Source organism: Myotis yumanensis, unplaced genomic scaffold (assembly GCF_028538775.1).
Source record: "Myotis yumanensis isolate MYYU_CA2020_CCGP unplaced genomic scaffold, mMyoYum1.0.hap1 SCAF_3, whole genome shotgun sequence".
Lineage (NCBI taxonomy): Eukaryota > Metazoa > Chordata > Mammalia > Chiroptera > Vespertilionidae > Myotis > Myotis yumanensis.
In genome coordinates, this window is record NW_027223754.1 from 25,987,437 (window position 1) to 26,252,664 (window position 265,228).

The 265,228-nt window shown below is 41.1% G+C and overlaps 3 protein-coding genes across 6 annotated transcripts; 1 reads left to right on the forward strand and 2 right to left on the reverse strand.

Moving 5' to 3' along the window:
* Window positions 1–13,835: 13,835 nt before the first annotated feature.
* On the reverse strand, window positions 13,836–140,853 carry KAT6A (lysine acetyltransferase 6A). The gene is made up of 17 exons (XM_070408465.1): window positions 140,767–140,853; window positions 137,351–138,260; window positions 70,992–71,100; window positions 66,966–67,081; window positions 65,809–65,890; window positions 64,708–64,843; window positions 62,867–63,183; window positions 60,338–60,456; window positions 47,164–47,279; window positions 39,698–39,839; window positions 37,596–37,757; window positions 36,411–36,504; window positions 34,432–34,663; window positions 33,583–33,790; window positions 29,256–29,858; window positions 22,229–22,550; window positions 13,836–19,186 (listed from the first exon to the last, which is right to left on the reverse strand). Exons 2-17 carry the CDS (start codon window positions 137,948–137,950, stop codon window positions 16,509–16,511), a joined length of 6,036 nt encoding a protein of 2,011 aa, XP_070264566.1. The 5' UTR covers window positions 137,951–138,260; window positions 140,767–140,853; the 3' UTR covers window positions 13,836–16,508.
* On the forward strand, window positions 140,769–204,516 carry AP3M2 (adaptor related protein complex 3 subunit mu 2). Of its 4 annotated transcripts, none has more exons than XM_070408468.1 (9): window positions 140,769–140,851; window positions 181,511–181,855; window positions 187,593–187,764; window positions 190,872–191,009; window positions 195,250–195,335; window positions 195,594–195,727; window positions 197,990–198,197; window positions 198,467–198,611; window positions 201,631–204,516. In XM_070408468.1, exons 2-9 carry the CDS (start codon window positions 181,583–181,585, stop codon window positions 201,729–201,731), a joined length of 1,257 nt encoding a protein of 418 aa, XP_070264569.1. In that variant the 5' UTR covers window positions 140,769–140,851; window positions 181,511–181,582; the 3' UTR covers window positions 201,732–204,516. The 4 variants fall into 4 exon arrangements, with proteins under 4 accessions (XP_070264569.1, XP_070264567.1, XP_070264568.1 ...); XM_070408466.1 differs by lacking the exon at window positions 140,769–140,851 and adding an exon at window positions 179,962–179,995; XM_070408467.1 differs by lacking the exon at window positions 140,769–140,851 and adding an exon at window positions 180,104–180,163.
* Window positions 204,517–207,909: 3,393 nt separating this feature from the next.
* On the reverse strand, window positions 207,910–231,948 carry PLAT (plasminogen activator, tissue type). Its single transcript, XM_070408470.1, has 14 exons — window positions 231,840–231,948; window positions 219,095–219,190; window positions 218,164–218,206; window positions 217,066–217,203; window positions 216,567–216,677; window positions 216,051–216,225; window positions 215,489–215,580; window positions 213,465–213,639; window positions 212,846–212,931; window positions 211,740–211,935; window positions 211,513–211,649; window positions 211,122–211,262; window positions 210,082–210,248; window positions 207,910–208,795 (listed from the first exon to the last, which is right to left on the reverse strand). Exons 2-14 carry the CDS (start codon window positions 219,167–219,169, stop codon window positions 208,637–208,639), a joined length of 1,695 nt encoding a protein of 564 aa, XP_070264571.1. The 5' UTR covers window positions 219,170–219,190; window positions 231,840–231,948; the 3' UTR covers window positions 207,910–208,636.
* Between the last annotated feature and the right edge of the window lie 33,280 nt (window positions 231,949–265,228).

Here is a 265,228-nt window from a genome sequence, read left to right on the forward strand (position 1 = left end):
TTCTGTAATTGTGGGCTTTGCTTTAAGAAGATTCAATATATAAAAAGTTTAAAATGCCAAACACATTAATAAAGGAACGGGGCAATAGGGAAGGGTGATGGCTTTACTAAAATATCCTTTTTTTAAATATTATTTTCTTTTTAAGGATTCAGTGTACATTACCTTTATAGTGATTTTCCTCCAATGCTTTCATTTTTTTAAGAGTTATTTTTATTGATTTTTAGAGAGAGAGGAAGAGGGAGAAAGAGAAAGATTGATATGAGAGCAAAACATCCATTAGCTGCTTCCCCCACACCCTGCCACCAGGGATCCAGCCCACAACATGGGCATGTGTCCTGACCGGGAATTGAACCCACAACTTCTTGGTGCATGGGACAAAGCCTAACCAACTGGACCACATCAGCCAGGGGCCTCCAGTGCTTTTAAAATGTGGATAGACTTACACATTTTCATTCATACAATACTAGTTAGAGCACCTGTATTGCATCAAGTTAGATAGAGCTGTTCTAGCAATGCTTTGGTAAAAGGCCTTTTCTTAATCTTTTCATCCCCCCCCCCCCCCCCCCCCCCCCGCACCTAAAATGTCTAAATGCTGCTCTGGGCTCCAGTTTTGGAATCAAGGACTTGAGTGAGAGCAGGGCAGTGGGGTGATTTGAGGAAAAGTGGAGGAGTCAGGGGAGGAAGGCCTGTCCACACACACCTCTGCTCCCCAGCACCCAGGGGTCCCTCACGGCTGCTGTTATTTCCTCTGTGACCGAGGAGCAAGCATATCACAGAATACGCCTTAAAAGATTTCAGATAGTCTCCCTCATTCCTCGGGATTTCAAAGTCCTGAGGGAGGGTTGCCACCAGAACCCCAGGCTGGCTGATGGAATCACAGGATGTCAGAGCCGAAAGGCAGGTTCCAGATCCTCTGATCTCCGTTTTTCAAAGGAGGTGACTGAGGTGCAGGGAGCAGGCGTAACTTCCCTGAGGCCACCCCGGGCTGCCTGGCGAGGCCAGGAGAGGCCAGGCTTTCCTAGAAGTCATGGGATGGTGGCTCCAGGGATGTGGAGCTTGCGGGAGGAGACAGAACTCTGTAGGACAGCCCAGGAGGTGTGCGTCGGTTTGAGGGCTAACAGGCACTTTTAGCTCATGGTCAAGTAGAGTCACAGCTCAAGGCCCCACCTCAAACAGGGAGAACAATGCAGGTTGCGGGAGGGCACCCTCAGCCAAGAGCCCCATTCCACAGGTGGCCAGGAGATGGGCCTGGCACAGGGGAGGGCACCAGGAAGGAAAAGGAACCTTCCCGAAGGGCACACACGACTAAGTGAGCAGGCGGGTGTGGCCATGCCACCCGAAGCAGAGGCTGTAGCAGGAGAGGCCCTGGGGTCCCTTCCTATCAGTGACAGCCCAGGGATCTCCTCTGTGATGTGGACCAGTGACTCGCTGAGCCTCAGCAAGTGGGGAGGCGGCTCATCTGGTCTCTCTCAACCCCTCACTGCAGTATCATCAGCCGATTCCAGCAGTTAGCATAGTAAACTCAGTAAATGTTTATTGATGACCGAATGAATGAGACGTATTTCCATATACACAATCACACGCGGCTTCAAAATGACAGTCCAGCTGTGTGAGCACAGGTGAGCTGCCTAACCTCCCCCCGGCCCCAGCTCCCTCGTCCCTGAAATGAGCTGCTCTGTAAGGTCCCTTCCACTTCGACTATTCTCAGATTCTATGAAGTTGTCCAAATTAAAAGTGAACGAAACATAATTGCCCGATACTTTAAATGTAGACATCTACAAAAAATATGCCAACATGAAGAGTTTAAAAGGCATCTAGTTGTAAGCTGTTTAACTGCAAGTGTTCTGTTTAACTTTATTTTTTTAAAAATAAATCTTTATTGTTCAGATTATTACATTGGTTTCTCTTTTTTCCCACCATAACTCCCCTCCACCCAGTTCCCACCCCACCCTCTGCCCTCACTCCCCACCCACTGTCCTAATCCATAGGTGCACGATTATTGTCCAATTTCTTCCCGCACCCCCACCCCCCAAGAATAGTCAGTCCATTCCCTTTCTATGTCCCTGATTCTATTACAATCACCAGCTCATACTGTTCAACAGATTATTTATTCACTTGATTTTTAGATTCACTTGTTGATAGATGTGTATTTGTTGTTCATAATTTGTATCTTTACCTTTTTCTTCTTCTTCCTCTTCTTAAAGGATACCTTTCAGCATTTCATATAATACTGGTTTGGTGGTGATGAACTCCTTTAGCTTTCTCTTATCTGTGAAGCTCTTTATCTGGCCTTCACTTCTGAATGATAGCTTTGCTGGATAAAGTAGTCTTGGTTGTAGGTTCTTGGTATTCATCACTTTGAATATTTCTTGCCACTCCCTTCTGGCCTGCAAAGTTTCTGTTGAGAAATCAGCTGACTGTCGTATGGGTACTCCCTTGTAGGTAACTGATTTTCTTTCTCTTGCTGCTTTTAGGATTCTCTCTTTGTTTTTTGCTCTTGGCATTTTAATTATGATGTGTCTTGGTATGGTCCTCTTTGGATTCCTTTTGTTTGGGGTTCTCTGTGCTTCCTGAACTTGGAAGTCTATTTCTTCACCAGGTAGGGGAAGTTTTCTGTCATTATTTCTTCAAATAGGTTTTCAATATCTTGCTCCCTCTCATCTTCTGGCACCCCTATAATTCGGATGTTGGTACGCTTGAAGCTGTCCCAGAGGCTCCTTACACTATCTTCGTATTTTTGGATTCTTTTTTCATTTTGCTTTTCCGGTTGAGTGTTTTTTGCTTCTTTGTATCTCAAATCTTTGACTTGATTCTTGTGATCCTCTGGTCTGCTGTTGGAAGTCTGTATAATATTCTTTATTTCAGTCAGTGTATGCTTAATTTCTAGTTGGTTCTTTATCACAACATCAAGGGTTTCACTAGATTTCTTGAAGATCTCACTACATTTATCAGCGGTCTCACTAGTCTTTTCCAGGGCCTTATTAAATTTATCAGCTGCTTCTAGACAGTTCTTTAAAGACCTTAAAAGTGTGGTTTTAAACTCTATATCCAGCAGTTTGCTTTCCTCCATTTCTGTCGTTTGTGTCCTGTTTGTCTCGGCATTTTTTATGCTTCTCTGTGTCGATCTTTCTGTGCTAAGTGTTCCAATTCTTGGTGCATCCCCTTGTGGGCTTTGTGCACAGTCTTGTTGTAGTTAAGCCTTGATTACTGTAGTTATCACTGGGAGGAATTGACCTCCAGGCCAATTGGCTGTGAGAATCAGCTGTGTTTGCAGTGGGAGAACTTCTGTGCTGGAGACACCCCTCTGGGGCAAGACTTGCTTCAATGGGTCTTTGGTGCTCACTGAGTCTGCCCCCTGAGTGTGTTTTTTTATGGTTCCATGGAGCTGCAAACTGGATGGTCCCACTCTGACCTCTGGGCTTCCTGGCTCCTGGATCTCTAGGGAGGTGCTAATCTAGCCTTTGCCTGCAGCTATTCAGCAAAAGCCTCCCTGCAGGGCTTGGGCGGGGCAGGTCCCAAGGGATCAACAGGGCGGAGCTAGCAGTTATGGCTGCTCTCAGCCTTGCCCTCAGAGGCTCTGCTTCTCAGTGTCCCAGTAATCGCTGCAAGCCCCTCAGAGAGAAAGCTGCCCTAGGGTTCTGACCAATGCGAGACAGTCCCGCTTCTCCCGTATGAGTCTGGGTCCCTAGAGACTCGCCCGGAACTGGAGGTCAGAGCCTGAGACTCCCTCCCGATTGAAAACGACAATCGCGCCCTCAGCCGCCAGCCCGCTCCGCATGCACTCCACACCTTAGTATTTCACTTCCGTACTGCGCCTCCTCTGAGTCTCGGTATGCTTTTCTCTTTCCTTCTAGTTGTAGAATTTCCACTCAGCCAGCCTTCCTGTGGTTCTGGATGATGTCCGTTCCATCTTTTAGTTGTATTTTTGAAGTGGTTGTGAGAGGCAGCAATCTCTGGTGTTTACCTATGCCGCCATCTTGGTTTCTCCGTTTAACTTTAAATGTGGGTTGAATTTGGTTTCTAATCGAGCAAAAATTGAAAGGCCTTCAGGATGAACAGGCAGCCCGAGTGAGAAAGAAGTCAAGATCAGTGAAGGTGGAAGTGTGGGGAGCCAGCCATCACCTTGAAGGCGTTTCAGAGGAAAGGAAGTAGGAAGCCGAATAGGACGGGAGAAAGAGAAATGAACAAGAAGAAAAGGTGGGGAAAAGCAGAATGAAAGAAAACGTGAAGGGCAGGGAGATTTAGGACCAGAGAATTTAGAAGATTTCACAGGCAGAGGTCACTTCATCCTATTGCATAGCCCCACACAGAGGAAATACTGTCACATTGATCACTGAGCTCCAGCTAGCAGCTAAGCAGAAAAAAACCTAGCGGCCACAGGAAAAAGTAAAGGTTTGAGTTAGCCTACAAGTGTAATGGAAACATGTTCATACAATGGAAAGCTGTGCAGCCTTTAAAGAAGTAAAATAGCCTGGACGGTGTTGCCCAGTGGTTGAGCTTGAGCTATGAACCAGTGGGTCATGGTTCAATTCCCGGTCAGGGCATATGCCTGGCTTGCGGGCTCGTTCCCCTGTAAGGGGGTGTGTAGAAGGCAGCTGATCAATGATTCTCACTCATCATTGATGTTTCTATCTCTCTCTCCCTCTCCCTTCCCCTTTGAAATCAATAAAAATATTTTTTAAGAAATAAAATAAAAAGAACAAAGCAATCTATATATATAACTGATACTAAACTCAGGTTCTTCTGCCTGATGCTCAAAATGCAGTAATGGAGAGACAGAGACTGGTGGAGGGAAATTACTTTTATTCAAGAACTGACAGCTTGAGAAAATGGTGGACTCACATTGTAAACACCATCTTGACAATTGGACATGGGCAGGGGTTTTGTAAGGAGTGGGAAGGGATGGTGGGAAAAACAGAACAAAGGAATCAAAAGGAGGGAATGAAGAGCTCTCCATTGAAGGGACAGCATGCAAGCCAACACAGTCTGCTCAGATAATTGGTTGAAAGTGAGCAAATCTCCCAGAACTGGAGTCAGAGTTGGATTCTGCTTCTTTTGAAGTTAGTTCCTAGAATTCTTAAGCAAACAGGCTGTTTATCTGCAGTCACTTGTTAATTAACAGGATGTCATTTACAGAAATAACGTTAAAAGATTGGTGGGGAGGGAGAACCAAAATGGCATTGTAGTAAACGCCAGTACTTACCACCTCCCAAACCACATCAAAATTACTACTAAAATACAGAACAACCATCATTCAGAACTGCCTGAGATCTGGCTGAATGGAAGTCCTTCAACTAGAGGAGTAAAAAAGTGCATTGAGACTGGTAAGAGGGGCAGGGGTGCAGAATGGGCTGGTCCAACACCAATGTGTGGTGTTTTTCCAATTGGGAGGGAATCTTGGCTGCAGAGGCCTCCTGTGAGAAGCCAGGGGTCCAAGCCCCACAACAGACCCCCCAGCCCAGGGCTCCAGAGCTGGGAAGAGAAGTTCCTGTAACCTCGGGCTGTAAAAACCAGAGGGGATTGTGGCTGAGTGCATGGAGGCTGCTGGAGCACCAGGCAGTTCTTACACAGTCCCACTTCCTCTGAGCTCCAGCACAAGGCAGCAGTGTTGGGGGATCCAGGGACATACAGGGAGGAACTAAATTGTCTGGCATTGGGGTAGGAATTCAGGGCGGGGATGGTCATAGAGGTCTTTGTTCTTATTCTGAGACCTCCCCTGTCAAAGAGCTGACTGGCAGCCGTATCAGCATGGCCCACACTGTTCGCTCAGCCCTGGTGATTCCCTGAGACCCTGTCCCATCCAACTTGCAGCATCACCCAAAGCTGTTGTAGTGGCTTTTCCATATGAATGGCCTGTCCCAGCTCAGGCTTCAGACTTTTCTAAAATCTCTCAAACAAGCAGCAGCTTGTTTAGATTAGTGGCTTTGTAGTATAATTTGATATCTTGTATTGTGATCCCTCCAACTTTGTTCTTTTGGTCTTTTTTGAGGTCTTTTGGTTTCATATAAATTTTTGGAGTATTCGTTCTAGAGCTGTGAAATACGCTGTTGGTAATTTAATAGGGATTGCATTGAATCTATATATTTCTTTGGGTTGTATGGACATTTTAATGATGTTAATTCTACCAATCCATGGACACAGTATATTCTTCCACTTGTTTATATCTTTATCTCTTTTTTCAATGTCCTGTAGTTTTTGAGTACAAGTCTTTTACCTCCTTGGTTAAATTTATTCCTAGGTATCTTTTTTTTTTTTTTTTTTTTTTTTTTGGTCATGGTAAATGGGGTTGTTTAGTGTACATTTCTATGAATTCGTTATTGGTGTATAAAAATGCCATCGATTTCTGGGTGTTAATTTTGTATCCTGTTACATTGCTGAATTCCTTTATTAAATCTAGTAGTTTTTTGGTGGAGTCTTTAAGGTTTTCTATGTACAATACCATATCATCTGTGAATAATGAGAGTTTTACTTCCACCTTTCCAATTTGGATGCTTTTTATTTCTTCTTCTTATCTTATTACTGTGGCTAGCACTTCCAGTACTATGTTGAATAAAAGTGGTGAAAGTGGACATGCCTGTCTTGTTCCTGTTCTTAGGGAAATGGTTTTAGTTTTTGCCCATTGAGTATGATGTTCGCTGTAGGTTTGTCTTATATAGCCTTTATTATGTTGAGGTATGATCCCTTCATTCCCACTTTGCTGAGAGTTTTTATCAAAAATGGGTGTTGGATTTTGCCAAATGCTTTTTCTGCATGTATTGATATGATCATGTGATTTTAAATTTGTTTATGTGATGTATCACGTTTATTGATTTGCGAATATTGTACCAGCCTTGCATCCCTGGAATAAATCCCACTTGGTCATTGTGTATGATCTTTGTAATATATTGCTGGATCCTATTTGCTAATATTTTATTGAGGATTTTAGCATCTATGTTCATCAAGGATATTGGCCTGTAATTCTCGTTCTTTGTAGTGTCTTTATTTGGTTTTGGAATTAGGGTAATGCTGGCCTCATAAAAAAAAGTTAGAAGTGTTCCTTCCTCTTGGATTTTTTGAATAGTTTGAGGAGGGTAGGTGTTAGTTCTTCTTTGAATGTTTGGCAAAACTTCTCTGTGAAGCCATCCAGACTAGGGCCTTTAATTGCTGGGAGTTTTTTTGATTACTGCTTCAATTTCTTGAATTGTTATTAGCCTATTCAGGTTTTCTGATTCTTCCTGATTCAGTTTTGGAAGATTGTATTTTTCTAGAAATTTGTCCATTTCATCCACATTTTCAAGCTTGTTGACATATAGTTGCTCAGTTTTCCCCTTGTATTTCTGTGATGTCAGTTGTTATTTCACCACTTTCATTTCTGATTTTAATTATTTGGGCCCTCTCACTTTGTTTCTTGATGAGTCTGGCTAAAGGTTCATCAATCTTGTTTATCTTTTCAAAGAACCAGCTCTTGGTTTCATTGATCTTTTCTATTATTTTTTTAGTCTCTATGTCATTTATTTCTTCTCTAATCTTTATTATTTCCTTCTTTCTACATACTCTAGGATTTTCTTGTTGTTCTCTTTCTAATTCTTTAAGTTGTAGGGTTAAGTAGTTTATTATTAATTTTTCTTGTTTTTTTGTCTTTTGTGTTGTTGTTTTTTTGACGTAGGCCTGTAATACTATGAACTTCCCTCTCAGGACTGCTTTTGCTGTGTCCCAAAAATTTGGGGGTTGTTGTGTGTTCATTTTCATTTGTTTCCAGAAAGTTCTTTATTTCTTTCTTGATCTCATTGGCAACCCATTCATTGTTTAACAACCTGCTATTTAATCTACATGAGTTTGAATGATTTTACTGTAGTTGGTTTCTAATTTCATTCCATTATGATCTGAGAAGATGCTTGATATAATTTCAATCTTCTTAAATTTGTAGAGACTTGTTTTGTGTCCTAACATGTGGTCTGGCTTTGAAAATGACCCATGTGCACTTGAGAAGAATGTATATTCTGCTACTTTGGGGTGAAATGTTCGGTGTCAATTAAATCCGTCTGATCTAGTGTGTCATTTAGAGTTGCTGTTTCCTTGTTGATTTTTTGTCTGAAAGATCTATCCAGTGAAGTCAGAGGGTGTTGAAGTCCCCTACTATGTCTGTATTGCTGTTGATCTCTCCCTTAAAGTCCTCCAGAAGTATTTTAAATATATTTAGGTACTCCTATAGTGGGTTCATATGTGTTTACCAAGGTTATATCCTCTTGGTGGATCAATCCCTTTAGTATTATGTAGTGACCTTTATTGTCTCTTGTGATAGACTTCATTTTGAAGTCTATTTTGTCAAATATGAGTATTGCTACCCCAGCTTTTTTTTCCCTTTCCATGTGCATGGAAAAATTTTTTCCATCCCTTCACTCTCATCCTGTGTGAGTCTTTTGTTCTGAGGTGGGTCTCTTGTAGACAGTATATGATTGGGTCCTGTTTTTTTATCCATTCAGCTATCCTATGTCTTTTGATTGGAGCATTTAATCCATTACATTTAAGGTTATCAATCGCTACTTATTTGTTGCCATTTTAATTCTTTATGCCTGTATTTCCCTCTCTATTTCTTCTTCTCATTATAGCAGCCCCTTTCACATTTTTTGCAGTGCTGGTTTGGGTGATAAACTCTGTTAGCCTTTTTTTTTTCTTTTTGTCTGGGAAGCTTTTTATTTCACTTTCTATTTTGAATGATAGCCTTGCTGGATATAGTAATCTTGGTTTCAGATCCTTGCTTTTCATTACCTTGAATACATCATGCCATTCCCTTCTGGCCTGTAGAGTTTCTGATGAGAAATCAGCTAACAGACTTAAAAGAGCTCCTTTGTAGGTAATAAATTGTTTTTCTCTTGCTGCCTTTAAGATTCTCTCTTTAATTTTTGGCATTGTAATTATGATGTGTCTGGGCCTGGGCCTGTTTGGGTTCTTCTTGCTAGGTTCTTGGGCCTCCTGAACTTGTGTAACTTTTTCCTTCATCAGGTTAGGGAAGTTTTCTGCCATTATTTCTTCAAACATATTCTTTATCCCTTGCTCCCTTTCTTCCTCTTCTGGCATGCCTATAATGCAAATATTGTTACATTTCCCATAGCTCCCTTAAACTATCCTCCTGTTTTTAAGTGTTTTTTTTCTTTTTGGTTCTCTGATTGCGTGATTATTTTCTGCCCTGTCTTCTAATTCACTGATCTGATCCTTGGCTTCCCCTAATCTGCTGTGTATTCTTTCCACTGTGTCAAAAGAGGAATTTTAAATAGACAATATATGAAAAGGCGCTCAAATTCATTAGTAATCAGGAGAATGCAGAAAATAACCACTACACATTCATAGGATTGACATTAAAATGTCAATTAAAATGATTGAAAATATCAAATATTGAAGGGAACATATAATAACAGAAGCTCTCACATACTGCTGATGGTAGCAAAATAAGTGGTATGGCTGCTTTTGAAACTCTTTGGCATTATCTAGTACAGTTGAAGTTACACCTACCTTATCACCCAGCAAAACCACTTCCAGGAATACACTATGAGAAATGTCAGCAAATGAGCACAGGAGACCTACACAGATTAAATATAGCAGCAGCATTGTAACCAACGAAATTGGAAACAGCCTAAATCTATGTCAACTTTAGAATGTATAAATACATTATAGTCCTATAATAGAATATTATACAGCATGAAAATAAATGAACTATAGCAAAGGCAACATCATGAACAAATCTCACAATCAGGTTGAAGGAAGCCAGAGGCAAAATGAATGATTCCATTTCTGTAAAGTTCAAAATCAGGCAAAATGAAACTATGGTGTTTAATAATGCACACCTAGGTAGCAAAACATTTTTCCGGTCAGGGCCATTTTTAAAAACTAAAAAAAGTATTCAGCACATAAGTCTAGTGATTATCTTCAGTTGGGAAAGAAAACTGTGATTAGGAAGGAGCCCACAGTCAGAGTGGAGGATTTCTGGCTGCTGTTCTTTTTATTTTTACAGAGATATTAACTTTATATAGATTCAGTAAGCTGTACATGTTTTGTGCACTCTGTATGTACTCTGTTTTCACAATAAAAACAGGCATAGCCCTAACCGGTTTGGCTCAGTGGATAGAGCATCGGCCTGCAGACTCAGGGTCCCAGGTTTGATTCCGGTCAAGGGCATGTACCTTGGTTGTGGGCACATCCCTAGTAGGGGGTGTGCAGGCGGCAGCTGATCGATGTTTCTCTTTCATCGATATTTCTAACTCTCTATCCCTTTCCCTTCTTCTCTGTAAAAAATCAAGAAAATATATTTTAAAAACAGGCATGAAAAAATGTTGGGGAACAGAGTCCTTCTTTTCTGGGCATATTAAGATCTTCTTAGGATGCCTGACCCTGCAGAGGAAGGCTGCTAAGGCAGGAGCCAGCTGAAGACAAAGCCAATATACAAGGAGGGTGGATGGAGCAGGTTGCTGAAAGATGTTCCACAGCCTGAGAGCCCCAACAAAACAACTCAACAAAGAGGCTGCAGTGACTGGTTTGGGTCTGTTTTGCTTTGTTTTCCTTTGTAATTTTCAATAGCATTATTCCCTTGGCTCTCTAAAGTTGTTCTTGCAACATTCCATGTTACTCAGTTTTCAGATTACACTTTTAATCAAGAACCTTTTGGGATGTCAAGTTAGGAGTTCTAGTCAATTCTAGTTATCTTCCTTAAACAGGAGCTGGACAGACTTTTTAAAAATCATGTAATTATTCTACTTTGCAAGAGATTCTAGCAGTAAAGCCATCACTGTTTCCTAGTCAATCTATAACTGTTTTCATTTTCACTGGAAAACTATGATCAACAACAATCCTTTTGACATAACTGACTATATAACTGTTTTTAAAACTTCCTTTTAAAAAGAAATAAAAAAATTAAATCAATTTAAAAAATGTAATACATCAGTTAAACAATTAGAACTTGTACATGGGGAAGAGCCTCAATCCTAACAAAGAAGTTTTATGTATAAATGTTTTTCTTTGTCACAAAAGCCTTTAAACTTAGGATCCCAATTAAAATGTTTTAAAAGAAAATTTCAAAAATAGGAGATTCTGGAGCTCCCCAAAAGCTCTTTTAGGCCCAATTTTTAAATAACTCGAGAGGTAATCTGAATGACTTGTTTCCTGACAACAATGCCAAATTTTCCATGCATATTCATAGGAATCCTAATGAGCTGTACCCTGCACTATAGTTCTTTAAGCACAGGCAAGTAGCTTATCTCTCAGGCCACTTGCTTGTCTTTGCTGATCCTGTGCATGTACAAACTAAAAATTGTTAAAAATGAACACGTCACCCAGAAAGCATTTAATATTTTTGAATGTTGCTTAAATGTGGCTTTCAGAAATATTTAGTAAAGAATTAAATGTTAGAACATTTTTTCTTGCTAACAATAATGTATACCCACACTCAAAAAGTTTTTCACAAGTTGTAGGAAAACAACTCCCTCTTACTATTTATGTCTAGTATTTGAAAAGATCTCAGAAAAACATAGTCCATTATACTCCAGGGCTTTCCTTATTTCAAGCAAAAATTATACCTACCACTTTTTTGAGGTTTTATATAATCCATATACCAATACTAGTATTTAGGCTCCTATCGATATAGCAAGGAATTTCAATTAAGTCCAATTTGTAGCTGACCCTCTGGAAAGAACATCCACGGGTCTGTGTTGCATTATGTAACCACACCAACTTACATAACAAACCCATCCTGCCCCTTAACAGGGATTTATTAATGGGTTTTGTTTTGGGGATTGTCAGCTTTTGATTGGATGGCCATGCTCAAGAATTCCAGACACTGGTCGACATAAAAAAATAAAAAAACACCTGACTCTATATAGTCTCTAAGTTCATTTACAGAAACTGTATCACTTTTTAGATTTCCTGAAAGTCACACCAAGGATATAGAGCTCTTTCCTCCCACACACACTTGTCGTAATAACCCTGCTTACTCTATTCTGCCAACAAGGACAGTTAATTTTTGTTTCTCTTTTCACGATGCCTTCCCATTATCATCATTGACCAATATCTTGTATATTGTGAAAAGACAAGGACAAAAACCATCACAAACTGCCCAGGCTGCAACAGAGAACCTGAAACAGTAATTCTCACTTAAAGAGCTAGAATTGTCGACCTGACAGACACTGGCTTTTGGTGAATAGATATTGTCACTATGCTACAAAGAAAGCCATGCTTGGAGAGGTCTTTTAGGAATATAATTCCTGGAACCCTAGTTACTAAATGCATGACAAGTCTCAGCAATATACCATTCATCGAGTGAAGTGGTCGGCAAACTGCGGCTCGTGAGCCACATGCGGCTCTTTGGCCCCTTGAGTGTGGCTCTTCCTAAGCTTTAGGAGTACCCTAATTAAGTTAATAACAATGTACCTACCTATATAGTTTGTTTAAAAAATTTGGCTCTCAAAAGAAATTTCAATCGTTGTACTGTTGATATTTGGTTCTGTTGACTAATCCGTTTGCCGACCACTGATTCTCGTGTATTACCACTCTCCTCTCACACCTACCCTTTGATTCAGAGTGAAAAGGCCAAAGGCAATAAAGAAATAAGAGCTCCTTCTCTACTCACATCACTCATGAGTTGGCTTCAAATGGAAGTATATTACTCAAATTATATTTTTAATTTAATATATAGTGAGGGTGCTAACACTTCAAATAAATCTATAATACAGTCTTTGGTCACATTATCTCCTTTGTCAAAAAATCAAAATTGCTGTATGTTGAATTCACTTATACCAGGTAATTTACAGTAGCAAAGGCAGCAAGTATGTTTTTGAGACACTATACTAATAATTGCATAGTACCATGACAGTCTTGGGTCCAAATCATGGTTACGTAAGCAAGCAAAGAAATGAAGGGAAACAAACCTATTCTGGGTGACAACTTTATGACCTAAAACTTTAATGGCACGAGGGTTAGAACAAACATCTGCTATCGATACTACTCGTGTACAATTCCTAAATTCTTCTCAGTGTGAAAGGGTAGCAGATAAAGTTTGGAGGCCATTAAAACTTGCAGCCGTTTCACCTCTTCACCCTGAGGCTGTCAACTTTCCAAAGTTAAATAGAATTTCCTGGAAATCTGCCTTATATTCAAAATTCTAAATGATGAGAGGCAAGTAAAATAACCAAGAAAATAACAACAATAACAAAAAGATCTTTAATGTTCAGGATCTTGATTTGTGGCAAATCTCCCTAAATTACATCATGAAGTAAACAGAAATGAGAAAAAAACAACCACTGTTTCACATCTAGGAGGTACTTGTCATTGCAACTGTATTTCTTTCTTCCTTCCTTTTTTTAAATCCTCACCCGAGGATATTTTTCCATTGATTTTTAGAGAGAGCGAAAGGGAGAGGGAAAGACAGAAATATCGGTGTGAGAGAAACACATTGATGGGCTGCCTCCTGCACGGGTCGGGCCGGGCCGGGCCAGGGAGGAGCCTGCAACCAAGGTTCGTGTCCTTGACCAGAATCAAACCCAGGACCCTTTGGTCTGCAGGCTAATTCTCTATCCATTGAGCCAAACCAGTTAGGGCTGTATTTCTTTTTTAAGGTTGGGTAAATCACAATCCCTTTACAAGGTTTTCAATGGATTAACCTAAAAAAATCAAGATGAGATTATAATACCATTTTCTTTGGAAAAGAAAAACCATCTATATTGTTGGCATTAAATATATATATTTGAAAACTGGATTTCAAAGCAAAAGTCATGAACTTATACTTGCTATATAACGAGGAACATGAAAAGGCTGTTGTGTGTTGAAAAGAACTGGAGTTTGGGAGAAAAATTCCACATGCAAGACAGACATCCAAAATGGCTCAACATAATTTATTTTTTTTATGTTAAAATGTACAGAGTTCTTTTGAAAGTACTTGCTAGAAAGGGGGGAAAAAGTGATATTACATACAAGGAGAGGAAGGGAGACCAACTGGCCCAGGAGCGCATGACATGGAGAAATACAAAGGCATCTAGGCACCCCTTCCCCTTAGCTTACAAGTCACCATGAACAAAGTACAAAGAAGTTACAAAACAGGAAAAGCAAATATAAACAGACAGGAATAGACTTAGTTAGCTTCATTTGTACATGCGGCTTTTAGAGGCATCTGGAGCTCTATTCACACACTCTAGAGATCTCTTTAAAGAGAATTTTTATCTTTCTTAAAATAGTTTTTAATATTCTACAACAAAGATAAAAAATTTTAAAGATGGAATGAAATGAAAAAGCTCTTATTTTAAAAGGCATCAAAGTCACTAACAGTGAGTTTTTTAAATTTCTTTTTTAGAAGATTACCCAAGTTATTTTGCTAAAAATACATTTTTTTTAAAACAGAAGTGAAAAAATGACAGGTACCAATATTACTGTGTTGGATAATTTCTTTTATAATATAGAAAAGAACATTTTCTCTACAATAGTTCTAGTCACAAAAAGGCTTGTGGAAAAAGGGAGCTGCCTGATTGAATCTTTTTTTTCTTTTTTTAAGAAAGAAACAAAACCAAACACAATCGCAAACCAACAGAAACTGAATTCACGGCCCTCATTGCAACAGCTTCTCCTTCTGCCTTGACCCACCACCCTCCTCCCAATATACTTCCCTCCCGACCCACCCCAACCCCACCCCAACCAGGAAGCAATGACATAGCTGAAGATAGGGAGAGGGCAGAACAGTGCACTTTCTACATAGATGCTTGAGAACTGGAATAGTATATACAGAGAAACTGGGTCCTACACAGCCTTGTACATGCTCAGAATTGATAGCGCTAGGATGTGGAATTCTGCCTTTTTCTATGTAACACATTTAATTGAGAAAGTCAATTAAAATGTATTAAAAAAACCAACAAACCTGTGCATTTGAAAAATGTAATGCCTAATTAGTACTTCAAAATTTATCTATATAAAATATACAAATAAAGGAGAGAATTTAATGCTTATAGGTATTTCTTTAAGCAGTACTTCCCCCTTTTGGATATTTGACTGCACATACCAAGTGGTATAATAATTTCCATCTTCTAATGATGGAATATATATATATAGATATATAGATTTTTTTACCTATCCCTGGAGCAAGTAACAGGAAGAGAATGGGCAAACTGGCTGCACAAAAGAGAATGGAATTGGGAATAACATAGGAGCCTGCTAAAACCCTGCTGTCCAGATTTGCCCTGCTATGCTGGTGGTTGGTTTATCTTTCTTCTCTTCAGCCACTCACAGGTGAGCAGCTAGTGCACTGATTCACAGGGGATGAACTCAGGATCTCAAAAGACAAATGAAGACTGGAGGTATGTATCATTTAAGTAGCTATAAAACTCACACCATGATCTCCCTTACAACACACATTCTGTCATCTCTTCCAACATAAACAGTGTCAAAGGTTTGCCAGGTATTTTCAAATCACTGAAACAGTCATCCATCAACACTGTAAGAATGTAAGAGGCTAATCACTAGGGACTGTTGTTTGAGTTTAATCAGAGTCAAAGGCTCAGGAATCAAGACCCTTAGCATCTCAAAGTACATACTAAAAACAAGAGGTTGCGTGGAACGTGGGCTTTTATGGCTGATTCACCAGGTGGTAAAAAAAACGAGAGGTTAATTTCCTCTTTTTGATTGTTAATTGACCATCTCTATTCTTGCAAGGCTAATTTAGGATTGCAAACAGCTTTCCTCTGAGATTCTGCTGTTAATTGAGACTTACAGTATTTGTGTGTCTCTGAGTGCTAAGTGGGTATAGTAAAAAAAATTATATTACACTTGATTTAAGAAAGACAAACATTTCAATGAAGTCCATCTAAAAAGAAACATTTTGGGGGAAAGGTTTCAAGAGGTGTGTGTGCGTGCGTGTGTGTGTAGGGAGTGGAGGGGATTTTAAAAGGAGAAGCATTTTCCTGCCTCACTTTATTAATAATAATAATAATAATATTAACAATAACAATAAGTTTAAGGAGCTTGGGTTGTTCTCCATGTCCCCATCCGAGTCTCCCATAAGTGCCTCCTGCTGGAATGAAGTAGGAAATGAAAAGTTGGGTTCAGAGGAAAGGGTCTGGTTAACCCTCGAGATGTATATATAACATTTAAAAATGACAACACTGGGAGCTGCAAACAGTGAAGGGAAACATACATCTTCAAATAAAATCAAGATATTTCACTTTTACACAAATTCTGTCCATGTGGTATGTAAAGAAAGTAAGGCTCTTTTTAATTATGAAAAGATTTTTGTGCATGTTTCCCCTATCCCCAAATCCATTTTTAGATGAGTTCTATTGTAAAATGTTCAAGATTATGAAGAAAACCAAAACCCAGAACAAAATGAACCCCCAAAAAAGAGACCAGGTTTTTTAAAAAATAAAATAAACCAAAGAAAAATTCCTCTAAATCTACAGCAATATTTTAACTGGAAAAAAAAGGTCCATTTTTCTCTGGTTTGTCAGTATAAAAGGTTCCTTTATTTATATATATTTAAGTTTTTAATTGCAAGTTCATCTTGCTCATCTTCTCATGTAAGGTCCATTGAGTGACTGCTTGGGCACACCAGCAGCATTCATGTAGCTGTGATGGGAGGGGCCAGTGTACATCATGTTTCCATGAGGGTTTGGCTGCATAGGCTGCTGGGTATAGGCCTGGCTCCCCATCATCCCCATCTGCATCTGCATAGGATACTGTGCTGTCTGGTTCATGTAGGCAGGGTTACTATGGTAACTGCTGTTCATCATGGGTTGTGTCATTCGATAGCTGTTCATGGCATTCAAGGTGTTCATATTCATGGAATTAACATTATAGGTAGGGGTTGGCATTAAATTAACCCCCATGTTCATGCCACGCTGAACGGCCAATGCACGAGGGCCAGCCTGCATGGCAACCGCTGGTGGACTGCGGCCATACAGCTGCTGCTGGTGAGCAGCTGCAGAGGGCAGTGGTGCAGATTTGGAGCGGATGGAAATGTGCCCCTTGACTGGCATTTGCCCTTGCAACCTCTGAGTGTGAGGAATGCCAATGTTGGTAGCGGACATGTTGCACTGTAGCAGAGGTGACGTGAGGTTCATGGTGGTAGATGCCAAGTTTGGGGGTGGCGTCATGGTGGCTTGTGCTTGAGGGGTCCCAGCTAATGGATGAGATGGAGCTAGCTGAGCCAGCCCTGTATTAGACAAAGAAACACTGGTTGCATAGGAAGTCACAGCAGGAGAATGGCTATAAGGCATGGCATGAGGGTCCATAATGGTGTTAGTCAGCTGCTGTAACTTGGCTAAACTGAAGGTGGCTGACGGTTGAGAGTAGCTGCCGGCACCAAAATCCCCTGGAATCCTCTCATAGATACTGATGTTCCCAGTGCTTCCAGATTCTGGTATCTCCATGATCATAGGCGCTGGAGTGAAACTGTTATTCATACTACACTGTGACAGGGGCGGCTGCTGTTGAGGTGGCGGTGGGGGTTGAGGCTGCTGGGGCTGAGGTGGCGGCGGCTGCTGCTGCTGTTGCTGCTGCTGCTGCTGGGGTGGTGGAGGCTGAGGTGCTGGTTGCTGTTGCTGCTGCTGCTGCTGCTGTTGCTGCTGCTGCGCTGGTGGCGGCGGTGGCGGCTGCTGGTTACTGGGAGGCCGCTCCACCACACAGCTCTGAGGTGACTTGATGTTGCAGTTGGCAGCAGGCTGGACATTGTTCTGCTGCATCATACTGCAGCTGTTGCCCATATTTGCCATCTGCTGAGTGACAACACAACTGTTCTGGGTGAGGCTGCTGGAGGACGATAACCCACCATAGGAGCAACTGCTCTGGGAAGAGTTATTCCCACAAATGCTGCCGCCCATCGTGGAATCATAACTGCTAGGGTTCTCATAGTTTTCTGTGGTGCTCTCAATGCTGCCCAGATCACTGAAGCCACTGTCCACCACCTGCTGAGAGTGGTCTGATACGGAAGGCACATCCATCATGGGGCTGGTCTCCATGTTCTGCATAGAGGGGGCGGACAGGGATCCTTGTTCTGGGCTGATCTGGGTGTAACCACTTTCAAGGGCAGGCACATTGGGACTGCTGACTGAACGGACTGACTGACTGGGATGAGACTGAACAGAAGATATTGGACTATTGTGTTCAGAAGCATGACAGTCTTCAACCATTGACATCTGAGGGTCTTCATCAGCTTGGGTGTAACTCTGCAGCGTCTGACAAGCTGCAAGTGTCTCTTCACAGTCCTGGTAGGCACCCTCGTGCTCATTGCTTTCTTCTTGAGTCAAGGACTGTACTGCTTGCACAGTTTCCAGATCCAGTTCACTATGGGGAATTTCGTCTTCCTCTTTTAACTCAATTAATTCTTCTTTAGAGTTTGAATCTTCTTCATGATCATCCTCAGACCCTGGCATATGTTCTGATATCACGGATGTTTCATGGGAAGTCTGTTCTTCTTCAGAATCTGGTTCTGTTTCCTCTTTATCCTTTATATTCTCCCTACTGTTCTGCATATTCGTATCTAAAAAAGACTCCTGACTACCAGGACCCTCTTTGACATCTTCTCTAATGGGCTGCTCTTCTAGTTCTTTTTTCTTTGTAGATTCTAGATGACCGTCATCTTCATCATCTGCATCATGGTCTTCATTCTGGTTTGTCTCTATAGCCACTTCATCCTCTTCCTCTTGCTCCTGTTCTTCCAGTTCTTGTTGCTCTTCCTCAGATTGCCTCTGCTCTTCTGAGACGCGGGGTTTCTCTTCTTCCTCCTCTACCTCAGGTTCTTTCATTTCCATCTCGGGACTGTTGCTATCCACTGGAGAAACTGCTCTAACTTCACTGCTGGTTGTATCTTCTTCTTCTCCCTCTTCAACCTCTTCTGCTTCCACGTGCATCTCCTCGTCTCCCTTCCTTTCTTCGGTTAAAGGTAAGTCTTCCTTTGATTCAACAGTTTCTTCATGCTCTTGAATTCTGAGTTTACGTCCAGGTTTAAGAATGGGGACAATGGGCTCAACAATGCGTTCATGAGTAGAAGAAACGGGCATGATTTCCCGATTCAACTTAAATCCTGGCTTGCGACCAGGTCTTTTCTTCCAGTGGATTGGTTTGCGGCTCTTGCCTTTGGGCCATCCCTTTTTCTTTTTCATAGGTGTGGACGTATCTGGCTCATGTGGAGAATCCTTCACATCACATTTTCTCAAGACAGGTACTGGCTTTAGGATAGGAGTGTCTGTACAGGAGGGATAAAAAAATAAAAACAGGTTATAAGATCTTATGTTTTTTAATGCCTTTTTCTGAGACCAGCATATACAACAGAAATAATTTCATTAATCACCACAAACTTGATTATCTTCATTGTCTAGTTAAGAATCTAAAGAAGAAGCCTAATTAGTGACATCTTCTAAAGTTATAAGGTAAATTGGCAGAACAGTGAAAGAATCCTAGTCAACATTCTGTTACCACCCACTAGCTAAAACCAGTTCAAGTTTATCATTGCCAACGGTATAGCTTGGGAAAGTTCCTCTAATTCAGTTTTATCATTTATAAAATGGAAATGAGCTTTATAAAGGTGCAAATACAAAGTAGTTATTACAACTACTTTAGACAAATTATCTTTATTATGTAAGTTATAAATCAGTTCATATCTTTGTTTTTCTTTGTAATCCTCACCCGAGGACATGTTTCATTGATTTTAGAAAGAGAGTGGGAGAGGGAGAGGGAGAGGGAGGGAGAGAGTGGTAGGGAGGGAGGAGGACAGAGAGCGGAGGGGAGAGAGGGAGAAACATCAATCAGTTGCCTCCTGCATGCACCATGACCCACAACCTGACCAGGAATTGAACCTGATATCCATTGGTGTATGGGACAATACTCCAACTAACTGAGCCACCCAGCCAGGGCTTTTTTTCTGATTGCAATTTATATTCTCTGATTGTCTTATTTTCCACAAAATCATTACTTAAGTTAATTTCATGAGCCATGATTGAGCAATGCTACAAAATAAATGTTGTGTTTGTATGGGAATAGCTGCAAAACATTTAATCCTAGACAAATACTGACCTGAAGAAAGCTGAAGCATCAATAACAATGGTTTATTAAAAATAAATTTTATTTTAGCATTATTTTCTTCACAATTAATTTGTTCCTTTTAAAAAATTGTAGTAAAATATGCATAGCATATAAAAGTCCCCATCTTAACATTTTTGGTGTGGCATTAAGTCCATTTCCTTTTCCATTTATTTCTTTAATCCTCACCTGAGGATATTTTTCCATTGATTTTTAGAGAGAGTAGAAGGGAGAGAGAGAGAATCATTGATGCAAGAGAGACACATTGATTGGTTGCCTCAAGCCTGCAACCAGAACTGAACCCGAGACCCTTCCGTCTGCAGTTCTATCTACTGAGCCAAACCAGCTAGAGAACATTTCCCATTAATTTTTTTAAAAATATATTTTATTGATTTTTTACAGAGAAGGGAGAGGGATAGAGAGTTAGAAACATTGATGAGAGAGATCGATCAGCTGCCTCCTGCACGCCCCCCCACTGGGGACATGCCCGCAACCAGGGTACATGCCCTTGACTGGAATCGAACCCGGGACCCTTGAGTCCGCAGGCCGACGCTCTATCCACTGAGCCAAACCGGTTCAGCTCCCATTAATTTTTAAAGGGAAGACAACCAAGGCAAGAACATGATTTGCAGGGGAGAGCTAAAAAGGTATAGTTAATAAAAATAATTTGAAAACAAAAAAAAATTGGTCCAATTCAACAGAAACTTAGAGGATACTATTTTAGTTTATAATGATACAAGTTATAATTTTACTAATGTGCCAAATTTAAAAAATAAGTTTCCTACTTATATATATTTCCTACTTATAACAAAACTCTGGAAAATCATTACCAAAGCAAAAAATCAGTCATCTTGTCATTTTTATTAAAGTATTTATTGTAGCCCTGGTTGGTTTGGCTCAGTGGATAGAGCTTGGGCCTGTGGACTGAGTCCCGGGTTCGATTCTGATCAAGGGCACATGCCTGGGTTGCAGGTTTGGACCCCAGTAGGGGGCATGCAGGGAGGCAGCCAATCAATGATTCTCTCTCATCATTGGTATTTCTATCTCGCTCCTTCTCCTTTCCTCTCTGAAATCAAAAAAATATTTTTTTTTAAAAAGAAAGTTGTCACCTTTAAAAAAAATTATTGTATAAATATATGAGCATGGAGAAAATGAAAGTTATCCACTAGATTTGAAACTGAGTGAATTTAGGTGAGGGCTTGTGCTGGGGGGGCGGGAGGGGGGGAAGGAGACATATGTAATACTTTCAACAATAAAAAATTTAAATTTTTAAAAAAGGGGTTCTCCTTTTCAGAAAAGAAGAGCATTAAAATAAAGAAGTAAAAAAAGAAACTGAGTGAATTTATTTTAAAAGAATAAAAAGCTCAACTAGTTAATCCATAAAAGCTATACATTTATATCTATGTTCAACTAGATTCCTTCAAATTCAAAAAGCTCAGTTTGACCCCATGCAAAACAAACACTGCAGATGTAGGCAGCATGATGCTCTGGAAAAACTGAGGCAAGGATGCAAATGACTAGTATGTGACCCAGCTCATGTATGAGCCCATTTCTTCATTTCTAAAGAGGAAATAACAATAAGGGTGTTTTAAAAGTACATCACTGAATGTTTAGCTATACCATATTTTGAAGTACTGTTACCATTTTTATTAGAAATGTACTACTAATTGAGCAAGACACTTAAAAACATGATTCGGGAAGGATTCCTGAACAGATCTGAAGCAAGTTCAATTTACATGAATTTGATCTTATTTAAGAACCATCTTCTTAGCATTTGTTAACTATTTATTGAGTACCTATATTAAACACTCAGTACACTACAGTAAGTGATACAGACTAAATTTATAGAGAGCACGTTCTAGTAAAGAGTTATTACTTAAATATCTTCCTGACACTAAGTCTAGTCCACCTATTAACTAAAGTTTCAGATAATGAACAAAAAAGGATTCGGCAGAAAAAGAATTTTCTGCAGAAACAGCAATAGGTCCCAGAGGAAACTAGGAAAAAAAAAAAAAACACTTTAAAAGAACAGAGGACTAAATGAGGGTGAATATACTTGATACAACTTTTTAGAGATTACCAAGTCATCCTTTAGTTACTTAGTAGGCTGGGTTCGTTTTTCAGCCTTTTTATTGAAGGGTTTACAGCTATCACTGCTGTATTCTAAAGACAATAAAAATACAATAAGCAAAAGTTTTGTAAAACATACCATCGGCATCATCTGACTCTTCGTCATCGTCGTCATCATCTTCATCTTTCGACTTCCTCTTAGAAGAGGATCGACACCTGAGAACATTCTGTGAGGACAACCGATGGAAGTATCCTCTAGAGAACAGTTCATTTTCATCCTCTTCCTCTTCTTCTTCATCAATCTCAAAGGTGGGTTCTAACCTTGGCATCGGCCTCTCCGAGTCAGAGTCTTCAAAAGGTTCGTCTAAAACTTCTGTAGTCTCAGAAATAGTTTCTGTGACCACACTGCTATTGTGGTGTTTGCGTTTTCGGACTCTCCTCCTTCGGTGAAGAATTGGTTTCTGTTTAAAAGAGAAATAATTTTATTAACAGTAATGAACACTATCATTTCTGCTAATAATATGATTAATAGTTTTTAAGCCTAATAGAATTAGCACACATAAAATGAGGATGCTATTTACCAAAATATATTTAAATTTTAAAGAATTTTTATTGATAGAGAGGAAAGGAGAGGGAAAGAGAGAAAGAAACATCAATGTGAGAGGGAAACACCGATCAACTGCTTCCTATATATCCCCTATCGGGGATGGAGCTTGCAACCTGGGCATGTGCCCGGACTGGGAATAGAACCGCCAACCTTTCGGTGCATGGAACAACCCCCAAACAACTGAGCCACACCAGCCTGAGCTCAAAATAGATTTTAAATATTATTTCAAAATACCATAGTAAGATACTATACATAATGTATCATAGATACACAGATGTTGGATAAATGAATACAACTTTGTAAAAGAATCGTCACGCAGGCCCCAAAGGGCAGATACTATAATTCCCTTCTTAAGAGTGACTGAGAGGAGAAACCAAGATGGCGGCATAGGTAAACAACTGAAATTGCCGCCTAGCACAAGCACTTCAAAAATACAACTAAAAGACAAAACGGAAATCATCCAGAACCACAGGAAGACTGGCTGAGTGGAAATACTACAACTAGAAGGAAAGAAAAAAGCACACTGACACTTAGAGGAGGTGTGGAAATAAAGTGCAGACGTACGGAGGCGCATGTGGAAAGGGCTGGCAACTGAGGACGCGGTTGTCTTTTTCAACCTGCTCTGAACTCCAGTTCCGGGCTAGTCTCTGAGGACCCAGACTCATACGGGGAGAAACTGGACTGTCTGGCAGCGGGCGGAACTCAAGGGCAGCTTTCTCTCAGAGGTGCTTGCAGTGATTACTTAAGGACACTGAGAACCGAGGCCTCTTAGGGCAGGACTGAGGATCAGCCGTAGCTGTTTGCTCCGCCCTGTTGATTCCGAGACCCCGCCCCACCCAAGCTGTGCGCAGAGGCTTTTGCATATGAATGACCTGACCCTTTGCAATCTAAAATTATCTAACAAACTGCAGCTGGGTCAGAGAGACCCAGAACATCCAAAAGAAGGCCCAAGGCCCCACAGCAGCTTGCATTGCTTCACAGCTGGGCCTCATCTGGGCACCTCCAAATCCCAAACAAAGAAGAGGAATCTGCAGATGTCTCCATAGCTCCTGCTGGGTAGCCTCAGGCAGAGGCTAAATTAGCACCTCCTTAGAGATCCAAGTGCCAGTGTACCCAGTGATCAGAGCGGGACCATCCAGATTACAACTCCTCAGATCCAGAAGGGACACACTCAGGGGGCAGACCCAGTGAGCACCAAAGCCCCACTGAAGCAAGTCTTGCCCCAGAAGGGTGTCTCCAACACAGAAGTCCTCCCACCATAGACACAGCTGATTCTCACAGCCAATTGGCCTGAAGGTCAATTCCTCCCAGTGATACCTACAATAATCAAGGCTTAACTACAACAAGACTGTGCACAAAGACCACAAGGGGGTGCACCAAGAGTGTCCACCTCAGGTAATTGGGGAGGCTGAGCTACTGGGCCCTATAGAACACCTATAACAGAAAGCCACCCTATCAACACAGAGAAGCAGCCAAAATGCGGAGACAAAGAAATAGGTCACAAATGACAGAAGTGGAGGAAAGCAAACTACTGGATATAGAGTTCAAAACCACACTTATAAGGTTTTTCAAGAATTTTCTAGAAACTGCCGATAAATTTAGTGAGACCCTCAAGAAATCTAGTGAGACCCTCAAGGATATGAAAAAGGACCAACTAGAAATTAAGCATACACTGACTGAAATAAAGAATATTATACAGAGATCCAACAGCAGACTAGAGGATCGCAAGAATCAAGTCAAAGATTTGAAATACGAAGAAGTAAAAAACACCCAACTGGAAAAGCAAAAAGAAAAAAGAATCCAAAAATATGAAGATAGTGTAAGGAGCCTCTGGGACAACTTTAAGCAAACCAACATCCAAATTATAGGGATGCCAGAAGAAGAGAGAGAGCAAGATATTGAAAACCTATTTGAAGAAATAATGACAGAAAACTTCCCCTACCTGGTGAAAGAAATAGACTTACAAGTCCATGAAGCACAGAGAACCCCAAACAAAAGGAATCCAAAGAGGACCACACCAAGACACATCATAATTAAAATGCCAAGAGCAAAAGACAAAGAGAGAATCTTGAAAGCAGCAAGAGAAAAACAGTTAGTTAACTACAAGGGAGTACCCATATGATTGTCAGCTGATTTCTCAACAGAAACTATGCAGGCCAGAAAGGAGTGGCAAGAAATACAGTGGGGCCTTGACTTACGAGTGTCAAGACTAACGAGTTTTTCGAGATACGAGCCGTCTCTCGGCCAATTTTTTGCTTTGAGTTGCGAGCTAAAATTCGGGTTATGAGCCAGCTTCAGATACCCCACCGCTAGTTGGCGCAGCGAACGTCACATCAGCCCAGCATCACGTGTCTCACTTGTTCACTTTTTGATTTGATATATGAGTAATTTGAGTTACGAGATCCGTCACGGAACCAATTAAACTCGTAAGTCAAGGCCCCGCTGTATTCAAAGTGATGAATAGCAAGAACATACAATCAAGATTACTTTACATCACCACCAAACCATTATTATATGAAATGCTGAAAGGTATCCTTTAAGAAGAGGAAGAAGAAGGTAAAGATACAAATTATGAACAACAAATACACATCTACCAACAAGTGAATCTAAAAATCAAGTGAATAAATAATCTGATGAACAGAATACACTGGTGAATATAATAGAATCAGGGGCATAGAAAGGGAGTGGACTGACAATTCTCGGGGGAAAGGGGAGTGGGGGGTGCAGGAAGAGACTGGACAAAAATCGTACACCTATGGATGAGGACAGTGGGGGGGGGAGGGCAGAGGGTGGGGTGGGAACTGGTTGGAGGGGAGCTATGGGGGAAAAAAAAGAGGAATAACTGTAATAATCTGAACAATAAAGATTTAACTTAAAAAAATAGTGACTTAAACACCCTAGAGATGTCTATTTCATTACTAAAATGACATAGTGGTTAGTCCCTCAACTTCTCTTTTCCTCAAGAGGAAAAAAGGAATAAACACTTTCTGTTTGTCTTATAGCTCTACTATGAAGGTCAGCAGAACTATCAGCAGAACCTTCAGTATGCCATTTCATGCACTATCCATGGAGTTTACTGGAATGCAGAAATGTGGAGCTGACAGGTATTTACCTGATGTTAGTGAAGCATTTCAAAAGTAATAAAATAAATGTGGAATTTGGCACATTAGGCACAATTTTGCACACAATAGCACAAAACAAAGATGATGCACATAAGCCAATGACCTAAGCCAATTCCCTCATTCTATAGAGGCGAGAAAGGTTAAAGGACTTAAGGTTACACATGCAGTCAGTATAGAAATGGTTGTAAAATACAGTCTATGACTCTCAATCAAGTGAGTTTCTTCAAGAACTTCCAAAGTACTTTGTACATGATCTCACTGCCTATTATAATATTCCTTTTTTACACAAATAGCCCAGTTTTATTTTATAAAATGGCAAAGATATATTCTTCAGGATCACATAATGAATAGTAGAATTAGTCAAGAGTTCACTTTTTCTCCACTTCAAATTTACTAATCCTTCTAGTTAAGAATACAATTTTCAAACTAAGTTAAACATGACCTTGCTTTTTGGAGAAATAATTGTTTGGAGCATGAAATATACAAGTTGAACCTGAAACATCTTTTAGTACCAGAAAGTAAAAAGTGCTCAAAACTAAACAAAAACCTTCACAAAAATGAAGGCATGTATGTTAAAGAAACACAGGAATAAAATGAAAACAGTTCCAAATATCCAAAGCTAGAAGAATTTGAGCAACAAAATAAAGTAGTAGTATTGGATTATAACTCAAAGTATAAAATAAATATCTATGAGTCCAAAGTGATATAAATAAATGTATAAACAAATAAACAAATAAATAAATGTGGAGAATGGACAAATATCCCAAGCAGGATTCTAAATAAACATAGGTATTCTGCTCTTAAGGAGTAAAATATTACTCCCCATAGCTCAAGTGTGGGTTGTAGACAGATTTCCTCCAAAGACTACAGAAAAGAAAAAAAGGGAATACCTTTACAATGGAGAAACCTGATAACACAAGCTCATGCCAGGTGATGGAGGTTAACAACAGTGGAAAGTCATATTGATAGTAAGTACCCTTGTATATATACTGACTAGAGGCCCGGTGCACAAAAATTTGTGCACTCGGGGGGGGGGGGGGGGGTCCCTCAGCCTGACCTGTGCCCTCTAGCAGTCTGGGACCCCTCGAGGGATGGCCACCTGCTGGCTTAGGCCCGCTCCCCGGGGGATTGGGCCTAAGCTGACAGTCAGACATCCCTCTGGCAGGCCAGGAGCCCTTGGGGGATGTCCACTTGCCAGTGGGGAACAGGCCTAAGCTGCAGTCGGACATCCTTAGCACTGCTGAGAAGGTGGGAGAGGCTCCCACCACCACCCTGTATTGGCAGCCGTCAGCCTGGCTTGTGGCTAAGCAAAGCTCCTTCTGTGGGAGTGCACAGACCACCAGGGGGCAGCTCCTGCATTGAGCATCTGCCCCCTGATGGTCAGTGTGTGTCATAGTGACCAGTCATTCCCAGTCATTCTGCTGTTAGGGTTAATTTGCATATTACCCTTTTATCATACAGGATAGAGGCCTGGTGCATGGGCGGGGGCCGGCTGGTTTGCCCTTAAGAGTGTCCTGGATCAGGGTGGGGGTCCTGCTGAGGTGCCTGGCCAGCCTGGGTGAGGGGCTGAGGGACGTTTTCAGACTGGCCACACCCCCTTCAGGGTGGGGGTCCCCGGTGGAGTGCCTGGCCAGCCTGGGTGAAGGGCTGAGGGCTGTTTGCAGGCTAGCCACACCCCCTTCAGGGAGGGGGGTCCTGCTGGGGTGCCTGGCCACCCTGGGTGAGTGGCTGATGGCTGTTTGCAGGCTGGCCACAGCCCCTTCAGGGTGGGGGTCCCCGCTGGGGTGCCTGGCCAGCCTGGGTGAGGGGCTGATGGCTGTTTGCAGGCTGGCCAAGCCCCCCAGGAGGGACCCTCACCCCATGAGGGTGTGGCCACCCTGGGTGAGGGGCTGATGGTTGTTTGCAGGCTGGCCGCAGCCCCCAGCCACCCAAGCTCCCAGTGGAGGCTGGCTGAAAGCAGGTATCTGGGATTTATTTATCTTCTATAATTGAAACTTTGTTGCCTTGGGCGGAGGCCAAAGCCGGCCAGGGCAGGCGGGAAGCTTGGCTTCCTCCATCGCGGGGGCAACCAAGCCTCCTGCTTGCTCCAGCTCTGTGGCTGCCGGCCGCCATCTTGGTTGGGTTAATTTGCACATAGTCGCTCTGACTGGCTGCTGGGCGTGGCTTGGGGCATAGCAGAGGTGCGGTCAATTTGCATGTTTCTCTTTTATTAGATTAGATAGTTGACACCCTTTATATGATGTGATGAGAATGGCACTTTACCTCTGTAGTCTTCTTCTTAAAAATATATTACCCCATTCTAATATCATGAGGAACATTCGCAAAACTTTCAAGGTCACCAAAAACAAAAAGTCTGAGAAACTATTATAACCAAGAAGGGCCTACGGAGACATAAGTACTAAATGTAATGTGATATGCTGGATGGGATTCTGGAACAGAAAAAGGACATTTGGGAGAACTGAGGAAATCTGGATAAAGTATGTACTCTAGTTAATAATATATCAATTAATTGGCTCACTATTTGTGACAAATGTACCATATCAACCCGAGAAGATAATAATAGGGGAAACTGGATGTGAGGAATACAGAAACGTTCTGTACTTTCTTTGCAATAATTCTATAAATCTAAAATGGTTCTAAAATGAACAGCTTTTTAAAAAATAAATAAATAGCCCTACCTTTTGTTTTTTAAGGATCTGCCAAAGAAAGGAATTATTTCATTGCTTTGTATGAAAGCTGTCACCTCACTACTACAGGGTGGCTCATCCAGAGAACTGACATACTTCAGGCTGACTCGCTTGTGACAATGCTTCAAGATGACTACATAGCCTGGAGTATTTCTGGTATACAGTTTAACAAAAGTCACTATCATCATCATCAGAATTTTTTAACAAACTGGCTCTCATTCAAAATTTGCACGATGATGAAATATATAGCTTATAAAATATTTTTAAAACGTGGTTAAGACAAACTACTGGCAGAGTAAAGGGGAGAGAGAGAAGGGAGGTGAGAGTACAGGGAAAATAGTACTACTCAAGATAAGATGAATGGCTTTGCTCTGAGCACCCCAATATACATCCACTTTCCATGGAACTATGCAATACTTCCTCCTGCTTTTCTAATATAATCATTTCTAAACTATACACATTTAAAAAATATTTTTTAAATCCCTGTCATTTTTTAAATATCAAAACAGCAAGCTGAAAAACAGTCTGTCAACCCTTAAATAAGCTTATGACTTCTATGCTAATTACCATGAATCATAGAAGTCACATACACATTTCAAATAGTCACTGGAAACAATATACTGAGGCTTAAAGTTTAAAAAATAACCCACTAAGAACTTCTATATTTACTCTTTTAGAACTGTAGAAGAGAACAAGTGTATACAATAAACTGCAACTGCAAGAAGGAAAGACATCAAAGAAATGCTTTACCTTTCGCTTCAATGTGGGCTTTGTAAGAACTGGTGGCGAGTTGGACCGAGGACTTTCCGGATCCTCTTCCTCCTCACTACTCTCACTGAAGCCCCTGAGGAGAGCCTTGTCACCATCACTATAGCGACGGGACAGTCTATCATTGCCTTCTGGTAACCTACACTTCAGAACCTCAGGACTTTTCTTTAGATGTCCCCGCCATAGCTCAATCCCTTCACTTAGTCTTCTTTTGGGAATGTCTGGCTTCCCATCCTGGCTTGGCTGCTCCTGAGAGGCTGCCGACTGTTCCTCGCTTTCAGTGTATTGTTCTTGGGAGGTTTCTGATTTTTCCTCACATTCTCCATATTGTTCCTGAGGAGTTGATGACTCTTCCAAGAGCAGTTTAGAATCTTTATCACCAAAACGTTCCTGGTTTTTTTTGTTCTTCCTTCCACAGCGGCCTCTCCGAGATGGCTGATTATTTGCAGGAAGACTATCCCGGGAAAGAACTTGTTTGTTCAAACGTGTAGAACTGGTTGGTGCCAAAACTTCTGGTTTCTTTTCACTTTCTATTGAAGAATAAGAATCTTGCTCTTTGTTCTCCTGAGATGCAGACTTTCCCACCTGATTTCAGAAAATAAAACCACGCTGGTTAATTTTTCAATTTTATCTAGTACTATCTCCTATTTGATCTTTTAAATACTAAGATAAGAAAACAGAGCTTAAAAAAACAAAATTATTATTTAATAGCTAACATGAATATTACTTATGTGTCAGACACTTTTAAATGCTTTAAAAAGGTATTTAATTTTCACAATAATTGTATAAAATATAATTATATGCCCATTTTATAGATTAGGTAACTGGGGTATGAAAAGTTTAAATAAGTTACCCCAAGTCATGCAACAGCAAATGAAGAAGTTGGGATATAAACCCAGGCAGTCTGACCCAAGAGCTGGTGCTCTGAGACACTATGCAATACTATCTTCAATAAACAAAATGAATATTATTCTTATAAATTTTAAATGAGATAGTTTCTGAAACTTCTCAGAAATAAAAATTTATAAACAGAGAGGAGATGGGCTCTGGAATATGAGCAAGAAAAAGGGGGTGTTTGAAAAAAATGAAAGAAAATTTCTATAATTATTTTAATTTCTTTTTATTCTGATTATTTAATTTAATTTTACAAATTAAATCACATTAAAAAGGGGCAAGAATTTGTTTACATTATCAAAGGAGGACATAGATTTTTTTAAAGGATGAAAGAACTTTTTTTTAAAAAGGTATGATCAGGGAGAAACCAAGATGGCGGCATAGGTAAACACCGGAAATTGCTGCCTCACACAACCACTTCAAAAATACAACTAAAAGACAAAACGGACACCATCCAGAAACACAGGAAGACTGGCTGAGTGGAAATTCTACAACTAGAAGGAAAGAGAAAAGCACACTGAGACTCAGAGGAGGTGCGGAAGTAAAGTGCAGAGGTACGGAGGCACATGTGGAAAGGGCTGGCAACTGAGGACACAGTTGTCTTTTTCAATCGGGAGGGAGACACAAGCTCCCGACGGCCCTGACTCCAGTTCCGGGGGAGTCTCTGGGGACCCAAACTCATACGGGGAGAAACTGGACTGTCGGGCATTGGTCGGAACTCAAGGGGGGCTTTCTCTCAGAGGTGCTTGCAGCGATTACCGGGACACTGAGACGCAGGGCCTCTTAGGGTAGGACTGAGGAGCAGCCATAGCTGCTTGTTCCACCCTGTTGATCCCCTGAGACCCCGCTCCACCCAAGCTGTGCGCAGAGGCTTTTGCATATGAAAGGCCTGGCCCTTTGCAATCTAAAATTACCTAACAAGCTGCAGCTGGGCCAGACAGACCCAGAACTTCCAAAAGAAGGCTCAAGGCCCTACAGCAGCTTGCATTGCTTCACAGCTGGGCCTCATCTGGGCACCTCCAAATCCCAAACAAAGAAGAGGAATCTGCAGATGTCTCCATAGCTCCTGCTGGGTAGCCTCAGGCAGAGGCTAAATTAGCACCTCCTTAGAGATCCAAGAGCCAATGTACCTAGTGGTCAGAGTGGGATCATCCAGATTACAACTCCTCAGATCCAGAAGGGACACACTCAGGGGGCAGACTCAGTGAGCACCAAAGCCCCACTGAAGCAAGTCTTGCCCCAGAAGAGTGTATCGAGCTCAGAAGTTCTCCCACTGCAGACACAGTTGATTCTCACGGCCAATTGGCCTGGAGGTCAATTCCTCCCAGTGATACCTACAATAATCAAGGCTTAACTACAACAAGACTGTGCACACAGCCCACAAAGGGGTGCACCAAGAGTGTCCACCCCAGGTAATTGGGGAGGCTGAGCTACTGGGCCCTATCAGACACCTAGCACAGAAAGCCACCCTATCAACACAGAGAAGCAGCCAAAATGCGGAGACAAAGAAACAGGTCACAAATGACAGAAATGGAGGAAAGCAAACTACTGGATATAGAGTTCAAAACCACACTTATAAGGCTTTTCAAGAATTTTCTAGAAACCGCCGATAAATTTAGTGAGACCCTCAAGGATATGAAAAAGGACCAACTAGAAATTAAGCATACACTGACTGAAATAAAGAATATTATACAGACTTCCAACAGCAGACTAGAGGATCGCAAGAATCAAGTTAAGGTTTGAAATACGAAGAAGCAAAAATCACCCAACCTGAAAAACAAAAAGAAAAAAGAATCCAAAAATATGAAGATAGTGTAAGGAGCCTCTGGGACAACTTCAAGCATACCAACATCCGAATTATGGGGGTGCCAGAAGAAGAGAGAGAGCAAGATATTGAAAACTTATTTGAAGAAATAATGACAGAAAACTTCCCCTACCTGGTGAAAGAAATAGACTTACAAGTCCATGAAGCACAGAGAACCCTAAACAAAAGGAATCCAAAGAGGACCACACCAAGACACATCATAATTAAAATGTCAAGAGCAAAAGACAAAGAGAGAATCTTGAAAGCAGCAAGAGAAAAACAGTCAGTTACCTACAAGGGAGTACCCATACGACTGTCAGCTGATTTCTCAACAGAAACTATGCAGGCCAGAAGGGAGTGGCAAGAAATATTCAAAGTGATGAATAGCAAGAATCTACAACCAAGACTACTTTATCCAGCAAAGCTATCATTCAGAAGTGAAGGTCAGATAAAGAGCTTCACTGATAAGAAAAAGCTAAAGGAGTTCATCACCACCAAATCAGTATTATATGAAATGCTGAAAGGTAACCTTTAAGAAGAGGAAGAAGAAGAAAAAGGTCAAGATACAAATTATGAACAACAAATACACATCTACCAACAAGTGAATCTAAAAATCAAGTGAATAAATAATCTGATAACAGAATACACTGGTAAATATAATAGAATCAGGGGCATAGAAAGGGAGTGGACTGACTATTCTCAGGGGGAAAGGGGTGTGGGGGTGCGGGAAGAGACTGGACAAAAATCGTACACCTATGGATGAGGGCGGGGGGGCGGGTGGGGGGGGGGGGGTAGGGACAGAGGGTAGGGTGGGAACCGGGTGGAGGGGAGCTATGGGGGGATAAAAGAGGAACAACTGTAATAATCTGAACAATAAAGATTTAATTTTTTTTTTTAAAAAGGTATAATCACATGAAGAAAAATATTGAAATCTATACAGTCTCTCCTTTTAAAGGCTGTAACTCTTTAATGGCTTTAACCTTTTAATGGCTAAAAATGTCTGTGTACCTACTAAACTATTTAGTGCTCTCTTAGAAAACATACACATTTACATTATTCCATAATGTTTTATCTTAAGGAAAATGTATTTTCTTTTCATTTTTAACAAGTCAGATTTAGTTTCAATTCTGATTCCTCAATTACTATATAGCTTAAAATTTAGCTGCTTGTTGGCACTCTGGTAAGAAATATTTAGTCATAAGTTAACACATAACAAATCTGAAGGTCTCCCAATGTTCCAAGACTTAAAAATATACAAATAAGTATATAAAATCCAGTTTTGTTTTGTTTTTTTGATTTCAGAGAGAGGGAGGGAGAGAGAGAGAAACATCAATGATGAGAGAATCACAGATCAGCTGCCCCCCCCAACCTCCCCCCACCCCTCACCGGGGATCAAGCCTGCAACCCAGGCATGTGCCCTGACCAGGAATTGAATCATGACCTCCTGATTCATGGGTTGATGTTCAACAACTGAATTAAAATAAACTCTGAAATTCTAATGTGAATTTACTGCATTGGTTTATTTAATTTATTTATATATATCACAGATACTCATGAAAACCCAAAATATATCCTTCTGTCACAAAAAATAGAGACTACCCATGTCCTTACATTTGTCTCTAATTCTCTTTCCTGGCACTGCAGCTCTTCATTTTCTCCTTCCTCAGCCTCCTCTTCTTCTTCCTCTGAGACAACAGAATTGGAGACTATGACAGGAGTCCAGCGCAAGCATTCTGGATCTACATCTACAGGTCGCAAATTCAGCTGAAGTTTTGTCATGTGATCCTGAATAAGTTTTTCCCGGCGGATAATTACAAATCTGGAACCAAAGAAAAGTTTATAGCAATCAACAATGTACAAGGAGTACCTAACAATGAATACAGAACCATAATGCCCAGAAAACCCTGGAGATGATGATAAATGCTTCAAAAATAGCAAGCCTGGGAAGCTGAAGTACAGAAATAGGCCATCACATGAGATAGCTAAGAAATATGAAGTTAGATACTTAACACTCAACAACAGCAAGGGATGAAATTATTTTAACCATTTATTGTCTCACACTCCCAATCTCAGAATTTCTAATACTTCCCTGAACTTTACCTCCTATTCTCCATATTTCTAGCTCAAATGCTTCCTTTCTAGATAAAGGTGAGCTCTTTCCTTTGATCTATATTTCATTTTGTACCATGTTATATGGAAATAAATCATGGGTATAATTTATGTGAAATTGTTTCTAGGGTTGAAGAAACTCCTGATACTAGAAAATAACATTCAAACATTAGGAAGGTCAAAAATAGTTTTAAAAAAATATGGTCAGTAGTATCAAATATCATAGAAAGGAAAATAATGTCTGAGGATCACCAAATGTATTATTTATATTAGTTTATGTTCTTCCATCAATAATTTGGCTGCCTCCACCTAATTGTCCTTCAAAGGTATACAAAAGAATGTAATACTCACTGGTCACTACGGAAGTCCAGCATTCTTAGGTGGTGGAGTGTGGAAGTAATGTCTTGAGGACAGATTCCAGTCAACTTACTTAACTTCTTAATGCTGATTTGCTTGTCATTTTGGTGATAAAGGCACTCCAATATTACACTTTTCCAATAAGCCATGTAGGAAAGACGACCTAGATCGGATAATGGTTTCTCTGGAGACCCTGCTTGGCCTTCGCGCTTTGATAACAAATAACCTAAAGAAAGCCCCAAATTACAAGTATGTCAGAGAGCCTAAATTAAGCTAATTCACCAACATAACAATCCCCTCTTCCACAACCAATCTAAGTATTGTAAGCAATAATAATTACAAAAGCAAATTCCTTCAAGAAAAAACATAAAATTGCAAAATTACTTGAAAACCAATTTGCAGGAAGATTACATAATTTGTCTACAATGAACATTAGGCTAGTATCACTTAGTCTATACTTAACATAAACATTGTTATAATATTCAAACTGTTAAAAATCAGGACTTCATATTGATGGGCTGCATTAGTAAGTTTAAGGCAATGTTTTTTATTTAATGTACTATAGAAAACCACCCTTGCAATGTTTTCCTTGGACCACTAGATGGCAAGAATTATATCTGAATTGAACAACACAAAAGAATGCCAGTGTTTATGTAATCCTATCTATTAATATTGTGGTTCTTTGAGAGAGTATTAGATGACAATTTCTCACTTCAACCAAAGCTCTCCTCACAATCACCTATCACCCTAATTCTTGGTAAGCAGGAATAAGGGTGTCTCTGGGAGTGTATAATGGTATTACTTCGTCCTCTTGTCTTGTGCATGACTCTCAAGAACAGGAAAAAGAAGGCATCAATTCTAAAGGAAAGTATCAAAAATGGAGATGCCAGAAGAAATGTTTTTTGTCATTTAACATAAAATCAATCTAAGAACAGTAATGTGGGAAAATATATTACATTTACAAAAAATAATTGAAGACAAACACTGTAATCATATTGTTTGCATATCTCAAAAAAAGACTAACCAGCATAATATTTCCCCTATGTCACTTAATGACATAATATGTTCAGTCATGAGTCCTATTTCAAAACAATATATCAATATGTCAATATATCAATATTCACTCTCTACTACTAATCCAAAAAGACCAAGAAAATTTTCAAAATACCCAATTTTATTTCCAGTAAAATATGGTCAATTGTATAGTCGAAGGCCAAGGAGAATAAGCTTTACTGGTCTATATAAGAATTAACTTCTTAACACTGGCGATATAATCATCTGATATTTAGAAGGCTTGCCTATTGTCAAAATCCTTAGTTTAAACCACTGTTTCTGAATATTTTCAAAATACTATTTTTAGCATTATCTGAGAAAATATTCCCTCAAATATCACTATTTTATAATCAATATAAAATTTATTACGAACATACATTAATTCCTAAGCAAGATTATCAATGTGTAAAACAAAATTCCAGTTCCACAATTACCTTTTTAGAAACATTAGCTTTCAATATTTAACTCAGATTAAATTATTTCCTTATCATTTAATTTTAAGATTTTTAAAGGCGCATCACATATTTTTAACCATTAAGTAGAAAGCCTATAACTAAAAAATGATGCACACATTTTGGGTAATAAAATTAGGGCAGGTGCTGTACATCTTTATTAATATTAATTTAAGCAGATATACAATGTTTAGTATTGTGAGTTAGAATTACTATATAAAACTAAGTTCCATTGTAACTTAACAGTTGCAAATTCAAGGAAGTTGGTATTTAATATTAGCTATTTAAAAATATTTAATGTCCAACCAAAAGAAAAAAAAATTCATGACTTTAAGTTTTAAAGTTCCATACAGCAGTATGACAAGCAATAAATCATCTGCAAATCTTTAAAATATTATACACACTCACACGTGCACACACACATGGTCCATAAGTAGAGATAACAAGAAATTATGTTATAGTACTTACTGAAATCGATGAGAAACCTGCCATAGCCCTTACGCTGGTACTGGGGAAGAATCATTATACAGGAAACGTTGTATTTCTGTTGGCAGTGCTTTTCCTAGTGGAGAAAACAGAAGCCAAGTTTAAAACAATAAGCTGATAAAGATGAATAACAATGCTAAATATTAAGAAACAAATACTAACAGTCAAAACCACAGCTCTGGTCCTTTGGGAATAACAATGCACATCAAGAAAAAATACCCCACAGGGAGGAGATAGGATAATGTTAAGTCACTGCCATTACCCACAAAGCAACTATCCCAGAAGAATAAAATAAAATAAACGACGCCATCCAACAGCATATGCAACTCAAAAACAGTAAGTCAATGCCTAAAATGAGCAGAGGAATCTGAGTCCCAATCACTTTGCAAAGCTACAAATTATGAATCAATATGGCACTCTAGAAATTTTAAGATTCACCATCAACTATTTCAAAGCTGCTTTTATTTCCTCCTCTGGGGCTACACAGTGCAGCCCCACCTCCCTATAAGCTGTCCCTAAGTTTACAAATAATAGTCCCAAAGTGTTAGGTACAACTATATTTTTACAAACCAGGTAACAGAGCTTAAATTACATTTAACTACTGAAATAGCCTACTAACAAAATGCTTATAAAGCCAGCTGTCCTTCTACTTATTTTATTCACTTAGATTTTACCTTGGGCTTACTTAAATAAAAAGACATCTTTCATGTTGTTTGACTACAAAACAAAACTTTTTTCTCCCAACAGAATAAAAGATTAAAGGAAGGAGAAAAATATCCTGTAATAAAAATTTCTTCTTACTTTTATTTCTGTGCCTAAAATTCAAATTAGGAAGAGAAGATTTAAACTGAGAACTTAAGCAGGTAATGACTGTGTTTATTTCACAAGCTCTATTATCACCATGGGAATAGAAGTCATTTAAAACTTTTCCTCTTGAGTATAACCAGCAGTTCATGTTCCTAGGAGAGTATATAGTCTGTTGAATGTTACTAGGTACCTTCTAGCTAGCACTTGGTATGTTCCTGAATGTTCCTTCTAGTTTCCTTTCTAAAAAGCTAGATGGCACTCAGAAGGTCCCGTACCTTGTAGTATCTCCTAGTGAGAACCAGTAAAGATTGTTTCAGATTTACATATGAATTCAAACAGATTTTAAGCTGATATACTTACTTTAGAAAAGTAGCCAACAAGGTGGCAGCCCTTGACATCATTCTGTGTTAGGACATAAAAAAGAAATGGCTCCACATCATAATAGAGTGTTTTGTGGTCAAGAAATAACTTTGCCAAGAGGCACAGGTTCTGACAATAAATGGTACTCACATTCCCATCAACCTAGAAGAAGAAAAAATAGAACAAAATGGTCAGCAGAGTTTCTCTTTAGTTCCAGAATAATACAGGTCAGTTATAAGCACCTCTGAGTATCCACAGTCCGGCCTAAGAGAAACTGTCAGTGATCAGAACACACTGGAACATGGAAGCTATTCCTGGTAACAGCAGGATTATAGGAAAACCTCCTGTTTTAAAATAATTGTATTCAACAAAGCATGAATAGCTAGATAAGGAGTTGATGGCCATTTTAAAAATAGCACTTTTTGCTTTTATAACAGACTAGAGGCCCAGTGCACGAAAACCGTGCACTCGGGGGGGGGGGGGGCGGGGGGGGGCTCGGGCGCCTCAGCCCAGCCTACACCCTCTCGCAGTCCAGGAGCCCTCGGGGGATGTCCGACTGATGTCTTAGTGTTAATGCTTTGGTAGAAATTACTTTGAGATGGATGTCCGTCAGTTGGACATCCTTAGCACTGCCATGGAGGCGGGAGAGGATCCCACCACTGCCACTGGGCTCGCCAGCCATAAGCCTGGCTTCTGGCTGAGCGGCGCTACCCCTGTGGGAGCACACTGACCACCAGGGGGCAGCTCCTGTGTTGAGCATCTGCCCCCTGGTGCACGTCATAGCGACCAGTCTTTCTGCCATTCGGTCACTTTGCATATTAGCCTTTTATTATATAGGATTTACTGCAGGAATCCTTCAGATGGCAAGCTGATCTGTTTCCTTTTTTAAAAAGTATTTAATATAATAGAAAATCTAAATGCAACCACTTCTAAAATACCGATGTAAATAAAACAAGGAATACCTATAACCTAATCTGTGCCAGCAGCCAAAAGGAATGTAGTCTGACTGCCATGACCAGATTTATCCCCAAATAAAACTATTGAGGGAGATTTTATTAAGCAGGTTCCCTGGCAACCTGGCAAATGGGATATTTGTTAGACTCGGGCTGGCCAAGATCAGGAGCAATAGGCTTCATTGCTCCTGACACCCTGTGCTCTTGGAGTTGCTGGAGCTTACTCTTTGATGAAAATGCCAATGGATGCCCACATTAGACCCCTAACACACTGGCATTTCAAGACTGAAACCTTTTGAACAATTTTAGTAATTTAATATTACTTCTTTTAAAATATACTAGTACACCAATATATGCTTGAGTTGAGGAACAATTTGCTCTGAAACAGTCCTATACACCACACCTTTTCCCCTTCCCCCCCAAGGTGAAGCACTTCTGTATTCCTCAACTGAAATAAAGACTTAGGGAAGATCAAGAAAGTAAAAACTGAGCAGACCCAACAATTAGAAATTCTATCAACTAGGATTCTAGTAATGTAAATTCTAGTGATTAAAAGAACTGAACACACGGCAGGTACTCAATAACTGCCAATCAAACAAAACTGAGGATCAAGACATTAAATACCACTAACAACACAGAATACTCACAAGCATAGATAAGTCATATCATCATGAAGTCAGAAAAATAAATTAATATTTACTATTGATATTTAAATATACCTGTTCAAAATATTCCTTTAAATAGAGCAACAGAAATCTCTTCATTTAAACGCCACAGTTCATAGATTCTAAAACAAAATTTAATCACTTCTAAACACATATAAAACCAGGTAGCATTTTATAACCAAATGGAGTCTTACAAATCATTAACAGTACTTTTTCCTTCTTAATTGTACATAAAATAGATATACAGTATATAATTGATCATTAATTTAATGAAATACAGAATAATTTATTTTGAGATCAAGCTTGTGAACTTGGTACATTTGTATTGGCCTAATTCTGCTTCTCAAACAGCAGAATTATCTGAACAGTGAATAAACAACAGTAAAATAACATCCCCCTCCCCCCAAAATCAAGTTGCACAATTAGATATAGTACAGGTGGCATTATATTTGAAATGGAGAGGACAACTAAACATCTACTTTACCTCAAAGACAGATATGTTATTCTTTCTGTAAATCTCATTGGCAGGAGGATGGAACCAACCACATTTCTTCATGTGCTGCTGTAGAATAGTTCTACTTTTCATATATTTTAGGCAGAATTCACAAAGATATAGTTTAGGCAGCCTATAAATAATAATTAAACAAAAAAGGGGACAGGGCTTTATATTTTATAAGACTACACTTTCACAACAATTCTTTTTTTACTCTCATTACTACACAGGTAAAAAGGCAGAGAATGTATCATTAACCCCATATATCAAATGAAAGAAAGAAAAAAACCTAAAGATAAAACTAATTTGGGTAATAGTACCCAACTAATAGCTGGAGAGCAAGGGTGAAAAATCAAGACACAAAATTCCATGTTCTTCCTATTTGACTAATACTTTGCAGTCTTTTTAAAAGTTACCCCTTTGACAAGACACACAAAAAAATCTCACATTCTCTCCTCCTTGATAACCTCCAATAAGTAGAAAATAAAGTCTACCTTCAGAACATACCAGTAAAAAAAAAAGAACAACATACCAGTAAGTGAAGACGACTTTGTCAAATTATATACTTTCTTCCTTTATTTGTAATCATTCATTCATTACTATCAGAAAATAAACATTTGTTGAATATGTATTGTGTCAGGCCCTGTACACTAGGCATACAGTGCTGAGTGAAATGGACATATAGTGGATATCATAAAAGCAGATTTTATATTTCTTTTTAAGTATGAAATTATAATATTGAATATGTTTTTTCCAAGTTAGGACATATTATAGTACCTCCTTCTTCCACTCCTAAAATTCTGGCTTTCCCTCTGGTTAAATATCACATTCAATTCTGCAACTCAAAAGCCTATTACTCAACAAGTGAAATAAAAGTTCAAATTATTCTTCCAGATGTTCTCTGTTATTACTTCATATTTAGTCTTGCTATTTTAGCAGTAGTTTAACAGGACTTCTTCCTTATAATGTCCTTTTAATGAGGAGCTAGGCAATGAAATTAAGTGATCAGATCGGTTCATGATGGAAGGAATATAACCTAAATTTAAAAACAGCAAGTTTTATACCTATTTTAGTCTGAGCCCAGAAGACCACATGGCTCTTCTACTATAAAATGTACACCTCTTGTAACCCTTGCATCCTGAAATGTGTCCAGAACTGATCATGTCCTAGTAATCTGAGATGATACCGTCCTTAAAATTGCATATGCAAAATACTGAATTATACGATGACAAAAAATATACCCCAAATAAATTACTTTATCTTCTCTCATATAAATAAATAAGTATTGAGGCTGAAGAAAATTTAAAAAACGTATTAATTTAGTTACTATCAGTTTGGATAGCTATGCTTTAAAAGATTACCCTGGAATTTAAAAAAAAAAAAAAAAAGGTAGATTAACACACACAAATGTTTGATTTGTTAAAGTGTGAAGACCATACTATTTTTTCAAGTCTACTTTAGAAGCAGTTTTTAAAGCATAGTTATTTTTCTGAGAACATTTAACATTCAACTAAACCCTCTCCAAAGGTATATTTATGGAACACTAGTCTTGTAATGTACTAAGTGTTTCATCCTAAAATAAGGGTGGGAAAGGGCATGTGATTTTTTTCCCTTCTCCCTTGGGAATTTACATTAATTCTTCCTATACCACATCTTATTTTTAAACTGTCGTTTAGCACACTAAAAACTTCCAAGGAACTATTGAAGTATAATATTCTAAATGTCTACAACATGTAATACTGTTTTCCAAAATCTCTAGTATTAGCCAAACAAAAACAACATAAAATTATACATTAGCATAAAACGTATTCCAAATAAAGTACTGAATAAAACAAATGACTGACATTATAAATTGAAGTCAAGAAGCAAGACCCAAAACATGGAAAAGAAAGGTTCCCTAGGCTACTTTGTTTATTTCCTTTGCAGGTTGTCTCAAACTACTCAGAAAGGAAGGGCAGCAGGATAAACAGTTTTTTCCTTCTTTACCATCAGTTAAAATACCTCAGAATAAAATGGCCCCAACTGGTAGACTGTCTTCCTGAATATCTGGATTTTATACAACTATAATTCATGCCCTCTCACTATTCTACTACTTGTCTTTATTTACCTGTGCTAAATTCTCAATAAGCAATTACTTTAACTTGTTGCAACATGAAGAAGATACAGAAGAATCCCTGAGTACAGTTTTACTTTAAGAGCTAAACATCACAACTAAATATTCTGCACAATGTGAATCTGAGAAACCTAAACAAAATTCTGAGCTTTTAAAAATAATGGGGGTGGGGTGGAGGCGGGGAGGAGGAGTGCAGATAGGAATGGAGAGAAAGGAAGGAAAGAAATGGAAGGAAAGGAAGGAAATAATGAAGAAAGGAAAGGAAAAGAGCCAGTGAGTGACCGGCTATGACTTTCTCCAGGTTATGGTAAAGATAAATGCCAAATTTAAAAGCATCTAATTCAACTTTTAGGTCTCAGTACATGAAAATAAAATACAATTTATTTCCTAAGGTCTATGAGAGAAGCATAATTTTTTTAAAAGCTCTACTAGGTAAGCAAGTTGTTTAAGACAACATCAGAAAAAATGAAATCTCTGAGAAAATTACTGCCAACTCTTATCAGGTAAATTATGAATTCATGCTATTTCTTTGGAATAATAAGATGTAAAGCATTTTATTGATGAGTAAAAAAAAAAACAACTTTAGCAAATCTTATTATATGAAAAACAATAAAGTAAAAGGAAGCAGAATCATGATCTACTTCATTCCAATTCATTCTTGCTGGAAACATTTTAAAAGCCTCTTACTTTACTATAATCAGGCCCACTGGGATAATACTGCTAATCTAAAGGGAATCATCTGATAAAAGTCCTGAAAAAACAAAGTGTTTTTCTAGTAATAGTACCAATAACTGCAGTTCTGTCATTGAAAAAAATACATCATCAAGAACGAACATTAGATCACATAAAATAAAGTGTAGTTATGGAGATTAGGAATACTCCTAACCCTAGAGAATATTGCTGGATGCTGCTTTTGTCATTTTCCTGACAGCACCTTAGATTTGATTATCAAATAGGGGTATGGTTGCTCTGATCAACTTCATCATGGGATGTAGCTCCACACTTGAAATTTATTCTAAAGTCAGTCACTATGTTGACACCCTAGCCTAGCCTGTGAAGTTAGGACTGTGCTACAGCTGTGTGCTTTGGAAGCATTGCTTCCCTTACTTCTACAATGATGCAAATATTCTTCCCAGGAATTCCTTCATGGCTTTTAACATTGCCCAACATAGTAGCATTTTATATGGCCTTCATAATAGATCAACTTGTAGTAAAATTTTAATACCATAATAAAAATTATAACAAATATCACTTGAATCAAAGGTAATGAATAAGCCCTGGCTGGTTTGGTTCAGTGGATAGAGTGTGGGCCTGCGGACTGAAAGATCCCAGTTCAATTCCAGTCAAGGGCACATGCCTGGGTTGCAGGCTCTTTCCCCAATAAGAGGCAGGCAGGAGGCAACCAATCAATAATTCTCTCTCATCATTGATGTTTCTATCTCTCTCTCCCTCTCCCTTCCTCTCTGAAATCAATAAAAATTTATTTTTTAAAAAAGGTAATGAATGGTACCAGCTACATGAGAACAAGCTAGGTACAGATGCTACATGGAATAGTGCAAGCACAGTGGTTAAAGGTTATGGCTATATGGAAGAGAAAAGTGAGATTAAATCTTGGTTCTGACACTTTAAACTGTATGATCTTGAATAAGTTTGCTGGGCCCTGGTCTATAAAACAAAGATAGTAATATCCACCTTACAGAATTACTCCAGAAATGTTTAATTCAGTACCAAGCTCAACAAATGGTAAATAGAGCTGCTATTATTTATAATTAGTACTATGAATATTTTTATTCTCCTTGCATTCATTGTACTCCATCATTTAATGGTCATTCAAAGACTTTAAGAATGCATTCTTCAGTAACAGGAGCTATACATAATCTATACCAGCGGTTGCCAACCGGTGGTCTGTGAGGTCTGAAAGGTCGGCGACTGCTGAACAATGAATCAAGTTAGGAACAGGATCAAAAGGTTAAGGAAACTTCCTAAGCTACTCAATTATGTGGGAATCTGCCTAGGATCTCAATATGATCTTGTAGCAAAGAGGTTATCATGAAGCTAAGCTCTAAACAGCTCAGGAGTAGATGATATGCCATGATTATAGTAACTCCTTTGTCATGTTTTTTACTGGGAGAGTGGGGCTCTCTGTGAACCTGTCTACCATGTATGAGCATCACATGGCCCTGTTGAAGAAATTCAGGGTTAAAACTCTAATTTAACTCTTCAACGTCTGACACTGAATCATACCACTCCAAATGAAGTACTACTATTGCTTTATTGTTGTTTCACTTTGTTTTGTTTTAAGTCAGGGATGCAAGATTACTTAATATACAATGCATACACAGCCCTGGACCATACTGCTCAGTGTTGGTCCTCACACCAAAGGGTCTCGGGTTCAATTCCCGGTCAAGGGCATGTGCCTGGATTTTGGGTTTGCGTGCGGAAGGCAACCAGTCGATATGACTCTCTCATCTCAATGTTTCTCTCTCTGTCTCTCTCTGTCTCTCTCTCTCTCTCCCTCCCTTCCTTCCACTCTCTCCGAAAAGCAATGGAAAAAATATCCTCTGGTAAAAATTAACAAAAAAAAAAAAACAAAAAACAAAACAAATAAAAAACAATGCACACACAAATGTTTGACATTATGGGAGATAATACTTAATTCCACTTTCCAAAAGTTATTTTCCTCTTGTGATCTTTTTGTTTGTTTGCTCTAATTGTCCTCTTTTTACATGCATTGGAATCTGCAATTTTTTAAAGTGTTTAAAACCTTTAAAAAATAATTTATAAGTAATTTAACACAGAATGATAAAGTCATTAATAAAGTTAAGGATACAGAATTATTATTTGGAAAACACAGTATCTCTAAACATTTTCGTCAACTCAAGTTTAAAAGAACTCAGAAGTAAAACAAGACAAAACTCATTTAAATAGATATATGTAATTCTTTTGCCTGGCAGGTGTGGCTCCGTGGTTGAGCATCGACCTATGAACCAGGAGGTCATGGTTCGATTCTCTAGTCAGCGAACATGCTCAGATTGTGGGCTCGATCCCCAATAGGGGGCATGCAGGAGGTAGCTGATCAAAGATTCTCTTTTATTATTGATGTTTATATCTCTCTCACTCCCTCTCCCTTTCTCTCTGAAATCAATAAAAATATATATTTTTAAGTTTAAATAGATATACATAGTTTTACTTAAAAATGCAACCAAGATAATTATGAATACAAAGACAGAAAAAAAGTCACAATTATTAAAGAACCTATAAAATTACAGAATCTTTTCTGATGAAAATTTCAGGGAAACCTCCACAATGAATAAGAAAATACATAGAAAATGTCTAAAATTCTATTTAAAGTTGATGAATTTTTATAGCTCCTGTCCTATTGCTGCTCTCTGATTCCTATTATACTTGTTATTTTTCTGCTAGCAATGTTTATTCCTTCACTGACAACCAATTCCCTGAAACGTGATTAAGAAATCTGGTTTTAGTGATAATCTCATCAAAACAAAATGTAACATTCTTAATGAAGCCTTTTAACAACCTTGACAACAGCTTCATGGTTCAATTCTTATCAATACTCTTGATAAGCAAGTGCTGAAACTGACTCTATTTCCTTTCCTGAATCAATTGATTTCCTCTCTTCCCCTTGAGTAGAAGAGACAAGGTACTTGTGGTATCAGTCTATCTATACCACAATCCCTAAAACAGTTGATACACACATTGAACAAGCTTTCTTTTCTAAGTTGAGCACTCTTGTAGTAATGTGCATAGTTTGCAAAGAAAAGAGCTCACTAATAAATGGTAATATTTTATTTTAAACCTAATGAAGAAATTAATCCCTCAGCATATTTCATCTTGGCTATTTATAACTCCTAAGGAGTAAGCTGTCTTTAATACCTGAGTGCTATAGGTAGTTGAGAATTTTTCTGTTCTCTTTTAACATATATGTCATTTTATATATTTATATATATAATATATATTTATAATCTTCTTTTAACAATCTCAGGTTGTTGTTATTCCATGATATAAATAGGATGCTGCTTTGAAGACCTACCACAGTGTTTAGGGCTAACAGACCTTGTAATAAACGGCTCTCAATTGCTGTTTCATGAGCTTGTGTGTTAGTTTCCTGGAGTTTCGCTTTCTCTTCTGATTTCTTTTCTTTTCTTTTCTTTTTTCTTTTCTCACTGAGGTCTGTCTGTAATAACATTCTCACTCCTATTTTTCTATTTCTGCTAGACTTGGAAACTAGACAGCAATTTATATAAAAAGAAAATGTAAAAAAATACTGAGTTTTCGTTTTTTAACAAATATACTGGCCTTTTCCCACCTCCCTGGAAATAATCCATGTTAAAGCACTCTACATAATGTAAGTCACTAAATGAATTCATGTTGTCATAATTATTTTTGCTAATATTTTGGACAAGCAATGTTACTAGATAGGTAAAAAGTCATACAATGAGTACTTTGAATATGTGTTTAACCCACAGAGCACCAACCTGTTAAATAGCAAACTGTGGCATAATTTACAGATTAAAGAGAGCATTAATGTAGTAGACTGCTATACTTCAAAATGGTAACCATGTTTAATTTTCTTATCAAATCTATTTTTCAACTCTTTTAATTTAAACCATACATAATAATAACTGACATTATTGAGCACTTACCATTTTCTAAGGGATCTACATGTTTTAATCCATGCAATGTTCACAACAAATCCTATGAGGTCATTACTATTATTATCCCCATTTTAAAGATGAGGAAACTGAGGTAGAGTTGGGTAACTTCTAAGGGCACTTATGTGTCACAGTTGAATCATGAAACAATTTGGCTCTACTGAACACAATGCCTCATCCCAAAAAGCTGGTGACTGATCAATTTTTATATCTGGAAACCTGAGCTATTTATATATAATTTAATACCATTTATCCAATTATTTCTGGAGGGAAAAACATTAAGTCTGTTAAATTATAAAAATTTAGATAAAAGGCTACTCGGTGAAACTTTACTTAGGGATAAGTATAAGAATCTCTTTCTCTCTTTTAATTCTTAGTGTGAGTAATATAAAGGCAAATTGTCTTAAAGAAAAAACGTTTCCCTTTCATCATGACCATGTGTCGGGTTTCCAATTTTAAGTATCAGCTTTTGGGCAAATTACAGGAAAACATATCTAAAGGCGACTAGGATTAAGTGACTGCCAAAGTATGCTGCTATTACAGACATTTAAAAGCCACTAGTTTCCTCAAATGTAAAAAGATGAAATAGACTAAAATGTCCTGAGGGTCCCTTCTAGAACTGAAGTTCTATGAATTGACAAAAAGAAGGTAAAGGGTCTCTCAAAACATACCTTGAGTATTCTTGAGGATATGGGGAAGAGTACCAGGTGTGAATTTCATATTTCCCAAACTCAATTACAGAGGGACAGCGGACTTGTGGATCAGGGGGGCCAGTCACTCCAACTTTCTGTGCAGGCAAAAAACACATTACAAAATTTAACTAAATTTTATACACTGAGACAGATAACAAAGCAAAAAACAATCTGAATCTAAATTTGTCTTCTCGAAATTCCATGAGAACAAAAGAGCCAAGAACAAGCTAACAAGTTTTGAAATAAGCTGTATTATTTCTTAACTAGAGCATCCAAATGAAAAACAAAAATGCTGATAAATCTTAGAGCCTAATACGGTTGGTGTCACTGGATTTCCATGTTTAATAATACTGTGAATCCTTTCCTCAATTAAACTCATGCCCTTAATGACTTAGTTATTAAAGAGAAACTCCTGGAATAGACATATATCTAATGCATATATAGATACATGGTGCCTCACTGACAACAGAAATGACCTGTGAGCACATGTGAGCACATACAGTAAAAAATGATTGTCTGGTTTGGGAACGTAGGTATTTAAGAACAATAAAAAAGAATATGGCAAAACAAGTATCAAAAGAGTCTTCATTTTGCACTGCCCATAAAATTCCCTTCATAAGTAGCTCTTCAGAGATTTGACCAAAGAAAAAAATACTCTGCTATACACATACTGTTATCCCTTTTACCTACTTTGTATTTATAATAAAAACAACCTCGCCCTAGCTGGTTTGGCTCAGTGGATATAGCGGCCTGCGGACTAAAAGGTTCCCGGTATAATTCTGGTCAAGGGCACATGCCCGGGTTGCGGGCTCAGTCCCCAGTTGGGGGCGTGCAGGAGGCAGCTGATCAATGATTCTCTCTCATCATTGATGTTTCTATCTCTCTCCCCCTCTCCCTTCCTCTCTGAAATCCATAAAAATATATTTAAAAATAAAAAATAAAAAAATAAAAACAACCTCTATGCTCTCATCCCTGCAATAATCTGAATAACTACACTTTCTAAAAAGAATAACTTATAAAGCCTTTATGACTTCCATACCAGCAATTCCAATATAAGTCATTGTTAAGGACTATAAAGATCAGGTAATTTGATTTTCTCTACACCTAATATAGCAACATATTCATATATACATTGGTGTGTATATTATGTACATAACAAATGTGCATGTATATGCATATTTATCATGGATATTCTACAAACATTAACTGACTTAAAAAAAAAATAGGCCCTGGCTGGGTGGCTCAGTTGTTTGGAGCAACGTTCCATGCACCAAAAAGGTTGTGGATTTGATTCCCAGTTGGGGCACATACCCAGGTTGCAGGTTTGATTCGGGTCAGGGGGTATATGGGAAGCAACTGATCAATGTTCCTCTCTCACATGGATGTCCCCCCCACCCCTAAAATCAATAAACAGATCCTCAGGTGAGGATTTTAAATTTTTTTAAAAAAGAAAAAGGTAGAGATTTTAAAAGTCCCTGTTGGAGCCCATTGATAGAAAGTGCCGCGCGTGTACGCGCAACACACACCCCTCTACAAAACTGAAAAGATCAGAGCTTTTTATTCACTTTTTAAATAGAAATTCATTTAAGGAAGAAGCCTCTTCACCACATCTCATTGAACACTCTCCCTGGTCTTTCTGTTTTCTTTTCTAAAAAGCCAGGGGACCTATCTCAGGTTTCATACTGGAATACAGCCAAGTGAAACCTCAACCTCTTCCTTAGACACCTCAAAACAAAAGACAAACACTTATTAAGTTGGATGAATTGTGTTATGACACCAAGGCATACTGGAAATATCTTCCAAAGGCAAAAATCATAAGGAAATAGATAAGACAGGGTTAAAATAAGATATTTTCATTTCTCAAAACCAAAATAGAACTTTGTAGGTTTTAAAAACATTGTTCTTTAAACTACATTCCAGAATCAAGTATTCCAATTAATAAAGTTGTATCTTTTATTAATTATAAGCTATCTTCACAGCTCAAAATAACCAGAATCAAGTATTCTAATTAATAAAGTTGTATCTTTTATTAATCAACCTATCTTCACAGTTCAAAATAACAAGAACAGTATAGAAAATATCAGAATTACCAAGTATCAGAAACTAGATATAATTTCCTGAGTCAAGGATCAAACAGGAAGCACAAAAGTTGAAAACATGCACCTGCTGCAGCACTGCCTGTTGTTTGGGAGCTTTCCCATCAGCCGCCCGTGGCTCTTCCAGGTGGATGCCTGATGTGAAATTGGTTATCCAATTCCAGTATAATTGCTTGCACATCACCGCAACAAAGAGAGCCTGTGTAAAACGAGCCTCGCAGCAGATTTCCCCACTCCCTCACCTACTCTCACCTTTGTGCACTGTAAAAACGTCTGGCACATGCGCTCATCCACCCCTGTCCTCCACCACCTCCAATTCCCTGGTGAGTCTCCTGAGCCAGTGTGTTTCCCTTTACTAAGGTTTAGAACAGTGATGGCGAACCTTTTGAGCTCGGCGTGTCAGCATTTTGAAAAACCCTAACTTAACTCTGGTGCCGTGTCACATATAGAAATTTTTTGATATTTGCCACCATAGTAAAACAAAGACTTATATTTGTGATATTTATTTTATATATTTAAATGCCATTTAACAAAGAAAAATCAACCAAAAAAATGAGTTCGCGTGTCACCTTTGACACGCGTGTCATAGGTTCGCCATCATTGGTTTAGAAGTTGACAAAGGCTCTATGCTGCGAGGAAGCAAAAGCTGCATCTAACTAAACCAGTCATTAACCCAGTCCTTGCCAAAGTCAAATTGTCAATCTGAATTACAAATCACCTCGGGTAAGCCTTTTTGTTTTTAAATTTCATCCAAAATACTCTTTTGTTAAACACTCAACTTTCCAAAGCAGCAGATACCTGATATAATTGAGAGCACAAAAATATTTTTTAAAACTGTTAATTCAGGTTCTGCTACTTTGTACCCTCCTCATTTGAATATGCCAAAAATTTTAAAAGATGACATATTCCAGGCCAGAATAGACTTTTTAATCTAAAAAAGTTAAGGGGGCACTAAATGCACTAGTAATTGGGTTAAACCAGAAGATAATTTTAAATGTGCCTCCTCTAGATAATGGAACTTTTATTAATATCAGTTTATAAGAAAGATTATTACTCCTCTAAAAAACTCCACTTCCATTAAGTCACTTATCTAATTCCAATTTCCAATATACAGAGGCCACTCTTGTAATACCCTCAAATCCAGATCTAGTACAAATATGAAAATTACAATTCATGTAGATACAACCCTGCTGCTCCCTTCCCTTTGCCCTCCATTAGATAACTCCCTCTCAACCTTCTTTCTCCATCTCCCCTGGGTAAACAAATGGCATTTTGAAGTGGGAGTGGAGGGTTATACTGCACCCTTATTATCAATATAAGAATGTGAAATGTGGGGAAAAGAGATGTCTTTTTGGTATTTGAACATTTTCCCATAGAAACAGTATAATAAAAGTAATTCCATCCATTTGGGATTAAAAGTTACATGATGAAAGAGATATGTAAGAATGAGTTCACATGCTCCCAAATGGAGAGAGAATGAAGTTAATAAAGAGAATCAGCATTTGTGGAACATGTACTGTGCCAGATTTGCACCTTATATCACTATCTCATTGAATCCCCACAATCCATTCCTCATAGAAAACAATGTGCTCACTTTATAGATAAGGGGGGGGAAGGGGGGGGGGGGAAACGGGACACGGCTCAGACAGGTTAAGAAGCAAAAACTTCCAGAACAGAAATATCAAGAGTAAAGCATTAAGAACAAAATGGGTAGAAGTGAGATAGGAAATATGGGTAGCCCTCAACTAATTAATGATTTGAATTCCAAAAGTCTGTATGTTTTTTTGAACTGAAACTTAGTTTTCCAAAAAAAATGATGCTCCAAGTACACAGAATTTTATCCAAAACTCTTGGAAGACAATGTGCTTTGGAATTCTGAATTTTTCTGATGTTAGGAAAGTATTACAATACATACTAGTATATGTATCTTAAATTGACAACTCTTGTAGGATTCAGGGACACTCCATAAACTGATATCATTGATATTTCTTTAGCAAAACATGAATATTCACATTAAATGGGATAAGAATACATATAGTCTCATGTCAGTTCAAATCATGTTTGCCAACAATTGAGTTAAGTGAGATCTTATTGTAAGATGGGTTATAAATTTCTTTTTCATTCTGCAAAAAAGATACATAGATGGCCAATAAGTACATGAAAGATGCTCAACATAACTAATCATTAGAGAAAAGCAAATGCAGACAATGAGATATGACTTCATACTCATTATAATGGCTACTATAAAAAAATAGAACAAAACAAAAAATCAGAAAACAGCAATTGTTTTACAAGGATGTGAAGAAAGTGTAACTCTTGTGCATTGCTGATGGAAATGTAAAATGGTGCAGCCACTGTGGAAAACAGTATGGCAGTTTCTAAAAAAATAAAATTACTATTTGAATCAGCAAATTCACTCCTGGGTATATAAGAACGGAAAGCAGGAACTTGAATAGATATTTGTCCTCTCATGTTCACAAAATCATTATTCACAACTAGAGGCCCGGTGCACCGGGGGGAGGACGGCTGGTCCTCAGCCCAGCCTGCACCCTCCTCCAATCCAGGACTCCTCGGGGGATATCTGACTGCCACTCGCAATCCAGGACCGCTGGCTCCTAACTGCTTGCCTGCCTGCCTGATCGCCCCTAACCCCTCTGCCTGCCTGATCGCCCCTAACTGCTCCCCTGCTGGCTTGACTGCCCCAAACCGCCTCTGCCTCACCCTGCACCTGGAACCCAGGATTCCCTCCTCCCGCTGGTCACAGACACCCGGGACCCAGACTTCCCTCTCTCTGGCCAGCCACAGGTACACAGGACCCGGGCTGGCTTTGCCCAGACCGGCCGCAGCCGCAGGCAACTGTGGGGCAGGCAGCTTGTCCCTCTCCCGTGCCACAGCCCCAGCTGCTGGCGCCCGGGATCGCAGGGCGGGTGGCTTGTCCCTCTCCCAGGCCGAAGCCTGGCTGGTCCCCGTTCCTCTCTCCCCAGTGCTGAGTGTTTGAGCTGTTACGGCAATATGGTGTGAGGGCATGATGACCATCTGCATATTAGCTCTTTATTATTTAGATAGCCAGAAGGTGGAAGCAAGCAAGTGTCCATTGGCAAATGGATGGATAAACAAGATATGGTAAATACATACAATGAAATATTATTTAGCCTTAAAAAGGAAAGAAATTCTGATACATGCTACAATATAGATGAACCTTGAAAACATGCTAAGTAAAATAAGCCAGACACAAATGGACAAATATCATACGATTCTACTTATATGAGGTCTATCTAGAGTAATTAAGTTCATAGAGACAGAAAGCAGAATGGTGGTTGCCAGGGGCTGAGGGAGGAAGAAATGAGACATTTTTGTTTAACTGGCCATTCCTTCTCAGTTTCACTAATCTCTAAAAGTTTAAATATCCCAGGACTCCTGAAAGCTCTTTTCTTCTCTTTTGGTGATCCTATCTAGCCTCATTCCTTCAAATACCACCAACTTTCTGACAAGTCCTTAATTTAGATTTTTAGCTCAAACCTATGTGTGTTGAATTCCAGACACATATATCTCACTACTTGCTAGCTCCTCTCTTGAATGTGTTATAGCAAGCATGTCAAACTCGCGGCCCACAATGAATATTTTTGTGGCCCAGCCAATATAACAGTATGTAAGAAATGTTTTAATAAAAACTTAATTTTTACAATATCCTGTTATACATAATTATTAATAATGAACTACAACATTCACTAATGACTGATTAATATAATCGTGTTGCATTCATTTCCCTTACGTGCCTTACTCGCAGGTAAACCATTTCTCTCCACTAATACTAGCAGCGAATATTTCAGCAGCCGATTGCCACATCATTAGTCTTGGACTGACTTGTTTGGTGTGCGCAACAGGAAATATTTTGCTTTCAGAGAACAAGAAAAATAGGTTTATTTGCGTTACGCTTATTAATTTGTGCAGTTATTCAGTGTTTGGTAAGTTAATGTTCAAGAAAAAAATAATACATGGATGGAACTGGAGAGCATTATGCTAAGTGAAACAAGCCAGTCAATGAAGGAAAAATACCACATGATCTCACTCATTCATGGATAATAAAGACCATTACAAACTTTTGAACAATAATAGATACAGAGGCAGAGCTGCCTCAAACTGATTGTCAAACTGCAGTGGGAAGGCCAGAGAGAGTTGGGGGGCAGGAGGGAGGGGAGTAAGAGATCAACCGAAGGACTTGTATGCATGCATATAAGCATAACTAATGGACATAAGACACTGGGGGGTAAGGGAGGGTAGTGGTTTGTCAAGGGCGGGGGGGGGAAAAAGGATACTTATGTAATACCCTTTGTAATACTTTAAGAGGAAAATAAAAAAAAAAAAAAAAAAAGTTTACATCTTGAAGATTCATGTATCTACTTCTGGAAAAATGTCTAATTTTGTTAAAACTCTTAAAATACAGTAGAATAGTCCCAGGAAGTAAAAAAAAAAAAAAAAAAAAAAAAAAAAAAAAAAAAAAAAAAAAGAAAAAAATAATAATTTTTATTAAAATGTTCTATTATTTTATGTTAACAATTACCCATTTATTTCAGCCCTTTGTATTCAGCATGTCTCTACTGAAATAAACCTACATTTCTATGAAAATTAAAGCCTTTGTTTTTTTGCGGCCCACAGAAACTTAAACCTTGTTTATTTTGCCCATGTTAGCCTTTGAGTTTGACATGCTTGTGTTATAGGAATCTCAAGTTCAACAGCCCAAAATCAAATTCCAGATCTTCTTTTCCCCAAACCTCTTCCTCTTGTATTCTCCTCCATCTCAATAAATGGCAACTTCCTCCACCAAGTGTGCTCTGGACGCTACTCCTTGTTTTCATAACCATCCAATCCAACAGCATATCCTAATATGGGTCTACCTTCAAAACATAATCAAGAATTATAATTGACCACTACCACAATGATCCCCATCTCTCTCTCTTTCTCTTTTTTAAAAAATATTTTTATTGATTTCAGAGAGGAAGGGAGGGAGAGAGAGAGAGAGAGAGAGAAACATCGATGCGAGTCACTGATCGGCTGCCTCCTGCACGCCCCCTACTGGGGATCGAGCCCACAACCCAGGCATGTGCCCTTGACCAGAATCGAACCCGCGACACTTCAGTCCGCAGGCTGAAGCTCTATCCACTGAGCCAAACCAGCTCGGGCTGATCCCCATCTCTTATGTGAATAATCCTAATAGCTTCCTAATTTCTTCCTGCTTTCGTATTTTCCCCTTTCAATCTACACAGAAGCCAGAACAATCTATATAATAAAAGCATAATATGCTAATTAGACCAGACAGCTGAACGACCTTCCAGACAACCTTCCAGACGAAGCCAGGGCTGTGAGGGCTGAGGCAAGCCACCGGGGCTGAGAGGGCTGAGCCCCTTGCACAAATTTTGTGCATTGGGCCTCTAGTACTTTTATAACATGTTTCAGGTTATATCGCTCTTCTGCTCAAAATCCCCCAAGGGTTCCTATCTCAGTCAGTATAAAAACCATAGTCTTTATAATGGTCTAGGAGACCCTACAAAATCTGGCCTCCCATTACCTTTCTGTCTTCATTACCTAACTCCTCTTCTCAGTTCTAACCACACTGGCCTACTTGTATTTCCTTGACCATACTAAGCACAAAACCGGATTCAGGGCCTTTGAATGCCTGCTCCCTGCCTGGAATGCTATTCCCTCTGATATCACATGGCTCATTCCCTCACCTCCTTCAGGGTTCTACTAAATGTCAGACATTCCCTAAAACAATGATTTAAAACTGCACAAATCCATCCTTTCCCTCTGGAGTTTCTCTCTCTCCCCTCTGACTTTTCTCCATAACTGGCATACCATTTACCATCCCCACCCCAACTAAACTATAAGCTCCATAAAATAAGAGTATTTTTTAAAAATCTGTTCACTCCTGTATTTTCAGTGTCTGGCACATGGTAACTCAGTACTCAGTAACATTTACTGTTAAATGAATGTTATCTATAACTTTAGCTATTAACCATGAAGCTTCACTGTTATCACCTGTTGATGATAATCCGGCAAAGCTCCTACCCCAAACTCTCCTACCTCCATATACAAAATCTACAAAAGTTGTCCATTTTACATTTTACACAAATACCCAGTTTATGTAAGATAAATGGACTCTTCTTCCATTCATAAAAGCTCCTACCACATTTAGTACCATCATGTACTCAAAATAGAAGAACACTGGGAGACCTATTTGGTTCCATCTTTTCCTTCAACTCTAACTCCCAACCCAACACTATATCTTTTCCATGCTATCCTAAATCTTTCTCAAAAATCTCTGCCTACTGCACCTCCTGTGCCTTAATTTAGACAATAGTCACTTCTCATTCTAACTACTGTAATCACTGGACTCATGGATCTCCTTGTTCAAGTATTTTTCAATCCACTACGCACTGTATCACCAGAGATGAGTATACAATCAAGTCATCCTCTTTTTAAAATTCTTAGTAGCCCTTCAAAAGCTATTTGACTACTTTCAAAAGCTACTGTAACTAAAAAAATAAACCACAAACTCTTTAACATATACCATAAGATCTTTGTGATCTGGTCTATACTTACCTTTCAACTTCTTCTCTTACTTGACGTCCACCAAATTAACTACATCCAACCAACTCCAAAAGTTCAATAAGCTTTCCTATACCCAAACTGTTCTGTTTAAAATGTCTTCCTCTTCTTATTCAACAGTAAATTGTTACTCATTCCTTCAACACCCTGCTCAAATATAACCTCCTCTACAAAGACTCCGCTAACATCCCTAGATAGATACTTTCCTGTTTATTCTCATTGCGTCTATACAAATCTCTATGGCAGCGGTTCTCATCCTGTGGGTCGAGACCCCTTTAGGGGTTGAACGACCCTTTCACAGGGGTCGCCTAAATACATCCTTCATATCAGATATTTACATTACGATTCATAACAGTAGCAAAATTACAGTTATGAAGTAGCAACAAAAATAATTTTATGGTTGGGGGTCACCACAACATGAGGAACTGTATTAAAGGGTCACGGCATTAGGAAGGTTGAGAACCACTGCTCTATGGTAACATTATACCATAAACTAGCAGTTAAGAGTTAAGGATCTGAGGTCAGACTCCCTGGGTTCAAATACTGATTCTAAAACTAAAGCTATATAACTCTAGGTAAAATAATCCTTCTAAGACTTCAATCTGCAAAATGGGAGCAATATATAAGGTTGTATTACAAGCAACAAATTGATATGTAATGCTGAATATAGTACCAGGAACACAGTAAAAGAGTACCTATTACTAATTACATTGGTTTAATTATTTATCACTGTCTCCACAAGTAGAAGAGACACATTTTCGATTGACCTATGTATTTCTAGTACCTGCTCCTAAGATAGCTAACAGAAGCTCACATTTATCTAGCCCTCACTATACGAATGACACACTATGCCATCTTGCAAATATCAACTCATTTAATCCTTTCAACAAACCTATTAAGTTATTTGTTCAACCAAGGTCACTTAGCACAGATAGGATTTGAAGTCTGTTTCTAGTACTTAGGCCTTTAACCACTACCTATTAAAATTCTCAAGAAAATTATGTTAAATTGTTAAATTAATGACCTCAAAATACATTTAAACAGCCTTTTAATATGTCTTATAATTAATGGGAAAATGTCTAAGACCATTAAAACAGTCCCTCACTCCCCATCCCTAATTTCATCAATATCAAGGAGAAATCACTCCAACAACAACAAAAGTAGTCATGGGGATACCTTAAATTCCTGGCATGCCAAAACTAATGTCCTCTTACTAGCCAACATCCAGTTCTATGCTAGTAATTCAATATATTTCTTACCATTTCCTAATAAGTGCTCCACTCTGTTTTATCTCTCATACTAAACTACAGCTGGTCCTTGCTTCGCATGGTGCCATGTTAACTGAAACTGACACATACCAGAAGTGAGATAAAATCTCAATCACCAAAGGAATGTGTAAAGCATGGACACAATTCTGATGTGCATGTTTCCATTAACTCAGTGCCATGCAAAGTAAGGACTGCCTGTGTTACACACTTTTATGGGCAGCTATTATGCTTTCTACATCTCCACAGTGTGACTTGCACAAGGTAGGCCCTCAAATATTTATTAATCTGATGGACCAATAATTGCAATATCTCTTCTATTTATAGTAATTATTTACTCTTCAAAGGTAAAGTTAATGTTTACTGCACCTACCAGTGATGGCGAACCTTTTGAGCTTGGCGTGTCAGCATTTTGAAAAACCCTAACTTAACTCTGGTGCCGTGTCACATATAGAAATTTTTTGATATTTGCCACCATAGTAAAACAAAGACTTATATTTTTGATATTTATTTTATATATTTAAATGCCATTTAACAAAGAAAAATCAACCAAAAAAATGAGTTCGCGTGTCACCTCTGACACGCGTGTCATAGGTTAGCCATCACTGGACTAAGCCCTCTTTCTCTCCATTTACCTAAATCCTAATACTTCTTTGAGCCTGCTTCTTCTAGGAACATTTCAGATTGTTAGCGTAGGTAGTTGGCAAGATCACACCAATTCTTACTTATTCTTAATCTGCTGTGAATATGTGGAATAATCTGCATCATTTAATACAGCAACAAATCACATAAATAGGTACTCGATGCCACTGTTTGCTGTTTATCTTCTATGTACCTTTCCCTACTTGAATTCAGTACGTGCCTTATAATTCTGGTGCCTCCAGTAACTCTTTTTTTTAAATTAATCTTCACCTGAGGATATTCTTTCCATTGATTTTTAGAGAGAGTGGAAGGGAAGAGGAGAAACAGAGAAACATAGATGTGAAAGAGACACATCAATTGGTTGTCTCCCACATGCTCCCTGACTGGGGATGAATCCGCAACTGAGTTATGTGCCCTTGATCAGAATCAAACACAGGATCCTTAAGTCTGAGAGCCAATGCTCTAATCACTGAGCAAACTGGGTAGGGCCTGGTAACATTTTTTTAAAGAGTAATGCAGGGTGTTATTGTGATTAAAGGCAAAACATTTGAAGTCACACAGGCCTGAGTTATAACTATACCAGAAAAGTCATGCAACTAAAAGTTGCAGTTTTCTCATATGTAAAATGGGAATAATACTAGTAATCTTTACTTCAGAGGGTTGAGAAAATTATTATTTTTAAACATATTTTTATTGATTTCAGAGAGGAAGAGAAAGAGAGAAAGAGAGAGAGAGAGAGAGAGAGAGAGACATCAATGATGAGAGAGAATCATTGATTGGCTGCCTCCGGCACGTCCCCTACTGGGGATCGAACCCACAACCTGGACAAAAGCCCTTGATCAGAATTGAACCCAGGACCCTTCAGTCCGCAGGCCAATGCTCTATCCATTGAGCCAAACCAGCTAGGGCTTGAGAGAATTACTGATTCTAGCTTACTTCGTCTCTAATAACTGTTCAATTCTTTATTATTCTTTTCAAAAAAGAAAATTATTTTAATACCCCAGATTTTAAAAATGCTATAACAATCTAATCCTGCAAAACTAAAATCGTTAAAATTAAGTATGGAAATTTAATGTGCTATTTGGTTAATATTTTATGTAAAAATCATTCTATATATTTCAAGAAGGCTGTTATGCTACAATGGAATGAGCTGAATACAAACGCTTCTTTCTGGTGATGGACCTTTTCAGAAAAACCATTTCCTCCAAGCTCATAACATGATAGTTGAAATAAAATTCCAGAACAGAAGCCTACACTAGTAATTTTTTATGCTTCTAGTTTCTTTTCAGAGGTGGTTCTTTTTTATAGAAATGTTCCTTATATAGTTAATGATGGAACATAGAGCCAGGCAAACTGTATCCCTATTTCTCCTGAAATTTAAAAAAAAAAAAAAATCAAAACCAATTAATGAATGGCTTTTTTGATAAAAATCTTGCTAAGCATTTCAGTAACTCTTGAATTAGAAATATACCACATGAAACTTAATTACTCAATATAATCACTAGGCACAAATATTGGATTTGCTTTTCCGGGTTTCCCACTAATTTGTAAATTCTATGTCTTACTCATATAGTCCCTATAGCTAGCGTAGTTTGTAAAACAAAGCAGGCACTCTTTAAATGATGAGTTGTTAGCTGGATGGGTTCCAAAATTAACTCCTTTATCACTTATCTCTTTTTTAAAAAAATATTTTTTATTCACTGGGCATAGAGCCCACAACCCGGGCATGTGCCCTGACCAGGAATCAAACCGTGACCTCCTGGTTCATAGGTCTATGCTCAACCACTGAGCCATGCCAACTGGGCTCATTTATCTCTTAATGGTACAACTGTACAACTATCTAATACTCTATAATAGAATTTTCCTGCACAATTTTTGAAACAAAGGTTGAAGCAATTTCTACTATGTCATATGTAGGCTCTCAAAAATGACTGTTCATTATCTTTATGAATGCTTCATTATTCAAAACATCACCTAATCTAATCAGTAGTGACTTTCCCATTCACTTCAACCCACTTTATTACATTAAGTCAGAGAACCTGAGAGTCACCCTTGATGACCTCTTGCTCCTTCAAATTACACAGAATCTATCACCAAGTTCCACTGATTCCATCGCTAAAATATATTCTAAATCCATCTACCTCACTCCCATTTCCCCTGCCACCTCTCTAGTTTAAGTTGTCAACTTCTTTCATCTGGATTATTGAAAAAGCTTCAAAATTAGTTTCTCTGCTTTCAATCTTATCCAATTCCAATCCATTCTTAATATGGTGGCCAAAAAAATACTATTTTTAATGCAAATCTGATCCTGCTATTTCCTTGCTAAAAATCTTTCAGCGGTTTCCCACTACAATTTCAATAAATACCAAAGTCCTAACTTACAGAAGGAAAATAATTCTAAAGAGAAGAAACATGGAAGAATATTCCTAGATCAGATGGATCAATAAATTGCTATTATTACTGCTTTATCCACAATATAATTAACCTTTTGTTTCTCATCCATGAACAAATTATTTGATTGTCCAATCTGAATATCCAACTTACCTGCAGTGCTTGTTCTTGGATATCACGAAATAACTCCATATCTTTCTCAGTCATGATTTCCTGGCTCCCAAAAAGCCGTTCCTCACTTTCTTGTTTGCCTTCCCAGCCATCCTGATTGTCTGCATATAAAGAACGGGTTCACACATTATTAATATACTACCCTTAGTTTAATACATTATCTAGAAATAAATTTCAGAAGTCTTTATTTCATTTTGAAGACCTCAATAATAATTATTTCTATTATTATTTTATGTAACAGAGAAGAGATAGCATTAAACTGACTCAAAAAAAGGTATTATAACAAAGCATATGTATTATATCTGCCTATAATAAAAACCTTGAATTGTCTTCTTAAAAATACTATATAACTAAATGTAAACGTCATTAAAAGAGATTACATTTTAATGTATTATTAATACATACAAAAGCAGAATAAGAAGTTCTAAGGAGTATAAAATTTATTTTGAAATAGTATGAATACAACACTTTTAGTATAAGTTGTACATTCAAATATTTTTTCATTCCTTGGTAGTATGGAAGAAGTTTATCTTATAACAAGACATAATTTTCGTCACCTGGCAAGAAAAACAGAGAAAATTTGCTCTTTCAAACTTCTCAGTGAAGGATCACCATAAGGTCAATACATTCTTATCTCAGCAAAAAGATAACCTTTGAAATAGCTACCTTAACTGATGTCAAGAAGTACCAACTCCCTTCACATTCTGGGTTCCCTTTAAAGTAAGAACTCCACAAACCTGAGGATCACAGAGATAATCATCTGGATAAGTATGATAAATTATAATTACCGGCTAAAGAAGGCATCTTCACTGCATGAGGATGCAGTGAAAAGAAATTAGTGAAGGAGTATTGAGGGATTACATGGGTCATTATCCTTTGCATTTGAAGATGACACTGCTGATAGTGTGCCATCAGCATTTCCTCTCTGTATGAATGTAGCTGAAAAGACCAATTAGGAGGTAGTTCTTTTCATATCAACTGCACATATAGGCTGTCTGTTATTCATTTAGTATAAGAAAAAGGGCAAGGACTCACTGTTCACAATATTCCCAAATTGAAAACACATACATATATAAAGATGCTATGTGACATGAATGCCCCCTAGTGCATGACACAGACAGATGCAGGCACAAACTAGTACAGCAACCAGTAGCATTGTTATCAGATGGTGCAATGTTATTCCTTAAACTCTAAAACTCATAAAAAAAAAATGACAGAGCCAATTAAAGCAAAAGCTCACACCAGTGCCTAAAGCTCAATATTGGTTCTCCATATACTTTATACACATTTGCTCTAATACATTTCTATTTCTATAACATACCAGTAGATTCTTCTAATAATCCATCTATAGTGAAATGGTTAATACAAAAATGCCTTTCACTAAGATCTGCTTTATTTTTTCCATCTAAGTCCAAACTAAATGACTTGCATGTCTTCTTAACCATGCTTAAACTAGAGCTTTTCTACAATCTACATGGCTGATAAAGACATAAAAAGTATTTAAATGCTTACAGTAATTAGTTGATTGCCACTTTGGTGAAAACCTGATCGATACAGCATTAAATAGGGGGACCTTACAATGATGAGAATTTTCTCTTTTCACTGAACCCATCAACCATTTATATAAGCAAGAATGAAAACAATGATGCAGTGAAAACAATCACCAATGGGACATCCAGAAGAAGGAAATCAAAGTGAAGAAATTATCTTACAGTATATGAGATAAAAGAGGCTTGTGATCCAAAAAAGTCCATTCTCATTCTGCTACTTTCCTCAGAGCCGTTTCTACTTCCTTCGCAGCATTAGGTTCTCTAAACTCACAGCACTCTAGCAACAAGGCTAGTTTAAGTTTTAGTTATCCGAAGAGCTAATGAAAATGTTCTCCTCTAACTTGAATTACCTGCTACGCTATTAAATATTCTCCACAGATGCTTTATACTTTGAGAAATAAAGAACTTAGCCTGATACATTAAGCAAATGGACTGAAGCTATGGTTCTCTCTCTTTTAAGTGAAAAATTACAAATATATTTGCCAATATTTGAAGTAGTAAAATCAATTGCCTTATATTTCCATGTATTTTATTCATTTCCTCATGCTTTCTTAAATCAACAGCATTTTATTCACCCTTACTCTTTCCAACTTCCTTCCAGAAATAATGTAAATAAGCATCATGATGCTCATCACATGATTTATTTTGTAATTTATGAAACATACAATTACCCTTGATTCAAGATTATAGCCCAAATTTCTATAGGCAGATTCTTGGTGGTTCTACCAAAAAAGCACCATCTTTTGTCTAATAGATACTTGTCCCTTCTGCAACTTCATGTCTAGCCTCTAAATTGTTGCCACAGTTATCACCTTATTATCATTAAATATTTATCTTTAATACATTCTTATATTTCATAACTAATTTTTACTAATCAAATAAGTGTATTCCAGAGAGCTAGTGTTATTCCAAATAACACACTTTTGGAATACTTTTTGTTTTTTAGTGAACAACCTTTTACCTGTGGGCCAATCTGAAGAGCTTGATTTTCTGTTGCCCTTTTTCCTGATTCTATATTGCTCAGAGTAGTCTACCACTTCCCCTCGTGGTTTCCGCCCATCAGGGGAAGGGGTGAAGAATTTGGTAAGGCCATCAATGAGCCCTTTGGTTTTCTTGTTGAATTTCAAAGAGACACTGCTATCTCTGCAGAAGTCCAAGCCATCTATTCGCTCCAAATACCCTTCTTCTGACGATGATGCTGATTGGCTGGAGAGAGTGATTTTCCGTTTCCGACCCCTTCCAGGGCCAGTTCGAACTTTGCTGAAGGGACCTTTTGATCTAAATAATCAAAAAGGGAAAAGGATAACTATTTTTTAAAAATCTGTATAAAGTTTCTACTTACCATATAACATATAATTAGTAAATAACCTACAGCTTTATAAAAAGTCTGTATTATTAAAATATTTCATAAATTATAAATATTACATAAATAAGAAGCAATATTAAAAAAAACTCTATTTCCAAGAAGCCTAGTTATTTTATAGTGAAACAAATCCTAAGCCAGGAGTCAGAAGGCCTAATTCTGCCACTTACTAGCTGTACATCTTGGACAAATCACATTTTCTTTAAACATCAGTCTTCATCTGTTTAATGAGAGTTGGACCAGAGAACAAGTCAGATCCTTTCAGGCATAAAGTCCTATGATCTCTGTACCAACTCAGATTTATACTTTTACCTTTAAAAACAAGGATGGGTTACTCTCTGAAAGTGAGGAATCAGAAGATCACTTTACAAGAAATTAAAGCTTGATTTAAGATTTATTATATGAACTACAGGCCCTGGCCAGTAGTTCAGTTGGTTAGAGCTTCATCCTGATATGTTGAGGTTGCGGGAATCAATGCCGGGTCAGGGAACATACAAGAATGAACCAATGAATGCGTAAGTAAGTGGAACAACAAATCAATGTTTCTCTCTCTCTCTCTCTCTCTCTCTCTCTAAATCAATCAATAAAAAATATATGATCTACAATGCTGGTTCTGTATATTTCAATCTGATGTTGCCCATTCATTTCAAATGTGTCACAGTCAAGAGACTCTTAAATGTAGAAAAAGTGGGTAAAATGTTTGAGAATAAAGAGAGATTTACAGGCCTAAAGATATTTTACATATCATCAAAAGTGAATTACCTTAGAAATACTTAAAAAACAAAAAAACAGGTTGAATTAGCTATGGAATCTTGCCCCACCTCCTCCAGACATAGCCCAGTTTCCTAGTCCACAAAGGATAATTATATCCTGATTTCTGCTAATAGAGCAAAAACTTGCATTATTTTACCTCAGAACATAAAAATGACACTTAGCTGTGACCTCAATAGAAGCTATCCAGTGATCTGTACATCTAATAGAAATAAACTATTGAGACTAGTATCAGGAGAGAAATCTGTGAAATGCAACAGTAACTATTTTTTCTTTCTTATTTTTTTATATAAGGCAATAGCTAAGAGCCAAGCATTGGTGCCAGACTACTTGAATTTTAATCCCAGTTCAACATTTACTATAAACTTGTGCAAGTTAGTTTCTCTATACTAGAGTTTCCACCTTCGAAAAATAAGAGTACAACAGTTCCTACTTCACTGGGTTGTTGGGAAAATTAAATTATTTAACACACATAAAGCACTTAGACAGTGCCTTGGCAATTTATTAAGGGCTCAATAAATGTTAGCCATTATTATTACATAAAAGTGCTAATTATAACCAATGAGAATTTTTTCATAAACAAGGGAATCCTAAAATCTAGAGAAGACCCTATCGACAGAGAAGACCCTATCCTTTTCTCCCCTCACCTTGCCACAAGTACAACTTACACCGTGTTTTGTTTCTTTAACCTGTTTTTTGGACGTCCTATTGGATTAGCATAACGCCGTTTTATCTGTGCCGCCTTCTTCTGTAGAAGTTTTCGTCCTTTTTTCCTAGGTCGACATATTTGACATATCCACATGCCTATAAAGAAAGAACATTCCACATAAAAGCACAATGGATATAAATACATTGAAAGAGTTCCGATACTCTTCAGGAGTTCTTAACCTCTTTCAGATTAAGGACTCTCATTTGAAAATTTAATGAAAGCCCCCCAGAAAAATAAACATGAAAATATATATACACAAAATTCTACAAACAACTGGAAGAGATTTACAAATATCTGAGGCCCACACATGGCTGACGTCCACTGATCCTCAGTTAAAAATCCCTGCTCTATACCTAGCACCCAGATACTGGTTTCTAATTATCATTCTACAAGAAAAGAAGCCAGGATTCCATAAGTAATGGCTGATTCTAGGACTGGCACAGGGAAAATACAGATAACCTAGAACATCTTGGGGTGCCAGATAATCAAGAAGTGCTCAAAAGGTGATGAAAGCATATCAAAAGGACACAGGAACCAACTTGAAGGAGCTCCCAATAATCATATCTGGGTCAAACTGAGAAAAAAAAGAAATAATCAGAGCAATGAGTTATAACCCATAGAATAAAATAAATACACTGAGTCTGTAATGATATAAATGAATTAAAAAATATGTGGGAGAAAGAGATAGCTCTCCTCTACAGAAGAATTCTAATTATAAAAATAGAAAAATCATCATTACCAAATACCACAGTAAAATTGGTGCAAGCAAGAATCACTGATGAATGCTAAAGTTGGTAGACAAAGAAGAAAAAAAATAACTTCCTCTATGGATGTTTAAATATTGAAAAGAGAGGAAAATAATAAATCCACATCACATAAGAATCAGGATGCCTAAAGAGAAAGACTGCCCCCACCATTAAGGTGATCATTTTCTTCCTACTTATACATCCCCAAATAAAAAGATGCAAATTACTCTTTCATTTTAACAAAGCAGATAAAAAGTGCTTTCACTAACATAACCCTTTATATGGCCAGTTTGATTTCAGAAAGAATTTCTCACCTTTTGGCATCCGGGTAAGTGGTGGGTCACAGCACTCCATGTGAAAACCTCGGTCACAGGAATCACAAAAGAGCATGTTATCCTAAAAAAGAGAAAGGTCAGTTCTGCTTAATCTTACAAAACAGAAACATATCAGGATCGTGACTTCATAAAAGTTAGGAAGATTCAACAATCTCAGAAAGGAGAGAAATTATTACAATAGTAAAATTTTCCTTAATTTGTACTAACTGAGTAAATGGACAGTCTGAGTTAGCAAACAGATGTGAGTTTTTGCTTCATCTGATCTTTAATAAAAACTAGTTTCACCCAGCCAATGTGGCTCAGTGGTTGAGCGTTGACCTATGAATTAGGAGGTCACAGTTAGATTCCGGTTCAGGTACATGCCTGGGTTGTGGGTTTGATCACCAGCAGAGGGGCATGCAGGAGGCAGCTGATCACTGAGTCGCCATTGATGTTTCTCTCTCTCTCTCCCTCTCCCTTCTTCTCTGAAATCAATAGAATCAATTAAATTAAATTAAATTAAAAATAAATAATAATGAGTTTCATTACTTTCAAGTTTACCCAGGAATCAGAAGCTAACTTTAGTCAGTTTTAATAAAAAAAGGACAATTTCTAATTAATATATTAACTGACTAGTCCTAAATGAATGCCCCATACTACCTAAAAAATTTCAAAATATTATTTTAAAATAGCTTGGTCTCTTGCCCAGGTGATGTGGCTCTGTGATTGAGTATTGACCTATAAACCAGGAGGTCACGGTTCAATTCCCAGTCAGGGCATATGCCTGGGTTGTGGGCTCAATCCCCAGTGTAGGGCATGCAGGAGACAGCTGGTCAATGACTCTCTCTCATCACGGGTGTTTCTATCTCTCTCTCCCTCTCCCTTCCTCTCTGAAATCAATAAAAAAAAAAATGTTTAAAAATAAATAAAATAGTTTGGACTCTCTGCAAATTTATAATTAAGGTGCTTTAGAAATTACCTAAAATTAATCCAAATCTCAATACACAAGTATACTAAACTAATAATATGTAAATTTAAAGAGTCTACTGTTCTAAATTCTGCTGGATGAAGTGACTAAAAAATAACCAACCATATATAGAATATACAATAGAATATTTCTAAATGAAATATTCACTTTAGAAGTTAAAAATACTCACTGCATTTTTGCCTTGATCTCGACAAGAACTGCAGGTTTTACACTCGATGCACTGCCACCGTAAGGCCTTCACTCTAACCGTTAGTTCGGGGGAAAACTTTAAACAGGATGGATGACCTAATAAGAGGAAAATTCAACAATGAAACCATCATCAATCATTTTGTAATTGTACTAAAGGAATGATGTAGAAAAAGTCAGTATCAAAACATGCATCAAAAAAAAAAAAAAAAAGGATGCTCCTGGAAGCTTACCATACCCATCTCATTAGGACTTATATTCCAATTCAATTTTATTAATGCTGAATAGAATTTAGTATACACCCCACAAATCTACACTAATAAAAGAGAAACATGGTAATTAGCGTACGACCGCTACCCTTTTCATTGGCTAATCAGTGAGTATATGCAAATTAACTGTCAGCCAAGATGGTGGCCGGCAGCCAGGCAGCTGGAAGCGAACATGAGGCTTGCTTGCTGCAGTGAAGGAGGACTCCAATGTTCCCCGCCTGTGCTGCCGGCCTCTGAGCTGGCAGTTTGAAACTTTGTAACAAAACCCCGGGATCTCAGAGCTGGAGTTATACATTGTTTCGATTATAGAACGGCAAACAAACCAGCAGAAGCCTCAAAGCTAGAGCCAGAGTTAAAGCTGGCCCAGAATAAAATTTAAAAAAAGAGAAAAAAGAGGAGGGGTTGGGAGCTTCAGTCAACAACTGCCAGCCTGAAAGCAGCCCTCAGCCCCTCACCCAGACTGGCCAGGCACCCCAGTGGAGACCCCCACCCTGAAGGGTGTGTGACCAGCTGCAAACAGCCATCATCCCCTCATCCAGGCTGGCCAGGCACCCCAGTGGGGACCCCCACCCTGATCCAGGACACCCTTCAGGGCAAACCAGCCAGCCCCCAGGCCTCTATCCTATGTAGTAAAAGGGTAATATGCCTCCCAGCACCGGGATCAGCGGAGCCTCAAGGCCTCCTGGCACCGGATCAGCGTGACAGGGGGCAGCGCCCAAACCCCCTGATCGCCCTGCGGCTCTGTGTGTGACAGGGTGCGGCGCCCCAACCCCCCCCCCCCAACAGGCCCTGCTCTGTGTGTGACAAGGTAGAGCCATAACCTCCCCATCAGCCCTGCCCTGAGTGTGACAGTGGCAGCGCCCCAACCCCCTGATCGGCCCTGCTCTGTGGGTGATAGAGGGCAGCGCCCCAACCCCCCCCTCAATGGGCCCTGCCCTGAGTGTGACAGTGGTGGCGCCCCAACCCCCTGATAGGCCCTGCTCTGTGTGTGACAGGGGGCGGTGCCCTAATTCCCCTATTGGCCCTACTCTGTGAGTGACAGGGGGGAGCTCCTCAACCCCCTGATCGGCCCTGCTCTGTGTGTGACAGGGTACGGAGCCCCAACCCCCCTGATGGGCCCTGCTCTGTGCGTGACAGGGGGTGACGCCGCAACCTCCCCATCAACCCTGCCTTGAGTGTGACAGGAGGCGGTGCCCCAACCCCCCAATTGGCCCTACCCTGAGCGTGACTGAGGGTGGCATCGAAACCTCCCAATCCGCCCTGCTCTGTGCATGACAGGGGGCGGCACCCCAACTCCCCAATCAGCCCTGCTCTGAACCTGACCAGGGGCTGCACCTAGGGATTGTGCGTGCCCTCTGCCACCCGGGAGCAGGCCTAAGCCAGCAAGTCCTTATCTCCTGAGGGGTCCCAGACTGCGAGAGGGCACAGGCCGGGCTGAGGGACCCCTCCTTCCCCCCCCACCCCCGAGTGCACAAATTTTTGTGCACCGGGCCTCTAGTTTGATTATAAAATACTTGACAAACTCTAAATTTTTATTAACCCTGCAATAAAGCATGATGTGTGTACACATGCTTGTATGTATATGAATACATAACATGGCCAGGCCATTTCTGGAAGAATATGCATAAACTTTATAATTATAACATGCTAGGATATGATGCTATAAACATTTTGAAGGAGAAGGACTTTACATTTCACTTTATACCCTTCTGTGGTCTCAATTTTTTTTAACAATGACATGTTATTCTTAAAATTAAAAAATATTTAATAAAAAATCCCATAATTTAAAATGAATTATTTGCTCACTAGAGGCCTGGTGCACAAAATTCGTGCAACCAAGGTAACTGCCCTTGACTGGAATCGAACCTGGGACCCTTCAGTCCACACGCCGACTCTATCCACTGAGCCAAACCAGCTAGGGCTTCCACCTCTTTCAAATTAAGGCAGATATAGTGATTCCCTTCGTACGTTAGTTCTGCAATGTTCCAGAAATCAGTCCTTAGAGCCCAGCCTAGAGTTTGCCACTTCGGTCCTTCCAACTATTTCATAAATACCTGATTGCACCATTAAATTCCTTTCCTCTTTATGTATCCAGTGTTTTTCTGACTTGTGAAATAAATATAAAACATTGAAAAGTAAGCCGATGATCAAAGATAAAGCTGATATACTAAGGCAGTGATGGCGAACCTTTTGAGCTCGGCATTTTGAAAAACCCTAACTTAACTCTGGTGCCGTGTCACATATAGAAATTTTTTGATATTTGCAACCATAGTAAAACAAAGACTTATATTTGTGATATTTATTTTATATATTTAAATGCCATTTAACAAAGAAAAATCAACCAAAAAAATGAGTTCGTGTGTCACCTCTGACACGCGTGTCATAGGTTCGCCATCACTGTACTAAGGCCTTCCTACAAAGCCTTAAGTTCTTTTATTTTACTTAAATCTTTATTGTTAAAAGTATTATATAGGTCCTCCTTTTTCCCCCGTTAACCTCTTCCAGCCTGGTCCCACCCTTCTCCTTCTTCCTCCCCCGACCAGGCCCTCACCACCCCACTATCTGTGTCCATGGGTTATGCACATATGAATTAAAGTTTATTGGTGGATCTCTTCCCACCCCCGCTCCCCTGCCTTCCCTCTGAGGTTCAACAGTCTGCTTCTATAGCTCTGGGTCTATTTTTGATCATCAGTTTATCTGGTTCATTAGATTCCACATATGAGTGAGATCATATGATACTTATCTTTCTCCGACTGGCTTATTTCGCTCAGCATAATACTCTCCAGGTCCATCCATGCTGTTGCAAATGGTTAGAGCTCTTTCTTTTTTATTGCCGCATAGTATTTCATTGTGTAAATGTACCATAGTTTTTTAATCCACTCATCTGCTGATGGGCACTTAGGCTGTTTCCAAGTCTTAGTGTTATAAATTGCACTGCTATGAATATAGGGGTGCATATGTTCTTTCTGATGAGTGTTTTAGGTTTCTTACAATATATTCCTAGAAGTGGGATGACTGGGTCAAATGGGAGTTCCATTTTTAATTTACTGAGGAAACTCCATACTGTTTTCCACAGTTGCTGCACCAATCTATCTCCATTCCCACCAGCAGTGTACTAGGATTCCCTTTTCTCCACAACCTCGCCAACACTTGTCGTTGCTTGATTTGTTGATGATTAAGTTCTTCTTTATAACTGATTTTTTTCAGAGAGACAGACAGATAACTATTTGTTGTTCCACTTATTTATTCATTCATCAATTGATTCTTGTATGTGCCCTGTCTAGGGATCATTTTGAAACCACAACCTTGGAGTATTGGAACAATGCTCTAACCAACTGAGCAATCGGGCCAGGACTAGCCTTGTAAGTTCTTAAAATGTAGACCAAGAATATCTCTGATAGCATGTGTTAGAAAAAAACAGAGGGACCCCACCCAGTGTGGCTCAGTGGTTGAGTGTTGTCCCATGTACCAAAAGGTTGCCAGTTCAATTCCCAGTCAGGGCATATGCCCAGGTTGTGGGCTCGATCCCCCAAAGGCGCATGCAGGAGGCAGCTGATCAATGTTTCTCTCTCTCCCTCCCTCCCTAAAAATCAGTAAACTATTCTTTGAAAACTCTAAAAATCAATAAACTATTATCTGGAAGGAAGGAAGGAAGGAAGGAAGGAAGGAAGGAAGGAAGGAAGGAAGGAAAGAAGGAAGAAAGGAAACAAGGGAGGGAGGGATAGAAGGGATCCACATACCACTGTTGCCACAGTCAGCACAGGAGATAAGTTCTTCTGGCTTCTTTTCTCGGTTTTGTTCTTTTGTACCAAGACAGAAACTACAGATGGGAATTGGTTCAGCAACTGGCTGTAAAGAAAAGCACAATCATTCAGGCAACAGTACTTTTTCTTAGCATTAATTTAAACACATTAAAATTAAACTTTTAAATTCCTATAAAAGCCCGGCCAGTGTGGCTCAGTGGTTGACCATCCACCTATGAATCAGGTCATCACGGTTTGATTCCTGGCCAAGACACATGCCCAGGTTGTGGGGCATGCAGGAGGCAGCCAATCAGTGATTATCTCCCATCATTGATGTTTCTATATCTATCTCCCTTCTTCTCTGAAATCAATAAAAATGTATTTAATGAATGGAGAAATAAATCCCTACAAGAAATAGTTACATGTAACTTTAGGACAAATAAACCACTCTCCTAAATCTCTAACAAATTGGTCCTTGTAGTGACAACTTTGGTTCAAAAAAATCATATCCCTATCATGTTGGTCATTTAGGAACTAAATGACACAGTATGGATTAAACAAAGCAAAATCTTCACCTAAGATTAAATAATTCAACTGAATTAAGTGCAAGAAATCATAATATCAGTTCCTTAAAAGGCATGTGTTGTAGAAGAAGAGTGATAACATATATACAATTAACCATTATATAAAGCAGACGACATTAAGTGCTGTAAGAAAGAAACTAGTGTTCTGTATAAATGAGAAAGATAAATTCTAATTGTGGTTTGGAGGAGAAGAGTTGAAAGAGGAAGACAACATGTATCAAGTACAAATCCTATGGTACCAGATCTTAAGAAATTTGTCCAAGAACATCTATAATAATAAAAGCATAATATGCTAATTACACCAGACAACCTTCCAGACGAAGCCGGGGCTGCGAGGGAAGCCCGGGTCCTGGGTGCCTGCTGGTGGCTGGAGGAAAGCCCAGGTCGCAGGTGCCAGAGGGAAGCCAGTGCCAGCAGCCAGGTGAAGGAAGACCTACTCTTCACGAATTTCGTGCATCGGGCCTCTAGTCAGATAATAACTGTTTAAAAAGCAAGTTTAAACCTATGTTCCTCTGTCTACTGCATTGTCCACCTCACCCCAAGGATGGAAAGAAAGGCAATACAGGTATTATAAACAAGATGAACTCAGGTGTGCAGTCTGCTAAGGCCAGTGCTTAAAGGATATGGTTTCTGTGATAAGCTTAGGGGCATTAGGGTAGGGAACTAGATCACTTTGTGAAGACTGCCACTGAATGTTATGTAAAGTTGGGCTTTATCCTACAGGAAAACTGAACCAAGAGATGATAACTTGTATTTGAGGAAAATATCTTCCTTTTTCTATTCATGAAGCCTGAGGTATAAACCAAGAAAAATAATTCCAGTAGCAGTATCAAAGGCATATGGAGGAAAACCAAAATAGTGGTTATAATAGTCTGGTGAAGACAAGATAATCTGAACCAAAAAGTAAATGAAATAGAAAAAAATTGCTACAGACTTAGAAATCAACTACTTGTAAAAGTGACAGCAAAAAAAAAAAAAATTAAACATGACTAACAACTAAAAAGATGGTAGTATCTTTCAGTTGAAGGTGTTACAAGCAAACTAATAGTACTCCTCAGCTAAGAAGACTTCATCCAAGAATAGAAACTTGAAGTAAACACTAAAGAAGGCCTAGAGAGAAGGCAGGAGCAAGTTCATGAGGTTTGATCTTTATACTATTACCTCTAAGTACCATGAGATTTTAAGCAGAGGAATAGTATGACAAAGACATAAATTTAGAAAAGTCATTCTATAAAGCAGTTGAAAATGGATTTGAAGGAACAGGATCTATAATCCAGGCCAGGAGTAACAAGAGTTTGTATTAAGGCATTGACAAAAGGAATGGAGAAGAGAAACAATATTTAAAAGAAAGAACTGGCAGGATTTGATGGCTAATTGATTTAGAGTGGGGAGCACAGTAAGAAAGATGGAAGACTTAAACACCATTAAAGATGTTAAAAGGTAAGCCACAGAATGAAAGATACAATATATTTAACCAATGGCTTATATTCAGAACATTTAAAGAATTCTTACATATCAGCAAGAAAAAGACAGACAACAATAGAAAAGTAGGCAAAAGACTTCAACTGGTAATTCACAACAGAAAATACATGAATAATATATGTGGCCAATAAAACACAAGAAAAGATCCTCAACCTCTTTAGCCATCAACAAAGTAGATATATATATTTTTTAATATATTTTATTGATTTTTTACAGAGAGGAAGGGAGAGGGATAGAGAGTTAGAAACATCGATCAGCTGCCTCCTTGACCGGAATCGAATCTGGGACCCCTCAGTCCGCAGGCCGAGGCTCTATCCACTGAGCCAAACCGGTTTCGGCAACAAAGTAGATATTTAAGAATGGCTAAAATTGTGAAGACTGGCAACAGTAAGTGCTAATAAGAAAGTGGAACAAGAACTCTCCTACATTGCTAACTAGAATATAAATTGAAAAAAACACTCTGAAAACTATGTGACATTATCTACTAGAATTTAACATAGACATACCATATGATCCAGCACTTCCACTCCTATCTACCCAAATGAAGTGAATACACATGAATAATAAAACATATACAAAAATGATCAGAGCAGCATTATTCATAACAAAATTTACTCAAAACTTAGCCAAATAGCTAGCAATGGTTGCACACATAAATTGTGCTATATCCATACAGTAAAATATTAAACAGCAATGAAAATAAATTACAACCAATAACATGGAATGAATGGAAGAACGGACACAAAAGAATATACAGCCCTAACCGGTTTGGCTCAGTGGATAGAGCATTGGCCTGTGGACTAAAGGGTCCCAGGTTTGATTCCGGTCAAGGGCATGTACCTTGGTTGCGGGCACATCCCCAGTAGGAGTGTGCAGGAGGCAGCTGATCTATGTTTCTCTCTCATCGATGTTTCTAACTCTCTATCCCTCTCCCTTCCTCTCTGTAAAAAATCAATAAAATATATTTTTTTTAAAAAAAGAATATACAGGGGTGGGCAAAAGTAGATTTATGGTTGTTTGTATGGAAAATAACACAATAATTAATAAATACTATAAGAATAAACTCTGTGTTTCATGTACTCACAAATGTAAATCTACTTTTGCACAACTGTATACTGTATCATACTGTTTACATACATAAAGTTCAAAAACAGTTCTATGTTGTTGTATGTCAGGACAGTGGTTATACCTTTAGGGAGAAAAGTAATAGGTAGTGCTTTAGAAAAAGGCTTACTGAGCCCTAGCGTTAGCCTGGGGACTGAAGGGTCCCGGGGTCGATTCCAGTCAAGGTCACATGCCCGCGTTGTGGGCTCAATCCTCTATAGGGGGCATGCAGGAGGCAGCCGATCAGTGATTCTCTCTCATCACTGATGTTTCCATCTCTCTCTTTCTCTCTGAAATCAGTAAAAATAAAAATAAAATAAAATAAAAGGCTTAATGAGGTCTGGTAATGTTCTTTTTCTTGACCTGGATGGTGATTTCATATATGTTAATTATGTAATAATTAAGTTATAGGCTTACAATCTGTGTACTGTCATGTATGTATATTTTAGTTAGAAAGTTCAATTTAAATTAATGAACATTTTAGTGTAGGACTGCGGTACCTTTGAAATATTCTAGAAGAAATACCAATGATGACTGAGACATTGCAGTTTGGAACTTAGGATAGAGAGTAAACTATAGATAGATTTAAAAGACATCAACATGCAGGTGAGTTATCACCCAGTGAGAAGGTGGAGTGGGTAGAACATGGTAAACAGTAAGGAGAAGGGAGTGGAGAATTGTGATGAAGTCTGAAATAGAGGAATAGCAACATTTAGAAACATCAGAGAAAAAGAAAAAGGACCACTGTAAGAGAAGACAGATCAAGAGAAGTGATAACACAATTTCAAGAAGCAGAGAGCAATCAACAATATTGGAAAGATAAAGTATCTAGTGGATTCTACAATTGAGAAATAGTTGGAGAACTCACTACAAGAGCACATTTTCAGTGACAGAGTAAGAACTAAAGTCATACTACCACACTACCTTAAAGGGATAGAGGCCAAACAGGAGAAAGCAAAAAAAGAAATGGCAAAGAGTTTTGATGTGTTTGAGGTATTTAAGGTGAGAAATATTTAACCTATTTAAAATATGGAAGAGAAGACTCAACCTAGTCAAAGATTCAAGAAACAAGAAATAACAGGAACATATTATATAGTAAGGTTTAGAGCTGCACCGTTCAATATGGTAGGCACTATAAAATGGGATTAAATTAAAAATAAAATAGAGTTAAATTAATTCCTCAGCCACATTACCTACATTTCAAGTGCTCAATAGTCATATATGGCTAGTGGCTATGGTATTAGACACACAAACACAGAACAATTCCATCATTGCAGAAAGGTCTACTGGATAACACTGGTTTAGAGTAGATGAACTTGTTTTTTCAATTATTTTTTAGGGATAATTTTTAAATTAAATGTATTGAAGTGACATCTTAAATAATAAAGAGCTAATATGCTAATTAGACTGAACAGCCAAACGACCGTTCAGACAACATTCCGGACAACTGTCCCAATGACCTTCCAGATGAATCCGGAGCTGCGAGGGCTGGCTGGGTCTATGAGGGGCTGTGAGGGCCGGCCAGGGCTGCAAGGGGCTACGAGGGCTGGCTGGGGCTGCGAGGGCCGAATCCCTTGCACGAATTTCATGCACCGGGCCTCTAGTTGATTAATAAAAATAATATAGGTTGCAAGTGTACATTTCTATGGTACATGCTCTTCATATAGTTTTATGTTCCCACCACTCAAAGTAAAATCATCTTCCATCACCATATATTTGACTCCCTTTACATTCTACTACCCCTGACACATACCCCTTCTCAAAGAGGATGAATTTTAAAGTATAAGTAAAGGGACTAACCTTAGTAGTAGAGTGATATAGAATTATCTGTAAATGGGAAAAGTTGATAGTGCTAATTTTTGGTAGCCTCATTATTTCTGGAAAGTAGGAAGTAAAATCACCAGCTAAAAGTGGGGCAGGAATTGGTTAGACACAGCATGAGAAAGTGATAGCTGATTAAGAAAATTGTGAGGTGAGATTGGCTAGGTCCAAGAACAGAGTTAACGAAAACCATGGTGATCCTATCAAAATGGAAAATGAATACACATTCTTCAGGCAAGACAGAATCAGAAAAGTATGTATTAACATGGAGAATAAATTCAAAACACGAGAGAAAAATTGATGAAGTCCCTGCAAAACTGCCTCTATCTTTTCACTAAAATAGAAGGCAATGTCACTTGCTTAAAGAGAAGTAGATAAGTATGGGTTTGGGCATCTACAGAGAGCAGAACAAATCTGGAAATCTCTATGTGGAAGGTGGTAGGGAAACAATTAGTGATGGGAAATAAAATTGTCATTCAACCATAATAATAAAAACAAAATCAGAAAAAATCAATTTGTAGCATTTCCAATCAAAATGTTTATACAAGTTTTCTTAACACCTCTGAAGCCTTTGACTGACAAAATAACCAGAGAACTGTAGACTGCCAAGATAAACCACAGAGTGAGGTCCACTAGAATGCAAATGCAAAGATTTCTAATGATTGGCCACAAAGTTGAGGACATCATAAGCAGAAGGAGCTGACACACTGAAAGTATAAGGAGTTAAGATACCATAGAGGGGAGAAACCAAGATGGCGGCATAGGTTAACGCCGGAGTTTGCTGCCTCGAACAACCACTTCAAAAATACAACTAAAAGACGGAACGGACATCATCCAGAACCACAGGAAGGCTGGCTGAATGGAAGTTCTACAATTAGGAGGAACCGAGAATCAGAGGAGGCGCAGTGCTGAAGTAAAATACTAAGGTGCGGAGTGCGTGCGGCGCGGGCTGGTGGCTGAGGGCGTGGTTGTCTGTTTCAATCCGGAGGGAGCCTCAGACTCAGAGCTCCAGATCCGGGCGAGTCTCTAGGGACCCAGACTCAAACAGGAGAAGCAGGACTGTCTGGCTACGGTCCCTCCGAGGTTTGCAGCTGTTGCTGGGACAGAGGCAGAGCCCCTAGAGACGGACTGAGAGCAGCCATAACTGCTCCCTCCTCCACCCTGTTGATCCCGTGGGACCCGCCCCGCCCAAGCCCTGCACAGAGGCATTTGCCGGATAGCCTCAGGCAAAGGCTAGATTAGCACCTCCCTAGAGGACACAAGTTCTTCCACTGCAGACACAGCTGATTATCACAGCCAGTCGGCCTGGAGGTCAAATCCCTCTAGTAATAACTATAACAATCAAGGCTTAACTACAACAAGACTGTGCACAAAGACCACTAGGGGGTGTACCAAGAAAGCGTAAAAAATGCGGAGACAAACAGGACAAAACTATCAAGGGAGGATATTGAGTTCAGAACCACACTTTTGAGGTCTCTCAAGAGGCTTCTAGAGTCTGTCGATAAACGATGAGATGTACAGGAAATCTAATGAGACCCTCGATGGTGTGATAAAGGACCATCTAGAAAGTCAGCATACAATGACTGAAATAAAGAATATTATACAGACTCCCAACAGCAAACCAGAGGAACGCAAGAATCAAGTCAAAGATTTGAAATGCGAAGAAGCGAGAAACACCCAACTGGAAAAGCAAAATGAAAAAAGAACCCAAAAATACGAAGATAGTGTAAGGAGCCTCTGGGACAGCTTCAAACATACCAACATCAGAATTATAGGGGTACCAGAAGATGAGAGAGAGCAAGATATTGAAAACCTATTTGAAGAAATAATGACAGAAAACTTCCCCCACCTGGTGAAATAGACTTACAAGTCCAGGAAGCGCAGAGAACCCCAAACAAAAGGAATCCAAAGAGGACCACACCAAGACACATCATAATTAAAATGCCAAGAGCAAAAAAAAAAGAGAGAATCTTAAAAGCAGCAAGAGAAAGAAACTCAGTTACCTACAAGGGAATACCCATACGACTGTCAGCTGATTTCTCAATAGAAACTTTGCAGGCCAGAAGGGAGTGGCAAGAAATATTCAAAGTGATGAATAGCAAGAACCTACAACCAAGATTACTTTATCCAGCAAAGCTATCATTCAGAATTGAAGGTCAGATAAAGAGCTTCACAGATAAGGGAAAGCTAAAGGAGTTCATCACCACCAAACCAGTATTATATGAAATGCTGAAAGGTATCCTTTAAGAAGAGGAAGAAGAAGAAAAAGGTAAAGATACAAATTATGAACAACAAATATGCATCTATCAACAAGTGAATCTAAGAATCAAGTGAATAAATAACCAGATGTACAGAATGAACTAGTGATTGTAATAGAATCAGGGACATAGAAAGGGAATGGACTGACTATTCTTGGGGGGGAAAGGGGTGTGGGAGATGCGGGAAGAGACTGGACAAAAATCGTGCACCTATGGATGAACACAGTGGGTGGAGAGTGAGGGCGGAGGATGGGGTGGGAGCTGGAAGGAGGGGAGTTATGGGGGGAAAAAAGAGGAACAAATGTAATAATCTGAACAATAAAGATCTAATTTAAAAAAAAAGAATCTAAATTCTCCCCAAAAAAGTAAAATAAAATAAAATAAATATCTACAATTTTTGGAAAAAAAAAAAAAAAAAGATACCATAGAGCCCTGGCCAGTGTGGCTAAGTTGTTAAGAGTGTCAGCTAGCGCACAGAAGGGTCTCGGGTTCAATTTCTACTCAAGGGCACATACCTGGGTTGCAGGTTCGATCCCCAGCCCCTGGTCCGAGCATATGCGAGACACAACCAATCAATATGTCTCTCTCTTTCACATCTGTGTGTGTGTGTGTCTGTCTGTCTCTCCCTTCTGTCCTCCCTTCCTCCCTTCCAGTCTCTCTCAAACTCAATGGGGAAAAAAAAATCTTCCAATGAAGTTTAACAAAACAACCAAAAAGAAGGTCACATCATTCTTCTTTAGAGTTAAATACAAAATATCTATAAAGCATTATAAACTTAAAAACTTTGTTTCAGCCCTACATGGTATTGCTCAGTGGGTAGGACATCATCCCATGCACCAAAAGGTTGCTGGTTCAATTCCAGGTCAGGGGACATGCCTGGGCTATGGGCTCAATCCCTGGTAGGGGGCGTGCAAAGAGGCAGCCCATGGATGTTTCTCTCTCTCTTTCTCTTCCTCTCCCTCTCTCTCTCTCTCTCTCTCTCTAAAAAAAAATCTTTGGGGGGGAGGGGAACTTAGGTTCAACTATAATTACTAAACCTATTTTTTAAATCAAGTGGTATACCACAAAAGGAAAATATATGATTTCACTTATATGAGATACCTAGAGTAGTTAAATTCATATAGACAGAAAGTAGATTAGAGGTTACTAGAAGCTGGGAGGAAAAGGGGAGAATGGGGAGTTACTGTTTAAAAAGTACAGACTTTTAATATTAAAAGCAGCAAGAGAAAAACAGTTAGTTACCTACCAGGGAGTGCCCATACGACTGTCAGCTGATTTCTCAACAGAAACTATGCAGGCCAGAAGGGAGTGGCAAGAAATATTCAAAGTGACGAATAGCAAAGACCTACAACCAAGATTACTCTACCCAGCAAAGCCATCATTTAGAATTGAAGGTCAGATAAAGAGCTTCACAGACAAGAAAAAGCTAAAGGAGTTCATCACCACCAAACCAGTATTATATGAAATGCTGAAGGGTAATCTTTAAGAAGAGGAAGAAGAAAAAGATAAAAATTATGAACAAAGTGACAACAAATACGTATCTATCAACAAGTGAATCTAAAAATCAAGTGAATATAAAAACTGATGAATAGAATAAACTGGTGAATATAATAGAAGCAGGGGCATAGAAAGGGAGTGGACTGACAATTCTTGGGGGGGAAAGGGTTTGTGGGGTGGGAAGAGACTGGACAAACAACGTACACCTATGGACGAGGACAGTGGGGGGTGGAGGGGTAAGGGCATAAGGTGCGGTGGGAACTGGGTGGAGGGGAAATATGGGGGGGGGGAAGGAACTGTAATAATCTGAACAATAAAGATTTATTTAAAAAATAAAAAAAGTACAAGCTTTGAGCCCCGCTGGCATGGTCAGTGGTTGAACATCGACCTATGAACCAGGAGGTTACAGTTCAATTCCTGGTCAGGGCATATGCCCCAGGTGTGTGTGGGGGTGTGGGTGGGGGTGTGTGTTTGGCGGGGTGGGTGCAGAAAGCAGCAATCAATGATTCTCTCACATCACTCATGTTTCTACTTCTCTCTCCCTTTTCCTTCCTCTCTGAAATCAATAAAAATATTTTTTAAATATATTTTTACATAATAAGGGGCAGGATAACAAAACCTTGCAGTTAAATTTAACTGCAAATTAACTTTCTTCAACTTGAAACAAATACTTTTCAGCTGAGATATCATTTATTAGTTGATAATACCTACTGCTAAAGTACTACAATATATATTAAAAAGCTAAAAGAATGGCTTTATTATATAGAATAAATAACAAAAAGGATAAAGAGGTAAGTCTTAGCTTAGTAAAAGGGAAAACTGAAGTATTCTTAGTCATGGCATAGTGAAGGAAATCAAAATGGTGCTCAGTGACTGAACATGGGGAAAACAAATATTGCTAGATTTTCAAAATACTATCCAAAGCATAAAAAGTCTGGCAAATATTACTGTTTGGTAAGCACTGTAATATAACAAAAATTAAAAATAAGTACTCACATTTTCAAAGCATTTATAAATGTCAGTAAATATGAAAAAAATCTACACAAAATAATTAGAAAACAAATACTATTACCATTATCCACTTACCCAAAAACTCAAAAGTAAGCCTTTTGAGAGAATATTTGCACCATTAGGTTACTTCTAATATTATAAGGGAAACAAACTGGCACATAGAGTTCACTTTAGGAAACTAATACTTTGTTGAGAAAGGTAACAAAATACACTGTTCTCTTCAAGTCAGGCAAGCCCTCCTCTCAGTTTTACCCAGTTTTTCATTCCTTCACTATTAATGGCCTTGAGTGAACTCATGCTCCTCTCAAATCCTTTCCAACAATTTAGAATTCAACTCTTTCTTTATCTTTTCAAGAAAGATGGCACTAGAGAATCAGAAATCACCCTAGACCTCTTAATTTCACTTCATATGTCTTGCACATATATTGAAATTAATATACAACAAAATCATGCTTAGCTTAATATAGGTTTATTAGTAACTGGCTTAAAGCCTCTCCTCCAAAGTTCAATGATCTTCAGGGGAAGTGTAGTTGGGTAGGATTTAATCTCCTTACATTCGTCGGCTTCCATATACTATCAAGCAATCTATGGCTCCTTACTAAATATATTTTTAGAATAATCTTTTCCTCAAAAGTATACAATTATAAGATATATAATAATAAAACAACATGAATTGCCTGGAAAATAATTCATTTTCCATTATTTATAATCTACAATAAGGTAACCTTGTATAATTTTAATCAGTTCCAACACAACCCATTAGCCATTACAAAGCCTTAATAGGATTACTAAATTGAATTCAATTTTATTATGATGAGTTCATTCAATGACTTCTACAATTAGATACAATAACAAGATTATTGGTGAAAGGAAGTTAATGTTATAATTAGATCAGTAATGATCAATTTCAATTTACATTTTTACTATGCATATAGATTACTATAAATTTAGATGAAAAAGCAATCATCTGTCAAGATACTACAACAATTTTCTATTTCCTAATCAGAGGTGACATCAAAAATGATAGTATGCACATTAGCTGAATTTAAATTCTATACTAAGACTGCACAGTTAACTTTCTTTCACATATTCATCAGTTATTTGAAAGCTTCACTTTCTGTTTATCAGTGACATATAATTTTCTTCATTCATCTAATTATGATACTGCCAATTTATTACTGTCTCTTTTTTCATTTGTGGTCCTTTCCTTTCTTTTATATACTTACTAGAGGCCCAGTGCACACATTTATGCACACTGAAAGAAAATTAATTACGAGAAATATTTTAGAGGCCAGGGAGGGACCGCAGGAGGTTGGCTCCAGGCCGTGTCTGGCCCATCTTGCCCAGTCCCGACAGAATGGACCCCAGCAGCAAGCTAACCTGCCGGTCGGAGAGTCTGCCCCCTAGTGGTCAGTGCGCATCATAGCAACTGGTTGAGCGGTCAACCGAATGGTGCCCACTTAGCATATTACGCTTTTATATACATAGATGGCTCTCCCCTATTACCACATGCAATCTTCTCTAGTCTCTGATTATTTTTTCTAAACATTCCTATCAGATTAATACCCCTAAAATATTATGTTCTTTTATCCAGTTACTTGCCTCGCTCAAAACTTACACAACATATACCAACTGCCAACTCCTATAGGCTATTCTTCAATTCCCTCCACCATTTACCAAACTGCTTTTCTCACACCATCTTCCTCTACTCCCAACCTACTCACTTGTCTTCAGAAATCATATTTCATGCTCTTTCCTTAGTTATTAACCCCAACCCTCAAAGAGTCCTTTGTATCCCTGTCTCAGCTCAGCAGAGTTTAAGAAACTGGATTCTGCCACTTATGGCATCACTTTGGCCAAATTACTGAACCTCTTTGATGTGAAACAGTACAACATACCTACTTTTCAAGTTCTTGTGAAGATATGATGGGATAAAGTTATGGGACAGTAACTCAAAAGAGGCACCTATAAATGCTATTTCCTATATCTCTTTTCAAAACTATTCTTCAAAGCTTATTTTGGTTAAGTGACCAACTGCCACTTTTCTTTCTTTTTTAAAATATATTTTTATTGATTTCAAAGAGGAGGGCAGAAGGAGAGAGAGAAACATCAATGATGAGAGAGAATCACTGATCGGCTACCTCCTGCATGCCCCACACTAGGGATCGAGACCACACCTGGGCATATGCCCTGACCAGGAATTGAACAGTGACCTCCTGGTTCATAGGTCGACACTCAAACACTGAGCCATACCGGCTGGGCCAAATGTCACGTTCAAGTCAGGGTAAGTTTTTGTTTTAACATCCAAAATAAAAAGCAAGGTGATTAAAATTTTCTGTAGACTAATAGATTTTCTATATATGATATTTACATTATTGCATGTAGATTCATACCGTTATTTTGTACACACATATTTACCACACTGCACATTACCCACTTAAAACAATTATTTAGTGGTACTTGAGTACAAGAGCATTAGAAAAATAATCTTTTCTATGCTAAAAATACCAGGTGGGGCCAAAGTAGGTTTACAGTTGTGAGTACGGGAAAGTTTATTCTTGTATTATTATTTATTAATTAGTGTTTTATTTTCCATATGAACAACTGTAAACCTACTTTGGCCCCACTTTGTATATAAAGTGATGGTTCTGAAGGAGCAAGATATTGAACAAGACTTTCATGTTCATTACTTTTATTTTTAAATATATTTTATTGATTTTTTACAGAGAGGAAGGGAGAGGGATAGAGTGTTAGAAACATCGATGAAAGAGAAACATCGATCAGCTGCCTCCTGCACACTCCCCACTGGGGATGCGCCCGCAACCAAGGTACATGCCCTTGACTGGAATCGAACCTGGAACCCCTCAGTCCGCAGGCCGACGCTCTATCCACTGAGCCAAACCAGTCAGGGCTTCATTACTTTTTTAAGAGATTGTAATTGTGGGCATTATTCTGCCCATGGTTTAAAGCAGTGGTTTTCAACCTTCCTAATGCCTCGACCCTTTAATACAGTTCCTCATGTTGTGGTGACCCCCAACCATAAAATTATTTTTGTTGCTACTTCATAACTGTAATTTTGCTGCTGTTGTGAATCATAATGTAAATATCTGATATGCAGGATATATTTTCAGTTACAAATTGAACATAATTAAAGCATAGTGATTCATCACAAAAACAATATGTAATTATATATGTGTTTTCCGATGGTCTTAGGCGACCCCTGTAAAAGGGTTGTTCGACCCCCAAAGGGGTCGAGACCCACAGGTTGAGAACCGCTGGTTTAAAGTAACACTTGAACAAAGTGGCAAACAGCATCATTTTCCTCAAGACCTACCAAAATAATAACTAACACATATCTAATAGAAGGTATGATGTTCGAAACTGGAAGGGATCTTTATAAAAACACTAGTAGCCCGGTGCACAAAATTCGTGCACATTAAAAGGGAATTATTTAGCAGTAATATTTTAATATTGCTATTTGCCCTTTCTCTATAATAGAAGTGTGAAGATGAAAGAAAATTAGTAAAATGTAGATGAAAATAATATATAAATTTATTAATAAACAGCAACAAAAGGATATAACAGCAACAGAGGCATAATATAAAAATGACAAAAACATGATATGAAAACAACATGATACAAACAATGACTGATAAAGTGATTCAACTTATTCTAATATCTCCCTGTACACCACGTTAAAAGTGAAAACACTTTCAGAGTGCTTGACTAATTTCCCTTGTGATGAAGTATTTAGAACTTTAACTGTAATGTCACATGCTCTTCAAACTCGAGAGAAAGCAACATATAACTGACCATGTGCGAAAACGGGTTCAGGTAGGAATATTCCTACTCTGTTTAGAGTTTGTCCTTGTGATTTATTAATAATCATCGCAAATGCTGGCATCACGGGAAACTGCCATCAAATTAATTTAAATGGGAGGCCAGTGTCAGACGGGGACAAATCAATTCTTGAAATCAGAACAACCTCTCCCTCTGCAGATCCTGTTACTACTTCAGCTTCGATAATATTAGGTCATAATCTTTTGATAATAAATCTGGTACCATTAAAAGGCCCCATTTACTATTAAGATTTCTCAATAGCATGATGATTGCACCACTTTCAATTTTAATTTATGACACAGCATTCCCGAAGAAGTAATACTATTAAGAAATTCGATGGCAAAATTTTCCTTTTCAGCATCATCTGTTGAATCAATGGAATCATCACTCAAATATGTGTGAAAATCTCCATCAAGTATATCCAAAATGTCTTCATTTAATTTTTGAACATGCTCATTTTTTTGGACAAAGAATTGTATGTTTAGATATATTTTTAATATTATCTATAGATATACTATTTCCAAAGGTAGCTTCAATAATAGATCCATTACAAATCATTTCACAGGGGATTTCAATAATATCCATTCCTAAATGAAAACTGCTATCAAGTTTGCCAACTCCAAGTTTTACTAACTATTCACTATAAGCAGAGTCCTCTGATCTCATATTTGTTGTAAGAGACAACTTTCTGAAACATCCCCAAATACTGCAGTACTTTAAACTCGTTTGTACTATGGCCGATCCCATAGCATGCAGTACAATACTGAGACATTGTCGAAAATCCCCTCCAAGAACTTTCCCACCAAATACAACATTCAAATTCATAATTTCTCTTAGTAATCTGTCTATGGCGTTTATAGCATGACTGGATGCTATGATGCATTCATCAATAATGAGAAGTTGGGCCTTTTTAATAGTTTTAGCAACTTCACTGTTTATATCGAGTCTAGAAATTGAAGTTTCATTTAATGAAATTGGTCATTTATATTGGGAATGAAAGGTTTTTCCACCGAGAAGTAAATTTGCAGCAATTCCTGTAGATGCTGTGGGTAAAACAGTACCACCACAACCTCTAATATAATGTATTAAAACTTTATTGTGGAGAGCTGCTACAGTGTTTTGGACAGGTTCAAGCCTTGGACTTATGAGAGGGCACAGTCCTCTCACTGCCACGTGCAAGTCCCAACTTGGAGGGCAGGGCCCTCCCAGCACAATTATAGCCAACAGCTATAGTTGTAAGCTTGAACCTATGGTCTAAACACATGGCTCCACGTGCCTGAGTGATGTAGGCTTGATAGAGTTCAGGTGCATGTAGTTGAATAGGATTGAAACCCAGGAGAATGTTGTAAATATCTTGGTCATGTCCTTACTTTGCCTCGTGGCATCTGCTATAAAATAAAGACACGGCTGTGGGCATGGTCGCTGTCTCTCAGAGAAGCAGCGTCCCACCGAAACCCAGCTTTCATTCTCTTGTCTGTCTTTTCTAAGCCTTTCAGCCGCCCCCACTCAGGTTCACCCTTGGCCGTGCTGGCGTGGCACACTTTATAAAGACATGCCTCCACACTCCGAGGGCGGGTTCCTGCCTCAAACCTCACCCTTACTGGAAACAGCTCCGGGAAACAGCTCGAGGGAGGGTGCAGCCGTTTCCAAGACAACCCCTGCAGGACTGACTTCCTTCCGGTTGGTCGAGCTTTGGGTTGTGATGTTACACCCAGGGTTTTTAAATAAGTAGATTATAGTCCTAGTCCGTGTTGCTCAGTGGTTAGAGTGTCGACTCACCCACTGAAGGGTCTCGGGTTGGAATCCTGATCAAGGGTATGTGTCTGGGTTGCAGGGTCAATCCCCGGCCCCAGTCAGGATGCCTCACATTGATGTTCCCCCCTCCCCTTATCTCTCTCTCTCTCTCTCTCTCTCTCTATCTCTCTTCCCCCTCCCTTCCTCCCTCTCAAACATCAATGGGAAAACTATCCTTGGGTGAGGATTAACAAAAAAATAAATATAATAAATAAATATAAATAAAAACCATTATGTATTCATTTTACTAAAGATAAAAATCCTTGTGAAAAACTATATATGACTAACAAAGTGATTAAAGTTACTCAAAGTCAGATAGATATTCTGACTATAAGTCCAATACTCAAAACAGCTTCAACTTAATCACTCAATGAAATTTAAAAAAAATTTGCAATTTACACATACTTTATTTACTTGATTAAAAGCCTTCTTATGGTACATGCAATGTTTTACACAATTGATCTCAACTTTGTTTACACTGGCTTCAGGGAGTTGTATTTGGGTTTCTATGCTCGAGACTCTGCTCAATTGCTGCTGTTGCCATTGGTTTGTTTTCTTTCAGGATCAAGGTAGGTACTTTCATATAAAATCTTTTCTTTCATTCCTTCTCTGGCAACTCTTTCCTAGATTCTTAGGTTGGCAAAATTATATCTACAATGGAATCAGCATCCTAAAGTCACCAAGATAAATTCTCCTACTCCAACATCACATGATCTTCCAATTCTACTGGGTTAATAAAAATGTCAAAGGCCAGCCACAACAGAGCCTAATGAACCATATAATACCAAGTCCTGTGCACTGGGACTACTAACCTATAAAAAGCCTAACAGTATTATTTAAAAAAAACAAACAAACATGAAAATAATCAATTCTATCCTAGAAATGTCTATCTGCAATGCTGATCAACAATTAAAAATCAGTACTTCTCTAAGTTGTCTTCAAAGTCCTCTGAGAAATTGTCCCTCTTCCTGAAGAATAGAAAGATTTTTTTTAAAAGCAATGTAATAATTTTAAGTAGTTACCAGTACGTTATCTGCTCTACACTAACCTAATACTGCCCAGAACACCCATGCGGACATGCACACACGCACATACACCTTCAGTGGATATTACATCAAATTAAAATTTTTGCCCTGGTCAATGTGGCGCAATGATTGGAGCATCATCCATGTAGCGAAGGGTCTTGGGTTAGATTCCCAGTCAGTCAGGGCCCTTGTAAGAGGCAACCAATCGCTGTTTCTCACACTGATGTTTCTCTATCTCTCATCAATGAAAATCATATCCTCAGGTGAGGATTTACAAAAAAAATTCTTTCAAACTTAAATATATTTCATCTTCAATATTACCTCCGTAACAGTATAAATAAAGCCTTGGGTGTTTAACAAGTGTGAAGCCTGAAGACAGTAGCTTTTCAAAAGAAAAGATAGTGTAATGAGAGTGGAGAACATAGTGACGTAATACTCGAGAAGGAAAGCCCTGACAAGTGCAGACTGCACACACACAATGAGAGATCACGAAAGCTAGGCTGAAGCAGCCAGCTTGGTTTCATGCTGCAAATTTTGGCAGGCATTCAATTCCTTCTGATGTTTTCCTAGCTGCACATTTATCTATGTAATGTCACCAGATCTGGGGAGAGAATGAGGTTGAGAGGAGGGGGAAGAGGAAAAAAACTGTTTTACAGGCTGCCAGCCCCTCAGCTTATGCTGTTACTATACAAAGGGTGTCTAGAAGCCAATGTACTGCACAGATCCAAATGCTGCAAGCAACCACACACCTGCACACGCGAATAAATGCACGCACGCACACATAAGAACAACTGCAAAAAAGGGAAGTGCCTTTGGAAAGAAGAAAGCCTATAATTAAAGTCTTGATTCACAAGCAAAGATTCCCTTCTGAAATCTATTTCAATTCTTGGGCAAATGGGAGAAAAGGAAGGATGTTTCCTAATCTTATGGGGAAACAACTAGTATTCCACAAAAAAGCCTGAGCTGGTCTAGTCCATGCCAACTACAGCATATGCTATCACAGAAATAAACCAATATTATTTCTGAGAAGCAAAAGTATCCTATCAAATAACAATCACCTTATACCGGTAAATACCTAATGTACACTTTGCCAATAACTATAGTGAATAAAAAGGAACTTTAAGAAACAGTTCAGTGTCATCTTGCTTGTACATAGGAATGTTTACTATTCTTAGCACTCCTATAAGTGTGTGTGTACACAATAGTAATACTGAAACCAAAACTGTAACGAGAATATAAAAGTAGAGGTCAAAAATAGCTCATAAAAACAGGACTATTAGGTTCTATAAATGGACACTCTAACCCCATAATTCATTATATGTTATTACTACCAAAGGTAACACATAAAAATAACTGAGCAATTATTTAACCTGAGAAACCAGTCACCCTATTCCAATCTAAAACCAAAAAGCTTTCTCAAGATAAAAATGCTGTATCTCCAAAAACTGCATATACTCTGACCCTAAGAATGTGTCATAAGAAACAAATCGGAAATATCAGAGTTATAAATAACTTTGCTCTACACTGACACAGTTTATACATACAAAATAGAGTAGCTTCAACCAAAACTAGTGCTTATGACTTCCTTCAGATTAAATTTAACAATTAATCAGGTAAGGAGATAGCTTGATAGAAGGATATCCAAGTTCTCTAGCCCTGGTTCTCCAGGTATGGGCAAGTAACTTCATCTGTCATGATTCTTTATTTATAAAATAAAAATATTTGAAATGACTATCTCAAAGTCTCTTCCAGTTCTTAATTTCTAAAATTATAGGTATTTTAAATACAAAACAGGATTTCCTACTTTCAAGAAGCTCATAATTTAGTTATAGGTCATCATAATGGGTAATCATAAATGAATTAACAAATCATGTAAGACAGTGACTAGTCCAGAGTAGTTACTCAACAAGTGTGTACACTATGCTTAATGAGACACTAAACTTTAAGGGCTTAGAAAATAAAGGAGAGTTGAAGTTGAAACAACTTCAAAACAGCAAAGATTTCTGCTGGGACTAGGAGGTTCACTAGGATTTTAATTTTTTAACTTCATAACCCCAATCAATTAATTCAAATTCCATGTAATCATTGCCCTCATTCTATGGATAAGGAAAAAGATATTAAGCATTAAAGCTTAAATTATGTTAAGCATTAACAACATAAAACACACATTTGTAAATTTTTTATGACTTAGCCCAAAATATCCCTCAGTCTAGTATGATTGATTTGTACGTAGCCAGCCAGACTTAATAAAAGATTAAGCTAAGTGTGAACATGACAAGCTTGATCAATAGGAGTAAATCACAAAGCTCCTCTCATCAGGATAATCTAAAGTTAACATTTCTAACTTCAAAACCCTAAAGCCAAATAACAAAAACAAAATCTGTTCTCAAGTGGTATTTTCTCTAATACTGTTCTTAAAAACAACGCTGTTTAATAGAACTTTCTGTGATGATGAAAATTTTCTGCATCTGTGCTAATACAGTTACCACTGAGGCTACTAGGTACTTGAAATATGGCTACCATTTTAATTTTAATTTAAATAGCTGCATGTGGTTAACAGCAACTATATTGGTACAATTCTAGAAAGTCTGTATGGAGGGAAAAATTTAAAAACTGATGAATAGTTTTAAAGTTATAGAATAAAGCAATATAAAAAGTGAATACAGCAATGTCTATATAGCAATTTTTTACCTTGAAAAACAATCCTATATAATAAAGTGGTGATATGCAAATTGACCATCACTCCAACACACAAGATGGCCGCCCCCATGAGGACACAAAATGGACGCCACAAGATGGCCAGCAGGGGAGGGCAGTTGGGGGTGACCAGGCCTGCAGGGGAGGGCAGTTGGGGGCAACCAGGCCGGCAGGAGAGGGCAGTTAGGGGTAACCAGGCTGGCAGGAGAACAGTTAGGCGTCGATCAGGCTGGCAGGGGAGTGGTTAGGGGGTGATCAGGCTGGCTGGAAGAAGCGGTTAGCGGCAATCAGGCAGACATGCAGGCGAGCAGTTGGGAGCCAACAGTCCTGGATTGTGAGAGGGATGTCCGACTGCCCGTTTAGGCCCAATCCCACCAGGATCCCTTGAGGGGATGCCATCGGGCATCCCTCAAGGGGTCCCAGATTGGAGAGAGTGCAGGTTGGGCTGAGGGACACACACATCCCCTGCACGAATTTCGTGCACCAGGCCTCTAGTTTTTAATATAAACTCTAGTGTATTATGTGCAGGACCCTTTGCAAGGCTAGTTACCAAGTGCCTCACATCCTTCATCTTTAGTATAATTCTCTCAGGGTTGGTTGCTGAAAATACAGCTAGTTACTGGTTCTCTTTCTTCCTCCATAACATGAAGATAAGAGTAACTAGACCTGTCTGATGTGATTAAATAAAATAAAATGGAAACGATAAAGTACTCTGAATTAAAACATAAAAAGGTGGCTCTGGCTGGGTAGCTCTGTTGGTTAGAGTGTTGTCCCAATACACCAAGGTTGCAGGTTTGATCCCTGGTGAGGGCACATACAAGAATCAACCAATGAATGCATAAATAGATGGAACAACAAATCGATGTTTCTCTCTCTCTCAAAAAAATTGCTTTATATAAAAATAAAATTTCAGAAAACTATTTTTAATGCTATCATCTCAGGAAATGTCATAGTAACCATGATTCTCACTGAATGATTATATACTGTATATTCTAGGACCATATAACCTAACACGGGAGCAAAAGAATTTTTTAAAGAAAAGGCATAACAAAAGTGTCTTCATGGAAAAGATAACATGAGGTCGCCCTAAGATGACTGTGTGTGTATTTTACATTCTTCACAAAGCTTTTAATAATGTCTTTTACATTTTTCCACAAAACATTCAATATTAGTTGCATCCTTTGTCCAAAGAAAAAACGTCTTAATTTTTTAAAAAGTACATATTTACCTAACAAAAATTAAAAACCCAATACTGGAGTGATAAGTTTATCTTCATAGAATCAGTTTTACTACATACTGTCATAGGTATTAATCTCAATTGTAATGCTACTAGAAGTCCGGAGAGACCAAGATGGCGGCATAGGAAAACACCGGAGACTGCTGCTGCAAACAACCACTTCAAAAATACAACTAAAAGATGGAACGGACATCACCCAGAACCACAGGAAGGCTGGCTGAGGAGAGACTCTTCAACTAGAAGGAAAGAAAGCAGCATGCCGAGGCTCAGAGGAGGCGCAGGGTGGAAAATTTAAAGGTGCAGAGGTGCGCGCACAAAGTGGGCTGGTGGCTGAGGGCGTGGTTGTCGTTTTCAGTCGGGAGTGAGTCTCAGACTCTGGGCTCCAGATCCAGGCGAGTCTCTAGGGACTCAGACTCAGACGGGAGAAGCGGGATTGTCCGGCATCAGTTGGAATCTGAGGGCAGGTTTCTCTCCAAGGTTTGCAGCGGCTGCCAGGGTTCTGAGAAGCAGAGCCTCTGGGAACGGGACTGAGAGCAGCCATAACTGCTCCCTCCGCCCGCCCAGTTGATCCCGCTCCGCCCAAGCCCTACCCAGAGCCATTTGCCGGACCGCCTCAGGCAAAGGCTAGATTAGCACCTCCCCAGAGGACAGAAGTTTTCCCACAGCTGATTCCCACAGCCAGTCGGCCTGGTGGTCAAATCCCTCTAGTATTAACTACAACAATCAAGGCTTAACTACAACAAGACTGCACACAAAGACCACAGGGGGGTGCACCAAGAAAGCATAAAAAATGCGGAGACAAAAAAACATGACAGAAATGGAGGATATAGAGCTAAAAATCGCAATTTTGAGGGCTTGCAATAAACTTGAGGAGAGCCTCACGAAAACTAATGAGACCCTCAATGCTATGATAAAGAAACAAGAAATTAAGCATACACGGACTGAAATAAAGAATATTATACCCAATAGCAGACCAGAGGAGCGCAAGAATCAAGCCAAAGATTTGAAATGCAAAGAAGCAAAAAACACCCAACCGGAAAAGCAAAATGAAAAAAGAATCCGAAAATACGAAGATAGTGTAAGGAGCCTCTGGGACAGCTTCAAGCGTACAAATATCAGAATTATAGGGGTGCCAGAAGATGAGAGACAGCAAGATATTGAAAACCTATTTGAAGAAATAATGACAGAAAACTTCCCCCACCTGGTGAAAGAAATGGACTTACAGGTCCAAGAAGCACAGAGAACCCCAAACAAAAGGAATCCAAAGAGGATCACACCAAGACACATCATCATTAAAATGCCAAGAGCAAAAGACAAAGAGAGAATCTTAAAAGCAGCAAGAGAAAGAGACTCAATTACCTACAAGGGAATACCCATACGACTGTCAGCCGATTTCTCAACAGAAACTTTGCAAGCCAGAAGGGAATGGCAAGAAATATTCAAAGTGATGAATAGCAAGAACCTACAACCAAGATGACTTTATCCAGCAAAGCTATCATTCAGAATTGAAGGTCAGACAAAGAGCTTCACAGATAAGGGAAAGCTAAAGGAGTTCATCACCACTAAACCAGTATTATACGAAATGCTGAAAGGTATCCTTTAAGAAGAGGAAGAAGAAAAAGGTAAAGATACAAATTGTGAACAACAAACATGCATCTATCAACAAGTGAATCTAAGAATCAAGTGAATAAATAATGTGATGTACAGAATGAACTGGTGATTATAATGAATCAGGGACATAGAAAGGGAATGGACTGACTATTCTTGGGGGGGAAAGGGGAATGGGAGATGCGGGAAGAGACTGGACAAAAATCGTGCACCTATGGATGAGGACAGTGGGTGGGGAGTGAGGGCGGAGGGTGGGGCGGGAACTGGGAGGAGGGGAGTTCTGGGGGGGGGGGGGAGAGGAACAAATGTAATCTGAACAATAAAGATTTAATAAAAAATAAAAAATAAAGAAAAATAAAAAAATAAAAAAGAAGTCCGGTGCACAAAATTTGTGCACTGGGGGGGGGGGGGGGGAGGTCCCTCAGCACCGGCTACACCCTCTCACAGGCTGGGAGCCCTCAGGGGATGTCCAACTGATGGCTTAGGCCAGTGATGGCGAATCTCTTCGTGCAACAGGCCTCTAGTCTACACTAATAAAAGAGAAACATGGTAATTAGCGCACGACCACGACCCTTCCCATTGGCTAATCAGCATATCCTTATGCAAATTAACTGTCAGCCAAGATGGCGACCGGCAGCCAGGCAGCTGGAAGCGAACATGAGGCTTGCTTGCTCCAGTGACTGCAGAATCCAACGTTCCCCGCCTGACTTGCCTGCCTCTGAGCTGGCAGTTTAAAACATTCAAACAAATATAGAAGCTAAACAAAATCCCAGAAAGCAGCTTTCAGCCTCTCAGAGCTGGAGTTATACATTGTTTCGATTTTAGAACGCAAACAAACCAAAGCCTCAGAGCTAGAGCCAGAGCTAAAGCTCGCCCAGAATAAAAAAAAAGAAAAGAAAAAAAGGAGCGGTTGGGAGCTTCAGTCAACAACTGCCAGCCTGAAAGCAGCCCTCAGCCCCTCACCCAGACTGGCCAGGCACCCCAGTGGGTACCCCAACCCTGAAGGGTGTGTGACCAGCTGCAAACAGCCATCATCCCCTCATCCAGGCTGGCCAGGCACCCCAGTGGGGACCCCCACCCTGATCCAGGACACCCTTCAGGGCAAACCAGCCAGCCCCCAGGCCTCTATCCCATATAGTAAAAGGGTAATATGCCTCCCAGCACCGGGATCAGCAGAGCCGCGAGGCCTCCTGGCACTGGATCAGCGTGACAGGGGGCAGCGCCCAAACCCCCTGATCAGCCCTGCTCTGTGTGTGACAGGGTGCGGCGCCCCAACCGCCCCCCCCACCCCATGGGCCCTGCTGTGTGTGTGACGGGGTAGAGCCATAACCTCCCCATCGGCCCTGCCCTGAGTGTGACAGTGGCGGCGCCCCAACCCCCTGATCGGCCCTACTCTGTGGGTGATAGAGGGCGGTGCCCCAACCCCCTGATCCGCCCTGCTCTGTGTGTGACAGGGGGCGGTGCCCTAACTCCCCTATCGGCCCTACTCTGTGCGTGACAGGGGGGAGCTCCTCAACCCCCTGATCGGCTCTGCTCTGTGCATGACAAGGGGCAGCGCCCCAACCCCCTGATTGGCCCTGCTCTGTGTGTGACAGGGTACGGAGCCCCAACCCCCCTGAAGGGCCCTGCTCTGTGCGTGACAGGGGGCAGCGCCTCAATCCCCTGATTGGCCCTGCTCTGTGCGTGACAGGGGGTGGCGCCGCAACCTCCCCATCGACCCTGCCTTGAGTGTGACGGGGCGGTGCCCCAACCCCCCAATCGGCCCCACCCTGAGCGTGACTGAGGGTGGCATCGCAATCTCCCAATCCGCCCTGCTCTGTGCATGACAGGGGGCGGCGCCCCAACTCCCCAATTGGCCCTGCTCTGAGCCCGACCAGGGGCTGCACCTAGGGACTGGGTCTGCCCTCTGCCCCCCAGGAGCAGGCCTAAGACAGCAGGTCGTTATCTCCTGAGGGGTCCCAGACTGCGAGAGGGCACAGGCCGGGCTGAGGGACCCCCCCCCCAGTGCACAAATTTTTGTGCACCGGGCCTCTAGTCTATATAATAAAAGCCTAAGCAACCATTATGGCAGAACGACCAGAATGACAGGTCGCTATGATGTGCACTGACCACCAGGGGGAAGATACTCAACGCAGGAGCTTTTCCCTGGTGGTCAGTGCACTCCCACAAAGGGAGCCCGCTCAGCCAGAAGCCGGGCTCACGGCTGGCAAGCGCAGCGGTGATGGCAGGAGCCTCTCCCGCCTCCGCGGCAGCAGTAAGGAGCAGCAAACAGCTGGGCAGTAAGGAGCAAACAGTCCCGGACTGCAAGAGAGCACAGGCCGGGCTGAGAGGACCCCCCACCCCCGACCCAGTGCATGAATTTTGCGCACCAGGCCTCTAATGTATAATAAAAATAATTATAGCAAATGCTATTATTACTAGCACCCACCTCTAAATTGCCTTCCACTCCCTGCTGTGTGCTCCTCATTCCACCTCACACCCCTTAAAAAAGTATCTTAAAGCCCATCTTTCCAAACTACTCACAAATGTGTACTACAACTATCTATAGGACAAAGTGGCAAGAGAGTGTGAACTTAATCTGAGAAAATTCTTCAACAGTGCAAAACACTCTCAGTAACATTTTATTAAAAGTAGGCCAGAAGCTTGCAGATCAGACAACCCATGTATTCTTTGAGTGAACAGTATAGCAAAGCACAGTAGTACCTTTCTACGGGAAAATAAAAGAGAATTAGGTTCAGATTCTAGGATTTCAACCTTATCTGTTAGGCAATTATCCTATACTAGAGGCCCGATGCATGAAATTCGTGCACGGGTAGGGTCCCTAGGTCTGCCCAGAGATCAGGGCTGATCGAGGCCTTCTGGCTGCCAGCAGGGCCTTCCTTCCAGCTACCAGCCAGGGCCTCACTTCTCCAGCTGCCAGCTGCCAGCTGAGGCCTTCCTTTGTTTCGTGCCACCCCCTGGTGGTCAGCACACATCATAGCAAGCGATAGAACTCCCGGTCTCCTGGTCGAACTCCCGTGGGGACACTTTGCATATTAGCCTTTTATATGTATCCTATATAATAAAAGGGTAATATGCAAATTGACCCTAACAGCAGAATGACTGGGAATGACTGGTCACTATGACACACACTGACCACCAGGGGCAGACGCTCAATGCAGGAGCTGCCCCCTGGTGGTCAGTGTGCTCCCACAGGGGGAGCTCTGCTCAGCCACAAGCCAGGCTGATGGCTGCCAGTACAGCAGTGGTGGTGGGAGCCTCTCCCGCCTCCTCAGCAGCGCTAAGGATGTCCGACTGCAGCTTAGGCCTTCTCCCCGCTGGCAAGTAGACGTCCCCCAAGGGCTGCCGGGCTGCCAGAGGGATGTCTGACTGCCAGCTTAGGCCCAATCCCAAAGGGAGTGGGCCTAAGCCAGCAGGTGGTTATCCCCCAAGGGGTCCCAGACTGTGAGAGGGTACAGGCCAGAGTGAGGGACACCGCCCCCCCCACCGAGTGCGCAAATTTTTGTGCACCGGGCCTCTAGTAGATAATAAAAGTCTAATATGCAAATCGACTGAAAGCTATGACGCACGCTGACCAGAGGGCTGATGCTCAACGCAGGAGCTGCCCCCAGCCCACAGGCCCCAGGCAAGCCAAGGCGGATGCCAGTAGGGGCCCCACAATCGCCCCGCCAGTTGCCCCACAGAGGGAGGCAACCGGCAGCGGAGGCAGGGGTTGAGGTTGGCCAGTGAGTGGGCCAGCGCTACGCCCCCCCAGATAATCCACCAGTCACCTTCCCTCAGAGGAAGGCGACCGGCAGCGGCGGGGTGATCGGGGGATGGGGGTAGCCGGTGAGCAGGCCGGTACTGGCCCCCGATCACCCCGCCAGAGCGGGTGGAGCCAGGCCAGCCAAGGCAGGTGCCAGCAGGGGACCTCCCAATCGCCCCACCGGTCGCCCCCCAGATTGGCCCTGATCGCCAGCCAGGCCTAGGGACCCTACCCATGCACAAATTTTGTGCACCAGGCCTCTAGTGTTTACTAATTAGGACAGTTCTACAAAACTCTTGGCTCACTATTTATGTTCAGTCCACACACAACCCAGAGCTCTACCTGGCTTCTTCCTACCACTTTTAGGCATCTCTCTTCCCAATTTAAAGCCCTCAGGCTCAGAGCACCCCATACTACAACAACTGATTATAATCTACATCCCCCCTGTACTGTGATTTATGAGATAGTCCAGGTTTAAACCCATTTTTCAGGCACTCCATTTCATCTCAAAAATGACCTGGTTTGAATGACAAATTATATGCTCACCCTAACCTTCACTAACTCAGCAGTCAGTCCCAGCCAGGATTATCAACTCTATGCTCTACTACATGTCCAAACATTCTTGACTCCAGAGCCCTCTGTCTTGAATCTCTTTACAGAAGGTTAAGAGAGCAGCAAATATGTGAACAGTCAAAAGTAAAGGATTAGAAAGGGACAATACAAGAACCTAAACAGGAGCCCCCTGAGGATAAGCATAACAGAGAAACATGAAAATGAATATTATTACTGATGCTTTACAACATCTGGTTGGCCCATACCATGTCATTCAGTCTACTGCACTAAGTAGCTAGAGAAAAGAATGCTAATCAGACTCTAGTGGCTATTGCTTTTTCAAATGTTTTATTGGTTTTTAAAGAGAGAGGAAGGGAAAGAGAGAAACTTAGATGTGCCAGAGAAACATCGATTAACTGCCTCCTGCATGCCCCCTACTGGGGATTGAGCCCACAACCCAAACATGTACCCCAACCAGAAATCGAACCAGTAACCTTTTGGTGCATGGGACAATGCTCATAGAACTGAGCCAGACTGGTCAGGGCTAGTGGCTATTGTATTAAATAAAAATTTTAAATTTAGTTTAGACCTATGCCTACAGATATCCTTAGAGATTTCTATTCAAATAAAAATATTAATAAATACAATGATTAGTACCAGACTTAATTACTATTATCTTCAAAATTCTAAAAAAAGCATTAAGTGTAGTATCTTAATGTAGGTTCACTTGGAGCCTATTGCAGTGGCTATTATGTTTTTATCCACCAACTACCATCTCACAAGGGCACTATACCCAGGTTGTGCCAATTGTAAAAATGCATTCTGATTCATTCTTTCAAAAACCTTTACATGACTAACAAATGCCCCAGACTATACTAGAACTGGAAATACAAAGTTAAACAAGATAATGCCCCTAAATCCAAGTAATTTTCATAGTCTAGTGGTAAAAAGACAAAACCCAAATAAAGAGATGGATAAAATGACTCTCAACTGTAAGAAGTGGTACTATGAAGCAAATAAGAAGCTTGGAAAAAGACAGGAATGAAGGAGGAGCTTCATGCTTTAGAACGAGAACCTCTCTGAGGCAGTGACATTTAAGCAGAGATCTAATGAGAAGCTTTACCCCTAGAGGGGTAAATCACTGCGTGCAGAAGGAAAAGCTGTGCAAAGATCTCAAGAAAAGAGCTTGGTGTATTAAGAAACCAAGAGAGTCCCTTGCTGGTGTGACTCAGTTGCTTGAACATCATCCCAGGCACTGAAGCGGTCGCTGGTTGATTCCCAGTCAGGGCACATGCCAGGGTTGCAGGCTCGATCCCCAGTAAGGGGCGTGCAGGAGGCAGCCAATCAATGTTTCTCTCCCTTTCTCTTTCTAAAATTATAAAAACGTATTTTTAAAAAGAAACTGAGAGAAGATGAGCAGTGTGGTTACAAAACAGTAAGCAAGACTGATGGTCTGGATATGAAACAAAGGGCTATTCCTGAAAGGAAATCAAGGAAGGAATCAAGGACTCCTGGTTGTCTGACTATGAGTGTTGGATTTACTGATATGAAGAAATTTAAAACACACACAGAGGAGAAGGCATGGGGGGAAAAGAGGGAGGAGGAATCAAGAGTTTGTTTTGTTCACATTTTTTGAGTTAAGATGTTCAAGTAAGTCAGGCTGAAAATCCCAGAAGTTTTCTGAACCAAGTTTGAAAAGAAGATCGATCCCTTTTTTCTTCTAGGTCACAAGGATGGAAGGATCTGGATCCTAAAACACCTGCAACCATGTTCCCAACCATCTGAAGAAAACCTGTCTGAGACAGGAGACAGTGTTACTAATTGAAAGAAGCAGAGATGAAAATAGAGAAACCAAGCAATAATATAATCCTTGGAGCAGTTGTCCCTAAGGCCAACTGCATTCATACCCTTCCTTGAAGTTTGATCATAGCTACTAATAAAACACTCTTTTTACTCAAGTGTTTCAGTCACTTACAAACCCAGACTTAATATACTCATACATGCCAATTTATATTTCCGTTACTGAGTAAATCTATTAGGAGCCAGAAAAGAACTAATTTATTTAGTTCTAGGAAAAGTAAGAAGCTTAGGGTCCAGAACTAACTTTGAGGAGAACAGGTTTTTGTGTTGTTTAAAAAAAAAAGAACAAACACAAAAGAGAAAATAACCCAATTTAAAAAATAGAAAAATAAACGAAATGACACTTCACCAAAGAAGTTATAATAAGCATATGAAAAGGTGTTCAACATAACTAATCATTAAGGAAATGCCAATTAATTCACAATTAAATACCACTATATACCTATTAGAATAACTTTTTTAAATGACAATTTCAAATGCTAGTAAGGATGTAGAACAAATGAAACTCTGATGTATTGCTGGTAAGAATGCGAAACAGAACAGCCACTATGCAAACCGTTTGGTAGTTTCTCATAAAGTTAAACATACACTTACCATACAACCTAGTAATCCCCTTCCTAGGTGTTTACCCAACTGAAATGAAAACCTATTGTAGTAGTCTGAATAGTGGCTCCAAAGATATAGGGTCCTAATCCTTGGACCCCGTAAATGTTAACTTATTTGGAAAAGGGTTTTTGCAGATGTGATAAATTAAGGATTTTGAGGTTAGAGATTATCCTGGATTACCAGCTGTGCATTAAATACTATCACAAGTATGAGAGAGAGAGAGAGAGAGAGAGAGAGAGAAGAGAATTTGAAATACAGATGATGTAAATAAGGAAGCAGATACAGCAACAAGGCAAGAAATGCCAGGAACCACCAGAAGCTAAAAGAGGCTGTAAAGGGGGTGTGCCCCTGCCAACACCTTGATTTTGGCCCTTGATACTGATTTCAGACCTCTGACCTCCAGACAGGTAAGAGAATAAATTTATGTTGTTTTTGAGGTACCCAGTTTTGCAATGTGTTACACAGAAAACTAAGATATCTATGTTCACACAAAACCCTGCATATAAATGTTTATAGCAGCCTTATTCATAATTGCCAAAAGCTGAAACCAACACAATACCCTTCAATAGAGAAAGAAATGAACTATGTGGTGCACATATACAATGGAATACTACTCAGCAATTAAAAGGAACAAAATATTGATACACACAACATGAATGAATCTCAAATGCATTGTTAAATGAAAGAAACCAGACTCAAAAGGCTATAATGATTTATTTATATGATAATCTGGAAAATGCATGACTATGAGGGAGAATGACAGCTCGGTAGTTTGCCAGTTCAGGGGGGAGTCAGAGGGTAGCATGAGGGAAGTTTATAAGAGGGGATACTGGAATTCTTCTGTATCTTCATTGTGGTGGTGGCTGCACAACCCTTTGAACTTGTCAAAACTCATAAAACTATACACTAAAAAGAATCCATTGTTGTATATAAATTTACAAATATGCAGTGTTGCAAAGGGGAGTAGCTATGCCATTTACTGTTTTTCTGAATGCTTATATGCACACATGTACAATCACTCCTTTATTCAATAAACACTCAAACACCAGATATGTGATTCCTTGATCCATCTTAACCAAGGTTGTGAGTCCTTTTGTAACTTTCATTCAAAAACCATCCTTGATTAATTTATTAACCCTACTAGAGGCCCGGTGCACAAAATTTGTACACGGGGGGGGGGGGGGGGGGGGCAGTCCCTCAGCCCAGCCTATGCCCTCTCACAGTCTGGGAGCCCTCGGGGGATGTCCGACTGATGGCTTTGGCCCCGCGGGAGCAGGCCAAGTCGGTCAGTTGGACATCCTTAGCGCTGCCGTGGAGGCGGGAGAAGCTCCTGCCATCCTGCTGCACTTGCCAGCTATGAGCCTGGCCTCTGGCTGAGCAGCGCTCCCCCTGTGGGAGTGAGTGCACTGACTACCAGGGGGCAGCTCCTGCATTGAGTGTCTGCCCCCTGCTGGTCAGTGCACGTCAGAGTGACGGGTGGGTCTGTTATTCAGTTGATTTGCATATTAGCCTTTTATTATCTAGGATTTTATCTAAACAGAGGGTGGGAGGGAGATAGCTGAACAGTGTGATGGTATTCCCAATCTCATAATATACTTACCCTTTACAGACCAGGAAAGTTTGAAGCAGCACTAATCTATGCATAAATGATATTCTGAACAATTTAATAACCTCCCAGCATTTTTGTCAATATGCACTAGAAATAATACTGGTCTGTAATATTACAATGAATTCCCATAGGTACTCCATTTCCTTCTCTCCCTTCCCTCAATCTTTCCCTTTCAGCTCCCCCAAAAACTTGGTCACTAAAAATGCATAAAACAAAATGACCAAAAATCTCTTCTGCCTAAGTTTAGAAAACTAATCTTAAATCTGCAACCCAATTTTGTTCAAAAGTCTGTAAATCAGTTGTTTAAAACTTGCAACAAAATGTTCCATTTAACAACATTCTAAAAGTTGGTTAAGCCCAAACAAATCAATAAAATACAATGTTACTGAAATAGTTAGATCCCTACACAAGAGGTATGAAAGCTCTAAAGACAAACACATTCCTTCCATGACCCTATCCCCTATGTGTGTGAGGAGAAGGGGAATGATTCCTAGACACCAGAAACCTATTAACTGCACTGTGACAAAATATAATTATGATCTGTTAAACTATATACTAGTACCTTATGTGCATGATTTCATTTAATCATTATAAAAACCCTATACTACTATCAATTTTTTCAGTTTTACAGGTGATAAAAATTAAGGCTTAGAGAAGACAGTTTGCCTAGCATTATCACAGAAGAGGGAATAGCACTCCTCACTGATTCGAAAAAAAAAAAGGTACATTAAAAAAAAACATAGACTCAGGATCTATACCTATAAAGTTGTGTGACACTCCTCCCCGCACCCCTAATTAACATAACTTTCTAAGTCTCAATACAACCTCTAAGTGAGATCAATTACATGTTCCAATTCTTAATTTCTATTATTTATGAAGACCACAATAGAGGAGTGAGTATCTTTCTACCCTGGAAGCAATCAGGAAGGTGTCTGTAAGTCAGAGGTTGGCAAACTGTTTTTACAGACCACATAAGGTCCATATCATCTACAGCATATTATCTGTTTTGCTGTGTTTTAACTCTTAACATAAAACTGGCTGAAGGTCCATGTAAAAATACATCTAGGACCTTGCCCACAGGCTGGGTCTAGTTTGCTGGCCCCTGCTCTGAGTATATTATGAATTGGGAAAGAGAAGAATGATGAACATTTGGGTAGACTCCCTTATGGGCATTCTTTGATAAAAACTCTCAGCAAGGTGGGAATAGAAGGATCATACCTCAACATAATAAAAGCCATATATGACAAGCCCACAGCCAACATCATACTCAATGGACAAAAACTAACACCATTTCCCCTAAGAACAGGAACAAGACAGGGATGCCCACTCTCACCACTCCTGTTCGACATAGTACTGGAAGTATTAGCCATTGCAATTAGACAAGAAGAAGAAATAAAAGGCATCCAAATTGGAAAAGAAGAAGTAAAACTGTCCTTATTTGCAGATGACATGATAGTATACATAAAAAACCCTAAAGACTCCATCAAAAAACTATTAGACTTAATAAATGAATTCGGCAATCTAGCAGGATACAAAATTAACTCCAAGAAATCTACGGCATTTCTATACACCAATAGTGAACTTACAGAAAGAGAGACTAAAAAAGCAATCCCATTTACCATCGCACCAAAAAAAGTAAGCTACCTAGGAATAAACTTAACTAAAGAGGTAAAAGACCTCTACTCAGAAAACTACAGGACGTTGAAAAAAGAGATAGAACAAGACATAAACAGATGGAAGAACATACCATGTTCTTGGATTGGTAGAATCAACATCATTAAAATGTCCATACTACCCAAAGCAATCTATAAATTCAACGCACTTCCCATTAAAATACCAACGGCATATTTCACAGACCTAGAACAAACTCTCCAAAAATTCATCTGGAATAAAAAAAGACCCCGAATAGCTGCAGCAATCCTGAGAAAGAACAAAGTAGGTGGGATCTCAATACCAGATATCAAGCTGTATTACAAAGCCACTGTTCTCAAAACTGCCTGGTACTGGCACAAGAACAGACACATAGATCAATGGGATAGAAGAGAGAGCGCAGAAATCGGCCCAAACCAATATGCTCAATTAATATTTGACAAAAGAGGCAAGAACATACAATGGAGTCAAGATAGTCTCTTCAATAAATGGTGTTGGGAAAATTGGACAGATATATGCAAGAAAATGAAACTAGACCACCAACTTACACCATACACAAAAATAAACTCAAAATGGATAAAGGACTTAAATGTAACACGGGAAACCATAAAAATACTAGAAGAATCCAAAGGCAACAAAATCTTAGACATATGCCGAAGCAATTTCTTCACTGATACAGCTCCTAGGGCATTGGAAACTAAAGAGAAAATAAACAAATGGGACTACATCAAAATAAAAAGCTTCTACACAGCAAAAGAAACCATCAACAAAACAAAAAGAAAGCCCACTGCATGGGAGAACATATTTGCCAATGTTATCACTGATAAGGGTTTAATCTCCAACATTCATAGGGAACTCATACAACTTAACAAAAGAAAGATGAACAATCCAATCAAAAAATGGGCAAAGGACCTAAATAGACACCTTTCAAAAGAGGACACTCAGAAAGCCAAGAGACATATGAAAATATGCTCAAAGTCACTAATCATCCGAGAGATGAAAATCAAAACAACAATGAGGTACCATCTCACACCTGTCAGAATGGCTATCATCAACAAATCAACAAACGACAAGTGCTGGAGAGGATGTGGAGAAAAAGGAACACTCGTGCACTGCTGGTGGGAATGCAGACTGGTGCAGCCACTATGGAAGACAGTATGGAGTTTCCTCAAAAAACTAAAAATGGAACTCCCATTTGACCCTGTGATCCCACTTCTAGGAATATATCCCAAGAAACCAGAAACACCAATCAGAAAGGATATATGCACCCCTATGTTCATAGCAGCACAATTTACCATAGCTAAGATATGGAAACAGCCTAAGTGCCCATCAGTAGATGAATGGATTAGAAAACTGTGGTACATCTACACGATGGAATACTATGCTGCTGTAAAAAAGAAGGAACTCTTACCATTTGCAACAGCATGGATGGAACTGGAGAGCATTATGCTAAGTGAAATAAGCCAGTCAATGAAGGAAAAATACAACATGATCTCACTCATTTATGGATAATAAAGACCATTATAAACTTATGAACAAAAATAGATACAGAGGCAGAGCTGCCTCGAACTGTCAAACTACAGTGGGAAGGCTGGGGAGGGTTGGGGGGCAGGAGGCGGGGGGGGGGGGGGGGGGGGGTAAGAGATCAACCGAAGGACTTGTATGCATGCATATAAGCATAACCAATGGACATAAGACACTGGGGGGTAGGGGAGGCCAGGGGATTGTCAAGGGCGGGGGAAAAAGGAGGCATATGTAATACTCTTTGTAATACTTTAAGCAACAAAACAATTAAAACAAAAAAGAAGTTGGATATCTGCCCCACTGGCATGGCTCAGTGATTGAGTGCTGACCTATGAATCAGGAGGTCACAGTTTGATTCCCGGTCAGGCCATAATGCCCAGGTTGTGAGCTCGATCCCCATTGTGGGGCATGCAGGAGCCAACCGACCCATGATTCTCTTTCATCATTGATCTTTCTATCTCTCTTTCCATCTCCCTTCCCCTCTGAAATCAATAAAAATATATGTATTTTTAAAAGCTGGATATCTGTGTCACTGATTATCTAAATGTATCACTGAGTACAGCCTATGTTTTTTCTCTCCCACTCAATCACTTCCCAATATCAGTTTTTCTTATTGGCTATCTTCCTAACTATAGACAAGTACCCATTTGGTCTAGACACCTCGATTGATTCATTTCATACATACTGAATACGCACTATGTGCCAAACACTAAAGAAAACAGCAGGCATCAAAAGAAAGCCATCTTGGCCCTTACATTCTAATAGAAGACAAACAAAAATAAAAATATAGAGTACATCAGATGGCAGTAAGTATCATATGCAAAAATAACACAAGAAATGAAAATAATTCCCAGGTGTGGTGGAAAGATTGCAATTTTATACAGGGAAGAAAGTGAGGTAAATAAGCCATGCAAATATTTACTTTAGAGACACCACCACAACCACCACCCCAGCTCTCTGCACACATGTCATTTTGTCCATGAGGCCTCTCTTAGCATACTCTATTTTTTCCAAATCACATATCTCATATCTTTCATTTTTTTATGTTTGTTAATTTTTTTCACTGTCTACACACTCACACACACACACACATACACACGAATGTGAGCTACATATAGTATGGAAGAGTTGAGGACAGCATAGTATCTGGTACATAGCAGATACTCAATAGATACTATGGGGGTGGGGGTGGGATAGGGAATGTTCCAATAGAGAGAACAGTAAATTCAAAATGCCCTGAGGCAGGGATGTACCTAGGAACAATATGAAAGACAATGTGGCTGGTGGACAGTAGGGAAGGGGAGAATAATAGGAAGTAAAGCCAGGAAGTATGGTAAAGAAAGGACAAAAGCTAGGAGATAATTAGGAGGCAATAACAATGGTCTAATAGTCAAAGAGTATGAACTGATGGTAGCAGTACAAGAAGTGAGAAGTGAATGGATTCTGCATTTACTCTAGAGCAGAGTTTGGCAAACTTTTACTGTAAAGGATCAGGTAGTAAATATTTTAGGCTTTGCAGGCCATAAGGCCTCTGTTGCAACTACTCAATTCTGCTGTAAAGCATGAAAGAAACCACAGAGAAGTGTAGCGGTGCTCCAATAAAACTTTATGTGGACACAGACATTTGTTGTGATCCAACAACATACTTTCGTACATGCAGTGATTAACTTTAGTTACAGGTTCAGGATTAGGTTAGATTATAAATTCAGGTCTCTTTAATTAGGTGAGGAATCACTGTTCATAATTCTTCAAGTACTCTTCATCCTTAAGCCTAAAGAGACTATTTCAAATGGCTTTAACAGTGTGTGAAGGAAGAGATTAAAACAATGAGGAGCCCTAGCTGGTTTGGCTCAGTGGACAGAGCGTGTCGGCCTGTGGACTGAAAGATCCTGGGTTTGATTCCGATCAAGGGAACATGGCTGGGGGGCATGCATGAGGCAGCCCATCAAATGATTCTCTCTCATCATTGATGTTTCTATCTCTCCCTCTCTGAAATCAATAAAAAAAATATTTTAAAAAAGACAATGAGGAGAATAATATAATAGAGTAGGCTAGAAAACGTCAAATCAAAGTTAGAGGTACTCCACCAATGTCATCCACAAAGACATAACAAAAGCTATTTATATATCACTGGCATATCAAAACCCACAAATAATTTATCCAAAGAGATCAGGGCCTTGGCTTTGTGTCCCTTTTGCACTAAGAGAATCCTGACTCTTACTTAAGCTAGCAGCCCTATGCTATGGTAAGCAAGACTGCAATCCATAGCCAAAGCCCCTGTGAGCTCGGGAAAAGAAAGCAGTGCTCGGAAGCAAGGAGGGCAGATAAATCAGGAGGCAACTATAACAAACAACTTCCTAGATCCACAATAACATTTAATAGCCAATCCCAGGTGATTAACAATGTCAAACACAATGAGGCACTTTGTAACTGAATACAAAATCCTTCTTACTTTAAATTAAAACACAAATTACTGTCATCTACAAAACAATATTTGCCCATTAGCGATATAAAAATGAACACTTTATCTTCAAAGTGCTTACAAATTAGAATATCTAGAAAGCCTTCCATGCCGATCCACAACTTCCTGTAAGTTATTGTTTAATACAGAACACTTTTTAAAAAAATTTTTTTATTGATTTCAGAAAGGAAGGGAGAGGAAGAGATAGGAACATCAAAGATGAGAGAGAATCACTGATCAGCAACCCCCTACTGGGGATTGAGCCCACAACCTGGGTGGGCATGTACCATGACCAGAAATTGAACCATGACCTCCTGGTTCATGGATCAACACTTACCTACTGAACCATATTGGCTGGGCTCCTCCAAGTTTTATAGATACATTTCAACTCCTGGAATATATATATTGTCCTCTCCTCTCAGCAGAGAAACAGGTAATAAAAATGGCTGAGCTAATAAACATATATGTCCAAGGGTACTTTTATTTAAAATTTTGTTTTAAACATCTTTTTGTCCCTTCCAAAGCCACGAACAACTAAGTCATACAACAATTTATCTATTCCTACTTCAATAATCCAAACAACCAACAAGTTTGATATTCATATAGAAATCCAAAATAGGAAAGAAGTTTGCTCATGGATATTCACAAACCCTAGAGATGGGATTTTCCTATTGAAATAGACTGGCAAATTTCTTCCCCTTTAAGTAACTCCCACAGATATTTTACTACAAATGCAAGCAATCACAAAGACTTTAATTGGCAGTAACAACTAAAAGGCTAAATTCTGAAAGATTAGAGCCCGGAAAAAGCAGTACTTTCTAAACAGGTCTTAAGGGCAATGAGATGGGAGTAGAGAGTAGTCTTCCCTTAGCAAAATTAAAGAGGTGTAGAGGTGGGGATTCCACAATTCCCTTCATATGCTAATGTGAACTATAAATATGCACTGTGTTCTAAACTTATTGTGATAAGGATTTCTCTGTTCTCTAAACATATACAGTGGGGCCTTCACTTACGAATGTCCCGACTAACGAATTTTTCGAGATACAAGCTGTCTCTCGGCCGATTTTTTGCTTTGAGTTGCAAGCTAAAATTCGGGTTACAAGCCAGCTTCAGATACCCCACCGCTAGTTGGTGCAGCGAACATCACAGTGAATGCCACAACATCAGCCCAGCATCACGTGTCTCACTCGTTCATTTTAAGATTTGACATACTAGTAATTTGAGTTACGAGCTCCATTTCGAGGTCCATCACGGGAATTAAACTCGTAAGTCAAGCCCCCACTGTATTCAGGAAATGGTGTACCAAGGAAGCAATTTGGGAAACACAACTCTCTTATTGTTTTTAAATTAGTATTAAAAGTAAGCAATAAAAATCCTAGAAAAAACCATAGGCAGCAAAATCTCAGACATCTCTTGTAGCAATACATTTACGGATACATCTCCTAAGCAGTGGTCAGCAAACTGCGGCTCGGCAAACCGGGGCTCGTGAGCCACATGCGGCTCTTTGGCCCCTTGAGTGTGGCTCTTCCACAAAATACCATGTGCGGGCGTGCACGTACAGTGCGATTGAAACTTCATGGCCCATGTGCAGAAGTCGGTATTTTGTGGAAGAGCTGGTATTTTGCCGACCACGGTCCTAAGGCAAAGGAAACTAAGGAGAAAATAAACAAATGGAACTACATCAAAATAAAAAGCTTCTGTTCAGCAAAAGAAACCATCAACAAAACGAAGAGAGCCCACTGTATGGGAGAACATATTTGGCAATGACACATCTAATAAAGGGTTAATATCCAAAATACTTAAGGAACTCATACAACTTAACAAAAGGACGACAAACAGTCCAATTAAAAAATGCGCAAAGGACCTAAATAGACACTTCTCCAAAGAGAACATATAGATGGCCAAGAGACATATGAAAAAATGCTCAACCCTAGCCGGTTTGGCTCGGTGGATAGAGCATCGGCCTCCAGATCGAAGAGTCCGGGTTCGATTCTGGTCAAGGGCACAATCCTGGGTTGTGGGCTCAGTCCAATGTGCAGGAGGCAGCCAATCAATGGTTCCCTCTCATCATTGATGTTTCTACCTCTCTCTTCCTCTCCCTTCCTCTCTGAAATAAATAAAACATATATATATTTTTTAAATGCTCAAAATCACTATCATCAGAGAGATGCAAATTAAAATGACATGAGGTATCACCTCACACCTGTCAGAATGGCTACCATCAACAAATCAACAAATGACAAGTGCTGGTGAGGATGTGGAGAAAAAGGAACCCTTTACACTGCTGGTGGGAATGCAGGCTGGTGCAGCCACTGCGGAAAACAGTATGGCGTTTCCTCAAAAAATTAAAAATGGAACTCCCATTTGACCCAGTAATCCCACTTCTAGGACTATATCCCAAGAAACTAGAAACACCAATCAGAAAGGATATATGCACCCCTATGTTCATAGCAGCACAATTCACCATAGCTAAGATATGGAAACAGCCTAAGTGCCCACCAGCAGATGAGTGGATTAAAAAACGGTGGCATATCTACACAATGGAATACTATGCTGCTGTAAAAAAGAAAGAACTCTTACCATTTGCAACAGCATGGAGGGACCTGGAGAGTATAATGCTAAGTGAAATAAGTCAGTCAGAGAAAGACAAATATCACAGGATCGAACTTATATGTGGAATCTAAGTAACAAAATAAACTGATGAACGGAGTGGTTTCAGAGACATGGAAGCATGGAACAGAGTGCAGAATCTCAGAGGGAGGGTGAGTGGGTGGAAGGTAATCAACCAAAGACCTTGTATGGATATATGCATAACCCATGGACAGAGACAATAGGGTACTGAAGGCCTGGGGCGGGGTGTCCGGGGCGGGTTGGAGGGGATTAATGGGGGTAAAAAGGGACATATATTATACTTTCAACAATAAAGAATTATTTAAAAAATAATAATAATAAAAAATAAAAGTAAGCAATAAAAATTGGCCCTGGCCGGGTAGCTCAGTCAGTTAAAGCGTCAACCTGATATATCAAGGTTGTGGGTTCAATCCCTAGTCAGGACATATACAAGAATTATGTACATGAACCACTGAACGCATAAATAAGTGGAACAACAAATCGATGTCTCTCCCCTCCGTCTCTCTAAAATCAATAAATAAAAGTGAAAAAAAATAATAAAAGTGAGCAATAAATATTAACATCAAGGTTCATTATTCAAAGATTAACTAAAACCTTTCCTTATAAGAAATACACACACACTATAGGTTTAAATAATAGGTTGCAAATTAAGTGTCCTTAAACCTTTTTAAATACTACAAGAATAAATTATTTCGTGTACTCACAACTGTAAACCTATTTTTGCCCCACCTTGTACATTTTAACAATCCTTTTCAAAATATTTACATATGCATATCCTTAAGTTAAAAACACCAGCATAAGTACACAAAACACTTTAACACTTTTAACATCTCTGTAAACATAAAAACAACCAACTGAGAGATTAATGGTTACAAATACAAAAGTCAAATACTCATAAAATAGGAGTCAAAGAGAACTGCAATATGAAAATAAGAAATATATTTAAAACAGAGGGGCACTGGTGAAATACAAGTAGACAGCTCTACTATGAAGATGGGGGACAGAGGGAACAGAAAAAATTTTTTCTCCCAAAGTAGCATTTAATAAAGTCAAGACTTTATTCTTAATTGGGGGGAAGAAAACATTTCCAAGCCTTCACATTTTTAAGATAGTAAATACAACAATTTAATAAGCAAATATAGTTGTGTAAAATATATTTTGTATGTTACTAAATTATTCAAATGACTTTGGATCTCTGGAGTGTACAAAAAAATATTAGTGTTGCCTATACTTCCATTTTCCCCCAGTTTATTTTTGTCAATCTTTTACTAGTTAAATTTTTAATCGTCCTTAAACCTTTTTAAATTCAGAATTCATCTCTGAGTCTCTTTTCTATTCAGAGTTGTCAGTGCTCATTTTTGTTGTTGTTGCTATTTGTTTTTAGGGTATCATTCTTTGAATCACCCAAGGTGTCACCGTGATGCAGTAATTCTTAAAAGACTATTTCACTCTGGCCTCCAGAACTTTCTTCCAAGCTATTGACCCCATTCTGCAAGTTTGGATGCTAACACTTTCTTGATCTTATCAAAAGGTGCCCACAGAAAGTTTCTGTGGACAAACCAGGACTCATATAATCCTAAAATGGTTTGTGGATCCCCAAATTTTTACCATCTTTCTTCAATAGTTTAAAACACTATTTCATTAAGAACATACCATCAGCACTATTTAGCCACTCGATACAGGCTATTTATTGAGAGAGAAAGAGAGAAATAAAACAGACGTCTGTTGTGAAAATAAGGAAGATGTCAGGCATATTGTTGATTCATCTAACAGCAGGTTTCTATTCATCTCTATTAGCTGGCACATAGTAAGCACTCCATAAAGTCAAAGGCATACTGAATGAAACCCCAACAATCTCCAGTCAGCTTGATAGTGCTGAGATAGTTCAAGTACTTCATTCATTTGCTAAATGAATATTTCAAACTATGAGCCAGGCTGCTTGACAGACACTGAGACATAAAAAATAAAAAGCAGCCCTTGCCTTTAATTCCAGCAGGAGAAGCAGAGAGACTACCATAACACATGGAGAAAGACATCACAGTATCAGCATGCCATCATATGATGAGAATATGTTATGTTCATACAGAAAATTACCTCATCAAGTAATGGTAGTGGATAGGTCAAGGAACTTTAAAAGATGAGTATGAGCTATTTTGTCTGTGCATGGAGTAGTATCTAAAAGAATGACATTCCAAGGAGAGATACAAATAAAAACTGAAAGGGGAGAGAGTGGTTAACTACAAGGAACTGCAATATGTTGAAAGACTGAGGGTTTAATAAAGTGTGGCAACAAATGAAGTTGCATAAAGGCTAAAGAGCCTTAATTTTATCCAGAAGGAACAGAGATCCACTGGACTTGAAGATTTTAAACAAGGGGAGGGCATGATATTTTAAAGAGAGTGATTAGACAAAAGTATAGAGGGAACTCCAAAAGTCTAGACCAGTGGTTCTCAACCTTCTGGCCCTTTAAATACAGTTCCTCATGTTGTGACCCAACCATAAAATTATTTTCGTTGCTACTTCATAACTGTCATGTTGCTACTGTTATGAATCGTAATGTAAATATCTGATATGCAGGCTGGTCTTTGGCGACCCCTGTGAAAGGGTCGTTCGACCGCCAAAGGGGTCGCAACCCACAGGTTGCGAACCGCTGGTCTAGGCTGAAGTCTGCTAGATAGCATAAGCTCCGTTAGGACAGGGATTTTCCATTTGGTTCACTGCTCAATCCCCAGCACTTAGAACAGTACCTACCACATGTCAAATATCACTAAATATTTATTGAATGAATGAAAACCAGCTGAAAGAGAGTGCAGTAACCCAAGAAAGAAAAAAAGAACTGAACTAAAGCAATGGGAGACAGATATAGGAGGCATGACTAACCCTGCTAAAAAAGCAATTTTTTTACTTGTAAGTATTCAATGTTACCTTTCCCTTCTACTAATGCAGCTCAAAGAGACTAACAATATTGTAAATTCTCAACTCTGCAAAAAAATCCAAGTTAGTTTACTAAAGAGCTACAAAAATGTCAGAAAACTGTTCCTAGTGGCAATATTAAAGAAATCACAATTATTTAATTTACAGTCAAGACTATAGTTATTCTCCATCTCTGTTGAGGTCAGAAAATTATTTGATTCAACATTTACCAAGTGTTCTAAATATGCATGACAATCAACAAACAATAAGTGCTGGAGAGGAATGTGGAATAAAGGAAACCCTCAGGCACTATTGGTGGGAATGTAGTCGGGTGTAGTATGGAGTTGCCTCAAAAAATTAAAAATGGAACTTCCTTATGACCTAACGATTCCACTTCTGGGAATTTATCTGAAGGAACCTGAAACAGTAATTCTAAAGAATTCTAAAGAATATATGCACATTTATGTTCATTGCAGCATTATTTACAATAGCCAAGATTGGGAAGCAATCCAAGTGTCCATCAGTAGATGAGTGGATAAAAAAAACCTGTGGTACATTTACACAATGGAATACTACTCCATGAGACTACTACTATTCTTAAAGGGTAAGAAAGAAAGAAATCTTATTCATTGCAACAGCATGGATGGACCTTGAGAGCATTATGCTAAGCCAGTCAGAGAAAGGTAAGTACTATATGATCGCACTCATATGTGGAATCAAATGAACTAACAAGCAAAAGAGACTCAGAGAGAGCAGGCTGACAGCTGGGGAGATGGGAGCACTTGGTGGGAATGGTGGAGGCATAGAGAAAAAAGAAATACTCATGCACACGGACAACAATGTGGTGATTGGGAGGGTGGGAGGGTGGCAAGGGTAGCTGAAGAAGGGTATGGGGGATAAATGGTAATGGACGAAGACTTGGCTTGGGGTGGTGAACACACAAGACAGTGCACAGATGATGTGCTGTAGAATTATGCACATGAAACCTGTATAATTTTGTTAACCAGTGTCACCCCAATAGATTCAATTAAAAAATAAATAATAGCCCTGGCTGAAATTTCTCAGTGGTTAGAGAGTCAGCCCCGCACCAAAGGATCAAGGTTTTGATTCCTAGTCAAGGGCACACAACTCCAGTCAGGGCCCATGTAGGAGGCAACTTGTTGATGTGTCGTACATCGATATTTCTTTCTCCTCCTCCCTCCCTCCCTTCCACTCTCTCTGAAAAGCAATGGAAAAAATATCCTCAGGTGAGGATTAGCAAAAATAACAAAATAAAATTTAAAAAAATATTTAGCAGTGCTATACTAGGTGCTATCCAATACAGTGTTTCTTATCATTTCCAAAATTATGTGCAGTATCGTGACCCCATGATGAAACTGAGGGGCAAAAGGTTAAATACTTTGCCCAAAAACTACACAACTGGTAAAACCAGAAAGCAAACTCCAGAGCCCACATTCTATTTGCTACCCTAAATGATGGTAATGATTTGAATACCCAAGGATGCCCACGCTGTTTAGAGCATGGCTGGTAAAACAATGGCCTTCAGACTAAATCTAGCCCTCCAGATGTTTTGTAAATCAAGTATTATTGGAATTCACACCTGTTTATTTACATATTGCCTATGGCTGCTTTGCTCAGAGTTGATCAGAGACTGTATGGCCCACAAAGCCTAAAGAAGCGGTTCTCAACATGTGGGTCGCCAACAATGAAAATACATCCTGCATATCAGATATTTACATTACGATTCATAACAGTAGCAAAATTACAGTTATGAAGTAGGAACGAAAATAATTTTATGGTTGGGGGTCACCACAACATGAGGAACTGTATTAAAGGGTCACGGCATTAGGAAGGTTGAGAACCACTGGGCCCTAAAGTATCTGAGCCTTTATAGAAAAAGTTTGCCAATGTCTGTTTCAGACTATCAATTCAGTCAAAGCTCCACTAATTAGAAACTTATAGATATCAATACATCAGGCAAATTAATTTTAATATCTTCATAAACCTGTTTAAAAAGCAGTTTTTGTACTTAGATTCTCAGAGCTCCCTGGATTTACCCATTACCACTTCATATACTTTCTTATTATTTCCGTGGCTTCCCCACTTGACTAAGAGCAAGCTATCTTTCTAGCATCCCTGTTATAATCCCAATACCTAGCATAATGCCTGGGACATAGACATTAAGCAGAAATTTGAATGAATTTCTGAATATAGGCACCTGATTTAAAATAATCAGTCAAGAGTAATGGAGAGATTCAGTACTACAGAAACTTGCTATTCAACATGTGTGCTGTGCAGCAGTGGAATACTTGGGAACTTGTTAGAAATGCAAAATCTCAGGCCTCACCAAAGACCTATAACTACATTTTAACAAGATTCCCAGATCCAAATTTGAAAAGCAGTGCTATACAAAATGGTACTTAATTATATTAAAAGTCATTAGTCTGGCCGAAACCGGTTTGGCTCAGTGGATAGAGCGTCAGCCTGCGGACTCAAGGGTCCCAGGTTTGATTCCGGTCAAGGGCATGTACCTGGGTTGCGGGCACATCCCCAGTGGGGGATGTGCAGGAGGCAGCTGATCGATGTTTCTCTCTCATCGATGTTTCTAACTCTCTATCCCTCTCTCTTCCTCTCTGTAAAAAATCAATAAAAAAAATATATTAAAAAAAAAAAAAAAAAAAAAAAAAAAAGTCATTAGTCTGATTCCCAATATGGGACAGGTCACTATGCATTTGGGAAAAACAACTACAAGACTTTATCCTTACCCTAACCCTGAGCTTCAATAAACAAAATAAAGACCTTATATTGACAACTTTAACTTGTTCTTTTATTGGAGGAAGACAGACATTGTTACTAAAAAATAGGACCAGCCCTAACTGGTTTGGTTCAGTGAACAGAGCATCGACCTGTGGACTGAAGGGTCCCAGGTTCGATTCCGGTCAGGGGCATGTACCTTGGTTGCTGATGGATGTTTATCTCTCATTGGTGTTTCTAACTCTCTATCCCTTTCCCTTCCTCTCTGTAAAAAAATCATTAAAAGATCTTATCTAATAAGAGGGGATATGCAAATTGACCATCACACCATAACAGTCAATATGGCTGCACCCACAAAGGAGGCAGGGATTTCATAACACAAGATGGCTGAACCCACAGCGGAGGTCAAGTTCCCATTACAAGCCTTAACTAGCAATCAGAAGGGACCTGAGGCTGCGTGGCACTGGGCCGGAGCAGGAGACCTGAGGCTGAGCTCCCCACCCAGCAGGGCTTGACGGGGAACCTCAGGCCAAACCCCCCACCCCAGTGCCAGGGGACCTCAGGCCGCACCCCCACTCCAGCACCGGGCCGTGGGACCTGAGGCCGCGCCCCTCGCCCGGCGGGGCTTGACAGGGGACCCCAGGCCGTGCCACCTGCCCAGCAAGGCTTGACGGGGGACCTCAGGCCATGCCCCCCTACCCCGGTGCCAGGCCAGGGGACTTCAGGCCGCGCCCCCCACCCGCGAGGCTTGACGGGGGAACTCAGGCTGCGACCCCCACCGGCAGGGCTTGACGGGGACCTCAAGGCATGCCCCCTGCCCTGGCCCAGGGGGCCTCAGGCCACGCACCCCACCCTGGGCCAGGAGACCTAAGGCCGCACCCCCCACCCTGCAGGGCTTGACAGGGGTAGGACCGGCCAGGTCTGGGTCTCACGCAATTTCGAGGTGCACATGGGTGGGCGGGGACTTGACTCTGGATTCCATGGCGTGCCCCAGACTCTGACAGGAGGAAGATTTTCATATACACTGTAGTAATTTTCTTTCACCTCTGACACTTCTATTATAGAGAAAGGGCAAATAGCAATATTAAAATATTTCCTCTAATTAATTCCCTTTTAATGTGCATGAATTTCGTGCACTGAGTCACTAGTGTGTGTGTATAATACGCACACGAGCACGCACGCGCACACACACACAGACATGGACCAAACAGGAGAACTGTTCAAATATTTTGCCTATTTCAAAGACAGTGACCAGAAGACATCCATCTTAATTTAAATAAATTATAGAGAATGTGAAAAACTATCTACATACTGTTTCTATGTCCTGCTTGTTTGTTTGTTGGTTTTGTTACTCCTCATCCCGAGGATATTTTTCCACTGATTTTTAGGGAGAGTAGAAGAGAGAGAGAGAGAAAGACAGAGAGAAACATTGATGTGAGAAACAAATCCATTGGTTGCCTCCTGCACAAGACGACCAGGGCACAGGCCAGGGAGGAGCCTGCAACCAAGGTACACGCCCTTGACTGGAATCGAACTTGGGACCCTATGGTCCACAGGCCTATGCTCTATCCACTGAGCCAAACCAGTTAGGGCTCTATACCTGGTAGAACTGATATGTGTTCATGAAAACTTCAAAATATGACAGTTATCTTGTGGGTTAATAAATTGATTTGTTTTGTTTTGTTTTACTGGAAAAAGAAGAGGGAAGTCAGCACTACTTCCTGCTGTTTATTTTTAAAAACAAAGGCTAAAAAACTATTGGAGCTATGACCTACTCACACTAAAAACAATCTTTAAAAGTAGTTGCTTGCTCTGGTCAGTTTGCCCACAGACTGAAGTGTCCCGGGTTCAATTCTGGTCAAGGGCATGTATCTCAGTTGCAGGCTCGATACCCAGCCCTGGGCCCTAGTTAGGGCTCGTGTAAGAGGCAACCAATCAATGTCTCTATCTCACATCAATGTTTCTCTTTCTCTCCCCCGTTCCTTTCACTCTCTCTAAAAATCAATGGAAAAACCTTCTCGGGTGAGGATTTAAAAAAATAAAAAAAGGTAGTTATTTGGTGAATTTGGTGATTTAGGTACAATTACTATCCCTGTTTCACAGAAAAGGAAAGTGAAGCTAATGGAGGGTAATGTAACTTAAAAGTCAAACAACAAATAAATGATGAGGCTAAGATCGTAGTCTTTAACAAGCCCTAAACTAATCAGAACTAGCATTGTACTAATTCTGTACCAATTCACCAGAACTTCGGTTTATCTCAATTATGAATTCATTGTGGTGGTGTTTTTTTTCTTTTGACCACTCCACTAGCCTCTATATTCTAGCTCCTATACTTTAGCTATACTAGTATTTTCTTGGACAAATCACTTGACCTCTATGAGCCTTTGTTTCATCTATAAAATATATGACCTCTTTAAAGTATTGTTGTGACCTAAATATAATATGCAGCATATAATATTTATTCAAAATTATATAGATTTCAAATACAAGTACTATATAACATGCACTTAAAAAGACTGACAAACATGGACATACTATATTATCTATGAAATAGAGTTTCCCTGCCATCAGTAGAAAAGTAATAGGTTAAGATTTTTATTTGGGGGAAAAGGGGCATCATTCTACAGGACAGAAACCTACCAGTATAGGCCACTACTTACAAGAGACTCACCAAAAAGACCCAGATATACTTTTTCTTTTCTTATTTTTTTTTTTAATCCTCACCTGAGGATATTTTTCCATTGATTTTTTTTTTTTTTTTTAGGATAGAAGGGAGGGTAGGTGGGGGAGAGACAGAAACACTGATATGAGATAGATACATTGATTGGTTGCCTCCCACATGCAGGATCGAACCTGTAACCCAGGTATGTGCCCTGACCAGGAATCAAACCCAAAACCCTCTGGTGCGTGGGTTGACAGTCTAACCATTGAGCAATACTGGCCAGGGGGCAAAAGACATAGATATTTCTTAAAGCAACATCATCATAACAGTTTAAAAAAAAACTCAACGGCCGAAACCGGTTTGGCTCAGTGGATAGAACATCGGCCTGCGGACTGAGGGGTCCCAGGTTCGATTCCGGTCAAGGGCATGTACCTGGGTTGCGGGCACATCCCCCGTGGGAGATGTGCAGGAGGCAGCTGATCGATGTTTCTCTCTCATCGATGTTTCTAACTCTCTATCCCTCTCCCTTCCTCTCTGTAAAAAATCAATAAAATATGTTTAAAAAAAAATAAAAATAAAAAAATAAAAAAATAAAAAAAAAACTCAACAAATTTCTGATTACCTCTAAGAATTGCTTGTTTTTAAGCAATTGGTTTAAGATAGCTGATCTATAGAATTTGTAGCTCGTCAGTAGGCTGGCAGAACAAACTCCAATGAGAGTGAAAGAATGGAGTAAAAAATGGATGATTCTTCATTTATCAGACTGTCAAAGATCAAAAAGTTTGATACCACTATGATTCCCTGGGTGTAGGGAAACAAGAACTGTTATATACTTGTTGGTGAATCTCTATGAAGAAAAATTCAGAAATACAAAATTACAAAGGCATACATTCTTTGACCTAATTATTCCACTTCTAGGAACTGAAAGTAAAATGACAAATGAAGGAGGTTATTCAAATGACTACTGTTTATAATCATAGAAAATTGGAAATGTACGTCCATCAGCCAGGGTCTAGTTTTATAAATTATGGTATACCCATACAATGGAATATCACCAAGCCTTCTGTACTGATATGAAACACACTTAAGATATTGTTGTTACATGGGGAGAAAAAAACTCAGGTGCAAAACAATGTATTAAGGTATGTTATTAACTGTGGGAGGAGGGAACAAAAGGAAAAATGAATATATAGTGATTGTGGGGTTTATTAAAGTATGTATTTATTGATTTCAGAGAAGGAAGGGAGAAACAGAAACATCAATGACCAGAGAGAATCATTGATTAGCTGCCTCCTGCATGCCTCCACTGGGGACCAGGAATCAAACCGTGACCTCCTGATTCATAAGTCAATGCTCAACCACTGAGCCACACCAGCTGGGCAATAAAGTGATTGTTTTTAAACACACAGAATCTCCTTAGAAGGTAGAAAAGAAACAAAACTCACTGGCTGCCTCCCAGAACTGGTTAGCAAGGGAATGGGACTTAGGAGAATACTCTCCATGGAATATTCTTCTGTACTTTTTAAATTTTATGTACTAATAAATAACTATTTTCTATTAGGAAAACATAATTTCTTAAAGTTTAAAAAAAATACTACATGGTTAATAGAGAACAAATATTACCTTGAAGGAGGTAGCAAATGGTACTTTTCAGGTGAGTTATCAAACATTTGCAGAAAACATCTAAAACTCCTTCTCTCCTTTTAATTTATAGAGCCTATAAATTTTGAGAGGATAAATGATTCAGCTTCTAAGTTTATTAAGTGAGTTAATGCTTTTTAAAAATCAACCTGTTTCTAACATTCCACCCTCCAGTTTAAGCCCGACAGTTTCAATTCAACAAACATTTTCTGACCATCTTACAAAGTACCGGGAACTGGATACAAAGATTAATAACACATATGACTTGATAAATGCTTTAACAGATGGATGTAATAAATGTTAAAGGAGTACCTACTTTTTTAATGCTTGTCATTTTCATGAACAAGAGGCAGTCTGATGTGGCTGAAGGCGTACTGGACTTGAAAGAGACCTGGGCACTAGTTCCATTTATTCCCTTAATTAAGCATATAATTCTGATTAAAACCTGGCTATCATAGCATGAATTGCCTTCCTTACTATATATATATATATATATATATACACACACACACACACACACACACACACACACACACACATACACACATACACACACACACACACACAGTGGCCAGATTATTATGACCACCTGACGTTTGTAGGCAAATTAGCTATGATTTTGCGCTGACGTTGCTAGAGGGCCAGACCATTATAAATAGGGAAGCAGGTTGTTTACCACGACAGAAGTGATTTTTTTTCTGAAGATATGGGTAAACAACGTGATTTAACAGCCTTTGAACGTGGCACACACGCACACACACACACACACACACACACACACTCACACACACTGAGTGGCCAGATTATTATGACAACCTGTCGACTGTAGGCAAATTAGCTGTACACTGCATCATATGGGATATGGAAGCCGAAGGCCTGTTCGAACACCTTTGCTGTCTGCAGTTACCAAGATAAAATGTCTCCAATTCGCACAGGAACACAAGGATTTGACAGTCGAGCATTGGAAAAAAGTCATGTGGTCCGATGAATCACGTTTCCAGTTGCATCATGCAGATGGCAGAGTGAGAATTTGGCGGAAACAGCATGAAAGCATGCACCCCACATGCATGAGTACAACCCTTCAAGCTGGTGGGACAGTGTTATGGTTTGGGGCATGTTTTCCTGACATGATTTGAGCTCTTTAATTCATGTGGAACAATGTCTGAATAGCACAACGTACCTAAGTATCGTTGCTGATCAAGTTCATCCTATCATGTTGATGGCGTATCCCAATGGAGATGGCTTCTTCCAACAAGACAATGCGCCATGCCACGGTGCTCATATTGTGCAGGAGTGGTTTCAAGAACATGAGGGAGACTTTACCTTGCTTAGGTGGCCCCCACAATGACCATGTCTCAATCCAATTGAGCATTTGTGGGACGAAGTTAAAAGAGCCATCAGGCAGCTGGTTCCACAACCATCAAATCTCACAGAACTGGACAGTGCTATTCATTAGGCATGGTGTCAGATTCCTCGCATCACCTTTCAACATCTCGTGGAGTCAATGCCGAGAAGAACTGCCGCAGTATTGAAGGCAAAAGGTAGCCCAATGAAGTGCTGATGGGGTGGTCATAATAATCTGGCCACTCAAAATATATATATTTATATACATATATATAATTTATATATATTTTACACATATAAATATATATAATACATTATATATATATATATATATATATATATATATATATATATCCCATGTTCAAAGGCTGTTAAATTGCAGTGTTTACCCATATCTTCAGAAAAAAATCACTTCTACCGTCGTGGTAAACAACCTGCTTCCCTATTTATAATGGTCTAGCCCTCTAGCAACTTCAGGGCAAAATTATAGCTAGTTTGCCTACAAACATCAGGTGGTCATAATAATCTGGCCACTTGGTGTATATATAAAATAGAGAAATATGCTAATTAACCAGGATGCCATAACGGGTCGACCGGACAGTAGGAGGTTGTATGTGCAGCATCGGGGGCAGGGTGGCAGGGGCCTCCGCACACCTGGGCTGGGGGGAGGGCCTGATCAGCAGCGGCCACGGCTGCTTCAAGGGCCGGAGAGGGAGGCAGGGCCAGACCCGTGACTCAAGGGTGGGCGGTGCCGCACGATTTCGAATCGTATGCTGGGCTCCTAGTGTTATATAAGACTAGAGGCCCAATGCACGAAAATTCATGCAAGAGTAGGCCTTCCTTCCCCTTGCACCCAGGACCTGGGCGGCTTCCCTCCAGCTCCACCTTCGTCCGGAATGATGTCCGGAAGGACATCTGGTCTAATTAGCATATTACCCTATTATTATTATAGATACACGTGAAAGCAAAATCCTTTAAAATCTGTGAGACACTTCAGAAACATGTTATAACCATCCAGATAAAGTTTTGGAGAAAAAGACTTTACCCCTTTTCCTTCTCTGGCTTTCTTGGCTGAAGTTATGAGTTCTCTGCTTAGCTTAAATTATCAGAAATAAAATTATTTTTCTCATTCTTTCAAAGATAGATGATGGAGCCAACCCACTTGTAAAGCATTCAAATAGAGTAAAAGATGAGCCCTGCAGGCGTGGCTCAGTGGTTGATGTTGTTGACCTATGAACCAGGAGCTCAGGGTTCGATTCCCGGTCAGGGCACATGCCTGGGTTGTGCACTCGATCCCCAGTGTGGGGTGTGCAGGAGGCAGCTGATCAACGATTCTCTCTTATCATTAACCCTTTGAGTGCCAACCAATATCCTAGGAACTATGCTAAAATTGCCAAGGCATTTTTGCTGATTTTACAGCAGTTTAGGAAAAAAATTATGAATCGCAAGTAAATGAAGTTACATATTCAATATCTTCCACAAAATCGTCATCTTCACAGCAAGAATTGATATATTTAGCAATATCATCATCACTAATAAAAGCAGACTTAGAACTGGACCCTGCAGGAGGAGCGCAGTAGCGCTCCTGGCACTTTTGGCGAAAGACGGGAGGAGCGAGATCGCGCTCCCCGGCACTCTAGGGGTTAATGTTTCTATCTCTCTCTCTCCCCCTCTCCCTTCCTCTCTGAAATCACTAAAAGTATTTTTTTTAAAAAAAGAGAGTAAAAGATGAGTTTTTACTGAAAATTACATATATAAAATCCCAAACAGACAAAAGCAGGTATTCAACAGCAACTAAAAGCTGGAGCTTACACAGTACATTTACTAAAGCCTTGATGCTCTTTCAAATGAGGGTTGAGAGCAACAGGCAGCCTAGGATGGCAGCAACAAGAGCAAAAAGAGCCAATATCAAGTGACAACAGTTGTGGTTTTCATGCTGGCCACCTTACAGCCTTCTTAATGATATGCTTTGTTAGTGCTCTAAATTTGAAGTTCTTTGTTTAAAATCTTGGGCTATTCTTATGCAATGAGAAGAATGTGTTTACCTCTGCCACTACTGCTGTTACCCTGTAGAATAATTCTTCAGATAAAACATATCCTTTCTTCTACCATTAAAAAGAAAAAAGATAAATGTATCCTGCTGGCTTGGAGGTTACCCTATCACATACCTTAGCCATATAAAATGCTAATGAATGTTTACTGGGGAGAGTAGTGACTTTAAAACCAAGTTCTAAAAGTTAGACATGTGATTTGGTATTTTATTCATATTCAATTAAACATTTATTATGGGCCTATGTTTTGCTTCTAGGCCTTTGTACACGCTGTCCCCTTGGCAGGAACAACTCTTTCCCACCCCACCCATGTGCTTCCCCACCTCACTAACCTCTAACATGTAACTTCCTTTGTGAAGATTTCCCTAACATCTCCCACCCGCTGTGTTTCCACCGCACTGTTTTATCCCACCAGAGAACTTACCACTATGTGTTAATCACAGGGACTATATTTCCTTTACTCATGACCTAATCACTATGTTGCCACCTGGAAGATGTTCCATAAATACCTGTACAGTATACCAGACATCGTGCTAGATAAACAGGTATACAAAGGTGAAAAACAAGATCCTAAATTCAATGTCTAATAGGAGAGGCTAACGCATACAATGTAAAACAAGCTATGATGGAGTTATGTACAAGATAGGAGGGGCATAAAGAGAACTGAATCAGCTTGGAAGCAGGATAGGTGGAAGAAAGGGAAGAAAGCAGCAGAAAGAGTATATGCCTAAACCAGTGGTTCTCAACCTTCTAGCCCTTTAAATACAGCTCCTCATGTTGTGACCCAACCATAAAATTATTTTCGTTGCTACTTCATAACTGTAATGTTGCTACTGTTATGAATCGTAATGTAAATATCTGATATGCAGGATGGTCTTAGGCGACCCCCGTGAAAGGGTCGTTCGACCGCCAAAGGGGTCGGGACCCACAGGTTGAGAACCGCTGGCCTAAACTAAGTCTGCAAGGTTAAATTAGTGCTAGTTGGTGACAGAGGGAAAGAATGATCATCATTCCAATGAGAGAGAAACACAGAAGCAAGAGAAAATAAAAATGAGATGGATCTGAGGAACTGTAAGTAGTTTGAAATACACAGTTCTAAAACCTTAGTAAGCATCTGATTCCAAAGGAGGAAGAGCTTATCAACATACAAGTTGCTGGACCTCACACCCAGTTTGTGAAATGATAGGCCGGGAATATGGCCCCAAAATTTGCATTTCAAACAAGTTTTCAGGTGACACTACTGCTACTTCTAGTCCCAGGACCACATTTGGAGAGCCACTGGTAGAGTGGGACATAGAGAGCATATAAAAATATAGTAGTAGACAAGTTTGAAACAATGCAGGGGGTAAAGAAGCAAGTTAAAAATCACATACTAGTCCTGGCTGGTTTGGCTCAGTGGATAGAGTGTCGGGCTGCGGACTGAAGGGTCCTGGGTTTGATTCCAGTTAAGGGCACAGGCCCAAGTTGTGGGCTCGATCCCCAGTGTGGGGGTGTGCAGGAGGCAGCCGATTGGTGATTCTCTCTCATCACTAATGTTTCTATCTCTCTCCCCCTCTCCCTTCCTCTCTGAAATAAATTTTTAAAAAAAATTTTTTTTTAAATCACATACCATGCCATGGAACTTGGCACTGAAGGGTTTTAAGAAGTAATTTTAATTTTAGAAAGATGATAATAATAGCTAATATTTATAGAGCACAGGACTTCATGTATTCTGTACTGCCCAGCAGCTACTAGCCATATGCTGCTATTTCAATTAAATTACAATTAAATAAAATTTAAAATTTAGTTCTTCAGTCAACCAGCCACATTTCAAGAGCTGGCTACTGTACTGAGCACAGATAAAGATTATGCTATTATCGCACAAAGCTCGATTAGACAGCACTGGTGTGTATTTACTCATTAAATCTTGACAACTTCATTATGAGATAGGCACTGCATAGTCCCCATTTTACAGAAAGAAATGTGGCAAAGAAAGATTAAACAAATTATCCAACGTCATAAAACAAGTAGTGCTAATATGAGACCCAAATCCAGATAGTCTGGATCTTGAGCCTGTGTTCTTAATTGTGTTTTAATACAATCATTTTTGGCAGTGATGGGAACTGGAGGAAGACGATGATGGAGGAAGGAAAACCAATGTGGAAGCTACTAGGGTAAATCAGGAGAGAAATGACAAGAACCTATACTAAAAAAGTAGCAGCTAAAATGGAGAAGAGGTTAATTAAAAGAGATGTTACAGAAGTAGGAAAAATGGGGATGAACCCTGGCAGGTGTGACTCAGTTGGTTAGAGTGTCCTCCCACATCCTGAAAGGTGGAGGGTTTGATTCCTGGTCAAGGCATATACTCAGGTTGCAGATTCGGGATGCATACGGGAGGCAACTGATTGATGTTTCTTTCTCTCTCTCTCTCTCTCTCTCTCTCTCCCCCCCCTTTCCTCTCTCTAAAATTGATTTAAAAAAACAAACAAACAAACATCCTCTGGTGAGGATTTAAAAAAAAAAAGTTGGGGATGAACTAGAACTGAATCCAAAAGAGGTGCAAATAAGGTATAGGCGATAACTAGTAATCAGAGTCAATGGCAATGTCTCCCACCACAGTAAGAAATCAGAAGAGCAAGTTGGAGGAGGGTGATACATTCCACCTGGGTCATCATGAATTTGGAGTGACTGGGATAAGACACCACATAGTGAAAGAGATGTCCGGAGTGAAAAAGAGATATTTGGATTCAGAAATGAATTTAATATAGAGGAGATAAGTCTAGAGGTAACTCAGAAAAGTTGAAACAATTAAGTGGGCAAAGAACAGAACCTTAGGGAATCCAACAAGTAAGATTTTTTGAAAGGCAAAAGATAAAAAGCCAGTAACTAAAAATGAATTACCAGAAAAATGGAAGGAGCAGGGGAAGACACCTAGGAAGATAGAATTATCCTAGAGGTCAAATGAGGAGAGACTATGGTCAACAAGTTCTAAATGCTAAAAGACAAAAACTGAAAACTGTTCACAAGTCCTCTTAATGGTGCTCAAGGAACAAAGGTCAGATTACAACGTATTTGGAATGAATATAGCCTTTTTTTAAAAAAGCAGCAGCAGCTTCAAAATGAAGGGAAGGAGACAGAGTGTAGATGGAGAGAAGGATCTGAAGTGGTTTTTTATTGTTTTTATTTTAATTTGACACTTCCCCACCTTAAGGGGCAAAGAGTGATGGAACAAGCCCCCTGAGATAGGAGAGAACAGGATCCTGCACGTAAATGGAAAGATTAGCTCTAGACAAGACACTTCTTTTACATCCTCTGAAAAGGTAGCAAGGGGGTAACAATAAGTACAGATGTATTTAGGTTAGTGTGGGAAGGTATAAGTTGAATGAGCTCATTTGGCCACAAAGATTCTATTTGAAGAAGTAGAATATGGCAGTGTCTGTTAAAAATGAGAAAGGCAAAAGGGTTGGAGGAAATATTGAACTGCTGCAAGAGAACAAGACTACAGACACAGAGGTCACATATTTCTAAGTGACACCTCACCACATGGTTTGTGCAATTTTCATCAAAATGATAAACCGCCCCAAATAGGAGCAGAGAGAGAAAATGGTTGGCTTAATTTCAAGGTTGGGTTTATCGATTAGATACAAGAGTAAAGTAACTAAAGTGATAAACCAGAATGCCAAGTAACTAGAAGAAAAGGCAACCTTGAGTGGTGGGCACCCACTGGAATCACATAGGGGACCCTTCTTGAAACTATGTACTGTCTGAGACCTTGATGAAATAAAAGAGCAAGTACAGTTGGAATTAGTAGAGAAAGGTCAGGGCAGTTATGGTCAGGGAGTAGGATAAAAGAGAATTTCGGTTTCCGAAGTACACTGTCCTGGATTCAAAGTGTGCTCATGAAAGGAAGTGTGATGTTTTTTCCTGTATTTGTCTGAATTTCCATTATTAGGTAAAAAGTAGCTACTCCTTCTGTCCCCTAACTTCCTAAGCCACTTCCCATTATACTAGAGATGTTGGTTCTAGCATTAGAACAGTGGTTCTCAAGCCTGGCTATAAGATGCACACGAAGACTTAAAACAAAACTGAAATCTGGACCCCATTGCTAGAGTATAATTTAATTGGTTTGTCTTTACTATTTTAAGGCTCCTCTGGCAATTCTAAAGTGGATTTAGTGTCAAGACCACTGCTTTAGATATCAATGATAGAATCGAAGATGGCGGCATAGGTAAAACACCGGAGACTGCCGCCGTGGACAACCACTTCAAAAATACAACTAAAAGTCGGAGCGGACATCAACCAGAACCACGGGAAGGCTGGCTGAGGAGAGTCTCTTCAACTAGAAGCAAAAACAACAGCATTCCGACACTCAGCGGAGGCGCAGTGTGGAAAATTTAAAGGTACGGCGGTGCGGTGGTGAGGGTGCGCGCGCAAAGCGAGCTGGCGGCTGAGGGCGCGATTGTCGTTTTCAATCAGGAGCGAATCTCAGACTCTGGGCTACAGATCCGGGCGAGTCTCTAGGGACCCAGACTCAAACGGGAGAAGCGGGACTGTCTGGCTACGGCCCCTCCGAGGTTTGCAGCGATTGCTGGGACAGAGAGGCAGAGCCCCTGGGGACGGACTGAGAGCGGCCATAGCTGCTCCCTCCCCCCCCCCCCCCCCGCCCTGTTGAGCCCGCCCCGCCCAAACCCTGCGCACAACCATTTGCCGACCGCCTCAGGCAAGGGCTGGACTAGCACCTCCCCTGAGGACTGAAGTTTTCCCACAGCTGATTTCCACCGCCAGTCGGCCTGATGGTCAAATCCCTCTAGTGTTAACTACAACAATTAAGGCTTCGCTAGAACAAGACTGCGCACAGAGACCACAAGGGGGTGCACCAAGTAAGCATAAAAGATGCGGAGACAAAAAAACATGACAGAAATGGAGGATATGGAGCTAAGAATCGCAATTTTGAGGGCTTGCCATAAATTTGTGCAGAGCCTCACGAAAACTAATGAGACCCTCGATGCTACGATAAAGAAATTAGAAAGTAAGCATACACGGACTGAAATAAAGAATATTATACCCAATAGCAGACCAGAGGAGTGCAAGAATCAAACCAAAGATTCGACAAAAAACACCCAATTGGAAAAGCATAATGAAAAAAGAATCCAAAAGTGTGAAGATAGTGTAAGGAGCCTCTGGGACAGCTTTAAGCGGACTAATATCAGAGTCATTGGAGTCCCAGAAGATGAGAGACAGCAAGATATTGAAAACCTATTTCAAGAAATAATGGCAGAAAACTTCCCCCACCTAGTGAAAGAAATGGACTTACAGGTCCAAGAAGCGAAGAGAACCCCAAACAAAAGGAATCCAAAGAGGACCACACCAAGACACATCATCATTAAAATGCCAAGAGCAAAAGACAAAGAGAAAATCTTAAAAGCAGCAAGAGAAAGAGACTCAATTACCTACAAGGGAATACCCATACGACTGTCAGCTGATTTCTCAACAGAAACTTTGCAGGCCAGAAGGGAATGGCAAGAAATATTCAAAGTGCTGAATACCAAGAACCTACAACCAAGATTACTTTATCCAGCAAAGCTATCATTCAGAATTGAAGGTCAGATAAAGAGCTTCACAGATAAGGAAAAACTAAAGGAGTTCATCACCGCCAAACCAGTATTATATGAAATGCTGAAAGGTATCCTTTAAGAAGAGGAAGAAGAAAAAGGTAAAGATACAAATTATGAACAACAAATATGCATCTATCAACAAATGAATCTAAGAATCAAGTGAATAAATAACCTGATGTACAGAATGAACTGGTGACTATAATGAATCAGGGACATAGAAAGGGAATGGACTGACTATTCTTGGGGGGGAAAGGGGAATGGGAGATTCGGGAAGAGACTGGACAAAAATCATGCACCTATGGATGAACTCAGTGGGTGGGGAGTGAGGGTGGAGGGTGGGGTGGGAGCTGGAAGGAGGGGAGTTATGGGGGGAAAAAAGAGGAACAAATGTAATAATCTGAACAATAAAGATTAAAAAAAAATGGAAAAAAAAAATTTAAAAAAAAGACCACTGCTTTAGAAAGAACAGGGCTTTAGATTTATGTAATAAAATTCAAGAAAACTGACTCGCATGAGAAGAATTGTGATAACTAAAGCAGGAAAACAGTGAAAGAGGATCTAAACTGGTATTTAAAGATGTCCCAAATAGAAAAGTTGGAAAACCATTAAAGCACAGCATCACATTCAACACAAACAAAATGTAATGTTTCCAAGAGTTCTGTTACAGGCTCTAGAAAATTTAAGTTAAATGCTTCACTGTAGGTCAATGACTAAGAAAAAAGAAAAATCCGCTCTCTACTAAGCAGAAAGAATTGAAAACCAACATTTAACACCAGCTCTCCTAGGTCAAGGACAGTTCACAATTCCTCGGAGGAAAAAGCAGCCTACAATATAAGCATAATAACCTCCCACATACATGGAATCCACCTCTCCAGCACAAGAAGTAAACAGCAAAGGAATCAGCTGTCTTTCACACAAAGATTTTCAGTTTTTAGCTCCCAGATGTTCTTTCTACATTATTTTCTCCTTAACAAGTTTTACCAATAGTCTTAAAACCACCAATCTCTATATATAAAAGGCTAATATGCAAAGTGTTCCCTTGGGAGTTCGACCAGGAGTTCGATCACTCTCAATGATGTGCGCTGATTACCAGGGGGCGGCGCAGAACGAAGGCAGGCCCCAGCCAACGGCTGAAAGGAAGGCCCCGATCGGCCCTGATCACCAGCCAGGTCTAGGGACCCTACCAATACACAATTTCGTGCACTGGGCCTCTAGTTATTTTATAAATAACTGAGCCCAATCTAACCTTTATTTGCCACTATTCTAATATATGTGCTAAGTTTTATGACAAAGTAATATGCAGAGATAAACTGTTACTATAAAGATAAAAATGGCAAACATGATGTTATCTACTACCATCCCTTTAAGATTTGAGTACTAGTATTACAATCACCCAGAATCAACCAAAGACTGAGAAAGAGCGATCAGGCTATCAATCCCCAGAAGGAAAGTAGGGGAGGGAGGGGGTAAGGAGAAGAGATCAACCGAAGGACTTGTATACATGTATATAAGCCAAACCAATGGACATGGACAACAGGGGGATGGGAGCATGAGTGTGTGTGTGTGGGGTGGGGGGGGGGGGGGGTAGGTTGGGGGTTAATAGGGCGGATGAGGACACATTTGTAATACCTTAACTAATAAAAAAAATTTAAAAAGATACTATCCTAGCTAATAAAGGTGGAATATGCTAATTGACCCTCACACCATCGCAAAGATGGCAGCACCCACAGCCAATGAGGAGGGAATATGCTAATTGACTGTCCCACCCTCAAAAGATAGTGGCACCCACAGCAAATAAGGAGGGAATATGCTAATTGACTGTCACGCCCTCAAACATGGAGGCACCCACAGCCACAAGATGGCCGGCAGAGGAGGGCAGTTGTGGGCAATCAGGCCAGCAGGGGAGGGCAGTTGGGGGCGATCAGGCTGGTAGGGGAGCAGTTAGGTGTTCATCAGGCTGGCAGGGGAGTGGTTAAGGGGCAATCAGGCAGGCGAGCGGTTGGGAGCCAGCAGTCCCGGATTGTGAGAGGGATGTCCCAGATTGGCGAGGGTGCAGGCTAGGCTGAGGGACACCCAACACCCCCCCCCCACCCCCCCGTGCATGAAATTCGGGTCTCTAGTATATACATAACAATGAATGATAAACTATATACTTTTATTGTTGTTGCTTACTGATTTGAGATAGAGACAAACATCTATTTGTTGTTTCATTTACTTATGCATTTATTGGCTGATTCTTGTATGTGCCCTGACTGGAGATTGAACCCGCACTCTTGACATATTGGGATGATGCTCTAACCAACTGAGTTACTCAGCCAGGGCCCAAACTGTATACACCGAATCCACCCATACTTAATGCCTTTAATAAGAATTACTTCACAGATTAATAGAAAGCCAGTGGGGGTGTGCAGGAGGCAGCTGATCTGTGTTTCTCTCTCATCGATGTTTCTGGCTCTCTATTCCTCTCTGTAAAAAATCAATAAAATATATTTTTAAAAATATATATAATAATAATAAGGCAGCAAGGATAAAGAAAAAGACAATGGCCCTGACCAGTTTGGCTCAGTGGCTAGAGCGTTGGCCTGTGGACTGAAGAGTCCCAGGTTCGATTCCGGTCAAGGGCATGTGCCTGGGTTGCGGGCACATCCCCAGTGGGGGGTGTGCAGGAGGCAGCTGGTCAATGTTTCTCTCTCATCGATGTTTCTAACTCTCTATACCTCTCCCTTCCTCTCTGTAAAAAATCAATAAAATATATTTTTTAAAAAATTTTGTATTATTTAATGTTATTAAAGGGCTATTATATAAATATATTATGCCTATAAAACTTAACCATGTTAAGTTCTTTTAAAACTTCATTAAGAAAGTACATGTTAAAGCACTCAGAACAATGCCCAATACATTGTTAGCCTTTAACAAATGTTAGCTATTGATAGGTTTCTATAAGCAACTGCTTATATTCTCTTAACTTGCTGATATGGGGCAAAGAAAGAGGTGAAGATGCATAGATCATCTAGATCTCTATTCCTAAAGCAATTTGTGGTATATGATGTTTTTATTAATTTCTTCTCTTTATTTCATCCATTTATTAGAAGTTACCCCATGACAGAGTAAAGGTCAGTGGTTCCCAACCTTTTTTTGGCCATGCCCTACCTAAGCATCTCTAAAAATCCTGATGCCCCCCGTGACATATAATTCTTCAAAAAGTGAACTCCTATTCACGTGAAGGAAGCCTAAAAGGCCATTAACTTGGTCTAAACAAGCTTCCAAAGAACACAGCATCCATGAAAGAGAAAAATAAAAGAGTGAAATTACAGTTGAAGTACTGAGGAAGAAATCACTAAGAAATTGTTTTAAAAAAAATAGTAATATGAAGTGATATGAAAAAAATAGCAAGTTTCAAAACATAATAGAGAACTGAAATGCATAAATGTCACTATATTTATATACTGTACATAAAGACCCTAGAACCATAATACAAAAAATTCACTGTTAATAACTCATTCTCAAATTGCCCCCTTTAAAAATCAAATTGCGCCCCCTGTAGAGCATGTGCCCCACATTGGGAACCACTGCTCTAAGTATATAAGAAATGTTTAGATATGTGCATTAGACTTTTGGGTATAGTAGTTTTGGTTAGCAATGACTAAACCAAAGGTTGTTCAGTGGCTCAAATTTTCTTTCAGGGTATGTTATGGGCTGAAAATTAACAAAATACACAGAGCTCATAGGCTAATTAGAAGACCAAAAAATATCTATAGAATTGATTGTACTTAAACATATGTTGCATTACAAACATCTCTGCCAGAGTTACTTTTAAATTTATGTTTGTCTTTTTTATTTGAATAAGTCTACTGAGACAGTCAGTTCCTAAGTACATCTATACTTAATCTACACCTCAATGACTTATTAATAACAAATTTTTAATTTCTCAGGCTGCAGAACATTTAGACTCACCAAAAAATGGTATAATGTAAAAAATGTGTAAAAAATTGTAATCGAGATCAATCAGTTGCAAACTCAGTAACATTACAAAATGTACATTATCCATGTCATTATGTCTTTACAATGATGCAAAAAATAAGGTCCACTACATAAGGTTAGGGTAATTTTCTCTAAAATAATCCTTCTTTACTTAAAGACTGCTATGTCAGCATCGTCCTCCATTCCTATCTCCATGATATAAGAATAAAAACTTGTTACCCTAGCCAGTAGCTCAATTGGTTGTCATCCCAATACATCAAGGTTGTGGGTTGATCCCCCAGTCAACCCACATACAAGAATCAACCAATGAATGCACAAATAAGTGGAAAACAAATCTCCCTCTCTCTCTCTCTCTCTCTCTCTCTCTCTCTAAATCAATAAACAAAAGAATTAAAACTTGTAATTTAAAAAAGTTTCCCCCAAAATAGTTTCCCAATAATACAAAATACACTTGCTTACATACTCATAAAAAAATCTTATACTAGTATACTTTAAATTGAAATATTTTTCCCACTTATTTACTATTAATTTATCTCTTCTCAACATTTTTGTAGCATCTTTTGCTTTCGGATGGTTTGAGTTGGTGTTTTGTTTTGTTTTGTTTTGTATTTTAAGTGCATGCCATCCCTGAATTTAACAGCACAAATAATTATGAAAGAGTAATTGTTCATAGCAACAGGATATCTAAATATAAAGCTTAAAAATATAAACAATTTTATAACATGTAAAATGTGAAACAATTTTACTATAAATTATAGGCCATTTCCAAATAGTTAAATCAAAACTTTTATCATTTTTAACACTCAGTAACGTGAAAACATATTTCCACTCTAACCAGCATCCCTACACCAAAAATCTAACTTCCCACTTATTCCATGAATTTAAAATGCCAAATTCCAGTAACAAAATAATCTGGACTCTATATTGTCTGCCTTAATCTCTGACAAAGCCTACATCCTAAATGCACTGTTCATGGTAAGCATCTAAATGTTGACTGAATAAATGAATAAATGAACTAATTGAGCAAATTATCTGGTAGTAATATTTATATTTCAAAAAGAAAGAAATCTACAAGGAAGAAATTGTTATTTAAGCCAGTTACACATTATCACCCTCACCTATATCCCACAGTTTAAGGCAGCGGTTCTCAACCTGTGGGTCTCGACCCCTTTGGCAGTCGAATGACCCTTTCATAGGGGTTGCCTAAGACCATCCTGCATATCAGATATTTACATTACGATTCATAACAGTAGCAACATTACAGTTATGAAGTAGCAACGAAAATAATTTTATGGTTGGGTCACAACATAAGGAACTGTATTTAAAGGGCCAGAAGGTTGAGAACCACTGGTTTAAGGGAAAGCAACATTCTGTCCCAAATGAAAGCACTCTATTACAGCCATGCATTCAAACCCATTCTGCAAATGACAAAATTTTAGTGACAACTAAGATAAAAATTAATAAGATTAGAAATTATTTTTTAAGAAAAGAATAAAACAAAATGTTATATAGACAAGCTATTTTTTTATGGACCATAGGTATACAAAACTAGATTATTCATAATCTCTAGTTTCTTATACATTTTTATCACTGGTTCAAAGTCAGTTTTAGAATTTATTCTATGATAGAAAGAGAGAAAAAAGGGCACAGTGAATGCAGTGAGGGAGGAAGTGTCCTTTCACAATTAGAGAATATGCTATTAATACAAAGAACATTCATAATTATGTATTTGAGTGCAGTGATAGGCATTATACATAACTCCCAAGAAGCAGTAAGTATAGCTATTATATAATAAATCTGCAGTCAGACTGCCCAAGTTCAAATTCTAGCTCTGTCACCTAATATTTGACTTGGACAAGGTACTGAATTTCTTTTATGCCTTAGTTTCTTCATCTGTAAAAAATAACAGTACCTACTCTCACTGAGTTGTATGAGGATTAAATGAGTTAATAAAGTTAGCTTTAAAGTAATGTCTAGCACACAGTAAAAACATGACTAATTAACTACTACAACCTAATGCTAGTTCAGATATTTCTCTAGAACATGGATAAAACTTTTAAATCACAGTATCCCACAGTTTCTTTTCACTATCAATGTGAAAACATACTTAAAGTTCAAGTGTCTAACAAAAACTCTTAAAATATTTCTACACAGCTGATCTCATTGAAAAGAGCAAAAACCACCCTCAGCTGCGGAAAATCTAACATACAGGTCTATAGTTCCTTCCAAAGGTTAAAATAGAAAAATAAATAAATAAATACAAAGTTAGAATTGATATAGAAAAAAGTAAAGAAGAACTTGCTCAAGTCACTCTATATAGTCCCTGAATTTCATCTCTCACCCCACAGCTGACCAGGCCAATATATATATATTTGCATTCCACAGAAGATAATACCATTTTAGTTTCAAGACATTTCAGTTTTAAGCAGAATGCCTGACCCATATACCCCCAATACCTATTTGCTGAATTAATGCCTAAAAGTGAAGCTACTTCTGGCCTATATTTTCCTTTCTCCATCACTGTCAAAAATACATAATTTTTTTGAAAATATCTAAGTTTGTAACAGGAAGCCAATCAATTCTACACAAGAATCCATTGGCTAGTTTAAAAAAGAGGAAGGAAAGTAGTTAAAATACAATAAAAGAAGACATACACTGTTATCTGTTTAGAGGAGGAATAATTCCTCACCCTAGAGTTCACTGTATTATAATTTTGAATATGAGCTTTTCATATCTTCAGGGAAAGTCACTCAGGAAATTCACCACTGAAAATAAGGCTACATTTAAAAATACAGATCCTATCAACTCTAATTTTGTAGATACTATCATGAAACTAGTTTTCCAAGACTAGTACACATTCATAGAAGTCTACTCAATGAAACTCAATTTTCCCAAATGTATACTACAAATTTAGTTACTTCGGTTAACAACACTACATATTTTAAAGTTAGTAACCAAAAACACATTTCTAACCAAAGCACACCAACAGATCTCTCAACTCTGCTCAGCTGCAAAATAAGGATTGTTGGGTTAGGTGGTTCCCAAGGTCCCTTTGAAAAGTAAAACCCTAGGATAATAGGACTCAGATTTGTCCTACACTGCACTGCACTACACTACACTGACTGACTACCTTTTAAAAATATGGCTAAAAATTTTTTTAAATTAAAATATCTAACTCAAGCAAGGGAAATTATAATACAAGCAAGCAACCAGGTGTTCTAACAAGAATTCATAATACCCAATTCACAGATATAACACTGAATTCATTCTAAACTACAAAGTATTCCGTTTCCATGCAATTATTAACTTGGTACACCATTAAAAATAGTTGTAGGTATCAATTGTTATATTTCAATTCATTTCAGCCATATGTCATTAAGAAATAGTTCTCCCAGATAAGAGTTCTTACAACACTGAACAGAATAAAGCATTTTAGTCATTTTTCCACCTTGAATATTCAGTAACACTCTTAATAAATGCTCAAATGATACAGAGCTATTTTATGAAAGTGATTCACTATGAGAATCATTTTAAGGGTAATAACAGTAAGATAATGTTTCTATTTCAAAGTTTCTATTTTTTCAAAAGTTCACAGAGAAAATTTAACAATAAAATAGATCGCTAAAAACTTCAAAGAAAAATACTGTTAATTTTCAATTGTTATTTAAACAAAATTCTATAGGTGAGATTTATTAACTGCAGTAAATTTAGATCAAATCTTAAATATTTTATACAGGGTGTGGCAAAAGTAGGTTTAAAGCTGTTCATATGGAAAATAATTAGTAAATACTATAAGAATAAACTCTTTTGCATATTCACAACTATAAGCCTACTTTTGCCACACCCTATATTCAATGTTAACTTTACAATCTTCTGATCCTAGAAGCAGACTCCTTGATCTTAAGCAAAATGAAGAGTATTTTACTATTGTATATAAGGTGTACAACAACTTAAATTACTACCACTTTCCACAGAACTACAATTCAGAGCAATTGAGATAAATATACAGCTAGGACACTAGGTCAATATAAGAAAACAGCTATTAACAAAATTCTCTTCTCCTCATCCCCAAATATCTACTTAAGGACCAAAATTTACTGTTAAGAAGAAATACTTCCAACTGCACAAAAATAACAGCATAAAACAAAGCACAGGAAGGTATATCATCTGTGAATCAAAACTCCCAACTCCCCAGAACTTTACTAATACATATAGGATACTATATTCCTGACCAATGTAGTTACACCTGTCATAAATAATATTTAGGACTCATTATAAGCAAAGAAATAATATACGACCAGAGGTCAGAATACAAACAGGAAAAATAAAAATTGCAAAATTTGCTTAGCTATTACTATGGGTCAGGAGAATCAGTCTCATTCCTATCTACTGATAATCTGCAACAAAAATGGAAAAAAGGAAAGAATACAGGTTCTTAGAGCCACCTGCTTGTTTCAAATGCATTTCTCCAGCACTTGGTTGCTCATTAACTTCCAGCAGTACAGTATTATAAGAACTTTTATGCAACAATTTTAAAGTTGTATACCACTTTTTAATTCTAAACTAAACGTTGTTTTTTTTTTTAGGTAGATAATAGTCTACACTTTAAATCTTAGGTGTCGAACATTTTAAAGTATCAGAACAATTAGCATCTATTGAGTTCTCATACCTAGAACTCACCAGTAAAAAAACAGAGCTGATTATTTCACAAGTCTCCAAACACCAAACTTGTGTAACTTTTATATTACTTCCTAGAAATTGGACTTTGCAGCATAATACATAATCATCTCTATAAGCACTGATGCATATACCATTCTCACCTTATCCTTTTCATGTGGAAGGAGTGACACTGGAGGTAAAGAGGAAAGAGACTCACAACTCTCTTTCCCATCCACATTGGTTGCTTTAGTGTTAAGCCGATAAAGAGGTCCATCTTTGAGAAGTCTGCCATGGCCAATGGCACGTTTAATAGCCAATCGGAACTGCTGGTGAAAACCTGAGGCAGCACTGCCTCCAAATAATGCAGACACATCCTTCTGACCTTTCAAAAATCGTTCAATGCTTTTCAAAGTTGAGCCACCGGCCTCTGCCAAGCCATCCACCGCCCGCTTGATCAGTTTATTCCAATCTACATTTTGTTTATTGTCCAATTTTCCATGGTTTCGAGGTTTAGGAAGTGCTATTCGCCCAGGATTATCAGGATCTTTATAGGAATTGAGACCTTTATTTGAAACTTTTAAAATGGTTCCATCTTTAACACTCAACTCCAGTTGTTCTAAAACAGTTTTACGATCCAAGCCATGGGATGAAGACACTGCATTGCATATCCTTTCTTCTGAAGGGCGCTGTTTCTGCTTCTTCACTTTTTTGATGGCCTCCAAAATCCATTCCGTATACAGCGGGTTAGCGAGTTTTACCATGGTGAAGGATTCGTATATCCATAGAGTCGTTATCCCTTATCCTGATGCTGAGTAAGTTTTACACCATGGAAAACAACATTCTCGGAGGCTGGGAACCAGTTAACCATAGCATACAAGTTTTCTGGCCTAAGTCCTTCCTCCTTTCACAAAATAGAATGCCTCCCACTTTACTTTAGAAACCTAAATAACTTATTTGAAATGTTTTCAAGCTTTCCAATAGGTTTCTCATCAGCACCACATATGCGTCTCTTCATAAAGTTGTAAAAATTCAAGAACATCTCATTCCCAGCAGGAAAATGTGCATCTATGCCTGAAAAAAAATTAAAACAAAGTCAGTTTTCTATCAAGGCCCATTTTGTGAATAAGCTGTAACTGAAGAAATATCCCGGTCTTTAAAAACAATCAAATAGTGTTTACTAAGCACCTGTAGAAGTTTTAATGTTTCTATCAACATTCCAAAACAATCATGTATGTAAACCACTGGGATAAAAATGAAAAGAAAAGAAAAAGCTGAATAATTAGGATACAATGAGGAAACAAAATGAGATGCACTATGAATGACCTTAGGCTACAAGTAACCAGAGGGTGCTAGCTGTTCTTTGCTCCACGATCTCTGCTCACCAGTCTATGAACTGAAACTCTTCCTTGACATCTTTCCCCAAGAAACTATTCAGCACTTCAACAAGTATCTGGATTAGTAGAAAGAATCCTGTAATGAAAGTAAGAGTGAATCTTCTATCTTTTAAAATTCCAGACATTCAGACTGGATAAAAACAGTCAATAAGAAAACCACTGAGAACATTTTAACTATTTCATGTATTAAAGAAACAACAAGTAGAATTTACACAGATCGCGTTCATATTTTAAATACATTACTTTAAACATTCCAAATGAAAACAAAAATAATACTGAAAATAGTTAAGTGTGAAAAGTACTTAAGGAATTTTTAAATAATCTAATTCCATTCAAATTTTAAGAATTACATGCCAATAGCTTCTCATAGCCAAACATTTTCAATATATTTGGAGGGAGTGTAACAACTGTCAAAATGTTTATAATTAATCTACAGATAAACCAGAAATGGGAAAGGCCCAGAAGCACTGTGTTCAAATGCACACACTACAGATTTTGAAATGTACGGTATAGAAAAAAATGTATTCCCTGTTTGTGGGTCTAAAGAGATCTCAGAGATTCAAGATTGCTGTCCAGAGATAAACATTAATAAGTAAAACACAAACATATAAATATACTGCCTCTTCCAGGATCAAAGTCATTATTCTTTCAGACAAAAGAAACTGGCAGACACAAATCTTTTTAAAAAAATCACCAAAATAGTGAAGTCTCAATCTAAATAACTCCTTTACTTCCAAAAAATAAATTTAACTTCAGTGTTTTTAGACCTCTGCTCTTATTCTGAGGAGCATTCACATTACAACATAAACAATGCTAAAGATATGCCTCCCACGGCAATTATTAAGAGTGAAAGAGTGACATTAAAATCCAAAGGAAAACCAAAAGATATTAGGAGAGAAATCGTCCTGCTAACCATGATAGGAAAGAAAAGGCTTAAAGAAATACTCAAGCCTTAAGAGCCAAGATTTATTTTTAAGTTATTTGACTAAAAAGAAGCCCCCTGAGAGCGCTCTATCCTTCATTTGGGTGAGCGTCTCAAGGGGATAGAAATCACAGTGTTATTACTCTAGGAAAGTTAATTATGAAGACATTAACGCTGAGCGAAGTGAGAAGCTACCACCTGAGTTGAAGAAACTAGCAACACCCTAATTGATTACGCTCCCCGGTGAAGGAATGAATGGCAGCGACCCGTCCCCACCTCTCCCGAAAGTAAGGCGCCTGCAGACTTGAACTTCCAGCTCCGCACGGACACCAGCCGGCGGGGAGAACGCACCACTCGCTTCCGACGGCCCTTCCCGGGCTCCATCCCCCACCCCCAAGCACCTCTTCGCGCTCGCTTTTCAAAAGAGCAAGAAACTTGAAAACTTGAAACTGCACCCCCCGGCCGCTTGCCAGCGGGCACGCCGCTCCCACTAACTGGAAACAGAACCCGAGGACTAAATTAACAATGAAATCACGTGAAGGGCTTCCGAGGAGCGGATCTCCCCTTCCCAGCCCCTGCCCATCCGCAGCTCCGCAGAGGCCGCTTCCGAGAAGGGCCCGGGACGCGCGGGCTGCCCGGGCAGCCTGACAGGTCGGGCGGCTCCGGTCCACACCGGCCGGCGCTGACAGGCCGCCCGCCGCCTCCCCTCCCGGCGCCCGGGCTGACAGCCCGGCAGACACCACACCACACGTGCTGCCTCCTCCGCACCACAACACCCGCCCGCCTGTCACCCCCACTGGCCGCCACGGCCCCGCCGGGATCTCCGCACCCCGAGCCGGAGCGCGGGCAGGAGGGGCGGCCGGGCGCAGGTGGGGCCGCTGCGGTGGGTGCGCCCCCGAGGGAGAGCGGGCTCGCCGGCACAGCACAGCCCAGCCCGAGGCTCGCGGCCTGGGCCGCTCTCCGCCCGCCCGCCCGCCCGCCGGCACCCCCGGCGGCGCCCGACCCGCGGGCGGGCGGCGGGAGAGTCGGGCCTGCTGCGCGCGGTCCGCGGGGCGGGGTGCGCCCGGCGCCGGCCCGGCGCGAGGGGGCGGCCGCGGTGCCCCAGCCCGAGGCCTGGCGCAGAGCAGCGGGAGGCGGCGCAGGCCGCGGCGGGGCCTGCAGCCGCCCGCCGACCCCGCGAGGCGGCCGGGCGGGCCCCGGAAGGGCTCCGCCTCGGGCTCGACGGCCGAAGGCGGTCGGGGGTGGCCCCGCGGCTACTTACCGGGGCCGAAGAGAGCCGGAATCCCGGGGACCCGGGCCGGACCGCGGAGATGCCCCAAACTGACACGACCGCCATCTTGGAGACAGTGAGCTCCGGCCGGGGGGAGGGGCGGCGAAGCGGCGGAACAGCCGCGGGGGGAGGGGAAGCGACGCGAGGGAAGGGCCGCCTGGGGGAGGGAGCGGGAACAGCCCGGGAGGGAGGCGACGGGGGGGGCGGGAGGGGGAGCGAGCGCGGGAGGGGGGCGGCCGCGGAGCGGGAGTCGCCCGGCCGAGTGCCGGGAAGGGCCGGAGGGCGGGGCGGGATCGGAGGGAAGAGCCGGCCGGGCGGGTCACGTGGGGCGGGTACAAAAGGCCAAAGCCGAAGTGGGAGGAGGACCCGGTGGGGCTGGAGGCCAGCAGCTCGGGGCTCCTTCTCGCCTTTCTCACGCGGCTAGTTCGGCCGGAGACTCGGGAGAGGAGATGGTGTGTCCCCATTACACAGCTGGGGAGACTGAGGGCGGGAGCACGGGCGGGGTGGTGTCGGTGCGGTCCGGAAATCCGGCGGCCGGGCGGAATCTGCACTCTGGATGGCGGCCGTGTTTACAGTTAGCAGGGCCTCCCTGCCCGCTTCGGAGCCCTCGCCCCACTGGCACCGGGACTCCCCCGGAACCTGAGGCCGGGAGCCGGGTGGGCGGGGAGTGGGCAGGTGCCAGGAGGAGGCTGCCTCCCTCCATCCTTCTCCCTCTGCTCGCCTCGCGCACCCCACACACCTCGCTCCTCCCTTCGGTCGGGAGCAGAGTGGGTGCGAGGAGAAGCGGGGAGAGGGTAGGAGCTCAGACACCGCGTCAAGCTCTTTGTCAAGTCTGCACAGTGAGAGACTTGTTGGACCTTAACCAGAGTCGTTTTTGTAGCAAACCAGGGTCGGGAGACTTGCACAAGGTCACTCGGCTATCGTGGCACACATCTGAGTTTGCAGCCGCGGTCTGTCTCAGGCCAGTGCCCGTCGGTCTGCTCGCCCCGTGCAGCGTTGCTCTTGTCCGAAATGATGGCTGAACCATGAACTGGCACTTTTTTATGGCCCGACTGTCCTCTGCTGGCTGCCTGTGTTTCTTTGTCTTTTCTCTCATCTAGTTTAAACTCCTTGAGGCAGAGATTGAGTCATACTTTTTTTTGTGGGTTGTTTTTTTTTTTTACTGCATTCACTGGAAAGGCCATAAATGACAAATGAAAAGACATACTAAATGCGTAATAACTTTGCGTATGTTTTCCTGCTCCTAGACCTTTATCTGCTTCCTGCATAGGCTGTCTCCCCTAACACCTCATTTTAATCCCAGTTTTACCTTTTGAAGACCACCCTCTCACTGCCTTAACTTCGATGTTTATAAACTTTTGTTGTATTGGCCATTTGCCTCCATCCTTCCCCTTTTTTTACATTTGCATTTACTTTACATTTACATTACTTTGGCATTTTGTGTGTGGCCTTTGTATATATTTTATTAATATGTTCCCTTGTATATACTGTTCTAGGATGTCTCTTTGCATCTCCATGGCAGTATTGTACAAGCAGTTACCGACTCAAAAAACAAAAGAAAGTTGATAGTGAATGAACAATTTTAAGCCATTAAGAAAGGTGGAATTTCTACACCCTCCCCCCCAACTCAAGTCTTGAGTGTTTATACCTCAACATATACTTTACTATCTCTATAGATTGTCTCTACTCTAATTATTAGACTGTCTCTATTCAGTACTAACATAAAAACTTATATGTTTATATGGTGGTCTGGCCAACTCAATATCCTAGCACTGACACTGATAACATAAGTGTGGTGTGATGAGATTTACTGGATCACCCTACTTCCCTGCCCCAGCCCCAAATTAGGAGAGAAATTTGGAGATAGAAGATAATCTATTAGAAAGGATATTTTCCATCCTAGAGTAATGCATTCTCAAGTAAAGTGGGAGCTATTTGTAATGGAAATACATACAGGAATTTTTTTTTAAAAAAAGGTTTTTATTTCCCAAAGAGGACAGATAAAAGCATATTAATAGAAAGAAAGTTAGTTCTTCATGTGAGAGTAGTATGTGGTCTTCAAAAGAAAAATGATGTGTATAGAGATGATCTGTTTGCCTTTGGATAGATAATTTGGAAGAAAACTAGCCACAATCATTCCTGTGAAAAGACCAAACTGGAAATTAAGCACACAGTAGCAAGAATTTAAAACAATTTGCAACAACAAAGTACAGTTTAGCTTTCCAAACAGCTTCCAAAGAGAGACTTTACTTTACATTTGCATTACTTAGGGCACATTGTGGAGGACTCCTCAAAATAAAAGGTCTGCAACAAAGACAGAGTGAAGTCCTCATCTTTTGCATCTTAAAAACAATCCACAGTACTGAAAGGACAGCTTTTCTTGCTTCGAACTTTACAAAGAATTCAGCCCTGCAGAGCTGGCAGCTAAAAGTTACTTCCCTCTTCCACATTTTGCTCTAGGAATCCCTGCCTTTTCAGTTGCAGTTGGTAACTATATTTTATGCAGTCTAGCTAAGCCTAAAATTGAAAGGTTGCTTATCCTTGTTTCAACAGGAAAAATTTGTAGTCCATTTACATTTAATATAATTACTGCTGTGTTTGGATTTATGCCTGAATATTACTATTTATTTCCTTTTGTCCACTCACTTTATATCCTTTATTTTTTTTGTTTCTTGCCTTATTTTGAATTAATTAAAGTATTTTAAAGCATTAACCTTCTTTGTTAGCTTATTAATTACACATTCTTTTAGAAATCTCAGAGATTGCAATATGTTTGTTTGACTTATTATACTCTAATATAAATGATTGCTTACACTACTTTCCCAAGAATGCTAAAACTTTAGAATAGTATGCTTCCACTACTCTTTCCCTTGTGTGTTTTTTGTTGTCAAGGATTTTAAATTTAAAATATTTTTAAAATTAATTTGAGAGAGAGAGGAAGAGGGAGAGAGAGAAACATCGATCAATAAGTAAAGAAAATAAAAGTCATCTAAATTGGAAAGAAAGAAATGAAACACTTTACTCATAGATGACATGATTTTCTATCTAGGAAATTCTACAGAATCTACAAACAACTAGAATTAATGTTAATCAAGGTTGCAGGATATAAGATCATACATATACAAAAATCAAGTGTAAAATAATCTGATTTTTTATAATAAGCTTTAAAAGTGATGATTTCTATGTGAAAGATAACATACAGGTCAACCAAAAAAGTTTGAAGACCAACAATTATAAGTATTGTTGGATGAAGATGCATGTCAAACTCAAAAACAACTTGCAGAGAGATTAAACATTGCTCAGCAAACAATTTCCGATTGTTTACAAGCAATGGGAAAGATTTTAAAGGAAGGAAAATGGGTGCCACATCAACTGAACGAAAGACAAATGGAAAAACGAAAAATCATCAGTAAAATATTGCTTCAACAGCATGAAAGAATGACTTTTTTGCATCGAATTGTGACTGGCGATGAAAAGTGGATTTATTTTGAGAATCCCAAATGCACAAAATCATGGGTTGATCCAGGTCAACCATCAACATTGACTGCAAGGCCAAATCGCTTCAGAAAGAAGACAATGCTCTGCGTTTGGTAGGATCAGGAAGGTGTGGTGTATTATGAGCTTCTAAAACCAGGTGAAACCATTAATGCTGATCGATACTGACAACAAATAATCAATTTGAACCACGCTTTGATTGTAAAATGACCAGAACGTGCCAGAAGACATGGCAAAGTAATTTTGCTTCATGATGATGCACCATCACACACTTCAAAACCAATTAAAGACACCTGAAAAGATCTTGCCTGGGAAGTATTAACCCACCCGCCGTATTCACCAGACCTTGCTTCTTCAGATTACCACTTGTTCTGATGGCACATGCATTTTCTGAGCAGCACTTCAAAGTGTACAAAGAAGTGGAAAATTGGGTCTCTGAATGGTTTACCTCAAAACAAGAAAAGTTCTATTGGGATGGTATCCACAAATTACCTGAAAGATGAGGGAAATGTGTAGCTAGCGATGGACATTACTTTGAATAAAGCACTTTTGATGTTTCTCTTGAAATTATCATGTTTTCTTTGATTACAAAATCCGCATTATTAACCGGTACACCTAGTATTTATTTTCTCCACTTTTAACTATAATTTCTTAAACATATCAATTCTAGCTATATTAAATCTCTTTCTGATTATTACAATAGCTACATCTTCTGTGGGTCTATTTCTATGTTTATTCTTTCCGTTGGTTTTTGGTCAATTTAAGCAAATTGAACATGTGATTATAAATAATGGGTAATATAATCAACTGGATTTATCCCAGAAATGCAAGACTGGTTTGAAAATCAACTAATGTAATTCACCACACTAGCAAACTAAAAAAGAAAAAAATTATATGATCAGGTCAGTAGATACAGAATAAGCATTTGAAAAATCCAAAATCTATTCCTGATTAAAATCTCTCAGCAAATTGGGAATATAAGAGAACCTTCCTACACTGGTAAAGGGCATTTATGAAAAATCTACAAGATACTTAATGGTAAAAGACCAATACTTTCCCTCTGAGACGATCAAGACAAATATGTCTGCTTTGTCACCACTTCTATTCAACATTGTGCTCTAGATTCCAGCCAGATCAATAAGTAAAGAAAATAAAAGTCATCTAAATTGGAAAGAAAGAAATGAAACACTTTACTAATAGGTGACATGATTTTCTATCTAGGAAATTCTACAGAATCTACAAACAACTAGAATTAATGTTAATCAAGGTTGCAGGATATAAGATCATACATATACAAAAATCAAGTGTAAAATAATCTGATTTTTTAAAATAAGTGAAAGACTTGAATTGACATTTTGCCAGAAAATATATGCAAATGGCCAATAAACCCATGAAAAGATCCTCAACATCACTAATCATTAGGGAAATGCAAAATCAAAGTCACTATGAAATACCACCCATTAGGATGTCTACTATAAAAAAAACAACAACAACCAGCATTGCCCTGGCTGGTGTGGCTCAGTTGCTTGGGCGTTCGCCCTGTGCACCAAATGGGCAGGCTTGATCCCCAGTAGCGGGTATGCAGGAGGTAGCTGATAGATGTTTCATTCTCATATTGATGTTTCTCTCTCTCCCTCTCTGTGCCTCTCTCTCTCTCTAAAAAGTAATATTAAAAAAAAACAGCAGTGTTAATGAGGATTGAAGAAATTTGAATCCTTGTGTATTGTGCATTGATTAGTATGATGGTGTCTCAAAAAAAATTAGAAATGCCTTAGGATCCAGCAATCCGATTTCTGGGTACATATCCAAAAGAATTGAAAGCAGAGTCTTGAAAAGATGGTTGCACATCCTTATTCATAGCAGCAATTCACAAGAGCCAAGAGGTGGCAACAGCCCAAATGTCCATTGATGGATGAGTGGATAAACAAAATGTGGTATATACACACAATGAAATATTATTTAACCTTAAAAAGGAAGGAAATTCTGACACATGCTACAGTATGGATGAACCTTGAGAACATTATGTGAACTAAGTGAATAATAAGCCAGTCACAAAAGTACAAAAACTGTATGACACCACTGTATGACTAGGGTAGTAAATTCACAAGGACAGAAAGTAGAATGGTGGTTGAGGGGGGTGGGGGGGAGGGAGGAGGTATTGGGGAGTTATTGTTTAATTGCAGAGTTTTAGTCCTGCAAGATTAAAGGAGTCTGGAAGTGGGTGGTGATGATGGTTTCGCAGCAGTGGGAATATACTTGACACCACTGACCTATACATTTAAAAATGGCCCAGTTGGAAATTCTGGTGTCATATTTGTAACTCTACATTTAAATTTTTGAGGAAATGCCAAATTGTTTTCAAAGTATCCACCATTTTATGTTTCCACCAGCAACCTGAAACTGCAGTTTACTCTCCATATCCTGACCAGAACTTGTTATTGTTCATCTTTTTTATTTATAGCTATCCTAGTGGGTGTAAAGCAGAACAGTATTGTGGATTTGATTTCCCCTAATGAGTAATGATGTTAAGTATTTTCCATATGCTTAAGAACTATTCACATATTTTTTTGGAGAAATGTCTGTTCAAATCAATTGTGTATTTTTAAATTGGGTTGCTTTTTCATTGTCAAGTTTTGATGGTGGAAAGAAATGCTATTTTTTTCCTTCTGTTTGATGGTTTTTTATTGATTTTTAGAGAGAGACAGATATCGATTTGTTGTTTCACTTATTTATGCACTCATTGGTTGATTCTTTTTTAAAAAATTTTTTTATTGATCTCAGACAGGAAGGGAAAGGGAAAGAGAGATAGAAACATCAATGATGAGAGAGAATCATCAGCTATCTTCTGCATGACCCCTACTAGGCATGGAGCCCGCAACCCAGACATGTGCCCTTGACCAGAATCAAACCCAGGACCCTTCAGTCCACAGGCCAATGCTCTATCCACTGAGCCAAACCAGCTAGTGTTCATTAGTTGACTCTTCATGTGCCCTGACTAGGGATTGAACCCTCAACCTTGCCTTTTTGGGAGGATGCTCCAACCAACTGAACAACTGAGCCAGGGCGTGTTATAAGAGTTTTTTGTGTTGGGATACAAGTCCATTATCAGATAAATGATTTGCAAATATTTTCTCCCATTTTGTGGGTTGTCTTTTCATTTCTTTTTCTCCTGTTTTATTAAGATACTAGAGGCCCAATGCATGAAATTCGTGCAAGAGTAGGCCTTCGCAGCCACAGGGGCTGCCTCGATCCTGAGGCTGCAGCCCCAGCTTCGTCCAGAAGGATGTCTGGTCTAATTAGCATATCATACTTTTATTATTATAGATATGTGCCCTGTCCAGGTAGCTCAGTTGGTTGGAGCATTGTCTGGATACGCCAAGGTTGCGGATTTAAGCCCTGGTCAAGACACATGCGAGAATCAGCCAGTGAATAAGTGAAACAAGTCAATGTCTCTCTCTCTCTCTCTCTCTCTCTCTCTCTCTCTCTCTCTCTCCCTCTCTCTCCTCTCCTCCCTCTCTCTTCCTCTCTCTCTCAAGTCAATAAAGAAAAAATAAATAAAAAGAAAAGATATGTGACATATAACAATGTATGAGTTTAAGGTGTACAATGTGAGGATTTGATATATGTATATATTGTGAAATGATTGCCACAATCAAGTTAATTAACACATTCGTCACCTCACATAGTTATCTTTTTTTGGTGTGTAGTAAGAATATTTAAGATCGTCTTTACCAGATTTCAAATAGTCTTTTCACTTTCTTGATAGTATCATTTGTAGCACAAAAGTTTTAAATTTTCATATAGTCCAAATTACCAATTTTGTTCTTTTATTGCTTGTGCCTTTGATGTTGTATCTAAGAAACCATTGCTGAACCCAAGGTCATGAAGATTTACTCCTATCTTTCATTCTAAGAATTTTATAGTATTAGCTATTACATTTAGGTCTTTTATTCATTTTGAGTAATTTTTAAAATTGATTTGAGAGAGAGAGAGAGAGAGAGAGAGAGAGCAAGAGAAAGACGTTGATTTGTTGTTCCACTTATTTATGCATTCATTGGTTGATTTTTGTATTTGCCCAAATGGGGGTTTAAACTACATCCTTGGCTTATTGGGATGACGCTCTAACCAACTGAGCTACCTGGCCAGGGTCTTCAGTTTGAGTTATTTTGTGTGTGTACAGTGTAAAATAGGGATCCAGCTTTATTCCTTTGCATGTGAATATGCAGTTTTCCCAGCACCATTTTTTGAAAAGGCTACTATTCTTTTTCCATTAAATTGTTTTGGCACCCCATCCAAATTCAATTGATCATAAAAATAAGGGTTTGTTGCTGGACTCTCAATTCTATTCAATGGATCTATTTGTACACCTTTATACCAGTAACATACCATCTTGATTGCTGAAGCTTTGTAATAAGTTTTGAAGTTGAAAATTATGAATCTTCCAACTCTCATTTTTATTACGAAAGGTTGGCAGATTTTGTCTTTTTGAAGATTATTTTGGCTCTTTTTGATTTCCATGTGTGTTTTAAGATCAGTTGGTCAATTTCTGCAAAGAAACCAGCTGAATTTTTATTAGGATTGAGTTGAATCTGTAGAGCAATATGGTGAGTATTATCATCTTAATATTAAGTATTTACCATCCATGAACAAGGTAGGTGTTTGCATTTATTGGAATCTTATGAAATTTCTTTCAACAACATTTTGTAGTTTTCAGCATACATCTTACACCTCTTTTATTAAATTTATCCCTGAGTATTTTATTCTTTTTGATGCTATTGTAAATAGAATAGTTTTTCTTAGTTTTATTGTTGCAATGTTCATTTCTAAAGTATAAAAATATGATTGATTTTTGCATATTGAACTTGTGCCCTGCAAACTTACTGAACTCATTTTTTAGCTCTAATAGTTTTTAATTTAATTCCTTTAGATTTTTTGACATATGCAAGATCATGTCATCTGTTTTAGTCCTTCTGTTCCAATCTGGGTGACTTATTTTCTTGTGTAATTGCCCTGGCTAGAACCTCCAGTACAATGTTAAAGAGATGTGGTGATAGCAGACATCCTGATCTTTTGTTCCTGATCTTAAACAGGAAGACATGCAGGTTTGTTTGTTTTCTATAGATGCCACTTATCAAATTAAGAAAGTTCCTTTCTGTTCTTACTTTGTTGATCATTTTTATTACGAAAGGTTGGCAGATTTTGTCAAATGCTTTATCTGTATGTATCTATTTGAATGATCAAATGATTTTTGCTCTAAATTCTCCCAATTTGGTGTATTACATTAATTCATTTTCATATCTTAAGGAAACCTGGAGTTTCTAGAATAAATCTCACATGGTCATGGTATATAATTCTTTTTATATGTTGCTGGATTGAGTTTGGTAGTATTTTACTGAGAATATTTGCTCTATATTCCTAAGGGCTATTGATCTATAGTGTTTTTTCCTTGCGATATCTTTATCTAGTTTTGGAATCAGGGTAGTACTGTCCTTGTTAAATCAAGTGGGAAGTGTTATCTCCTCTTCCACATTTTGGAAGAGTTTGTAAAGGACTGGTATAATTCTTTAAATGTTTGGTAGCATTCATCAATGCAATCATCTGGGCCTGAGTTTTTCTTTATGGGAAGTTTTAAAACTACTAATTTAATCTCTTCACTTGTTAGAGGTCTATTTGGATTTTCTGTTTTTTCTTGAGTCCGTTTTGGTACTTTTTGTCTTTCTAGGAGTTTGTCCATTTCATCTGCTTACCTAATTTAGGTACATACAGTTTTTCATAGTATTCCCTTTCATTCCTTTTTTTTTTCCCCTGTAAGGTTGGAGTGAGTTTCCCTTTTCATTCCTGATTTTATTAATTTCGTTCATTTTTTATTCTTCATCTTGCTAAAGGTTTATCAATTTTCTTGATATTTTTTAAGAAGCAAACTTTGCTTTGGTTTATTTCCTCTGTTGTTCTTCTATCCTCTATTTCATTTATTTTCACTCTCATTTTTGTTATTTCCCTCCTGCTTGTTTTGGGTTTAGTTTTCTCTCCTTTTCCCAGTTTCTTTAGTTGGAATATTAAATTATTGATTTGAAATATTTCTTTTTTTTTTTTAATACAGATGTTTAGTTGGTGACATTAATTTTGATCACCTGGTAAAGTTATTGTCTGTTTTCACCAATATAGAATTCGTATTTTCCTCTTTGCAACTAATAATCAATCTATGGGGAGATACTCTTTAAACTTTCTGTACAGGCTTTCTAGTGAGGTAAACATTTGTACATTTTTTTTTAAGGCACAAACTAGCAAGTAAAAGTTTCCATCTGCTTTGATATGTAGTATTATTTTGTATGAGCTGTCTAGTATAGCTCATAAGGCACCTCATCTTGGAGTAGTTTTTTTTTCCTGGAACAAATTATTTATTTATTTGTTTGTTTGTTTATTTATTTATTTAAATCCTCACCCGAGGATATTTTTCCATTGATTTTTAGAGAGAGAGGAGAGAGAAGGAAAGACAGAAATTTGATTGGTTGCATCCTGCATGCACCCTGACCACGGCCCTGGGTCGGAGAGGAGCCTGCAAGTGAGGTACGTTCCCTTGACCATAATCAAACCCAGGACTTTTTGGTCTGCAGGCCGATGCTCTATCCACTGAACCAAACCAGCTAAGGCTGGAACAAATCATTTAAGTAGACCTTCTTAATTAGGCACCTAATTGTCCTAGGATAAGGATGTAGCATGGCCATTGGTTAATGACTTGACAAAGGCTACCTCTCCCAGTACTGCTTGCTCTGATGCCAAGGGGAAAGGAAATTTTGTATAGAGATCCTGATTTCTCTAGAACAGCGGTTCTCAACCTGTGGGTCGCGACCCCTTTGTCGGTCGAATGACCCTTTCACAGGGGTCGCCTAAGACCATCCTGCATATCAGATATTTACATTACGATTTATAACAGTAGCAACATTACAGTTATGAAGTAGCAATGAAGATAATTTTATGGTTGGGTCACAACATGAGGAACTGTATTTAAAGGGCTAGAAGGTTGAGAACCACTGTTCTAGGATATTGACACCCTTGTGCACACATTCCTCCCATCTTGACGTACAATCTATCCTATCTAATAATAGACAAACATGCTAATTAACCATACCTCTGCTACGTTTCCCATTGGCTAATCAGGGTGATATGCAAATTAACTGCCAACAAAGATGGCGGCCGGCAGCCACGCAGCTGAAGCGAACATGAGGCTTGCTTGCTCCAGTGATGGAGGAAGCCAAGGTTCCCCGCCTGCCCAGCTCTGAGCTCCGGATGCAACAATGTTGCAATTATAGAAGCTAAACAAACCCCAGATACCTGCTTTCAGCCAGCCATGGCCTCAGAGCTGGAGCCGGCTCTCAGCTCCAGTGACAGCTATAGAAGGTAAATAAATCCCAGAATTAAAAAAAAAGAAAAAAAAAGAGGCTGGGAGCTTCAGTCGCCCGCCAACCTGAAAACGGCCCTCAGCCCCTCACCCAGACTGGCCAGGCAACCCAGTGGGGACCCCCACCCTGAAGGGGGTGTGACCAGCTGCAAACAGCCATCAGCCCCTCACCCAGACTGGCCAGGCACCCAAGCAGGACCCCCACCCTGATCCGGGACACCCTTCAGAGCAAACCAGCCGGCCTCCACCCGTGCACCAGGCCTCTATCCTATATAGTAAAAGGGTAATATGCAAACTGACCCTAATAGCAGAAAGACTGGGAATGACTGGTCACTATGACACACACTGACCACCAGGGGGCATATGCTCAATGCAGGAGCTGCCCCCTGGTGGTCAGTGCGTTCCCACAGCAGGGAGCTCTGCTCAGCCACAAGGCAGGCTGATGGCTGCCAGTACAGCGGTGGTGGTGGGAGCCTCTCCTGCCTCCTCAGCAGTGCTAAGGATGTCTGACTGCAGCTTAGGTCTGCTCCCCGCTGGCAAGTGGACATCCCCCGAGGGCTGCCGGGCTGCCAGAGGGATGTCTGATTGCCATCTTAGGCCCAATCCCCCGGGGAGCAGGCCTAAACCAGCAAGTGGTCATCCCGGAGGGGTCCCAGACTGCGAAAAGGCACAGGCCGGGCTGAGGAACCCCCTACCCCCGAGTGCACAAATTTTTGTGCACCAGGCCTCTAGTATATATATAAAAGCCTAATATGCAAAGTGTCCCCTCAGGAATTTGACTGGGCGTTCGATAGCTTGCTATGACATGCGCTGACTACCGGGGTGGGGGGCATGGAACGAAGGAAGGCCCCAGCCAGCGGTTGGCAGCCGGAGAAGGGAGGCCCTGGCCGGTGGCCTGCAGCCACTAGGGACCCTACCTGTGCACGAATTTTGTGCACTGGGCCTCTAGTGTTAGAATAGTTCAGCTGTATTGAGTCAGGTCTGTCTGAAATCCTTCATCAGAAAAAGTTTTTAAGTGTCCCCAGGCAGTTGCTTCTTATGAGGAACATGGGAATCAGAACCCAAACCCAGGCTAGATTATCCAGGTGGCAGTGCAACCAGGAGCATTGTCCTGGGAGAGGCTGAACACTCCTCCTGACTAGCCATTCAGGCCTTGTGGGTGAATTTGAGGAACTAAGCCAGAATGTAGGAATATGAAATAAAAGCCGTACCTGGAGAACCCCAGGCGGGGAATGGGGATCACTAATGGCCCAATCAGAGCCTCTAGTTCTCTCCAATAAGGTGGATTACTATTAATATTAAAGGGACATGGTGAATGTGTGCACTGAACTGGTACAACTGGTCTTTCCAGTTGCACTTTTTTTTTAAAATGTGGCTACTTTAAATTATTTATTTTTATACCTAGAAGATTATCTTCTTAAGGTAAGATAGAATCCTGAAAGGAATTCTGCTTTTTAAAAACATTTTTATATATTTTTAAATTTATCTTTATTGTTGAAAGTATTATAGATGTCCCCCTTTTTTTCCCATTGACCCCTTCTAGCCCCCCATCCCCAGGCCTTCAATTTTGCTTCTTTTGTTTTACACACATTTATAATCAAATAGGGTCTGCCTGGTTTGGGTCTCCATATTTAACAACACCTGAAGCAACTCTTTAACTTTATAAAATCAAAAGATTGCTTGATGAATAAAGACCACAGGTTTCCAGCAATAAGTCTAACTGGAGGGTCTACAAAACATCTAAAAAGCCAACCAAGCCCTGGCAAGTGTGGCTCAGTTGGTTGGGCTTCATCCTATGCACTGAAAGGTTGCCGATTCAATTCCTCGTCAGGACACATACCCCAGTAGCTGGCTCCATTCCCAGTAGGGGCATGCAGAAGGCAGCCCATCAGTGTTTCACTCTCTGGTTCTCTCTCTCTCTCTCTCTCAAAATCTTTAAAATAAAAGTAAAAAAAAAAAAAAGAAAGAAAAATCCAACCAAAATATTAAACTTAGTCATTTAAATAAATGGGCAGGTGCATTTGAAGAATTCAGGTGGAATTCTTTTGATGCCAGGAATGACCTAGCACAAAAGTCCATCTGAAGCTGCTGCATAATGATCCAGAGCCTCTTCCTTGGGGCACTTGGTAATAGAATTCTGTCTGTGCAGGGTGGGGAGTTCCCCAAACCCCAGTACTCAGCAATGATAAGGCTTTGCTCTAGGAGAATATACACCTAGATGAGGCAGACTGCAAAAATAATAATTTGCATGTTATCTTTGTGCAGAACTTTTTTTTTTTTTAAGAAATAAAATGCCTCCATTGACATTTTGTGGCTACTAGCTTTTTTTGAGGGTTCCTGGACCAATTTTCACTCTTTGCATGGTGTAGAAAACAATCAGTGTGGGATTTTAGTTTAAAGCAGATGAGATCTATAGTGCCCCAGACATCTGGCAGAAGTGAATGCAACATTCCCTGGAGGAATATACCCTCAACCCAGGCCTGGGAGAAATCTGACAGAGAAATTTAAACAAAGATGAGCCAACAACCCCAATCACATAATACACAAGGAAATACACAAGCCATCATGAGGAAGATTCAGCAAAACAAATGAACCAGTCCTAGAAAGACTTCAGTATGGGAATCTATATATATAAAAGGCAAATATGCTAAGTGTCCCTCCAACCGTCCGACCAGTGGCTATGATGTGCACTGACCACCAGGGGGCAGATGCTCAACGCAGGAGCTGCCATGGCGCACACTGGCTATTTACAAAGAAATGGCACTGTGGACCTGGCACCGACAAAGCAACACCCAGCTTCCCACAAGTGGGACACGGGCCCTGCCACCAGCCCGGAGTGACAGCCCACCAAAATGTAGCCAACACTGCCGAGATCCCATGGCGCAAAATGAGGCCCACAGCCCAGCCCAGAAACGGTGGCTATGGGTGCTGGGTAATGATGTCACATAGCAATACCCAGTTTCCTCTCCCTGGCAACTAGCCTACTTGGAGTTTCTTCAGCCCAGGAACACGACTTGCTTTATAGCCAGGTGCAAACATTTTACACTTTAACCAAATGTCTGTGAAGCATTTTCATGTGCCTCATCTCATTTGATCCTCACAGAAGTCCTGGAGTAGGTAGATAAGGGACTCGGTGGAATCCTATTTTCTTTTCCTTAGCCAGAAAACGGAGATTTAGAAAGCTTAGAAACTTGACCCGACTGAAAAGAAGTAAGAAATGGTGGACCTTGAAAATGACTTCAGGTTTTCTCACTGCGCAGAATATAGTCAAACACTGCTACAGTTAAATATTTCACCCTTTGTTCTCCCTGTGTGATTTACAATAATACAGTAAGTCCTAGGGTTACATCAGAGATCCATTCCTACAGTGTCATGTAACACGATTTTCGCCATAAGTTGGAATCCACCTACATAAGCACCTACGTCACTCACATGGAGCACATACACAGCAGTAATGAAGTGAAATAGTAAAATAATTTTTAAAGAGAGATAATTCCTGACCTTTACTTGTGGTAAATAAATAATAAAAAACATAAAGCACATATGTACATACGTCGAAATGATGGAACTTTTTTTTTTTTTTATAAATAAATGGGAGATGGCAATGTAACCACGAAATGACATACATCGAGTCAGATGTAACCCAAGGACTGTCTGTAATCTGCTTCATGTTGATATTTACTGCTGTGTTGCTGACAGTTACCTGAAAGAGAAGGTGGGGTGCTGCACTGGGCTGGAAAAAGTTTAGCTAAATCAGAAAGCAGATCTAATTAAGCAAGTTTATCTATATACATAAAGCTCTCACTGGCACCAATTGCATGCGTGTGTTTCCATCTATCATTGTCAGTCATGAATTTGGTTGACACTTCTATTATAGAGAAAAGGTGAATACTGATATTAAAATATTTCTTCTAATTAATTTCCTTTTGATGTGCACAGATTCGTGCACTGGGCCTCTAGTTATTAGATAATAGCCAGATAAAACACAGGGTACTTGGTTAAATTTGAATTTCAGATAATTAATAAATTTAAAGTATAAGTATATCCCATGCAATATTTGGGATATCCTTATACTAAAATTTTGGGTTTTTTACCTGAAATTCAAATTTATCTTGATATTCTGTGTTGTTTTTTAAAATATATTTTTACTGATTTCAGAGAGAAAGGGAGAGGGAGAGAGAGAAACATCAATGATGAGAGAAACTTTGATCAGCTGCCTCCTGCACCCCTACATTGGGGATCAAGCCAGCAACCTGGTCATATGCCCTGACCGGGAATCGAACAATGACTTCCTGGTTCATAGGTTGATGCTCAACCACTGAGCCATGCCAGCTGGGTGGTATTCTGTGTTTTTAATTGTTAAATCTGACAACCTTAGATATAGACTATCTAAAGTAAATAAATAAGAAATAAAAGAAGAAATTGGAAAGATGAATAATGAACAAGAAAACATCAGAAATGACCAGATAAATATGAAAAAGGAGCAAATGGACCTTCTAGACATGGAAAATATAAGAATTAAAAATAAAAACTAAATCGGAGAATTGGGGGTAAGTGTATTGATGTTGCAACTTACTTTGATATGCACAACAAAAGTTGGACTGATGGATGCATTGAGGCATAGGCAGATGACCAAATATGTGATAAAGCATATATTTGAAGAATATAGGTGGTGGGTAGATGGGATTTTAGTGTGAAATTATTTCAACTTATCTATATTTTAAAAATTATCATAATAAAATATTGAAATAAACATTAAAGTTAAACAGCATAATGGACAAAGTTTAAATACTGAACTAGGAGATAAATCTGGAGGAATTTCAAAGAATGCAGCCCAGGATAAAAAGATAAATAATGAAAGGCTAGTTAAGATATGTGTTAGCAGCACAACCACTTCAAAAATACAACTAAAAGACAAAACGGACACCATCCAGAACCACAGGAAGACTGGCTGAGTGGAAATTCTACAACTAGAAGGAAAGAGAAAAGCACACTGACACGCAGAGGAGGTGCAGAAATAAAGTGCAGAGGTACGGAGGCGCACCTGGAAAGGGCTGGCAACTGAGGACACAGTTGTCTTTTTCAATCGGGAGGGAGTCTCAAGATCCCAACTGCTCTGAACTCCAGTTCCGGGTGAGTCTCTGGGGACCCAGACTCATACGGGGAGAAACTGAACTGTCTGGCAGCGAGTGGAACTTGAGGGCAGCTTTCTCTCAGAGGTGCTTGCAGGACACTGAGACGCGGGGCCTCTTAGGGCAGGACTGAGGATCGGCCATAGCTGTTTGCTCCGCCCAGTTGATTCCCCGAGACCCCACCCCACCCAAGCTGTGCGCAGAGGCTTTTGCATATGAATGACCTGGCCTTTTGCAATCTAAAATTACCTAACAAACTGCATCTGGGTCAGAGAGACCCAGAGCATCCAAAAGAAGGCCCAAGGCCCCACAGCAGCTTGCATTGCTTCACAGCTGGGCCTCATCTGGGCACCTCCAAACCCCAAATAAAGAAGAGGAATCTGCAGATCTCTCCGTGGCTCCTGCAGGGTAGCCTCAGGCAGAGGCTAAATTAGCACCTCCTTAGAGATCCAAGTGCCAGTGTACCCAGTGGTCAGAGTGGGACCATCCAGATTACAACTCCTCAGATCCATAAGTGACACACTCAGGGGGCAGACTCAGTGAGCACCAAAGCCCCACTGAAGCAAGTCTTGCCCCAGAAGGGTGTCTCCAGCACAGAAGTTCTCCCACCATAGACACAGCTGATTCTCACAGCCAATTGGCCTGGAGGTCAATTCCTCCCAGTGATACCTACAACAATCAAGGCTTAACTACAACAAGACTGTGCACAAAGCCCACAAAGGGGTGCACCAAGAGTGTCCACCTCAGATAATTGGGGAAGCTGAGCCACTGGGCCCTATCAGACACCTAGCACAGAAAGCCACGCTATCAACACAGGGAAGCAGCCAAAATGAGGAGACAAAAAAACAGGTCACAAGTGACAGAAATGGTGGAAAACAAACTACTGGATATAGAGTTCAGAACCATGGTTATAAGGTTACTCAAGAATATTCTAGAAACCACCGATAAATTTAGTGAGACCCTCCATAAATCTAGTGAGACCCTCGAAGATATGAAAAAGGACCAACTAGAAATTAAGCATACACTGACTGAAATAAAGAATATTATACAGAGATCCAACAGCAGACTAGAGGATTGCAAGAATCAAGTCAAAAATTTGAAATACGAGAAGCAAAAAACACCCAACTGGAAAAACAAAAAGAAAAAAGAATCCAAAAATATGAAGATAGTGTAAGGAGCCTCTGGGACAGCTTCAAGCATACCAACATCCAAATTATGGGGGTGCCAGAAGAAGAGAGAAAGCAAGATATTGAAAACCTATTTGAAGAAATAATGACAGAAAACTTCCCCTACCGGGTGAAAGAAATAGACTTACAAGTCCAGGAAGTGCAGAGAACCCCAAACAAAAGGAATCCAAAGAGGACCACACCAAGACACATCATAATTAAAATGCCAAGAGCAAAAGACAAAGAGAGAATCTTAAAAGCAGCAAGAGAAAAACAGTCAGTTACCTACAAGGGAGTATCCATACGACTGTCAGCTGATTTCTCAATAGAAACTATGTAGGCCAGAAGGGAGTGGCAAGAAATATTCAAAGTGATGAATAGCAAGAACCTACAACCAAGATTACTTTACCCAGCAAAGCTATCATTCAGAATTGAAGGTCAGATAAAGAGCTTCACAGATAAGAAAAAGCTAAAGGAGTTCATCACCACCAAACCAGTATTATATGAAATGCTGAAAGGTATCCTTTAAGAAGAGGAAGAAGAAGAAAAAGGTAAAGATACAAATTGTGAACAACAAATACACATCTATCAACAAGTGAACCTAAAAATCAAGTGAATAAAGCCTTTGCACACAGCTTGGGTGGGGTGGGGTCTCAGGGAATCAACAGGGTGGAGCAAACAGCTATGGCAGATCCTCAGTCCTACCCTAAGAGGTCCCGCGTCTCAGTGTCCCGGTAATTGCTGCAAGCACCTCTGAGAGATAGCTGCCCTCGAGTTCTGCCCGATGCCAGACAGTCCAGTTTCTCCCTGTATGAGTCTGGGTCCCCAGAGACTCACCCGGAACTGGACTTCAGAGCAGTCGGGATCTTGAGACTCCCTCCCAATTGAAAAAGACAACCATGTCCTCAGCTGCCAGCCCTCTCCACGCACACTGTGTCCTCAGCTGCCAGCCCTTTCCGGGTGCGCCTCTGTACCTCTGCACTTTACTTCTGCACCTCCTCTGAGTCTCAGTGTGCTTTTCTCTTTCCTTCTAGTTGTAGAATTTCCACTCAGCCAGCCTTCCTGTGGTTCTGGATGATGTCGTTTTGTCTTTTAGTTGTATTTTTGAAGTGGTTGTGCGAGGCAGCAATTTCCGGTGTTTACCTATGCTGCCATCTTGGTTTCTTCAAATTTTCTCATTCTTATTTAATAAATTCAATTTTTACAATTTCCCTGATAGACCCATCTATAAGCAATAAATAATATTTTCAACCATTAGTCAGAAATATTTTAATACACTATATTTCACGATAACACTGAAATGCAAAAATATCTTCTGATGTGTTTTAAAAAACAATAACAACACTATAGACAACACTAAGGTTGATGCTCTGATATCTACTCACTTCATCTCTCCCCAGAAACAATATGATTGGGGGACTTGAATTCAGCCTAACGAGTGTGGCCCAGTTAGCCAAAAGGTGTCCTTATCCCATTCCATGCTTTGATCAAGAAAGGGCATTTTACCCCATTTTTGCCAATGAAACATGAGAAGTTGGACTGAAGGTTTCTGGGAAACTTCTTCCTTGACAACACTGGAAAGCCAGACTGATTCTCTCCCTGCAGATGTGACAAAGAAGTGTTTAGACTCAACAATTACCAGGAACCATTCTGCCCCGAAACATCTCTAAGGCCCATTCTGCCTCTGGCATCACCAGTTAATCTAATCAAGGTCTTTGTTCATTAAGGCAGTTCGTGCCCAGTTTTCTATAGATCAGCGGTTCTCAACCTGTGGGTCTCGACCCCTTTGAGGGTTGAACGACCCTTTCACGGGGGTTGTCTAAATACATCCTGCATATCAGATATTTACATTACGATTCATAACAGTAGCAAAATTACAGTTATGAAGTAGCAATGAAAATAATTTTATGGTTGGGGGTCACCACAACATGAGGAACTGTATTAAAGTGTCGAGACATTAGGAAGGTTGAGAACCACTGCTATAGATGCTAAAAGGATACTTAGCATATTAGCTTTTTATATATATAGATGTTCATATCTCAAGCATTTTATAAAAATCAAAACAAACACTATCCTTCTTTGACTCTTAGGACACCTCCTGCCCCTCAGAGGCAAGCTCAGTAGTTGAGCATTGATCTATGAACCAGAAGGTCACAGTTCGATTCCCAGTCAGGGCATATGCCTGGGTTGCAGGCTCAAACCCCAGTGTGGGGCATGCAGGAGGCAGCCAATCAATGATTCCCTCTCATCATTGATGTTTCTATTTCTCTTTCTCCCTTCCTCTCTGAAATCAATAAAAATATGTTTGTTTGTTTTTTAAAAAGAGAATAGTCTAGCCCTTGCTGGTTTGGCTCAGTGGATAGAGCATCAGCCTGCGGATTGAAGGGTCCCAGGTTCGATTCCAAGTCAAGGGCACATGCCCGGGTTGTGGGCTGGATCCCTAGTAGGGGGGCGTGCAGGAGGCAGCTGGTGGATGATTCTCTCTCATCATTGATATTTCTGACTCTATCTCCCTCTCCCTTCCTCTCTGAAATCAATAAAAATATATTTTTTAAAAAAGAGAATAGTCTACATTCATTGTAGCCACTGCTAAATAGCATTGGCTGGTATTTACTAAACATTTACGATGTGTCAGCTGATTTACATACATTATCTCCAATCTTCAAATCCATACCACAAAGTAGGGCTATCACTCCCCTTTTTTATGAACCAGGTAACTGAGACTAAAGAGAATTAGGTATCTTGTTTCACTCAAACAGCTAAAATGCGACATTATTAGGATTGGAACCCAGGTCAGTTTGGATGCAAGTCATGTTATTTGCATTCTATCAGCAGTTCCCAAACTTGGCAGGGCATCAGTCATCTAGAGACCTTAAAACACAACAATTACAACACAGGTTCTTAGGCCCCATCCCAGACCTACCAAATCATAATCTCTCTCTCAAAGAGCCAGAATCTCTATGTTTCAAGCTCCCTGAGTGAATCTTATACAGCCAGTTTGATGTAGGTCTTCCCTACACTGCCTCTCACAGTTGAGTGTTCAGCTCATTCCAGTTTGGCTTCTAATTTCAATCCTCAAAGCAAATTGCTCCCAGAGACCTCCTTGTGGCTAGATCTACTGGAAACTTTCCAATATTCATCTTGCTTGGCTTCTTAATAACACTTGTCAAGCTGAGCAATTTCTAACTCTATTTGGCTTCCAGGTTACATTTTCTGCCTTATTTCTGATCCTTCCTACCCTGTCTCTGTCTTCTGGCCACCTCCTCAATGTTGGCACTGCCCACCTTGGTTTCTAACCTCACCCTCTTCTCCATATAAACACTGTTTGGTTGATCTCATCCATTCCTGTGGATCTAATTACTGTTTATATATTAATGGCTCCCAAACTGGTATTTCTAGCCTCACTCTTGGCTGCTGGATCTGTATGTCCATATATGAGCCATTGCCAGTTAAATCACTTAGGTCCCTTAAGCTCAACAGGTCCATAATTGAATTCATGATCTTCCTCAAACAACCTTCCCCCGGGTCTAATTATACTGATAATTCAAAAAATAGCATTCCCACTGGCCGGCGTGGCTCAGTGGTTGAGTGCTGACCTATGGACCAGGAAGTCACGGTTTGATTCCTGGTCAGGGCACATGCCTGGGTTTCAGGCTCGATCCCCAGTAGGGGGCATGTACGAGGCAGCGAATTGATCCTCTCTCATCATTGATGTTTCTACCTCTCTTCTCCCTTCCTCTCTGAAATAAATTTTAAAAAATAGCATTTCTTCCCCACCAGTGTGGCTCATTGGATTGAGTGTCCTCGTCATCCATGCACTGAGAGGTCACTGGTTTGATTCCTGGTCAGGAATGCCTGGATTGCAGGCTTGATCTCAGGTCAGGGGTGTGCAGGAGACAGCTGATTCATGTTTCTATTCCTCTTGCTTCCCCTCTCTCTAAAACCTACATATATATATTTAAATCTCATTTAAAAAATAGCATTCCCTAAGTTTGAAAAAATCTAAGCTTTTGAGGCCAGTGACACTTGCTTCCTCTATAAGAGTCCATAGTCACCTTCCATTTTCCAAATGGTTGAAGCTCAACACTCTGATTGGAGGTACCAGACCTGCTACTACAAGTATCCTCATAGCATGTTGATGCTTTTGGTGGCCTGGTAGCCACTGGGGAGAAAAAGACCTTCCAGATCTACAATACAGGTGACTAATGAACTATCTGCAGACTTTCACCTTGAGTTAGGTACAGGGCCTACTACTCTTATAAAGAGTTTTAATATTTCCTCAAATATCAGTCTTACTTTGTTCCTCCGAAACTTGGAGAAAAATGGATCTTCCTGATACTACAATTTTCCCACAACATCTGATTAGAAAAAATGTCAAACACACAGAAAATTTGAAAGAAATGTGCAGTGAACACCCATATGTCCACCCCCTAGATTCTACAGTCAGAATTTAATTTTTATTAGCTCGAATAAGTATTTGCCTAACCCTGTGAGCTGTGAATAGAGTGATAGCTCCACCATAATTACATAGGAAGTATTCTGTTCCTACTGGTAAGTCCAGTGCTTCTTAAGGGCTCTGTACTGCAGCCAATTTCATGAGTGCTTTAAACAAGCCAACACAGGTCAGCTGTTACCTGGGTGGAGGAACTTCTAGAGAGTTCTTCCCAGCTTAAAGAAACAAAATTTCAGTCACTTGGCTTGCTGCCTGAAGACACCTTCAGCTTTTGGCTCTTATAAGCAGGTGTTGTCCATAACCTAGAACTTTCTGGTTGTGCAATAAGAGAGGAATTGCCACTGCTTTTGGGCCAGTGATAGAGAAGAGGGTGTAACTGGGATTCATATCCCCTGCCATTGATTTTCCCAAAAGTTCTACTCTAAGACTAATGGCAAGTGTCCCCACAGATAGTCTAGTGCTCTCTTCTACAAATGCATACAACCTTCCCCGTATCTTCCAGAGCCACTAAAGCCTTTAAAGAGAAAAAGGAATATAATTCCTCGAAATCTAAGGAAAGCAGTGGCAACCATCTCTCTAAATTGGTTCCAACTACTGTATGTGATGTCACAAGCTATATATTTCAACTCATAATAACTGCTTCATTTTGGCACAATATCATCTATCCTTGGCTTCCTTCTTTTCCTGGAAGGTCTTCAGTTAAGAACAGATACCAAAACAAAGGAATGCGTGCTCATCAGTAAACTAACTTCTTCTCACAGAAAGAAAAAAGCAAAAAAAAAAAAAAAAAAAGCATTTTGGCTGAATGAAATCTGTGACTTTTCATTCTTATCCTGTAAGAACTAATGCAATTTTTTTAAATGCTAAATCCCTTTGAGGCAGCCCTGGATGTCCAATTTTGAATAGGAGTGGAATACTTGAATGAATATAAAGATAATGCTTTTAGAATGGGGATAGTATTTTTTTTAGATACATTTATTGATTTCAGAGAGGGAGAGAGAGATAGAAACATCAACGATGAGAGAGAATCATTGATCGGCTGCCTCTTGCATGCCCCCCACTGGGGATCGAACCCGCAACCCGGGCATGTGCCCTGACTGGGAATCAAACTGTGACCTCTTGGTTCATAGGTCAACCACACTGGCCTGGCGGGGCATAGTATTTTTATATTATAAAAGTCTCTTTCCTCTTTTGTCTTTCTGAGTACATGACCTTAACTGTAGATCTAAACATTTTCTGTAGAGAGCCAAACACTAAATCTTTTAGTCTTTGTGGCCCATACAGTCTATCTTACAAGTACTCAACTCTGCCATGTTAGCTCAAAGGCAGCCACAGACAACACATAAATGAATGAGCATGGCTATGTTCCAATTTTATTTATGGACACCTAAATAAAGACTACATTAGTTATTCACAAAGCGAAGACCTCATATTTATTCTGCACAACCAAGCTACAGCATGAGTTAAAAAATTACAGGCCCACAACCAATGTTTCCTCAAATATAGTCTAATTTTTACTATACACCTTTTATTCAATTTGTGAGACCACAGGATTAAAGAGTCAAAATGAGCCAGTATTCTCACCATAATTTAAAAAGTAACATGTAGCCAAAACGGGTTTGGCTCAGTGGATAGAGCGTCGGCCTGCAGACTCAAAGGTCCCGGGTTCGATTCCGGTCAAGGGCATGTACCTTGGTTGCAGGCACATCCCCAACAGGAGGTGTGCAGGAGGCAGCTGATCGATGTTTCTCTCTCATCAATGTTTCTAACTCTCTATCCCTCTCCCCTCCTCTCTGTAAAAAAATCAATAAAACATATTTTAAAAAAATAAAAAAATAAAAAATAAAAAAATAAAAAATAAATAAAAAGTAACATGTAGAGGTTAAGAATGCAGGTTTTGGAATCAGTCAGATGAGAATTCAAATCCAGGCTCTGCAGCTTTCTTAGCTGTGTGATAAGAGGTAAATTGAAGAACATCTCTACATGTTTCTTCATTTGTAAAAATAGGCAAATAATTTGTTTGGAAAATTAAAAGAAATAATGCATATCAAACTCTCAACACAGTTTTCATTAAGGCACACAGTAAATGCTCAATAGATTTTAACTTATTATCATTATTTAGTAAGTCATTGCTAAGTAATGATTTTTATTTTTATCTGTGTGGAAAGATCATTAGTGACATTGGGGTTCAATAGTCCATTTCACTGATTATATACTATTTTGTAATTAGGAAAATCACCCTAATGTAATGTCATTTGTTTAATTTGGGAGCCCTGTGATTAATTTGTTATAATTATAGGTGGATTGTACAGTTGGCTCTATCCACTGAGACAAACCAGCTAGGGCCTTTCTTTAAAAATTTTTTTTTTCTTTTATTGATTTCAGAGAGGAATGAAGAGGGAGAGAGAGGTAGAAGCATCAATGATGAGAGAGAATCACCAATTGGCTGCCTCCTGCATGCACTCCACTGAAGATCAAGCCCACAACCCAGGCATGTGCCCTGACCAGGAATCAAACTGTGACCTCCTGGTTCATAGGTGGATGCTCAATCACTGAGCCACACTGGCCGGGCCAGAGGTGTGTATTTTCATATTTGACTTGCCACTGTGACTACCTTTACATATCTGTGACTTAATGGTATTTGTTTGTACATGTATACTTTAAAAATTAATATTTATTAAAGCATTTAAAAATAAGAGTTCAGACACCTTATGGAGAGTTCCAAATCTCATTAATGTTCAAGCAAATGAAAATTTAAAGTTCTTTTTAAGAGTTATGTATTTATAGGTAATACGTGGTACATAGGACAAAATTCAAAAGGTATAAAAGATTGTATGATGAAAAGGAAGTTGTCTTCCTCTCCCCATTACATCCTCTATCCCACAGTTGCCCTCCTAATAAACAACACCTTCCAGAGATACACACACACACACACACACACACACACACAGATGGGCAAAGTAGGTTTACAGTTGTGTGTGAAACAGAATTTATATTATTATTTATTAATTATTGTATTATTTTCCATATGAACATCTGTAAACCTACTTTGTCATATACCCACCACACTGTTCTGCAGCTTGCTTTATCTATATTGGAAATTTCCCATATCTCTGCATATAGAGCTGCCTTGTATTTTGATTGATTGATTTCAGAGGGAGAGGGAGAGAGAGATAGAAACATCAGTGATGAGAGAGAATCATTGATCGAAACGGCCTTGTCTTTTTAAATGGCGGCTTAATATTTCATCAGGATGATGTGTTCCACATTATTTAACCAGCCCCCAGGGACAGGCGTTTTGGGTGCTTCCAATTGTTTGTTCTTATAAGGAAAATTGCGATGGTGCCTTGTAACTTTCCATATTCTTTATACTATGATTTCCTCCTTTCTCTTCCGACACGACTGAAGAGTGATTCCGTGGGGCTTTCCCGAGCCCCCTGGCCCCAGACCTTGGCATGTATGTATTCGCGGAGTTCCTGGATCTCCCTCCAGCAGTGTTGTTACTAGTCTCCTGCTCATCTATCTGCCTACTCGGGCCTGGTGGGAGGCGGGCGTGTTATGAACCGCGTGTCAGGGTTTGTGTGTCTGAGCAGCAGTGAGCGCACGTGTCCTGCGCTGATTTCTGGGGCATGCATGCGTGGGAGGGAGCAATTCCCAGTGCAAGTGGCTGCTTGCTCCTTTTGCAGCGTGTGGAACCAAGGTGGGGTTGCGATCTGTGGTATGTGGTCCTGGCGTGAAGCTCGGGATGCCACTGTCCCAGCTCTGGTCCACAGTCCTCCCCCCACCCAGGGGAGGTGTTTAAAGGTGCCTCTTAGAAACAGGCACAACCCGGGCAGCCCAACTCCAGAACAATGGGTCCTTTCAGCCGCCCCCTTTAGATGTATGGCTCGTCACCATGGCAACCACCCCATTATTGAAAGTCAGAGCGGTCCCGCCTCAGACACTCTCCTCCCGGGCTCCCCTCCCCCTCCGACCCGCCGTATGGTGTGTGTGGCAGTGGCAGCTGTTGTCAAAAGAAGGCACCCCTTTGTCTCCAAGGGATGAAAGACATTTGGTTTTCAACGCCACCCTTTCTCTCCACCCAACTTTTTCTCAGCGCACTGCACCCTGTCCCCAGAAGGTGCCCCTTGATGCTAGAACCCCGCCCCGCCTACCCAGCCGTAGCTTTGGTACCAATTTCCTCCCGGATCTCTCTTCCCAGAGCATTTCTGCCTTTACCTCCAACTCTTGGAGTCACCAGAAGTCTCACTCTCAAGTGTAGTGTCTGAACTAGGGGAATTCGCTTGAGAAATCCCGGGTTTCTTTTTCCCATCTCTGCTCTTGGAGTTGTAGTCCGAGCCACTTCTCCCCTCAGACCCCATAGCGCCACCTTCTGTAGCAAGAGCGTATTACCGGGTCTGGTCCCGTTCATGCAAAAGCTCTTTGCCACGCTAGTTTTAAAGTTGGGCCTGCTCCTTAGAGTAAGGACTATGTGGTTAACTGTCCTAGGGACCGCCCACTCAAACAGCTGGACACCTTCTGGCTGAAGAAAAGGCAACACGATTATATAAACAATATGACCTGTATTTTTCAGAAACTTCTCATTTAAACAAATGTAATGTTAAAATACACGGGCAGGGCAACCCACTTGGGTCCCCTCCCTGCTAGAGGGAGTCTATCTCTCAATAAACTTTGCTTTCGTTTACAAAAAAAAAAAAAAAAAAAATACATGGGCAACAGGTAATGAAGATATGGTGGAGTGGGTAGGGGCTGAGAAGAGGGAGGGGGAAAGGGGGTGAGAAATGTGAAATATCTGTAATACTATCAACAATAAAAAATATATTTAAATATATGTATATGTACTAGTGTCCTGGTACACGGATTCATGCACATTTCTTCTTTAGTTAGAAGAAATAACAACATGCTATAACAACCTCGAAGACATGATATAAAAACAACATTGATAAAAACAATGACTGATAAATTGATTAAACTTATTCTAATATCTCCCTGTATACCACATTAAGACTAAAAACACTTTCAGAGTGCTTGACTAATTTCCCTTGTGATGAAGTATTTACAACTTTAACGTCACACACTCTTCGAACTTGAGAGAAAGCAACATATAACTGACCATGTCCGAAAACAGGTTCAGGTAGGAATATTCCTATTCTGTCTAGATTGGTGCCAGTGAGAGCTTTATATGTATCATGCATGCGTGAGCCAACGTTTATTTTTAAATTGCCAGTGCGTGTCATATGTACCGGCTGGTTGGACGGTCAGATGGATGGACAGTTGGTCACTTAGCCTTTTATATATACAGATATTTTAAAGTTTTGTATTACTTTGAATGACTATCTAAATATGATTTACTTTATTTTGTCTGTGGCGGAACTTTATACAAATTAAATTAAAAATGAGAAGACATCTTTGGTTAACTGTGTCTGGGATTGGGGGTTCAAAGAATATTGCATCTGAGCCCATAATCTGCACTAGGGATCCTAAGATTGGAATAGATGGTGTTTTCCAGACCTCTCTGGAAATAAAAAAGGTTACAGTGGTGAGAGAAAAAACAGGATCAAGAAGGAGGAGGGATGCTGTGGAGAAAAAAATGCAGAAGTTTATAATCAGAGGCAACAGAAAGAGCAAAACTGGGTATATTGAGCTATTATGGAGATAAAGACAAGTCAGGGTTCTGTGTGGTAGGGAACAATAATCAGTATAAAATGTTATCTAATACTAAATAGGGTAGATGCTAGAGCTAGAAATTTGAGGATAACTGTTTCAGATCTCATTGAGTCTACTTTTGAAAGAACTTAAAAAACACTTTGGGAATGCTACAAGAATGACAAGTAAAAGGCAAAGGAAGTTCAGCAGGTGACTGACAAGAAGTACATTTTTCTGGTCTTTGCTTCCAATTACTAACAATTACTTTTGATAAACAGGAAGCAGCCAAGTCTGGCACACAGGAAACAAGTATTTGCAAAGTGAAGGTTTTTTTCATTTGAGAATAATTTTTATCTAAATACCTATCTAGAAAATAAAAAGCATGTTCCTTTGATAACTTTTCTTTACAATCCAAGCTCCATTGTTTCCCAACATCACTGAATAAATTATGGAGGAAATTCTACCAGTTGTTCCTGATGTTTGATAAATATTTCCCCAGTGATTTCGAGTGAGTCACAACAGAGCATCACAATTCAGAACTCTACTTATTTAACTTGATGGTTTTAAAAAAGTATTTAAGATTGTTAACAAGTAAAAGCAATTTTACCTTTTTGACAGTAATACTCATAGTTACATCTGTACTCTGATTTTTAGCAATAAACACATTTTATTTTATTAAAGTTACACACGGAACTATATAGAAGTGTGCTCCATGGAGCTCAGGGGCTACCGAGGGGATTAAGATTGAGGCCAAGGAGACAGAACTCTAAAGTTCTCATCCCCATTCAGAGCAGCTCTGCTTTATCTGTCTCATATGTAAGCTTTCATTTCTCTAAAATATTTCACCGCTAAACAAAATTAAGACCATTGTTATAATAGAAACTTAGAGTTGGAAAAAAAAAACTTGGAGATAATTTAGTCCAATCTTCTCATTTCACAGATAAGAACATTGAGATCCAAGGAATTTATCACACCATCAGTCAGATCACACCCTGTGACCGCAAGCCATCCCTACAGCCATTTCAGACCAGGGCTAGCCACATGACCCCCTCCCTCACCATCACTTGCTGGATCTTCTTTTTACTATGAACATGTTTTTGTCTTTTTCTTTTAATCTATTTTGTGGAAATTAAATAAAAGCTCTCTGTGGAGCTTTTCTGTTTTCTAGTCAGTCTTCCCTAAGTCCTTGAATTCCAGACTGTTTTTAGAATATCCAATCTATTCATTGTAGCTGCTCTATTTACTCCCACTGGCTGTGGACAGCTATTAGTTACCTATCCAATATCCATTCTCCTATCTTCCTTATTAACAGAGTTCTATTGGGGGGGGGGGGGGGAAGGGGGGTAGTAATGTGCCCAGCTAGAAACATTCCTAGGATCTCTTTTAGCTTAGTTCTGAACAATAGAGCACAAGTGGGACTTCAGGAAAAGCTCATTAAAGAGAACTGATCCACTGGCTCATGCCCGCTTGCTTTTTGTTTTTCCTCCTTCTTTCTTCCTGGAATATAGCTTGATGGTTGGGGCCACAGCAACAATGTTGTGAGCATGAGGGTGAAAATGACACTCTAGGAATGGTGGAATGGCAAGCTAAGAGAAGCCCAAGTCCTTGATGGGAAGCTGCCATTCCAGTCCTAGATTTTCTAACTCTAGACTTCTCATAAGGTGAGAGAAAAATAAATGCTCACCTTGTTTAAGCCAGTATTATTTGGGTTTTTTGTTGCATGTAGTGAAATGTAATTCCTGCTGGCTCCCATTTGGGACAAGAGCAAAGTAGATTAGGACTTCAATTTTATTGAGTGATCTGTTTTTGAACACTTCCTACTTGCTTATATGGTACTTACATAACACCATCACAGGGCTCATAGCATAATAATAAATACAAAATTCATTCACTTAGTCATGTAATGAAACAATCTTCTGCCCTACTCTCTACCCCTGGCTATGTGTAGACATATGTGTATGTCTCTTTTCCAGATGCTAGGTACATGTGTTGCAAGACCTAAAATTTCAAGTGCTGCCTTGACATCTTTGAGCAACACCAGAAGTCTCCCAGCCTGGCTAGTTCCTTTATCAGATAGACCAGTTGTACTCCATGCAGTGGGTAAGTGCTCAATAGTCTTGCAGGAACTAAGGATCATCCCACCCTCTTGTCACTACAAAGCTTGCCTCTCACAGCCCCTGCTGGTTCACTCTATGCCAGTGTGCAACCCCGACAAGGTCCTGCATGATGTGCAATGTCCTCCTCCCTGGCCTGTGAGTATACTAATGACCTGCTGTCATTACTAATGACCTGCTGTTAGTTTCACCTGTCCAGTGTTGGGTGTCATGTGTTTGGCCATCTCCTACTATTTAAGGCAGGGTTCCTTCCTTCACTAACAGGTTATAAGGAAGTGATTAGAACAGTCCATTTATTTAACAAACATTTATTGAGGCCTCTTGGGTGCCAGGTACTGTGTAAGGCAATGGCTATAAGGGTGAGCGAGAGAGATACAGTGCTTGCCCTCAAGATGCACATACTCTAGTGGGGAAGACTGACAAAGAAAAAAGACAACAGGGAAATAAGTACAGTAATTACAAGCTGTGGTATGTGTTAGAAAAAAAACCCAAAACCATAGAGAGTAGCCTATGGCAGTGGTCGGCAAACTGTGGCTCTCGAGCCACACTCGGCTCTTTGGCCCCTTGAGTGTGGCTCTTCCACAAAATACCGACTTCTGCACATGGGCCACGAAGTTTCAATTGCACTGTACGTGTGCGCCCACACGTGGTATTTTGTGGAAAAGCCATACTCAAGGGGCCAAAGAGCCGCATGTGGCTCGCCAGCCGCAGTTTGCCGACCACTGGGTGGCAGAGGAAGAGGAAGATGGGGAGGGGGGTGAATTTAGATAAGGTGGTAATGGAAGACTCTCTAAGAAGGTGACATAAGTAAGACCTAAAGGAAGAAAAGGAGCTAGCTATGTGAAGACCAGGGAAGAGCCTTTCAAACAGAGGAAACGACATATTCTAGGGCCTAGAATTAGCAGGGGAGAGGCTGAGTGACAAGAGGTTCAACTGGAAAGATGGGAGGAAATAAATAAAAGATGTGTGCCACCCAGCCAGTGGTTGAGCATCGACCTGTGAACCGGGAGGTCCACGGTTCATTAGGTTCCATTACCAGTCAGGGTACATGCCCAGGTTCCGGGCTTGATCCTCAGTGTGGGGCGTGCATGAGGTAGCTGATCAGTGATTCTCTCTCATCATTGATGTTTCTATCTCTCTCCTCCTCTCCCTTCCTCTCTGAAATCAATAAAAAGTATATATATTTTTTAAAATAAAAGATTGTGTGCCTTAGTCTATTTGGACTGCTATAACTAAAATACTATAGATTGAGTGGCTTACACAACAAATGTTCATTTCTTACAATTCTGGAGGCTGGGAAGTTCAAGATCAACATGCTGGCAGATTCAGTGTCTGGTGAGGACCTGCTGCCTCATTCACAGACGACTGTCTCCTTGAGGTGCCTATACATGGTGGAACAGGTAAGGTTGCTCTGTGGGATCTCTTTGGTAAGAGATGCATTCATGAGGACTAATCCCATAGATGAGGGCTCACTCCCATAACCTAATCACTCCCAAAGGCCCCACCTCCAAATAGCATCCCACTGGACATTAGAATTTTGCATAAACCTATGCATTTTGAGGGAACGCAAACATTTAGTCTGTAGCAAGGTGGTAAAGGCATTTGGATTGAATGTTGTGGAGAGGCATTGAAAGGTTCTGACCTGCAGATAAGTGTTCACAGTTGTAAAAACTCACTTTTGCTCCCTTATAGAAAATGAATCAAAGGGGGTGAGAGGAACATTTTAAAATATCAATTCTTCCGATCTATGACCATGAAATATCCTTCCATTTATTTGTGTCTTCTTCAATTATTTTCCTTAATATCTTACTGTTTTCGGTGTACAAGTCTTTCAACTCTCTGGTTAAATTTATCCCTAGATATTTTATTCTTTTGATGTAATTATAAATTAGAGTTTTCTTAATTTCTCTTTTCAATAGTTTGTTATTGGTGTTTAGAAATGTGTATTGATTTTGTGTCCTGCAACATTACTGAATTTATTTATTAGTTCCAAGACTTTTTGATGGAGTCTTTAAGGTTTTCTACATATAATATCATGTTATCTACAAAGAGTGATAGTTTTACTTTTTCCTTTCTAATTTGAATGCCTTTTATTTCTTTTACTTGCCGAATTGCTTTGTCTAGGAATTCCAATGCTATGTTGAATAAAAGTGGCAACAGTGGGCATTGTCTTGTTTCTGCTCTTAAAGGACAAACTTTCAGCTTTTAGCCATTTAGTATGCTAGCTGTGGGCTTGACATATGTGGCCTTCATTATGTTGAATATTATCCCACCTTAAAAGTAATAAAATCTTGCTTTTTGTGACAACAGCGATGGACCTTGAGGGCATTATGCTAATGAAATAAGTCAGACAGAGAGAGACAAGTACTGTCTGATCTCTCTTATATGTGAAATCAAAAATAAAACAACAACAACAAGCTCATAGATACAGAGAATAGGTTGGTGGTTGTCCGGAGGGGGTTAGTAAGAATGGTAATGGGTGAAGGGGGTCAACATAAATAAATACATAAATACATAAATGCATAGGAATGAATTATAGTCACATTTGCTCTAACTGCTCATCTCAGAATTATAAATACACTTTTTTCTTTAAACATACACCCTAAATTCAAAATAATTGCTCATGATTATCTTTCCTTTCTCCATATGCTTGTTTACAATGAAGTCTTCAAAGGGAAATAACCATAGGCATAAAATATTTATTGTCATCATTTGCATAGTATAGATGTTCAATAAATATTTCTTGCCTAGATAAAAAAATTATATCTTCTCAAAGTAAGAAGGAAGTCAGTCATAAAAGTTCACATATTGTATGATTTTATTTATACTAAATATCCAAAATAGGCAACTCTATAGTGACAGAAAGTACATTAGTTGTTGCCTAGGGCTGGGTGGTTGGGAGGAAATGGAAAGTGACTGCTAATGGATACCGGGTTTCTTTTTGGGGTGATGAAAATGTTCTAAAATTAGATTGTGGCAATGGGTGTACAACTCTGTGAGTATACTAAAAACATTTTTTTTTTTTTTTCCTTGAATCAGTGAATAATTTTATTTATTTATTTTTTTTAATTAAATCTTTATTGTTCAGATTATTACATTTGTTCCTCTTTTTTCCCCCCATAACTCCCCTCCTTCCAGCTCCCACCCCACCCTCCACCCTCACTCCCCACCCACTGTGTTCATCAATAGGTGCATGATTTTTGTCCAGTCACTTCCCGCATCTCCCACACCCCTTTTCCCCCCAAGAATAGTCAGTCTATTCCCTTTCTATGTCCCTGATTCTATTATAATCACCAGTTCATTCTGTACATCAGGTTATTTATTCACTTGATTCTTAGATTCATTTGTTGATAGATGCATGTTTGTTGTTCATAATTTGTATCTTTACCTTTTTCTTCTTCTTCCTCTTCTTAAAGGATACCTTTCAGCATTTCATATAATACTGGTTTGGCGGTGATGAACTCCTTTAGCTTTTCCTTATCTGTGAAGCTCTTTATCTGACCTTCAATTCTGAATGATAGCTTTGCTGGATAAAGTAATCTTGGTTGTAGGTTCTTGGTATTCAGCACTTTGAATATTTCTTGCCATTCCCTTCTGGCCTGCAAAGTTTCTGTTGAGAAATCAGCTGACAGTCGTATGGGTATTCCCTTGTAGGTAATTGAGCCTCTTTCTCTTGCTGCTTTTAAGATTTTCTCTTTGTCTTTTGCTCTTGGCATTTTAATGATGATGTGTCTTGGTGTGGTCCTCTTTGGATTCCTTTTGTTTGGGGTTCTCTGCGCTTCTTGGACCTGTAAGTCCATTTCTTTCTCCAGATGGGGGAAGTTTTCTGCCATTATTTCTTGAAATAGGTTTTCAATATCTTGCTGTCTCTCATCTTCTGGCACTCCAATAATTCTGATATTAGACCGCTTAAAGCTGTCCCAGAGGCTCCTTACACTATCTTCACACTTTCGGATTCTTTTTTCATTTTGCTTTTCCAATTGGGTGTTTTTTGTCGAATCTTTTGTTTGATTATTGTGCTCCTCTGGTCTGCTATTGGGTATAATATTCTTTATTTCAGTCCGTGTATGCTTACTTTCTAATTTCTTTATCGTAGCATCGAGGGTCTCATTAGTTTTCGTGAGGTTCTGCACAAATTTATGGCAAGCCCTCAAAATTGCGATTCTTAGCTCCATATCCTCCATTTCTGTCATGTTTTTTTGTCTCCGCATCTTTTATGCTTTCTTGGTGCACCCCCTTGTGGTCTCTGTGCGCAGTCTTGTTCTAGCCAAGCCTTAATTGTTGTAGTTAACACTAGAGGGGTTTGACCACCAGGCCGACTGGCTATAGGAATCAGCTGTATAGAAAACGTCTGCCTTCTGGGGAGGCGCTAATCCAGCCTTTGCCTGAGGCGATAGGCAAATGGCTGTGCGCAGGGTTTGGGCGGGGCGGGATCGACAGGGCGGGCGGAGGGAGCAGTTATGGCCACGCTCAGTCCCGTTCCCAGAGGCTCTGCTTCTCAGAACCCCGGCAGCCGCTGCAAACTTCGGAGAGAAAGCTGCCCTCAGGTTCCAACTGATGCCGGATAATCCCGCTTCTCCCGTTTGAGTCTGGGTCCCTAGAGACTCGCCCGGATCTGGAGCCCAGAGTCTGAGACTCACTCCCGACAGAAAACGACAACCGCGCCCTCAGCCACCAGCCCGCTTTGCGCGCGCACCTCGGTACCTTTGTATTTTCCACACTGCGCCGCCTCTGAGCCTCGATTTGCTGTTCTCTTTCCTTCTAGTTGTAGAGTCTCTCTTCAGCCAGCCTTCCTGTGGTTCTGGGTGATGTCCGTTCAGTCTTTTAGTTGTATTTTTGAAATGGTTGTTTGCGGCAGCGGTCTCCGGTGTTTACCTACGCCGCCATCTTGGTCTCAGCGAATCAGTGAATCTAAAAACATTTTTAAAGGGTGAATGTTATGGCACATACATGATATCTTAATAAAACTAGGATGGTTTCCTGATGTACTTTAGAGATGGAATCAAGAGGGTTTGTTTCTGATTAGATGCGGATGAGGGCAATGGAGGACTTAAGGATGATTCAAGAGTATTGGTTTGAATAGTTGAATAGATAGTGGTGACATTTACTGAAATAGGGAAAACAAGGTGGTGCAGGGTTGGAGAAAGGAGCAGATTTGGGAAAGAAACTCAAAGGTTCCTTTTTGCTCTATTAAGATGTCTATGAGGCGTCTAAGTGGAGTTTTCAAGTGGCAACTGGATATGTGGGTCTGGAGGCCTGTGAAGAGGTAGAGTCGTCATCATTGAAAGAGTACTTACACTCGTGAGGTCAGCTAGGCACAGAGTGCAGACAGAATGAAGGAGTGTCTAGTAAGAAGCCGTAGAATAATTCCATGCGTCTGAGGTGTGTGTGTGGCCTGATAGTTGCATATTTCTGGGGTTCATCATCTAGGGAAGGGGATTGGTGTGGTGATTACTTTCCCTAGGAGACTGGAATCAGTAGGCTAGCCTGTGGATGCCAGGAGAGGGATGCTGCTGTCTCCTATTCAGGCAGGGTTTGGATTTCAGGAACTTGAGATGATTTTGCTGGGGCTTCCGAATAAGAGAAGCTACAGAGAACTTCTGCCACCTGGAAGCATCCCAAGATTCCTTGATTACATCACATCTTGTGAGCTATATTATTATTTAATGTTACTTTTGTTTAATGTTACTCTTTCTGTGCATTTTCCTTTTTTAAAATTAAGTGATTAATTTAAAAAATTGATCAGAGAGAGAGAGAGAGAGAGAGAGAGGGAGAAATATCGATGTGTGAGAGAAACATCAATCAGTTGACTCCTGCACCCACCCCAACCATCGATTAACCCTGCATCCTGGGTATATGCCCTAACTAGGAATCAAACCCTCCTTTTGGTGTACAGCTGATGCTCCAACTGAGCCACACCGGCCAGGGTTTCATTTCCCTTTTATTATCCCCAAGTCTTTAGACCATTTTTGTATAAGTGTCCACCCTGTTCTTTGCTCTGCTATGGCCCTCTCCAATCCACCTCACACACATAATCTTTCTGAAATGTATCTGAAAGCATTTTACTCTCCATTAAGTTAACATTTCTTCAATGGAATCCCAGGCTTAGGAGAGAGGCAGGAGGTGCACACTGCTTCAGTCTTCCTGTGTGCTGAAACGCCAATTTATTTGACCTTTGGCAAGTTAACTGTACACTCATTGCAGTATTCTCATCTATAAAAAGGGATCAGCTGGGCCGGTTTGATTCCCAGTCAGGGCATATGCCCAGGTTTTAGACTTGATCCCCAGTCGGGGGACATGCAGGAGGCAGCAGTGGATGGATGTTTCTCTCTCAATGAAGTTTCTTTACTTCTTTCTTCCTTTTTCTTTCCTTCTTTCTTTCTTTCTTTCTTTCTTTCTTTCTTTCTTTCTAAAGGGCCAATTCAGGCTTTTAAAATATATACATTTTTTTTTATTGATTTCAGAGAGGAAGGAAGAGGGAGAGAAAGATAGAAACATCAATGATGAGAGAATCATTGATCAGCTGCCTCCTGCACGCCCCATACTGGGGATTCAGCCCGCAACCTAGGCATGTGCCCTGACTGGGAATCAAACCATGACCTGAACTATAGTTAAGTTAGAATGAGAGAAAGAATGCAGACTTTCTTTCTTCCTTTCTTTTCTTTCTTTCTTTCTTTCTTTCTTTCTTTCTTTCTTTCTTTCTTTTTTTCTTAAAAGGAGATTAGGAAGACAAGTAGGAGGTAGGTGGTCATGAGCTTTGTAATAATTGTTAATAGTTATAAAACACTATGTGCCATGCACACTGTCCATTCATTCCATAAATATTTAGTGAGTCCTACTATGTACCAGGCACTGTTCTAGTGTTTGGATACAGAATACTAATGAACATAACAGAAATCCTTGCCTAGTGGAGCTTACATTCTAGTGAAGGAAGACAGATAAGAATCAATAAACATAATAAGTAAACTATATAGTACTAAGGGCCTGGTGCACTAAATTCGTGCACAAGGAGGCGGGGGCGGGGGGGGGGGGGCGTCCCTCAGCCCAGCCTGCACCCTTTCGCAAAATGGGACCCCTTGGGGGATGTCGGGCCTACCGGCAGTAGGACATTCCTCTCACAATCCAGATGCTGCATGCACCAGTGACCATCCTTTTCATACAGGTGAAAGGCATCTTGCTGTTGTATGGGCAGCTACATTTTTTTGCCCTGATTATAAAAGTAGTACATAACATGATCCTTCTGAGGCAGTAGTACCATTTTCCCCATTTGTGGGTGGAAAAACTAAAGCAGAGAGAAGTTAAGTAATTGGCTTTGTCACACAGTTATAAGTGTCAGAATCAGGGCTGACCACAAACATTTGAGCAAAGATTTGGAGGAGATGGGGACACGGCGGGGAGGGGCACTCCAGTAAAGGGAATGGGCAGAACAAAGCTTTACCACCACCACGTGCTTGGGGAGTCCCAGGAACAGTAAGGATGACAGTGTAGCTGGAGTAGAATGAACAGGAGGTAAAGGAGAGGAGGTTATAGGGTTGAGAGTGGGGACTGGGTTTCACAGGATCTTGACATCTATTTTAAAGATTTTGGCTTGTGGTGCTTTTGAAATGGGTATCCAATGGAAGGTTGAACAAAGGAGTAACAGGATCTGATTTATCAATCTGCTGGATTGAAAAGAGACTGTATGTGGGCCAGGGTGGAAGACCAGTTGGAAATATACTGCAGTAATCTAGGTGAGAGACATGCGCTTGGACCAGGGTGTGGCCAGGGAGGTGGTGAGATAGCATCAGATTCTATATATAGCCTGAGGGAAGAGCCAGCTGGATGTGGAGAGTGAGAACATGAAAAAGTGAAGGACCCCTGGGCCTGACCATCTGGCTCCATCAGCTAAGATGAAAAGGACTATGGATGGAGCAGGTTTAAAGGGGGAAAAAAAAATCAGGAGTTCAGTTTGGGATATGTTAAGTTTAATATATCTAGAGCTCTCTTAGCCATCCAAGTGGAAATGCTGAGAAGGCAGCTGGATATATATGAGTCTAGGCATCAGGAGGGTCTGGGCTAAAGATGTAAATTTGGGAGTTATCAGTATATGAATATTGAAAATCATGAGACCAGGTGAAATGACTAAAGGAGTGAGCATGATGAGAGAAGAGGACCAGAGCCTGGGACACTCTAAGAGTTCAAAGAGGAGCGGAAGAGCCAGCTTCATGTAATCCCCCCACCTACCCTAAAATGAATTACTTATGATCCCCCTTTTTAAAAAAAATGTTTTCATTGATTTTGAGAGAGAGAGGAAGGGAGAGGGATAGAGAAATAGAAACTTCTATGAGACTGCCCAGTGTTGCTCAGAGGTTGAGCGTGGACCTATGAACCAGGAGGTCACAGTTTGATTCTTGGTCAGGGCACATGCCTGGGTGGCAGACTCCATCCCCAGGAAAGGGGCGAGCAGGAGGCAGCTGATCAATGATTTTCTCTCACCATTGACACTTCTCTCTCACCCTCCCTCTCCCTGCCTCTCTGAAATCAATAAAAATATATTTAAAATAAAATAAGAAGTTTGTACTATCAGTGTCCTTATTTGAGAAGTGACGAACTTGAAGTTTAGGGAAGTTAAGGTACTTTCTCAAGGTAGCACAGCTGGTAAGTGTTGGAGCACTTCAAACTCAGGCAGTCTGGCACCGGAGCCCCTAAGCTCCCTTATGGGATGCCACATCATCCAGCCATTTTGATTTTGGGTTTTCTCATATACTCAGTTCAAAATTAGCCAACTATCTGCCCTTAGCAAGTCTGGCAGAAAACTATCCACGCCCTGTTCGATAAACACCTATTATGGTCCTGTGTAAGGAGTAGCTGCTGCTCACGCTCCCTTTTACCAACGTGAAAAGTGAAGCAGTCAGGGTGACATCCTCCTGGTCTAGGTAGACATCATTACCACCATCACCACACTTCAGCACTGTATTGAACACATACAATGTGCCAGGAACCAAGGCAAACACCTTATCTCACCTTATTTAATAACTACTTTTTAAAGCTAAAATTGAATCTTGTTTTCTGACCTCTACTCTTGTGCTTTTCTGGAGCACAATGACTTGAATCACTTAAAATAATAGTAATATCACCATCATTAGCGCTTCAATGCGATTTGGAGAGATACCTGCCTCGCACCTAACTGAGATTCTTAAAGGTTAAGTATCTTGCCCAAGGTCAAGCAGGTGGTGGTCTAGTTGGGGCTGAAAGAAGCCTCCAGAATCCAGGTCCAGAGCTCTGGATGAGAGGCTCGACCGCCCATCACCTTTACTATACCCAATGCACATAAATGAAAGGGCACCACGTCTCTTTTTAAATGCACTTATCTAACGGAGAGTAGTTGTTACTGCTCATGATTCATTATCCATGATACGCTATTAGATAAATCAATGCCCCGGAAATCACACTTTTTAGCATCCCCTGGAGGCACATCCCGCGGTTCTGCAGCTGCCAGCAACAGCCGGCCAGGCCTTTGTGACTGGCGGCCAGCCGACTGCTCACGACAGCCAATCAGGGCTTGGAGTCACAGAGCTGCACCAATCGGAGATGAACCAAACCTCGATAAGGGCCCATTGGGAGCTTGAGCCGAAGAACTGGGTGAGCCACGAACCGCAATCAATCTGAGGGGAGGGATGGAACACTGATGTCCAATCCGCGGCTTTCAGACCTCCGTCGCGGGCCAGGCCGGCCAATCAGCGGGCGTGCGGCGGCCGGTGCGCGCGCGGGGGGCAATGGGGAGGCGGGGCCTGTCCGCGCAGTGGAAAGGTGGGCGCTGCGAAGAGCAAGGCCGGGTGAGGAGGGCTGGCGACCTGGGTCTGGAGAGGGGGGTGACGTGCGCTCACAGCCCACCGGGGTGGCGGCTAGGGCGCGCGAGGGTGGGGCGGGGCGAGCGGGGCAGGGGCCGGGTCACGAGATGCCACCAGACTGAACCTCCGCGCGGCGGGATGCTGCGGGGAGAGGTAAGGGACTGGGTACCGGGCGGTGAAGGTGGCCCGCTCGGGGATGCTGGCTGAGGGAGGAGGGGATACTGTTGCCATGGCAACGCAGTGTGCAACCTGTCCACTCCTTTCGCCTCCCGAACGTGCACACACCTTAAATCTACCCCCTTTGCCACCCGGACACAAGCGGTGTCTGTCGTCTGTGGCTCACAGGCGGCTGGGCTGGGACCAGCGCAAAACGAACCCACTTTGGCAGCTGTCTCTGCTCCACGTCCTAGCTCCTCTCGGCTTCCCCGTCCTCCCGCTGCGGGCAGAGGGAGTAAGCTGGCGCCGGCACTTGGCACAACAGGCCTCTGCGGTGTAACCTCCTGGGCCAGTTCGCAGAGTGGACACAGTTGGGATACAGTGCACCTGCCTCATCCTAGGAACTGGTACCGTAGAGATGCTGTAGGCTGAGGGACCAGGGGTCTCCCCGAGAGGGATTTTTTAAAAAAGGCATCTAACACAGAGCCTTGTGCATAACAAATACTTAGAAATCGGGGGTTGACTGAATGAATCAGACCACAATGGCAGCTTTCCCTTCCATAGACCAGCGCTGTCCCATAGAAATATAATGAGAGCCACATGCTGTATACTAAATTTACATTTTCTAGTAACCACATTTTAAAAAGCAAACAGGTTAAATTAATGTTAATGTATTTTACTTAACCCCATCTATACAAAATATCAATATTAAATGTAATCAAAATTAAATCAATATTACTTTATCAATATGAAATCATTGGGAAGATATTATAAATTCTCATTTTCATACAAAGCCTTCAAAATCTGGTGTGTATCTCACACTTACAGAACATCTCAATTTGGACCAGCCACATTTCACGTGCTCATTGGTCATACTTGGCTAATGGCTACCATATGAGACTGCACAACCATAAACATTTCTTATATGTGTGTGAATTGTGACCAAAAACATGAAACTCATTAATATTCTTTGGTGCCCTCTTATTTGCAAGGAGGCACTGTGCAATGAGGTAACAAAAAACATGAAACCTGGTCTTTTTTTTTCTCAAGGAGCTTCCTGTCTAGTTGAGAAAATACACATCCAAAAATTAAGTTGAATTTTAAATGGACATGATTGAGGGACTAGTAAGGACAACTGGCAGTATATGATTGATTGACAAACAAGATGGCTGATAATGATCCTTAGGAATTCTAGGGAGGGATACTTCAGGCTCATGCAGCAGATAGAGGAAGACTTGAGTCTAGTCTTGAAAGATGGGTAAGACTTGGACTGCTGGAAAAGATGGGAAGGTGTTGAAGGTGTTTCGGTTGAATGGAGCTAATCATAACTTTTTTTTTTTTTAGGGTTGAAAATTTGTAGAGTCCTGAGGCGTGCAGACTGAAAAAGACTTTCCTCTCTCACTGACAGTCTCCACCATGATTCATAGCCTTTTCTTGATCAACTCCTCTGGAGATATTTTCCTGGAGAAACATTGGAAAAGCGTGGTCAGCCGTTCTGTTTGTGATTACTTTTTTGAGGCACAAGAGAGAGCCACTGAGGCAGAAAACGTACCGCCTGTCATCCCTACCCCTCACCACTATCTCTTAAGTGTGTACCGGCACAAGATCTTTTTTGTGGCTGTGATCCAGACAGAGGTCCCACCTCTGTTTGTTATTGAGTTCCTTCACCGGGTAGTGGACACATTTCAGGTGCGTAATTGTGAGGACGTTCATGCACTTACATGATAAAGTATCTTCCTTATTCTGTGTTCATTGTATTCAGCTCAATTGAGAAACTTTAAAAAAAAAAGAAAAAACTGCTCTAGCCAATATTTGCTCAGTGGATAGAGCATTGGCCCTCAGACTGAAGGGTCCTGGGTTTGGTTCTGGTCAAGGGCACATACCTTGATTGCAGGCTCGATCCCTGTGCAGGAGGCAACCAGTCGATGTGTGGCTCTCACATTGATGTTTCTTTCCCTCTGTCTCTCCCCCTCCCATCCACTCTCTAAAAATCAATGGCAATGCCCTAGCCAGTTTGGCTCAGTGGATAGAGCGCTGGCCTGTGAACTCAAGGGACCTGGGTTCGATTCTGGTCAAGGGCACATGCCTTGGTTGCAGGCTCAATCCTCAGTAGTGGGCATTCAGGAAGCAGCCAGTCAATGATTCTTTCTCATCATTGATGTTTCCAGCTCTCTCCCTCTCCCTCTCTGAAATCAATAAAAATATTTTTTAAAAAATCAAATGCAAAATATCCTTGGATGAGTATTAACAACCAAAAAGGAAGACATTAAAAATAAATAAATAAAAAGTCTGACAATGTTCACTTCCTCTCCCATCTGATAAGATTCTTGATTCTACTTATTGAATTGGCTCCATCTAGAACAGTGGTTCTCAACCTTCTGGCCCTTTAAATACAGTTCCTCATGTGACTCAACCATAAAATTATTTTCGTTGCTACTTCATAACTGTAATGTTGCTACTGTTATGAATCGTAATGTAAATATCTGATATGCAGGATGGTCTTAGGCGACCCCTGTGAAAGGGTCGTTTGACCACCAAAGGGGTCGCGACCCACAGGTTGAGAACCGCTGATCTAGAATGACAAATTGAATACTTTTGAACCTGTTGCATGAGAAAGCCACCCTACTCAGTATGATAGTGTGCAGTCATTTTAGTTCTGGAAATTGGAATTGTCTTATGTTCGGTTCACAAATCAGAGGACTTTAGTTTTGTTTTTTTTAATCCTCACCTGAGGATATTTTTCCATTGATTTTTAGAGAGAGTGGAAGAGAGAGGGAAAGACAGAGAGAAACATCAGTTTGAGAGAAACACATCGATTGGTTGCCTCCTGCACGAACCCCGACCAGGGCCTGGGCCAGGGAGGAGCCTGCCGTTGACCAGAATTAAACCTGGGACCCTTCGGTCCTCAGGCTGATGCTCTATCCACTGAGCCAAACTAGCTAGGCTATGTTTGTTTTTAATAGTGGACTTGATGTTAACCATTGTTAATTACATTGCTTTGAGTCACATCAAAAAGTGGTAAGTGTATAAAGATATATATTTTTTTAAAGTAGAAATGTTAAGTAATGCTTATCTACTCTCCCTGGCAGGGGTAATTTGTGAACCTGTATTTCATCTTGGGTTTGGGGTACTTATCCACAGCATTGGGATACTAGTGATGAGCTCTTATTGCAAACCTAAGGTGGGAAATCTTCTGTACACCCCCCACCCCCAAATTTAAGTAACACATTTTACATGATACAGTTTTCATTTTGAGTTTTTCTTTCAGGAATAGATTTGAACATTTTTGGGCAGTGGGGTATAGGGGAGGTAAGTTATACTACAATGGCAGCACCATTTATAGCATAAGATTTTAGGCTGCCCAGACTCTGGATTCAGTGGAATCCTCTCCCCAAAAGACTTGCTCAACTTCTAACACTTGTGGTATTTGCATAACTGAAATGATAAATGAGAAGCAAGGGCCCTTTTGTTCAACTTCTATGTCATGTGAGGCCTGGAATTAGTCCCATGAATACAGAGATTGTAGAACTGAAGAAGAGAATGACAACCCAAATGTTGTGATACAAATTGAAAAACACTTCAAAGCGTCCTTTCATTTGCACTTATATGTAGATCACATGTCTGGAACAGCTTTCATTCCAGGAGAATTATAATTTATAATTTTTCCCACAGATACTTTCTGGTACTATTATTCTGGGATTCTAGTTCTCATGTGGCATACTAGTTCCTTCACATAGGGAAAACCTGAGCCCCAGTATGTGGAAGAACTGTAAGTGAAAGAACTCAGTAGTTATGGCCTTAAACCACTCTAACTGGGACCCGTTATGATCTCCACATATGGTACTTTACCCCATTCTAAGATTAACAGCCCCGTTGGTGAAACTTGACATCAGCTTCATATTGCCATAGTGATATTATCCTATCTAATAATAGACAAACATGGTAATTAACCGTACCTCTGACATGCTTCCCATTGGCTAATCAGGGCGATATGCAAATTAACTGCCAACCAAGATGGCGGCCGACAGCCAGGCAGCTGAAGCGAACAGGAGGCTTGCTTGCTCCAGTGATGGAGGAAGCCAAGGTTCCCCGCCTGCCGCCGCCCAGCTCTGAGCTGCACTCTAAGCAACTATGTTGCAATTATAGGAGCTAAACAATCCCCAGAAACCTGCTTTCAGCCAGCCGGGCCTCAGAGTTGGAGTTGCAACAGTGTTTCAATTATAGAAGCTAAACAAAGCCCAGATACCTGCTTTCAGCAGCCGAGGTCTCAGAGCTGGAGCCGAGCCTCAGAGCTAAAGCCAGCTCTCAGCTCCAGTGACAGCCATAGAAGGTAAATAAATCCCAGAATAAAAAAGAAAAAGAAAAAAAGGAGAGGTTGGGAGCTTCAGTCACCCGCCAGCCTGAAAACGGCCCTCAGCCCCTCACCCAGACTGGCCAGGCACCCCAGTGGGGACCCCCACCCTGATCCAGGACACCCTTCAGGGCAAACCAGCTGGCCCCCACCCGTGCACCAGGCCTCTATCCTATATAGTAACAGGGTAATATGCAAACTGACCCTAACAGCAGAAGGACTGGGAATGACTGGTCACTATGACACACACTGACCACCAGGGGGCAGACGCTCAATGCAGGAGCTGCCCTCTGGTGGTCAGGGCGCTCTCACATGGGAGGAGCTCTGCTCAGCCACAAGGCAGGCTGATGGCTGCCAGTACAGCAGTGGTGGTGGGAGCCTCTCCTGCCTCCTCAGCAGCGCTAAGGATGTCTGACTGCAGCTTAGGTCTGCTCCCCGCTGGCAAGTGGACATCCCCCGAGGGCTGCCGGGCTGCCAGAGGGATGTCTGATTGCCATCTTAGGCCCAATCCCCCGGGGAGCGGGCCTAAGCCAGCAGGTGGTCATCCCCTGTGGGGTCCCAGACTGCAAGAGGGCACAGGCCGGGCTGAGGGACCTCCCCCTCCCCGCCGAGTGCACAAATTTTTGTGCACCAGGCCTCTAGTCTAATTATAAGACAGGAAGTGAGAAAAGTTGTTTAATCTAGTTGAAACCACAGAGGAATTTGACAAAACAGTACAGTGGCTTGTTTGGAAGTTTGGGACTTCATAGCTTGTTGTCTTTGAAGGTTTTGTTAAAAGTAAATGGATATATCATGATTTTGGTGTCTTATCTGATGTTCTCTCTGGCTGTATCTATATTTCTAGGACTGGAATATAATGGAAGAATTTCAGCTATAGAATTGCAAGCACTTTTGCTGTAGCATTTTGTCATATTTATAAGTTTCCATTCCAACTGCTGAGTTCACATTCTGCCTGATTTATAAAATCTAGTGAGGTGTTTTACTTACTTTTCAAAATAAAATCAGTCTTGGGAAGGAAAATATAACTTTTATTTTCTCTTAAGTCCTCATTTTTTAAAGGAGAAATCTGTTTGTTTTATTATATTTATTTATTTATTTTTTTAAAATTAGGAATATCAATCTTTATTCTTTTGTTGTTATTAATCCTCACCCGAGGTTATTTTTCCATTGATTTTTTAAGAGAGAGTGGAAGGGAGGGGGAGAGATAGAGAGAAAGAAATATCAACTGGTTGCCTCTTGCACTTGCCCTGACCAGGGCCGGGGATCAAGCCTGCAACCGAGGTATGTGCCCTTTACCAGAATCGAACCCAGGACCTTTCAGTCCCCAGGCTGATGCTCTGTCCACTGAGCAAAACTGGCTTAGGCAATCTTTTTGTTTTAGAAACACATTCCTAAGTACTCTTGGATATTGGAATGGCTTTGATAATTGACATTATCTGATGTGATTTAGATCACATCTGGAGTCCATGATCAATTTTGGATGTCATAATTTGAGAAGAATATTGGAAAACCAGAGCATATTCAAAGACATGGCAAGATGGTGAAATGATCTAGAAACCATACTATAGCATGAATAGTGGAAAGATCAAACAGGGAGTTTGGCCCTGAGAAAAAATGTTGAAATGAAATCCTGTAGTTGTCTTCAAGTTAACTATGGGGCTATTCTATAAACTATTTCTTTAAGGAAGATCTAGGAAGCAAATTTTAGTTTAGCAATAGAACTTTCTAATAATCTGAGCTGTCCATGAATAGAATGGGCTTTCTCAAAAAGGGGTCAGTTTCCCTTCCTTGGATGAATTCAAGGAGGGTTATATGACTATCTCTTAGTTCCAGTAAAAGACATCACTGACATTCCTAGAAGGGCACACAAAATGACCGCAGCATTTCTTTCTAAATTATTTCATTATCGTGCATTGAATTTTACATAGTGCTTTATAGTTTACAAAGCACTTTTACATATATTATCATTTAATCAATCATCCTTAGTTCTTACAACATCCCTGTGTGTCCAATGGTATTTTGATTATAAAAAAAAAATCAAGACCAAATTGGTTAGTATGACTTAATCTAGTAACCTAGTAAGTCACAATAAGATTGTAACCTAGGTCTTCTGATTTGGAATCCAGAGCTTTTCCACACCCCAGATAATTTAGTATCTAAGTTCAGCCTTTGTTAATAAAAGAACAAAACATTCTTAGAATCCTAGCATTTTAGAGTAGGGATGATCTAAAGTGATTTTCTGGTGTGATAGTGCATCCCCCTCATTTTATTTTATTTTCCTCTAAATTCTTATTAAGGAACTAGAGGCCCAGTGCACAAAATTTTGTGCACTTGGGGGGGTGGGGGATCCCTCAGCCTGGCCTAGGCCCTCTCGCAGACCAGGAGCCCTCGGGGTATGTCCAACTGACAGCAGTCAGTCTAGCCTCCCTCTGCAGGAGGTGATGCACGGACTGATCAGTGGACGGTGCCGGCTGGTGAGCAGCCGGCCCTGCCCCCCCTCCCCCCCATCGCTCCTCCGCCACCACCAGTCGCTGCCGTCCCCCAATCACCATCCCCTCCCTCTGCCCGCTGGCACCCGCCTTGGCTGGCCTGGTGCCGCCCGCTCACCGGCCTCACCCCCCACCAACCGTTTGTTCTGCTGTTCGATCGATTTGCATATTAGGCTCTTATTATATAGGGTAGAAGTACACAGTAAAGGTTAAAAAGATTTTCAGGTCTAATCTATGTCATATTAAGTATTATCATAGTTCTTTCAAATTCTTGTTCATAAGCACACGTAATAGTCTTGATTCAGTTTTGTAGTCTACATATCTAGTTGAAGAAACTAACCCATAGAAGTTAAATGACTGACTTTCGTTTATAAAAGAAGTTAGTAATGACACTAGTACTATAAGCCAGTCTGGTATTTTTTTTTACCTATGAGAACTGTGGTTGTACTTCATTTCCTTATTGTAGAAGAATATCCCAAACATTGAGTAAACACATATGGGCAGGACTAGATCCTTATTCTCTAGGAACATTCTATCACTTATTACAGTATCTGAGTGATAAATACACATTTTGTATTTTCATCAGGATTATTTTGGAGTCTGTTCAGAGCCAGTGATCAAAGACAATGTGGTTGTGGTTTATGAAGTATTGGAAGAGATGCTTGATAATGGGTTTCCATTAGCTACCGAATCAAACATCCTCAAAGAACTGATAAAGCCTCCCACTATCCTCCGAACAGTTGTCAACACCATAACAGGTATGGAGAAAGGGGAAACCCACAGAAAGCTGCTGCCATCAAGGGTGTGGCTTGGTCTGGTGTGTGTGTTGTTTTGAGTGCTTATCTTTGATCTCAGATATACAGATGCTTTAATTTTGCTCTTTATAGTCTTTGCGTATGAACTGAAGTAGATTTTAATTATGTGGAAAATACCCTGATTTCAATAACAGAATGAAATGTTCTCCTTTAAAAATATTTTTTTTCTGATTACAGAAGAAATACACGATTATTGTAGGCATGTTGGAAATACAGAAAAGCACAAAGAACATGAAATTAATTCTTAATCTCATTATACTTTTAACATACTGGTGTATATACTTTTTGTCTTTTCTAGACAAACAGATTATAGATGAATGGATAGAATTTTTTTAAACAACTTATATATATCTTAAAACTTACCTTTTATCTATATATGAACACTATCCAATTAGGACAACTATTCTTCTACACCATTTTTAGTGACTTTACAATTTTCTGCCATATGGAATAGACCCTAAATTATTTACTGATTCCCTATTTATGCTGTTTCTGATTTTTTGTTCTTTTAAATATCAAGGAATTAGCATTCTTATACTTAAATCTTTGTGTATATTAGAATGATTTATTTTCAGTACGAGAAATAGAACTGCTGGACCAAAGGGTGTGCACATTTTATGGACTTAATGCATTGTGCCAAATTGTGCTCCAGAAAAGTTACACTAATTTATACTTTCAGTAGCAATGTCTATGCTCCCTAGCCAACCCTATCATTATTATTATTAAAAAGTTTGACATTTGATAATTTAGTGGTATCTTGTTATTTACACACTCATTTTTTATGACTAAGGGAGTTAAAACCTACTCAAGTGTTTGTTGACTGTTTTTTCTCTATTGTGAATTACTTCTTGTGTCTTTTGCCCATTATTTTTGTTGTTGAAATTGTTTTTTTTAATTTTAGTTTAAGATAATTCCTTTCATTTAAGGATATTAAACTACCATATATTTTGGAAACATACATGATAGTTTGTGGGAGTTCCTTACATATTTTGAATACTCTATTATATATATTTTCTCACAATCTGTCTTGTCATTTGACATTGTATATGGTATGGTTTATTTGGTCATATTTAAACATTTTTTTATTTAATAAAATTAATTATTTTTCTTTAAGGCTTTACATTTTGGGTCTTGCTAATATATAAACAGGGTTTACTTAGAATTTGACAAAATGATTGGAAAATTCATTTTAAAAGGAATAAATATGCACAAATAGCCAGGACAATTTTGAAAAAGAATTACAAAGGGGTGGAAAGGCTTTTCCTTGTCAAATATATATATATATTTATATATATATTTCATTTATTTATATATATACATTTCATTTATATATATATTTATATATATATATAAATATATATATATAAATTTCATATGGTGCTTGAGACAAAAACTCATAGAATAGATATGAGTTATAAAAACCAAGAGAGAGAGAAAAACTAAGATGGTTTTGAAAATAAATATTTAAAAAAAAATAACAAGAGAGAAAATGTGTGTGTATTATCAAATACAAGACATATCATGAAGTTTTGGTAATTTAAGAAATATAGTATTGGCCCAGTAATAGGCAAATAGATGACTGGGATAAAATAGAAAGACTAGAAACAGACTCTTGCATTTATAGAAATGTGATATAGATAGATGTTGTCATATATCAAATCAGTGAGCCAAGGGCCAGTTGTTAAACATATTTATTGTATTGGGGCAGTCAGCCTTGATATAGAAATAAAATGAAGTCTCTCTACTCATTCTATACATGAAATGAAATAAGATCCAGTTAGATTAGAGTTAAACACAAACTTTATAACTGTTAGAAGAAAGCACAGGAGAATGCCTTTTGGATCTTGGAGATGGAAAGTCTTTTTTTTTAAAGTGAATTTTCTTGTAATTCTTTGTGGTTTTATTTTTGGATTTAATTTTTTAATCTATTTGGAAATTATCTTGTTAATCAATAAGAGGTAAAGCTCTAGGTTTATTTCCCCAAATTTTCAGTCACTTTTCTAACACCACATATTGAATAATTTATCTTTTTTCCCTGTTTTCAAATGATATTTTTTATCTTGTACTAAGTCATTATGGATTCTTGGTCTTCTGTTTTTTAGGCTTTCCTGCCTTATCATCATACTGATTTAATTATGATAGCATGATGAGATGTTTTAATATATAGAGCATCTTTTTAAGAAAACACATTTGTTGGGATTTTCAATATTTGGGGCTTATTTTAAACCTTAAAGAGCTTTATTAGTATCTGAATCATTTATGAATATTATTGAGTCATTTTTCAGAATCTCACTTAAATCTAGAAAAAGGTATCTGAGAACCACTTTTGAAAAGCTGAAATGTTTTGTAAATATGCTGAATATATGTGTATTTAATGTTTCTTTCTTTAGGTTAAAAAGATCCAGTTTACAGAAGAAGGAAATATATTTTAATTAGTTATAATACTTCATAATTTATTATGTAGAACCTTTGAATTAAAAAAATATTTTGATGCCTGTGGGGGAAAAACAAGGCAAGGAATTGATTTATAATTCTTATAATTCTTATAGATAGGGAAAGATCTAATTTTTATTTTTTTCCTAAATTTAAGTATTAGTGTGAGAGAGATTATATTGATGTGTACATTTTAATACCTAGCATAAATGTACCTAAGAACCTACCTTAAATTAGAATATTGTTTTTACCCATGAAAATTTTATAGCAATATGTAGATTACCATCTCCACTGAAAGCCAATACATTTAAGCTGCAAGCTATTGTGGAATTTGAGAGACCAAGTTCAAGTTACTTTCAAAACCAAAATATGATATCTGTTTCTCAGGTAACTTTCTTAACCTTTATTTTGCTTGAGAAGGCAGACCAGATGGCGACAAGTTTTTAAAGTAAACTAGGTTACCCATATAGAAGTTGGGAAAACTCTCGTTTTTTTGAAAAGTTATTTGAATAGTGGAAGCATAGAAACTTCTAGGGAAGTATTCTATAATTATTAGATAATTGGTTACATCCAATTATCAAATTGGAATTAAATTACAGTAATATTCATTGTCTCAGGAAGCACCAATGTGGGTGACCAGCTTCCCACTGGACAGCTGTCAGTGGTGCCATGGCGACGGACCGGGGTGAAATACACCAACAATGAGGCCTATTTTGATGTGATTGAAGAGATTGATGCCATCATTGATAAATCAGGTAGGTATTTTTAATGTATCTTTTAAACTATGAAAATACGTAGAAAGAGGCCCCCTTTTTAGAATGCTTTCTATTAGCAGAATTATCCCCCATTCAAAATCATTCATTTCAACTTAGTGCCTACTTTATGTCAGGAATTATGCTGGGTACTAGGAATGAACTTAAATATTATGATGCAGATGACATGATTATATATGTACTAGAAGCCCAGCGTGCAAAATCGCACAGCCCCCCCACCCCACCCGCACGCCCTGCCCACCCGCACTGGTCTTTGGTCATTACGGTGTTATGGCCACAGGCCTTTTATTAATATAGACAAACCCCTAAAGATTCAACAAAAAGCTCTTAGAACTAAAAAAATAAATTCAATAAAGTTGTAGAAAAACAATCAACATACAAAAATTAGTGGCATTTCTATATGCAAACAACAAACTATCCTAAAAGGAAATTAAGAAAACAGTTCCATTTATAATAGCAACAAAGAGAATAAAATACTTAGGACTAAGGAATAAACTTAAGCAAAGAAGTAAAAGATTTGTATCTTGAAAATTATAAAACATTGATGAAGAAAATTAAAGAAGACACAGATAAATGGAAAGACACCTGTATTCATGGAGTAGAAGAATTACATTATTAAATGTCTACAATACCCAAAGCATTCTATAGATTCAATGCTATCCCCATCAAAATCCCAATGATACTCTTTATAGAAATAGAAAAAAAATCCTAATAGTCATATGGAACCAAAAAAGACCCCAAGTAGCCAAAGTAGTCTTGAGCAGGAAGAGTCAAGCTGGAAACTTCACACTTCCTGATTTCAAAATATGTTATAAAATTACATTAATTAAAACAGTATGCATCTGAAATAAAAACAGACATATAGACCCATGAAACAAAATATAGAGCTCAGAAATACCAGTAAAACCATACATTTATAATCAACTGATCTTCACCAGGAGTACCAAGAATATACAATGGGGAAAGGAGTCTCTTCATTAAATGTGTCGGGGAAACTGAATATTCACAGACATATATCCACAGACAAAATCAACTCAAAGTGGATTAAAGACTTAAACATAGACATGAAATTATAAAACCACTAGAAGAAAAGATAGAGAAAAAGCTTCTTGACACTGGTCTGAGCAACGATTTATTTTAGATATGACACCAAAAGCAAAGGCAACAAATGCAAAAATAGGCAAATGGGATTGCATCACACTAAAAAGCTTTTGTACAACAAAGAAACAATCAACAGGGTGAAAAGGCATCCTATAAATGGGAGAAGATACTTGTGAACCATGTATCTGATAAGGGGTTACTATCCAAAATCTATAAGGAATTCATACAACTCAATAACAAAACAAAACAAAAAACAAATAACCTGACTAAAAAGTGGACATAGTATATGACATGTTTCAAAAGAAGACATAAAAATGGCCAGCAGGTATATGAAAAGGTGCTCAACAATTACTCATCATCAGGGAAATGCAAATCAAAACTAGGAGATACTGACTTGTACCAGTTAGAATGGCCATTATAAAAAGACAAAAGATAAGTGTTGACAATGATGTGGAGAAAAGGTAACCCTTGTACACTGTTGGTGGGAATGTAAATTGGCACAGCCATTATGGAAAATAGTATGGAGGTTCCTCAAAATATTAAAAACAGAACTACCTTATGACCCAGCAGTCCCACTTCTGGTTATATCCAAAGGAAATAAAATAAGTATCTCAAAGAGATATCTGCACTTCCCTGTTCATTGTAGCATTATCCACAGTAGCCAAGATATGGAAACAAACTAAATGTGTGTTGGTGGATGAGTAGGTAAAGCAAATGCAAGATAGATATATACACACACAATGGAATATTATTCAGCTGTAAAAAGAAGGAAATCCTGCCATTTTAAACAACATTGATGAACTTAGAAGGCATTACGCTAAGTGAAATAAGCCAGATACAGAAAGACCAATACTGCATGATCTCACTTATAGGAGCAGAGAATGGTGGTTACCAGGGGTTAGGAGGAGGGGGAAATGAGGAGATGTTGGTAGTTGCTACTGCTGATGTTGATGATGATGATGATGATGCTATTTGGTTGTTAAATATGATGAAGTTATATAAATAAAGGAGACAAAAAGGGGTTACATAGAGAGAGAGAACGACATAGTATGGCTGCAGAAATCATGCTTAAGTCCAGTGAGGGAGAGAGAAAGGTAAAAAGGTGGAGGATAAGAGGGTAATCTACCCATCCAGAACAAAGTGTAAAGAGGTGATAGTGTTTATGATTTATCAATGGAATGAGTAGGAGTTATTAAAACCTTTATGGATTTTGGAGTGAAGTATGTGCAGACACTTTAAGATGAATAAAATATTGTTGAGAAATAAAGTAGTTTAGTATGACTGGATTGAGAAGCATAAAAAAAGAAAAGGCATAGCAGCTTTTCATATTAGTACCAAACTGGAAATATTACTGATGTCCATTAGTAATAGAAATGATAAGTAAATTTTGATGTCGTCATACAATGGAATACTATACAGTGATAAAAAAGAATGAAATACTGACAAGCCCAACAACATGAATAAATCTCACAGTGTTGAGCAAGAAACTTAGATGCATATGGTTATATGAAGTTTGAAAACAGTGCAACTTAATCTGAGGGAATAGAAGTAAGAATTTTAAGGACTTGGATTAACTAGGTTGGGCAAGAGGAGCACACTGGGATGCTAAAAAGGAATCACATCTTGATGTGGGTGGTATTGCATAAGTGTGTACATATTTAAAAATTCATTGAGCTGAACATTTACGATTTTTGCATTTTACTATAAGTTTTGCCTCAATAAAGAATAAAAAAAAAACACCCCAACAATTACTAGATGGCTAGATCGTGAAGAGTCTTGTGTGCCATTTTAAGGAAGATTGTTTGGAACACTGGAAAAGTTTTAAGTTGGGGAGTAACTTGAACAGATTTATAGTTTAGAACTATCAGTCCAGCTGCAGTGTTAAGAATGGCTTGAAATGGGGTAGGACTGAAGGCAGGGAAAGCAGTTGCTGAAGTCACAAAATATAGACATCCACAATGGTAGTGAGGGTGGAGAGGAATGAGTAGATTTAAGAGATAGAAGTCATATAAAAGAGAGGAAATGATCATTGGTTAGATGTAGGCACTGAAGAGTTAGAAGTGGACAGGATTTTCTGGCTTAGGCAACAGGATAGATGGTATCATCGTGAAGATATGGGAAATAGGAAGAGCAGGTCTGGAAGCGAAGATAATGACTCACTTTGACATGGAGAGTTTGAAGTCTCTGTGACAATCCAAGTGGAGCTGTCCCGTTGGCTGAACCGGAAAAACATATTAGGAAATAACTGGTCATCAATGAAAACTGAAGCCTGGGGTGGTAGGCAAAGTAACCCAAGGGAAGAGTGTTGAGTGGAAGAAAGAGATGTTCAGAACTGTGAAAAAGCGGAGACATTTACAGGATGTGAAAAGGAAGAAAGCTGCAGAAGGCACTGCAGACGAGGAGCTAGAAAAGTAGAAAGCGAGGAGAGGGGAAGGTTTTGAAAAGGAAGAAGGGGTCAACAGTGACGTATGCTACAGAGAGATCCTGTAGGATAAAGACCAAGTGTCCATGCCATATAGCAGCACAGCTCCTTGGTGGCCTTAGGGAGAGCAGTTTCTGATACGAAATTTTCTGAACCATTGGTTAGGGCAGTGATGGCGAACCTTTTGAGCTCAGCGTGTCAGCATTTTGAAAAACCCTAACTTAACTCTGGTGCCGTGTCACATATAGAAATTTTTTGATATTTGCAACCATAGTAAAACAAAGATTTATATTTTTGATATTTATTTTATACATTTAAATGCCATTTAACAAAGAAAAATCAACCAAAAAAATGAGTTCGCGTGTCATAGGTTCGCCATCACTGGGTTAGAGTAATGATATTCTGTTTGATTCTGGTACTAGATTGAAAACTCCTTTAGACTAATTATCTCATTTATTTTTTATCCCCGTGACTTCATCTAAGTATCTCATACTTGATATAAGGTTGGTAAATGTTTGGAAGGATGGACAATGCTAGGTAGATGAATTGGATGTATAGACAAAAGGAAAGAAGAAAGAGAATGAGGTAGGGATAGAGGAAGGAAGAGATGAAAGGAGGGAGGGAAGAAGGAAATAAGTTGGGAAGAACAGAGAAGAGTTCAATAATCCTTACCTTCTTTTTGTCTTGTTCCTGTCTCAGGTTCCACAATTACCGCTGAAATCCAGGGGGTGATTGATGCTTGTGTCAAACTGACTGGAATGCCAGACCTTACCCTTTCCTTCATGGTAAAAGCCTGGTCCATGGGTTTAGTTCTTGGGATGGGAAATTAGATGCTTTGGGAAAGACAGAGTGGTGAGCATGAAATGGAGCAAGAAGATATAATGGACAGCCATGCAGCTTGTGTCAGGCTTGAATTCTCTATAAGTAACCAGAGAATTTGTATGTGTGTATGTATTTTAATAAAAACAGCACCTAAATTACTCCTGAAAGAAACGTGGGTATTTAATTCCTATCTCTTGCTTTTCCTTGCCTGGTAACTATAGAACCCCAGGTTGCTGGATGATGTCAGCTTCCATCCTTGTGTTCGTTTCAAGCGCTGGGAATCTGAGCGCATCCTCTCCTTCATCCCTCCTGATGGAAACTTTCGCCTGCTCTCTTACCATGTCAGTGCCCAGAAGTAAGCAGCCTTATTATTAAGAATGGTGTGTGTGTGTGTGTGTGTGTGTGTGTGTGTGTGTGTGTAAACCATATCCGTAGTGATTAAGAACTCTGGTTGTGGCCCTGGCCGGTTTGGCTTAGTGGATTGTGTGTCGGCCTGTGGACCGAAGAGTCCCAGGTTTGATTCCTGGTCAAGGACACATGCCTGGGTTGCAGGCTCGATCCCCAGTAGGGGGCGTGCAGGAGGCAGCCGATCAATGATTCTCTCTCATCGTTGATGCTTCTATTTCTCTGTCTCTCTCCCTTCCTCTCTGAAATCAATATATATATATATATTAAAAAAAAAGAACTCTGGTTGTGGAGTTACCAGGGTTCAAATTCCAGTTTCTATATGTACTAATTGGGTAAACTGGTGAGTTGCTTAACCTTTTTATGTCTGTTTTCTTTTTTGTTTGATTGTTTGTTTGTTTTTTAAATATATTTTATTGATTTTTTACAGAGAGGAAGGGAGAGGGATAGAGAGTTAGAAACATTGATGAGGGAGAAACATCGATTTGCCTCCTGCACACCTCCTACTGGGGATGTGCCCGCATGCCCTTGACCAGAATCGAATCTGGGACCTTTCAGTCCGCAGGCCGACGCTCTATCCACTGAGCCAAACCGGTTAGGACCATGGTCGGCAAACTGTGGCTTGCGAGCCACATGCGGCTCTTTGGCCCCTTGAGTGTGGCTCTTCCTAAGCCTTAGGAGTACCCTAATTAAGTTAATAACAGTGTACCTACCTATATAGTTTAAGTTGAAAAAATTTGGCTCTCAAAAGAAATTTCAATCGTACTGTTGATATTTGGCTCTGTTGACTAATGAGTTTGCTGACCACTGGGTTAAGACGATTGTTTGTTTTTTTAAATACATTTTTATTGATTTCAGAGAGAAAGGGAGAGAGAGAGAGAGATAGAAACATCAATGATGAGAGAGAATCGTTGATTGGCTGCCTCCTGCATGCCCTACACTGGGGATCGAGCCTGCAACCCGGGCATATGCTCTGACCGAGAATCGATCAGTGACCTCTTGGCTCATAGGTCCAAGTTCAACCACTGAGCTACACTGGCTGGGCTGTGTCTATTTTCTAACATCAAGTTGAAAATAATAAAAGTACCTTATTATGAGGATTAAATAAGAGAATCTAAATAGTGCTGATCACAAAGTAAGTGCTCATTAAGTTTGCTGCTATTATTTTTGTTGTGATTATTATATGTCTAAACAAGAGTATTTTCTTTCTCAAATTGGAATCTGAGTACACCTGTATTCAATGCCCCCCCACCCCAAAGAAGCATTAAATTATGCAATGAAAACCATAGACTGCAATAGTTTTTTATCTTGAACATTCTCTGTAATATGAGTCTAGGGGATTTTGGAGCCCTTAGTCGAAGGTATACAGTAGAAGGCATGTGAACTGAAGAGAGCCATGAGACCTCAGAACCACCAATACCTTTCTGGTGTGATTTGGAATAAATAATATATAAAAATATCTGAGTGCTTGAGAACAAAGGCTCTGGAATCAGACTGCCTAGACCTAAGCTCCACCTTCAGTACTTATGGTATGTGACCTTGGGCAAGTTACTTAACTGAGGTTAAGCATATCAGTATTCATCTATAAAATCAGGACAGTAGCAGTACCCATTTCATACTTATTGGGAGGATTAAATGAGGTAATAGAGATCAAGCATTTAGCATAGTGACTGGTACTCAGGAAGTGCTTAATAGATTTTAAGAACTGTTATTATTCTGTGACTTCTCTATTTCCTCTTTGGTCAAATCATGACAACTACCCTACTTCATAGGTTTTTGTAAGGATCAGATGATGTCAGGTAAAAGTTCAAGAAATTATAAAATGTCCATGATGTATGAATAATATCCTTCTCCCAAGCACAAATAATTATCAATCACATGTCACAAAATAAAACAGAAATATGGTGATTCCTAATTTTTGTTCATAGTGCCTTTCTCAGAGTAGGCTTATCATACTCTTTGATATTATGGATATTATTCAAAGAGTTATTAAGAAGAGTTAGTTTACTTACTAGATAGCATCTTAGCTTTACAAAAAGAAAGAAAATCAAAGATTACCAAGTGTTTTTTTCCCCTCCTGTGCTTAATTTTTAAGATAAGGAATAAGGAAGCAAGTAAGGGCGGAAAAGCTGCCAACAGGGCAAAGGAGGAGGAAAGGTTGCCATTTTCCCAGAACATTCATGAAATGGGCTTCTGTGCGTCTCTTTTCCAGTCTGGTGGCGATTCCAGTGTATGTCAAACATAACATCAGTTTCCGGGACAGTAGTTCACTTGGACGCTTTGAAATAACAGTGGGACCAAAGCAGACCATGGGGAAGACCATCGAGGGAGTGATTGTCACCAGCCAGATGCCCAAAGGGGTCTTGAATATGAGCCTCACTCCATCTCAGGGGACACACACATTTGACCCAGTTACTAAGGTAGGAGAATAAGCAGGAGGTTTTGAATTGCTGACATTAAGTAGAAGTAACTCTGCGGGAGCTCTCCCCATAGACTTTATACCTTGTTGAAAGGGGCGATCAGTCATAGGGGCATTGTTTTCTCCTGGAGATATTTTATGGTAACAAATCATGTTCTCTGTTGAGAAACACCCTAGAGGCACCTTATAATATTGTGAACAGTTGCCCTGAGGTTAGAGCTCAGCAACCTCACATGAACGGTTCTGCTGTAACTTTTTTTTTCTTTGAAGATGCTGTCTTGGGATGTAGGAAAAATAAATCCCCAAAAGCTACCAAGTTTGAAGGGGACCATGAGTCTTCAGGCTGGAGCTTCCAAACCAGATGAGAACCCCACAATTAACCTGCAGTTTAAAATCCAGCAGCTGGCCATTTCTGGTAAGTGCCCTACTGCTTAGATGGCTTTGAAGAGAACAGAAATGTCACAGACATCACAAAACCTTCTCTTGGCTCCCTGCTTATCGAGTCTGATTTTATTACCCAACTAGAGACCCGTTGCACAAAAATTTGTGCACTCGGTCGGGGGGGGGGGGGGGGCGGTGTCCCTCAGCCCAGCCTGTGCCCTCTCTCTGTCTGGGACCCCTCGGGGGATGTCCACCTGCTGCCTTAGGCCCACTCCCTGGGGGATCGGGCCTAAGCTGGCAGTAAGACATCCCTCTGGCAGCCTGGGAGCCCTTGGGGGATGTCCACTTGGCCCCAGGGAGCAGGCCTAAGCTACAGTTGGATATCCTTAGTGCTGCTGAGGAGGTGGGAGAGGCTCTCACCACCACCGCTGTGCTGACAGCCGTCAGCCTGGCTTGTGGCTGAGCAGAGCTCCCCCTGAGGAAGAGCACTGACCACCAGGGTGCAGCTCCTGCATTGAGCGTCTGCCCCCTTGCGGTCAGTGTGTATCATAGTGACCAGTCATTCCTAGTCGTTCTGCTGTTAGGGTCAATTTGCATATTACCCTTTTATTATATAGAATAGAGGCCTGGTGCATGGGTGGGAGCTGGCTGGTTTGCCCTGAAGGGTGTCCTGGATCAGGATGGGGGTCCCGCTGGGGTGCCTGGCCAGCCTAGGTGAGGGGCTGAGGGCTGTTTTCAGGCTGGCCAAGCCCCCAAGCAGGAACTCTCATCCCATGGGGGTGTGGCCAGCCTGGGTGAGGGGCTGAGGTCTGTTTTCAGGCTAGTCGCACCCCCTTCAGTGTGGGGGGTTTTGCTGGGGTGCCTGGCCAGCCTGAGTGAGGGGCTGAGGGCCGTTTTTGGGCTGGCCACGCCCCCCGGCAACCCAAGCTCCCAGCCTCTCCTTTTTTTTTTCTTCTCCTGGGATTTATTTATCTTCTATAATTGAAACTTTGTAGCCTTGAGCAGAGCCCAGGGCTGGCCAGGGCAGGTGGGAAGCTTGGCTTCCTCCATCGCTGGGGGCAATCCAAGCCTCCTGCTCACTCCAGCTCTGTGGCCACCGCCATCTTAGTTGGGTTAATTTGCATACTCACGCCTGATTGGCTGGTGGGCATGGCTTCAGCATAGCGGAGGGATGGTTAATTTGCATGTTTAACTTTTATTATATAGGATATGTAATCTTTAGTAAAATCTTTTCTAGCGTATTTCTGGGGAAAGTTTATAATCCTTGCTTTGAAGTTGGCCTAAGGGACCTGAATAAAGTGTCTGAGACACAGATGAGAAAGGAACAATATTGGTAGGCAGAGGTGTTCCTGGGAAGTTGCTGAGTCATCTTAGGTTGTCAGTTTGGGCTTTCCTGGGTCTTCAGTGTGGGAATGCTTCTGTACTCTCAGCTGGTTATTGAAAAGAATAATTTCCTTTCCTTTCCCCCAATTTCAGAAGACTTTCACATTTGCTTTTTAAAAAATTCTCACCCAAGGATATGCTTATTGATTTGAGAGAGAGAGAGAAGAACATCTATTGATTGTCTTATGTCTGTGCCCTGACCAAATATTGAACCCCCAACCTAGGTATGTGCTCACTGGGCATCCAACCCACAACCTTTCGATATATGGGATGATGCTCCAACCAGCTGAGCCCTACTGGCCAGGGCCACATTTGCTTTTGTTATCATTTAGAATCCTTGGGCCTACCCAAGTCAGTTCACTATAGTCTATACTTACTTCAAGATGAACCTATATAATAAAAGCCTAATATGCTAAGTGTCTGGTCATCCGGTTGGCTGTTCAACCCCATTAAAGCGTAATATGCTAATGATATGCTAAGGCCACTCAACTGCTCTCTATGATGCGCACTGACCACCAGAAGGCAGACAGTCGACCGGTCAACCAGTCGCTATGACATAGACTGACCACCAGGGGGCAGACACTCCGACCATTAGGTAAGCTTGCTGCTGGGGTCTGGCCAATTGGGACTGAGCGAGATGGGCCGGACATGCTCTGGAGCCCTCCCTCGGTTCCTCCCTGGCTGGCCACCCTCCAGTGTCCCTCCCCAGCCCCAATTGTGCACCGGTGGGGTCCCTCAGCCTGGCCTGCGCCCTCTCGCAATCCAGGCTGAGGGCCCCCTCCCCACTGAGTGAACGAATTTCTTGCACTGGGCCTCTAGTAGTAATAATAATAGTTAGCCGAAACCGGTTTGGCCCAGTGGATAGAGCGTCGGCCTGCGGACTGAAGGGTCCCGGGTTTGATTCCGGTCAAGGGCATGTGCCTGGGTTGCGGGCACATCTCCCGTGGGAGATGTGCAGGAGGCAGCTGGTCGATGTTTCTCTCTCATCGATGTTTCTAACTCTCTATCTCTCTCCCTTCCTCTCTGTAAAAAATCAATAAAATATATTTAAAAAAAATAATAATAATAGTTAGCAGTTACTGGGTATTTACTGTGTGCTGGGTACTGTTTTAAGCTTTTTTCATCTATTATTCAATCTGTTGAACAATCCTGTAAGATAGAGAGGAAATGATTGTAACTTTACATGAAGTTCCTGTTTTTCTTTACCAAAGGGCTTTGTCTAATTTAAGTGATTAGAATTTACTTAAATTAAAAACTCTTTCATCTTAAAACACTTAATAAACTTTAAAGTTTTATATGGTATAAAATTTTTTTTTTGCTTAGTATAGTGAGAATACTTAAGAAGCATTCATTTATTCATTATTTTCCATTATTCATTCAGTGGTGATTTATTTCATTATTAATTCCTTGATCTTATCACTGTCGATTCAGGTATTCAGTACAATAACTAGAGGAAAACACATGGTGCTCTGATTTTCCTTGCACCTCATTTCAGTCTGCATATAACTTTCTGCCCTTCCACTTCAGGAACAGGTCCTCTAATACTTTTTTTTTTTTGGCTCATGGCTACTACTATCTCTCTCCCACTCTTGGAATTGAAATGAATTTAAACAGTTATGCTACCTGCTTCTTTTGAATCATGCTTATGTCATATTCTTCCTTCCTTCCAGGACTCAAAGTGAACCGCCTGGATATGTATGGAGAGAAGTACAAACCCTTTAAGGGCATAAAATACATGACCAAAGCTGGAAAGTTCCAAGTTCGAACCTGAAGGGAGAGTTTTGCAAAGGGAACAGTACAAACACTTTTTCATTTCTTACTTGTCTAACAGTGTAAAACAATTTCAGCCTGTCTCCGAGGTCAGTCCCCTTCTGGACCTAACCGCTCCCATTCTTCCTCAGCCTTCAGTGCCATGGAACTAATCAAGGGAGAAAAGGGTCGCCGGGGAGGATGGGACAGAACTGAAACACAGTCAGCACCATCTCAGTTCTTAAAGAGCTGGGCGATGGAGGCCAGGGGTACTTGATACCATATTTAACTATTTTAATGTGGTTACCATAGGAAAACACTAGCATTGGTTACTTGCTTGGCTTTAATTATCTAAAGCCAATGAAAAACTTCTTTGTTATTGTTTTTTTAAGGTGGAAAGAAAGTAAGGGAGAGAAAGAGGAAGAGAAAGGGAGGGAGAAAATGGGAGGATGTGAGGGAGGGAGGAAGGAAGGAAAGAAAAAAGAAGAAAGAGAGAGAAAAATAGGAAGAAAGAAAGGAAAGTTTGGAAGAGAATGAATGTTAGTCGAGCAAAAGCCAGTTAAGGATCTCGTCTGTGAGGGGGAAGAAAGTGGAAACAGTATAATTAAAGAAGTATGAGCACACTAAAGTGAAAGTGGCAAGACAAGCAAGTCCCACATGAAGGAGGGCTGGAAAGAATAGAGCTGAGTTTCTTTCCGATCTCTCTACTTTCATATATTTAAAAAATTTGTACTTCTAGAAATGAACTGGCAACTTCTTAAACCGAGTCCACTATTGATATGGAAAACCCCAGTAGAACCTGATTGCCCCTTAAAGACCAAGACTCTATCCGACCAGTTTTCAGATAGTGGCTGCTGCTTGTCTTCAGTACTTGGTTGGTCATCTTCAGTGAGAAGGTGACTTGCCTTTTCCTGGTGGTGGTTGCCAGAAATGCCTCTTTTTGTAACCCAAAACATTCTACTCACTTCACAGAATTCACCAGCTTTTGCCTGTTACCCGAGGAGAGTTTCAGAAAAGCCAGCCCGGGGCAGCCATATTCTGTATGTCACAGTATCGGAGTGTAGGTGGCCCGCTCGGTCCTCAGGAAGGTGTACCACAACTATAACCCAGTGATTTCTCCTTTTTAAAAAATGAAAATAAAAACATTTTAAAATTGATTTTGGAGGAGAGATAGAAACGTCAATGATAGAGAGTATCATTGATCAACTGCCTCCTTCACACCCCCTACAGGGGATCAAGCCCATAACCTGGACATGTGCCCTGACTAACTGTGACCTCCTGGGGCCATACTTGCCAGGCGATTCCTTTTCATGTGTCAGTGCTGGACTGGTCCTGGAGTCTAAGCCGTCTTGTTGGAAACTTTTTTATCCGTAACCCTAAGTCAAAAGAATGCTTAAATGAGGATGGATTCATCCTTGAAGCTGCTCAGTAAAGTTACTTCCTCGATCTTTTATTTTGTTCTCTATAATATATTTATTAACACTAGAGGCCCGCTGCACAAAAAGTTGTACACTTGGGAGGGTCCCTCAGCCCGGCCTGCGCCCTCTCGCAGTCCAGGACCCCTCGGGGGATGTCCACTTGCCAGCTTAGGCCTGCTTCCCAGGGGATCGGGCCTAAGCTGGCAGTCAGACATCCCTCTGGCAGCCCAGGAGCCCTCGGGGGATGTCCGCAGTCGGACATCCTTAGTGCTGCCGAGGAGGCGAGAGAGGCTTCTGCCACCGCCACTGCATTCTAGGCCTTCAGCCCAGCTTGTGGCTGAGCGGAGCTCCCCCTGTGGGAGTGTACTGATCACCAGGGGGTAGCTCCTGCGTCGAGCATCTGCCCCCTGGTGGTCAGTGCACGTCATAGCGACCAGTCCTTCCCGGTCGTTCTGCCATTATGGTCAATTTGCATATTACCCTTTTATTATATAGGATAGCTATCCGCCAGTCCATTTTTCTTTTAATCCTTCCCCCCTCAAAAAGTCCCCCTAGTCTTTGAATAAAACTAATGTAGGAAGATGGGTCATGTTGATTATGTGTAAACCAGTTTCAGAAACATGGCAACTGCAGGATTACCTCAGGCTTTCCCAACGGGTAATTTTTATTCTAGTTTAGTGTGTCTGTTACCCATTTAAATATTTATATAAAAGGCAGGTTTTTAAAATCATAGCTTAAGTAGTGATATTGTTGTGCTTTGCTTCATGCATGGAGAAAAATGAAGACACATATTCTCCAAACCTTATAGTCTTTCTCTAAAGCGCTATTTCCAAAATACTTAAGTGATTCTTTTTCTAGTTTTACCTTCCTACCTGCTGGACTTGTTTTTGCTGCGGAGCAATGTTGCTTTGTGGTTTTTCTCTGGGATAAATTGTGTACTATACAATTTGTTTCAGATCCCACCACTCCAGAATTTTCTGAGTGCTATGTCCCATATACACACCTACCATGTGGTTGGTAGAATATGTGAAATTACTTCTCCTGAGGCCTCTGGAGGATGTTAACGTTTTACAGAAAACAACCAATCTTGGTCCCTGAATATTTTTAGTGTTATAAGTCCAGCTGTTGTATTTCCTTCAGGGCAGCTCATCCTAATCTCAAGGGAGGATGTTAAGGGGGAATAAAGTATCTAGGGGATGGGAGCTGCAGGCCTTAGCACATGAAGTGACTCTCACACCACCTGTAGCAGAGCCCTGGAGCACAGCGGGGTGGCGCTGCTATCGCCTGGCAGTGTGTTAGCATAAGTAACGCAGGGTGGCTTGACCATGCTGTGTTTAACATGTGCAGAACTGTCTTCTCTGTTTGTCTTAATAAAGTGGAGTTTTACCATCCTCCATGTCCTGAGTGTTTTGTTGTTAGGACTAACGACGATGCTATGCCTCAGTAGAAGCAGTAAGAAATAATTCAGGAGGATCTTACGATTGTACTTTCAGCCAACAGACCTAAAGCCATATGTATGGTTTGACTCTCTAGTCATCTCTGGAAGACAGGGATATTGGTATTTAAGTCATTTTTTAAAAAAAGATATTTTATTGATTTTTAGAGAGAGAGGAAAGGAGAGGGAGAGGGAGAAACACTGATGTGAGATGGATCGGCTGCCTTCTGCACTCCCCTCACCCTGTGGAGATCACCTGTGGAGATCGAGTCCACAGCCTGGGCATGTTCCCTCACTGGGAATGGAACCAGCAACCTTCTGGGGCTTGGGATGACACTCAACCAACTGAGCCACACCAGCCAGGGCTTAATGTCATTTTTAAGGTTGTGAGAATGAAGGTCCAGATCAATCAAATTATTTCCTCCCAACCCCTGTGTGTAAGAGACAAAACCATTAAGGCCGCTGATGTCTGCTCTAGTTCTCTCCCCATGTTCTTGGTCATGTTTGCTGATGAACTCAGACATGAAACAGGCCTTCAAGGTTCTCAGAAATCTTAACTGTAGTAGAGATTTCTTGGGAGAGAAGACATTAGGAGTTTTGGTAAAGTAGACACTGGTGACTATCCCATATCTGTATTAATTTCGTTCTGTAGCCCTAGCTGGTTTGGCTCAGTGGATAGAGCATCAGCCTGCGGACTGAAGGGTCCCAGGTTCGATTCTGGTCAAAAGCACATGGCTGGGTTGCGGGCTTGATCCCCAGTAGGGGATGTGCAGGAGGCAGCCAATCAATGATTCTCTCTCATCATTCATCATTGATGTTTCTATCTCTCCCTCTCCCTTCTTCTCTGAAATCAATAAAGATATGTTAGTTTCGTTCTGTAAATCCCTCATGGCCATGAAGAAATTTTAAGACATTTCTGTTGACTTACCACAAGTGTTTAATATCTATTACTATTCCGATCTAGCTATCTTAGTCATTGTTAATATCTTTGCCCTTGGCCTGGCTCTTTTCCTTGCATTGGGGTGTGACCAGGTACATTTTATACATGCACTTTCCTATCTGGCCAGTAGGTGGTGACTCCGGGCCAGCAATGAGATGAAATTTTTGTTTGAATTTTAAAAGGTGAATTGAATATGAAACTCTTAAACTGTCCCCAAGATCCCAAGTACTGGGGATTGTGTGAATCTTTGGCTTTCGAAGTTAAACATGGAACCAAAGTTTATGACACTTTTTGAAAACCATATTTAAGATTGGGGCTCAAGGAGAAAAACAGTTTCAATCACCTGATTTCCTCTAGTCTTCACCCATTAAGGCTAATTGCACAATTACCTGAGAATCTTTCTTGTTCTTCTGGCCTATTGGCATCTATTTGTTTTATTATCTGGCTGGGGATAGTGAGGGGAATATACGATTTAATTTCCCGTTATGCTCATTTCCTTCCCCTGACAAGTTTCACACATTTTATCCCAAATTTCCTAACCCACACTGGCTAATGATGTGTTGCTCTTTGAGTGTATTTTAGTAAAATTCTGCCATGGAGCTCAGTCAGTGGCCTTCTCTGAGCAATTGTCTTCCTCCAGCCTGCGGTTTCCAGGACCTCAGTCAGAGGAACGCCGGGGCCTTTTAACTACATTTCCATCCCAGGAGGCCTGACTGCTTCAGTTCACTTCATTAACTCCACCATCTGAGGAAAAGCTGCTCATGCAAGGGCCAGGGGGTGAAACCAGCTGAATTCCTGTGGGAGATTCAGCACTGGGAGTCTTGTTTATTGGTGTCCTCTAGCCATGTTTTTCTGAGATGGCTGAAAGACATTTATCTAAAATAAAATCTGCCACTTGCACAGGGAAACGTGTAAGCGAGCAGTCCGAAGTCAAGAAATCTGTGACGAAAGTGTCTATGGCCTGCAATTACTTAACTGATCCAGGGACTTCAGCATTTCAGGGAAGTTGGATTCTGCACCTTGCGCTCCCCACCCCCCACCCCCATCCCTGAATCCAGCTCTTGGGCCTTACAGGGTATCTTTCTTCCATGAGTTAAAACTACATTTCTTCTGAGAACCCCAAACTGAGCAATCTTACAACATCGTGAGAGACAACTACAACCACCTTTTTTGCCTCCAAGAAGCTGTCAGCATATACACAGCAGGAAGCATTGCATCAGCAGATTTATTCTTGGATCTGGGGCGTCAGTGATGCCTGCTGGGCAGCAGCCAGGTGTAGGGGTTATATAAGGAGTCTAAGAGAAGCAGAAAGCAGCATTCCGTAAGCATAACCTGTGTGGACTGGTCTGGGAGTTAATTCTTCCTGATGAACAGGAAAGCCAAGTAGAATGGGGGGGAAATGGCCCAAATATTAGCTTCTAGTCCAGTGATGGTGAACCTTTTGAGCTCGGCGTGCCAGCATTTTGAAAAACCCTAACTTAACTCTGATGCCGTGTCACATATAGAAATTTTTTGATATTTGCAACCATAGTAAAACAAAGACTTATATTTTTGATATTTATTTTATATATTTAAATGCCATTTAACAAAGAAAAATCAACCAAAAAAAATGAGTTTGTGTGTCACCTCTGACACACGTGTCATAGGTTCCCATCACTGTAATCTAGTCTGAGCCAACAGTTGGGACGCCGCATGTTAGTTAGCAGGTCATACTTAGGTTCTTCTTATTCCTTCATTGCTCCTTTCTAGTTCTGTGATTGCTGTCCAGGGAGCCTCCTTACCTTCTGTGTCTGCTGTCTCCCCAACCACACTTACTTAATATTCCTGAGGCATGCTTAGTTCATCACTTCCCTTGAGCTAAGGCCTCAGTGGCTCCCTGTTGCCTACAAAATTAAGTCCAGGCTCACTTTGGCATTCAAAGTCCCCATAATCTAAATCCCAACCTACATTCTTTATGAACTTCACTTCCAACTATTGAACTCAATTCCTCCCCATGCTCCCACTGCCTTTTTGCTAGATCTTTACTACTTCATGCACTGATATTCCTTGGCTCAGAATGCCTTTCCCACACCCCTCTACCAGTCCAAATCTTGCCCAATTTTTGAAAGCCCTACCTAATTCTATTTTTTTCTTTAAGATTCCCCAATCCCTCCTGCAACTGAATTCCAGGAAAAGTTTCTTTCTGCCGTTTTGTGGTCCATCTCTGTTCTACCTTGTTATTTCTCTAAATAGTTCATTTGTCCCCTTTTTACTATCGACAGCCCCTAGCACATTGCCTTGTATACAGCAAGTATTCTCTATTTGTTGAATGAATGAAAGAAAACATTGCACATGATTTAAAAAAGTGAACATGAACAAATCATCTGTGTGATACTGCATATATAACAACTATTCCACTCCGGGAAAATATGTGAAAAATAAATTTGATTTTATTATTTTAGTACAGTATAATACAAAATTGTGGCAACAGAAAGTAAACACTACGATGAACTGACATAAATATGCTATCGTCTAGATGATCAGTTATTAAAATGGTACAATCCTTCTATTATAAAGAAAAAAAACATTTACACTGTACACAAAAGGAATTCCCTCCAAGAGCTATAGAGTGGAGAAAGGGGGTAGCCAAATACTTGATTTAAAGGATGGTTTGAAGAACATGCTCTGGCCTTAGGAGGCCCAGGCCTCTGCTCGGCTTCCTTGTGACTATAGATAGACATTCTGTTTCTAATGCAATATTTCTTTCCTGAAGGATCTAGCTGTTTTTTTATTACAGAGACATGCCTTTTTCTCTGTGGTCCCACTTCCAAAGCTGTTCGCATGGATAGATTAGGTGGTTAGGCTTTTGTTCTACCTATTTGCCCTGGATGGTAGTGTTCTGGGAGGGGTTGGCATTTATCTGTCTTTCCATCTCACAGAATACATTCTGATATCAGACCTTAATCCCGGAAAACTTCCAAAGAGGGAAGTACCTATGAAAATATATCCTCTCCCCTCTTCTACTGGTTCTCCCCCCACTGGTACGGTGTGATGGCTCAAGGAGAAATCCGTGTGAAGGAGCACCGTCTTGGTGTGTCTTCGGAAGTGGAGGAAGGTGAGGTCTGCCATGATGCCAGGGAACTGGGTGTTCTTGGTTATGGGCGCATGTTGTCTTGAATCCAGTTTAGGTAATTAGTAACCTTGGTGTATACACCTGGAACATCTTTCTGCCCACAGCCAAGACCCCAACTGATGATGCCAACCAAAGTCATGTGGTTGTCCTTCATACACACCAAGGGCCCTCCTGAGTCACCCTGCAAAAGGAGAACAGGTTAGTTGTTTGCAAAAACTGCTTTAGGTGGGGGTTAGGGTTAATATTTGTAGTGTTACGATTGTACTCTTCATAGTACTTAGTTCACAGAGGAAAACTTTTATCTCCATGATCTTGATCCTCTAAGAGGATTAGACTGTATCTATATTGTAAAGTAAATTTCTGAGATAATTGCTCAGACATTTCAGGCCTCAGCCCTGGTTTTAACTCCACCCAGTTGTGTGGCCTTGGGCTAACTGTGCATCTGAAGTACCTCTCTTATCAGTATAAGAGAGATAATACTACCTACTTGATGAGATTGTTCTGGGAATTGATTGGAAGAAAGCTTGAAAAGCTCTTGAGAACAATGTATGAGATTCAATAAAACTCCTGGTAACTGCTGCTGTTGTCTTGCTGAATCAAAATGATTTTTGGTTTTGAACTTGAAGCTTGCAAATAATCATGGTTTCACTTTGCAGACAACCTTATGTGAGTGTTGAGCGAGGTGGTACAATGAAGAGTTCTGAAGAAACTCTTCAAAAAGAGACCAAAGGCTGTCAAGGAACAAGGGGTTCACAAAGAGTCCACCAAGTCTCCCAGGCAAGAGCCTGGCCTTCCTTCTCTTGGCACCCCTCGCACCCCTCCTCTCAGTGGTCAGCCTGACACACTGCAGGCATGAACATGTCTCATCAATAACAGATCCTTGGCTCTAATTTGGGTCATAATACACAGGCTGGCCTGTGTTCCATGGGCCAGTGTCTTGTTATCATAAAACAGAAGTACTGACCCCAATAAGGATGCCAACACAGAGAGCCTGACATGGTTTCCTTTTCCAGGTTATTGGACTGAGTGAGTTTTTAAACCTCGTTTTTCACAAATCATCTCTATCCTACTTCCCAGCGAGTTGCCATTCTTCCTTCCCCTGCTACAAAGCAGACTACGATCCTCCAGTACCTACGTACGTCAAGAATTTCTTAATTTGTTTTGCTTTATCCATCACTCCAATGGCCAATTAATTGCTTGGGGTTTACAGGAAATCCTGTACTAGGTGGAGTTTCCTGTGCAGACGCCGGGGAAATTTCCTATAGCTCAGATTTCTTATGTTTGGGTAACTTTGATCTTTCTCCGGTTGCTTCACTCTCAGAGGCCCTCATGCAGAATCCCCAGCGCCTCACTGAGATGAAATCACTCCCTGCTGGCTGGAGGGTGTCCCATGGTTAAGAACCTGATGGCCAAGGGACACTTTTACCCTGGGGTGGGCTCGGAGTATGGAGAGGCGCTCATGTTTACCTGGCAGGCATCGTGCAGGTTTGCTTGGTTCCCTCCACTGCGCGTGTCTCCAGCACATAGCATGTTGCTCGTGACGGTTTTGTTAGATAAATACTGAGACGTGCAGCGGTCGGAGGGATACAGCCTGACATGCCCTTCCTTCAGCCGCTCAGAGTAGAAAGGAGAAGCTGAAAAGAGAGGAGGGAAAGCATCTTATGATTTTAGGGAAAGTTGTCAATCTTTTGGAAGGAGAAAGCCAACTCTCCTAATAATTGCTAAGATGTATCAAGCTTTTACACATCTTAGGTTGAGTCCTGGGACACGGCCAATATGTTACTGTTTTGCCCTATAAAAACAACGATTTTCTAGAGTTTTATCCAGGGTTTCCCAATAGCAGCACTATGGCCATATAGACCTGAAGATCATTTTTGTGAGGGGCTGTCCTGTGCATGGAGATGTTTGGCAGCATCCCTGGCTCCTCCCCACTAAATGCCAGGATACACCTCCATCCTGAATTGTAATAATCGAAAATGCCATCAGACATTGCCAAGTGCCTCCTGGGGGACAACATCACCCCAGGTGAGAACCACTGGTTTAACCTAATATCTCATTTGATCATCGTAACCAAGGAGGTAGCTAGTTCTGTCCCCATCTCACCAACGAGGAAACTGAGGCTTGGAGCACTGTAACATATGGATCCAAGCAAGAGTCACACTGCTAGCGAGGAGCAGAGTGAGGATTTGAGCTCAGGTCAATGGGCTGTAGTCCAAGATCCATACCCTTAATTACTGTCTGCACTCTTGTGAGAACCTTCTTGAAATCTGAAGCTCTTCAAAGCACTGGTACTATTCAGACCTATTCAGTGACCCTGTGAGGTAGGGAAGGCCCACGATGGGTGCTCAGGACTTCACCTCAGGGGACTTGCCCACACTGACACAGCATCAATGCCTGCCCGGGGCGGGAACCACTCTCATGACCACTTTCTCCTCTGTCTGGTCAATGGCTGCAGCCCCTGCTGTCCTGCAGACAGGCAGGATGGGCCGTGACTTCCTTCCACTTACACGCCTCGTGCTTGCCGTAGCCAGAAAGCTCACACTCCATCCAGTCGGGCAGCTGCAGGTCGGCTTCCGGGAGACAGACGATGCGGACAGAGCCAGTCTCCTGGGCGCACTGGAGCGAATCCGATTTCAGCTGCAGCAGTGCTGGGAGGGAGAGCGAGGGAGAGAAAACGCTGTGTGTAGAGCTGCTTCTGATTTTGGGGGAGGAAGGTGAGGGAGAGGGCGAGGGTTTGGAAGGAGGGGTGCGAGTGCACCTGTGTGCACGTGTGTGTGTGTGGGGTGTGTGTGTGTGTGTGTGTGTGTGTGTGTGGGGTGTGTGTGTGTGTGTGTGTGTGTGTGTGTGTGTGGCGGTCTGGAGTTCTGAACTGGAGCAGGGAGAATAATGACATCTTACCAATGTCATTGTTGTAAGTGTCTTCATCGAATTCCTTATGAGCGATGTATTTTTTGACTTCAAATTTCTGCTCTTCCACTCCAGGTTCCAGCCGGTATGTTCTGCCCAAGACCACCTTCAGGTGGTGGGGAGGAAACCTAACGGAGAAACAGCCTTAGGACATTCTTCCTGTTGGGAGGTCTCCTCTAAGGAGAGCAGGAAAAGCTGCTGGGCCTCTGCGTCCCTACCTCTCCTGGAAGCAGTGGGCAGCGGACAGGACCCAGCAGGAGCTGATCAGGATCCCCCCGCACAAGAACCTCTCTCCGGGCGACCTCCTGTTCTGGACAAAGATGGCAGCCTGCCACGGGTGGGAGGTGATGTCTGAGAAGAGTCCTCCTTTAATGCGAAACTGAGGTCGCTTGTACTGTCTCAGGCCACAGGTGGCTGGGTGAGAAGAGGACAGAGAAGGGAGATGAGGTCTGTGGTCCTGAGGTGAAGTCCTGAGCACCCATCTTGATTTCTTCCCTTGGGACCCCTGAGTTTCTACTGGCTCTACAGGTTGGCACAGAGGAGTGTAAGTCCCCCTGGTGATAAAAACCACAGCTTTCATTTGTTGAGTACATGGTACATGCCGACACTGTACATACACCATCTGTGACCCTCACAACACTGAACTCCAGAGGCTGAAAAATTTTAGCCCAAGGTCACAATGGCATCTGGATTAGAACCCAGATCTGCCAAAACCCATAACTGGGGATCTTTCTGCTATGCTTCGTTGCCTCTAGTTTTCTTTCTGCAGCCACTTCCTGGTTTAAGAAATAACGAAGCATTGCAACTTCCTCCTAGGGAATGTTTGCCCCATATCTTTCCCATCTACTCAGCCTTACCCAAACTTCAAGGCCCAGGTAAAATCCTACATCTGCACGAAGCCTATTTAAGACCCCCAAGCCCACAAGGTTCCAAGAAAGCTTACTGACACCACTCACGGGGACTCACTCCACACAACCTTGCTTGTGAGTTAACTGATCATTGGTGTCTTACCTGCCCAGTTAGACTCTATGTTTCTTGAGGAACATTGTAGCTAATCTGTGTTCACAGGAACTGAGTAATAATAATCTATTCTCAGACAATTTCCTGGGCATGGGAAGCGGATATCTACCCAAGAGTGTTAACCCCCATCCTTGCTTTAGTCATGGAAGCTCCCGCCCCAGCAAGGCCTGACCTTCCTGAGAATCTGACAGCCTCACAGTCTGAACCAGACAGATGTGAAGACACAGGAAAGGGCAGAGGAAACGGTCAAGAGGGCCAGGGCAGTGGGGCTGGGCAAAGGGAGGTGGCCAAGGGCCGCCCTTACAGCACTGGGGGATGTCACAGTACTCCCACGTCAGCTTGCGGTCCTTCAGCACGTGGCACCAAGGTTTGGCATCCCCATCTGGATTCCTAGATGATAAAGGGAGTTTAAGGTTTTAGATTACCTTTTCAATCACATCTCAAGCCATGGAAGAGGGGAAGGGGGCTCAGTGAACCAATGGCAAAAACACTGAGCTGGGAAGTAGGATCCTGAGTTCTGGACTCGGCTCTGTCACAGACCCCATCATAGGAAAACAACTTTCACGTCAGTGACATGACATGCTCATCTTCCTGGGTCGTTGGGAGGGCCTGGGGGCTGTGCCGTGAAGAAACTCTTTCAATTCGTTGGAATAACAGTGCCATGTGTGAGCGGACCAGCTGAGGACTAAATGGCGATGGGAAAGGACCTTGAACTTGGGATTTGGGTTGAAAAACCGGTGGACTTTGCTTTTCATAATAGGTGTTATTCTAGCAAATGAATGGGTTGGACTAGATAATAGCCATGGTTTCTTCCCACTCACTAGGTCTTTCATATAACTTTAAGCATCAACTCTTCTCCCATCCCACAGCCCCAATCTTGCCCTTTGCATAGACCTGAGCCCCTCGGACCTTGTGCTACATACCGGCAGTAATTGTGTTTGCCCAGGCCCAGTGCCTGGGCGTTGGTCTTCCATGCTGTGTTAATCTTGCCTACCAGGACCATGGCGTTCCATGGGAGGCAGGAAGCACCAGACACGGTGAGGCTGTGCGTACCACGGTATGCTAGTCCTTTTCCAAAGTAGCAGTTCCCATTTTTTTCTGAAACAGAAGAAATCTCAGACTGAAACAAAACCAATTAACTGCTAAAACAGGCAAGTTGGAGTTTGCGACAGGGCCTGCAATGTAGCCGCTGGCCTGGAGAATTGAAGGCAGCCAGCCTGCCAGTGAGAAGGGTGTGATAGCATCCCACCTCCCCTTTTTCTTTCCTTCAAGCCCTTTTTGTTTATCCTCACCCAAGGATATTTTCATTGATTTTTAGAGAGCGGGGAAGGGAGAGAGAGAGAGAGAGAGAGAGAAAGAGAAACATTGATGTGAGAGAGAACATCGATCGCTTACCTCCCACATGTACCCTGACCGGGGATGGGGATCGAACCTGCCACCTAGGTAGGTGTCCTGACCAGGAATCGAACCCATGACCTTTCGGGACAATGCTCCTACTAACTGAACCACACCCTCCAGGGCTTCTTCAAGCCCTTTCACACAGAGATGGCAAACAGCTTTCTGCTGGTGTGCCAACTTTGATCAACTGAAGATGGCTTCCTAGATTGCTGTGTTGAAAGAGCTTCTGAGGGTATATTCAGGTCCAGCAGGAAAGAGTGCTGAGTTTAATTAGTGGTGATTATTTCTGGAGCTGCTTTGAAAGCAATTATGGATTTCCTTGTTTATATTTGACAGTGAACTAAGGTACTTCAATAGAGGGACATGTCAGCAGGCCCTGGTTTCTCAGATTTTGCCTGCACGTGCTCTGGAGGATTTGCTGGGCTTGGGAAGGAAAGAGAGTGCTGCCTATTTTCACCTACTTGTCCCACTTGACCCTCTTTTCTCCCCATTTGAAACTCACAAAATATACCAACATAATAAATAGTGTAACTGGAAGGGACCTCTCAGGTCATCTAGACCAGGGAGTCCCAATTTAGACCAGATCCTGGGAGATGGGGCAAATGCTTTAGCATTACTGTAAAGCAGCGGTTCTCAACCTGTGGGTCGCGACCCCTTTGGGGGTCGAACGACCCTTTCACAGGGGTCGCCTAAGACCATCGGAAAACACATTTATAATTACATATTGTTTTTGTGATTAATCACTATGCTTTAATTATGTTTAATTTGTAACAATGAAAATACATCCTGCATATCAGATATTTACATTATGATTCATAACAGTAGCAACATTACAGCTATGAAGTAGCAACGAAAATAATTTTATGGTTGGGGGTCACCACAACATGAGGAACTGTATTAAAGGGTCACAGCATTAGGAAGGTTGAGAACCACTGCTGTAAAGAGTCCTCAAATTCACAAGTGTGTCAGCATTAGTTGGAGACTGAATGCACGTTATTTTGTATCGTATATTTAGAACTTCAAAACGTGTTTTTCATGCTATTGTGATAAGTAACAATTATTTGTGAAAGCACCGCTGAATTCATATTACCTTTTGTAACTTAGTATTTTTTAAATTTGGGAAATTTTGTCACATTAAAAAAAAGTATATATATATATATATATATATATATATATATATATATACTTTTATGGAAGTATATATATATATATATGGAGAGAGAGAGAGATTGAGCAATAGGCCCAGCAATCAAAAAAAGGAGAATCCCCATTCATTCTCAAAAGGACTGGCAACCACTGAGGCAGCCCCACCTTCTCTGTAGATGAGGAAACTGAGGGTCAGAGGTGTTAAGAAATCAGCTCAAGGTCAACAAGAGCTAGAGGCCAAGCTTGGGTGAGGACCTAAGTCTCGTGACTTTCTTCCCTCTGCAGCCCAAACGGTGAACTCGCAGCCTGCTCCTTCGTCTCTGGTTGTAGAAGGATGGTCAACCTGTCCTCCTAGACTCTCTTCCCCAGGACCCCCCAGGGAAGGTGGGGTGGCTGCACTTACCCTGGGAGCAGACGGGTGTGCTGCAGAACTCCGGGACGTACTTCCCTGCCTTGAACACATAGCACCAAGGTTTTGAGTCTTTGTCTGGGTTTCTGAAAAATCAGCCAGAGAAAGCCAGGGGGCATTAAAAGCAGAACTTCCCTCTCAGGCCCAAGGACTTTGCATCCTCTTCCGGGGAAAGAGTGGGGTTTGGGTTGTGCACAGGACAGCTGTATCATGTCAGGTAGGACTATGACTTAGTTACTGTCTTCGTTTGGAGATTAAGTGTGGTTTAAGGAGATGTGTGCGTGTGCCAAGTTGATAAGGGGTGGACTGTGACGGTGAGTTTTTTGTGTTAGTGTGGCTGGTGTTGTTGGGAAGGGATTTTGTAGCTGTGGTTAATATCTACAATCAGTTGGCTTTAAGAAGATTATTTTTGATAACGTGGGTGGGCCTCACCTAATGAGTTGAGGGCCTTAAGAGCAAAAGTTGAAAAGAAATTCGGTCTCTCTCTCTATATATCCCCAATGGAGCAGCTTCTCACCAGAGAAAAACTACTCCGTAGGGAAGACAGCCCTCTCACCTGCAGTAATTGTGATTCCCGAGACCCAGCTTGCTGGCATCTGGCCTCCGTCCGTTGTAGGTCTTCCGGGCCAGAAGGCTGCTGTTCCAGTTGATACACTCGGCCCCGCTCTCCGCGGTGCTCCACGTGCCCCTGTAGGTGACACCTAGGTCCTTGTAGCAGGTAGCACTGGCATCTGAGGGAAAGCAGGAAACACAACATCTCACACGTGGACCCCCTTTCATTGAGTTTCTCAAAGGGGTCTCACATTGGCGGCTGCCATCACCCCAAACCAGTGAGGCAGGCTGGCTGCAGACGCTCCTGGAGCGCAGGGGTGGAGTGGGTGTCTAGGCTCACCCAGCTGATGGGTGGCAGAGCCAGACTCCAAAGTGGGCCTGGCACTTCGGTTTTCTAACCGACCCTTGGATGACCCTTCCTGTCCCCTCTCCCCGCCTTGCCTCTGTCACCAGGGTAGATTTCCTTTCCGGGTAGATTTGGCAATTGTCCCTCTCTCACACCCACCCACCCACTACTCACCTATTTCACAGAGTTTCCCACTAAATCCTTCAGGGCACTGACAGACAAAATCTGAGAAATAGAGAGCCTGCCGACACGTCCCCCCATTGAAGCATCTCGGTTCCGTGCAACCTGTCAGGCAGAAAGAAGAAACCCCGAATTACTTGCAAAGTAGCTCCGAGAACAACATGAGTTAAAATATTAAGGGTGCTGTCTACATGTCAGGCACTATTCTAAGCAGTTTACAACATTAACTCGTTTCATTCTCACAGCAAACCATGAGGTACGTACTATTGTCCCCCCCATGTTACAGAAAAGAACCTGAACTTGGCAAGTGAAGGCATTCGCCTGAGGTCACAGCTTTGCTCCTTTTGCTCAACGCCTTCACATTTGCCTAAGGCGGATCATGCCCAGAACCTCTGTTTAAAGATTTCAACGTGTCGGGGACCAATCAAGACAGGGTTTGGGCCATGAGCCTGGATGCTGACGCTCGAAGCCTGGGCTTGAAGTCCCTACGTACTTCTGACGGGCACAGAGTGGCACTGCGACCGGCCGCTGTTGCACCAGCAGTATTCTATGCGGTTGCTTCTGAGCAGGGGGCGCAGCCACGACTCATGCTGCTGATATGTCATCTGGGTTTTTTCATCTCTGCAGGTCACTGTAACGAAAGACAGGCTGGCCTCTTAGGGCACAACTCACCAAAACTGATGGTCCACCTCCAGTCTTAACTGAGAACATTCCTCCCTCACTCTCTAGATAATCCATCCTTTATTCCTTCCTTGCTCTCCACTGGAAGACAACAAGTACCTAATATTTTTTCTCCAAAGACTCCTTTTATTGTTTTTTTTTCTCTGATGGACTCTCATCTATTAAAATACATGTATTAGGTAATACTCTATTTTTTTTCATTTTAATTCATCAAAACTATACACATGTATATAACTGCCTACCAGAGTTTTTGATCCACAGGAGTATTACCACACTGAAATGATGCATTTCGGGACCCAAACAAAGAAAATTGGTGTTTTGATCTGTGTAGAAAACGTGCTACTTCCATTAGTATTTTTTTTTTAAAATATATTTTATTGATTTCTTACAGAGAGGAAGGGAGAGACACAGAGAGCCAGAAACATCGATGAGAGAGAAACATCGATCAGCTGCCTCCTGCACATCTCCCACTGGGGATGTGCCCGCAACCCAGGCACATGCCCTTGACCGGAATCGAACCTGGGACCCTTCAGTCCGCAGGCCGACGCTCTATCCACTGAGCCAAACCGGCTTCGGCCCATTAGTATTTTTGAAGGACTCAGGGCCATTGAGTCGCAGGCTCCCCCCAGCTTTGTGACTCCCTGACTGACAGCCTGGCTCCTTGAGGACACACCCTGTCTTCTCAGATCCTGGCTCGCTCGCCTCAGCTACCTGGGTGCATGTGAGTGAGTGATGGGGGGAACCACACAGGCATCTTTGCAGAATTGCCCTGTACCATTTCACCTTCACACATAGTTAAGTAATAAGGTGGGGGATAGAAGATAGATCCCCTGACAGAGCCTGAATCCCCCTGAGCCCTAACCCTGCCTCCTACCTTCATCAACCCCTTTCCACCTCAGCTTCATCTCACCTCTGTATGACCTGGCTCCTCTTCTGAATCGCTTGTGGATTTCCTACAAAGAAACCAGGGGTGGAGAAAGGATCAGTACATGCTGGGTGTCTTAAGAATAAAGGTAGCCAATCCAGAAGACCACCCATCCACCTGCCAATCAGATGCCACCTGCCCAGAGATTCCCCCTAGGGTTAACTGGCCCCATGGAGAAAGTCCACTTCCTGCCTTCTTGTCTAATTCTTCCTCCCCTTCTAGACTAGCGCTGTCCAAAAGAACTTTCTGAATGATGGAAATGTTTAATACCTGTGCTGTCCAATATAGAGCCACGAATCCATGTGGGAACTGAGCTCTTGAAATATGGCTAGTGTGACTGAACTGAACCTTATATTTTATTTAAGTTTAAATTTAAATAGTCACAAGAAGTTAGTGGCTACCATATTGAGCAGTGGAGCTGTAGTCCCCATTTCTTTATGTAGCCATCTCTGACTCTCTTGTACAGGCCTGCTGCTCAGGTATTGCTCAGTTGGCCTTCTATGACGTCCTTTGCTGCTGGATATTTTCAGAGAGCATGCGTATTGTACATTTCCATCCCAATGAAACAGTAAGCAGCAGGAGGACAGCCTGCCTGCTTCTATGGCTTGCAGCACTTGCATTGTTTTGAAAGTATTTTATGGATTAATTCTAACACATTTTAAAAAAATAGCTCCAAAGAAGGTGTTCGGAGGTAGTGGAGTAGAATTGAAAACTTGTTCCCTCAAGTCACAATAAGTGCCTAGGGCCTGCTGCCGCCTAGGGCCTGCTGCCCCCTAGGGCCTGCTGCCCCCTAGGGCCTGCTGCCGTGTATTCGCAGCTCCTCTGGCCCTCTGGCCCTTTGCCTCTCCACTGAGGAGCCCCTGGAGGGACCACAGCCCTAAGGGATGAGGCACACAGACGTGAACTGCACACCCACCTGCCTGGGCAGAGTGAAGACTGCTCCACAAAGCAGCAGTACACACAACAGCTCTCTCTTCATTGTAGTCATCATTTCTTCAGTGTCCCTTAGATTCTGGAAGAATGGGGGTAAAGCTTAATCATGTGATGTGAGAGGTCAAGGAGTACAACAAAGGTCAAGAACCTGCAACTTCATCATGGCCACTCGCCCCAGGAAACGCCCTGACAAGTGTCTGGAAGATTGTGTGTGTCTGTGTGTGTGTGTGTGTTTTACATATAGTGGTAAAATACACAAGACACCAAACCTACCGTCTTAACCATTTTTTAGTGCAGTTTGATGGCAGTAAGCACATTCACACTGTTGTGCAGTCACCATAGCCGTCTGTTTGCAGACCTTCATCTTCCCAAACAAACGCTGTACCCATTTAAACAATAACTCCCCATTCCCCTAGCAACCACCATTCTATGGCTTTGCACTGGGTACCTATATAAGTAGAATCATACAACATTTGTCCTTTTGTGCTTGGCTTATTTCACTTGGCATAATGTTCTCAAGGTTCATCCATGTCAAAGCATGTGTCAGAAATTCCTTCCTTTTTAGGCTGAATAATATTTGTCTACATAGACCGCAGTTTGCTTATCCATTCATCCATGGATGGACACGGATTGCTGGAAGACGATTTTGTCCGGAGATTTCTGTGGGCTGAAGGGTGAGACCATCTCTGGCACTTCTTGGCAGCCCAGGACCGCGGTGAGCTGGCGTGGTTTCCCTTGAAGTGAATTCCTGCCCTGGGGTTGACTAGACAGAGCCACAGTAATGTCCTCTCCCTGACTTTTTAGAGGAAACCATAGGGGTTTATTGCTGGCACAGAGCCAGCCTACCTCAGACTGCCTCAGCTCTTCCACTCATGACTTCCATGCCTCTTTGTCCAACAAAGAGAAGGCTCCTCTGGGCCAGGCCTCCCCCTCCCCACCGCTCCATCGGGATGTCAGGATGTGGGTCTCTTTCTTTACAGACAGGCCTGACAGATTTGTAGAAAGGAGCAGAGGCATCTGGTTTTAGTCATGAAGCTCAGATCTTCCTGGACCCCAAATTCCCGGCTTTCATGTGCCTCTCCATGCTCTTGCTCTCAGCAGCTTAAAGTAGGTTACTTGGTCGGGATGTTATTTTGTGGTCTGGCAGGCCCACTGGCTCCTTCATCCTTAAGGATTAAATTAGGGAATTTCTTTCCTTGACTCATTCCCCTCCAGTCACAACAACTTTTGGTCCCACCCCTCCCCCCATCCCAAGGATCTTCAGTGCCCTGTCCCTTTAGAGCAGTGGTTCTCAACCTTCCTAATGCCGAGACCCTTTAATACAGTTCCTCATGTTGTGGTGACCCCCAACCATAAAATTATTTTCGTTGCTACTTCATCACTGTAATGTTGCTACTGTTATGAATGGTAATGTAAATATCTGATATGCAGGATGTATTTTCATTGTTACAAATTGAACATAATTAAAGCATAGTGATTAATCACAAAAACAATATGTAATTATAAATGTGTTTTCCGATGGTCTTAGGCGACCCCTGTGAAAGGGTCGTTCGACCCCCAAAGGGGTCGTGACCCACAGGTTGAGAACCGCTGCCTTAGAGGCTCACGGGACTTTCCTCCTGGCCTGGCTCTGGCTCTGGTTCCTTCTTTGTTTATTTGCAGAGAACTTCCCCTGTTGGAAGTGTCATTCCCTTCACATGGCCCCAGGCTCCTTTCACAAAACAAAGGGTGAGAGGGGTGATGGGAGACTCTTTATGCCCCAACGATTCTTCCTAGGATGCTGGTGACAGGCAGGGGAGTGAAACCAGAGCTGGGGGAATTGGGGAGAGGGCAGGAGGGCCAGGTCAACAGTGAACTCGGCAGGAAACCCAGGCCATGGGCTCAGAGGGAGTCTTCCCAACCAGCACACCCCGCCCCCACCTCCCCTTGCCCATTGTGAAAGGAACAGAAAGAAGCTCAGGATCTGGGCCTTTGTTCCGATTTGGCATGCCCAAGGCCCTCCTCTCAGGCAGGGGGGGGGGGGGGGTGGCGGGGGGGGGGGGGGCGGTGCCCTTTGGGGGCCCCTTTCTTAGAGGAGGAAGCACACTACTATTCACTGGTTTCAGGAGAAAGAAGTAGGCCATCTAACATAGGAGCCCACAGAAAGCCTTCTGAACACAGGGAACTGCTCCAGACTTTCTTTCTCAGCTGTCCTTAATTTTCCCCCTTCTCACAATTTCCCCAACTTCCTTTTAAATTTCCTTTCTTAATGGTATCTCATTACTTATGACCTTTAAAAACAGATCTTCTTAAATGTATTCCCCCCTTTCTTCCCGACCTTAATTATTTTCACATATTTGTAGATGGTACCATCCTTTATTGTCTTAGCCAAGCCTTGAGGATAAGGAGACCTCTAAACTCTCGGAACATGAAGAAATTCTGAATGAAATAATGAATGAATGAATGAATGAATGAATGAGCCAACAGCTGAACAAGGAACTTAACTTGCATGCCAAACCAACCAGTCTTTTCAATATTCTCATCCACCCAAATCCAAGGGATTGGTCTAGTCTTTTCTCTGGATGCCTGCCGAGTTACTGTTTTATTTCAAGAACTCACCATCCTCCTAAATGGAACACACAAGTCCAGATGTTGGAAATGGCAAAGTGGGAAGTGAAGTATTAACATTGTTGCATTCCCTGGACAAATGGGGGGAGGGAGACTAACCCGGGAAGGAGTAGCCTGCCTTAGGGCTGGGTGCAAAGACTCACTCCGACAGCTGCACCATGTCAAACCCTTTCGTAACTATAGAATCAGCATAAGGGGGAGAGGAGCATATTTTTGTCTTCTGCTCCTGGGAGAGTTAGAGACTCTGTCTTCTATCAGTCCTTGTCCTCCTCTGCCTCTTTTGGCCTTGCTGAGCCTTGAGCTGATCCAGTGCAAATGAGTCTCACACACACACACACACACACACACACACACACACACAAAACGGGATAGCTCCATCCTCACTGTGCAGAGGCAATGAGAGCAGCTGGACAGGCTGAAGGGGTAAGAGAATGACAAAGAAATGAGTCACCCGCCAGCAGACAAGCAGCGCGGTCTAAAGACAAAGGAAAATGAGAAAAAGGAGGGAAACGTGTCTTGCTTTGCCTTTGTAAAAGAGGTGGGTGTAGAGGTCTGGGCCATGCCTGGACAAAGAAGAAAGTGAGTACCATAGACGTGGACTCAGACCCAGGACCCCTGGCACCCATGCCAGCACACCTGGGTGGACCCCAGGTTCCCACCAGAGGGAGAAGTACCAGATGCTCATGGCGAGGGCAGGGTGGGAAGTGAGATTTGAGGAGTAAGTGTAAGAAGTCCTTCTGAGGCTCACTTTATAACTGAAAAAAGATTTTTAAAAATGTGTTATCTTCCTTTTGCTGTATTTGATGGTTTCCCAGAATCAAAGAACTAAAAAGGCAAGGAAGCAAGGGGAAGGGAGGGAGGGAGGAAGGGAGAGAGGAAGGGAGGGAAGGAAGGAGGGAGGAAGGGAGGGAGGGAGGATGGAAGAAAGGGAAAGAAAGAAAGAAAGAAAGAAAGAAAGAAAGAAAGAAAGAAAGAAAGAAAGAAAGAAAGAAAGAAGAAAGAAAGAAAGAAAGAAAGAAAGAAAGAAAGAAAGAAAGAAAGAAAGAAAGAAAGAGGAACGAAAGAAGAAAAACCACGAGGGCTCTCACTTTTGTTAGACTGGACTCTCTGAATCACTGAAAGAATCATTGTATGAGCCCGGCAGGCGTGGCTCAGTGGTTGAGTGTCGACCTGTGAACCAGGAGGTCACGGTTGATTCCTGGTTAGGGCACATGCCCAGGTGGCAGGCTCGATCCCCAGTGTGGGGCGTGCAGGAAGCAGCCAATCAATGATTCTCTCCCACCATCGATGTTTCTATCTCTCTCTCCCTCTCCCTCTCTAAAATCAATAAAAATCTATTTTAAAAAAGAATCACTGTATGAGAGGAGTGATGGGATGGCCATAAAGCCTGCCATTCTCAAGGCCCCAAGGCTCCAACTCTGGCAGGCTCAACCTGGCACACAAAGTTGATTTTTTGCCGATTTGTAAAAGGCACCCTCTCTGGTAGATGAAACTCAGCAGACTCGGGCTTGGCAAGTTGACAAGGACTCCGTGCAAATAGAAAGAACAGGGCACATGACTCAGCAAATAAAGCATGGCCCGGATTTCAAGGATGCAAGGGCAGGCACCCTTGTGCAGGACACAGCTCACATGCTGCATGTGCAGCCACAATTCATCTGCTTCCACAGCACCTCTGACCTTGCCACCCGGAAGCCCTATTGGGTCCCGCCCACTGCAGTGACGGAGTGACGCCGGTCACTGGTCCCTCTGAACAAGTGTGAATGATGCCTGCTCTAGGGAACAGCGGGAACAGTGGTCTGGTTACTGTCCTCAAGCCCAGGATGTGTGCCATTCTGTCTGAGAAATCAATGATCACACCAACCAGAAACTCTGTGTTCATTTCCGCAGGGGAAACATGGGGGAATGCTGATGGATGGGTGGTGCTCATCCATCAGCATTCCCCCATGTTACCCCTGCGGAAATGAACACTGAGCTCATAATTGTTTGAGTCTGGACTGGGTGAAGTCATTGAAGTGGCAGCAGGACAGCTAGAGGAAGGACCTGGGGGACAGCAGGGACGTGTTGTCCTCGGTGCCTTTATACCCGCTTTGCTTTACTCTTTCCCTCCATCCTCCTCCTACCTTCTTCATCTTCCCCCAGAGAAATCTGCTCTCCATAAAGGAGCTGACATGCTCATTCACGTAAAGTTAAAATGACTGAATAAAAATCAATATGCTGTTCTTCCAAAGCATCTATATTTTGAGACATAGGATCTATTCCCAGGAATGCAAAACGCAGTGGGCTGGACTCTCAAGGTTTCCTCCAGGGCTAACATTGTATGGTTTCTGTTGTGAGAACAAATGACAGAATGAGTGTACACATGTTGTGTAAACTGTAAAACACTTACAAATGGGTGTAAGTACTTTTATTTAAACACTCAACCACCTGCTATAAAGTGATTTGCAGTAAAGGAACTGTACAAATGCAGTCACTCACTCAGTCAAGTTCTCTAATTCTAGCTACAAACAATGCCATTGTCCCACTTGTTATAGAACTGAAGGATTTTAGTTTCCATATTTGCCCACAAGGAAAAGGCAGACACACAAGCTAGGTAGAGAGAGATGGAAATTGCAAGGGAAAGACAAAAGCAAATAGATACTCTGATCGAATTTAATGCCGTGTGCAAGGTTTGCAATCTGAATCTTTGGCAAAGGAAATTTTGGAGTTATTATTGTGTTTCTCTCTGGAAGTCTGAGTAAGAGAAAGTCAGCCTGTAAGAGTCCCAAATACCCGAGAATGACTCATGGCTATAAAACCAAAAACACCCTCCCTCCACCCCCCTCTCCCTCTAACCACCATGGCCCAGAATGGATGCCAACAAATTAGAAAAGAAATGGTCAGAACTTCTTGGAACAGCAAAGGCATGCCACCAGAGTAAGGACAAGAGGTGAGGTGAGATGGGAGGAGGAACCAGGACTCGGAGAAGGGGGTGAGCTCCCACAAAAGCTCACTATTGTCTGAGCCAGAGTCAGAGGCTGGGACAGGAGCCACTAGCCTGGTAGCTCTGGTCCCATTTATACAGGTTCTGCATTTTATAGAGACCATGCTCTCAGAATAGAAATCAGTTTCAAAAACTGCCATCATGGAAGCAATTCTTAACCTTTAAAAAAGGTCATTTTCTGCCCTAACAGGTTTGGCTCAGTGGATAGAGCATTGGCCTGCAGACTGAAGGGTACCAGGTTCAATTCTGGTCAAGGGCATGTACGTTGGTTGTGGGCACATCCCCAGTAGGGGGTGTGCAGGAGGCAGCTGATCGATGTTTCTCTCTCATCGATGTTTCTAACTCTCTATCCCTCTCCCTTCCTCTCTGTAAAAAAATCAATAAAAAAATATAAGAAAAGGTAATTTTCTATGTGCCAAAACTCATTTTCTCTCTTTTTAAACAGACCTCTTTGTAACTGGGAGATAAGAGAGGAAGAGTCTGTCTATTATTTAATTCCATCATTCCAACGAGTCAATAGAACAGAACCCTGCCGCATCGCCATTCAATCACCAGGGTAGAATTCTCTCCAAAGCATCTTGAAAATATAGGCATAAGGAACTGAGTCTAAGTCAGGTGCTATTAACCTGGCTACTCACAAAAAGCTATACTGAGCATTGTCATCTCCTCAATATCCCACCCTCTGCCAGGTAATTCTAGTGATTTGGGGGAACCAAGGGAGTGTCGTTCGTGGGTCTAGGAAAATAGAAGTCCATCTGCCTTCTCCTACCATAAACACACACACACACACACACACACGCACGCACGCACGCACACACGCACGCGCAAGTGCGCACACAAACAAAAACAAAAACAAAACCCTTTCCTAATGAACTTGGATCCTTGCAAAAACAACAACAAAGTTCAGCTGGCAAAAGCGAATTCAATTAGTCAGTGCAATAAAATGTTAACCCCAAAGTCTGGATCTAAACAAAGCGCTCGATCTAATGTTAATCTAAAAGAGCCTCCTGTTAAGCAATGAGGGCAGTTCCTCCTGTTCCTTCCACTCCCTAAAGCAAACATCACTGCATGGTAATTAAATGCGTAATAATTTGATATTTCTTCAGATAACCTCCAGATTTCAACACACATGAACCAAGCAAAGTGATCAGAAGCTTTCATTGTATCATTACCGAAATTCGTCCGCATTTTACTGGCCTCACATGAAAGTGATGTTGGAGTATATTTTTGAGAAATGTCTGGATTAATGCCAGATAGTTTAGAAAACCCTTTTACATCCATTGAATTATTTTTTTAAATATATTTCATTGATTTTTTACAGAGAGGAAGGGAGAGGGATAGAGAGTTAGAAACATCGATGAGAAACATTGATCAGTTGCCTCCTGCACACCCCCTACTGGGGATGTGCCCGCAACCAAGGTACATGCCCTTGACCGGAATTGAACCTGGGACTCTTGAGTCCACAGGCCGACGCTCTATCCACTGAGCCAAACTGGTCAGGGCCCATTGAATTATTTAAGGCAGGGGTGGGCAACCATGTTTTCTGCCAAGGGCCATTTGGATATTCATAACATCATTCGAGAGTCATACAAAATTATTAACTTAAAATTTAGCCTGCTAGCCCAGCTGGCATGGCTCAGTGATTGAGTGTCAACATGTGAACCAGGAGGTTACGGTTTGATTCCCGGTCAGGGCACATGTCCAGGTTGCAGGCTCTATCCCCAGTGTGGGGCATGCAGGAGGTAGCCAATCAATGATTCTCTCTTATCATTGGTATTTCTATCTCTCTCTCCCTCTCCCTGATGCTCTGAAATCAATAAAAATGTATTTTAAAAAATTAGCCTGCTATATTTGGTCAACCATTTAATTAATTCACCCCTAATGCCTTAGCAGGGCCAGACAAAATGATTTCACAGGCCTTATAAGACCTGTGGGCTAGACGTTCCCTACCCCTGATTTAAGGCAAGATTATTTTGTTTCTGTGGATGAGAGAACTGAGCTTCAAAAAGGAATAAGGATCCTAGCTGGTTTGGCTCAGTGGATAGAGAGTCCAGCCTGCAGACCGAAGAGTCCCAGGTTCAATTCCAGATCAGGGCACATGCCCGGGTTGTGGGCTCGATACCCAGTAGGGGGTGTGTAGGAGGCAGCCGATCAATGATTCTCTCTCATCATTGATGTTTCTCTCTCTCTCTCCATCTCCCTTCATCTCTGAAATCAATAAAAAAATATATATATTTTAAAAACAAACAAAACATAAGGAATAAGGGGCTTGGCCCTTAGGTGACACACCTTGTTAGAGGTGGTGTCAAGACTCAAACGCAGGATACCCAGATCTAATATCCAAAACCCAACACTCTCTCCACTACTCCTACTGTATCCGGAGGCTGGATTGTCACATTTTTCATGTGGACAAAGTTGCTGTTTGAGAGGAGCAGCATGTCCGCATGTGAGGAGCACAGCCTCTAGAGCAGTGGTTCTCAACCTTCCTAATGCTGCGACCCTTTAATACAGTTCCTCATGTTGTGGTGACCCCAATTTCATTGTTACAAATTGAACATAATTAAAGCATAGTGATTAATCACAAAACCATATGTAATTATATATGTGTTTTCCGATGGTCTTAGGCGACCCCATGTGAAAGGGTTGTTCGACCCCCCAAAGGGGTCTCGACCCACAGGTTGAGAACCGCTGCTCTAGAGTCTTAACTTCAAACTCCACTGACCCCTTACAGGCTGTGTGGAGCTTCCTGGTTTTCCTACAGGGCTAGCCATGCCCACCTTGCCGCACTGTTACGGCAATAGAGAAGCAGCAGGTAAAGCCCCTACTAATGGCTGTTGCACAGTAGGGTAAACTGCTTACTGTCCTTCAGAAGTGGGAGCACCTAAGTTTACAGCTTCTCTCTGGAACAGTAACTAGAAGCTGCCAAGGTAGAAGGGACACCAAGCTCTATGGGGTCCTCATCGTGTTCATGTGTTAATCCTGAGTACTGTTTCCTAGATCGTTTGCACATCTTGTGATGACTTGCAGCCAGATGCTTTACAATGGAGAGAATCATGCCCTTTATCTATGTGTACAGATCAGTATCAACAGGAGCCATTATTTCCTGCATGTGGGGTGGTGCTTTTTATCCTGTCTTTAATCTGTGTTTTTATTTGCCTTTCCCAGGCCTATTTACACCACACATGCCTGAGTGATTGTTGAGAGAAGCCGGAATTAGCGGCTAAGACAGCTGGAAGGCTAGACTCTCGCTATTGATAAGGCCCATCTGATGCAGAACACACGAATGTTTGACAACCAGAGGCGTTACATGCGAAACATGAGGAAACCAGAGCTTCCCAGAAAAACAAACAAACAAAAAAATACAGAAAAGCCTTCTTTTTCTCTCTGTAGCCCAGGTGGCAGGCACTGGCTCTTGCCACAATGAGCAAAACTAAACAAGTTTCTCTTTTTTGTGAACATGACAAAATGTGAACAGCCAGCAGAGAAGTTCTCTTTTAGATTATTCATAGTAGGTCACTGGGTTTAGCTTCACCAACCAGTCCCTGTCCCCTACCTTCAAGAAACTCAGCTGATGTCAAACTGCTCATGCAAAGATGCCTAACAAAGGGGCTTGAGAACCTCCTTATGTACCATCGCCCTGTGTCTATCAGATCCCCATCCCATCCATCTTGATCTCAAATCTAATTTCTTCCTTTCTTGAATTCGTAGGCGATGACTTACTCACTCTCTGATGACTTGCTCAATCTCTGTATTCACCATCAAACATTTATTGAGCACCAACCATGCACTAGGCAGAGGCTCATGGTATAAAGACACATATATTCTGTCCTCAACAACTCACAGTTTAGGAAGGGGACAGACAAGTAACAACTAGACAATCATAGTAAGAGTGTGATCTGTGCTGTGATATGCAGGGGGGTTGGGGGGATGGAAGGTAGATATGCAGAAGAAGAAGGGGTCCTACTGGATTGTGGAGGAGGGGGTCTAGCTCACTTTTGTTGAGGCAGGGGGTCAGGGGCTGGTCAGGGTAAGCTTTCTGGAATGGATACTATGTAAGCTGTTGATTGAATACAAGAAGGAGTGAGCCAGGCAATGAAGCAGGGTGTTTCTTGACAGAGTATATCCCCAAACAGCCCTCTCCAAGCCACTGGGAGAGATGGGCCCATTGCTTGGGGCCCAGAACAATAGCCAGAAGCAACCAGAGCCTCTTTCTCTTCAGCGCAACACCTTTCTCTGGGCAAAAGAACATAATTCACACACCCCAGGGTCTCCCTTTCAGGGTGCCCCTAGAAGGAAGGGTGGTTTGGAAGGCCCAAGATGCTAAGGATGTTGGGGCCTTGGGGGAAGGAGTTCAATTTGGATCCCCTAACGCCTAGTTGTAAGTTAATGGAATATTTGTGGCTACACAATAAACAGAAAAGGCTCATAATATAAAGGTATTCCAGGATCTGGGTTCAACCTGACCTTGAAGTGACCAGAGGCTACAGGTGGAATCAGGTCTTGTAGGTCATTTCCCAAACAGACCTCTCCAAGCCACTGGTGTACAGGTCAGGAGCATCACATAGTCATCCTGCACACCTCAGCTGGGCCTGTTGGCCACGAGGTACTTTCTGGGTCATGGCCTTTGGCATGGATAGTGCTGTCAGCTGCTAAGGAGACTCAACTGTATTAGTTCTATGCATACAGCTGGTTAGCATTTCCTGGGTAATCATGATCAGTACCAGAACTCGCCTGAGTTATTCCTTCAAAAAATATTTATGAAATGCCTATTGTGTGCCCAGTACCTGGTTCATGTTGCCTTCTGTCATAAGTCTTAATTTTCAGGTGATGAAGAGGTTTATCTGTTTTCCTACCCTCTTCTACAGAAGTCTATTTCCCAGCAGGAGAGTGTACATAAAATATACAAAATATCACTAAGAAAACACGTTGTCCTTATACGTAGGTAGACAACTAAGCCAAAACCATGTGGCTGGACTAGGGAGGATGATCTCTAAGATTCTTTCTAGCTCTATCTCTGAGTCTAAATCATTCTCACTTTTTTAATCTGATTTGATTTGACACTCATCACATGGTTTTGTGAGCTGGTTGACGAGGATGAGGTTTACAATCTGAAACTATGAACAGAATTTTTCTCCATGCAAAGCAATGTCCCAAAGAAGGAGTACATACGCAGAGTGTTCTGCTCACTCATTGTTCATACTAGCCATCTTCTCAGGATGGAGCTGAAAAATCACAGGAAATGGACATTTCATTCTGAGGCTGCAGATGCACAATGCCAGACAATCAGCACCCGGATTTTTCCTTGCAACTAGATACTCGGGATCTCAGCGTAGTATATGGAATTTGAAGTTTGACTGGCGCTAAGCCCACCATCATTGCTTTGAACCATGTTGCCACTAGAGCCGTCTGACCGAAAATAATCTCCAGCCCTGAAGCTAGCACTGTTCCTTCCACAGGATGATCCTCACCTAGTGACCCCTCGGGCTGCTATAAATCCCATGACCAGGAACACGCCTGTTGCAGGTCAGTAACAGGCCTCATCTGGACAATAAGTTTCTCCAGTTCCTCTGGGGTTCCCATCCCTCATTTACAAAAGCCTTAGATGGCCCTGATCCCTTTACGTCACACCACCAAAGCTATGGCCGCACTGTCTGTTATGATAGTTTGAAATGTACTGACCATCAGCTCTGCTCATCAGCATGTTAGGCCCCAAGGAAATAAAAGTCCTAGAGTTCTGCGTCAATGAGCACAAACTCATAACTGCATCGTTGCAGTTCCTCAGCTACTCCCTACATCCCATATCCCAGACTGTGATGAAGCAACTGAGAATAGCACAGACAGTGGGAGAATCTGACCAGAGGCTTCACAACGTCTTCTGAGATGGTCTTGGGGAGTCTGGACAGAGACAGAGCCATTTGGGTACCTAGACCCAGAGATTGGAGGCTGGTGTCTCAGACATTTTAGGTAAAATACTAGTAAATGGATGGATGGGATGGAGCTCTTTCTATTTCAATCTTTACCGCATCCCCGCCAGGGCCTGGAGTCTGACTCTGCTCGTACAGGAAGCTCTCACCCAGCCGCTCACTCTGATCGTCATCTATTGATTCTGGACAAGATAGTGTCCAGATCCCAGCCTGAGTCTTCCTGCCTCCAGACTAAAATTGCTAGGAAGTCCTTTTGAGGGAACTCCACTTAACAGCTGTATTTGCAGAATTTCTTCATGGGCTTGTAAATAGACACACACATGTAATGTTTTTCTGTCATCAATCGGCTGCAGGAGACTGCCGTCATTATTCCAGCTTGGTCCTTACCACACTGCTTTGCACTTGAGATCGTCATTAGTTACCTGGGAGCTCAGCATGTTTTCCTCTCTGCCTCCCTCCTCCCCTCCCTCCTGCCCTGTGAGGTTAAGAAAATAAAGATAATAACAGTGCAAATCTAGAGACTGGATATGCTTCCCGCAGAGTGCTTTAGGAATAAAGGACGTTGCTGTGATTTTTTTCTCTGTAATTGAAAACTCCTTAAAGAGGACCTCACATTTGCACGCTGGGCAAAAAGCCAGAAAACGGAGCTTCTCTGGTCCAGTGGGGATGGCGGGGGAAGGGGGAGCTCAGAGGCCTTTCTCTGAAAGCCCCCTCCTCCTCTTTCCCAGCACTTCCCACCTAATCGTGCTCTGGAAATGCCACTCTCCGCGCCGTCCCCAGCCTCAGTTTCCCCGTGGGCTCCTTGAGGGAGGCTGCCTAGCCAGACATCCCCGCTCCCACCCCAAGTGGCCCGCTGGCAGCTGATTTTACAGTTCTTGCCTGTTAGTCATGAGGTGCTCCTGTTGTCTATTCAGAGCATTTCTGTGTAATTCTTTTCACATTCCCCTTTACTCTGCAAGCGGAGATTTCTTACCCAAGAAATAACCCCTCCTCTTCTCTCTCTCTTTCCCTGCCCCAAACACTCCAGCCTATCCCAATTAAATGCAGATTCAATTAGAAATCTCCTTTGGGTGCAGTCGCTAGCTAATCCTCTTTTTGTCTGGAGCACAAAGTCAGTCCCTGACTCAGGCATTCCTTGAATTGGCTTAGTTTGCCAGAAAGACTTTTAGGAGAGAGAAGAGGAGCCGCTGGACAGCGAGGCACAGAATTCAACCTACCTCCACTCCTTGCCTTGCTTGCCTCCTGGAAAGGCTTTCTTGTCGGTCCGGACTCTAGCAGGACCTCAGCGCCAATCTCTGCACAGCTCCAGCCTCCTTTAAATTTCAAGGCAGGGGGTGGGGTCGGTGGCCCCGGGTGGGCGGGCTTCTCTGCAGCAGGAGGATGCCCAGTGGACAGGGCCAGGAGGGAGCCAAACAGGGCGGGCCTGTTTTCATAAAGAGGGGGAGGAAGTTCAGGATGGAAGCTGCGTAGCCCATCCTGGCTCCGGGCCAGCCTGATTATTCACAGTCCTGATGTCATCGAATACAACAATTTGGGAGTTGGACAGGACCCTAAGAGTCATCTTTATTTTTTAGAATCCTAGTCTCAATGACGTAAAAGGGACTCTCAGGATCCGCAGGCTCTACGCCTTTATCATGAAAAGAGGTCTTCACAATTCTAAAGAAATACACACTGAGGAGGCCGAGGGGTTCTTCTGGAATCTCCAGCTGTAACTCCGCCCCTCTGGACACAAGAGGTTGGAAGGACTGGCCAGGTGGACCAGCTGCCCTCTGGGCAGAGGAAATGCCAGGGTTGGAGTGTTTGGGGGCATTTAAGGGCAGGCACCTGCAGTGGAAAGTGCCCCAGCCTAGAATCTGCTTCATCAGGCACCTGCCCTGCCACTCCCAGTTCTGTGATTATGAGGAAAATCATTTCGCTTCTCTGTAAAGTGAATCAGTGATCACTGAGGTCATCTCAGCTGCAGCATTCCCTGAGTGGAATTCAGGTGGAGGGAGGGGGGGTGGAGGGAGGGGGTGCTGAGCTGAAATTCTGTCACTGCCATCGATCCATCCCTTAAACTGATGGAAGCGGCTCAGTGTGCTGGAGTTGGCTCTTTAATGTAAATGCTCCTGGAAACAGATAACCTGTTTGACTTGTTAACAGATGACTGATAAAAGCAGTGCAGTGTGGGGCAAGGCTTAGGCTTGAATCAGCTCTATCAGTCATGAGGGACGTGAGCTCAGGCGAGTTTTTCAGTTACGCTGAGCTTTCGCATCTGCAGGTCACGTGTGAATTAGACACAATGTGCGTGAGATCACAGTAAGTGGCTCATCACAGTAAGTGGCATGTGTTGTTACTGGTTGATGTCTAGCTGAGACCAGGTATTGTGAGCGAGGAGTAAGAGAAAGGATGCCAGGAGAAGGGACAGGTGGAGGGCAGAGGACATTGTGGGACAAGCAGCTATTCTAGGAGAGGCCAGATTTCATCTATTCTGATTCTAAATGTGCTCATATTTGTGAAGCAATGAGAGCTGATTTTGAGGTTGGAAAACATGGCAGTTGTAACCAAAGTCAAACTGTTTTTTCCATGTTTTTATCAAGATGTAGTTCTGCCAATGGCCATTATTAGAAAAAGGGAAATAGGGGGCCAGTTAGCTACAGAGCATTGGAGACCGGACATCAGATAAGAGGGCGGCCCTGTCCCACGGAGACGTGTCTATTTTTCTGTGACATGGTATGCCACGGTGAGGGGCTGGGGCTTTCTCCGGCATTTTGGTTCAGCAGGAGTGCAGGGGTGGTGGTGGTAATGAGACTTTAACTTGAACTCCTGGAGAGGGTGATTTGCACCTGAGCGATCGCACTTAACTCCTTAGATCACACGGAGACTGCAGTCTGGGTATTGGCTCCTAAGGCTGGGCAGTGACCGCTGGGGAGATCAAGGAGAGGGATAGGGAGAATCCTTCCCCACCACCTGTCAGGTCACCTACAATGCCACCTTGCCAAACTCATTCCCTTCGGTTTTTAACCACCACTTAGAACACAAATGTGATCAGTAAACCTGAGGTTTTAAGAGAGGGGTGGGCCGAGAGCAGGAGATTGAGAGGATGGGTGTGCAGGTCACCAACAGGTGCCCCTGAGCATTGCTGAAATACTCCCAAATGACTCACACCAGTGGATCCCTGGTGCCAGCACGCATGCTGGGGCCTCTGTGTTCCCACGGAATGTGAGGTCGTTTTCCTTTCAGACTCGGGGGATTCTGGGCCAGCCTGAGAAGGAGGAGGTGGATGGAGGGAGGTTAATAGGAACACAATGGGAGCCTTGATTTTAGTCAAGGGATTGCAGTGGGGGCGGGGTGGGGGGTGGGGTGAGGGGGATGAGAATAGATCTTGGTGAAATCACATCCTGGCAAAATTGTATCAAAGCCCTTTGCTTTCAAGGAAGGGAAATAAAACCCAGGCCCAGATAACACGGAGACAAAGTGGGCGCAGGGAAACCAGAAGAAAGCATTCGTACAGAGCTTGCTCAGCCTGGCACTATTTCTGAGGCGAGGACTCCCCCACCCATCCCAGGATGGGCAGAATGCGTCACTAGTGGGGACATCTTATCTCTAGAGTGGGCACAGGGATGGGGCAGAAGAACACGGACCACTGAGATCCCATCAGCTGAGTAAGAAATGATGTGATGTCTGTGGAAACTCAAGCAAAGGGCGATGGACAAGAGGCTTATGACAAAGCAATTTGTGATCAAAAGACAGAAAATTTGTGTATAATCTCAGAAGGTTTAATTTTGGAGCCATCTGGCTTTTCAGAGGCTGGGGTGAATAGCACAGTGGATTTGAAATGGTGTTGTTATGACATGCACTGTCTAGGCCAGGGGTGGGCAAACTTTTTGACTCGAGGGCCACAATGGGTTCTTAAACTGGACCGGGGGGCCGGAACAAAAGCATGGATGGAGTGTTTGTGTGAACTAATATAAATTCAAAGTAAACATCATTACATAAAAGGGTACGGTCTTTTTTTTTTTTTTAGTTTTATTCATTTCAAACGGGCTGGATCCAGCCGGTGGGCCGTAGTTTGCCCACGGCTGGTCTAGGCCTTCATCTAGACTAGAGATACCAAGTTGGTCAGCTGTACCAGTGACCTGAATTCTGCACAAACACCAAGAAACACCAATTCTTGTGGACTTTTTACGGCCGAATGCCTGGGAAGTGCCCTTAAGTATGGTTGTCCTTGTTAAGAATTGTTCACCAGGCTGTATGAGGGCTCTTTGTATTATTCTTGCAACTCTTCCAAAATATTCTTGCAAATGACTTTCAAAATAAAAGGTAAAAACTGGGTTGTTCTCTCGGGGTAGTAATTCTACTTCTGAATATTTAGCCCAATGAAATAAAAATTTTAAATTCCCATGCAAGGAAAGGATATGTACAAAACATAAAACTGGAAATAACATATGTTCCGAAATAAGGCAAGAGTACTTTATAATGCAATATTGTGTAGCCATTCTGAGGATTGATAATAGAATTATACAGAATATCAAAATCAATCACATATTATATTACCACAAAGAAGTAGAAAACAAATTTGTACATGACCTGTGATATTAACTATGTGATATAAACCATATGTATAAATATATATAAAGATTAAAAGATAAAACCAAGTGTTGGAGTGCTGCAATTTTTGGTGAATTTTTTTTCAGTTCCTTTCTCGAAACCTCTAGATTGCTTTGGTAAAAAGAGACTTACGGGCTCCACACTGGGTCCAGTCTGTTTCCAGCAGCTTCTCTCTGACACAGGCTCTGAAAGGCAGGCTTGTCCATGACTGTGTGTGGGAAGGCTGGGAATTTCCCTTCACCTTTTACAGATTTCCATGAACTTATTCAAACTCTTCTTGAACACATCTCATTTTCAACCAGTTCCTTTGTGGGGGGAATCGAGCTTATCAGGGTGGCCTCCCAATTCTCTAAAACGGCACCCCTTGCCTTTGGGCCTACAGCAGCCCCTTCGAGCTTTGAGGCAGAGCTGGTTTCACTCTTCTAGGAGTAAACATATGGGCCTCATCCACCTGTGCTCACGCCCTGGTGAGCTGTGCGGCTGGTGGAGAGAGCCTGTGGCTGTGAATCAGGAAGTTTGCCCTTTTTTCTCCGAAATTAGTTGCATGTCTATGGGCAGGTTTGCCTTGTGCTTTAGCTTCCTTGTGTTTCAGAGGATTATTGTTTGCCGGAAAAGGGGAAGAAAAGGCTTTGAGGCAAATGACATGCTATTGGTGAATTAATAAGCTGTTTCCTAAGTTTTGTTTCTGCAGCTTTCTCCCTTTCCTACATCTTTTCTCAAATGGGAAGCCCTTTGCAGGGGAAAAACTCTCCCTCTTTTTTCAGAGGTGCCAAAAGGGACTTGAAAGAGCATCTACTTGAGATTTTCTCCAACTGTCTTCTAAGCAGTCCTAGTGCCACACGTGTGGGGAGGGGGAGGGGGGTTGTCAGGGGGGGTATCAATGCTAATAATATTTTTTCTTTTAAAAACATTACCACACATTTCTTTTACAAATACCACCTCTCTAAGCTCAAGATAATTATGGGGAAACTGTGGGAGGGGAGCAGGGTATATGGGAAACTGTACTTTCTGCTCAATTTTCTTGTAAACCTAAAACTTTCCTAAAAAATCATGTCCATTAACTTAAAAAAATATTTACTTGAAAATGCAAAATGCAGCCATTTCTGATATAAAATAACATTATGATGTATTTATGCATATGCATTAGACATTGAAATCTAACTTTTATGGAGATTTTTGCAGAGATTAGTTGGTCTGTGATACCATCCAGTGCCATCTATTTATATTCAGGCATTTCCTATCCAATCAATATCTATAGGTATTCTCTCTGCATCTTATGATTTTAAGGGTGTCTGTAGTCAATTAAGTTCAGGAAAATTGAGCTCTTCTAGTCCCTTAACTTTATTTTTCTTTAATTTATTTTTATTGTTGAAAGTATTACAGATGTCCCCTTCCTCCCCCCACCCCCTTGGACCCTTCCACCTCACTCCTGCCCCCTCCCCAGGCCTTCAGCACTGTATTGTCTGTGTCCAAGGGTCATGCATATATCTACTTTAGTCCCTTAACTTCGAGCTTGAGGACACTGAGAAGTGACTGCTCCAAGTCCCAGGGTAGGGGCTGCTGGCCAGCGCTGGAATTCTGGTGTCCTCTGCCTCTGTAAGCCTTTGTCCTACTGCTGTGCCTGGGGCCACCACACCTGGTAGCCTCAGGTGAGGTGCTTGTTTGGTTTCCTTTCAGCCTTTCTGGTCTTTTGTTTTAAAATAATGACAGCAGCCATAGCCCAAACCAAGTGGACCCGGATCACAGATCACCCAATGAGTTCTGCCCTCATGCTGACCCTGGAGTGTAGGTCCTTGCTGTGTCAGGCTCCTCACCTCAGCAATGAGATCATCCTGACACGGGAGGCAGACTCAGAGTGCGTGGTGGCTTACGAAGGGGAGGCTCTCCCTCAGTTCTGGTCATGGGCTGCGGAACTGCACGGTTCAGGGTGGCAGGAACAGACTGTTTACATTGGACCCACCTTCCACTGCAGTGTCACAGGACTCCCTGCTCTGGAGACCTTCTTCCTGAGCCAAGCATTTTTGCTCAGTGAATACAGTTCTGAGGAAGCTTTCCACAGATCCCTCTTCCTCTCCCCCGTCCCAGGGAACTGATGCATATTTTATGAGATTCTTTGACCTCATCCTGACTGAGTTGTACATGTTTTCCCGGTGTGGGGTTTGAACCAATCCGAATGAACCTGAGACCTTTTATTTTTCCTGTCAGCCTTCCTTTATCTATGGGGCACAGGGTTTCCTGTTTGATTTTCGATGGGTGACTTTTATCACATTTCAAAAGTTCCTTGTCCTAGCTCACTGTGTTGGTTCAGGAGTGACTCAGTCCACAGCTTTTCTTAGACACGGAGGGAAGCTGTGAGAACGCAGAGCCCTGCATGAGCTCTTGTTGATCTGGATGATCTGGCCTGTCCTCCAATGAAAAAGAAAGACCTTCGTGAGCACTGACTTACTACCTGTCATGACCAGCAACCCACTCTCAAATCACTGTTTCATGTGTTTGGGCTAATATGGAAATGACTTTGGAATGTGAAGAAATACATCAGGTTACAAAACACTATGAAGCCAGCTTTTAAAAAGCACACACTCCTCAAAAGGTTAACAGCAGAGGAGAGGTTGTAGCTGAAGATTTGAAAAACAATTGCTCTGAAATGGTATTTGAAACCAAGGGAGTAGGTGAAGCCCTCAGTAGAGAGAGTTGAGATCATCAAAGTTTGAACCTTGGCATTAGAATAAGGGAGGGAGAGTTTCTAGCATGTCAGAAGGCACTGGGGTAATGGGTCGTTGAGTCCAGGCTGGCAGAGGGCAAAGGTGTCAGAGATAGGTGAGGATGGTGCTGAAGGGCAGAGGAGATTCAAGGACCAGAAAGAGAGGAACTGGGAAGGCTAAGGGGGTAGCATGAAGCTGGGAAGGAAGACAGCTTATTGGAGAAGTGAAAGGGAATCTGAGTCATCAAGGAAGATAGAAATTATTCTTGAAGGGTGGTGCTGATGGCGTGGCCCTCTACATCACCACATCACAGCCGATACCTAGAGGATGATGCGTATTTGGAGAGAAGATAGAGAGGGGAAGGAGACTTCAAACCAGGGGAAGCCACATGCTGCCAATGTGAGCCTGCCTTACAGACATCAAGTGGTTGTGGCTAATAACTAATTTTATATCATGCTTGGCCTTTTCCAAAGCACTTTCATGCACATGGTCACATTTGTCCCTCACAAATGTGATATCCTATGAGAGGGACAGAGAAGATGTTATACCCAATTCATAGAGCAGGAAACTGGGCCCAGAGAGGACTTGCCTGTGGCCACAGAACTGCTTGTGAGTATGTGAGGGAGCCCAACAGAAATAAAACCTGGGCTCCAGCCAGGACACCACCCATTAGAAATGCTCTCCTCCTTTTGGCCACCTGTCAGTGGGCAATTAGAGAACCCAACATCAGCTCTCATAGGAGGCAACTCAAGTGAGGATTAAGTTTGTTGATGTTTTTGTCTGACCCGCTACCAGCAGAACCCACACCACATCAGAAACAGACTCTCATGGCGTGTTGGCCAGGAGGGATCCTGTTGTGGTAGGTTCACATGCCAAGTGGCTTCCTGTAGCACACGCACACCACCCTTGTGCTGTTCATGTCCTCAAGGCAGAGCTGGGTAGCTGGGCTCTGGTCTCCACGGAATGTTCCTGAGACTACTGCATATTGTATTTCCTCCTCCTTATCTCCCTCACTAATGGGGATAGAAGACCCTTCCCTGAGTCTTACGACTGCCCCCACGCACGTCTCCTCCTGGGCTTCTCAGCTCCTGCGTGCCAGTGGGGAACCCTCAGGAACTGTTGGTCTGAAATGGCCACAGCCTCCTGGTCAGGGGGAGGTCATGGCCACCAAGAAGCTGCAGCTGCAGCTGCAGCAGAGCGTTGCCCCCGCACCTCCCTCCTCTCTGTCAGGGCGAGACAGATCATTCTTTTTCCATCCCTAGAGATGCCAAAGGCGTGCCCTTGCCAGAGTCATTAAAGTCGTCCCTGTAGACGTGACCTCCCACTGGGCCACGAGCCCCATCGTGGTGGCGGGTCCTTCTGGCCTGTGCTCAGCCAGCAGCTAGGATGTGAGGGCCAGAGGAAGCTGGGCCCCACCCTGAAGACAGCCGTGCCCGCTGCCACAGGGCCAGCCTGGGGAAGCAGACTTCTGGCTGAGAGAGGTGCCAGGAGGCAGGTGGGAGCAACAAGCTCACATCTGGAGCACATCAGCTCAGAAGCTCTGACAACCTGTATTAGTACCGATGTGGGCCAGAGGGCCAGCCTCCTAACTTCTCAGAGGCAGTTTCCTCATCTGTAAAATGGAAATGAAATCTGACGCTACCTACTTGCATAGGGGTTTTGGAGGATCCAGTGATAATTGGTAAGACATTGCTATGCAAATGTAAGTTAAATGATTCTGTATGAATTACCTTCATAAAAGAGTACAGACCCAGAAAGGAGGGTGGGGACAGGGAAGGTGGGGAAGGAAGTATGGCTGCCTCTGCACACTCCACCTGGTGATCCGGCTGCATGGGATTTGTGGAGGCCAGTTTGGGATCTTCCAGCCCCGGGGGTGTGGTTGGCAGTCCTGGGGGTCGATGTGCAGGGAGCAGGGATGCCAAAGGTTAAGGAGCACCACTTCTGTTAAGCCCTTCTGCCTGGTCTAAACAGGAAGTGGTATCTGAGTGCTAAATGCCTATGAATGACTCAACGTAAAGCACTAAACAAAAATATATCTGAAGTGGCTCTATCTGCTGCAAGTTGGGGACAAGATGTTAAGCAATTGTTTATTAACATCCACATGCCCGCCTTGCATGAAAGGAGATTGTGTTTCCATCAGTGACCTAAACTTCCTCAATTGGGACAGGGAGGTCAAAGGCCGAGGCTCCCCTCATCAGCATACTGCAGCCCACCCCACTGGAGAGAATATTTCAGGGACCTATGAACCTGCATTTTTGTTTCCCTGCAGATTTAGGCCCCAGGTGGCTCTGCCATCTACAAACTCACAGTTCTGTGGTTCTGTATAGAACTTCTGTGACCCTGTAACCAGACAATCAAGGGGTCCGAGCTACTTGTCACTACTCAAGCCAATGAGGCAGAGACGGGGTTTAATCATATATGAGCATTTATTCCAATAATGCCTGCAGGATGGGAGAGCAGCAGGTCATCCACAAAAAAATCTGCTCTCCGACCCTCCTTGCCAGTTCGTTGGTCATGTACACATGAGGGAGAAGATAGCTACGGGCTGCTGCGAGCCACAAGTGTAACATGGAAAGGGGAAGGTAGAGCCTGCAGTCCAGCCTTCAGGAGCTCAATTCCTATAACAAGGTGGCCAATCTCTTATGATGTTACAAACAGCTCAACCCATTCCTGGAAACAGAGAATGATCAACATTCCTGAGAAAAACTCCCAGGGAGGGTCAGAGTCTGGGCACAGCAACCAAATCAAAGCACTTGGTCTGTTTTCAAAATGTATATCTTTTCTGAGTAATAGACCCATTGAGGCATCTTATCCTTTTTCATCCTCCAGTTTCCCAGGGTCTGTAAGAAAACTACTCAGTTAGTAAGGTGAATAATTATTAGACAAGTGTGGCTCTATTCTTATTGCACGCCCTTCCCCGCTATCAACCCCACTTGATAATACCATGTGAATGGCTGCCTCTGGGGCCCGCCACCAGCTAGCACGACCAGAGTGACTACTGATATTCCTATTGCCGATGTTTCAAACATTTCATTACCTCTGCCTCCCTTAATCTGACCATAATTTTTAAAAAACCTACTTTTATAGTTTTATTGAAAGGAGGATTGAGTTACTATGGGGAATTTTAACAGCTACCTTTTACAGAACAGGTGCCATGGGCAGGCACTTCGCATATGTTTAATCCTGTGAGGCAGGTGCTGTGATTGTCCCCATTTTGCAGATGAGAAAACAGAGGCACTGAGAGCTGGAGTCACTCACTCGGTGTCACAACTAATAAGTGACAGAAAAGGGATTTAATCCAGCATCATCCAGAGTCGGCTTGTGTACCCACAATGCAACACGACCTCATGAAGACGCGAGCTCCCAGACAAGACTCTCCCAGGGAGAAGAGAAAGGGTATTAGGAAGGGTAGTAGTATTTTGAGCCCAAAAGAGACAGGTGCTTGAAATGCTGTAAAAAGGCCAGGACTCTTCCATGTGCCGCTCAGGTATGGCCCCAGTGAGCTCTCTTGAGCAGAGAAGGGGATATATTGGCTGAGTAAACCAATGAGCTGGCCCGAAGGGGCAGCAGACCCTGGGGCTTTTCTTGGCATCTCTTCTATCTGCATGATGGCTCCTCTTAGACTGGCACTCCACGCCTCTGAGGGACACAGACATTATAGCTCCAGGCTCAAATTCTTACAGCCTGTATCCACAGAGAGCTCCTGCAGACCTGTCCAGCCTGGGTCATGTGTCTATCTCTATGGCTTGGGGATTGAAGTCTGTTACTAGAAGCAGAAGGGGATGCAAGGAAGACAAAACAGTAGACACAACACACCAGTCTCTCTCTGCACTGAGGTCCTTGAACCTTCGTTCCATAAATGAGAAGGGAAAGACAAAATGCCTTCTCTAGCACATACTTGCAGGGACAAAAGCAGAACAAATCAGATTTGCAGAACTATGACCCAGAAGAAGCCTTAGGTTTCACTTGGGTTAGCCTACACTTCCACTTCTCTGGACCCATCGGTACTCAACCAGTTAGTAGATCTGGGAAGCCAGGGTCCTTGGCCCAGCCTAGGACTCTCTGTAGAACACCATGCAATAAAACTCACTGCTCCAAAGAAATGAAATCAGACAAAGTTAGATGACAGTAGGGTAAGCGATGTTGTCTACAGAAGAGAGGCTTAGTGATGACCCTTCACAAAAATAGGTATTAGAAAGCCCCAGCCAATTTAGTGCATGAAGCCACTATCACCTCATGAGGGACTAATATGATCCCTTGTTTTCCTTTACAAAATCTGATTGCAGAACTCGCCCTCAGACAGAAGCAGGTGCACACAATGTCTGCTGGGCTTCTGACTGTTCTCTTGCCTGTAGAGTCTGTTTTTTAGTTCTGGGTCCTAGGAGTCATCCTCAGAAGCACTGTGTAGAGATAGGGAATCTCTTGTATGCAACCGAGCTTTTCATGATCTAAGTAAGCTACTTTCTTTCACCATTTCATTCTGTTACACTATTGGGATCCAGGAAACCTCATCTCAATCAAACAGATCCTGCGCCTCTAAATTCAAGCCTCACAGAAGGTCCTCTCTCCACCTAGGGATAAGGAAGACTGAAGAGACGTGGACATTTATGTATTTATGTGTAAGGTCTTTTACTCCTCAAACATTTACTGGATTCTTGCTTTGTTCCAGGCAGTGTGCTATGTGCTGGGGACAGAGAGGCAAGGGACAGTCTAGTGAGAGACAAGTATGTACTAGAGAAGGTGTTTGGCAAGTTTTTTGGTAAAGGGCCAGAGGGTAAATATTTTTAGGCTTTGTGAACCATATGATCGCTATCATAACTACATAACTCTGTCATTGTACCATGAAAGCAATCAAGACAATATATTAGCAAATGAGAGTGGCTGTGTTCTGATAAAACTTTATTTACAAATCGGGTGGAGGGTTGGATTTGGCTCGAGGGCTACAGTGTGCTGATGATCCCTGCCCTAGAATGTAGATGTACAGGTGGAAGTGAGCACCTGGTACAGCATGACTTGAAGGAGGGAGTTGCTACATTTACTGAGGACACATTAGGAGGAACATGCTTTGTGAAAAAGGCGTTGCTGTGCTGAACCAAACAAGAGAAGTATGAATTTGCCACGTGGACTGGGGCTAGGGACAGCTTTGTTGGACAGGGAGGCACACCATGGAGCAAAGGCACTGTGATAGGGGCCCTGCATAGGGGTTAGCTGACCACAACCAATTAGTGTGATGAGACCGAGGGGGAAGAGAAGGAGGCGGGCAGTTAAGAGAGGCAATGTAGGCCATAATGAAGACTTGGGTCTTTATCCTCAGGGCAGAGGAAGTAGAAGAGCAAACAAACATACCTGAAGCTTCTGTGTTCAGCCATGATTCCAGATAGTTTACATAAACAATCTCATTTTCATTCTCACAAAATACAGTGGGGTGGGTGTTAGTAATCTCATTTTGTGATGGGAACACTTGTCAGGATTCAAACCCAGATGTGCTTGGTGCCCCACCTCGGCTCTCTTCACATTGCTGCCCCTCGTAAGGCCTGAGCTCGGAGGAACCTGTCCTCCTTGGTCCCACCGCCAGTGGCCTGCCCCTGCCAGCAGGAAAGTTTAGAGAATGCCATGATTTGTCAGAATTGGATGGAGACTTCAACGGTTATGAGGGAGAAGGTTAAACCTTTGGTGGTGTGGGGAGGGGATCTCAAGGAGAAGGGGTGTTGACAGGTCACCCCATTACTCAGGCGGGGAAGGTGGCAGGCTCCTCTGGGCACTGGAGCATTTCCACAAGGCTGGCTGGGAGCCAGGGAGATCCTGGTCCCTGGGGGAGAAGGGAGTGCCTTGTGGCAGGGTGTTTGCCTGCTCTGTTCCAGTCATCCTGGCTGAGCTCCACCTGGAGCCCGTTGCAGGGGCTGCAGCACCATTAATCTTCATGCCTGAGGTCATGAAGTGAAAGGAATTCCAGAGATTCCAAATGAGGAGTCATCCCTGGCTCATCTCTTCCCTGTGCCTAGTTTACTTGGTTGCCTAGAGGCTGAACACTTGGTTCTTTGATTCCACCTGCTGAAAGTCAGGGTCATTCTCAAGACCAAGTCTCTTTTGTCTCTCTCATGTGTGCCAGGCAGTTGGTAGGTGTTCAATAAATATTTGTTTAATTAAGTAATTGATATCAAAGTAGATCATTTATCCAATGCCTTTTCTTCAGTTCTTCACACTTGCTCCACACCAACACCTGCCGAAGCCATTTTACAGAGGTTTGTCCTTCACAGACGTCTGGCTTGTTGCGACTTCAAGTGTGGACTTGGACCAGCTGGGAGAATCTCGGCCCTTCCCCCAGACCTACTAAATCAGAATCTCTTTACAATAAGACCCCCAGGTGATCCATATGCACACTTGAGTTTGAGAAACACCAGAGACATGATTTTGCAACTATACTCAGAAATAGTCACTAACCCTAATTCCATTCCTCATATATATATGAGGAAGCGGGAGGGAGAGATAGAAGCATCAATGTTGAGAGAAAATCATTGATCAGCTACCTTCTGCACCACCCCCTCCCCAATGGGGATCGAGCCCACGACCCAGGCATATGCCCTAACCAGGAATCGAACCGTGACCTACTAGTTCATAGGTTGACGCTCAACCACTGAGTCATGCCAGCCGAGATAAAATGATATTCTTTATGTATTCTGAGTCCAGCTATATTCTGAGTCTAGAAGACATTGTTAACCCCCCCCCCCCCCAAATCTCTCCTCCTTTCCAGTTCTTTCCCTTTCATGTATCTGTCCTATTCCTGCTTCTAGCGGCAATGGTAGTTGGCTTTAGTCTTCCAATGCTGGTGGTAGTTGGCTAGGCAAGAAGGAAGTGAGAGTAGAAAAAAAAAAAGAAATACAATGACACTTTTGAGGGTCAGAGCCAAATACCTCACCCTGAAAGTCCCACCTTACCAGTACATAGGCTACGTATATCTGGTATCCTATTTCTTTATTCTGTTGCCAAGCCTTTACAGGTTTAGAGTAAAGGCAAGGTGACTTCTCTGAGGTCACTCAGCTAGCAAAGTGGCAAGGGATAGGGTAAGGGGAAGAGGACCCCCTAGTTGCACCACGGTCCCTGGAAAGTCAGAAACCCTATGGTCCCTGGTCCTCAGCTCAGCCAGCACTCTCCTTTCGCAGAAGGCAGGGCTTCTACGGGTGCTCACTGTGGCAGGTGCTTTCTTCTCCGTGGCCGCGGCCTGGAGTAGAGGAAAGGATGTGAGCCTCAGAGTCAACACACTTGTTTTGAATCTTAGTTCCATGATTTGCAGCCACTTGGCCTAGGTGAGCTGCATGCTCTCTGAGCCGGCTCCTCATAAGTAAAACAGGCTGTGGGGCTTAGAGAAAGACTACCCACTGGGCTTGCACAGGGCCTGGCACACACTGGCTGTCCCCAGATTAGTCACTATCATTTCTCAGAGAGTTGTTCCCACTCATCTCCCAACAGCGCCGTCTTCATATTTACACCCAGCTCAAACACATTCACCAGCTCCCCCCTGCATATGGGAGAAACGTGCCTCTTCCCCGCTCCTGTCTGTGCCCCATCTCACCTTTGGAGCTGTCTACCCTAGTCCTGTAAGTGCAGGTGTGCTAAGAAATCTGATTTTCTTATTTCTCACTTATAACTAAGTATTATTTCTTCTACAAATGTGTCCAACAGTTTGGTGAGCATACTGGTGGATTATTGGAATTAAGCCATTTAATCAATGCCTTTCCTATTAGGAGGTTTGGTAGTTTCATTTTTTAACAAAGAGCATTTTCTATTTCAAAAGACCTGTACCTTTTTTCTCTCTCATTAAAATTACCTTGTGGTTATTGTTGTTAAAGGTATATTTAAGCCCAGCTGGTGTGGCTCAGTGGTTTTGCATCCACCTATGAACTAGGAGGTCATGGTTCCATTCCTGGTTAGGGCACATGCCCAGTAGGGGGCATGCAGGAGGCAGCCAATCAATGATTCTTCGTCATCATTGATGTTTCTATCCATCTCTTCCTCTCTCTGAAATAAATTAAAAAATATTTTCAAAAATGTATATTTAATGTTTATCCTTAATTTCATTTTAGGCAACTGTCTCTAGGCAGAAGTGACCTCTCCCCCAAACTGATAAACCTCTCACTATTTTGCAACATAGATGACATCACTCTGTTCATTGTTCATGAGTTATTCATTTACTTACGGGATTTTAAACCAATAAGATTTAGGGTGTATAGTTCTGGTTAATTTTCTATGCCAAAAATATAACTTTTGGTTTTCACCATTTTTACAATTACTTTGTCATTTTCTTTGAGTACTTTTTAAAAATCCCCTGTGTTGCTTCACTTCTGTGAGTGAACATAGATACTTAGGAAATATTAAGCACAGTTTAATTAGACTTAGGAGAGAATTAGGGTGAGTTCAGGGTAATCAGGTGTTCCCCAAACCTTCCCCAAATAAACTGGGTGCTTGGCTTGAGTTACATACAATTGGATTCATCCAAGTGAACCATTCCGACTGCTTACTGTATTCTGACTCATCTCTGTTAGTTCCAATAACATCCATCATTTTATGACTTAGAAATTTTTCATTGAGGATAGAGAGAGAGAGAGAGGCGGTGTGTGAGTGTTTGATGGATTGTTTGGATTAATGATTAAATCCTGCTTTTGTCTATTTAACCATGGAGACGTTTATAAACATTGTACTCTAATTAGATCATGTAGCTCATTTATTTTTAGCCCAAATGCTGCACCTTTTCTTAATGATTTTATGACTGTACTTGTGCTTATTCTTCTACTCAATTAAGGCTCTGCTGGTATAGAGAGTAAGTAAGCTGATCTTTATAGGAGAATATTAATTATAAAACAGACTCTCAGAGAGTTATAAGAACCACCCATTATTTGAGTTTTAAACCATTACTAGCAGTTCTCTGGCAAAAAAAAAAAAAAAAAAAAAGTGCTTTGTCTGTATTAGTTTAGGTTGAAACATAGTAAAGCATCTAATTCTTGTCAGGGTCTTAACTTAGGTATTCTCTAATATTAAAGTCATTTTCTTAAAATCACCAATTTGCAACTATAAATGTAACTAGTAGCCGGTGCACGAAATTCGTGCACTGGGGTAGCGGGGGAGAAGGGGCCCCTTAGTCTGGCCTTCACCCTTTCCAATCTGAGACCCCTCAGGGAATGTCCAACTATCTGTTTGTACCCACACTTTTAACAGATAACAGCTCCATTGTTGTTCCTTTCTTATGCTTAAAACCACTGGAATTAGAAGGTATTCAAAGTGTGTATACATTTTGGGGGGACACCCTGTATATCTCTAGTCAGTGGTGAAAGTAACCAACAGCAGATTTGGAACCCCCAGACAGGGAACATTGCTCATTCCCCACATGTCTCCCCACTTCACTTTCCACCTTCGTGGGCAGCAGGAGAATCAACATTTTCTCTCATTAATTCGGAAAAGCACGTCCTGTCACCCGTTGCCCGGCAGGAGTGCTCTAGGCCCCAAGCAAGCAAGGCTCAGTCAGGGGAGCCTTCACTCATGGGTGCTGGCACCCAAAGTGCACATTCCTCCTCTACAGTCGCCCCGACTATCCCACTGTTTCACTGAGAGGACGGAATTCCTCTCTGCCTCTGGGCTCTTGATCTTGAACGGTGACCGAAGGCACCTCAGAGAGGGCCGCCTGTGCCCACCAGGTGTGTCTGTCTGCACCTGCTCCCACCTCAACACCTGCATTAACTCCCCAGAGGTGATCTCGTAGCTGCACTGGCCTCCGTGGGAACAGGGCATCACCACTCCACCCTCTCACTGTCATCTCACAGGCGCCCACCCTCAGCACCCAGAACACCCAGACACTCTCCAAAGGATGTGAGCACATCAGAGGGGATGTGTGCACATCCTGTGGGGGTGTTAGGCATGCCGGGTTGATGGAAGTGCGGTGGAGAGGTGGGGGGAACTTTGCACACCTTGGTTTGCAACCGTTGCAGGGGCGGGAGGGTGACAGTGTGCGGGGGGGATGTTCGCACGCCAGGGGGGATGTGCACACCGGAGGCCTCTGGCTTTGCAGATCCGCAAACCCCCGTGGTGCAGCCAGGAGGACGTCAGTCTGGCCCGCCATGGTGGCTGTCCCTGCGATCCTGCACCTTCTGGGCCAGGAGGTGGACCTTGCGCAGTCACTCCTGGGCGCTGATGGCTGCCTCCCCGCCGTGAAGGGTCATGGATCTGAGTCCCAGGACCGTGCACAGCCTCAAGTGCTGCCCCCCGCCCGGCAGGGTCACAGATCCGTGTCTTGGTCACGTGGACAGCCTCAAGCACTGACCCTCACCTGGCAGGGTCACAGATTCGGGTCCCGGACTGCAGACAGCCTCCCGTGCTGCCCCCCTGCCCACCAGGTCACAGATCCAGGTCCCAGGACCATGGACAACCTCAAGCACTGCCCCCCGCCCGGCAGGGTCACAGATCCAAGTCCTGGACTGCAGACAGCCTCAAGCACTGCCCCCCGCCTGGCAGGGTCACAGATCTGGGTCCCAGACTGCAGACAGCCTTGCCTGCTGCCGCCTGCCTTCAGTATGCAAATTAGCCGCCATCTTGTTGCTTCAGGGTGGGGGTCCCCACTGGGGTGCCTGGCCAGTCTGGGTGAGGGGCTGAGGGCTGTTTTCAGGCTGGCAGGCGACTGAAGCTCCAAACCTCTCCTTTTTTTCTTTTTTTTCTTTTATTCTGGCATTTTTTTTACCTTCTATGTCTATCACTGGAGCTGAGAGCCGGCTTTCTCTCTGAGGCTCAGCTGCTGAAAGCAGGTTTCTGGCCTTTGTTTACCTTCTGTCGAAACAATGTTATGGTCTTGCTGGCTGAAGCCTAGCTGACTAAAGCCGGTTTCTGGGGTTTTGTTTAGCTTCTATATTTGTTACAATGTTTTAAACTGCAAGCTCAGAGGCCGGCAGCGCAGGCAGGGAAGCTTGGCTTCCTCCGTCACTGAAGCAAGGAAGCCTCCCTGTTTGCTTCAAGCTGCCTGGCTGCTGGCCGCCATCTTGGCTGGCAGTTAATTTGCATATCTCACTGATTAGCCAATGGGAAGGGTAGCGGCTGTACGGCTAATTACCATGTGTCTCTTTTATTAGATAGGATAATTTGGTCAGTCAAGGATCATCGATAGGTGTTAAAATCATTAGGTGAAACATTGTTAGTGAAGACTGTTTTCATGGCAACAAAATAGCATTCATGATTAATTATGAATTTCAAAGAGAAAATGCACCTTTATATTTATTTATTTATTTATTTATTCATTTATTTTTTTATTTTGGTTGTTACTTTTGAAAATGTACCTTTATAATGGAGTGATATGGTGGCCACCACTCTGAGTGATCAAAATAAGCCTCACAAATAGTGTGATAACCTGACCATATGTCTCCTAATATGATGGGAAAGCACACAATATCACCCATAAAGTATTTTTTGTTCAAATGTTGAATCTGTGTCTAATCAAGGCTGTAATCCTAACTTCCAGTTCTCAGGACATACAGGGAGGGAGAAGAATTAAAGGACATCAAGATACCAATTAGACAAACTTAGACAAATCTATGTCGTGGGACATTCCACAAGACAATTATTGTGGACTCCACAAAAGTCAAGATCATTGAGGGAAAAAAAAATGGGTGGGAGTACTGGTAGACTGAAAGAGATTGAAGAACATAACAAGCGATTAAAAGGCAATGAAAAAAAAATTTGGAACAATTTAGAAAGTTTGAATATGGATTATTATATAGATGCTATTATGGAATGGTTATTAGTTTTTTTGGTGTGAAAATAGTACTGTAGTTCTGTAGGAGATTGTTCTTATTCATAGAAGACTCCTACTAGAATATTCAGGCCTGTCATCCTGCCATAAGGTCTACAACTTACTTTCAAATGACATAGCAAAACATAAATTATGTAACTGTACATATCTATCTATCTATCTATCTATCTATCTATCTATCATCTATCTATCTATCCTCTCTCTCTCTCTCTCTCTCTCTCTCTCTCTCTCTCTCTCTCTCTCTTTCCTCCCCCCCTCTACCTACCTAGAGTGACAGAGACAGAGAAAAATTGAGAAAGAGAGAGAGACTGTATAAATATGGCAAAATGTTATCAATTATTTAACCTGGGTGGAAGATATATGGATTTTCATTGTATCATTCTTTCAACTTTTCTGTATGTTTGAAATACAGCCTCCCCCCCACCCCAAAGAAGACAAAAATAAATTATCTCCACTTAATTTCAGCTGAAGGTATCCACAGTTTAGTTGAGTTTTATCTTCACTTTTAAATCTTAGACATGTTTGACACTGGGAAGAATTGGTTAAGGTCAATGATATGAACTCAATTGCTAGAATGAAATTTACCATTTTAAGGATAGCTTAGTCAAAACTTCATTTATTGCTTGATTTAAAAAAAATTACCGACGATTCCATGGGGATATGGTCAAGCAAAATGTGGGGAGCTGCTTTATGAGGTTCTTGTGCTAGAGCCTTTCAGTCTTCAGTGAACAGAGAGGCCCTTCTGGGTGTGCTGATGTTTGCACGAGCAATTCTGCAGACAACTAACAATAAAGCCAAGCTCAACCTTTCTGTTTATGGGCCTATAAAAGCACATCTGGACATTTCCATTGCCCAGCTTTAAGATAAGCTAAATTAACCCAGGAAGCTTTTGTATGCTATCAGTAATGAAGCATAAAATTAGGTAAGTTAGCCCTGGCTGGTGTGGCTCAGTTGAGCATCATCCCGTGCACCAAAAGGCTATTGAGGCCCAGTCCCTGGTAGGGAGTGTGCAGGACGCAGCTGATCCATGTTTCGCTCTCCCATTGATATTTCTCTCTCTCTCGAATAAATAAAAATATTTTTCTAAAAAAAAAGGGGGAAGTATTTCCTTAACATCTTTTTTTTAAAAAAGCATATTGATGGGCAATTTGAGGTTACATAATCTTCAAGAAAGAGCTGGATACCAGATGTCTATAGTTCAGCTTAGAAGGTGCTTTGAGCCTGGCTTGTGTGGCTCAGTGGTTGAGCGTTGACCTATGAACCAGAAGGTCATGGTTCAATTCCTAGTCAGGACACATGACAGGGTTGTGGGCCCCATTTCCCACTAGGGGGCATGCAGGAGGCAGCTGATCAATGATTCTCATCATTGATGTTTCTATCTCTCTTCCCTCTCCCTTCCTCTCTGAAATCAATAAAAATATTTTTTAAAAAAATATTTGAAAAAGAAAGAAAGAAAGTGCTCTGAACAATTGGATAGGACCAAGAAGAAGAATATGTTCCAATTATGCTGCTAGTTCTTCACAAGTTTGCTGATAGAGAAAAAAAAGCACCAGAGATGTTATGCATGGTGATAAGGCTTACAAATACTAGTAGTATGAAATTTGTCCCATCAAAAGTGTAATGTACCTTGTCTTTAAAAAATACCAATGAAGCAAATATAGCAGGATATTAACATCTATTTTTAAATTAGTGGTGGATATGTGGTATTCAGAATAGTTTCACTACCCTAAAAATCCTCTGTGCTCTCACTCATCCTTCTCTGCCTCCTATCTGCTGACAACCAATGATCTTTTTACTGTCTCCATAGTTTTGCTTTTTCCAGAATGTCATATAGTTGAAATCATCCAGTATGTAGTCTTTTCAGATTGATTTCTTTCACTTGGTAATATGCCTTTAAGTTTCCTCCATGTCTTTTCATGCCTTAATAGCTGTTTTGTTTTTGTTTTTGTTTTAGTTCTGACTAAATTTCCATTGTTTGGGTATATTGCAGTTTATCTGTTTACCTACTGAGGGACATCTTGATTGCCTCCAAGTTTTGGCAATTATGAGTAAAGCTGCTGTAAACATCCATGTGCCGGTTTTCATGTGGACATAAGATTTCAGCTCACTTGGGTACTTACCAAGAAGCACAATTGCTGAGTCATATGGTAAGAGTATGTTTAGTTTTGTAAGAAACTGCCAAACTGTCTTCTAAATGGCTGTACCATTCTGCATTCCCACCAGCAATGCATGAGAGATTTCCCGTGGCTCCACATCTTTGCTGCCACTTGGTGTGTTGTCAGTGTTTTGGATTTGGGTCATTCTAAAAGATCTGTAGTGGCATCTCGTTGTTGTTTTAATTTGCAATTCCTTAATGACAAACTGTAGAGCATCTTTTTATATGTTTATTTGCATCTATGTGTCTTCTTTTTTAAGTAGGTTTGATTAATTTAAATTAGTATTTTTATTACTCCTAGTAGATCAAAAGTTGAAAAAGCAACTATTTTTTAAAACATCACTTTTTAGATTGCCATAAGGAGTGTTGCCTGGGCTCATTAACAGAGGTTTAGGGTTCAAATATTTTGTTTTCTTTTCTTTTCTTTAGGAAATATTAGATCCAGATTAGTATAAACAAACCCTGTTCTTTTTTTTTTTTTTTTTTTTTTTTTTTTTATTTTCCTCTTAAAGTATTACAAAGGGTATTACATAAGTATCCTTTCCCCCCCCCCCCCCCAAACCCTGTTCTTAATTTTGTCCTGGAATGTAAGGCTGTTAACAGTGGAAGACTTCTCTTGTAGAAGGCAGTTAAGACCAGAGGTCGTACTGGGCCTAGTTAGTAATCCTAAAATGAGTAGCCAAGTAGGGTTTATTATAAAAATTAGTTAAAAGGGTAGGAAATAGAGTTAATTCTAAATTTTTCAAACCTGATTCAAAGATGATTTTTTTCAACCCAATTATAGAGAACTGCTTGGAGGGGATGCTGTGTTTGCAGCATCTGTTTGTCCATATCATTGATCAGTTAATAACATGACATGATTTCAATGTTTTATTACCCAGTAAAATGTTTGAAAATACTGTTAAGAGTAATTTGAAACAGTGATCATAAATGAGAGCAAAATTTTAAAGTAATTGATTAATATTTGAGTAAACATGTACCCATTTTTGATATTTTCAGAACTAACCATGTTATGAAAAGGGCAGTAGAAATAAAGATTACTGAAATATAATCAAATTTAACATTTTTATTAGCTTAAACATTTATGATGATGATGATGATGATTAATATTATCATATTGACTATGACTCAATGCAGGTTTGAAATGCTAGTCATCTGCTCTACATTAGTAAATGTAAGAGTATGGACAGGACTGGTTATATAGGCATGTGGAATAACTATTTTAAGATTATTTGAATATTGATGTGACTTGTGTATATGTGTAGCTGATGTAGGAAAAGTGATCAGACTTATTACTATCAAAGTATTCAATATATTGACACACTTTTTTTTCTTTAACTTATAATTTGGTAATATTAAAAAAAATTCTTGCCCTAGCTGGTTTGGCTCAAGGGATAGAGCGTTGGCCTGCGGATTGAAGGGTTCCAGGTTTGATTCCCGTCAAGGGGACATGCCCGGGTTGTGGGCTTGATCCTCAGTAGGGGGCGTGCAGGAGGCAGCCAATCAATGATTCTCTCTCATCATTGATGTTCCTATCTCTCCCTCTCCCTTCCTTGCTCTGAAATCAATAAAAATATTTTTTTAAAAATTCTTACTCTAAGATATATTTTTATTTTTTTAGAGAGAGGAAGGGGGCGGGGAGAGAGAGAGAAACACTGATGTAACAGAGAAGCATTGATTGATTGCCTCCCATACATGCCCCTGACTGGGGATCAAAACTGCAATCTAGGTATGTGCCCTGACTGGGAATCAAACCCCAAACCTTTTTGGTGTATGGGATGATGCTCCAATCAACTGAGCAACCAGGCCAGGGTTTAACACTTCATATGGAATATCACCAAGTTTTTGGCTTCTAAAAAGAAAAAATATCTACCATTGTAAAAAATCTAAATAAAATAAAAAGTTACATAAAGTAATAGGAATTAGAAATTCTTAAAATCTTTTTTAGTAAATAAGAAGTAAGAGCTTCTCTTAATAGGATCACAATCCAATTTAATTTAAATTTAATTTAAATTACAGTACTTGAAGTCAAGAATAATTTTAGGCTTAAACTACAGGAATAGAAGAGAGATTATATGTAAATTTATATAAGTATGTTTATACATAAAAGATGGCTTAGTGCAATTAAAATGGTTAATACATATGCCACATTCTATTATAAGGACTGTATAATTAGAAAGATATGCAATTGCTAAATTTGGACCTATCAGTAAAACAGTAATGCTTGATTAAGAGAAAGAAACATTAGTTATAAATTTGTTCCAATTAGACTAACAGGAAGAAAAGAGCTAGGTTTAAGTTAGCTAGTAGCAATGTTCAGAATCCTCACACAAATGGAGAGTACTACTATGAATTAATTTCTTGGCAGCAGACGTGGAGTTGAAGAAGTGAGCCACCTGGCAATGCTAATGGGTGCAGACAAAAAAAAAAAAAAAAAAAGAACACAACCAAAAACAAACAAACAAAAAACAAGAAAAAACCCTCAAGAAAAGGCTCTTCTTTCTAGGCAAAGGACCAGGGAAGTGGCATCCTAGCAAGAGAGAAAACTTCTGGACAGACATCACAGAGAAACGGTGGCCCTATGCGTACCTATACCAGCAAAGGCCTAGATCACCAACCTCCCCCAACCCCCAAGTGGAATGAGATGCTAAGTACACATAGTATGGTGATTATTTCTTAATATATACATTTATAGAATTATTATGTTGTATGCCTTAAACTGAAGCATGATGGTCCCTCCTTTGGAAAACTGCTGTTTAAAACTTCTGTTTGAACTACTCTGTTATTTTTAGATAGTCTCTTATTCTATAAAATATAACTTTGTTTTTTAGCTTCAATAATAGAAAAGATAAACTTAACTGTCTGACCTTGCAAGCTAGCCATCTAAAGGGGCTGATACACTGATACTGATATTAACTCACATATTCTGCCAAGTGTTTGCTCACCCAAGGTTACAGGTGTCTATATAGATATGATTTGTACTCAAAGTTACAAGTTGTCTGTATAGATATGACAGGTGTTTGACTAGATATGATATGTACTCAAGGTTACAAGCTGTCTTACACAAAGAACTAGAAGGATATAAAAAGGAAATACTCCCTCCTGTGTTTGTTCAGAATTTGACAGAGGCAATCTGTTCTGAACCTGCGTGCAATAAAGATGACTCCTAACTAATTGGCTCATTAGGCTTCTTGTCCAGCTCGCTGATTTGCGATACAACAAAACTAATACAGTTATATGGCAATTTAAAAGTATGCGGGGGATAGAAGAACATGCTAAATGGCCCAAGTTGTCAGTCAAATCCATAAAATAGGAAAATCTATATTCAAATGACCATTTCTGTTTAATAATTACATGGTCTGGGGGGAAAAGATGGGAATACCAAAATGTTACAAATATTAAAAAGACTTAAGAGAACTATCACCCAGATGCAATTGTGAAACTTATTTGGGTCTTGTTTTAAACAAGTTAACTGTAGAAAATAATTTCAGGGACAATTGGGCAATATTGGACATAGACTGGGTTTTAGGAAATATTAAGAAATTATTGTTTAGATACAGAGGCAGAGCTGCCTCAAACTGATTGTCAAACTGCAGTGGGAAGGCCAGAGAGAGTTGGGGGGCAGGAGGGAGGGGAGTAAGAGATCAACCGAAGGACTTGTATGCATGCATATAAGCATAACTAATGGACATAAGACACTGGGGGGTAAGGGAGGGTAGGGATTTGTCAAGGGCGGGGGGGGAAAAAAGGACACTTATGTAATACCCTTTGTAATACTTTAAGCGAAAAAAATAAATAAATAAAAAATAAAAAAAAGAAATTATTGTTAAATGTTTATATGTTTTATAATGGTATTGCAATTATGTTTTTTATTTTATTTTAAAATTTATTTATTTTTTGTTGCTAATCTTCACCCGAGGATACTTTCCCACTGATTTTTGGAGAGAGTGGAAAGGAAGGGGAGAGACACAGAGAGAGAAACATAGATGTGAGAGAGACACATCAATTGATTGCCTTCCGTATGCACCCTGACCAGGGCTGGGGATCCAGCCTGCAACCAAGGTACGTGCCCTTGACCTGAATCAAACCCAGGACCCTTCAGTCCACAGGCCAAACCAGCTAGGGTGCAATTATGTTTTTTAAGGCTTTATCTGTGGAGAGACATTCTGATGTATTTATGGGTGTAATATGAAATTATATCCAAATTTTGGACTTGCTTTAAAATAATTGAGCTTAAAAAAAAAAAAAAAAAAAAAAGAGAGTCCCTGGCCAGGATGGTTCAGTTGGTTGAGCGTCGTCCCATGCACCAAAAGGTGGCCAGTTCAATTCTCAGTCAGGGCTGCAATCTTGATCCCCAGCAGGGGACATGCAGGAGGCAGCTGAGAAAGAGAATGGATGGAATTGGTCAGTGTGGAATTCAAGTTTAAATTAGACAACTGACTTACTTATATCAGGGTAAGGAGGCATTAATACAAGCATGTCAAACTCGTGGCCTGCGGGCCGCATGCGGCCCACAATGAATATTTTTGTGGCCCAGCCAGTATAACAGTATGTAAGAAATGTTTTAATAAAAATTTCATAACTTAATTTTTACAATATACTGTTATACATAATTATTAATAATGAACTACAACATTCACTAATGTCTGATTACTATACTTGTGTTGCATTCATTTCCCTTATGTGCCTTATGTGCAGGCGCACCATTTCTCTCCACTAATACTAGCAGCCAATATTTCAGCAGCCGATTGCCACATCATTAGTCCTGTACTGACTTGTTTGGTGTGCGCAGCAGGAAATATTTTGCTTTCGAAGAACAAGAAAAATAGGTTTATTTGTGTTACGCTTATTAATTTGTGCAGTTATTCAGTGTCTGGTAAGTTAATGTTCAAGAAAAAAATATTAATGTTTATTGTTCTATTAGTTTATGGTAACAATTACTCATTTATTTCAGCCCTTTGTATTCAGCATGTCTCTATCGAAATAAACCTACGTTTCTATGAAAATGGAAGCTTTTGGTTTTTTGCGGCCCACATAAACTTAAACCTTGTTTATTTGGCCCATGTTAGCCTTTGAGTTTGACACGCTTGGTTTAAAGTAAGGACAGTTTAGAGCTCATCCCTGTGGTTGGGATAAAGATTCTAGCATTGAAAAGGACTAAGACTTTGAATAGATGTTGCAGATGTTAGTGATAACAGCACTGTGCACTGAAAATAATAGAAAGATTAGAGCTATTAAGGCAGATATTGTCAAGTAGGTATATACTAGTAAAGGAAGTAGGGCCCCTATTAGAAATAATGGGTACAATGAGAACTCTATATCTATGTGGTCTGTAAATTAATTGTAGCTATGTTCTGTAGGGGGTAGGGAAGCACTCTGGTCCGTGCTGTTTTCTGCCACACTCTACAAAGATGCCAACCCATTCTGCCTGGTCACTGGTCATTGTCCTCACTTCCTGCTGCATTTGCGGCTGCTGCCCACAGTCCTTCCATGGCTGCTGGCTTATAAAGTCAGGGCCACTTCGGCTGGTGGTGTCCCCTCATCCTTGCTGAGGTTCCTCCTGGTTCTCAGATCCTCTGCCAGTCACTGGTGTTCTTCAGGAGGACTGAGGTACACTGGGGACTGGACAGCCCCAGTCACCATGTCCATGTGCCTGCTCTGGGCTTGCTGACAACAAGCAGGTCGCTCCGGATGTAAGCACAGATCTTCTCAGAGTCCCACAACATCGCTGAGGTTTTCATGTCCCACCATTCCCCTGAATTGTGGTTAGGATTTATCTCTCTGTATAAAAGCCCAGCGACTGGAATGGCAGAACGACTGGAACGACCGGTGGCTATGACGCGCACTGTAGAAGCCAATCATCCTGATCAAGGCCCCTATCACCTACCCCCCCACCCCTATTGGGGGTGGGGCTGGCCAGCCAACTGCCCATGGTCCCTCGCCCCCACCAGCCTGGCCTGATGGGTCCCCATTGGGGTGGACCACCAGACCCCACCCATGCACGAATTCGTGCACCAGGCCTCTAGTGTAATAATAACAACTGCTAATTGACGTATAGACAGCAGAATGACAACTAGCATAACTTCATATAAAATTGTGCTACTGCTTATAGCACTGCATGAGGCTACTTTGGCTCAAGCCTGAGTCAGATCAAAGGGCTGGGTTTAAGTGAGGCAGACTGTCCTCACAGGAACCTGACGTTTGTAGCCCCAAGTGATGACGGTGATGGACTGGTGTCCAGAACATTAAAATAAGAATAAGCAGTCCTGGTTCCTTGGTTAATAATTTTAAGGGCATGTCTAGTTGGACACATAATATTTGAGCTTTTAGAACTGTAGGTGATACAGAACTTTGTTCAATCTGGAAAAATTAACATATAGAAAGAAAGAGGGATGAACTCAGATGATGCATTTTAATCACCGAGCATATCTGACTTTATTAGCAGTTTACCCCAAGAGGCTGTACACCCTGCTGTCTATAACTTCTGGGTTATTTCTGGTAATCAGGTTTTGGTTGCATTAAGGATATTATGGACACTTTTCAGAAAATTATTTATTATTTTATTTGGGAGTTTTATCATGCTTTGAGGTCATCCAACCAAAATGTGGAGATCCAGTCCTATGCGTTTGTCACATCAGTGGGGTAATTTTATTTGAAAGGATTAATTGCTAAAGGTTCAGAATCTTCTAATCTGACCCTACTCAGCACAAGGTGGTTAATTATTCTGATTAGGAGAAGAAGAGAGTAAGACGGTCTATTCTGTTTCCTGTTTAGAAAATAAGGAGAATGTGTCCTTTGCAGTCCCGGTGCTGTGGCTGTTGGACAGGTAGTGCCTGTAACATATGATGCCACAGATCAGCGGTTCTCAACCTGTGGGTCGCGACCCCTTTGGCAGTCGAATGACCCTTTTCACAGGGGTCGCCTAAGACCATCCTGCATATCAGATATTTACATTATGATTCATAACAGTAGCACCATTACAGTTATGAAGTAGCAACGAAAATAATTGTATGGTTGGGTCACAACATGAGGAACTGTATTTAAAGGGCCAGAAGGTTGAGAACTACTGCCACAGGTTGTGTTTTTTCTGCTTTTTCACAGATTGTGTTTTTGGCAAAAAGGCCTGATTTAAGTGTGCCAAGTTCCTTTTACTTCTTTTAATCTTCTTTACTATATTCCTGTGGATTAACAATGATTAAACTAATTTGTTTACTGAATTTTATTATGTTAAACTAGAGGCCTAGTGCACGAAGATCATGCACTCGGAGGTGGAGTCCCTCAGCCCTGCCTGCGGGAGCCCTCAGGGCATTTCTGACTGATGGCTTAGGCCTGCTCCCCACTCCCTGCAGGGAGCGGGCCTAAGCGGGCAGTTGGACATCCTTAGCACTGCTGCGGAGGCGGGAGAGGCTCCTGTCACCGCCGCTGTGCTCACCAGCCTGGCTCAGGGCTTCTGGCTGCGTGGTGCTCTCCCTGTGGGAACACACTGACCACCAGGGGGAAGCTCCTGCATTGAGCATCTGCCCCCAGGTGGTCAGTGCACGTTATAGCGACCGGTCATTCCGCTGTTTGCTATGATATAGGATTGTCAACTATCAATGGATTATGCAGTCACACTGAGCTGCTCCATGTAATTGGGTTAGGAATTGGAGGCAGTACCAGTCACAGACATCTGAAAAGCCCTGGCCTAAACCTTTGTTTAGAAATCACACTTTTTATAATTCTACATGTGTTAGGAACACCTGTCTTTATACCCCCTCAGGACCCCCAAAGAAGTGAGGGCACTGTGATTGGATGACACCATGGGTCTCCAACTTCCGATCTAAGGAAAGCAACAAAATGGGTTAAGACACCGCAGTACCGCAGACTATGTTCACAAAGGTTCAGGGACAGGTCGCCAGCCATCTGTCAGCGGCACCCAGGGAGCCATCCTGCTCTGAGGGGAAGAAGCCCTTGGGTGCTTGAGAATCACACAGGTAAGCAGAACTTTATCTGGACACCACTTGGCATGCATTTGACAGCAGAATAAAGGGAGAGTGAGACACTGTCTCTAGGAACCCATAGTTTCATCTTCTTGTGATGACAAGAAAATCGAGGACTCAGAGAGGAAAGGCAGCCCTTAGTTTCTCAGACTCAAGAGCCCTTATCCAGAAAAGGCTTATGAGACATAAACATTGCAGAGAGCAATTTGGCAATAACTCTTACAATATTGACATCTGCATACTTTTTGAACTCATAATTCCACTTCTAGAAATTTCTATGACATTCTTGACATGTGTGCAAAGAGACACATAACAAAGATGTGTATTGCAGCACTGCTGTCATAGCCCAAATTTGGAATAACCACCAATGGAGAAATGGTTAAGAAGTGAAACATCCATCCAACGAGATAGAAACTGCTATGAAAAATAAGTGGAAACATTACAGAAGAGTTTATCTCTGTGAGTGGCCTTGTGGAAGCTTTCGCTTTCTGTATTAGACATTTCTGTATTAGACATATCTGTATTAGACATTTCTGTATTAGACATTTCTGTATTAGACATTTCTGTGTTGCTCTCTTTTTTTCCCTCTGAGATACATTGTTTTTCATTTAAAAATGCATTAAAATAGGAAATGTATATATAATAAAAAGTATATATGAGGATCCAAAGAGATTTACAAAGCCCCTAACACATTAGCCCCTAGTCCCCTTCCTGAGGCAGGGAGCGACACTAAATCTCAGCTCTGCATTATCAGTAAACACCCAGGCGCCACAGATACCTTCTTGGACTTGTTGCAGAAAACCACAGCAGCTCAGTGAGGAGGGCCAGTGGAAAAGTTCCTCAGCAGCTTTTCCGCCCTCTGACTGTCCCTACATAGCAATTTTTAGTTTCCTGTTTAGGGAAGAAGAACTGTTGATACTATCATTTGCCTTGCTGGTCATCATGTCAGACAGCTGTTCCGTGAATGCCAGATGCTGGTGAAGTAAGATGAAGGATGTTCTCCAGGAAGCACTGATCTTTCCCCATCAGTCCAACCCTGCTGCTCCTTTCACAGATACCTCGGGTTTTCACGGCCACATGCCATATGTGATAGGTCTCTAGTAGCGTGGGTATGCCTCTTTTAAAAAATATATATTTTATTGATTTTTTACAGAGAGGAAGGGAGAGGGATAGAGAGTTAGAAACATCAATGAGAGAGAAACATGAGAGAGAAACATGGATCAGCTGCCTCCTGCACACCCCCTACTGGGGATGTGCCCGCAACCAAGGTACATACCCTTGACCAGAATCGAACCTGGGACCTTTCAGTTCACAGGCCGACGCTCTATCCACTGAGCCAAACTGGTCAGGGCAGGTATGCCTCTTTTTAAGAAACTCAGATGTCCTCTCCAAATACGAATCACGAGACAGGGTAAGGGAAGGAGCAAATTTTACAATTGCAGAAGGACTCTGCTTTACTAGATCTCTAGGCTCCCTTCAACAGAGACTCTCTGGTTCATTTAAAAAAGGATTCACTTTATAAAAATTGGGAAACCGCTAATAAAGCCAAATATGCTCAACCTTTCAGAAACATCTACCCCCTGGAGCAGGAACTATTTCTACTAACTGGACCGATCTAAGTTTAACGAGACTAATAAACAGCAAGCCCTGCAATTGTCTCAGGAAAGCCTGGTGACGCTCCTGAGTCTTGGTAAGACATCAGGACTAGCTAAGCCGTGCTGTAAGGCCATGCATTGAAGAAAGCTCTGGAGGGAGATGGAGAGGTTGGTGCTGGTCCCAGTATTCTACTCACTTCTCTACAGCTGGGTATAAGTTGCTTTACTTCTTTTCCATCTTTTTATTAGCAATGGTGGAGAAATATTTTTCTCCCTGAATTATTTTGAGGTTCAAATGAGATTATGTATCTTCTTGCAGATCTTAAAACATATGATGAAACTACAATAATTGAAATGATTTTTTTTCATAGAGAAGAAAAGAAGGTTTAATTAAACAAAATGGAATGCGGGCATAAATTCAAAACAAATGAGAACAAAGTTTCTAATAAAGGTGGCATTTCAATGCAGTGAAAAAGAAGATGAATTTTTAAATAAATGGCTTTAACAATAAGCTAGCCCTTTTGTGTGTATGTGTGGGCGGGGAGAGGACAGTGCTGAATTCTTGCCTCATTACTCTTACAAAAGCAATGCTAAATGGATCATTAAACCTAAAAAAAGAAAACACATAATTATAAAGTGAAAATGTGACTGAAATTTATTTATAAACTTGTAGGGAAGGCTTGTCTAATCAGAATATAAAGCCTGAAGCCACAAAATATCAAATGAACGTTTAAAATATTTTCACCACAATCCCAGCCAGCGTGGCTCAGAGGTTGAGCGACGACCCATGAACCAGGAGGTCATGATTGGATTCCCAATCTGTCAGGGCATATGCCCGGGTTTCAGGCTTGATCCCCAGTGTGGGGCATGCAGGAGGCAGCCAATCAATGATTCTCTCTCATCATTGATGTTTCTATCTTTCTCTCCTTCTGTCTTCCTCTCTGAAATCAATAAAAATATGTTAAAAAATTTTTATGAGATAAAGCCCCACACTAGGAAGTGTCAGATAATAAATTGGGAAGCTTTTTGTCAAAAGGCTAATTTTCTTAATTAACAAGGGAAATACACACACATATGAATAAAAAGAATGTATATTTATGAGAAAAATATTTGATCAGACAGTATGAAATACAAGTGGTCATAACCACTTGTGTCATAACCAACGAAAGAGATTCAACATCACTTGTAACACAAGAAATGTGTTTATAACCATAATTAAGTTGATAAAAATTTAAAATTCTGATAGTATTTAGAGTTAGCAAGATTTGGGTTAAAAAACACTCCCATACATCCTGATGGGAATATATGTGAATAACAACAATTTCCTAATCTTTTCAAGGGAGAATTGAAAACATCTATCACATTTTTAAGTGCATAAACCTGATCCAGCATTTCACTGCTAGAAATTTGCTAGATATAGTCTAAATGTTAGCTGAGATATATGTGCAAGAATATTCACAGCAGCACGTTTTGTGATAACACTCCAAGTGTTCACAAATTGGTGGTTATATAAATCATGTTACATACATATAGTACAGGGGTGGGCAAACTTTTTGACTCGAGGGCCACAATGGGTTCTTAAACTGGACCGGAGGGCCGGAACAAAAGCATGGATGGAGTGTTTGTGTGAACTAATATAAATTCAAAGTTAACATCATTACATAAAAGGGTACGGTCTTTTTTTGTTTGTTTGTTTTATTCATTTCAAACGGGCCGGATCCGGCCCGCGGGCCGTAGTTTGCCCACGGCTGATAAAGTAGAATAATACTCAGCTGATAAATCAACTGGGTGAAAATGTATGTGCTTGGTTTCCAAATACCATTATCCACTAAAAGGAACCAGGACTCCTTCGAGAAAAGTGTAAGATGGTCCTGGAACATCTTGTTGTACCAGAATGTAAGGAACTACTCAAAGAATCATGGGGACATGCCAAAAGGACTCAGGCGTGAGCTTGCAGTGACTTTCACTCAAACAATTTGAGCATCAAAATAAAAAAAAATAACAGCATTGGACTTAACTCATTGAATAAAATAAGAATTAAGAGTTTATACTAATATAACAAACATAAAATAGCAGAGAAGGGAAAGTTATTCTTTATAAAATTTATTTTATTGATTGATTTTAGAGAGAGAGGTTGGAGGGAGGGAGGGAAAGAGAGAGAGAGGGATTTGTTGTTCCACTTACTAATGCATTCATTGGTTGATTCCTGTATGTGACCTAACCGGGGGTCAAACCTTCAACCTTGGTGTATCAGGACAACACTCTAACCAACTGAGCTACCTGGCCAGGGCAGGGAAGTTATTCTTCACAGTAGAATACCAGCTGAAAAAAACCACTTCTTTACAGTAAAATACCAACTATAAGAAATGATAGAGTTAGAAAATCATCAGTGGATAAAAAATGGATAAAAGTTTGATGAGGAACCGGATATTTACATAATTACAAAGGGAACATAGTTATTTTACAAGTGGAGAAATCTGGCAGACATCACCTTAACCAAGGGATCAAAGTTCCTGGCATCAGGAACGGGTAAGAGAAAATGAACATGTGCCTCCTGCAATGATGTGCTGAGAAAGATACAATATCCTGTCAGACAAATCGAGGTACATATTGAGGTATAATCTACAAAACAACCGGAGTGTGCTCTTTAAAAATGTCAAGGTCAAGGAAGACAAAGAAAGGCTGAGGAATTTTTCTAGATTAAAGGAGACTAAAGAGACAGGACAATTGAATGCAGTACTGTATGTGATCCTGGATTGGATCTCGGACTGGGGAAATAGCTATAAAGGATAGTACTGGAACAACTTTAAGTATGGACTGTGAGTCAGGTAATAGTTTTGTATCAATGTTAAATCTCCTGATTTTCACAACTGAAATGTAATAGAAAATCCTACTCTTAGTAAATGCACACTGTAGTAATTAGGGGTAGAGGGTACCCCTAAAGTTTCTAATGTACTCTAAAATGGTTCAGAAAAAAAATAATATGTAGATGGGTAGGTAACAGAGAAAATGACCAAACAAAAGGGGTGAAATAGAAATAATTAGTGAATCTGGGTCATAGGTGTACAAGAGCTCCTTATATTATTCTTGCAAGTTTTCTGTAGGTTTGAAATTAATATATACGCTGGCATTGACAGAGCTCCAAGGTGGATTATGCAGTGACGAAGGGAAGGTGCAGAGCCATGCGTATATTATGTCATTTTAAAGCAATATCCCCTCTTTGCCCCTGCAAAGGACATACAGGAAATGGTTTGACAATGTTGCTTCTGGAGGGACAGACTAGGAATCAAGACAGAGAGAGACTTTTTAGTTTTCATTTTGTGTCATTCTTAACTGTTTGAATTTTTCCTCCCTTCTGGTAGAAGATATTCCATACATGTTAATAAATTTACTTTCTACCTCCAATTAAAATTCCAATGCTCCTGCAAGGGTTCCCACAGACAGGGGCATGAACTTGGAGACAGAGGCCCCGGAGAGAAAGGAGTTGGGTGTGATGCTCCCAGATACAGCCCCAACCCCTGAGGTTAGAAAGGGGTGGCCCAGAGATGGAGACCCAGTCTTGGTGATCTGGCAGCGCTAACAGTCACTCTGCAGAAAGGAGAAGTTGGGCTGGCAGGTAGGTGGGACTGTTATGGGGTAGGAGACTAAGTCATGAAAAAGTTACAGAATGTTACAATGTTATAGAGTAAAGGGTTACGGAATGTGTTGAGGGGGGGAATGAGACATGAGAAATTGAATGTGCTCGGAGGGAGAGGGGGGATGTATGAGTAAAAATTGCGTCAGGGTCAGTGGAAGAAGGA

Bases quoted from the DNA above. Each gene is read 5' to 3' on its own strand.
- AP3M2 (XM_070408468.1), top strand. From the start codon at position 181,583: ATGATTCATAGCCTTTTCTTGATCAACTCCTCTGGAGATATTTTCCTG. The intron at 195,336-195,593 runs GTAAAAGCCTGG...TGGTAACTATAG, and splicing joins ACCTTACCCTTTCCTTCATG to AACCCCAGGTTGCTGGATGA. The intron at 198,198-198,466 runs GTAGGAGAATAA...TTTTCTTTGAAG, and splicing joins CATTTGACCCAGTTACTAAG to ATGCTGTCTTGGGATGTAGG.
- PLAT (XM_070408470.1), bottom strand. From the start codon at position 219,169: ATGATGACTACAATGAAGAGAGAGCTGTTGTGTGTACTGCTGCTTTGT. The intron at 212,932-213,464 runs GTATGTAGCACA...TTTATCATCTAG, and splicing joins GGCAAACACAATTACTGCCG to GAATCCAGATGGGGATGCCA. The intron at 208,796-210,081 runs GTAAACATGAGC...CTCCTTTTGCAG, and splicing joins ACCTGCACGATGCCTGCCAG to GGTGACTCAGGAGGGCCCTT.
- KAT6A (XM_070408465.1), bottom strand. From the start codon at position 137,950: ATGGTAAAACTCGCTAACCCGCTGTATACGGAATGGATTTTGGAGGCC. The intron at 63,184-64,707 runs GTAAGTTGTACT...TTGATTATTTAG, and splicing joins TTAAAGAAACAAAACACGGT to ATCAAAAGGTCCCTTCAGCA. The intron at 39,840-47,163 runs GTATGTTTTGAG...TATTATTTATAG, and splicing joins TATCCTCAAGAATACTCAAG to GCTGCCTAAACTATATCTTT.